Source organism: Sparus aurata, chromosome 7 (assembly GCF_900880675.1).
Source record: "Sparus aurata chromosome 7, fSpaAur1.1, whole genome shotgun sequence".
In the NCBI taxonomy this organism is placed as follows: domain Eukaryota; kingdom Metazoa; phylum Chordata; class Actinopteri; order Spariformes; family Sparidae; genus Sparus; species Sparus aurata.
This window is the reverse complement of record NC_044193.1, coordinates 12,282,793-12,526,585: the sequence shown is the minus strand read 5'-3', so window position 1 is coordinate 12,526,585 and position 243,793 is coordinate 12,282,793. Positions and strand designations below refer to the sequence as shown.

Sequence of the window (243,793 nt, the reverse complement as noted above, 5' to 3'; positions counted from 1 at the left end):
TATATATATATATTTTTTACTTTAATGCAACAAGTCGAGATCAACAAAATGACAATGGAGGAATACAGAACTCATTCAGAAAATTTCAGGAGGAAATTTTCAGACGCAAGTTCACGAAAGAAGTATTAGTACATTTATTTGATCCTACTTCTCAAATAGTTAACTCATAATTTGTGTACACAATACATGTGTAATAACTCAGTAATATAAAGTAATACAACTGACTATTTCTTTCATTGTAAGACATTCTGACATTTGATTTAAGGAACACTTTCCAGGCGATACTTTATATTTTAACTGACATTAAATAGTAAGTTAATTATTATTAATAATGATGAAAAAAAAAAAACATTATTATTATTATTGTTGTGAAGTTTCGTGACTAAATGTGACCGGATACTCACATTAAATATTAATATAGTTTTTTTTTTTTTTTTTTTAATTAAGAATAAAAAAATAATTAATAAATAAAAAAAACAGTATAATCCGAAGATTATTCTTCTTATTGTTTTTCTTATTGTTGGTTTTGTTGTGAAGTTTCGTGTAACCGGATGTGTACGTCTTACCGTTGGGACGTTCACACTGCAACTGTTCGCTCTGTTCTGACTGTGATCATGGCTGCACTGGACCACACCAGCCATGTTTGCTAATTTAAAACCCAAAGGTTAGGGAATAGTTGTTTATTATTTACCGCTGTGCCATCTTCACCCGCACACCCGTTTAGACGAAGGGTTAGAGGCATCTGCGCCTTCGAAATCCAAGGACTGAAAGGTTGGATAGCTTTCACTGTAAATATCAGCGAAACTTTTGATGGTGGCAGTGTGGGAAGATGATGCTCTGCAAAAAAATGTCTGTGTGCGTGCAGCGTAAACAATGTAACTTCATCTGACTGCTAGCTTACGTTAGCCCGTGAACAAAAGGGGAGCACGCCTCCATCTGTTAACAAGCGAGGCTGAGTGGGATATCGTTATTCATTAACAACAAACCGGCTGATATTTATTTTCATCCGCGTTGATCTCTACCGCTGATGGGCACCATGGATCCAGACCAGCGTGGTTGTGGTACCTGCTACCTGGCTGTTAGCTAACATCGCTGCTTAAGTGGCGTATTCCGGGTAAACGTTAAGGATGCTATCGGCTAGCTATCTAGCTAGCGTGCGTTAGCTTGTTTCTATTGTGATGATTTAGCTAAATAACCTTGGAACTGGAGCGGGGAATCTATTTGTCCGGTGTTTTACACTAAAGTAAAAGGTTTGTACAAGGTGTTCATTGGTTGAATTCATACCCAGCTAACAGTATCAGTTGTTAGCACAGCTGACTAGCGGCGCTTTAAAGTGAATTGTTCGTTTAAGAACACAGCTAGCGCGGCTCAGCTAGCGCGGCGCTTGCTTTTGCAACGGCCTTGTTGAATTAATGAAGTATCCATAGAGGGCTACTTTTGTATTACTAGCGTGTGGACGTGCTAAACAGCGAGTGGTGTGTTAGCAGTCCTTCGGGCCTCGGAGTGACTGTAAAATATTTTCGCTAAGTTAATCCTTCCATTGTTAGTTGGCCGAGGCCGCCGGGTCTTGGGTAATGTTGGTGTGGCTATGGCTGCCTGGGCCGTACATTTATCATGGCAGATTGAGGAGGATGTGCTCATGTTAGCAGCGCCTCATCAGCGGTAATGATGAGCTCCTATCGTAATATGCCGATTGTCCATTACGGCTCGCTCGGGCCTGGCATCTGCCGTCGCTTGGCTGCGACATTTTAACGGTTGTTGTTGGAATCGGATCGGTGCTGTCACAAGCGGCGGTTTGCCAAAATAATTCAGGATTGACATTTTTTGAGAGGAAAATGTGCGTATTACGTAGCGTCTCATAACTGCACGGAAAATAAATGATAATGAATTAAATAAATAAATCGGTGATTCACAGCATGATGCATACAGCGAGCATGCATCTTGGCCTTGTTGAGCGGTTGCCTCACCGCTTTACATTTGATCGGTTATTAGAACTCAGATTTGTGTATTTACACATTTGTGTTCTTCTTTTGTTTTCAGATGGAGTCAAATAATCATTTCAACTACACCCACTCCTCAGCAAACTCAGGACTGAAACTCTCCTCAGGGGATTCTCTTTATACTAACGGGTCCTCCATGAGTTTTCCTCAGCAGGGGAAGAGTGAGTACTTTTTTTTTTTTTTTTTTTTTTTAGCTCTGTGTACTTTTATAGAACTTACTGATTCTCTATTTCTGTCTCTTTAACTTGACTGTTGTTCTCGTGTCCGGCAGATATGAATGGCGAAATGAATGTGAATGGCGTCACTACTGTACTCGGGTCCGCTGTGCCTGGTTCCCACCCACCAACAGCTCCTTACCCACACATGAGCAACCACCACCAGAGCAGCATGGGCTATGACTACTTGTGGGGAGGGCACCCTCAATATGGCCCAGGCATGGGTGCTTCTCCTGGGCACGGGATGCACCAGAAGCAGCCGGCACCTGGGATGGTGCAGCCTCAGTCACAGCACCACTTCCAGGGTCACGGACAGTACCAGTTGAACGGGGGTATTGAAAGTTCTCACCAGCCCCCTGTGGCAGGCCCGGCGAACATGCCTCTTAGCGGGAGTCAGTACTGGAACAGGAGTAACCCTGGCCCACAGCAGATAAGTTATAACTCCCACAGTATGTACGGGACCTACCAGAGTCAGGCACATCCTGGGATTACACCGTCACAGCATCACCAGCAGCAGTCCTTACAGCCACCATCGCATCAACCATCACAGCAGCACCTCCAATCCCATCGTCACCCACCGCAGCAGCACCACCAGCAGCACCAGCAACAACCACAGCATTATGGTATGATGCCCAATGGGATGCCCTACTACCAGCATCAGCCCCAGCACCCGTCCCTGCCGTCTCCCCAGCAGCAACAGCAGCAGCCGCCACCACAGCAGTCTCAGGCCCAAGGCCAGGCTCAGATGATGCCCCCAGCTGCTCAGAATTTTACTCCTCCACGGGGCAGCCCACAGCATCACAATTTAGGCAGAGGGTCCACGGGGAGCCCTCTCCCTGTGGGGATGTCCTCAGCAACAATGATGTCACCGTCGACCGTGCAGGAGAGTGGATCACCCAAGGACCACAGCAGGGAACGGAGCCCCCATGCTATCAATGTGGGAATACCTACTGCCATTCAAGGTGACTACTCAACAGATTTTTTGTGAAGCTTTTTTTGGCTCATTTTATTCTGTCCTTCACTTTGGTCCTCCAGTTGTGATTGGAATGTGTTGGCTCTACATTTTGACTACTGTAATACTGTAATTCTGGTCATTGATTAAGTTTTATTTCCCCATGATTTAATCTGTGCTCTACTTTACATTTCCTCATTTAATGCTACCAGTTCAGACATGTGCAAATAATGAAACAGTCCTCTTCCTCTTTGGTCATACTTGACCTAACCATTCCAGCTGCTGATCTTATTTTGACATGACACTCCCTGATTGCATTACGGTGGCCAGGGCACCCTTCATAAAATTTGTATTGTTATTGTTTAGGTTAAACAGCTAATCACTGACCATTTTGATAACTACTTTTTCTTTGTTAATTATTACTATTATTATTTTATTATTTATTTCGTCTGACATGGTAGTTAACTGTGTGTTTTGCACTTTTGGTCAGACAAAAGCAGAACATTTAAATAGGTTTGGGAAATTAAGATGTACACTTTAAACTCTATTTGTAGACAAATCCTTAAATTTAAAAAAATAATCATAGAAAAAGTAAGTCCTGCTGGCTATTTCTTGCACATTAATGTCTTATAAAGATTCAGTCTCACTGCTGGTGCACAGTGTTTGCACAGTGCCAAGATTCAACCAACAGGGGGCACTGCTCGATTAGGTAAAGCTGTCTGAACTGTCTGTCAGTGAGGCTGTGATGAATCACTTACTAAAGTGCTTGAAATGTCTTTTGTCTCTTCATGATAACAGTATCAAAATGTATCAGTTTGAAGATTGGATTCGTCAGTAAAACAACTCACTTTGAATTCATCATAAAAACGCTTTATTCTGCAAAAAAAAAAAAAAAAACTTTCCTTGTTATTAACTCTTTTATTGTCTTCCCTTTCAGGACACGCAAGAGAAGCTGTCAAGGAGACAGACTCAAGCTATAATGGCATGGAAAGGGCATCTGCTGCCCAGAGGCTGCCAAAAACTGACAGTTTCCAACCCAAACCTGTGGGACCTTCGAGTGATTATCGTCCGCATTCTGAACAGCCAGCAGCTCAACGTCCAGAAATGAATACACCTCCGCAGTTTGCGTCGTCTAAGCTCTCTGCATCTGCATCTCCTGCAGCAGTGTCAACGTCTCTAAACAAGGACTCAACGCGTCCTCGGGTTTCAGCTACTGCTGTCTCTGAGTCTCCCACATCTGCCCCTCGGCCCCCTGTAGTGTCATCTCCTGACATAGAGTCTGCTCTGCCACAAACCTCAACACCTCCCAATGTGTCCTCTGCTCCATCTCCAGCTGCTCCTCCCAGACTTTCCTCACCACCTCGAATGATGCAAGGCTTCAGGCGAGAGATGTCCCCTGTTGGATCCAAGCATCTGTCTGTAGGGGCCTCTTGCTCCTCCCTGCCTGCCTCACCTCCAAAATTGTCTACACCTCTTTCTTCGACTGATGGTTTGTCCAGACCAATTTCTTCAGTCCCTCCAGTCCTTTCACCTTCATTTGAGTCTCATCCAACCAAGTCTTCACTGCCTCCCACAACACTTTCTCCTCCTGCCCTGGTGTCCACTTCCTCTTACTCTGCGTCTGCAGCCATCTCATCTCTTCAGCAGATGGTTCAAGGGTCCAGGACACCTCTGGTGACATCCGGAGCCCAGCATGAAAAGCCAGGACCCCCAAAACTAATGTCTGACTTCTTATCAGTGGGTGCAAAGTCCTCATCTGCTGGTGTGGCTCCACCTCTTATGTCTTCAACCTCAGCACCAACTGGCTCATGCTTATCAACATCTGCATCTCCCATGTCTGTGTCAACATCTCCTTCTGTTGGCGGTAAACCTCATGACCCAGCACCCGCAACCCAGCATCAGATGTACACTCCTCTAGCTGCTAACTCTGGTCTTTCTGCTGCCTCTGCAGCATCATTACTACCTGGAGCAGCAAGCCCACCTTCCCCAGCAGCCCATGAAAGTCCTACAGTCCGACCTCTGTCCACCCTACCTCTTCTAACCACTCAAGCCTCCAGGACTGCACCCGTGTCCGCCCCTCCTGCCTTGGTGTCTGTGCCTCCTGCAATGGGTACGTCTTCTGGAGTGGTCCAAAGTTCAGACTCTGAGCATTATTCTCCCAACACCACTCCTTCTCAGGCGCTGAAGCAGGCGTCTCCCAAGCCAGAGCACCATGGTCACAGTGAGGATAGGAAAGCTAAAGAAAGAAATGGGAAACCAGAAGAACACTTCCCTCAGCTTGATTCAGGCACGAGAAGGACACCACAGAAGCTGGAAGCTACTGAGACAAATGAGTCAGAAATCCTCAGCGATCTTCCTTACAAACCCTTGCAGACCACAGTTGCTCCTGATCAGTCCAAGTCCAAGAATAAACAGACAGATTCTGAGAAGCGTCAAAGCGGTGTCCTCTGTGAGTCAGAGGAGCAGGCTCCACTCAGAAAGTCTTCACATCTGCACAGCACGAAGGTAGAGGATCTGACCGATGAAGACATTTTTGATGACTCTTCACTATTCGACACGCCCTCTAGAATCAAGGCCAGCTCTTTCATGGATAAGTCGTCTCTTGCAGATGATGAAAGCTCACGCGTAGATGACTCCAGACACCATGATAGTAGCTTTCCCCTGAGAAAAGACACTTCCTTTGCAGAAGGGGACACCTCGACTGCCTTTGACACCACTAAAGACAGCAGCTTCTCCGTGGAAGACTCCAGAGATGAGACATTGGACTCCACCAGGGAAGGGGAAACATCTGAGGCAGAAGAGACCAAGGACGGCTCCCAGATCACAGGAAAATCCATGCTGGAGTCTTCTCTTAACAACACCTCTCAGATGGATGACCCAAGCGATGTGTCTGACTCGCGCTTATATGTGCCATCTCAGCCAGGTCGTCAAGGTAAATCCTTAAAGTTCACAATCATGGGGACTAACATCACATGAATTAATTTTCTTTGGACATTGCTTTCATTTAAAATGGAGAATACAGATTTTTATGTCCTTATCCTATCATTCTGATTTTTGCCATTTAATGTTGTTTCTTCTCAGGACCGGAGGCAGAGTGGGAGCAGACAGGACATGATGCACCAGACTCTGCTGGACGCATTAGCATCAAGACCACTGTTAGTGAGACGATGACTCCCCCGAGTTTCAAGATGAGAGATGAGAACTTCATCGCCTTCAGTACCCCAGCAGAGGGCCCTGCTGTACACCCACTCCAGCCAGTGACTGATCAGACTGTGTCAGCTATCGGAGGGCATCTGAAAACCCCAGGGAAACCACGCAAACCTCGAACTCCAAAGGCAATATGGACGAAATCTCCAGGTATTCAACATTATGATTTCAACAGAATGTTTATTTTAAAAATGTTAGATTGTATTCAACACTTGTTTTGTCTTTTCCCATTCATTTTTAAGCTCCTGAGGGGAGCCAGCGGAAGCCTCGGGCACGAACCCCTAAAGTGGAGAAGACCAATGAAGAGGGAGGCAATAAAGAGGAGGTAACCAAGGGTAGGAAGAGGAAGAAGCCTGTGAAGGAGGATGTTCAAGAAACATCAGATGCCGGTGGAGAGGCTGGGCCAGCGACAGGAGAGGTCGATTCTATCACAGCCACAATTGAAGCTGTTCTGGCCAATGCTTCATCTATTGATACCCCAAAGCCCAAGAAGGCGAGAAGGACGAAGAAACAACAAGAAGGAACTGCAAAAACACCAAACCAAGGTGCCAACAAAACTGCTGATGATGTTGATGAAAATGATGATGATGACTCCACTGCAGGTAATAAAGAAGAGTTTTCAGACGTTGTGTCATGGCGTTTGGTTGAGATGTTTTATCCCAGTTTAATAACGCATTTGTGCAAATTTTCACAAACAGGTGAATCAAACAGACGGAGGGTTGCGACTGAGGAGCAGGTCCAGTTCCCACTGCAGCATGGGTAATGTTCCCTTGTGGGGTTTTTGTTAATCACATCAGTATTGCACATTGCTTGTTTACAGAAGACTATCTATGCTATAACACTATAGACCACAATCACTATTGGCTGAAGACATTCAAACATTTATCAAGCAAGTTTTGTGCAAGCTGAGATATCAGATAAACCCAAAATTTTAGTTTATGGTCAGTTGAGTAATTTTTTTCCCAAAATCAACTAATCCTTTAATTGCTGTTGAGAATTTAACTGATTGAAAATGTAATCTACAATCAGACATGGGCACAAATACTCGCTTAACAGATATATCAAAAAATACTTGTATGAGAAAACATATTTGATTAAAATTAAAAGTAAATTTTGTGATTTTAAAAAATACAAAAAGAGATTCTATGCACACTTATATTACCGTAGCCATTATTTAGCCATTTAGTAGCCTCGATATGGGTTGGATTTTGTTTGGCCAGTTGTTGATAAAAATGGTAATGAGGTCATTTTTTTGTCTTCATTAGTTGATCATTCAACTAATTTTATTTGGATCATTGGTGTTTACTATTTGAGTGCTTTTATTTCACTTTGAAAGGTTTTCATATATTATAACTCAATTTCTAGTTATTTTGCCACCCTCCTGTGTCTAAAAGGTAGCTGTGCGACAGGAATGTAATTATGAATTCTCTTCACTGTAGATGGAGGAGGGAGATTCGTGTAAGGAAAATGGAGAACCGCATGAAGGGCGAAACCTGGTATTACACACCCTGTGGAAGGAGGATGAAGCAGTTCCCAGAAATAATCAAGGTGCATTTTACTTTTACAAAACAAAACAATAAAAGATGTTGAAGTTAGAATAAAAACATTTCAAGGCACATATGACAGTGAATATCTAATGATGTCCAAACGTTGACTATGAATTTCTTTTTCTTGTTGTTTCATCCAGTACTTGAAGAAACACTCAGACAGCGTGGTCACCAGAGAACACTTCAGCTTCAGCCCACGCATGCCTGTTGGAGATTTTTATGAAGAAAGAGAAAGTCCTGAGGTCTGTATATTATCTTTTTCTGTCTACTGCTCACTTCATTTTTGTATTCACAGTCAAGGATTTGGATAAAAAAAATGAAATCTGTAGGAGACATTTTGGGGACTGATCATTTTCCACAATATGTTGCAGGGTATGAAGTGGGTGCTCTTGGCCAACGAGGAGGTTCCATCAATGATCATGGCCATCACTGGCAGACGAGGTCGACCTCCAAACCCTGATAAAGAGAAACCCCGCAGGGCTCGGGGTGTGAGGGGAGCGCCGGCTCGCCGTCCTGGAAGACCTCCCAAACCCAAGATGATTGACCTCCTTAGCAAAGTTGACGCCAAGCTTTTGAAGCGACTTGAGGCTAAGGGTGAGTGGGTGTAGACTGGAGCGACTTGGCATACAGAGTCTTAAGACCAGATGATGTTTGGCACATGTAGCTTGAGCTAATGTTTGTTTAATTTTTTTTCTTTTTAATAGAAGCTCTCACTGAGGAGGAAAAGGAGAAACTTGCAAAAATCAAAAAGAAAATGAAGAGAAAGGTATGTCAGTCGGTCAGTTTATAATGTACATTTTTTCATTGTAAATAATTGTTGAGCTGTTTGGCTGTTGACAGCCTCTTCTGATTTTGTTGCTGATGTTTATTATTATTATTTAGGCAAGAATGAAGAGAAGGGAGGACACGAAGATTAAGAAGATGAAAGCGGAGAAAAGGAGAGCCAAGGTAAGCCAAGACAAACACTCCATAAAAAATGATTTATCAGTATTTTCCTCAGCACAATCTCTTCCTAACCTCTTCCTCTTCTTGCTTTCCTTTGTGGGCTCAGCTTGAGCAAGATGCCAAATTACTGGAGCTGAAGGCTGAACCAACCGACCCAACGGCCCCACAGGTCACACAGCCAGCATCAGGCGCTGCTGCAGAGCCCAAGAAGCCTGGCCGCAGGAGATCGGTCAAGGTTGTGGTTCCTCCACCAGTACAGCAGACTGATGAGGAGAGGATAGCACAGGGAAAGAGGGTGCTTGGTGCTCGGAGTAAAGCCAAGGCTCTGGCTAAAGCTCAAGCGGAGGCGGAGGCGGCAGCTCGGGCCGCTCTGGCAGCTAAGAGGGCGGCAGAGAGGAGAGCGCAGGCCCAGAGACGTCTGGAGGAGCGCAAGAGGCAGCAGCTGATCGCAGAAGAACTAAAGAAGCCCACAGAGGACATGTGTCTCACTGATCACAAAGTGAGTTCTCTAATTGACACTCAGTTTGTTCAGCACTGTGATTGCAGTTTTTTTTTTTTTTTTTTTTTTTTTTTTTTAAGGTTATTCTGACATTTGAACTTTGTCTCCATCAGCCTCTACCAGAGCTGTCCCGTATCCCTGGTGTGGTTCTTTCTGGCACAGCTTTTGCGCACTGCCTGGCTGTGGTTGAATTTCTTCATGGCTATGGAAAGGTGATTGGTCTCAACATACCCAAGGACATCCCCAGCCTTGCTACCCTGCAGGAGGGCCTCTTAGGGCTGGGTGACGGCCAAGGAGAGGTCCAGGACCTTCTGATAAAGCTGGTGGAGGTTGCACTCCATGATCCAGGCCTGTCATCTTACTATCAGGTGTGTGACACATTTGAGCACTTTCTCCATAAATACAGCTCCTGATCATGAATGGGTTGGAATGGTTTAAATCTAAATTTTTTTCTTCTCCCTATCAGTCCGTTAAGATCCTTGGGGATAAGCTGGTTGAGTTGGAGCTGACCCGCGGCACCGTCTCAGAAGTACTTCGCATCTTCTTGGAATCTCACGGTTATGATGCAGAAGTGTGCAACATGATGAGGACTAAACCATTTCATGCCCTGCCTCCTGACAACAAGGCAGCGATCTTGGGTTTCCTGGTGGATGAGCTCAGCAGTAGCAACATTGTTACAAGGTAAAAAAAAAGAGCTCAGTATGTATTCTGTAGGTTTCTCTTGAATCTGATTCTTTATTAATGTTTCTGTTTTATATTTCAGTGACATTGACAACACACTAGAGAACATGGCAACTTACAGAAAGAACAAGTGGATAATTGAGGGGAAGTTGCGCAAGTAAGATCATGGTTTTCTCTCTTCTGATAAGGAATCATTCACAGATCACTCCATTTAAAGCACAGAGCTAAACAGTATGTTGATCCTCATTGTTTTCTCCCTTGCAGACTGAAGGCGGCACTAGCGCGCCGTACTGGTCGCTCAGAGGAGGAACTGTGTTTTGAGGAGAGGAGGCGCAGTGCTAGAGTGGCTGAGGAAGAGAACCTCAGTATGGAGGAGAGCGGCCTGATTGTAGAGCGAGGCAACCGCCGAGCACGCAAAGAAGAACCCAAACTCAGCGATGTACGTATCTGCTCTAGTGTGCCTTGAGTGTTATAAGTGGATCATTCCTACATTGAATTTTGATCTTTTCTGTGACAGAGTGAGAGCCCTACTAATGCCAGCATTCCAGAGCTTGAAAGGCAGATAGATAAGCTAACCAAGGTAAGCCTGATGCTACACAGATGCAGATGCTTTTATATGTATATGTTGCTTCATATTAACAATTCCTCCGCTTTTGGCTCTCCACAGCGGCAAGCATTTTTCCGCAAAAAGCTGCTACAGTCGTCTCATTCCATGCGGGCCACATTACTGGGCCAGGACCGTTACCGCCGCAGATACTTGGCGCTACCTCATCTTGGAGGAATTCTGGTCGAGGGGCCAGAAGAGCTTTTGAGTGAGTCTGAGAATGAATTTTAACATAAGTGGCATCTTTCACATTTTACGCCTCTACAGACATTTTACATGTCTGTCTTCAACTAAACTTTGCCCACATTTCTGTCATGCAGCCTCTGGAGATGTCCTTGTCGCTGAGGTTCCTGTCCACTTCCTCAAAAAGGAGCCTAAAGTTGAGGAGATCCCAATGCCTACAACCCCACCTCCTACTCTACCTTCCTCTCCTTCCTCTGCTACCCCCACCCAGCCCCAGACCTTCTCTCCAGAGGACGACCCCCTCCCTGGCACCGCATCCCTCATGAGCCGACCGAGAGGACGAGGACGGCCAAGAAAAATCAAACCAGAAGTGGAGCTTCACCTCCGCACAGCAAAGATTCGCCGCCGCCGTCGAAGTAGCGTGAGGTCTGGGGGAGAAGATGGGCCAGGATCACCCAACAGCGGCTCACAAGACCTCACACAGGCAGCTTTCCAGAGCTGGCTCAGCCAGTCGCAGGAAGCGGTGACCAACGGCACGTGCTCAGCAGCCGGAGACGCTCCAGAGGGTAACCGACCAGAGGAGAGTGTGAAGGAGATGGCAGAGAAACAGGGGCAGTGGTTCAACCTGCTCCCCAAACAACCGTGTGATGATAACTCTCTGACCGAGCCCCAGATACCCAACTCACCGGGCTCATCCCCGAAACTCCTCCCTCAGATATCGAGTGCCCTGCCCGCACTCACTGCTCCACTCCTGCAGGTTTGACATCTCAATCATAACTACAAATACATTGAAATATGCTGTAGTAACTGATCTTCTGTGTGGTACTTAAATAATATAATCTCTTCCCACCTCAGCCGGACCCGCTCATGCCTGCTGTGGCTCCTGCTGATTCTCTGACTGCAGCACCAACACAGGACATTCCCTCTTCTGCTGCTGTTCCTGGTTGTGCCCCACCAGCAACCCCCCAGCTTCTTCCAGCTTCCATTCCTATTGCCACACCTGCTCCAGCTACCCCTGGCAGGCCAGGCCGCAGGCGAAGGAGAGGTAGCAGAGGCAGTAGTCCTGCCCGCAGAGGGCCGAGAGGAGCTGCAGCAAAGCGCCGAGGGCGACCTCCCAACTCTGTGTTCCAAGAGCTCGAGCAGCAGTACTTCACACAATTGGTGGTCAAGCCCATCCCAGCATGTAAGTAGTATCAGGTTAAAAGGGATGTTGTGATTTTGAGCTAGACAGAACAACACATCCCTCATTTTGGATGTATTTGTTGATTGCTGATAGTTAATGTTCAAAAATAACAGAAAAACATCATGTCAGTCTGTGTTTTTCCTATTATTAATCTATTGTGTGCAAAACTTTTTCTTTTTCAGCCATGGTACGTGGCTGGTGGTGGATCAAGGATCCAGAGGAACTGTATCACACCTTACAGGCCCTCCATCCAAGGGGCGTCAGGGAGAAGGTGCTCCATAAGCATCTGGCCAAACACATGGAGAGCTTAGCTGAGATGTGCACCAAACCTATAGATGGTGAGTCTTGTGTTAGTGGTCATTTGTTCCTCAGCATTTCGTGCACCATCTTTTTACTTCTGTTTGTTCCCCCTGTTGTCCTGCGTTCTCCTTACAACTTAAACTGTTTGTTTTTTTTTTCTGCCTAGATCGTTTGTTTGAGTTGAAGGTAGAGGAGAAGGATGTGCTAATGGAGGCTCTGCAGGAACCCTGGCAAGTGCAGGAAAGGACAATGGAGACTGACATCAGCGCCCTACAGTGGGTGGAGGACCTGGAGCAGCGGGTAATTGCCGCAGACCTCCATCTCAAGGTGAGTGAGCACCTAATTTTTTCTGTTTCACTATTAAACATCATCTGATTAATCTAATAATGTATTTTAAAACTACAGAAAAATGATAAATTATGCTTCGTAATCTAAAGAAACAAGATCAGCAAAGATACATTCAGACTGGAATTTAGCAAACTTTGGCAGCAACAAGTATGAAGTGGTTGCAAAAATGCTTAGCCAGAGACCTTTTTTGTCATGTCCTTCCCCATTTCTCTACTGCGTGTGCTTCCTATTGACAAAATATGAAAACTTACCAAAAACTAATTTAATGTGTACATTGTCATTCATCAAGGCACTTCCCCAAGGCGTAGTGAACGATGCTGAAAGTAACACAGAGACGCCAATAGTAGAATTTCAGGTAACCATTAAAACACTTGATAAAAAGATTTTTTCTAAGGATAAAAATAACTCATAACTCTTGTTTGGTTATCTCCCTCACTGATACTTAAATTCTCCCTGTCTCACTCCTGTTTTAAGGCCTACACAATCCCAGATCCAGACTCCACACGTGATGACCTCCAGTATTACGAGCACGACGCCGACCCACATGACGACTGGATTGTGCGAACTAAAAAGGAGTGGTCCGGGCTGCCGCGTATTGCTACACACCCGGTGGACTTGGCTGTGCTGCGCTTGGCCAATCTCGAGCGTAACATCGAGAGGCGCTACCTGAAGGAGCCGCTGTGGAACCCAGCCGAAGTGATGCGCCTCGCTCCTCTCACCCCAACGCCTGGAGACGAGCAACCGTTTGACGTCTTCAGGTGAGAAGAACCGGCCTCTCTTCATAGTGTGGGGGATGGGTTTGTTTAGTTTCATATGTTAATCTTTCGTTGATTTGCTTCTGTCCTAGTCTGGAAAGTGAGATCACGTCTCGAATGCGAACATGGCGACAAGCTCTGGATCGCGTCCGCAGTGCTCCACAGGTCTGCCTCTGTTTACTTCAGCTGGAGAAGGCCATTGCTTGGGAGAGATCTGTGACTAAAGTGGTAAGTAACTTGATCATGTGGGAGCACTCTCCACAAACCAAGTTAAAATTGTCGTAATTTTAACACTAATGATTTATTTCGCTTTTTTACACAGACTTGCCAGGTTTGCAGGAAGGGAGACAACGATGATTGCCTGTTGCTTTGTGACAGCTGCGATCGTGGCTGCCACATGTACTGCCTGAGGCCCAAAATCACCCAGGTGCCAGAGGGAGACTGGTTTTGTCCTGCCTGCATTGCCGAGGTTCAGAGCCCATCCTTATGAGTCCTCACAAAAGAAACAGCCTGGCTGCCTTTGAATCTCAGCTAGTTTTGTTGCACATCAACCTGATCTTCTTATGTCTCACAGAATGAAACTACTGCACCACGCGCATGCAAAAAGAGGACCAGGATGAAGAAGAGAAGATATGAAGACGACAGCTCTGAAGATGAGATGACAACACGACGCAGTGGGGGAATGTCAACACGGTACAAGGAGACCCCGGCCCCCTCTTCATCCACTCGTACCCCTGGAGAAGGAAGTGCCGCTAAACGTCGTCGCATGACAACCCGCAACCAGCCTGACCTCACCTTCTGCGAGTGAGTCCTGCCTTCGCTGCTGTGTTGACATGCTGGATGAATGTATTAACTTGGAACAGGAGTTTAAATCTACATGGTGACATATTTTATTCATTGTACTTCCTACCAGGATCATTCTAATGGAGATGGAGTCTCATGCCGAAGCCTGGCCATTCCTTGAACCTGTTAACCCCCGACTGGTGCCAGGCTACCGCCGCATCATCAAAAACCCCATGGACTTCCTCACCATGAGAGAGCGACTGCTACAGGGAGGGTAAGCACGGTTCACACTGCACTTTACAGGAAAAAAAACAATGACTCTACAATAAAAGAGATTAATACAGGATGAATGTTGTAAAATGTACATAACAGAAAAGTCAACTTAGGAAACATTATTTTCGAAATTGCTATGTCAAAAATGTTGCACACAGTCACAAAGCAATGTGAGAGAACAGAACAAAAAATGGAAAAGGCTCTCGTAATCAGACACACCACTCTTATATCTACGTATTAAAAACTATTTTAAAAGGTCCCGAAATTCGGGATAAGGTCAATTATACACAAAGGCTACAGGTAAGCAGAGTAATCTAAAGTGTCAGGTAGGGCTGGGGGACATGGCTTTAAAATAATCTTGCAATATATTTGGTCAATGTTTCAATACAAAATATGTGTGTCAGTATTTTGAAATCTCCTGTTAAGCACATCATAAGGATGAAGAATATCACAATTTTCTTGGCTAATTATCTCGATACAGATGTTGTGACATTATTGTAGTGTTAGTAATGTTGGTATAAATACCAAAGGAAATCTTTTAATTACAATAAAAACAGTCTAATAAGAAAATTACGTAACTTTACTGTAATGCAGCCTAAAAAAACAGGAATAGACAACACTAAACTTCAACAATATCCAAAATCCAAGTTGATATCTAGACTCATATCACGAGTACAGCATAATATAGATATATTGCCGAGCCCTCATGGCAGGAAAAGTAATTGCTCTTGTTTATGGAACCTTATTGTTGGTCCTACTGTTTCTGACTTTCCACTGATGAGTGTTTTTAAATTGACTTGGGTAAATTAAGGAACATTTTCTTCCTCCAGCACTTTCCCTGGTGTGTTTTCTCATGAGTTTGTTGCTCCCTCAGCTGGCTGATTGTTCTGTACTTAAACATTTCCAAAAGAAAAACGTATGCCCCACTTGAGGGATTACTTTTGTGCTGCAGAGGAGGCTCTTCAGACATCTTTCAAACGCATAGAACAGAATGTTCCTCTCTGGTACCATTTAAACATCTGTCTCCTGTTTCTTCAGGTACTGCAGCTGTGAGGAGTTTGCGGCCGACGCTCATCTCGTCTTCAACAACTGTGAGCTGTTCAACGAGGACACGTCGGAGGTGGGGATAGCTGGACACGCCATGAGGCGCTTCTTTGAGAGCCGCTGGGCGGAGTTTTACTCAAATAAGGACAAATAGGAGCCCTGCAGCGTTCCCCGTGATGGTGGGGCTTTTTACTGTTTGGTGCTGTCACCGTCCCAGTCACTCTCTCTCCATTACTGCTAAGACTGTCTGGAGGTTCTTCCAGCTTGTGTATTCTGTCATGTATAGGTATATATGTATAGATTTTGGCTATTTGTCTGTTATTGTTTCCTCTACCGGCCGAATCTTTTCCAGGCCCACATTTGAACTGGCTTGAACTTGTACTCATTCCCCCGTCACAGAGAGTCTGAACATGTCTCTCACTCTTCGCTTTTCCTTCCTCCTCATCCTCACATCAGCACCTCATCTCCTGTTTGCGTTCGCCTGTCACGTCCTTTCCTAAGCCCCATGTCGTAGCAAGGCCTCTGGTCAAGCCCTGTTGTGAGGCGCTGACCCGGCCTCAGGCCCTGAGTGTTTTGACTCTCGGACTCATACTGAAGGTCAGGGACTGATCACACTACTGCAGCCTTAACTGCTGCATACTGGACCTGCTTAGCACCGCTCAACGACAAAATGGATCAAAACTCTTCGCAGAGCTCGGGCCATTTTTACCTGTTCATTGGAAACGTAATGTAACGTGGTCTTATGCCGAGAAGTAATTTTTTTGCTCAATATATTTTTATTATATATTCTATATATAAATATATATAAAGATTACAATAGCTGGGATTATTTAATAGCAATAGCTTGTAGTGAATGTGTACAGATTACCTTATAGAGATGTCTAGACGATTTATGAAAAGGCCAGTTAAGCTAAAAGGAATCTGTTTTTTGGACTGTCACAAGTAGACGTTGTATAACCTCCACTTAAAGTCTTGCACGCACACACACACACAGTTCACCAACACACAAACATGCACACAATTTCACACACATACCCACCTTCTGCTGCTGTGTGAAAGACACTGGTTTCTGAAACTGGAGGATTTTTTTTTAAGTGTCAGTCAGTCTGGGCTTAGACTCTTAGATATCACTGTCCATCTTGTGCAGAGTAAATAGTCACGTAGTTACACCTGATCTGTCTCACAGACCGTAGACAACTGAGAGGATGCTACTGCAACGCACAGCTCACTGAAGCTTTGCTCTCCTGTGGTATAAGATCAGTCCAAGATGAGATTCAAGACTATCATTGAGCAAATTATTTGTGCTGAATATGACACTCATACTTGTGTTCCTCTGTAGCTCATCCAACAAGGCAAAAACATGTAAAGCTGGTGATTTGAGAGGCTAAAATCCTCCCATTTTAAAGACTAGAAATGCTATTGAGCTCTGATAACGAGGCACTGGGCACATTCCTGCCTTGTTTTCAGTCTAACATTCCTTTTATTGATTTTTGTGCTGTACACGGGCCAATGTAAAATGTTTTGCGCGGCATAGTTGGTGTGCTTCGAAGGCGACAGGATGACTCATGGTCTGGGTTTTATTTAAACATGTTTCTTACACTGAACTCGAATCCATTGATAGGAAGTAAAACCTTGACGTTCCTTATTACACGTAAAGGGACAGACGTTTTTTCAAAAAAGAAAAAAAAAAAGACATGAAAACCAAATGTGGTGTCAAGTGAATTTTTAATAATGTACAGTTTTGGTGACTTTAAATTTGTTCCTTTATATTTTTAGGACCAATTCATCATTTTTAAGAGGAGGTATTACAAGACTCTGTTGTATTAAGGTGATGTAACACGTGTGCATCTGTAGAATGTACTGTGAGTTGAATAAAAACCACATATAGTAGAGAGAATTCTTTTCTCTTTGTCTTTGTTTTAGTCAAAGGTTCCTGTTTCCTCCCACAGTCCAGAGACATGCAGGTCAGATTATGTAGCCACTTTTAAAGTAGCCTAGCCTACTTCCCCAGTGCATGCTGGGATATCATTACCGAACATGATTTGAGGAAGAGATGGATATACCAACACATAGCAAACACTCTAGCAGGAGCAGATCCAGTGTAATTGAGAAGTTTTTTTATGAATCGTGTACGAATGAGGTTATTGAATATAATGTACAATGATTTAGCTACTCCACTTTGACCATATATGGTGCAGGTGGAGCTGTATCAGTGTTGTGTAAAGTACCCAAAATTCAAACTTGAGTGAAAGTGAAGATATGTTAAACTATGACTTTGGGAAAAGTGAAACAGTGAAAAAATCCTAGTCAATGTATCTGATATTAAACACACTCAACTATCACAAGTCATTTTCTGCTCACACATGTATATAAGTATCAAAAGTCATATTATACTTACAGTTTATGTATGTGTATGTACATCTACTTTATACTATTGGTCAAAAGATTATCAGCCTGGCTGATTTAAAATTGGATATTTAGTATTTTTCTGATCATCCAAATCAGTTTTCATTTAATATGATTGTCATTAAAATATTTTTTTTATGTATTTTTCTCTTTTTCTCTGATGCAGTAATGCAACCTGCAAAGTGACTTGTAACTAAACATTTTTAAAGACAACCGCATGATTCTTTTCATTAACCAGTTTATATCTTGGCCTATTATTTCCTGATCAGAATGATCGTAAACTGTGGCCCTAGGTGAGGATATGAATGAGAGCTGCAAGTATTACAGTTAATAAGAAAGAAACATAGATATACGGAATTTAATGTGTTTGTGTTGTATAGACTCCAGTCCCTAATTCCAGTGGGTTACTGTCGACTGATACAAAAAACTACTATTTGTAAAATTAGTGTTTTTGCTGAGAAGCCCCAGAAATGTTCTGTGGACTATGAAACTTCATCTGACGTGCATATTTAATTTTTAGGTGAACTTATCCTTTAATATTCCTGATCATTATTTGATTTCAACAGATACAACAATATTTCTGAAAAGACGGTGACGCTGTTAAAATGGCAGATGCACATTTTTCAAAGAAGTCTCACGCTGCCTGTTTACCTCATACCTCCACTAAAACTCACTGTATATCACGCTGAGATATGTCACGTTAAAGGTAAAAAGGAGCACTTGACCATGATGAACAATATGCTGAAGTATTCGGGTGGGGCTCCGTTGCTCCCTGGAGAGTCCTGTCTGAGGCACATGCTGAATGTCCTGCCATCACTCCCAGCTGCTCCGCAGTCGTACAGACTCAAGTGCAGCGCACTCACACACGCTTCTGTTTTTACACTTACATCTACAGAGCACCTCAAAAATATGGAGATACTCAGAGTCAGAAAAATAAAAACCTGTGTATTGTCTTTTTCATGTATTTCTCCCATTGCCCTCCATTGCTCTCTCAAATCCCTTAGCTGGCACTTTGTGTGAGTGTGTGTACACTTGTGTGTGAGTGAAATTGTGTCCGTGTCAGCACTCTGGGCGGAGGGGGCTGAAAACTACCCACGCCAGCGGGTTCCAGTGTGCCCCCCGCCCGTCCCGCTCCACACAGTTGGGCTTAGCCCCACAAAAGGGGGGATAACAGTTTAACAGTTGCCGTGGAGAGGAGGGGGTAATCCACAGCATAATGGGGCACGCCAGCACCCCCCCGCCCCCCAACAGACCAACCAACCAGTTCATTCTGGACTGGAGTTGAGGGCCCCTGATGCCTGGGACCCCAAATATCATTACGAACATCATGTCAGCTGCCTCTATGATACACAAAAAGTTTTACAAAAACAATTCAAAACATGCATATTCAGCCGTGATCCACTAAATCCTTCATCAACATGGCCCGATGGGAATATTCTGTTTTTTTTAGTCAAACTGAGGAATTCTGTCTGTAATGAAAAAACGTCTTCACAAGGTGAGTGTTTGTTTGATATCAAAGGGAGAAAATGAAACACATGCACAGATGCAGCATCACAATAGGCTCTATGGCAACAGCATCATGAAAGAGTTTGTCCCCATGGTGATCAGATCAGTACCTCACAAGAAGGCTTAGTCTGTGGAAGGAATAAAACGAGGGTGGGAGGACATCATTTTCCAGATCGTACTGTTAACATAACCCAACAGTCAGATTTATATAACGGCTTGCTCTTGTTCAGCACTAACTCTATTTCCTCTGCTGCTTAATATGAAACGCTACTCTGTCTGAACCTTCTGAAAGACCTAATTTCCCTCGAGCAGATAAATAATTAGAGGACAGGAGGAAGAGTCATATTTATCCGATGCTGAAATGCAACGTATGACTCAATAGATAATTTCAAAGAGGAGGATGCGGTCTGTTCTTGTCACTCTGGTCGTCCCTGCTCACTAATGGTCCCTTTCTCCTATAATTGATATGAAAATCAGGCTGAGCAGCAGTAATGGGTGCCAGGTGCTCAGGACACGCCAACGCAGCTCGGCACAGGAGACAACAGGATGAGCCACCAAGCCTTAATGTTATCTGAATGATAAACTCTTGTAGTCCTACATGTAGCCCCATGTAGGCTACAGACCAACCAACCAACCAATAATTTCACAAAATATTACATCCTGACAGACATGAAACTTGGCATATATTTGAATTAAAAAAATTAAATAAAATAAAAAATTATATATATATATATATGTGTGTGTGTACATATATATATACACACATATATATATAAACATATATTTTGGTCTGAACACTGCTGTTACTAGCAGTTATGCTAGTGTGCTAACATACTCACAATCGCAATGCGAAAATTTGGACTTTTAGCATTATGTTTATGAAGTTCACCATCTTTATTTTTACCTGCTGCTTACTGGCACTAAACTCAAAGTAAGCCATTGACCAAAGTGTTGGAAAAACAGATATTTTAACTGATTTTACAAACTAAAACCTATTCGTTCCTTTAAAAGAAGTAATTATTTCACAATACCGTGATACTACAGTTGCTCTTTGACACTGTACCAAAATGCTAATCTAAGCATGTATCACAAAACTGCAAGTCTACAGTTATGCTAGCTGCTCTGTGACGCTGGGGTCAGACTAAATGCTAATGATAGCATGCTTTCATACTTAATCACACTGCTGAATCATAGGCTAGACCTTTAGCCTAATGTTTACCAAGGTCACCTTGCTAAATAAAGGTTAGCATTCTATCACTTGACACAAGATTAGCTATCATTATCACTTATCTGAATCCTAGCCATCAGGAAACAGAAATTTCAACCTGTTGACGGAGCTAGAAGAAAAGTCAAGGGTCCACTGGTTCATCCTGAGGGTGACATGAATGTGTAAACCAAACTTCATGGCAGTCCATTCCAGATATTTCAGTCTCAAGCAAAGTGCTTGATCAACAAACCATCATCAAAACAACATCACCATCCATAAAGCCACGCTGCTAGCATAGCTAAATTTAGCTTAATTTAACAAAAGGCTTATTAATTTCCACAAACAGCTAATGCACATTTGGTCCTTCTTCATTGTAATGAAGGAGTACATCAGTCTGTGCTTTGAATTTAGCCATTTCTATATTAGAACACCAACTCACAGCAAACATCTCAAGATAACAAATGCTTCTACAGTTCTGCCGAAACTCTGAATGACCTGATTTCGTCCCAGCGCTCATAATTGTGATCAGCTTGTTGCAACCATTCACCCAGAGCTTGTGCAACCATCTGAAGTGGCCACAATCACTTCAGCTTGAGCATAAGTGAAAGGCTCCTGGTAGGTTCCCTGAAGATGCGTTAAATTGCTCAAGGTCGGGCTGCATGTGTCGGAGGAAGAATTGGGAGGGTTGGGGTGTTACACATGCAACCTTGGAGAGACACATTTTCAAGGGCTTTGTGCTGACGAATGTTTGTGCACAGGAAGCCTTGATGGGGACTGAGGTGTGGGACAAGGAGAGGGTGAGGAGAGAGAAAGAGAGTGGGGGAGGCTGCTCTCATCAAAGGACCTCTCAGAGACTCTACAGGTTAATGAGAGACGTAGCAGAGACCCTGAAGCCCTCAGACCCCGACAGCCACACACAGACGGACAGACAGGCACGGGGACTGACGGACCTACAGTGGACAGAAAGCCTGAGGAGAACGTACTCATTGAGTTGGAGATGACGTGGAGTGAGGTAAGCTTCTTATTTTATTGCCATAGTGCATGAACCCCCCTCATGTTTTTCCAACGTTGATTTCACTAACGAGGGTTTGCGTGTTTGTGTTTTATGGCAGATTTTTGCACGAGGCCAATGGTTGTCAGGTGTTATCATTTTAGGACAATTGAAGCATTTAAAAAAAAAAATCAGGTTACAGAGTTGAAATCCAGGTTATTGGCATGGAGTTGACTTGTTTACGTGAGATAAAGCGATAGACTAAGTGTTGTCTGTGTTTCATTTAATGTTGTTGTGTCATGTTTGATATTTTTTACAGCCTTTGATAGCATTAGAATGTATAAGGAGTTGATTAATACAAATAATCTGCACTCTTTATTAGGCTTTAGGTTACTTGATTAGATTATTGACATGTGGTTACCTTGCTTGTGTGATAGAATAAGTGTTTGGTGTGTCTCATCTTTAATTGTGCCATCTTTATTGATTTTGCAGCTTCTGATCCCATAATCCTCAGCATGGTCTTTTTCAGGATTTATGTGACTGTTTAATGTGGTTTGATATGTATCTGATCATCAAGGTTCCACATTTTCTATGGTTGAACTAAATATAGACCGTCTTTGTTTTTGTCCCCTTTTCCCCGAGGAGCTCCGTAGTCGGCAGTTCTGGCGTGCCATCCTCGCAGAGCTGCTCGGCACCCTGGTGTTAGTGAGCGCCGTGCTGGGAGCCTCTGTGCCCGGCCCTGGAGAGGCCCCTGGGGGACCCCTGTACCCAGCAGTGGCAGTGGGTGTGGTGATTGTTTCACTGGCACACTGTTTTGGAGAAATAAGTGGAGCACAGGTAGAATGTCTTGTGGTAATACCTTCATTTTAATGTTTTATTGTTGTTTACTGAGTGGAAAATCTTTGCTCGTGGTAACATACAAGTTGTCAGCGATGGAATACGAGTTAGAGTACCAATACGGAAATGTAAATACTTAAGTTAAAATGTATTTAATTTAAGTATTATTAGCTCAAAATCCCTAAAGTATACAAATAAAAGCACTCATTCATGCCCATGTGAATAATATATTTTCATATATGACATTATAGAAATAGAAGACATGTTTTTCTGATTTTAAGGACTTCCTTTACCTTCTTGAGAATATTGCATCACTTTACCTTTTTGGGCCTTGAATATTTGAATTTAAATGTATTTATTCAAGATAGCCCCTTGAGATGAATCATCTCATTTTCGAGGGGGTCCTTCCACAAAATTATACATATAGAACAATATGTATAGTTTTTAGAATGAAACGATGTGAGACATTTTGTGGAAAAATGACTCTTTAATTTGAATAAAACAGAAATACTCAAGTATCTCAGTGAATATAATTAGTTATTTTCCATATCTGAGTTTTCTATTTTGTAGAGAGTATTCCCTCCCCTTCCGATGTACAACAGAAAAAATATGTATGGTGGTTAATGGTGAGAGATATGGCATTTTTTGATCCAGTTGAAATCATGTCATGGAATTGAAAGTCTAGAAAGTCACAGTTTGTTTTAAAGATAAAAGTAAAATATGATTTAGTTTTGTGTGAAACTGCTCAGTGAACGACATCATCTCACTAAATATACGTAAAACGAAGAAACTACGACTTTCTTGAGATGAAAATGTTTCTTTTATTTTGACATCACATGTGTAATTCATTGCACAGTTCAAACGGGTTCCACACATTATTTGTCCCTCACTCTTCACATCTATACCTGTGTTTTCTGAAACAATGTCTCTTGGTGGTTCATCAGAAGGGGAAGGGTCTCGCTTCTTGATTTCATTGTTTTAAATATTCTTAAGGTGTTTTTATATGTTGGTGTGTGTTTGTGTTCCCTGAACAGGTAAATCCTGCAGTGACTCTGTCTCTGTTGGCCACTCGGAAGATTGAATTTCTCAGGGCCCTTGTTTACATCACTGCACAGTGTTTGGGGGCCTCTTTAGGAGCTGGGGCACTCTACTTGGCCTTGCCACTGAAAACCACTGCAGACCACTTCGTCAACAGGGTCAGTTCTCAGATTATTAGCAGGTTACTTGTTGAGAATTGTAAGATCTTCTCAGGATATTTCTTCCTTTCACCTCTCTCAGGTTCCTATGGAGTTGAATGCAGCACAGGCTCTGGGCATAGAGGTGTTGTGCACCTTCCAGATGGTTTTCACTGTGTTCTCAGTGGAGGATCAGCGACGGAGGGAATGCACAGAACCAGGAAACCTGGCTATTGGATTAGCACACACCGCTGGAGTGCTGATAGGGGTAAGAGGAGCTTTCTGTCTGTTTCGTTCATTAACTTGATTTTTCAGTTCTACAAAGAATGTAAATTGTCATTTTTAAATCAATGTTATGATTACTAAAAGATGAACGCTGGTGTGTCGCAGAAAGTAGATGATTTGTGTTACACCTCAGTTTCTGTGTGTTTTTATGGGTTCCATCTCACAATCCAAAGATGTGGAGTTGAAGCCATGAGAATGAGACACTGACTCTGATCAGACAGTTTGGCAGTTTTTTCAGGGGGTTTACACGACTATCTAAGGAAACTGTTTGAGTCTAAATAGGAATACATAGGATAACAAAATAAGTGCACTTAGCCAGCTGCCCAGCAACCATTTTCTAGTTTTTCTGAACTAGAGTCTTGTTGTTATGATGTAAAAGTAGACATAGACGACATTATTATTCAGACACAGTGCAACAAGGATGTACCAAGGCAGCAGTCACAAGGACTATGAAAAAGAAATACACCCTGTTAGAAGAGTGTGCTGTGACAAGCTATGACAAGAAAATAGTGTCAAGGTGACCCTCGAGAGAAGGAGCGAGGGCCAGAGAGTTTCCAAGAAATATTTTCAATGGAAAGGCTGACCTACCTCCTCTGGATTGTATGCTCATGTTGTCGTGTCTAGATCTGAAAATTAAGTGAAAAGCTAAAGTGTAATAAAAAACAAAAATAGCACTTAATGTAAATGTAAAGCACTTAACTTTTGTGTGGGTGTGTGTGTGTGCGTGTGTATCTGTGTTGATTTTCTATCAGGCAAGGTTCTCTGGTGCAGGTATGAACCCTGCTCGTGCTCTGGGTCCGGCCATCATCACGGGCTTCTGGGAAAACCACTGGGTGAGAGAGAGCCTCTGAATTCAAGTCTGTCTCCATGGAAACACTCGTCACTGCTGTTCGATGATTGTGTTTAATAGGTCAAAGTTCAGATCATAATTAGCAAGAACATTTACTGAATCGTCAAAATCAATTGGTTCATAATGTTGATCAAAATAAATATAAAGGTGGATTTACCCCAGTAATGTACAGTTTTGAGTATTTCTATTGCTATTTCATACTTTTACTTGAACTTTTTTACTACACTACATTAACCTACTTTTCAGAAATTTTAACAAGAAGAGAAAAATCCTCAAACACTATTTCATACTGTTTTATTGTTCATATGTGCAGGACCCTTCGCTGTAGCCACCTTTCAAGCTTTAAACAGTGTTGTGGGGGATGTTTATTCAGTTATGGAGAAATATATATATATATAGTTTTGAAATTGCATTGCCACCTTACCAACATTGTAAATAGTACCTTTCTGAGGTTGAATTTCTATTCCAAAAGTGCACCTTAAAAACAAAACAAATGATAAACTTATGAAATATGATGTCATGTTCAAGACAAAACCAGTGTTTTCCAACCTTGTTGACCTGTGATCCTCCACAAAAAGCGCCGTCCAGTTGAGGCTCATAACACACGTCTGACTTGTTATCAGGTCCATCAAAGGTGCATTTCTCCTCTAAACATCTCGGATAGGCAAAAAAAACTTCCTAAAGAAGGATAGTCGATTGAAGGAGTTTCATCGCGGGATGAGACTCGATGATCTTTCTCCAGGAAATGACATTAAGTTGCTTTAAATAACGTTTCAAGGTCTAAAGAGGTGATATTATGCGATATTTCAAAAAGGCAAATCCCCCAAATGTCTTTCTCTTGTTCCCTCTTGCTTTAATTGTCTCACCACCCCTCCATCACATTCATGTTGTGACCCTTTGGAGGAACCATATGTTCATCTCTGTCATTTTACAATTGACACTTGAAGTACAGTTAACTGCTATTATTTGTGCACTTGAACGCAAGATCTTTATTTAATGTAATTGGTATAATGGTTGTCATTGTTGATTTGTGGTGGATCATCCAGATATAGGGACTCTCTACTCACAACCCTTGTATCCCGTTTCTCATTTCTCTTTCACCCACCTTCAGGTTTATTGGCTCGGACCAGTGATTGGTGGCATACTGGCTGGAGTGTCCCACGAGTTCTTCTTTGCACGCAGTGCGTCACGCCAGAAGCTGGTGGCGTGTCTGACCTGCAAGGATATCGAGATCGTGGAGACGACCAGCATGACCGGATCGTCGCTGTCCACGGTCACACAGAACGCCATGAGAGCCAAGCAGGCCAACAAACAAGAAAACAACTGAGGGCACAGGCATGATAAATGTATTCAGTAACATCACAGTGATTGTTATAAAGAGATGTAGAGTTCTACAGTCGTGTAGATCAGGCTTGACTGCAGCGGAGACTCAAGAAAAGCTGTGCATCCAGTTTAATTTTGCACATGCATGAGCCCCCATTCACATTAATAACATACGGTGTAAAATACAAAATAATACAGTGGCTGCTAAATGATCCAAGGGAGAAAAAATATCTTTGTCCTAGCTTCAAAATGTTGAGTTGTAAAGCACCTTATGAAGAATTCCAGTCCCAGAGATAAAAAGAAATCCTTCACTTTTTACTTTACTGAAATCAGAGACACCTTGAGAGAAAACTCAAGGAAAGCTGGAGCTCAGGTGGTAGATCAATTGAATAATTGTCAATATTGATGGTTTGACCTCAGCTCCTCCTGATGAAGTGCGAGACCCCAAAATGTAACCAATCGTGATAAACCTGCTTTTTATTTTCTTCATCAATCAGTTTTTTCACCATAAAAAGTAAAAAAAAAAATGTTGTTCTTTCAAGGGCCTTAGATTACCTACTCAGAGTCTTAAACTTAAATATATTCAGTGAACAGAGATAAGAGCAAACCCTCACATTTTAGAAGGTAGAACCTGGGAATGTTTTTGCATTTTTGAAAATTGGTCACGCGATTTATCAGTTCTCAAAATAGTTGCAGATCTTTTGCCAATAACTGACTAATCATTTCAGTGCTATAAGGTGCAGCATTTCGCAGTTACAAGTAGAATTCTACATGAAAGAATATGTCAATGAAAATGAGGCAACATGCACACCACTTGCTTTAACTCTTTTTTTTGTTGTTGTTGTTGTGCAGGGGATCAATGCCCCCCCCCCCCCCCCCCAAAAAAAAAACAATTTCAATCTCATGAAAAAGAATATGTTCCTGCACATACTTTTCAGCTCACTCTCACTGGATTTATTGAAAAAGGTTGACTATTCACCAAGATGTCACAAAGACCTTGGGAAATTTACTCTGACATTATTAAAAGTCAGCCTGTCACTGAGCGGAAACAGAGTCCGTGTTTTATAGTTTGAATGTTGAATTAAAGTAACTTCAGCTGACGGATAAATGTGGTCCAGTAAAATACAACATATCCCTTTGAAATGTAGTGGAGGAAACGCAGAGAAGCGCAAAATACCACTACCTAAACATGTACAGTTTAAAATTAGTAGCCTGTGTAGCTTTAGCTTACATGTTGACATTCAAGGAATGATGGTAAAAGCTAAAACGAAAATATAATTGCTGCAGGGATGACATATTTTTAGGCTAACATGGAAGTTAGCATAGTTAGCAGCCTGTGGGATTTTTCAATTGGATTTTGGATTATTGCGGAAAAGCAGCTCTGTGGGATCAGCAAGTTATTTTACGTGTTTTGTTCGACAAGATAGTCTTCACAAGTTAACACCACCTTTATGACTTTCAAGCGTACATGTAATCGCCAGAAGTAACAAAACAAATGTCATTGCAGTCGCATGAGATAGAGGTCACGACACTAAGCATCTTGCTACACTGTTAGAGTTAGAATAGTTTGCAACTGAAGTCAGCCTGTAAAGACGGACTAGTGAGTAGATGAGTGTGTTTAGTCTGATGTCCGATCTTGCCGCTTGTTAGCAGCCGCCTATTTTAACACACGTAAACGCTTTATAATTCAAATGTGCCGTTGTTTACTGCCGTTTACTTATGTTGTAGAACAAAACGTGAACATCTCTTAAGCTTGTGATAACCACAGACCTCATTTCAGGCATCTAACCAAAAAACCCATAAAAAAAAAAACCCACTGACTTCGAGATGAGGGAAAATGAAGTGCAAAAACGTTGGCCAACGTTAACCACAATAAACTGCTGGACACACCACACTTAGTGAGGCTGTAGTAGCAAATCCCCTCAGTGCGTTTAGAAGACCGAGGGTATGTTTTACGGCTCATTAATTAAACTTTGTGCTTAAGAGAGGAAGAATGTGTTATTTCTTCTTTTGAAGTCACACCGTCTCAAACAGTACACAATTGTAAAACTCATATGCTGCACAATTGACAAAGGGAAGGTTAGTTCACATTTCAGTGAGTTATCCCTTCAGCGTTCATTCTGGAGAGTCATTACGCTCTATGAATTCTGGTTAAAATGATTCTTTGCCTGTTGTTTTCTTTTGGAGAGAAATGAACGTGGAAGCTGCTTTTTTAAAGGGTCTGAATGTGACCTCCGAGGTCCTAGTCGTCTGTCATTAGTGCATATAAAGGTGTCGCCAATACTGTGAGATTCAGTATTATTACTTTCACATTTGCACATCATTAGAATGTATAATGGAGACTCATTGAAATCCTGCTGAAAAACACCATTGTGTTCGCCATTTTCGGTTGCGTCGCGTGTCTGTGAATGCTTTGAAATGCTAAAGAGGTCCTTGGCCTGAACTGTGGGTTCAATGATGCTCTCAATCTGTCCAATATCTCTCTCATGTCTGCGCCTGTTAGTGTCCTTCTCTTCTCCGACGTCTCCTATTCACCATCAAATGGACCTTCATACCTCCGTAATGGCCCGACAGAGAGAACATCTTCAGTGGAAATAGGCTTTGTAATTTAAAATGGATAAAATGAATAATTGTGTGTGTGTATGTGTGTGTGCATGTGCGTGTGTGTGATAGAGACTTTTTGCTTTCATGAAACCTTTATTTATATTTGTTTGAGTTTGGTATCAGTTGACATGTTTGTCCTGTCTTAAAGTAGGTTTTTCTGTGTAATTTAAAGGGTCAGTTCACCAAAATTATATATAAAAAATAAAAAAAAAAACAGTAGTGGAAAGTAATTAAGTACATTTACTCAATACATTTTTTAAAAATCTAAATTTTTAGCCATTTTACTTCATCTTTCTACCCCATGACATTTAAGAGGCAAATATTAGTCTTTTTACTGAATCACATGTATTTGAAGTTCTTAGTTACTTACTCTGGTTAAATAATTAATATTAAATCCACAAGCTACCCATTAGACAACATGTGGACAAGTGGTTAAACAATCTTTACCAGCTTCAACTGTGAAGTATATATGACATACATTTACACTATTGTCCTTTTTTTAAGTGAAATTCAAATGTGTGACTCGTCACAGAGTGTCTCTACACAGTGGTATTGGTGATTTTACTTAAGAGATAAATTCAGCCAAAAATGAAAGTTCAGTTATTATCTTCCCCCTGATGCTGATGGAAAGTCATTTCTAGAGCTTCACATCAAAACAGTGTTGCAGCATTCTGTCAAGTAGATCGGGACGTGTTTTAGAACATGAAAAAACAAAACAAAAAAAAAAACAGAAAATGGCTCCATAAAGATTGTCCGCTGTCACCAAAGTCTACGGCAGCCCTGAGATCCCAAAATGAATTTGATTTTTTTTTTTACACACTCCTGACGTGCTGTTGAGGTTGTTTGTCGGGGTGCGTTCTTGCACTATGACCTTTAGCTGGTGTAGACGGTGTAGGTGTAGAATACTGCAATACGTTTTTCTGTGAAACTCCAGAAACATTTTGAGGACAATGAAACTTCACCTGACTTTCCATCCACAAGTACATTTTTTATTTTTGGGTGAACTTGTCCTTAATGATCTGACTACTTCTTTCAGAGACGTCTGCCTCCAACCTAGCACTCTCGATACCACAAGCAATGAGTGAGAATTTTTAAAAATCTTTTATTTGGGGGAATTGACACTTAAAAATGTATGTTTAATATAATAAAGAATATACTGTATATATGATGTATTGGTATTGATAATTGAGGTATAACGTGTACACTGTATTAAAGTCTAAAATAAAACCATGTTGGCAATCACTGTCGCAGTGTGATTTGAATGCACACACTCATACATAAACTATTCACACACACACATCGTGCACAATAGCTATAACTGCCACAGTGCCGCCAGCATTTTGCATTGTGTGTGTTCTTTCTAACATGTATAAAAGGGAGTTAAAACGGCGAGCTCAGCGTTCTGCATTCATCAACCCCCTAACACACACACACACACACACACACACACACACACACACACCTCCCCCCCACCTCTCTCTCAACAGTGATGGCTCTCGACTGGTCAGCGTGATGTCCCGCTTCTGCTCAGTAACCCCACCGTCCCCCCACATCCCTGCTGCACTGCTCCACACACACACACATGCACATGTGGACAAACACACACTCTCACATAATGCAGGCCTCTGCCGAGCAGCTCCTAGAAGCCCCTGTCACAACAGAAGACACAACATGCTGTGTTATGTGAATTATTGTTGGTCCGCTGCTCCCACAATTTCATTTTTCACATATTTTTCCCTCCTCTCTCTCCATTGTTGTTTTCATTCCTTGCACATTTGTCTTCACCTTCTGCTGTGTCCGCTCCGCGGCCGTGGAGCAGTGCCAGTGACAGCTCTGAGCTCTGAGGCAATGTCAAGTTCATATTCACAGGCCGCGGCATGCGATGTCTGCTGCCGATAGGAAGAGACTCTTCTCTGTCTCCTCTCAAAGACAACTAGTTGTGTCTTCAGTACAATAAACAGAAACAATTCATGTGATTGCCCACTTCAGCTGTAGCTTTAGCATTTAGCATAGCAGATTTAAGATGATCCTTTGTCAGCCGTTAATATGTATTTTTGTCTTGTCTCCGTCCATACGTAGCCCACATACTTGTTACAGACAATGGTTTCACAGGGTCAGGCATTTCAGTGTATGGGTCAGTTCAGCGCTGTTAGCTTTGGGCACTTCCGTCCGGGGCCCCAACTGTATTATCTGCATGTGTGTATACGTGTATGTGTGTGTGTGTGTGTGCATGCACGTGTCTTTGTGTGTTTTCTGTCCTTGTCCATCAGCATTTGCGTCCCCTGATTATGACAGTTATGATATGTCAACAGATGACATACACCCCAAAGAAAACTTTCTCCTTTCAGCGTCAGCTGCTATTCGCCACCATTCTTCCTCCTAGTTTCCTTCTCCTCCTGAGTAGATTGAAGCACTTCCTGTTGTCTCCTCATTCAAACTCTCTCTACCTGTCAATAAATGTCATTCGTGGATTTCCACTTATTCTCGCTTTATCTGCCTCTCCTGTCTTTTGGCCTCGGCCTGTTATTGGGGGGCGACAGAGGGGTTAAGTTTGTTTGATTTAGGATGTCCAGCACTGCCGCCCCCGCCCTTGGCCCTACAGGGGGATTATGGCGTCACCTGGGGCCCCTGGGGGGGTATTATAAAGCCCCTGTCTGGCCCTCTCCCCTCCGTCAGAGAGGCTAAAAGGTCCACTGGACACTCTGTCTATCCCCGTCTCTACTTTAGAAACACCCCTTTAGCATTGATGCCCACCTCCTCTTAACAACTCACCCACCTGAGATCTCCACCCACACTCCCACATTATCTCACACCTATGTCTTTGCGACAGGTGGACAGAGGTGGCAAGCGAACGCAGCTGAGTTGACTTTACCAACCCAGTTCAGTTGGTAAAGACCTGTCGAGTGGATTCGTCTGTTGACGTTCTTAAATCCTGTTTTTGTCTTTGAATCGACTCTGAGCGTTTTTATTTTTTGGTCAGCCGAGTTTGCTGACTTCAAAAGGGAGAACCTTTTTTTGTTATTTTTGGCATTTGAAGAGGACCGAAAAGGTACACCTTTTCCAAACTCTGACTTTCTTTTAAAGAATCTTCTTCATCTGGTGGAGAGCCTCAAGCGAACAGTCACCATGTGGGAGTTCCGGTCCATGAATTTTTGGCGGGCGGTCTTCGCAGAGTTCTTCGGGACCATGTTCTTTGTATTCTTCGGCATGGGCGCTGCCCTCCGCTGGACCACCGGGCCTCATCATGTCCTTCATGTGGCTCTGTGCTTTGGGCTAGCAGCTGCCACCCTCATCCAGTCCATTGGCCACATCAGCGGCGGCCACATTAACCCTGCTGTTACCTTTGCCTACCTTGTCGGCTCACAGATGTCTCTTTTCCGTGCCATTTTCTACATAGTCGCCCAGTGCCTGGGTGCTGTAGCTGGGGCTGCTGTGCTCTACGGGGTCACACCTGGCAACATGAGAGGCAACATGGCAATGAACACGGTAAGGACCCCATGTGGATGTTTCAGAAAACAAATCTAGCAATGGAATACATTTTGGAGTTTAGAGGTTTGTTTTGCAATTTTGCAAGATGGATTCTACAAGTGGTGTCAGCTCAGGTTTAGTTCAGTCGAGAATGTTTTATAAGTCTAACCAGACCTTCTACTCAAAACTATTTAAAACCAAGGATACCACACACCATATTTATAATCATCTTCATTTTGAAGACTTCTTTCATTCATGCAAATATGTTTTTGTCCACATGTGTATCTCCAGCTGCAGCCTGGCATCAGCCTGGGAATGGGCACCACTGTGGAGGTCTTCCTCACCATGCAGCTTGTGATTTGCATCTTCGCCGTGACAGATGAGAGGAGAAACGGACGCCTGGGATCTGCCGCCCTATCCATCGGCTTCTCCGTCACCATTGGACATCTCATGGGGGTGAGGCTCAAAGTAAACATAGGTGTTAAATAAGAATCATTCAACAACACAGTGCTGTAACAGGAGTATTTTGTTGTAGATGTACTACACCGGTGCTGGGATGAATCCTGCCAGGTCCTTCGCCCCCGCTGTGCTCTTCAGGAACTTCATCAACCACTGGGTAAGGCCTGAGATCACACTGAAGACATCAACCTCAGCACTGAACCAAACACTGTCTTAACTGATGATGTCTGCTGCCCGCAGGTGTACTGGGTCGGGCCTATGATAGGAGGTGCCATGGGCGCCCTCCTGTACGATTTCATGCTGTTCCCACGCATGAGAGGTCTGTCCGAGCGCCTGGCCACACTGAAGGGCAGTCGGCCCCCAGAGAGCGAGACCCAGCAGGACACCCGCGGCGAGCCCATCGAGCTCAAGACGCAAGCCCTATAAACCTGCCCCCTTTCTCCGACAGGGGCCAAGGGATGAGGGACAAGGCCCTGAGCTACGCCAACCCCACCTCCACTGCCTCCCCCCATGCCTTCACACAACATCGCACAAGACTAACCCAAATACTCACATCTAGACTAACACACAACTCCAGTGCCACTGTAAAAACCGACACGCAAACAGGTTCACAACCTCTAACCTCAACACACAACAAGACTCCTCTACCCCCCAGTCCTCACTCTGTATTCCGAACAGGAACATTGTGTTTTTGATAAATGGTGACCAGAGCCTGAACCAGCAGCCGCCTCGTCTCGCCCTCCACCCGCCTGCTACCAATCAACTCCATCTGTGACTCAGAGGAGCGTCAAAACCCTGAATTCGATCAGAGAGGTGTAGGAAGGCAGGTGTCGGAAAGGGGGTGAAGCCGAGGGCACGATGAGGGTGACGCGGGGATGTGGGTATGATACGAGAAGGTTAAGAGGGCACGGGGAAGGTGAAGGTGGAGTTAAGGGGTGGAGGTTGGGGTTTGGGTAGGGTAGAGAAGGCAACACTCTGGGTTTGTGGTCGTTTAAAAGTTGGGTTAGACCAGTGAAGATGGGCATGCTTTTCATTATTCATCTGAATTTATCTCCATTTTTTTTTTTTTTTTTCCTAGGTTCATTTTGTTTTCTGCACTTCAGACACAGGACGTGGATGTATGATACCATTAGAGTTTACCAGGGTTTCACTATTTTCAATCACTACATTTTATCTGTGGGTTTGTGTTCGTGTGTGCGTGATATCCTTCTGCAGAATGTGTGCGTGCAAGCGTGCGTGAGAGTGAGCGTGTGCATGTGTGTGCGCCTGCCCGTGCGTATGAGCGTGTTTGCAAGTGAGTGTGTATACGTGTGTGTATGTGTGTGCGTGCGTGTGAGATCAAGATTGCAGATACAGTACTTTTTATTTCGTTTTATTTTCATTACCGCTCTCCTGTTTCGTACCATTAACTGTGTTCATTTTGTCATCACTTTTTAAGACATGATCATTTCTCCTCCCCTCACTGTGGTATTTGCTATGATATTCATTTTTACATAAACCATCTGCTTTTTTTTTGTTCTGAACCAGCGCAATACAAAAGAAAATGTCGTATTCCAGACTTTGATAGTAGGTCTGTTCACTGCAGATCGGCTGTGCAAGCTTTACATTGAGTCTCCTTTTATTATTTGATCCTTACTGGGAGCACAAGGCGTTTCAATAAACATTTCAATGATAATAAACATAAAAAAAACTTGATACAAGTTTTGGGTCATTCTTGTCTTCATTTACATTTTGCATTTTTTTTTTTTTTGTGGAGTTGCTGTGAGCTGCAATAAGTTATCTCGGCCAAAAGAGGGCGAAAAGAACACATGCTGAACTCACATTTAAAAGATGAATTAGCTGAGGGAATCTTAAGGACTGTTGGACCAGAAAAGTAACAAAAAGCAACAGTTCCTGGTGTTTGAAGACAAATAATGGTGTGCACATTAGTTTGAGGGAGGTGTTGTTCAGGGAGGGGTCACTTGGGTAAGACAGGCTTCACCCATAGGCGGACTATTGCTGGTGCTGGATAAGAAGATTAGTTTTAAAACCGACACTTGTCATTTATCTTTTTATGTCATCTGTTCTTGTGAGGAACAGCTGATAAACTAGTGCGACTCCACCTTCAGAGCTCTGACAGAACAAAGACAGCTGCAGAATAAATCTGGTATGTTCCACATTTTTCTTATGGCCAACAAATCCCATGAAAAAGGTCAAAAACAGCAATTTATTCTGCTATCGAGTGAGGAGAAAAATCCCGAACCAGACCTCCACTGTTGGATTAAACAATCATCAGCCACATTATTGCCTGGTGACACCTCCCTTCATTACGATGAACCTGGGCACTGTAGTTTGATTTGAGCAGAGCACACACACCATTCTGCTGCAAGAAGTTGCAAGAGCCACCAAATATGCATCTATCCACAGCTGAATATAGTCCCCAACCAATACAATATTTACGCCTCTTTTAGGAAAGTTTAGTGCCCAGCTGCTTTAAGATCTTACTTAACCTTTATGTTTGTTTACTGTTTTTAAAGATTTACACTAGGAATTTATCATTTCAGGGCTGAGAGCCAAAAACTGGCAGGTGAAGTTTTAAAGTATGAAGAGACAGGTTAATGCTTTTGTTGGTTTTGGTGGTTACGAAAACCAAAACTACAGAATATTGTTGGTCTATTCCTTTTCTGGGAAAGAGATGTATCCTACGGTGCAGTCACATTAGCGACTACAAACCGTTACATGTCAGCTCGGTGCAATGTCAATATCTATTGAACTAAGCATAGTTTGACATTTTGGAGTGAAAATAAAAAATAGTCTTTCTTGTTAGAATCGGATGAGAGGAATAAAACAGACCACGTTCCCCTGAATTCAGGCTCGGGGTTGGAAGCGCAAATGTTGTAACGCTGTGTTCAAGGCTGCAAGTCCTGAAAATGTAGGGAATGTGACAAATTGTTCACCACTTCCTGATTGATCAGCTACAAAAAAGATGATGCAAAATGGACATTGTGCCATATTTCAGGGTAAACATGAGCTTACAGCTGCTAATGTTAGCATTCTACCTACTACCAAGCTAAAATTACCATTTGATAGTGTTACACAACACAATAAAAAGACATAACTTTAATATTGTCTCAAATCTTGTACTCAATTACTTGAGCCCAAAAGAAGCTGTGTTTTAAAATATGTTGTTTTACCTTAAAACAAGATTTCCATTACCCACCTTTTCAAGTTGCTGATCAATTGAAATGCTGTGAAACGATAACAATTTATCAGATTTCCTATATTTATGACATCATACGTCACTGCATTCAAGCTTCCTGTCAGAGGAAGATGGCCACTGCGTGTGACTAGCCGGCCTCCGATCAGCTTATCTTTGAATCAAGACTGAAAGAAGAAAGAAACAGCTAGTCTGGCTCCATTCAAATGATATAAAATCCACCTAACAGCCTATTTAACATATTACATGGGGTTTGTTTAATGTGTGCAAAAAACAAAAAGCAAGAAGCAAGTCTCATTTTTGTCACGGAGCAGCTGCTGGTTAATCATCTGAGACTCTGTGAAGTTCTCCTGGCCTTCATCTGAACACTTTCACCCGTCAATCAGTAAAATGTCAATGATTTATGTGACTCATGTGTGACTCTTCAGGCTCCTGGTAGTGTCATGCAGCAGCTGTTTCCTGCAGTGACAGTAATCCGACCACACATCTTAGAAATATTTCCTTTTTATTTTGCATATTTGTCTTAAATGTGATGTATGGCTTGGTTTATGAGTACTAAGTTGGTGCCACAGCACCGTGAGACTCCAGTATCATCGCTCAAGCTTCTGTCTTGTTTTGTCTGCAGCTGGGACAAAAAGAAAAAGACAAAGAAACAACTCTGACCAGTACAATGGGCTGGGAGAGGAGCTGGGTCCTGACACTGGCGTATACTGCCTTGCTCTATTTGTCTCTCACTCACACACACACACGGAAACAGACAACAAGTACACTCACACATATTCAGGAACAACATACATCTTGACATCCAAACACATTTACTTGATATGTATTGACAATTTTGTAATTTATCATAAAACCAAACAGTCCCCGAACATCAATAAGCATCTGTGGGAATTTCGTTATGACTGATGTGTTTTAAGTGTTAACAAAGTCTTTCTCTGGGGTAATGTTTGAACAGTAGAAATAAAAAACATAATACCAGTGTTGTCTACCTTATTCATGCTCATCCGCCATCATCATAATTGCATATTCTGTGATTATCACTGTGTAATGACTTGCCAGCGGTAGATAAAAGGAACAAAGGGGAACACAATAAACATTTTGCTCATTTGAAATGAGTGACTAGTAAAGGTGACAAACACAAACTGAACCCGGGTACACGAAGAGAGAGATCGCTAAGGCCTTGACAGAAAGGTAACCTTGAAGAGGAGGTAATTGGACCTGCGTTTTCTGAGAGAGGAACTAGCTCTCAGCTTGGCTGATGTCCAGCATTCATCTCAGGACTTTTGGAGAAACTGCAGCCGCAGCATCATGTCAAACAGACATATTTCTCTTTGTCTGTACCCATCCACTCTCCAGCAGTCAGCCAGCCTCCATCGTCAGCGCTGAGGCTCAGGGGTGAGAGAGAAACGACATCTCGTTCCAGTCCCTGACTTCTTATGAAAAACATTCAGATCGTTTGCTGATGATGGTAGCAGTAGAACATTTTCATCAACTATTACAACAATAATATATATATATATAAAAAAAAACAGGAATGAGAGTGCTGTCTAAAAGCCCTTTTGATTACATCACACTCTCCCTGTTAATCCAGTCTCATAATGATGATGTCACAGGTCAACAGTCAGGCTGTTTTGAATCATCAGTTCAGCAGCTCGGAGCTGCTCACTGCATGCGGTCGGGCTGGTGCAGAGGGTAATGGAGGAAGGCCTGCGGGGCGGCAGACATGGTGGTGAGTGCGGCCAGAGGAGGATGGATGGCGGCCGGGGGGGTCGGGGATGCAGTGAGAGCCGGCCCTGGAGTTCCAGGGGAGAAGCTGTAGCTGAGGTATCCAGCGGATGGCGACGGTGAAGGAGTGTAGGGGTACTGCTCCAGTCCTGTGGGGGCGTAGTGGCTGTAGGCGGAGCTGTAGTCCAGGTAAGGGGAGGTGAGCGCTGCCGCTGTGGGGCTGAGCTGAGACTGCAGCACCAGGCTGGGCTGGAGGAAGGCCTGGGGGTAGACGTACTGCTGGGCCAGTCTGGACAGACAGAGGAACGAGGGTCAGGATGAGATTAAAAGATCACTTTATTAACTGATTAGTCGAGCAAAAGATATTTTTTTATTCAATTTGTTAGTAGTCATTTCTGGTATGCAGCATTCTTTGTGTTTAATCTGGTTATAACAGATGACATCACATCACCATCATTCTGGCTTCTTTCCTTGTTCAATTTTGATTTGAACATATTACTGATCACCTTAAAAGCTCATCAGTGTGCTGCCAAAGGTTGCCCTAGTCCATCCTTTTATCTTTTTTTAATGTATTCTTTTGCCTGTAGCTAAATCCTCTTATGCTATGTTGTCTTTGTTTTGTGTTTGTATTGATTTTATTCATTTATATGTTGTAATATGTTTTATTCATAAAGGACATTTTATGTTATATTGGCTTTTATTCTGTTATGTTGTCTTCCTCAGATTTCTGCTTTTGCTTTTGCTTTTTTATACAGAACAGGGGATTGTTTTCCTCTGTTGCTTTCTCTTTTAGTTTTTATGTGATATTTTCTATAATAGACAAATGGATAGCAAAAAGAGAAAGAAAAAGAAAATTATTGTCGGATTCATTCGTGGTGAAGAAAAATCTTCACCTTCAGTTCCAGTTTTGACAGTACAGGAAAATAAACTTTATGCTCATCGACACACAACTCCACACAGAAGAGGTCAAACTTGGGAAGATTATTCAGACTAAATGAGAGATTTCACTTTCAACGTCTTTTTGGTAAAACCACCCTAAGATATCACATTAGGAGCTTGACATCATTTCAAAATTCAAAATGTACACTATCAATACATTTCGATCAACCCGCACATGTTTTGGTACTTTTATATTGTTATATTCGTGTCTCTAAATTACTTGTTAATATAAATGACTTTTTAAAAATCTTATTTATTTTCTGTTTTCAAGCCGTTTTTCCAGCTATGCTTCTTCCGAACCTTGTGTTTGACACAAGGAAAGTGTTTAATACACTTACACATAAAGGCCTGTATTCTTTTTTGTGTTTGAGCATCAGATAAAATCATCAAAATCGAATTTTTGTTCATAGTCGTCACTCGGTCGTCCTCCGTGAGATCATTAGATCAGACTAAGTGTGACAAACAGCAACAGTAACCAGAGACAGACACACACAGTCGAGACGGAGTCGTGTGTTTTAACACAAACAAACGGACGGTTTCTCCAGTTACTACTTCTTCTCCTTTTAAAGGCATGAGCTTCTTCTTTAGGAGCAATTATCAGCACCGTTGCCTTAAAATAGACCTTTTTCCCCTGTGTTATAGTTTAATTAGCACACTGCCTGAGAAATGTAAAAAAAAAAAACAACCTCCTGCTTTGTTCCAAATGAAATATCACCCGTTTAACAATGAAACGCCAAATAACGAGATTTACTTTTAATCACGATCGCTGAATTAATTTACGTGATTTTTTCTTTAAACAGGGCGTCTCTGTCTTCAGTGCCTGACCTGCCACCACAGATGCAGCGTATGTGGCTGTTGATACTCGGAGCCACGGCGATAATGAGGGAAAGAAGTGCTCCACTGTCCTCCTGTATTCACTCATGCCCTTGCCTCAGGCTGCCCACTTAACCTGAACTGCCTCAGTTACATCTGGCAACAGAAGCAGCGATCATATCACAGGAACTAGGTTATGCTGCTTAAGTTAAAAAACAACGGGACATGACAGTATTCAACACTCACACGGCGCTGATCAGCGCCTACAGTCAAACCCATTAACCTGACAGTAACCTTGTCACCGAGTCTGAAGAGGCGATCAGAGTGAGCTGCTGCTGCTGCTGCTTACCTCTAAACAGAGCAGGAGCAGATCAGGTGTGATTACACAACAAACAGTGGGACAGGGGGCCCGTTCACACCCACTCTGCTGTATACACAACACACAAAAGGCACACACCACTATGACTGCCTGATATACTGCACTGACCATATATTAATATAGGCTTATTTAACCTCTTCTAGTCCTTAAAATCCCTGTTAAATGAATCCAGAGGTTGCATAAAAACATGTTGCTTGAAAAGATGAATTCCTAGATATGCATGTTTTCGTATTGCCAAACTAAATCTTAGTAAATTTGAGTGAAATATTATATATGACACTATGCTCTTATTATTTTTTTGGTGCACTTTCAGGACAGAAAACGCCTTGTGCATCATGTCTACACATTTCACTGTGTAATTCAAGGAAGAATCCGGACAAGATTTTCAAATAAAGGTTTCTTCTACATAAAGGAATGGTACATTTTGTTTCCTTTCTGCCAAACGTTAGACGAGAAGACTGACACTGCTCTCATATCGATGTGAAGCTACAGCTGAGAGACATCTTCTCGTTTGTTACTCGAATATCTTCGTCTTTCAACTCTGCCAAGACAGCAGATAAATGTTCCCCCCCGACAACATATTAAACAATTAAATTAAGGAGGAAAGAGGACAGATTTGCTGTATTCATCTCAAAATCTTATTAAAAGTCAAGATCTTGACACTAACACTAACTCAACTGTTACTGCACCAGTGAGGAAATGATCCCTCTGCTGCAGCTTTAACACAATAATAGTCCAATGATTCGCTTGTTGAGGCTGTAAAAAAAAAAACTCTGGTAGACTCTTTTTACAAAGCACGACTGTCTCAGTAAAATCAGACGGTGTCTAAATGGTTAACTGATGACAAGAAGGATCATATTTTACCGCCTTGCTGGACTGCATCGAGGCGCAGTGAAAATGCTGCAATCTGGATTTGACGACAACCTACAGCCTGAAAACATGGACACCAACTCCTCAGTATATACTAATCATACACAGTTCGTACTATATAATAATCTTCATAGCATACTGTTTGATTTGGTTTCAGAAACTGAATGATGGCAGTGTAACAAAATAATATAAATTTTAATCGTTGCATTATTAACGTACTAACTGTATAATATACATATGTCTGGTTTCCTTGGACACAGTTTTGAGAGATTTTAGACAAACAGAAAACTTCACTTGATCATTTTATATTTTATATCAACAGGAAACGATGCCACAGTGCTGATGGAAGAAGATGTACTTCAGCTGTATTAAGGAACTTACATCTTGCATTGAAGGTCAAATTGGGATTCTCAGTTGTTTTTCGGGGTAGCCATGTTGATAACGCTGTCTTTGTGACGGTGGCGCCAATGGTAATAATTCCCGGGAAACACTCCAACACTTACAGTGTCCATTTGATCTGCCTTTTTAGATCATTTTCGGTGTAGTTCACACGTGGTTGAAGAATTAAACAAAAGTAGCCATGGCAACATGGGCAAACAACACCACAACTGTCATGATTCAACCATCCTGAACTCTGCCTGGTGTGCAGAACTATGTTGACATCACCGATCTCCAGCTGAGCCTTTTCCCACTTGAAACCCAAACACAACAAACACAGAAATTCTGAAATCCCCTGTGTGAAATAATCAGAAGTGTTTTAACCACGAAAAACTGCGTGTTCGGGGCAGAGTGAGAAGCTGATGGAGACATTTTCAGGGAGATGTGGCCGAGAAAGCGTCACCAAAGACGACAAAACCTGCGGACTAACGACTTACAACAACACAGAAAGTCACAGCACAGCTGAAGCTAATAACGCCCTGACCCCTCTGTATCTCATCTCTCCTCGCTCGCGCTCCGTCAGTCTCTCCCAGAGCAGAAGTGCAGTGTCATTCCCACGGCTGTGTGCCGCTGTCTGCCAGCCTGCCTGCCTGTGCATCGGCCTGACTGATCCAATGTGACAGCGGCATCGTACGAGAGGGAGCTGCGCCTCGCCTCATTCCTCCCAGTGCTCAGCATCATTGCTGGCTGTCAAACACACGTACATTATACAGTACATAAAACATGCAAGGAAGAAAGAAGGGGAGTATAATACACATGTGTGCAGTCAGTTAAGCAGCTTAGATGAAGTTGTGTGTGTGTGTGTGTGTGTGTGAGTAGGGGGGTTCAGGGCTAATTGGCGCAGCTGCATGGGTGTACGCTCACTAACAGACCCATGAGAGCAGAATAACCTCCACAGACTCTCCCTCCCCTCCCCGGGTTTACTCCCTCACAGCCAGCTTCCTCTTGCACTCCCTTCCCACTGTCCTTCCTCAGAACCAGGCAGTGTGATAAAACAGGGGGGGTGCGCTGAATCAAACAAAAGAAATAAACCGAGAACATCTGCATTTTTCCTTTTCTCTTTTAAGGTCGAGGTCGTGAGCGGAACGGGGGGTGGGGGGAGTAGATGCTGAGAGGTGAAGGATCAGCCATCATATCCCTCATGCCTAAGGACAGGCACGCTTTTAATAGTTCAGATCAGGGATGTGAGTCAGTCAAAGAGACAAACACACACTCGCGGAGGCGCACACACATGACCCTCCGTCCTCTCTCGATAAACACACACGGCTTGAGGGAGGGTGAGAGATAGAAAGGCCAGCATCAGCGCTGGACACTCAGCTCTAATGTCAGCAAGAAAGAAAGACATTTAATTAATTCATTAAAACAAACAGGGCCGTGTAATGTGGAGGGAACCTGCGTTAAGATCACGTATTTCTAAACCGTGATAACCTCAATGCATCTCAGATTGTGGCCGCAGTGTAATATGATCTAAATAATTTCAAATTTCCCTTTCGCTCGTTTCGTGTTTGTTGCACATTCAACAAGCATTTCAAAACATCCGGTTCTGACACATCAACTAGAAGCTCGCCAGAAAAAGAGCAGATGTTTGATTAAGATAAAACTTTTATCAATCTATGAGTAAGCAGCAGTTTATTTAACCTCACATGTGACTGCAGCCGCCTCACAGTGACAGTCGCTCACGATGTAAGGGAAAACGCTTTTTATGTTGATTCCAGAGGTTGTATGGACAATGTAGTTTGATATATTTGCGAGATTCATCATTTCAACAATCAAAAGAGTTGTCAATAATAATCTCAATTAATTCTTTGTGCCAAAATTGGACAGTTAAATTGTGTCATTTGTCTTTGTGTAACTATGTACCGGCTTGGGGAGTAACAGCATACAAGTAACAGGATTACTTAATCAGGATGCTAAAAAAGTTGTAACCGTCACAGAAAAAAAAGATACATTAATGAAAAAAGTGGATTACTAAGAGGATTACAATTTTAAGTAAGAATGATACACAAGTTTGTCACCAGGCACATATGACAACACTTCACGAGCCTCACACAACATACACAAGTGTGTATTCTTACCGAGGACACGCTAGATATTAAGATTAAACAAAAGTCATCTTATTAAGATTTTTTTTCTATTGTCATTATTTTCTTAAGTTTGTTATCAAGGTAATCCAAAAGTAACCAGAAGTAATCAAGTTAGTTTACTTTAATGTTGTGATACAAGGATTTTGATTGACTAATTTTCTTAACAGGTGACTGGTAGCTTTTTAAAAAAATGTAATGTTGGGAACATGAAAATTTGATAATAGACACCTTGAGGATTACAATAAACAAAACAAAAAATATTCATCAGAAAAATATATCAGTGAGAGTAATATGCAGGTGTTTTAAACACTGTGGTCGTCTGACTCGTCTCTCATTAACATTTCATTTTCTTGTGTGTCGCATTTGTCATCACAAATGCAACGGAAAAAGGAGAATCAGTAGAATCGGAATCAGAATATATCCAGAAATGTTGAGTTAGTGTTGAGTAAAAGTCCTAATCATTACACATTTTGACTTATTTTTAAGGAGTGAGACATCTTATGTCCGTCTCGTCTCTGTTGTTAGCTGCACATGTGCAGCACCGATCAGAAGCCACAAATAACAGTAGCCACTTCTTTGCTATCTTTAACTTCAGTCTCTCTTTTAAGCTTGACTTGTTAATACTTCTCCATCCAATGGCCTCAACTTCAACTCACATATAGCATTGTCATGTAAACAACCGTGACTACGGCAGAGTCATATGACGCAGGAGCGACAGGCCGATTTCAGCCCCTCACATTACAGACGGAAGCCAGATGTTAAATAGGATCTAAATGTGTATATGCTCATAAATAACTAGATATGTTGCAGAAATGCAACACTGTATCATCACTCATTTATTAACAGTTCATACAGAAGTTATAGGCATTGATAAACACTGATAACCACTGCAACAAAGCTCTTAAACTGGGGTAGTAAGAGATGAGTTTAGAGTTGAAATTCACATCACAAATCGACAAAAGCTGAAGAGGAAGTGAAAAAAGATGCAAATGCAGATCAAACGTATCATCTTTTAACAGACAGCTGAACAAAATGGGAGCTCTCCCCGCTGTAAAAGCCTCCACCATGACCTTTTTTATATGTTTTCCAAATTAGGTTTTTACATCCGACAGAAGTGTCTCTCCTAATTGGGTCCCCGGGTAAGAGAGATATACACCCGAGGGTTCCCCCTGTCTACCTGAACCCCCTCGACAGACAGAGAGTGATCACTGCAGGCTGAGAGCGAGGAGGAAAGAGACAGCCAGATCATTCAGAGGAAGCAAAAAAAACAATCAAGATAGAACAGTCGAGGAGTGCGAGCGTACTGAAGACGTGTTTCATTTCTCACTCCGCCATGAACGCCTTTCGCACACAGAGGCGAGCTCCAGCATCACGTCTGCCACCGGCCCCCGAAGCTTCACTGAACCCAGCCACAACTACACCCGACCACAGGTGTGCTGTTAGTCTGTGTCATCCCTCCACCCTTCCTCCCCCTCTCTGTTCCACTGCTTCAACAGGAAGCAGCCCCACCACCACCTCTGCTGCTGCTGCTGCTGCCGCCACTCCTCCACCTTCAACAGCCTCACCACACATCCATCTCCTTCCTCTCCTTTCTTTCTCTCAAAAAAATAAACACCAGAATGTTTTATGAGAGAAAAAAAAAACACGAAATTTCACTTCTGCCAAGCGCCGACGTTGGGTGCTAAAGGCAGACAGCAGGCAGCCATGGGCGACAGATGTCCCCCTCCCTCCCCTCAAATGAGAACACCCCCCTCCTCCTCCTCCTCTCCAACTCAGCTGTACCTAAAAGCCACATTTGGCATCAGCCCGTCCTCTGTCCCCTTAAAACTTAAAGCAAATACACCGAAGCAGCAGACAGAGCTGCGCTTTGTGTGAGTTTATCTTTGTTATTTGCCGCTCAGTGTGGGAGCGTCTGACAGACAGAAGCCATGTGTGACCCTGACGCCCCCCGAGAGCCCCACAGCTGTGAGGGCGGAGGAGACACAGGAGCAACAAAAGACCTGCAGACAAACTTAAGAGCTTACATTTAAAGGAAGAGCTTGACACTTTGGTGAATGCTCTAATTGGATTTCTTGACACTACTGTGCAGATTCGGGCAGCAGCTGGTTAGCTCAGCTCAGCAAAACAACTGGAAGCAGGCGGAAACAACCTGGCTCCGTCTGACCCAACCCAGAGCTCCTATAACACTCACCAATTAACATGTTTGAGTTACGTTTTTAAGCAAAAATACAAAATGATTGATGGTCCTAGTTTCTCCAATGTGAGAATTTAAGACACGATATTAGTTCATCAGACTTCTGTTATTGGAATCTGATTGAAAACACCATCAACCGGAGTCGACACTGACCTCGTTAACCATGTCTTTCGTATGTTTGTCGTCCCTGAAATATCAGTTTTCATCACAACCCAAAACCAACTACTTGTATCATAATATCACGTGAATGCCTGGTATATGTAAGTGTGTGTCTGATGACAGAAACACATGATAAGAAAGTAAATTAAAAGGCTAAATTTCAGCGCAACGGACATTTTTTGATTGACTGCAAAAGGCTCCCAGCTGCAGAGTCCGGCTTAAAACCGAAACTGTATCTTGAAGTCGTTCTTAAAATAAAAACCCCTCACTTTGCCAAGAAATGTTTGATTCTGACTGCAGTCATACTGATCATGTCAAAGAAACATCTAGCCTCGGAGCGGAGGGATCCGAGTTTGACAGATGCGCCCCGTACATGTACAAGAACAGAAAAAATATAAAGATTTGCCGGGCTGTGTTTTGTGTCGTGTGTCTGCTTATTAATCCAGAGGAATCAAACCACAGATTCGTGTCGATTCATTTAAAGAGTCAATATTACCTCGAGTCTCCTCGAAGACGAAGAAGAGATCAGGTTTACATGTAGGTGGAGAGACAAACGTAACAATGACAGAGACACAGAGAGCTTCCTGTTGAGAAAAAAAGGGAATCTGCCCCACATGTTGCAGCTGTGCTGTGCTGAGATCTCCTGAGGTTAAAGTTGTTTCTAAAATTAGTATCGCTTCTTCTTCTTCTACAACATCAAACAATATAACTGACCCGCAGGGTCACGAGATGAATCATAAATGAGTTGTTCTCCCCCGCAGACTGAGATGGACAGCAAACAAAAAGATTTGTTGAAGAAAGAACTAGTTTTACAGTTTACAGCGATTCATTCGCAGATTCTTTTCACGATTAATCGATGAACATTGTACTCTATAAAATGTAAAAACATTGTGAGTAAAGCTCCTCAGAACTTCCAGTCATCTTTTTAGAAGCAATCCTTAGATTAATCATTGCGGCTCTGATGAAGCAGGACTGCAAGCATTAAGCTCTGCACTTCCACAAAGTTGTTGGACCCGTGTGAGATTAAAAAAATGAAAGAAAGCATAAAAATCAGAACAGTAAAGGACGAGATATCCTGACTTTTAGGATCCATTCCATGTATGGATCAAAATGCAAACACACAAGATCCAACTTGCTACATACAGCTGTGTTTTGAATATTTGCTTATTTCTCTGTTTTCAAATATCTTTTATGAGACGTCACCTCAGGCTCGAAAATTTTGAGCGCACTATTTACCATTTTCACTGATTTTACAGACCAAATTGACATAATTCTTTGTGGCACCACTTCAAAATAAAAGCCTCAGATGAGATTTGGAACTCAAGACCAGAACTGCAAGAATTTCACTGATCTATTAGTCTATTAAAACGAACACCAACTGCTTTGATTAAAGTCATTTTTAAAAGAAAAATATCAAATATTTTCTGGTTAAAACTTCTTCAATATAGGGATTTGATTTTCTTTGTCATTTCTGGTAGCAGGTGAAGAGTCTTTGGGGTTTGGACTGTTCATTGGACAAAATAAGCAATTGTGGAAAGCTCTGGAAAATTGCGATGAGCATTTTTCACACTTTTCTGGGGCATTTTATAGACTTTTTAATTAATCAATAATCCTAGAATTAAAATCGTTAGTTGCAGCCCTGAGGACGACTACAAGTTAAAAGGGAACACAGTTTCTACTTTCTGATGAAGATCTCTCCAGTTAAAAAAAAAGGGTCTGGCAGCTCACAAAGTAGCAAACCAAACTGTTTTATTTATGCTTTATAACAGCTAATTATCAACCGAGGGAATCACGTCACTGCGCTGTTTATAAAAGGACTCACTCATTATTAAATTATTAAACCCACCGCTAACTCGCTGTACGTTGTCAAATCGACACTCAAAAAATTCAAAAATGTCAAAACTATGATGACACAGAATAGAAAATGGTGGCAAATCCTCCAGCTTAAAGACACACCTGTACCAAACATGTTAATTCTTGCATGTGCAGGTGTTTCCACACTAATGAACAGAGTGCCACCTCCTGTGTGCGTTTGCCTCACAGGTGTGTTAGTTAGTCAGTGGGTGTGTGTGTGTGTGTGTGTGTGTGTGTGTGTGTGTGTGTGTGTGTGTGCTGATGTTGTTTTCCTCTTTTGTTTCAGTCTGCGAGGTGTCAAAGCTGCGACTCTTCCTGGAAGCAGATTAAAGAGACCGACTCCCTCTGCTCCGAGACTCTCAATCAAGCCATCATCACTCATTCATAGACTCATCTGGGTCGGCCTGGATTCCCTCATCACTCATTCAGAAATTGAGGGCTGCAATATTAATAGCTCTCAGAACAGTTGAGGTTTTTAATGGACTCTTCTGTAGCCGCAGGACCAGAACTTGTCAGCCTGCAGAGAGTCAAAGCGGAAGACGTCTGTTCCTAAACACTACATCTAGAAATACCTCTGAAATATATACAAGATCCAGTCTTTTTGGACAACCAAGAAAAGACAACAAGCACACTTTTTGCCAAATAGCTGAAGACACCCACGCAGTCAACAGCACACACACACACACACACACACCCAGTACAGTCAGCTGCGATACCAGTTGCCCTCTTATAAGATCACCTGAACAACTGCCGAACGCAGAATATCTGACTCAACCTGAAGCAAGTGTTCTACTTACACAACATGAATCTGCTTGCTTTGCTGCTCTACTGTCTGTGACGGCCCAGGGAATGAATCATCCTCCAAGCTTCACTCAGGAACTGACTCATTAAGGTTTTCCTTTTTGTGTTCATACAGCGAGACGCTTGGCAGATGGGACGGAGGAGGCCGAGTTCCCGTCACATGTGGATTACAGCGAGTTTCCAAAAAAGATCCTGAGGGATGACCAGCAGCTCCTGTGTTGCCACTGCAGACAGTCAGCGCTGCATTACATGTGGAACAGCTGATTCAGGGAATTTATACAGATACTGACGTCGTCCGTTTTTTTGGAAAATCAAACGAGGGACTCTTTTGGAATAAAAGAACGAGACAGAAGTGACTGTTTTTGATTTATCCAGCAAATCAAGTCAAGACACATTAGGGATCTTTGACTTCTTCTACACGCGAGAAGGCAATATGGAGGGTTTTCGCTGATGTTGAGGTATACTAACGAGTTGTAATTGTTAGTTGCAGCCCTACTGAACACCATTAGATGAATTAAAGGGAAATTAACTGACTTTCTAACATTTTCACTATAAGTTTAATGCTAAAAAAAAACACTTTATCAATGAGGATTTTTCCAAAATTAGATTTCAAGTCTACAGGTAGCAAACCAAACACTGTTTCGTTCATGCTTTATTACACACTGTTATTGATCAGTAAGCCCGTCTGAGTGACGCCGCTGTGCCGTTGATAAAGGACTGATTCATTCCTTATTTGTTGAAAATCCCTGACAAATCAATACACACCGTTAGGGTCATTGTCGATGCTGAGGAAATTAACAGTGTAGAATTGACTGAGTGAGCCGAGGAGTGTGAGGTTTCGACGACACGTGTTACGTGTGCGGCCCTCAAACACAAGATTTCCAAAAAAAGCTTGCGGCAGTTAGCAGGTAACTCAGAGACGAACGAAAAATGAAAATGTCTGCAAATAGGGTAGATAATGAGGTCTGGGAGCTCCTTATCCTCGGAGCAGATTGAATTATTGTTACTGCCGTTTAATGCCGTTGGTTAGAAAGCGCTGCCTGATACGTATGTAAAAAAAGGCCTACTGTCACACCTCTGTTGTTCCTGGAGCACCGGCATGCTGTCTAACATCCAACCCTCCATGATCAGCACCAGCATTTGGAGGCAATTTTACACAGTGGCCAAACCATGAACCTACAGCATCAGATGATTTCTCACACATTTCCTTATAAGCTTACGTTGTGAAAAGGTTGTTTGAAACAGGACAGTTTCTTGATTTCCTTTGTTGAAGTGCTATGGCCTACATCTGCGTTTACTTTCTGGTTCTTTGATCGCAGCTTTTTTAATAACTTCCACGGGAAATGACTCATTGAACCATCAGAATTTGATCCATTTGGTCCATTAAAATTTGGAAAGTCTAGCAGAGCCAATCAGGAAGCTATGTGGACCATTTTAGACCCAACATGTGAAACTTTTTTAACCTAATTTGCCATTGAGCAGCTTTGACAGGAACCAACAGGGCTCTGCCTCCGACGCTGTATCCAGATTTTCCTCGTTGTGAATCGAAGTGATCGAAGTTTTCCCTCCTCAGACTGCTTAAGCCTCAAGAGGTAAAACGAGACGATATTTCACAGGAAGAAACTAAAGATTAGCTACAGAAGCATCTTTATTCCTCATCTTTCCCCTTATTTGATATGAGCTGTTAACACAAGAGTTCTGCTGGAGACACGCTCGCCACAGGTTTTGATTTATAGTTCATTGTTTGGACGTTGAATGCTACGCTGGCATGTATCTCAAACGATCAGGCCGTGTTGCACCGACTTGTGTTTAGCCACATGTAGTTATATACAGTGTGGAGACAGCAGGCTACAAATGTACTACTGCAATCTTTGTTTATGAGAGTGGTGGTCGTGGGGAACAGGAGGTTTGCAGCTGTGAAGAGAATTAAGAGTCTTTTTCTTTAACTTCCTTAACGTTATCTTCGCAATCAGCATCCGCCATGAGCGTCTGGCGAAAGCTGACCAATCACGGGTCTTGTAGCCGCTACAGTAGCTGCTGTAGCCCTGATGTGGACCAGCCTGCATCTGTATCCCCTTAACCCTGAGCTATGACTTCAGCTCGTGCCCCCTCGCAGGATTGCCTCGCCCCAGGTTGGGATCCAGCGGCCTTATACAGCCGAGAGATATTAAATAGAAATGAACGGCATGTTTCTGGAAGAAAAAAAAAATGAGATAATGGCAGGGTGAGTTTGTTTGAGAGGAGAGAGAGAAGAGATGCGGGGAAGTTTGACCAAATGGCTTGTTGCCTCGGCGAAGCTCAAGTCATGCATGAGCGAAATTCAGAATTGAGCTGCTCATGTGTTTAATGGACCGGAGAGAGACCGAGAGGGAAAACAGGAGACAAATCACAAAACACAATGCACAGATATAGACATGAGAGGAGCGCGCCTTTGTGTGCTGTAATGGCTCCACATCGCAGAGTCGCGCTGAACCGAGTGCTCAGAAATGTCAAGGATGGAGGAGGGAGATGCATTGCGTTGAGGAGGTGGAGGCAGCAGGTGAGAGAGAGAGAGAGAGAGAGAGAGAGAGAGAGAGAGAGAGAGAGAGAGAGAGAGAGAGAGAGAGAGAGGGAGAGAGGGAGGTGGAAATAAAGGTATTGATTCTTCTCCATCTTACCCGTATTGCCTCTGAGCCCACGTGGGATGGACCTGCTGAACTCCAACAGAGAGACCTGCAGTCACAGAGAAAAAGCAGAGGGAAGCCATGATGAGGGATATTTTGGCAGACAGGGACAGACTCTCTCCTTTTTTTCTGACTCTGCTTGTTTTGCCTCAGATGTTAGCATGTATAGGGGGGTATCAGAGACCGAGTGTTATTCCCTCGGCGCACACACACATGCTCGACACGCTCACGCAAATAATGATACACTCGGTCGCTCGCAAACATCTGTGACCTCGCTGCCTTCAGAGTTCACCGGGAATCAGCTGAGGCTGAGTAAGAAAGGAGAGACTTCTCCTCCTCCTCTCTGACCCTCCGCTGACTTCATTTCAACATTCCTCCTGCAAGTCATTCCTCTCTTATTTCTCCTTTTTTCACCGCACCACAGCGCTTCTCTTTTGTATCAAACCTACATCTGAATGCACATTTTCTTTTCTCCGCCAGGACAAAGAGGGGACAGTTATTCCCTAACAGTCCCGTCCCCTCGTTCCCTTCTTATTCTCCCTGCACTCTCACACACTATAACAAAATTCCAAGCACTGCCATCTCCCATCAGCTGCATGCTCAGGGAGTTGCGTCGCAGCGCTGGCTGTGGAATACAGTCAGACACACAGTCAGTTGTTGTTGGCGCCGCTGTTTGTCAATCACACCTACACTCAATGGTATTTCAGCCAGCGAGCTTTAAATGAAGCAGCGGGAGGAAAGCTGCTGTCAGGGTCTGGTGTGCACCGAGACGTCGGAGGGGGAGCACGATGTCTGTGTGTGTGTGTGTGTGTGTGTGTGTGTGTGTGTGCGTGCTGGTGGGTAACACTGGAAAAGCCCAGCGGCACGAAAGCTGTGCGTTAACTTAAGTACACAATGAGCGGATGCATGGTGGGAATGAGCAGAGACAGTCGGCTGCAAGGAGCATACCAGTGGTTTAACATGTCTTGTTTTGTTCTCAACACAAATATATTCAGTTTAGTGTCATAGAGGAGTAAAGAAAGATGAAAATATTCACATTTCAAAAGCTGGAATAAGATAATTAAGACTTGTTTTGTCTTAAGAATTGGTGTTAATATTGATGACTAATCGATAGCCGAACAGCGACCGTTCTGCTGTCTTTATGCTTTAATCAACGTCGTCATTTGCTAACATTCATATAATCCTTTCTGGTTGTCTTCTAGGTTTAATCTGCGACAGGACATACAGTTGTTTGTTCATGCAAAGCTTTACCATTTGACAGTAACCTACATTATCTTTGGCTCAATCCCATTTCCTGTTTTTATCCTTACCCCTTGTTTTCAGGTGCCTCCTTGCCCCTCAGAACGGAGTGACAAGCAACAGAGGTTGAAATCCCCCCCCAACTTCTCAAGACCCTCATAAGTCATCAATGAAGCCTCTGAAAAACCTCAGTTTGTGGAGGACAGTGGCACCCAACAAGAGACAGGAAAGGGGTTTATCGGGTTCGGGCCAAAACAAATACTAAACAACTCATGTTTACTCTGGTGGACTACAGTTCTTTTGTAAGTTTCAAGTCTCACTGAGCCATTGGTTACCTGGAAGCTGTTTTTTTTTATCAAACTGTTTCTTGCTTTAGGAAAATGTGTGGAATTAAAGGATCGGTCTGGGGCCTGTTTCACCAGTCTGCAACATGCAAGCTGCAACTTGCTACGTGAGATAATTAATTCACACTACGAAGAACATGGGGAGTTATTTAAATACCACATAAACCATTATAATGCCTTAAATACTCACTCGCACAACAATCCCACAGCTGAAAACAGTCCCAGACAAATGCACTTATTTACTCCTGACTCAGTAACATTTGCTAAATACTACACCTCCCAGCTGATTAAGCAGATTTTTTTGCCTTTTTTAAAAGGATAACTATTTATTTGTGACCTGTTTTTAAATATTTAGTCGCTGCTGCCACAGAGAGTGGAGGGAATTCAGTAAGTATTGTTTGTTTTGGTCTTTTTTATGAGATTTCTTTACAAAAGAAAAATTTAGAATATCACCAGCATGATATGTCTTTTCTGCTGCTGGGAGTCTCTCTATCAAAACAAAGAAAAAGGACGTTTCACAGAGTCACACCTGGAGGAATAAACACCCCGAAGCTACCTTGAATTCTTCAGTGATCTGGAGCTGTTTGCCGACAGGAGGACACAGAGATTTCTGTTAAACTTTTGGGATTGAAAATCATATTTTCTTCACTCCTGTTTATCAACCTGACTGCAGCAGCGATCTGCAGATGTGATCTCTGTTACCGAGTGTCAATGTTGTGTCAAAAATCTTTGTGAGAAGAGAGAACCGATCTCTCTGGTGAGTGCTGAGTTGAGTGAGAGGTTGACCTGAATGCAATCACACAGACACACACTGACTCTTTGTGTCGTTGCCTGCAATCTTAAAACTAACGAACAGTAAAGTAATCTGGCTATTTGAGGAAAATTTTACGCTCGTGGGAATAATAACACCAATGAACACAAATGATCCTGTGATCAAACCGGCTTCGTTGGTGGGTAACACAACATTAAACCACCACCACTGGATAAAAATCTATCTGACGTGACTCAGGTACAAATGTTCAAGGACGAGGCAATGTTTCAGTTTTACTCACGTTAGGTTTAGTCTCATTCCCACACTGTATGAATTTATAATGACAGGATACCAAATTTAATGCACCGTTACCTTGAGTAAACTTGTGAATTCGATCATTCGGTCAAATAACAACTGAACAAAGGTCTCATTGTTTTTTGACATTTTAAACCAGAGCTCTTACACACTACATCTTTAAATGAACACTATTGTTTGCAGTTATATGGTTGAAAATTAACTGAAACAACCTGCTGATACGAATTACATCCTAATAACTTGAAGACTTACTTGACTGCGAGCTGCGAGGCTTCGCTCCAAGGTACGCCAAGTTCACGTTGGCCTTCCTGCCGTCGATGATGGGGTTTGCGTCCTTGCACGCCCGCTCTGCTGCCCCCCTGTCCACCATGGTCACCTGTTGACAGAATCACAGCATTGCTCTCATTAACATCACTCTGATTAATCTGCTGTACATCACAGCATGTGAAAGCTTCTGTGCTCAGTCTGGATTGGAGTGATCTCAACGTGAGTGCACTGATGAAGCAACAGACAGAGCAGGGCGGCCCTGAGGAAGCTGCTGCCCTTGCCTCTCCTTGAATGATTCAATCATTTTTTTGCTAAATGCGTGAGGAGACACTGACTCCACTTCATGAAGGCAGAAATCATCATGGTTTAAGGCTTCTAGTGTAGGAGGTAGGTTTTTTTTTTTTTTTTTTTTTTCAGACTGGGCTGAAAGGATGAGATACAGGAATCTACCTTGAGGGAGTGAGTTTAAGAGTGGGCAGATAGGAGAAGGGGTGGTGAAGGTTACGGCACACAGACGGAGCAACTACACTCAGTATATGAGGAAAACTACAAGTCCATCTTCAAGAAATGGGACACTGAAAGCAAAACTGCCACGCTTGCTTTCATTTCGCAGCATCAGACGCCCGACTCTTATGCAAACAGAGGCAGCGGATGGTTTGAGATCGCTGAGGTTCAAGAAGCTGCTGCGGAAAAAATTAAAGGAACAGTTCACCCAAAAAGGAAAGTCCACACTAACGCCAGTGGAAAATCAGGTGAAAGTTCGTAGTCCACATTCTCCAAAACAACTGAAGTAGACGGGAACTTGTTTTAAAACATAAAAAACATGAAATGGCTCCATACAGCTCCTCCAGCGTAAGTCCACAGAAGCTCAGTGATCTATTACGCTCTAACCAAAATTTTAGATCACAATACTGTCCCGCGCAAACATCATGACGTGAGCCGGCAAATTTGTGGTGTTGCCCTGTTTAGCTGACACCGACTCATTCCCAAATTCCATGTGTGGATGGTAAAGTGCTGCTTGCATGCCGCTGCATCAGGCCAATCAACCTGTAGTAACCTCCCAAACACTGACATGCGCTGCCTCTGCTACCCATGACAGCTACGTGTGCACTTTCTTTTCAAATTAAAAACCTGAAGATGCCGTAGCACCTGTTCGATAATTGATATTGTGAAAAATATCACATATGACGGCAAATATCGTAACATATGAAGTTATCTAATATAGGTCCAAGGCTACCGAGATCCCAAATTGAATTGGTTAAACGTTACTTGAACTCAGCTGCATGTTGAGAATGGGATCTTGCAGCTTCTGAAGACTTGGATTACACCAGACAAGCTGTATGGAGCCATTAGTCTGAAAACGCGTCCCCATCTACTTCAATTGATTAGCTGAATGCTGAAACGCTGTTTTGTTGTGAAGCTCCAGAAATTTTTGTAGACTACAAAAAGTTTTAACATTCTAAGATGGGAACTGTTAAAAAAACAAACAAAAAAACTCAAGGGTAAGTCTATGGAAGCCTTGATATCCCAAATTTATTTGAAAAGAAATTCATTTACAACCTTTTAAGCTAAAATATTCACCGTCACTAACAGCCGAAAGGCGTTAGCATGCACCTGACTGAAAATGGTGAGCCAAGGGATTTGAATGAGGCTACATGTCGTCTTTGCTGTAGGTAGGTGTTAACAAACAGGGCACACTGCACATTTTCAGTGTCACCTCTCGATATATGTTATCGTGATATAAAATCTTAGTTTTCACCCTAAGCTTCCGGGGACTTGGACCACACTGGACGAGCTGTATGGAGCCATCTCATGTCCTTCTTTCAGGTTTTTTTTATGTTTTAAAATAAGTCCCCGTTTACTTCAGGTGTTAAGCAGAATGCTTTGCCGTCACGCTCCAGAAATGTTTTGTGGACCACGACGGGTAAGAACATAATAACTGACTTTAATGTTTATTTTTTTTGGGGGGGGACTTATCCGTGAAGAGTGCTGATGATGGGGAGTCAGGGATGAAATGATCACGGTGGAGAAAACAACTCAAAACACACACACACACACACACCGGTTGCCTCAGCTGACCAGCCTCGCTGGCTGTGCAGAGGCAGAGCTGAGTTGAACTGCTTCATCTCGATCCAAAACACACCAACAGAATCCATCACACAAACTCACAGTCACTCATACAAACAACCATGCTGGCACACACACACACACACAGAGGGGGGAAGGGCTGTGTGGGAGGAAGTCAAAATGAAAGTACTGCAGCCTTATCTTGCAGAGCCAACTGACATGTCACACCTCTGTGACCAAGGTCTCTGCCCCCTTTTACTCTCTCTCTCTGTCTCACAGCAGAAAAACACACATCTGTCCACAGATGCAGAAGCTTATTACCAACTCAAGTGTTAACCCCCCCCCCACCTCTTACATACTGTTTACTCAGTCGTACTTCGGGGCTGCAGAGATAATTGATGACACACTTATAAGAAATAATCTGCTACTCATGCTTCAAGCATGTGACTGCCACCACCCGACACACTGAGTATGTCTGCTGCTGGAACAAAGTGGCAGTGTGTGTGTGTGTGTGTGTGTGTGTGTGCAGCCACCAGGGGCCCAGGAAAAAAGAAAACACCCTGCAGAAGATGACCAGGAGGTAAAAGCAAAAAACCCCCAAAAATATTATTAACCACAAAGATAAAGTTTATGGCTTTAGTGTGTTTTCACCTCCGTGACAAGCCAATTAAAGTCCGAGCGGCTGATTAAATCTTAATTTAAACTCACATGTGCTCATTTATCTCCCCCCCCCCCACCAAAAAAAAAAAAAAAACAAGCGACTTGAATGAACTCACAAAGCCGTATCCTCTGGATTTGCCCGTCTGCTTGTCTGTGATCACCACCGCCTCGTCGATGTCCCCGAAAGTCTCGAAATATTTCCGAAGTGAGGCGTCGTTGGTGTGATAGGGCAGCCCGCCGACAAAGATCTTGGTGTAGGTCGTGTCTTTCTCCATGGTGGGGTGCATTATCTCTAACGGGACCCCGACCAGCTGACCCAAAAACAGCGGAGAACTCATGCGGCTCACGACAAAACCCCAAAACAAAACAGGAAGGATAACGCAAAGAAAAAGGCGAGAATGAACTTGATCAACCGAGCGGCTATGATAACGACGAGAGCGCGTCCATGGCTAAAAAACACGCAGCCTCCTCCTGTGGGCTCACATACAGCTGTTGGATGTGTAGTCCTCCTGACAGGTGTCTGGGAACCTCATGTCTCCTGTCCCGGAAAAAAAAAGTCTTAAGGCTTCGGTAGGCGCGTCTTGAATGCGCCCACAGCGCGTCTGGTCCAATGGACGAGCCGTGCGTCTTTTCCATCTGCGCATCCCGCCTCCTGCTCCACCCATCTCCTGCTGCGCGCACACACAGACGAGAAACCCCCACAACCCCCCCAACCCACCCCGAGCAATAAATAGCAATAAAATAGAGCTAACAGTTTGATATCTGCAGCGAAGAGGAGGCGCTGAATGTCATTAAGAAAGAAGAGTGTCAAAATGTGATGCGTGAGGATCCATGGCAGAGACAGAAAGCATTTATTTCTGAATTAACTGTCTGAAGTGGATGAAGAGGAGGAGGAGGAGGAGGTTGTGAAAGCATCCATCCACACAGCTTAGAGAGAGAGTCAATAAAGAACAAACTGACATTTGGTCTCAATTTGAGAACTATCTGTGCCAAGACCACTGCATTCAATCAGACGCCAGATGTCTCATTTTTAATTTATGATCATATGAAAGCTTTATCTTGTTTTTATTTATTTTTTGTTCTAACTCCCATAGCTGCTGTTTATGGAACAGTAAATCCTCCATCAGAGGGCTTTTCCCGCTGATCCTGGGTCTGGCAGGGCACTCTTGCGGTTATAAAACGGACTATGTCGTAATTCTTCCCTAATCTTTAATCTTTTAACCTGTCTGGTGTAAAATGAAGTGTGATAGCTAATTGTGTGAATACTGCTGCTGGGTTTACTAGACGCTGGATTCATGGGTCTGATGCTGATACAGATGTTAGATACAGATGTAAAAACATTCAAATATCAATATGAAACACATTTAAACACATCTTCAAAAATATATGTAGGCTATGTAATGGAGGCAAGAGATTTCACAGCTTAACATAAAGCGTTATTGACGAATATGACACCAGATTTCTGAAACTTCACTTTGAATCTATTGATTATAAATTACCCCAAGCATCTTTTTCTGCATTATGTTCTGTAAAGAAAAGTCTTCACATTGGACAACATATACACAGAGACCAATATGTCTGTGATATGCCGGTCACGCTCTACTACTGCTACAACTTCTAAACCAGACAGTCAGACTCACAGCAGTTCTCTGATTTAAATGCTAATGTCAGATCATCTTAGTTCTAAAGTTAGAAACCACAGAATTAGACAAATTGATGACGGCTCTAGATCAGGGGCCGGCCAAAGTTGGCCTGCCATGAGGTTTGATTTGGAAAAAATAAATAAACAAAATGAATTAAAAAAACTGCAATATACTATATCGTGTTTTTGCTGTTTTTCGTGAGATAAAAATGCCCTTTAAATATGTAGGATCGCTCTTATTCACATACCTATTGATTTTATTTCATAATCTGAGCATGGCGGACAGAGGGACACATCTTATTCAACAAGTGTGGCCCACCATCAAGTGTCAGTCTTGGCCCTTGAAGGGAAAAAAGTCTGGGCGCCCCTAAACTAAAGGAAAGGAAAGAGGATCACCAAAGTCATTACAGCTCATCCTGAGGGGAAAATAAATATATGAAGCAAATTTCATGATCATTATCGATCTAGCCATCCAACAGTTTTTTGTGAAATCTTACTCAAAGCCACAAATATAATCGCTCTCAAGAAAAAAGTCAGGAAAACATCATTAAAGCAGGATTCAACATCTGGGGACCATGACTGGTTGTACGAAATGTCAGTGCAGTCCACCTTGTTGTTGCCTCTGGTGTGAATCTTTTTGATTCTTACTCATCAAACAATAAAGCATGTAAAACACAAAATAATGATTACATAAAAACCAAAGAGAAACAGGAAATCGCCTCTTGTTTTTGGCTCTGAATGTGTCCGACTGTTCCTCAAACCTGCAACGCTGCAGGTCGGAGCGTTGAGTGAGTCAGCCAGCGGTTACCTGGCAGCCAATGCTTTCTCTGACAGACACTGTAATTTTATTACAAACGACACTCAAGTGTACAAAGGAAATGTCATTTAAAGCTTTGAGTGGGAGGACAGGAATCTGTAGGTGAGAGTACAGTAACAGCAGCTGGTCGGGACAGCCTGGAGGTGTGAGATCTTTTCATTGGCCGCAAAGTCATTAACAGGAGGGAAGAAAGTGGGATGATGAATGACAAAAGTGCTCACAGAGGTGGGAGGGGGGGCAAAGGAAACAAACAGCAGATGAAAGGTAGGCTGCAGACGAGCAGCCTGAACCTCAATGTCACCGGCCGACTGCAGCCAGTCTGAGAGGAAGCTCTCGCCCTTTTTTGCGTTCACTCCTGAGGATTCGCCACACAGATGTCCTTCACACTCCCAATTCCCTCCACATGTCTATGCCTCCACGCACACACACACATACACACACTCCTTTGTGATATTCAGGAGATTAGGAGCAGAATGTATCTCATGTGAGCAGACAAATGGTCTGTTGATAAAATTACGAGCTTATTGTCTCATAAAGAATAGCTGCAGTGTCGAAGCTTATGTGAAGTACAATTTAATCGACAGAGATCCCAGTGTGCTCGGTTACATTCAGGAACATCAGCCTGGCTGACCAGCGGGTATGTTGCCACCCAAGAGGACAGACAGCGAGCCAGAATTGAGAGCAAGGTTAATTTTTTGTTTTGTTGTCCTGTTTATGAGGACGCAAGGGACGCACTTTTTAATTAATGTCCTCCATTAACGCTGATTTCTTTTGGCTGGGCGATAAAAAGAAAACTTGAAGTCATGCTTCAGGAAGGACAACGTTATTGGCGGCAGATTTTGTAGAATAACAAAATAACTGGTAATTTTGTGATGAAATAAAATGTTGGTAACACATTCGATGAAGCCTCGGTATGTAATGCATTATAACCAATAATGACAGTGGCTATAATGCACCTACAGCATCTAATTATCACAGTTATAGCATTCATGAATAGTCGTAATATGTAAGGATTTCTTTGAACAAACAACTAACTACAATTAGTTAAAGAATGAGAAGAGTTGTTATGTTTAATGACATCTGTGTACTGTGCTGCAGAGACATCTACTGAAGTGAGCGTGCTAACCAGCTAGCTCCAGCCTGTGCTAGTTAATTAAACTCTAACACTTCCTGTGCGCCCAATGCAGCTACAGTTAGCGGTTACTTGAGTGATGTGCTGCCCCCATCTGTTTTGAGCATGAAGTCTACAGGTGGCAAAATTATTATACATTTCACCTTTATTCTTCATAACTTAACAACTCATAGTGACCTATAACCAGCTTTTGAGGTATTTGCATCTGCCCACAACACTTGATTTTTCTTGTTTTTTTTTCTTGAACACTAACATTTACTTATAATCACATTATATTGCTAATAATAGTGATTATGATGTGTTATTAATATGTGGAATTTTCTGTGCAATGACTTGAAATGCTGCTCAAACATTATTCACTTCAACAGAATGCACTGAGAAACACTGGGACGTTATTGACCTCTTGAGAAACATATATGTTAAGATTGCTGTAGGTGATTGTCTGTATTGCTGCATATCACACGATTTGTATTAAGAAAAAAAGTGAGCACAGAAGTGTTGGTCATCTGTTTCTACAGTGAACTATGTTATCATTTGAAAAAATGGCAGGTAATATACATTGTTTTACAATTTCGTGCTCCTGTCGTTTTTATGGAACATATGTGAGTATAGAGGGGAAAAGTGAATTCCGAGTCTTGTGCGATGGCTTATTGAATTCATACACCGACAGGTGCAAAACAAACCAAATATGAATGGAACCCAATGTGAATCATAAAATGCTTTATAGTGTGTGATTATTGTTACAAAGTACATACGTTGTTGATGCAATATAGACATCGATGTCTTAATGAGTTATGATTATTGCTACATCGCATTAGGAATATTCCTGATTGTTTATAATCATGCTAATACAGTGTCTCTGTACCTTATAACACAGTATGACTATGTTCAATAAGTGTTATAATGTTTTTAATGTGTTAAAGACATCAATATGTTTGACTACTGCAGCTGTACGTTTGGTGTCTTCTCATGAGGTTTGGGCACTTTGTGTGCATGACACTAAAATAAGTCATTCAATCACAAACACACACACACACATCCCAGTTTATGCAGACTGGCAGAGTTCAGCACTTGTGGTTCTTGTTTCTGCAGTAAAACACACATTCACTTCTCTCTACAACACGACTGGACACCGTTTGCCTGCTGCTCGCTGACGGACCGAGCTATGGCTGCAGGATTGTCGAGTCACGTGCTCAAAGTGAATGCTCAAAAAGAACAACAGAGACATTGTAATGTTTAAATATAAATTTGTATTTACATCGATATTAACATCAAGAAACAAGGTAAGAAAAAGAAATGCAGGAGTATTTTACATCCTCTAATAATGACGTTATGTTTCCCAGATGTGTTTTCATCTTTTCTTTAGCGCTGACGTTGCGCCGAGAGGAGTTTCTTTCCTTTAAAGCAAAAACAGACAATTTTTTTTTCAACATTTGTAGATTAAACTTTCATATTCTTCATTGAGATTGGGGTTAGAACAAAAAAAAACCCCAACAACTCCAAGCTATTATTCTGAGACATAATGACATCAATCATGAAACCTCCTCTCCCAGCTTAGAAAATCTCGACATTCTCGTGTGAAATAACCGTTTGCAGCACCACAATTCAACTGGCCGTAAGTTCTACAGAAAGAAAGAAACAATCACAAACGAAAGAAGGAGTCAAACCACCTCAGCAGAACCAGACTCATGGCTACTCTATGTCATACGGATGGGGGTATAATATATGCAATTAAACATATTTAGTTCAATGTATATTATAGGTTATGTGCAACAGTAAAAGCACACATGAGTACTTGCACGATCTACGTCAGGAACTGTCTACGCACTGCAGAATGACAAACAAAAATCTTTGGATTGAGCGTGTGTTCCAAGGTAGATTTCTTAACAAAAGCTTCACAGGAAACAAAATAAAGGCAAACTTAAATGTAAAAAAAAAAGAAGAAGAAAAAAACACCTGCCAGAAGACTGACAAGTACTTAGGGGCTCAAACTGTTTATTGTGTTGCTCCCATGAGGACAAACCGAACGGACTGATGGACAGTTATACGGCGGGACTGACTTTCCTGCACAATTCACAGAAATTCTCAGGAGTGAAACGGAAAAGAGTCACACATGGAAGCATGAGGTTCGCTTCAGAAAAATATCAACCCCACGTACTCATAAGACATCTGGGCCCCTAGAAGGCTAACACAATCATGTGTCAACTCTTTTTTTTTTTTTTTAGATTTTGTGTTTTCTTTTTATCGTCAAAAGAAAAATAATTTATTTAAAAAAAGAATTACACACTAGCACCTCTTTAGCTAAGACCAGCACCACACAGGGCTTTCTGAGAGAAAGAAAAGAACAAATCTACACGTACTGCTTTAGAAAAAAGGAGGCCCTTCCTCTCCAACCGATGGTTAAAGTATTGAAAATAAAAGCTGACCTATGACGGATTAAGAAAATTACACTTTTAAATATCAAGCCTTACAATCTGTGCAAAAACAGTATGTGACCTACAAAAGCATATATATATTTATATATCGTACATTTGAAGCCTATTTACAATTCATATTCACAGACGAAAGGAAAAAAAAAAAAAAAAAGAAAGCTCCAAACAAGACATCAGGTCTAATACTGCAGTGCCGTCGCTTTGAGTAAAACATACTCCAGCTTTGTCCTCAGAGGAAAACCAGGAGGAAGGATTATTGCTCGAAAAATCTGCACACTGGAAATCTTAACATACGCTTCACTTTTCTTTGCACAGCGTGAGCTCATATAGACATAATCTTATAATTGGCAATCAATTTCATCTCTGCGCTCGTCGTTAACACTGTGAATTGGCACGAGGTAACCAAAATATCTGCAACATTTGGAATCTAAAAATTACCTCTGGAATGATAAAACGATCTGGAAACTGTATAAATATAAGTGGAGTTCTGATCATTAATAGAAGTCCAAAATGGTTTCATTTTCTTCTGTGGTAATAAATTGGTTCACTGTAGACAAGAGTGTTGGATAAAATCTGTGCTTACAGCCTTTCTACTGGTTCCCACTTGAGAACAAAGACCACCGAGGTTACCCATTTCCAATCAACAGCCCTCAGTAGCTCGGAGAGGAAAAAAGGTCGGAGAACACACACACAAAAATAAAACAGTAAATGTCTGTTGCTATTCATTAATTCTTGGGTAAAGGCCTCTATATTGCCACAATCCTTTTTGATGTTGGCCTTTCCGTAAAGTGCAATCAGCCAACGAGTAATTCAGTCGTACTTCCTGGACGACGAAACAAATGTGCTACTGCTTAATGACATTCATCTGAGTGTCACAATCTGATGACTCGTCAATCGAGAACTGTGTTTTTGCTTCAGCGTCGCAGAGATCCTTCAGGAGCAGCGGAGAGGCGAGAGGAGGAGAGAAAAAAAATCCCAGTTCGGAGTTCAGAAACGAGAGAGGAAATCCCCACATTTTTACATCTGAACACAGCTTCATGGTACATTCGACGAAGGAGGGGATGTCAAGTCAAGTGTCCGTCCACCGTCACTGTTTGGTCCAGCGAGCGGTGCGTGCTCACCTAGGCACACACACGGCTCGTAAAGAGAGAGGGGGATAGTAAAACTACGGGAGGGATCGCACGTCTGTTCGAACCGTCTCCAGATTGTAAATGGGTGTAAATGTGTCACAGTGTTTCTGATTCTCCTGTGACAGTCTGACTGTTTCCCCTCCATGTAGCCAGACTAACGTTACTGGCAGCGAGTTCACTCCCCCGTCTGGTGGGAGTGCAGCACTACACACACTACACACACACACACACACACCCACACCCACACACACCGCTTCATCCTCCACACACTCCAGTGCTGCAGCCGTGTCCTGTCTCTGGATGGAGATCACAGTGAGACAAAAGCTTCTGTCCTGACGCTCAGCAGTATTTCTAGATTGAGAGGAGGAAAAGAGGAAAACATAGTGAAGAAGTGCACAATTTACCAAATCTCAGTCTGTCTAGTTTTAGTTAGACAGGATAGATTCTCAGTTAAAGCAATAGAGTCAGTATGTACACTGAAATGGTTAATGGTTGCTGTAACTGCTTCTCTTATTCATATTAGACACAAACAAATCTCAATTTAAGCCATGCAGGAAACATTTTCAGTCCTTGTCCTGCACAGCTGAAGTTAAAGGGCTGGTTCACATCCAAACTAACGTGTTAATAGTCAAACAATAACGCAAATGAAGCCATTGAGGTGGCAGTAAACTGGGAACTTAGGTAAGTGTTTTTCGTCGAAGGGGTCTGGTGGCAATGAAGTGAATAATATGAGCAGAATATGTTTGTTTGTTTTTATATTGCGTGTGGTGTCTTTATTTTGACCTGTAAAGCAAGGCAAAAAATCGGACCATTTAATATGAAACATGATCAGAGTAAGTCAATTAACAGAGGTATCTTTCCTAAGTTAGCCTTTACAGTATGAAGTTGCCTCTTTGTGTTTCCAGAGAAGGATCAGTCAGGTTTCTAACCAAATACAGACACATTTTTTTTTTACAGATTTTCCAGAAAATCCGCTAAAAAAAATGCAGATTAATGAGTTTTTTCCACAATTACCATTATGTACATTTTAGGAGTTGGTTTGCAGAAATAAACTGAATGAATGATGTATTAATCTCAAGAAGGTCACAGGGTTTTTGTTTCCTTCAGTGGATGTGGATTCAGAGGGTGAATAACACAAAGCTGAGCATTTGAATAAAGGAGAGAAATGTTGACAGCAAGCTATAACCTTTTTGTGTACATATGGGAATGTTAGTTTTAAGCTAAACCTGAAGAACTGTGAACCTATCCTTTAAGTATTTACACACTTCACATACCTGATCAGGTCCCATAGGAATGCGTCCCATCACCATTGGGTTCATACCCATCTGCCCTCCCATCTGCCCCATGTGACCTCCTCCTCCACTGGCTGGCATGCCCCCGTTCATCATCATGCCCCCGTACTGGCCTGGATTCCCCTGCTGCCCAAACTGCTGCTGCCCTGGAGGTCCCTGCTGCCCGAACTGCTGCTGAGGGTACGAACTGGTGAAGGAAGCAACAGGAAGGAAGGATTGAAGAAAACAAGAATTTAGCCAAAGTATCTCCTGGCAGCACAGTGTTGTGCTGTAATTGTGTTTGATGTCATACCTGTTGCGTCCCATGCCCCCCTGCGACCAGCCTTTCATTTCTGCGCCCTGGTACATGGGACCGCCCTGCGGGTGCTGTTGCATCATGGGGTTTTGAGGTCCCAGCCGGCCGGGCATCATGGCGTTAGGAGGACTGCCGCCTGACGGGCCGAATGAGGGGTCTCCCTGCTGGCCCATCCCTGAGAAGACAAATCATGAATCCTCAGCTCACTCCTCTCGTCACAGGAAAGACATAATGGATACATACTGATGGATAAAGGAGACAATTCTGATGACTAGGAGTGTCTTTGATTTATTTGGCATTTTCTATTGCTTTTATGTTGTACTGAACTCTGAACCGAGCCGAGACCTCTCTCTCTATTATTATCATGGTACACATCTTATTGTGTCTAACTTGAGATGTATATGGACTCCCTTTCAACAAATGTTGTTTTCTGTTACACAAATATGCCAATCTTCTCTTTTTACATGACAAATACGACACCAGAACACTGCAGTGCACAAACTCACCACCAGGGCGCAGCAGTAATCTGCTGGGTACTGGGCTCAGTAGACTCACCATAATTCCCGCCGTAGCCGAACTGCTGGGGGCCCGGCTGGCCCATGTTTGGACCCCCCATGGGGTTGTCCATGCCACCGGGAGCCGTGACGTTTGGAGGAGGACTGAAGCCTCCTGCTGCTGCAGCAGCGGCCGCTGCCGCCTGCTGCTGCTGCTGCTGCTGCATCAGCATCATCATGCGCTGCCTCCTCATCTGCATGGTGACCATCTCTCTGCTGCGCTGAGCCATCATCTGAGCGTTGATGAAGCCCGGCTGCACAAAGGAAACAATCAGAGAGATTTAATACATTTACAGCTTCAATAAAATATTTGTGTTATAAAATCTACCGCATGTAAATGTCAAAATGTGAGTACGATCAGGTCCCTTTGACAAAAATATGTAACGTTAATTTAGATGTAACTGAACACAATATTAAAGTATTAAATCAAAGTCAGCAGAGGACATGCCAGCCATCAGCATCATCTGAGTCTGGAGATGAAGGCAGACTACAGGAAGAAGTCACTGTATTCCTTTAAACATACTTTGTGCTGCGACCATCATCCCTTCCTCTCATCCTCCACCTCCAACGGTATCTGCCTCCTGACTATATACTTTCAATTAAAGGATAAGAAAAAATAATAAATACCAGAAAATCAAATAAAGATTTTAACAGAACTATGGCAGCCCTTGAAACCTTCAGATTTCCTGATTTATAATCTCTTGGGACGTGAAGGACGACTACAGAATAAGCTCCTCAAAAGGCGCAGCAGGTGATGAACCTGCCACAGGATCTGTGGAGGCGGCTCTGCATGACAATCAGGACATAAATCGGCTACCGAACAGGACGCGACAAGACTGAAATCAACAATAAGGTCCACTGAAAGGTTCAGTTCCACATGAGGAGTTCAGCATTTATAAAGGATTTATAAGTTGTTATTATTGTTGTACAAAGTCTTTGTAGAATAATTAGAGGAAATTAATACGATCGGCTTTCTGGGAAAATCTCTTTGGTTGGTGTTTTTTGCGATAAAGCAGTTTGTTGGCAATCCATTAATAACTTGATTTCAGCATTAAGTCTGCAGTTATCCATGTTCAAAGTTGTTAAAGCATTGATTTTGGTGCAGGTTTACTAGAAAGACTTCCTAATGAATTGAAGGGATAAAAAGTATCCTGATGGAGGCTAAAACCCAACCGGAGAATGTGCGGATGTGTGCAGACTTGATTCTGATTCTGATATTAAGTCTCATATTGCAAAATCAGCGTTTCGGTGCTTCATCTGTAAGAGTCGCTGTCTGTTATCTACCTGTCCTCCCATGCTAGGCTGCATGCCGGGCCTCATGCCAGGGTTGCCTCCCGGGTTCTCCATCTTCATGCCCATGCCCTGCCGCGTCTGATTCATGAACTGAGGAAGGAAAAAGAACATTTAACATAAAGATGGAGGAGCAAATGTTACTCTGACCTCTGCGATGGTGTGTTATCAGGTCTTAGTGAAAAATAAATGAGACAGCTACAGATCGTCCTGAAAGTCCTCGCTAATACCAAGAAGGTCGAGCACATTACACCTTAAATAAGTGCACCGGCTTCCTGTTTGTCAGAAGATGGATCTTGAATTCTGATTTCTTGCCTATAAAGCACGAGATGGTCTAGGGCCTAAATATATCTTGTTTACTTGTATGTTATGAAGAATCAAGACCCCTCAGGTCATCGGGAACTGGTTTACTCCAACCAAACAAGATATACCACTGATATATTTTTCGCTTTCTCCAAAATGTGAGGCCTTCTGCAAAATTTTAATCTGCATGTCTGCTTTGATAGCAGCACCTGTATTTGTAATTCTTCCAGTGTGAATGTTCTGCGCACTAACAGATGGGACAGAGGCTGACTGTTTTCATGTAAATTGATGGATCTGTGAACTTCCTGTGGTCATACCTGCTGTCCCTGCAGCCTCTGCTGCAGCTGGAGCCTCATGGGCTTGTTGGCGGTCATCATCCTGGGTCTGATCATGTTGGCACGCGGGTGTCCCATGCCGCCCATCCCACCCATACCGGGGAAGCTGCCACCTTGGCCCATCTGAGAGAGCATGGGTCCAAACCCTCCCTGCTGGGCCTGTCCCTGCATGGGATTCCCTCCATAGCCAGACTGCATAGGCATGGTGGGGGGTCCAGGATATCCCTGTCCATAGAGAGGCTTCTGGTCCAGCACCATGGATGGGTCCTGGCCTGGAAAGGGCTCCATTGGCTGCTCAGCTCCCTGGGTCTGGAGGGGACAAAAAAAAGAAGTTTTTTAAACTTGTCCTCTGATTGATTCATTTCCAAATGGTTGGTTCTGTAATTGTCTTTTTCTAAGCAGCACAGACAGATCCCTCTAGGCTCATCCATCTCCCTTTGGTAAAAGAACAGTCTGAACACGTTGAATCATGACTGCAATATCTAATGCAAAGATGAACGTACGGCTCACTTATGAGTCATGATATATAGGTCGATCAGTTCTCCTTTCACTTTACTTCTGAAGGGAGATAGAAGAGCACAGAGGGTGTTGTTAATCCAACGTCTTATAATTTCTGTGATCACCCACCTGGCTGACCAGGTCAGGGATGCCGAGTGCTCGATCTATCTCTTCAAGAGCGATGCCGTCCGTGTTATTCAGCAGAGAGTCTAGCTGGTCCAGGAGCGCCCGCTCGTCGCTCTGACCCTCACTAGTGGTGGGAGGCACCAGGAGGTCATCTAAGGTGTTGCTGAACTGGCGTCTAAGAGAAACGGACACATGAACATCATCATATTTAGAATAAACTTTCTCCTGAGCTCACTGCAGCTAATCAGGAACTAACACAGACATTAAGGAATAATGCACTAACCTGTTACCCTCCATGCCCATCATGGAGTCCGGCCAGGAGGGGGACTGGTTGGCCTGGCCCTGCTGGCTGAAGGGGCTCATTCCCATGCCCATATCAGCAGAGCCTCCTAAACCACGACAAGACAATATGTTAATACACATTAAGAGTATCTAGGCAGTCATTGGTTAACAGGAAGGACTTGGCTGAGATGTACCCATTTCCATGAGCTGTTGCTGCAGCATAGACCTGCTGCCTGGAACGCTGTTGGAGCGGCTGACCATTGGTCCAGACATCATGCTCTTACTACTGTTGTACTCCATGCCTGGGCGCATCATGGAGGGGTGCCCTGCTGAGCCCACAGGGCTGGCACTGGAACGGGGCATTCCCCAGTCCCCTGACCCCCCCATGGGAGACCTCTGGGGAACCATACCCCTATTCATTGGTCCTGGTTATACAGAAACAGACGGTGTGTCAGTAAGGTGAGCAGTGTCGACATTCACCATCTTACATTTGTCTCTTTAAAGTCAGGGACCTAAATTGGCTAACAAATAGTGAGAGAGCCTCATGAACACACACCCATGTTTCCTGGGTAGCCGTCTGGGCTGCCCATCATGTTCTCCTGCTTGATGAGCATGGGGCGTCTGCCTGCTCCTCCGGGCCCACCTGGGGGCTTCCCATCTATGGACATGGCCCTCTGGAAGGGCCCTCGAGGCCCCGGACCTATTCCTGGACTCCCTGTACACAAAAAGTATAAACACATTCGTCACAAACTTCTGTTTTCCTCAAAAATAGGGACAATATAAAAAAAAATAACACCTCAGTACCCTCCGGCATTTTGAAAACACTAATAAGTACTCAGAGAGTAAGAACGTATAAAACACTTATTTTCTCATAATATTTAATACTTCTTTGATGCGGAAACACAATTTCAAACAACTTTTACTATAAAGCTTTCCTGCATTGTCTATAACTTAAATAGTGTAATTCCGTAAAAGAAAAACTGCTTTGTGAGGCTTGTATTTGCAGCTGTAGATGCAAAACAAAACTAAGACAAATAACATAACAAACATTTTACATTAACATAGTCACATATAATGTCCTATTCCCTGCTCTGCATATAACTGTCACTTCTTCTTCTTCTTTATTTGGTTCTTGAAGCACTTACCCTGCAGACCCTCATCAACGCAACCCTGGGGTTTGTTTCCTGTGTCGTTAGCGCCTCCAGCTCCAGCCTGATCCGGGTAAAAGTCAGAGCTTGAACCCCTCAAGTCCCCAAGGATGGACTCTAGGTTGTGCAACTAGAAAATAAATATAGGTCAAAAGTTATAAAGTGAAAGTCAGTGGCGAATCACAATCATCCAGATCAAACGTTATCAGACATACAAAGATATATGTCCCAACAAAGACGCAACCTTACATCATCAGGTGGCTCTGACTTGATCTTGCTCTCAGGATGTTCTGGTGCAGGGCCCGGTCCAGATCCAGGGCCACCCCGAGCAGGGCCGCCAGCGGCCCCCGGGGCTCCCTTCCCGTCTAGCTCTTCAAGTTTAGGCTTGACATCTGCCGGCTCTTTGGAATCATCCTTGTTGAGGAGGTAGTGGAGGAGGGCGTGGGTCTTCTCCTTCTTGGGGCTATGTTGCTCCTGCTTGGGTTCAGTCATCCCAGGCCCCGTCCCGGTCCCTGATCCACCTGTTCCAGCCTCACTGCCCTCCTGGCCGCCCAGCGACACCTTCCCCGTAGCTTCAGCTGTGATCTTGGCTACTTCATCTGGGGTGTTGCCGTTTTGAAGAAGCTTGTGAAGGATCTTGTGCTTTTCTTGCAGTGAGCCTGTGTAGTGGGCTGACGATAGTGATGTTGACACGCCTCCTGGCCCAGTCGCCTGGCCTGAGTTGGCACTGGCTGAAGAAGAGGAGGAGACCCCAGTAGACGAGGGGCTAGTCATGCCTCCAGCGGGGTCCTTACTGTCTGAGCCTGCAGGAGTGCTGCTGCTGGTCGGAGGCGGTGGTACAGGGGGCCCTGTTGGCCCGCTGCCACCTATTCCCAGCTCCTCAGTTGGGGAAGTCAGCAACTGCAGCAGCTTCTTATGCCCCTTACTGTCTGGTACCCTGCGGGGGGGCTCAGAGCTCGCCACTCCCGCCTCATTGCCTCCCTCTCCAGATTCTTTTGTTGCTGTAGCTGCCTGGCTGTCTGGTCGGTCACCAGAACTCTCAGCCTGAGGATGCTGATGATGGTGGTGATGGTGCATGGGGTGGTGATGGTCGCTGGGCCCAGGCCCTAAACCTCCCGCTGGGCTTTTGGAGCCATCTTGGCCTGGTTTGGCCGGCTGATTGGGTTGAGAGGAGGACGAGGAGGAGTGAATGCTGGGAGAGCTGTCTGGTTTAAGGGCCGGCGTGGGGGACGTAAGGGTTGAGGGGAGGGAACTCCCGACTCCTTCACTGATCGCTTGTAGGGCGTTGAGTGAGCTGCTGGAGAAAGTGGTGGTGCTCCCGCCACTTCCTCCACCACTGACAATGCCACTCATGGGAGAGTGGATGCCTAGAGAGGAAAACATCACTCAGATTTAATCATTTTAAACAAGAACCTTTCTACAAAATTAAAGGTTAACTATCAGTCAAGATTGACTTACCTCCAGGTGAGAACTGGTTGCTGCCCATCTTCGGGCTCCCTCGGTTCCGGGGCGACATCAGGAGTCCCTGCTGGGGGCCGCCCATTCTGGGGCTTCCCGACGGGCTGTTCATACCGCTCAGCCCAAATCCTCCGCTGCTCTGAAACGGGGGCTGCTGTGGATGCTGCTGCATGCCTTGTCCCGGGTGATTCATGGGACCTATCTGATTCATCTGGTTCATGTGCCCCACCTGATTCATCTGCCCCATCTGATTCATCTGCATCATGCGGTTGCCCATGCCTCCACCTCCACTTCCTCCTCCGCCGCTCCCTCCGTACATAGAGCCGCCTCCCATCGGGCCCATGTGACCCATGTGGCCCTGCTCGTTCATCCCAAAGCTCCTGTTCATGCTGCCCATGCCCCCCATCCCCATCCCCCCACCGGTGTTCATGTTCATCTGGGCATTTGGGTTAGGGCCTCCCATGCCCTGCTGTCTCATCGTGTTGGGCATCATGCCTCCACCTTGATTTGAGCGGTATCCATTTGGTTCTCTGTGTGGAAGGAGAGGGACAAAAGCAAGGTTTGAAAAAATGCAAAAACCTTGAAAGAGCTCTCAGACTGTAGGTGCTCAGTATAAATGCAACTAAAATAGCACCTCCTGTGTGGAGTCTTCTCACTGTTCATAGGATGTCAGTGGATAAAAGCTACTTCAGCTGCTACTTCAGCTATTGAATGCCTCGGCTGCATTGCATAGATATGCTGGAAGTGCTTTTTTTAGTCAATACAGTAAATGACACATCCTTTTGCTCTGTTTGAATGAAGCATTACGTGTGCATTCTCAGTTTCTGACCTCTGTAATAGGTGAGTGGAGATGAAGCCTTGCGGCTCGTTGCTCATGGGGTGTCGGTAGAGTTTGCTCTTGGTCTGCGCTGTGACTGGAGTGCCGTCGGACAGGGAGAAGCGGTACAAGGGTGTCTCAGCGTGACCCTGCAGAAAGGCTGCGCAGACAGATTAAATGACAAATTAACACCCTGAAACACTTATCTGATAACAGAGGTCATCAATCACTGTCTTTATGTGAAACCAGCTCTGTGATTACACCGAAGATCAATGTTGTTACGCTCCAGACATTTGTATTCATGAGCTCAATATTGATACACTAATGCATGAGGTGTGGTTGTGTGTATTTCATCAGTAGGTCTCATTACTGAATGGAGGTCCGGCCAAGACGATTGTGGATTTGGGAGAATGTTGATACTACTACTACCTGACCGACTCCAAAGTCGGCTGGAATTGAGTCCACAAAACATTTCTGAAGGCCAAATATCCCAATTTGGTTTGAAAAGACTTTGTTTACAACCTTGACGTGAGGTCGAGCTCGAGCAGACAGGGCGCTAACACTTTTAGCTCAGTCTTTACGGTGAAGATTTTGGCTTCAAAAGGGTGTAAAATAAAGTATTTTCAAATCAATTCGAGGCTTCAGGAGACTTGGATTACGTAATCCAAGTCTCTGAAGCCATAATGACTGAATTTAAGTGAATTTATCCTTGATAGCTATGAAAATAACTTCGTGAGAGACAAGATAGAATATACAACTGAGTAAATAGCACTAAAAACAAATTCACTAATTTCAAAATACTTCAGCAGTCTATTCCAGGTGCGTGTGTGGTCATGTGTGACCCACCCTCATGGTAGTGGCGTTTGTGCGACCACGGCTGCCCATCACTGTGCTGAAGGAACATCTGAATGCAACGCCTCAACAAATCCTCCCAGCCGGGACGCATCGATGCTCGCAGAGAATTCTGGTCGATCTGGATCAGTTTACCTGCCGGGGAGGACGGACAGGGGGACGGGTGGAGGGAAGGAAACAAGAAGAAGTCGTAAGAGGGATCAGTCAGAGTTATAGTCTGTTGGATCTTTTGGGTTTGTATTTAGGGGACAAACTGTTCTGTGCTTGCCATGATTTCACTGAAATTTTAGGTTTTAAAAGAAACGTACTGGCCCATATCTTTGATTTCATGGTATATTGTTAAATTGGTCATAAATATATCTCTTGTGCCACATTTAGTCAGGAAATCTCAATTTAATGGGACAACAAGCCACATACAATCTTCTTTTACCAAAACAAGTTGTTTCCAGTAACAGCATAATCATGTATCAAGTCATCTTCCACTTAAACTGGTGATTTTTATCTCATTCCTTGGTCATAATTTTCTTCAGTGTGCTAAAATTAAGAATCAAAAGACCATGAATGAGGAATTACACGCTGATACTCAGTGTAATTTACTTGTTGCTGTGCTGTAGCAAGTCTGATCTTGAGTAATTTGATTTCAAAATCAGCTCTTCCACTTATTTCAAACCTTGGAGCACAGAGCCTACTTACTTCAGGATTTCTTCACAAGTGAAATGATAGACCGATAATTCCAATAGTATGAAGTCTTCTTTTATTTCTAGCTTTTCCTTTTTGCAGGTTATGCAGCTCCTTACCTGAGAGCTCATGCCGTGTGTTGAAACTCTCTGTTCTTTCCATGGCTGTCACCCGTCGGGCCACACAGATCATACATGACTGAAGGTCTGCAGGTGAAAGAAGAGGAGTGTCAGTAACGTTTTGGTTGGTTTTAATGTCAGTGACTGAAAAATGCGTCTCTACCCCTCTGTTCGGGATTGCACTTTTGAACTTTTGATTTTCAAGACACAATCGTCATGTATGTGCGTAATGTTCACAAATTTTGCAATATATTCATTATTTTTGCAGTATTTCTGTCAGTGTGCAGGCATGTTTTCTGTTATTAAACCAGTTTTTACAGAAGAGAACATGATGGACATTAAGATGCACCAAAAACAGTGAAAAGTAAAAATGGGGAACATATTCACATGAACTTCTAATTATGTGTCCCTAAGCAAGTAACAAATTAGAAATTGTTAAACTGCAAAGTGATTGCTTTAAATTCAGATTTTAAAACAGAGGTTTTTTATTTTAGATCAGAATTCTTCTTAAAGATCCCCTCCAGACCATCTGACACAGTTTGTCCATGAAAAGGTCAACAATCTCATTAAAGCATTCAACAGTTTTAAATTCAGATTTAAAGGGTAACTCCACCACTTTTGCACCTTAAAGCTGTTCACAGGTTCACAGGTCTTGGGGAGTACAACTGCATATGCGCAAAACATTTTTAGAAAGCCTTTTGTGGCTCCAGAGGAAGCTGCATGCAATCTTGATACATCCCCCCCAGTGATGTCACTTTGTGGTTAAAATGCATTGTGGGTTTAAATAGCTCATGAAAAAATAAATCAACAGAACAAGAGATAGCGCCTTTTTTATTCCACACACTTCTTTTTCAAAAACTCTCTACAGTACCCTACAGAACTGTGGGTACTGTAGACACTTCTTGTCTACAGTACCCACAATGCAGTTCAGCCACTGAGTGACATAAGTGGAGGCAATTTATCAGATTACATGCAGCTTCCTCTGGAGCCACAAAAGTCTATACTACTCTTTTCCCGCACGCAGTGGAACTCCCCAAGACCTGTAAACACACTTTAATGTGTCACCCTTTATGTTGAGCACAGAGTCACCCTTAACCAGCCCTCCAAAGTCAAACTCTGCACACACATCATTCTCAAACATCGAGGGGAAGAACAATAAGTAAAACATGTTCTTGGGCAGAGGGGGACTCTAAAAGTTATCCATTACACACAGATGAATGTTATTGTGAAACATCCCAAAATAGCGACCCTTATCATGAACTCAAATGAGAGTATTGCCATCGCACCTTCCCCCTCCTCGATCATGGCCTTGGGCTGTGTGAGAGCAAAACACTGCATGGTCTCGTAGCGTGGCCCTCCTGGCCCCTCCTCCATGGGGCCGTGGGCGTGGCCGAACTTGACCAGCATCCGGCAAGTGAATGTGTGACTCTTCTGTCGGGCTGCCTCGCTTCCCCACGACACTCCATTTACTAAAAAGCAAAACACACAAACAAGAATACATTTACACCCTGGAGTAAAACGGAATGAGCATGAAGCTCCAGGGACTGAAACCCAAACACAGCTATGAATGGATTTCCTGTTATCAAATATCACAACAGCTCACACCCTTTTTTCCTACTGCGGCTCCACGCACACAAACGAAACAAACAAACCACACTGCAACATGTATTTTCTCTCTTAAATTGAGAAGCAGAAGCCTCTCCTGCTGTTCGGATCCCTGGCTAAATGGACCATGGGATTAATGTAGCCAAGGTGTCGATTTCCAATATCTCTCCCTCTCAGTCTGCTCCGCAGCGGGCAGAGGCCAGGGACACTCAGCCATCTATCCTCATTTAGGCCCTGACTCCTCATCACAGTACACACACACACACACACTCATTTAGACGGGGGTCACCTTCACATGGGAGAGGGAGGTAGAGAGAGGAAGGGGGAGGCAAACTTCAGAGAGACATCCAACTGTCCTCCAAGGTCTGGCTGAAGCCTTATCAGGGCCTTGAGTTTGCTGGAGGTTTTTAGTCTGGCAGGTGAAGGGAGGGTATAGGAGAGGACCCAGGAGAGCAAGACATGTCGGGGGGGGGGGGGGGGGGGGGGTTCGGATGGTAGTGGTGATTTAACAAGGCCTTGCGTTTCCTTCCTCGATAGAGAAAACACAGCGCAGTCGCCGGCGTCTCCCCTCAGACACAATTAGTCCAACATCGAGGCGAGACGGAGGAGTCGAAAAACACACAGAGCTCACTTCATGTTTTCTGCATTACGTCTGTTTTTTGTTCATGCATGTGGGCCTTTGGTGCTCGGGTGTGTATTTAACTGTAGCTGGCATGGTCAGCGGTCATCCCACAGGAATGTGCAGCGGGAGCGCATTTCATTCATGGGTCCGAAAGATAATGAAGGGGCCGGGCGGCGGAGTGAGACACAATGAGGGGCGGGAGAGCGGCGAGGAAGCCGGTTGAGAAACAGACAACCACAATATTCATCTTAGCGGGCAGCCATATTAAGTTTGAATGAGGCTGAGGAGGAGTGAGTCGAGAGGGGCACGAGGGACGCTCGGAAGAAAAGTGGATTAAGATGACTTTTAAAAGATAAAAATAGTGAATGAATAAAGGAGCGTACCGGGAGGAAGGCGAGGAAAAAGTGAGAGAACGTGTCAGTGACATGTCGGAGCCGTCGCTGCTTAGGAACGTTACTGTGGAGTTAATCGAGTAGCAGGTTCAGTCGAGCACACATATCCATAATTAATCAGCTTTATAAATAGTGCGCTCCATGCACACACACACGGGGTGCCTTACACACGCACGCACGCACACACACACACACACACACACACACAGCACCATCAACAAAAATGCAATCAAATTACTGACACATATGCATGTAAATATATACAATAAGACGTCACGTGCACACGCGTGGAGAAGTGTGGAGGTGCATTATTCAGCAGTAAGTAGTTTCCAGATGGCTGCCATGGGATCTGAATAGAGCTCGGGCCTGTTTTACACTGTCTGGACCACTGAGTGTGACTGACAGCTGCGCTACGCTCTGCCTGCTTAGCACCGAGTGGGTGGGTGCTCCTGTGCACATGTGTTTTGTCAGGTGTGTGTGTGTGTGTGTGTCTTTCTGGAAAGCTCTCATGCACATGAACAGTCTTCCCAGGAGCTCCTCATTATAAAGGAAGAGTTGAGAGCAGAAGAGCATGAATATATAACTGAGGAGTCTGCGTTGTTGTAACCTCTCTGAGTTTGTTTTGTACCTCGGCCCTGTGGAAAATGTCAAGCAGGGTTTGCTCCTGAGCACTCCTGTGAGTATGTTCATGTGTGTAAGAGTGTGTGTGTGTGTGTGTGTTCCTCACTGTTGGTCTTGGGCAGGTTCTTGTGGAACTCCTCCTTGTCGTCCTCATGGAGAATATTGTACACACTGGTGTTTATGAGCTCCTCCTGTTTGTACTGCAGGTACTGAGTCACGTTGTCCGACACGAACACGATGCTTCCCTCCCGGTTCACCACAAACAGGAAGCCGTCCAGAGCCTGAGAGCACAGCGACAGTAAGTCACCACCGGCCAAGTCTGCCAATCAAACCTTGTACAAATATTGTGCAATCAGCCGGGGTTGAGCGCTGGACCCACCTGCAGCAGGAGCGGCCCCAGGTGGTCCTTGTCGATGACCCCCTGACCTGTCGAGGACACGTCTGACTTCTGGACGTCGTCGTCGTTGGAGGAAGCTTTTCCTGCAAGGAGAAGAAAGAGAGGAATTACAAAAAAAAAAAAAAAACCCACAACCACAAATCGCAATTTCAAGCCCAGCTGCCTACAAAAAAGCCAAAATAAAAAAACAAAAAGAAAGAGCAAAGGAGAAACACAAGGTGAGAGCAACGATACCTGAAATTGGAGGACACAGCAAGTCAGTCACTACTCTAGCTGCACCAGCAGGGGGCAGCGTTTCTCAATCTTCACTTTTTTTTCTCTTCTTTTCTTTTTTGGGGATTTAAAACTACAGGTGAGGAGGGAGACGGACGTAGGCAGGTTTCTCTGAGGAGCCCGTCAGGAGGAGTAGAGGGCTGGGTGCATGTGGAGCAGGTAGCAGCCGTCCTCATGCTTTATATTCAGTGTCAGACTCTGAGGGACTGTCTGGTAGGCTGGGGCTAGAGAGAGAGAGCGCGGGAGAGAGCGCAGGAGAGAGCTAGAGAGGCTCTGGAAGCTGTAATGGTGCAGGGGCAGGAGCTGAGGCACCTGAATTAATGGAGGGGCTGAGTCTGAGAGAGAGGGAATGAGAGACAGACAAATAAAGAGAGAGAGACAAGAAGGACCGGAGGTGTGGACGGCGACGATGCTGACGGAGAGCTACCGGCATTTGGGTTGTTGTATTAATGCAGGGGTTTGGTTTGAGAAAGAGGCGGGGGCTGCTCGGCTACAGGAATCATTCTATCTGATTAGCTCCCAAGGGGCACAGATACCCACACAAAGAAAAAAAAAAAAGAGCCACTGCTGCCTTCAGCCAGGCACTGTGAAGTTAGGTAGAGAAGAGGAAGAGAAAGGAGTGTGCACGAAACAGAAAGAGAGAGGCTGCACTCCATCAGCTCACTCAATATCTTAAGATGCTGGGAGCAAACCTAAAGATGCTGCAACTCATTGTGCTGCAAAACAGATGAGAAGGGGGGGAAGAAGCAGAGCAGGAAAAGGAGGAAGATGCGAGAGCAGAGCACGTTAAATACGAGCGAGATCACTGATGGAGAAAAGAGCAGGAATGAAGACTGGCAGAAAGAGCAACTGAAAGTGAGAAGAGAAGAGGAACAGGTAGAAGGCGAGATACGAGTCTAAACGCCTGTGTCATTTCTGTCTTCACTTCCTGTAACTATGGCAACGTGTCAGCAGCCAGTCAGGGCCAGCTGTAGCCTCTTCCCCTTCCTGTCGAGGTGGCAGACGCTGACTGAGCCGAGCAGAGACACGAGAGCAAAAATTCACAGCCGACTCTTCCCCCCCCCCCCGATCTCCACAAATTCACCTTGAGTGGAAGAATATTCACACTGACACAGTCCTGAATGTAAGAGCTCAAAAATGTCCAATCTGCACTGATGATGAGGTCTCAGCCCGCGGCTTTTTAAATTGTGCGCTGAAGAAATGACCGCTGCATAATGGAAACGGAAGTATGACAACAGCAGCTGTAACAGAACTAATAATTTGGCAGTTCAGTAGAATGGATGGGCATGTGATTACCTGCAAACGTCCAATTAAACAGCCCCTGGCGAGGCCAGCGCACAGCTGTGCATGCCCGTAACACACACACAAACACGAGCGCGCACACACACGAATGACAGGTTCACAAAGCATTGCCAATGTTTCCTCCCAAACATAAACAGTTGAGGCTGTGAAATTTGTGGGAGATGAATGACTGATTCGTCCTTGCACCTGGGCTCTGAGGAGGCACGTGCATGTGTGTGTGTGTGTGTGTGTGTGTGTGTGTGTGTGTGTGCGTGTGCGCTTGATAACCCCGAGCTGTCTCTTCCCTCCTCTCTCTCCTCAACATCTTTTCCCAGCCTTTCCTCCACACTTTTCTCAACAGTCCATCTGACCTGCGGTAGCACGGCCGAGTCACAGTGTCCACTCACCCTGCTCTTTGATCTGGCGGATCTGGCGCACCGTCTCCTTGAGGATGGCGCACTTGTCGGGTTTGACGTTGAAGCTGTCGATGTCACTGAGGTTGGCGGAGATCAGCTCGGCTAGCTCCTCGATGTACTTGCTCTCCTGCTCCCGTCGCTTCCTCTCACACCTGCAGAGGGCGATGTGCAAAAAGGTTCAAGCTAGGCTACTTTGCAAAACTACTTCTCTCAGAGTGTCAATGCAGCTTTATAGATTGGAAAATAATGCACAGTGGCTGCAGGGTAGGTGGAAAGTAGATCATTTGGGCGTAATGCCTTTTGAGGGTTTGTTCGGTAACTGAAAAAAAAAAAAGAAAAATTTGCAGTGCTTTTAAATGTAGCTGAAACACACCGACTATCATTTGCAGTAAGTGGTAGGACATTACTGAAACTTGAATCAGATGAGAAGATCGATAGCACTCTTTAAGTTTATAAGTTTAAATATCAAGCTACAGTCGAGGGCGTTATATTAAAGTCAGCTGTAGCCGTCAGCCAGTTGGTTTAGCTTAGCATTAAGATGGGAAGCAAGGGGATTTAGCTTGCTCGGTAAGAAGTTGTGGTTTTGGCGGGGGGTTACATCAAGCACTCAGGAACAATGCAGGTTTTGAAGCCAATTTGGCACAGTGGCCCAACTGTGTAATTACAGCGTCACATGATGCACACTGGCCTCTGTTATGACTTTTCCCCCCATGAGCTTACATTGTGGCAAAAGCAGCTATAAACTGAGTTATTTGTCTAATTATGAGTATTTGAGCCATTCCATAACACTAAAAAAGTCTGGAAGAGCTGCACCATTAAATTCAACTTGGCGGTGAGCTAAATTGGACGTTGTTATTAGTATTTTTGAAGTCTGTAGTTTTACTCGTACTTAGTAGTAGTATGCATTCTTATATCCTTTACAGATTAATGCTGCACTCTATAAAAGTCTCATCTCTCTGTTAGCCATATTTTTCAGACATTGACTGGAAGTCTATTATTTCTCCATCCATTAGTAACAAAGAATACGATGTGATAATAATTGTCTTACTAATCAATATAGTGGTTTGGAGTTGGTGCGTGTTTTATTTACCATCCTGAGAGACTGAAGGTTTTTAACTCAATTACACTCTGAGACAGTTAAATAAAATAAAAAAAAGAGACAAAAGCAAATTTCAAGAATGATAAAATTCCGCCTAAAAAGTGCTTTTTCTACCAAAGTTCGGTACAAAATCCTCTGATGTTTTTTTGCACACATGTTGGCTCTCACTCGTTGCAGCAGCACACAAAGGAGCCACAAGGCTGGTGAAACCACTGACCCAGTAGCCCACTTTCTCTCGTGCCGATCAGCCACACTCACCCCAGACCAGGCGTGTCGCAAGTGGAGAGCTTGCGTTTCCGGTTTTCTGAGCTCAGAGGCTCCATGGAGTTCTCCCCCAGTCCGCTCATCGTGCACACATATCAGCACCTGAGGGGGAAGGAGCGCACACACAGGTGTAAATAAGGCTTTAATAGAGGCAGAGACTGGATTATATAGTCCCCATTAGCCCTTTAGCTCTTATTATAAAGGTAATTGTGACGGAAAGGAATACAAGGGAATCGTCCTTTTGAACTCAGCAAAAAATAAGCAATGCAGAGGCAGGTTGTAAAGGAGGATACAGTGCAAAACAGTACACAGCAGGGTAAAATATGCTTATATCATGCAAATTGTATTCTCCTGGCAGATACTGACGAATATAAACATGTCTCGTCTCGTCTGCCTCCTCCTCCTCCTCCTCAGAGAAAGAGAGTAAGCATGTGAGGTTGTGTTTGTTTGTTTGTTTGTGTGTGTGGGCCTGTGCATGTACGAGTTCATCAGCTTATATGGGCCGCACACACACGCACACACATGCACATACACGCACACACACGCACACAGACACAAGCACACACACAGGATTAGCAGTGTCTCTGATGATAAGCCACGCTGCACAACTAACCCCGTTAGACAGCCGTCTGTCTCCCATAATGCATCATATTTCGTCTCCAGGAAGTGAGCTGATAAAGGTTGCGCGGGGAGGAGAGGCAGATGGGACGAAAAGGAGGCGAGGAGAAGGAGGAGGAGGAGGAGGAGGAAGAGAAGGGAATAGAGGGAAGGAACGGAAGACATGAGAGAGGGAGGGAGAAGCCGGTGCTGTGAAGCAGACTCTGATTGGCCACTTTCTTTGCCACAGTGACAGCAGCTGACACTGGGGAAAGGTAGGAGGGAGGGAGGAAAGAGAGCACAACGAAGGGGAGGGAAGAGAGGAAATGAGGGGGAGATAGATAGATAGAGAGAGAGAGAGAGAGAGAGTGAGAGAGCACAAATGTAGTGGGAGAGAACAGAGAAAATGCAGAGGCAGAAAATATACAGAGGAAGGGGGAAATCAGAGCGAGGAGAGGCAGCGGCAGTGGGAGGGAGTGAGCTGAGAGAGTGAGAGAGACAGACATGTCCGAGAGAGAGAAGAGGAAGAGGAGGGAAGGGGAACAGGTGAGAGAGGAAGAGGAAGACGAGGAGGAGGAGGAGGAGGAGATGTAACATTCAGACGGTCTTGTGTGTGTTTTGAATGCATGTGTGGCGCGCAGAGTGGGCTGAAAGCCTCCGGTACCCCTCTTAACCTTCACAGCCAGAGCAGCTTTTTCATTCCATTGATTACATGGTTATCCTCTGACCAGAGCGCTGCCTCTCCTGCATAGCAAATCAAGCCAACGGCAGGGGGAGAGACGCCAGCCTGTTATTTAATCACCATCATCATCATCCCAGGCTCCTTCTTTAGGGGGATCAGGGCAGTCGGCGGAAAAAAAGAAAACGTCTCATTGCGTTTCGGCTTTTCTAATCTTCTGTTGCGTGCCCCTGGCTCGCAACGAGATCATGACCGGCTGAAACAAGCGGTGAACACACCTCGTCAGTGACACAGAATCATTGCGAAGACTGCTTTCATGCACATCTTCAAGACCAGGTGAAACACAAGTGAATTCCCCTGCAAGACAACAACAGGGAATACTCATAAATCTTCTTCTCAAAGCAAGAGGCGCTCTGAAGACACGCCGATCCTCTTGCTCAATCCCTCCCGCTTTGAGTTTCTTTCAAATTTCTCTTTTAATCTCTCCCTTGAGTACCTCACACCTGACTGTCTGTCTGTCTGTCTGTCGGTCTGTCTTGTTGCCTTTGTCTGCTTGCCTACCTGCGTGCCTTCTTGCCTATCCTCCTGTCTGCCTCCCCTGCGTGCCTGTCTACCTGCCTCCCCGTCTTCGGCTCATCGTTAGACAAACCCCCCGTTCGCTGTTGTCTGATGAAACCTACCACGAGGGAGACGAGGAGCGCAGGAGGATAGAGAGGCAGAGAGGGCGGAGGCACAGAGTCGGAGGGTTCAGAACTCGAGGAGCCAAAGCAAAGTGTTTGAGTGAAAATCCGCCTTTGCCTCTCCGCCAATCGAGCCCGCCCGCCTGCCTGCCAGCCTATTGATGGAGTTCTCAAAGCGGGAGTTGCTCTAATTGCGGAGTGAATGAGGCGGCCCCAGAGAATGGTTGATTAGGAGGCTGCTGAATGCCCCAGGGAAATGGGTCACCTCCAGCCTGGCGCGGGCCGCCCGCTTTTCCAGTGCAGGGAGAAAGTCAATTACACGCCACAGGCAGTGGGGCCTGGTGGCAGCAAGGCAGCGGGCTGCGGTGGGTACAATACAGCAGCAGGGGGCAGTGGGAATGAGACACGTAAAGAGGGAAATGGGAGAAGGTGATGGCAGTATGGAGGGCAGCAGGAGGAGGAGAGATGGGCATGAAGATGGCAATCTAAGGGACAAAGAGTGAGATGCAGTAAATGGAGCAAAAAGTAGGTGATAAGGTAGTTTCTTTGCACCTGGGTTAATAAATGTTTCGAATTAGAGCATTAAGAAAAAAGCCTCAGCTGAAATAAAAACAGAAATTTCAGCAGAAGAAAAGAACACGCGTGGTCAGAGGGAGCAAATGATTTCATGATGAAGTATCTTGAACATGAACGTAAAATATTGGTTAAATTAACAAGGACCAATGGAAGGTGTCTCATGTGACAGATGGTTTAAGGCCGTGGTATACTCCATTTTTGTTTTCTGCCATTCTCCAGGTGTGAGGTGGAGATGTGAAAGCTTATTTTTGCCCCTCCAATCTTTTGAGTGTCCCCCTCTTTCCTTCCCCCAGACTGAATGAAAAATAGGTGAAACAACCCCCTTTATAAAAATAATAAACATAGCTTAAACTGATAAGAAAAAAAAACGTTTTTCACTGTCTCGCTCTTTAATATGATGCCTGGGATTTCAGCCCATATTTGAGAGCAACAACCCTTTACCCTGATGTGATCGGATAAAAAGAGCCTCTTCTAGCCAACCCTACCCTTACAGATGCTCATTTGATAGTTTATCTATTACCATAGACTGGTACAGTGCATAATAGAAACACACTTTGATGATGCACCTTGAAAATGTACATATAATTTAAAATTGAGTTGGAAAAATGAGAGTGGAAATTAACTTGAAAAGAAAGGCATCACAAGCGTGACTCACCAGCGAAAACTGAGGCATAAAACAAACATTCTGCAGGCCAGATGGTTTCTAGATTTGCTTTTGATCAGCTGCATGTGCATTGAAGTCTATAAACTAAATCATGCAGTCGAGGTTGAGTCAAGACAGTAATCAGGGTCAGAGGTAAAAGTGGGAGGCTGTTAATCAGAGTGGTACTTTATCAGCTGACACGTACAGCGCAGGTGGGAGCACACGCGCAGGTAAGCAGCGCTGAACTTTCACAACAATTTTGAACTGCTTCTCAACCCTGATATTGACCTGAGTGATTTCAGGAGGTCACCGCCTTCACGCTGACAGTTGACCCACATATTTTCTGGGTCATTAGACAGGTGTGAAACGGGGATCACTCAGGTCAGCGGTGCCGTGGCTTCACTGGGGTGAAGCTCAGTGTTTTGGGTCTGCTACAGGACAGCAGCCTGCCAGTGACCCTGGAGCCTGAATCCCAGTGGGAGCACTGCTCAACAGGAACCACAGACTTTATGACTTTATGGCAAAACCAGAGGAAATGGTTCACCTCGTGAACTGGAGAGCATGCAATCCAATCCCAGTTCAGCTCACATGTTACAGGACAGACGGACAGACATGATATCTCATTCTGATTAGCTGCCCAAACATCACTTAATTCAACAGCTTGTTTCAAGGCATCTCAAACTCAAGGCTCCCAGAGGATGAAACCGGATGTTTCTTGTTGACCCTCTGACCTTCCTGCTGGCCTCACAATCAGACCAAGGTTTCCTCTTGCATACATGGAATATCATATCTAATCCTGCAATCCGTTGCAGTGTTTCCTCTACATTCATCCAGGAGCAGCAAACCCCCACAGTACAGCTCGATCAAATGGGAAATTGGTCATTATTATCTAGATAACGAAACAAAACAAAAAAAAACACCAACAAGCTCAAAGCCTAGTGCACAGAAGTAGCTCTTCAATGAAGCAAAATTAGCAAATTCAGTGCTGCAAACCTCTGACAGCACAAGATACAAAACTAAGTCAAACAGGGATACACCTGGAACAAATTTAGGCAAAATTAACCACTGCCACCGCTGCGACAAAACAATTTCAAGGGAATTCTAGAGTCATCTTGCCCGAGTACGACAACATTAACGCACCTGATGTCACATATGTGATAACATTATTTTGCTTTAATAAAAGCAGGAGTAACTGGAGTTACCCCTTGACTCCACCAGGCACGTCTCTGTAACCTGGTGTGCAGGACTCTTGTCTTGTTCCATCCTTCACGCCACTTAGAATCCCAGCGAGATCATTTTCAGAAGCAGAGCGTCATGCCTGCCTGATGTTGTTGAGTTGCTGAGACTGTTTATTTCACAATTTCTCCTTGATTTTTGTGTTGCTGCTGTGGCCGAGTAGGCTACGTAGTTTAATCATTAAGTTACTTGTCTGTTTTAAGTGTGCTATTGTTACTATTTCCGATTTAATTTATCACATGAAGAGAGTGAGGAGATTTGATGATAAGATGATGCCAGATGCCAGATTTGTTGTCAAAGTGAAAAAGAAAAAGCGCCCATTTGGCAGTAATTTGGATTTAGACCGGGTCATACGAGGGAATCGGACAACACGAATGAAAAAAAAGGCTGGTTACTTCAACCCAATGTAATTACTCTGTGAATATTTACCTTTTCATCAATTTTTATTTTACACTGTGTTTGTGTTGTCAAACTGGCTGTAACAACTTTATAGTTTTCCATTGATTTATGCTCGATAGAAGTCTGTACGAGCAGACTCCTCCATCTCACCATCACTTAAAGCGTGCTAATCTTGAACATCATGACTAATACTTAAACTGAATAACTGACTTCTGTCTTTTAATGGACTGCAGCAGAACACCCTGTTCAGGCACCGAATATATAACATTCCTGGACTTGTGATTAATATTTGTTGTCTGGATGCAAAACATTTAAGTGGATATTATTCATTTTTTCCTCAATGCAGTTGGGACGGATGATAATTGAAAACAGAGCAAGCGTTCTGCTCCAGTTATTATTGTGACTGTATGAGCAGCACAATTGTCATCATTGTTTGTTTTGGGCGTAATGGGACGTACTGCATGTGTTTCAGCCTCTCAGATACATTTTTTTTTTTTGTTTCAGTTACTTTTGGGGAATATTCATAAAATGGTTTATCACGGCAAAAGTAAATTAAGTTTGCAGAGAGATTTGACTGTTTCTAACAATAACCTTTAGAAAGTTTGTAGAGTCAGGGGATTAAACTTTCAATATTAACTATTCATTTCATGGATATTAATCAGGTTGTTTTTCTGTCTAAATTTGAACAGTGAATTTATTCTGTTTTGAGTTTGAGAGGGAGACTGTTTTTGCAGACAGATGTGAGTTATCCATCTTAACTTCACATAAAAGTCTCACAATTCCCAATTCTAGACATCTTTCAGATGTAAGACTTTGCACTGAATGATGTATTTTCTTGGAGAAATGTGTTTGTTTTCTGTGTGCACAATACAAATGTTTTCAATAAGATGAGTGGCGCTTAAACGACACTGGTGAGTTACACTCGTGGACTCGAGGGGAGCAGATTTTAAACGGATGAACAGCAGCAACTGAAAGCAGAAAAAAAAATAAATAAAAAAAAGGTTTCGGCAGACAGAAAACAAAGTGGAGAGACGACAGCCTTCCCACGACAGAGTGAGTCACACCAGGGGGAAAGAACAATGCAACAAACAAGAACACGTCGGAAAGAGTTACTGGGGCCAGACGACGAGTGTTCGGGAAAATTAGCAGAAACAAATACTAAGCGCACCTCTCTTTAATCTGTGCTGCACTTCATCTGCACGCAGGCAGGTTTATTCCTGTCTCAGCACCGTCCCCAGATAGATTCAGCTAATGTTTCAGCGTCATTTAGCGTCAAATTGAAACTCTTGTGTGTTCTTGTGTTCAAGAGAGCTTGAAGGTTAACACGGCAAAGTTTGTGAAAAAAAAAGTTGGTTCCCTATGTAAAACCGTGATTTAGCCAAGTGTGGTCTCTCGAACACAGAGACGGAAGAACCTGCTACCGTCCAACTTCCGGTGTATCTGCTCGACAGGCGTTTATTTCCAGGAGAAGCTGAGACTGTGTGGGCAGGAGGTTCTGCTTGTTTGGTGACAAAAGCGAGCAGCAGATATGAGGGGAGACAGAGGGGGGAGGGAAGGTGACAGAGTCAGCGTGGTTGGTGACGCCTACCTGCCGGTGAGCTGCTCTCTCATAATCTCTGTTGACAAAACAGAGGCACGAGGCCCGGATCTGGCCATGTAAACTCACACCGGTGACATGACAAGAGCTGCAGCTGCCTTGCTTGGAGAACTCACACAAGCGCAGTGTTTCCCACACGTAGGCTCTACTTCAGCAGAGCCTACGTCCCCGCCAAGGGACACTCAATAATGAAAACAAGACCTGTGGACCTGCATGGCCAAAGCATGTTGATGGATTCACAAAGTCAACTCAAACATACAAGAAAACAGCTCATCTTAAAACTTTCAGTTGGCTGCTGGAAGTCTTTGATCAGCGCAGTATTTACTTTTATTTTACAGTCTATAGCCGCAAAACATCCTTTCAATCAACATTCACTCTCCTGACGGTTTCTTTACTGTAATTTGGTGTATTTGAGTAGTTATTTGTTTGTAATGAACAGAGATCTTCATAATCTTTCCCACAGACGGACATCACTGCTTTACGGACAGTAAGGAAGAAGAAAAGAGTTCCTAGTTTGCTGTCTGATCTGATCTCTGTCCAGGCTTCTGCAGAAGTTGGTCTGACATAGTCAGGTAGATTTTTTGAGTATTTTTCTCTATTGTAAATTCACATGTCAGTGCTTCCCTTCCATATGTCAATGGTTCGAAAGACATCATTCCCGTCAGCGCCTCCGACAACACTGCAGTTGCTTCTTCGGTCAAGTGCAAAGTCATTCAAAGATAAATAACAACATAAAAGTACCAAATACACAACATAAAGTTTCATTTCTATGTCCATTTTTGTACATAAGAACACTTCACTGTTGTAGGCATATCATAATTGCACTTTAAAACAACTTAATACTTCTTGTGTGCACTTTACTGACTTTGTAGTTGTTTGTTTTCTTTTCGAAGTATTTTTCTCATTGTGCGCACCGTACCACTGAAGGAACAGAACTTTGTTCCCCTGTGTGCTGATTATTATATATGGAGAGCATGGCAGTTAAATTCCACTTTGAACCTTGACCTTTGAACCAACACGTTTCAGCTCTCGTGGATGGTCTGCATACTACAATACCCATGAGCTCGAGCTGCCATTGCTATGGAGAAGAAGCTGGGACCAGAGTTAAAGCAGATTCAATATGATCCATAGGTACAACACTGCACAAATAAATCCTAAATTCACCCAAAACTGACCCAGAGTCCAAAAGTAAACCAATGCAACCTGCTGAATGTATCATAAGATTTCTGCAAAGTGTCGTCATCTCTTTGTCAGACTAAACACGTATTTTTTTTACACAGTTTTTCCAACTTCAGACAAGTCTCAGAAGTCAGAAGTCACTTTCCATTTACATTTGTACTTTAAATCTTTATCTAAGCAAGAATCCGGTAACCACCTGCTCCACCTCATCTTCATCCTGTCTAGCTTTCTTCCTGTTACCGTCCAGTATCTCTCCTCTGCCTGGAACTGGACTCCACCTCCCTCCCCGCCGTCATCACCCCAAACCCCCCCCCCACCACCACACAATCACTCCCACTCTATTTGCAACGGCAGTGTGTCTGCAAAAGCATGTGTGAGGCTGCACGTGAACGAAAGAGAGAGTGCGGTTTGCTGAAGTCTGGGTACATTTGTGTGCGTGTGCGTGTGTGTGTGTGCGCTGTTGTCACCTGCACACACGAGGGTAAAAGATTAATGCTCTGTTTCAGCCTTTGTGGCAGGTAGAGCACAAAGAATAATTTGATTTCTCCTCCCGTCTCCCTGCTGTCTTCCCACTCATTTTCTCATCTGCCTGAAAATCATCCGCTCAACCCTCTTTGTTTTTTCCTCTTGTTCTCACTCTCTCCTCCTAAACTATTCCACCTTCTAAATTTTCTTTTTTTTTTGTTGTGTTTTTTTTTTTTAAATCTCAAACAAAAAACACCTCCATGTGAAGCATTTTCTTCAGAGAACAAACACACACACACACACACACACACACACACACACACACACACACACACACACACACACACACACACACACACACACACACACACACACCAGAGTTCTTTTTGTGTTCAGGTCAGGAGGATGTTGCAAGAATGTGGCAACAACAAGAAACTGTCTCTGGCAAACCTAAACCCAGCAGGATGTTACCATGCCAACCATATGGGATGTGAGCCCACCTTGTGACGGCGCCGAGATGATGGACGATCAGATCCCCCCTCCCCGCACTCTGGGGGTGCAGTCCAATATCGGGGTTGGTCAATGGAGTCTAGAGAAGGAAAAAAAAACCACACACACACACATAGAAAAAAAAAATTTAACGACCACGCTCCAGAGTGCACGTTCATTAGGGCGATATTAATGAACAACAAGCGTCATTATTAATCAGCGGCCTGAAGACACATGCACAGGAAGCTGCATTAACGGCTTAATGAGCAGGAGGAACTGTGAGGGAGCCGTGCCTCGCTATGTGCTTTTGTCTTCATTACTGGTGCACGCGTGTACAGAGCAAACACACCGTGGCTCCTGTGCATTTGCATCAATACACAGACAGCTCCCACAACCAGACCGAGCGCGCGCGCACACACACACACACACACACACACGTGCGCACAAATACACGAAAAGGGATGTTGAGACACAAGTTTTACAGGAAGCCAAACGGTCGAAACCTGAAAGTGACAACAGCATGTGATCCAGGATTCAAACAAGTCACTCTGACTCGTTTTCTTTTTCTTCCACACTGAACGTGCGCTCCAGATCCAAACAACTGGCTTTAAAAAACGTCAAGCTTTTTATTGGCAAATGTCTCCCGTGCTTTGTGGACGAAAACAGACTATTAGGGCTAAATCGGAGCTCTAATCCCAAAAGCACATAATGGGCTAATTTGTGTCCATTTAGATCCAGATAAGAAACAATGTGTGTTGTGTTGTGTGTGTGTGTTTGTGTGTGCATGTGTGAGTCTTGTTGTTGTACTAGCTCAAGTGTTTCAGTCTGAAGAATCATGAGAGAGCATCTCGTGGGGGTAAAGAGTGCGTAACCATGGAGATCGCACCCTGTCATCAGTGAAGCACGCTGCCAAGATGTCTCATGTTCATCTGTCACTGTGCCTCCGTGTGTGTGTGTGTGTGTGTGTGTGTGTGTGTGTGTGTGTGTGTGATAATGTAGTCTGACTTTCGTTTTTAAGAGGAGGAGGACGTGTGAGAGCGCTGTGTTGGAGCGCACGTTTACAACCAAATAGTTCCGGACACGCCTCCAGTGTGTGCATGTGTGTGCGTGTGGTTTTGTATGGCTGACCTCATGCCTGGCGTGCCTACGTTGTGTATGTTTTTTTGTGTGTGTGTGTGTTTGTGTTCACAGACAGCGACCTGACCGCTGGCTGCACCCATGATTAGGAGCAGATGGAGGCTGTCGGTGTGTGTGTGTGTGTGTGTGTTAGGAGGAACGAGGAAGAAGAGGAGGAGGGAGGGTGTCGGGTGCTCTAGTTTAGGTGATGTATGGACTCTCACACACACCAACAAAGACCCTCCTTCAACCGACGTGTTTCCTATTAATTGTGAGGGGAGAAAAATAAAGCCGGAGTGCGGCCGCTTAAGTGGGAAGAATTTATAGCTCAGCCGTGACTCCATTTTTTTTTTTTGAGTTGAGAATAAAAAAGCAGTTCTTCCTGGCCTTCAGTACATTGATCATTACAACTCTTTGTGCTCATTTTGACACAGCCATGAAAACCAGATTGAATAAAATGCTAGTTAGCTGCATGTGGTGTAAAGCCTTGAATACAAAAGCGGTGTGAATGAGCGTTAAGATGCAGAGTCTGAGGAGAAATGTTAAGCTTCAGGTCGCACACGGAGGCCTTTTCACAGCCCTCTCAACATGTCGTCTGTTTACCTTGTTGTGCTCTTCGACTGCTCCTCGTCAGTCGGCTAAACGGGCACTAAACCGTTTAATGAATGAACGTTTGTGCCGGTTGTGTTTCATCGCCGCACTTGAGCGACACAATAAATATTTTACACAACAGCGTCCTGGTCTTGTTAAAGCGGCGCGGTAAAAATGGATGCTGCCGGGGTTCAGGTTTTACTGCCGATGTTAATAAAGAGGACGTCATCCTTGTGAACCTGAGCGGCGCACCAGCACTTCGACATTTTTCAGTGACGATTCTGCATTTAACACATGTCGGAGAAGCCCGTTTCAACTCGTCGGTCAGAAATTTCTTCCTCTTTCCACCTTACGTGAAATTGCAGAACTCAACGTCTGATGAATCAATTTTCATTGAGCCCTCTTCCTCCCTAAGTTGCTTAATTGATAATTGGTGATTGTCAGACCTTTTGTTAGAGCGGCTAATTGGTGTTCAACTTTAATGGTTTTATGGATTCCCTGACCACTGAAGGTTTTAAATCCGGCAGGTGCTTAAATTAAACTAAATGTTTTTAAAACCCAAGGCCTTATTATCAACATCATATTATTATTATCTTAAATTATGTATTTCTTTTTATTCTTTTTTATCTTATTTATTCTTTTACAAATTTTTCTTCATGAATGTGCCCTTTTAAAGTGTGCTGTTTCAACTTTATCTTGTGTTTTGATTTTCTCTGTACAAGGGTTGGACCGATGGCTGATGACGGTACCATCATCCATCGTACATCATCAATGGCCGACAGTCACTGCCTTCTGAGCCCTGTGCCATTGTCTCAATGTGATTTAAAAGGCTCCACACCAGAGCGAGAACAGCAGTGTGTCCCCTCAGAGTGGCCGTAACACACAAGTGAGTTATTGGTGTTCTCTCCACGCCATGGTAATTGTCTTCTCATTAAGCCAGCTCACTTAGGTTGCTACTAAGATGCTTGGACACACTGGTGGCAGCTGCGTTTCTTTTTCTGTGGCAAATTTTCCTCAATCATGCCGATGTTATTAGCTTAGCTTCCTCTGAATAGCGAGCCATAAAGTTACAGACATGTGGCGTGAAGACCAAATCAAACCCAGCACAGAAATGCTTGCCAGGCAGGGGTGTGGGAGTGATCGTCCACTGTGAAGTTTCATTGCAGACACATGTCACATGCCAATTCAGTAGTCATCGCCCAGCCCTACTCCATGCAGCACCCTCAATTTACCCCTGTGTTTGACACCTGCTTCAAAAATAAATTTGCCTTGCCTTAATATGTCAGTGAATCAGCCAACAACAATGCCATATCATGCGGTGAACTGTCAAATATTATTAGAATAAATGTCAAACAGAAAAACTGCTTCACACGCTGACTGAGAGGGTCTTACTGAGATATTTGTTTAGCAAATCCACAAACTATGGGTAAAAAATGAACGCTGTTTGAAAGACCAGGTCTGATGATCTCATTTACTGGTTTTACAATCAATTATAATTTGATCAAATAAACAACAGTAAAAGAAAAACCTTTGTGCTCCAGTTTCCTTCTTTGCTCGTCCACCCAACTGATCGTTCCCCTCCTGTGATGGCAGCCGTCCTCAAGCTGAAGCACAACATATACGAGCAGCGCTGTTCGATTCACTGAGCTGTTGTGTTATGTTGTAAAATCTGAACACAACAACGCGCTGAGAAACAGAAACAAAACACAAAGGAACGGCCACTTTCTCAGCTTGCGTGCCTGTGATGAGTGTAAAGTCGGACACAGCCAAGAAAACTGATAAGATAAAGATGGTAAAACTACACAAACACACACAGACACATGTCCTTCTTCGGTCACCTCCAGCTGAACCAGGAAGAAATCCGAGAACTACATGTGGAATGATGTGTGAATATCCCTGTGTGTGAGAGAAAAAGAGACATTTTCCCACTAACAAATTCCAGTATCTGAGGCCGTAAACTCTGAACTAAATCCCATTTTGTTGTCAACAGACTCACTGTGACTATGGCTGATTCTGTCTTTCCAATGCAGATAAAAGGAGCTTGTGATAGTGTTCTTCACGGTTCTAAAATGTTGGACCCCATCTTAAATGGACCAGGGAAAACCAACCCCCTAAAAGAAGTCCTCATCCAAAAGGGACCTGTGATCAAAGCTAATGCCAAGTCTGCAAGAATCCATTCAGGTGTTTGATAAACTCACAAGAAGAGTTGAAGGAAATCTACGGGACAGGATTTTAAAGCTCTGAAAAAGTTATTTTTATGAGATTGCGAGGTGAAGTGAAATGTGGCGTTCAGGTTACAAAGTCGTCTTACCAGGAATGTGTTCTTGGCAACCGTGGCACCGCAACGCCAGATGATGAGAAAACACAACTGGAAAGCTTCTCAAAAAATAAACCAACACCGAAAGAAAAACCAACATCGGTGAAGAAAAGAATGTGCAGCCTTTTATACGATACCATCAGTGACCAGTTGACCAGCTCCATCGGAAGGTGGTAATCAAGGCTCTGCTAACACCAGCCTGCACACAAGACTGCAACCAAAACCAATTATGGTGCTTTTTTTTGGTTGCAAACCCACCATTGGTGCTAAATACCCCGAGTGGGTGCTCAATAGCATTTTATTCAAACTGAATCCAGCATCAAATCCTCTTATTGAATCCAAATCCTGTTAAATCCCAAATCAAATCTGATTAAGTTTAACTTGCAGCATTTGCAGTTGACAGAAGTTATAAATAACTAAAACTCCAAGATTGACTTTAGAGCCATAATCACCTTTTGTTGACTGAGAGGACAGAAACTGAGCACTTTCACTGGCAGCCTGATTAATGTTCATTACCTGTTGCTGCGATCTGAAGATGAGATGAGCAACAGGAGATATGGAAAATTGATTAATATCAACAATAAACTATAAAAACAAAAATCAGCTACAGCTTGAATACTCTCCTGTGTGATCTTAATTTAAACAAAACCAAGATTTATTGGTTTTGGCAATCAATCAAATCCATATGATAAAATTCAGTATTGGGTCAGAATTTCCTTATCGGTGCATCCCTTAAAAGACACTTTACTAAATGGCTAGATGACTTTACACAGATTGGTTATTTTCGTATAATAAAGATTTCTTTGTTCGGCTGGCACAAAAAGGGAAATAACCAACAACAAAAGAAAGTAAACAACAGCAAAATAAAAACTGTTGGTATCAGGTATTGCTTTGTTCTAATAAATATGATCAAGGTGTATCAATTATTTGTTTGTGTTTTTTAAAACTAGGAGTCAATATATCGATATCAGCCCCATTGAACCCCAAGTATCAGTCAGACTACAACGCTAACGTTTACATGTTTGGTTCTTTTTGCTGATATAACGGAAAGCAAAGAGGTGAAATGTTCAAGAAGAGATCTGGTGGTGTCTGAGCGGAGCTAATGTTGGTATTTTGCCAAAAAGGAAACCAGACCTAAAATTGAACCGGTTATCAAAAACCAACCATGTCCATGGTAAATTGAGTTATTTACTTGAGGGTACTTAAACGCATCCTTTTAAAAAAAAAATAAATGAAAAAAACACTCATGTCTGGATCTGTGCCTTTAAGAAACATCCTTAGGCGACTGATAGACAGGCAAATGAAATTCAGGCACATCCACTCGTCGTTTCTTTGTGAGCTTTAATCTTGTCCCTCTCTTCACCCCCGTCTTCTTCCTGTCTCTACTTTTTTTTTTTTTTTTTTTAATGGCAAGGATTTTTTTCTCTCTCCGTGTGTCTGTCTTCTGTAATAAACTGTGAATAAGGGAAAATGTGTGCACCGTGCCAGTGTACACCACGGCACAGTGCGGAACGCATAAAAGTACATTGTGTGTAAGTGTGTTTGTGTGTTTGTGTGTACTTTGGGTAACTCTGCTGGAGTTTTTTGCTTTTGCCCGGTTCCCTCCAAACAAATCCAGCACTCACACTCGAGCAAAAATAGGAGCCAAGCCACATCTTGGCACCTTGCCTCCCCTTAAACAAATCAGACCACAGAGGCTAATAAAAAACTCCAAGTCCAAAGCTCGCCTTCCACAGACAAGGGGGTACCGAAGAGGGGAGCCATTCTTGGCTACCCCCGCTCTGTCTACAATGAACTCGTACAAGACAGAGCGCTGCTTTTCAACTTGGACACAGTGGAGAGCTTGGCACTTTTTGTCCATCAGCCCAACCCCCTTTTCTCGGGTCTTAAATGGTGCTTTGATGCTATATAGTTCCTAACTAGACTCGCTAAAAGAAAAAAAGAAAAACACTCATTGAAAACAAATTGCTTCTTAGTTCAGTGACAAAGTGAGAGCGAACTTTCCATCTTTAGACCAATTACCGCTATCATAGCACACAGCCTGCTGCTTCAAACTTCACACTTCAGAGCGGGATAGAGGGGGCGAAGAAAAAGCAGAGGGAGAGCGTCTGGCTCAGGGCACAAATAGGCCAGGCAGGTTTGAAAACTAAAACTCATCCAGCTATCCAGGGTGTGTCTTGCTTTTACGCTGCCATCAAACATGCATTTACATATTCAAAAAAGGAAACAGGCGTTTGCATGACTCATCCTTTCCAAGGTAGAGGAAACCATGCTCACAAGCGACACTGTCTGTACTGCGCTTGTCCACAAGTCCACAACAGTGCATGTGCAGCCACACAATAACTCACTTAGCTCACAGGGAAGGCAAACTGTAAGAAAGAAAAACAAAAAAAAAGAAAAAGAAAAGAAGAGACCATAAAAAAGAAATGAAAGAAAAATTATTGCATCAGGTTTTTTGTGATAATAGCTCAAGGCCACTTTAAAATGACTTTACGGCGCAACATCTGTTTTGAGTCCAGGCTGACACTCAATGTAATAAAACAGGCAATTTTCTTCTCAAAGAATTCAGGGAGTATCAAATACTGTAAGGCCACGTTTGAAGATCAAAAAATGAGGGGGATCACTGCACACACGCACAGCTAGTCCTCAACAGCTCTTCATTTCTGTTTATGGTCTTGTTTCTGCTGATGAACTTTGTCGTCTACAATGAAAAAGGCTAATCTTGATCGACCTCACTGGAGTGATCTATGGACTTGTCAGCCAATAAGCTCATTTATGCCTGTTATTTGGTCCGATATGAAGTAAATACATAGACTATATAGTTATAGATGAGCATGTCTATGCTTATTAACTATGTGTACCTATCATAGTGTAGTTCGACAGAGGAGGCTCGTGAGCAAGACTTTAGATTATTTAGTTGTTTTGTCACGCGAGCTAGTCGGTCCACTACTTTGGTCCATCCTGGAATATCTTGACCACTATTGGATGGATAGCCATGATGTTCTGCAGAGACATTAACTGTCCCCAGAGGATGAATTGTTCAGACATCTGGGATCCTCTGACTGTTCCTATAGCGTCATCATGGGGTTGACATTCGTGCCTATGACTGAAATGTCTCAACAACCACTGGATGGATTGCAGTGATTTACTACAGACAGTCATGTTCCCCTCAGGATGAGTTGTAATCACTCTGGTTATCCCCTTTGTGAAGATCCCTCCCACTCTGATGGTGATTCCTTGTGTTTTTTCCTGTTTTGTATTAAGGCAGAGCGGAGGGAGTGTCGGTTGAATGAAAAGCACCTGAAGTAACTTTATCTGATTGCTGCACCTTCTTTAAGAGGGCCGGAGATCTCCCTCTTTCTCTCCGTCTCCCGTTCTCCCAACCAGCAGGGTTTTCATTTGGTTGTGTTAATTTAGATTAGCTTTAGACTTGGTCTGATTTGGTTCAATTTGATTGAATAAAATATCATTTAAAATGTTTGCCTTTGTGTTGACTCCCTTTTTGTTGCAACCTCTGATCCAGGTTGCAACTACTCACTTTGCATATAGCGGCATCATTAGGTGAACACTGTGCGATACTTTGGTCAACGACAAAACACCCTCAAAACAAACTGACAATCCCATCAGCCTTGGCTGTACATTGTGGTTAGTGCTAATTAGCAAATGTTAGCGAGCTAATAAGATTTTCACGGCACGATAACCATCTCAGAAAATGTCACAGATTCACAGTATACCCTATGTTACCGTTATCATTATCGGTTAGAATGATGCGTATTGAAGTGCAAATGAACGATCAGTCAAGTCGCTCACAGTCTTTGGGTTGACACTGAGTGTGTGTGTACGGTAAATTAGTGTGCAACAGTCGGTGAGGTTTGTGTTGTCACACAGCAGATGAGAGTCTCTGCGCTACCTTCAGGAACATTCTCCGATAATGTGAGATGTGCAGTAAGTGAGGGATGACAGATCATTAAAAAAGCTTTGCTGAACTGGATTGTTGCATTTTCAGTCCAACCCTGACAAGCATTACTGTGCATGTTGTCAACAACAGCTCCTGCTACTTTGTTTGAACCCTGGCCACGTGCTGATCATGTGTTCGGAGACGAGCGAGAAACAATATGAAGGAATGGCCTGACAGTAATGTTGCACAGCCAATAAAGTGACCTGATAAGATAAGGACAGGGAACCTCACGTGTCCTCATCTGCCTCCTTCAGCTGAACCAGGAAGAAATCGAACACGTGGACTCGTACAGAGAAATGTACAGAGAGTGTAACATGTTCTAAACTCACAGTCTAACATGACTGCACAGCCGAGCGGGGAACCGGGTTGAATGAGACGCCTCATTGGAAGCCATCAATTATGCACGAGCTGTGCATTATCATAACATAAAGGACCATTTCTGTGAGTTAATTAACAATGAACCGAGAGGGAAGGCTGTCATATACAAGAGCGATGAATGACTGCGGCTTTGGTAAATACTTAAAACATTCTTGTCATCACAAAGAGTAAATTACCTTGTTACAGGCCTCACGGGGCGGACAAAGAAAAGCAGCGACATTCTCAGTAAAACAGTTGTCACCTGCTTTTAGTTACTGGTTGTGAAATGAATAAAAAATGAGGGAAAGAACGAGACCTCTTTGATTCAACACAGGCTCAGCGAGGAGGAGGAGGAGGAGCAGGATGTGAGCTTTCTGGACCGTTCATGATTAATAAGTGGAACAGGTCAATCAATAAGACACGCCCCGGCATCTCTAACCCCGCCTCTGATGATCATTCTGCTGCCATGGCAACAAACAGGTCTATGCAAATGACTGAATTACTGTAATCATACAATGCGTGAAACCAGGAAGTAACATGAAAAAAAGTTTTCCTCAGTCAAAGTTGATATTGTGCAATAGAGTTTCTCTGCACTCACCTTTAATCTAAGTTCAGTATTCAACAAGTGTCGGTCAGGGTCAGACAGCTGATGTCCAGAGGTCAAACGTGTTAATAAATTTTCATATATTCTGTAATTTTCCACGAGGCAGCAGATTGTCTTTTATTATTTGACTTTGTGCTTTAAAACATGCCTGGAGAGGCTCTTTAAAGAATAAGTTTCTTAAACAAACTGCACCGTTCGTACTTTATTCATAATGTTATTTCCTATTTGTATAAAGCACTTTAGAAAAGGTGCTCAACCTAACAATAACCGCCTTATTTGAATATTGTCGCTGCTGCAAATTATTTAGTCGTACACTTTGTGCTGCAGAAAGCTGCCTTTGTCTGCCTGAGCGTTTCAGCTTTTGCAGAAACTGTACACAGGATTAATGTTGGGTTTTCACTGCTTTGCATTGTGGGCCACTGAAGTTGCTGCTGGATGAAGAGATAAGCATCCCTGCCTCTGCTACAATTATACTTCCTGTATGACTGAGCCAGTAGACAAATGGTGGGTCTGTAAAAGAAGTCGATTCCTTTTTTCAATCTGTGGAGTTGACGGCCAAAGTGCTGAACTTTTAAATCAATCAAATATTTCAGCCTATTAAACTCCAATAGATTGAACTGGAAATATCTAATTTCGACTTGTTTAAGCCGAGAACGTTTTTAAGAGGGGGTTTCAGTAACTTTTAAATCAACGTACTACTCCTCAGGGGCCTGACACACCAGGCCGACACCACATGACGGCTTTTTGGCTAACTGAGCCTGCTGAATCTGCGGCAAAGTCCTACTCACTCCGATTGGCTGTTCAGCTCAGTGAATCAGTGCACGGGAAGAGTGTAATGAGAAGTCTATGGGATGTCTAACAAGGGAGTAACTGGAGGGCTAGAAAACTTTGTTGACGACTGCGCAAGAGACTTCCTAAAAACTTCGACACCTCAGGTCCTGCGTCAGTGTGTCGTGTGTCACATCTGGTGTCTCATCACTTGAAACTTCAAAACAGAGATGATTCAAATTTTTTGTGTAAATGGTCAAACATGTTTAGCATTATGGATGGGACAAAATATCAACACAGCAATCTATCGTGATACTTCCTCTTGAGATTATTGATATGCTGGTGCCAAATATCGACTTTTTTTTAAAAAATTTATTCAAATGTGCGACACATTGAAAAAAAATGACACACATGTCCATGAACGTACAGAAGCCACTGCAGTTTCTGTACATTGTTTCATCTCAGTTAGTGTCAAACCTGTGAAACTGACACCCCTATAGAGAGAAAAGATAAGTAGTTCCTGCGTCTTGATTTATTAGTGGTATTTTGTAATCTTCTGACAGATAACATTAGATGATTGTTGTCATAATAAATCGGTTATTGATTATTGTGATACCATCGTTATCGCGGGCAACATATCGTGAATCGCACCGTATCAGGAGTAACTCTGCGATTCCCATCCCTATTCAGTGTGTTTCAGTGGGGCAACATTGAAAAGTTAATGTAAAAGTTCAACAAATGAAATTTGGTGGAGCTGAGAAACAATTTTTTTAAGAAGCAGGGTGGAGTTGGTGTGAAAGAACAGTCTGACAGTATAAAGGTGCTTTTTCTCACAGGAATAATTGCATGCAGATAAAACTCAAGCCCCTCACTGCCTGAGCCGCCAGGAGAAAGAGCACTTCTTTTGCTGATGCGTGTGAAGACGAGCGAGTGCGTTTGAGTGTATGAATAAGATGTGAGACTTCCTTTAGTGGGAATGGAACATAATTGGCTCACAATAACCCATCAGTGTGGTCTCAGCGAGAGAGAACACCATCTTCTCCTTCACCTCTACTTTCCTCGTCGCCTCCTTCCTCGCGCTCTCGTTCTCCGCGGTGACAGTGAGGGAGCAGATTTGCCACATAAACACCTCCCTTCCTCCTCCTCCTCCTACCCACCCCCCCTCCTCCCTCTATTTATTTGCTCGGGGTCCAAAAACTGCACAGCACAGGGAAAAAATGATGGGGGGTGAGGAGAGGGAGGGGAGTAGGAGAGGAGGAGGAAGAAGAAGAGAGAAAAAGAGCAGAGGAACGAGGGAGGGAGAGAGGGAGAGAGGGAGGCAGATACACAAACATACACTACAGATTCGACTGCACACACGTGGATGGGGACGTGCACGCGCACACACTCCTGGTGGAGCATCTAAATCACATTAGCTGCCAGCCTGACATCCATCACTCCCACAGACAAAAGCACATGCCGGAGAGGCACGGAAACTGCATGGCAACATGCATAACCACCCACAAACAAACAGGCAGCCGGTCACAGAGCAGCCGACACACCTTGAAACCAGATGACAGCGTGCGTGGAGAAAGCAATCCCTCCTCACACACAATATTCCCCAATCAGAAATCAACTTGCATTCACTTGCACGCACATCACTGTCAGCACACATCAAGCGTACATTCGGGGGATCCGCTCATTCGCTCCCGTGCTCTGCCGCCGCTGCTGATGCTGTGCGCCCGGCAAAACCGGCTTTAAGCATCAGAGAAAATCAACACTTCTGTGATATAACAATGGGGGGAAAAAAGCATAGCGTGGTTGCTTTAAATATTTAAAGCCAAAGGAGCTAAAGAGGGACAGAGCGACATGTTGAGAAATCTTTGTTTTTCTGTCGGTATCAATCTTCTCTCCCATTAGAGGGGGGATGGGGCCCTTAGCGAACACGTTTTTTTGTGTGTGCAGACCTAAATGTTTGTTGGGGGCGCCTCTTATCTTGAAGATGGTGCGGGTGTGTGTGTGTCAGCGGGGAGCTTCTTACCTAATGGGGTGCATGGTGAGCGTGTATGTGTGTGTGTGTGTGTCTTTTATCTAACGGAGCTGTCTCTTGAGTGATGTAATTAGAAGCAGAGAAGGGGAGGAAGTTTTTTAGGATGCAGGACAAACATGTGCTCTATACATTATCAGACCATATGGTGCCCACTGTGCTGCAGGAGCACAGCGCAGCCCCTCATCCACTTGTCTATCGAGCCAGCTCTCGCTGTTCGCCCTCCCTCCCTCTGTCCGTCTCCCTCTCTCTCTGTCTGGTTAACTCAATAACATCCACAGCCTCCTCTCTTAACTCACTGTTTTTTTAGCAGCAAAGAAAAAAAAAACTCTCAGCCTTCCTTTTCTCTCCTCCTGCCTTCTCTCATCCTCGACGACGACGGGCTCCGGCTCTCGTCTCTCGTCTCCCTTGCGCACCTTTCCCCCCCCTCCCCGCGCTGGATGCTGCGCACTCATCGTAGAGCTTAATCCGAACCCAAAAGGATTACTTCAATCGCATTAAAATCATAAAAAAAAAAAAAAGCTGACGCCCCTCGATATGCGCCACCTCGGTGATGACAGGCGTTGAGAGCTCGTTTTTACACCTGCACGTGTGCCGGCTAGATTGTAGGGGATGTCCTGTTTCGAGATTACTTTTGGCCCCAGATCGAATTCACAGCTCCTCAATCTGAGCTTACTTTTACACCCAACGACAGAAGGTCCTGGTTCAAAAATATCAAGTCGAACGAAATGAGTAAACGTTTAAGTTGTGAGACTCTTGAAACCGAAACTGCTGCCCACCTGGCTGCGAACGCAAATCATTTTCTCACATTTATATACTCTGTCACTCACACATCTGGAGCGACATGCTGCTCTGTGAGAGCCCAGCTGTGTGAAAGAAGAAAAAAAAAAAAAAAAGCGGCTTCGGTGAGAAAAAGGATCAGATTTTTTTGTTCAGTTACAGATCCATTAAAATATGCCCGGATCGCCCCCCTGATGCCTATACTTAGGATCAGCTGGGGAACATCTCTACTAGATTGTCTACTTGTGAACAGCAACAACAATTACAGTAGACAGTCCTCCACCGCACTGTGCAGCTCGCAAATTGCTAATAGGCGAATGCAGCTGCGAGCTCGTGTGTCTACGTGCACGCATGAGCAGCGGCGAGCGAGCGAGAGAGGAGAGGAGAGGGCTGCTCTTTTAGTTGGCTCATGAAATCATTTAAAATCGGCCCATTCTGCACACACACACACACACACATAAACACACTCCCCCCCTCCAGTCGTTTGATGTGTAATGAGAGAAACCATTAGCAGTAAAAATGGGCTCTCCCCACCCTGCCGCTCAACAGATCTTAGTCAGAGCCACAGTTACATGTCTATTTATACATTTCTCTCCTCTTTAGAGTTTCTTCTTCTCTAACGGGGAGCAGTTTGTGCAGCGCTCAGTTGACAAGGCTGCATTCCTCCTGCCCCTCTCTCCCCGAGTCTTCTTCTTCTTCTTCTTCTACTGCCTCTCTCTCCTGTCTCTGTTCCCATCCCCCCTCTCTGGCTGTCTCCTCCCTCTCTATACCCTTCCCCCAGCTCTTTCCTGCTCTGTTCCTCCCTCCCTCCCTCCCTGCCTGCCTCCCTCCCTCGCTCTGTCTCATCAGGCTATATGCAGCAAGGCACAAATTCATCGGGGGAAAAGAGACAGAGCTAAAGGAGAGTTGGAGATTGAAGGAGGCGAGGGGAGGGTGGGTGTGTGGGGGGGGAGGTTGAAACAGAGAAACTGAAAGAGAGCAAAACAAGAGCGAGTGATGGACTAACGGGGAATGAAAGGAGGAGGAAGGGGCCGGATAGAAAAGAGACAGAGAGAGAGAGAGAGATTGCGAGGATAGAGGGGAAAGGATGAAGGAGGAGTGGGTCGGTGGGAGAGCAGCGAGGACGAGGAGGAGGAGGAGGATGAGGATGAGGAGGAGGGAGAAGCTCGCTCTCGCTACAGTGATGGGCGTTCCTCTCCCGGTTCCTGCGAGGTCAAAAGTTTACTGTGGTTTTAATTTCACCTTTCCGCAGCCAATCAGAAGGCGTCTCCGGCTGCTGAGGGGAACTTTGACCCACTCGGAGAATCTGACTGTAAAAGATCTGAAGCTCGACTCCGCTTCTCCCACCAACTCTCTTTGTTCTCTCTTTTTTTTCCTTCTTCTCCCCAATATTATTCTTGTTTTTATTTTATATTCACACCTTTTCCGAGCAGAACACCCACCCCTCCTCCCCCCCTGCATGTTTATTTGTCCTTGATCACAGAGGACAAAAAAAAAAAAAAAAAACCCTGGTTGTTCTTGATCTAAGGGGGATAGAAGGGGGGAGAAGGGGGAAGAGGAAACATAGGAGGCTTTATTGTTTTGTTTTTTTTGCATTTCAGTACTTTTCCTCTCCTTTCCCAAAACAGATGCCACCGAGGCGGCGCGGGGGTCGACGGAACCACAAGATCAACAGGATGAACGAAGCACGCCACAGAGCTGACACACAGGAGTCCACAGTCCATGTTCACGCCACTTGATCAAGAAAAAAAATGAAAATAAAAATAATACACACATAAATACTCACAGAACAAATGTGGGGACACACCCCGCATGCTGCAAGTGTGCTGAATAATGAGTGTGTGTTTGTGTGTGTGCACGCCGGCATGCAAGCGTGGAGAGGGAGTGCAAGTGTGTGTGTGTCTATGAAGGGGGAGGAGGCTGCAGTTAGATCATAGCATCAGAGAGGGGAGGGGAGGGGCGGCTCTGCAAATAGAGCGAGCAGAGTCGGCATGGCTGGCGTCGGTAAGTAGAATGGTTTCAAGCCTCTCGTAAGGAGACTAGGCCAGGGGTGTGTGTGTGTGTGTGTTTTTCAATAGCCTCTTCATCACCGTCTGTGTGCGTAGTGTGTGTTTGATTAATTAACAGCCTCGGTCACTGAAGAAGCTCCCCGTTGTTCTATTCTCCCCACATCTACCGCACAATTGCCCTCGCCCTCCTCCTCCTCCTCCATCCACCTGACTGCGATAATAAGGCGCACACACACACACACACACACACACACACACACACACACACACACACACACACACACACACACACCCTCACGAGAGCAGCAGGCTGTGAATATCACCAGATGAAGTGTGGACAGAGCCCAGACGTGACGAGATGTATAGACACCCTCCACCTGTGGCTGACTCTCTCTTCACAGACACTGCGTTTACGTCCAGCTCCTCCACCCAGAAAATAAAATGTGTCCGTTTCAATCAGCTGGAATGTAAAAAGACAAGCCTGGTGATATTTTATTTTTCCATTCCTGTCAGCAAATCCCATTAAAATACCAAAAATCAACAATAAATCTTTCCAAAGCCTGAAACATGTTATTACTCTCCACTAGGTCCACTGCTAAACTAAAACCACTAAAAATACATAACTGAGCCAAAATTGGTATACTGACACACACACACACACACACACACACACACACACACACACACACACACACACACACACACACACAGCTTTCTCTGCTGCTTAACACCACGTTAACTAATCTGCATATTAAAATAGTCCCCAACAAATATACCTTTTTACAACATTCGCTCCTGTACGAGTAACTTTTGATAAAAACTACAGATGCCAGCAATATTAGGACATTATTCAACTTTTAAGAAACAGTCTACTTGTGACCCATTTTTAACGATTTAAATCAGTAGAAAAGAATCGGATGAAGCCGAGAGCCACTGACAGGTTGAGGTTCTTGTCACGTACTGAGCTAGACTATCACCAGGCTGCCTGTATTTTAATAACGTATTTTTGACATTTATCAATGATTAATGTGCAAGAAGTCCTTCAAGAGTTGGTGTTAGAATTCCTTTGTGTTTGACGTATTTCATACAATTTGGTCCAACTTAAGTAGACACCTTCTCCGTGGGCTTTTAAAAAAACAGATTTTTCCTTAAGTCTTGCTGGAAAAAGAACTTGTGACACCAGGGAAAGATGTGAGGGGGAAATTCTTGGTAATATGTACAATATGTCATTCTGATCCACGGGGTCTATCATCAGAACAAAAAATATTAAATTAAAAATTGAGGGTAAATGGACTTTACTTCCTTAACTTGATGTTGCAGCACAGTAAAGGGGGGAAGACGAGAGAGAACCCGAGTCTCTGGTGAGTGCTGAGTTCAGTAATCAACGGCTAATGCACAGTGAGGTAATCTGGCTGACTGGGGAGCAGAAACACTCCTGCTGTCAAACTTGCTTCGCTGGCGGTGACCAAACAAAACAACCACCATTGTGGATGAAAATTTATCTGACCTGACTCAGGCACAAATGTCCACGGACGAGGTAATGTTTTAATTTTATTGCCATTACAGTTAGTATAGCGATAGCGTAAAGCTGCCTTGAGTAAACATATGGATTTCAAACAGTGTTGGAGAAATTTGGGATAATGTCAGCACACAACTCAACAAAATATCAACAAAGCTCCGACCTTCGACATTTAAATACCGACGTTTCACATATCATATCTTGAAGGAGAGATGAGTACAGGATCCTACGGTGTTTGACATTTTTCCGTAATGAATGCCTTGAATGATTGAAATATGCATTATTTAACTTATCTTTTAAGCAATGCTATTAAGCAAGAATCCTATTCACTTTACGAGTTTTCTTTACGAGAAAGAATTGAACCCGAGGTAAAAGAGGAAGAAGGAGTGACAGCACTGAAGCATTTCTCTAACAACATTCAAAGATTGAACCACTTCTTCTGATGGCTGTCAAGTACACAGGATACTGCTGGGACAATTAATAATCTAAAAAGGACTGACTGAATTTGGGCATTCCAGTATCTCTCGTAGATGTTAAAATACATTTCACTCACACAATTTGTGTCTCCGCAAACCTTTTAAACTACCCCACGACAGTACACACTTTGCCAAAAAGTACTTGGATAAAAATCCAGCTAGTGACGGCCAACCAAACAAGTAGGGAATCGTCCATTTCTAAGATTTCTTTCTTTTCACAACCACCAGCCATTAAAACAACTCCAGTTTCACAAAGAAAACAGATCATTTTACATCTGAGAGGTGCTCCATCCATCTTTCTCTCAATGCCTTTCCCTCATTTGGCCATTTCTCAGGTCAGACAGAGGAGGAGTGGTTTGTTCTGTGGCTGTATCACATTCACTGGGGCTGATGGCGACAGTGAAGCTGTGAGAAGATGCTGACAGCAACTAATAATTTCCTAAGTTGTTCATGTGAGTCCAGTCCACAATGTGAGCATGTGCAAGTCTTTCCTCATCGGTGAGCTTTAGCTTGAGGTTGTCTCAAAGTCAAGTCAGTTAAAATATTTACTTGATAAGTTCTTATGTTCGGTGCTACATTGACAATAAACAGCATTGGAGAAAAATGCTGTTTGAAAAAAAAAAAAACTGTAACACCTCGCCTGGAGGAGGGAGGCCCCAGTGTTACCCCAGGGTTTAAGGTTACACAGTAAATGGGCTGTTTGAAAAAACACTTGAAATTTAACAATGTCAACTGCATTGCCCATTCTTCTGCTGCTTGAAATCCCCCAACCCCCCTGTGGCACTAAAAACCAAAAAACCTTTTCTCTCCTCCCTGCCTCCTTTTTTGTTTTTTAGGTTTTGCGCAGGAGAAGCAAATGGAAACTGTGAAGCGGAGCAGAGCTTGTGGAAAAATCAGCATCACTGCGTCCCTAACCCTTAAACCAGGACCTCGGTTTGTTTTGTTGGTAAATACAAACTGTAAGAAAACAAACACGCGCCGCACAGTGTTTGTCACACTGCCGTAATCACACAGCAACAAGTTGCCCAAACCCTCTATTGAACTCCTCCGGCTATATTTCAATTCTTTTGTGTAGCTGAAGTGTGTCAGGACAAAGGTTAAATGCAGAGCAGTCACAAATTGGTCCCGACTAGCCAGAGTTGAATATACGTGTGCGGCTCTGACTAATGTGGTGTTAAAAGGACGAGTAAAGCATCAGAATACGTACAGCTGGCAGCAAGGCGAAGAATAAAAAATGGGTGACGACAAAGAAGGACTTGTCAGCGTGTTGGCTTTGTGACCAGTCTCCTGGTTCACCAATCAAACGCTCTGAAGTGTGGACAGAAAAAACTCAAGGTGAGCGTCATCCTGCCAAGACGCCTCATCCTGTCATAGAAACTGGCAGGATTATAAACTGTGCGCTACACTTCAGTTCCTGTGTAAAGTAATACTTCCTGTCGTTTTTTGGAGACAGCGAGAAGTCTTCGATCAAAACTGCAGTCCAGTGAGTTTGATTTATCTTTCTCCAGATAGTTTAAACTTGGCAGTCTGTGTTTTACACCACTTTGCTCTGCTTTTTTTCTTTTATACCAACAGTCCAACCCTGTTTACAGTGTTTAAAAGGGGAATTCTGGTATTTTAAAACCTGGGCCCTATGTTTACATGTCTTGAATGATTCATACTTGCCAAAAGTTTGGAATCGGTCCAGCAGATCACCTCAGCTGCAGCCGCGACACGTCTGCAATGTAATCCTGGGGGGCAACTACGAAAGTGCTTGTATTGGCCACTGACAGGCTGAGCTTGTTACTGCCTGACAATGTTAAGGAAAGCATTCCTACAGAGATAGTCCTTTTTTGATAAACAGTTCCTTTTTGTAACCGGAAAATCAAGTCTCACTGAAGGTGAAGTCTGAAAGGTGAGTTGTTGCCTTATCTAGATCGTCAAAATCAGTTGCATACACTTTGGAAATAAATTCTCGCCGACAGTTTCGCTGGGTTAACTCCAAACTCCTCTCTCCAACTGATGTTTCCACTGCCGTCTTTCTGAAACAACTCACCTCTTGTGAGGTTTCGGAGTAGGACTTTCTTCTTGAGCAACCAGTGTTTCTGGTTATACAAAGGAACTTTCTACTTAACTAAAAGGTCTCTCTCCTTAGGAAACTTTCTGCAATGTTGTCAGACATGAAGAATAACCTCAGCTGGTCAGTGACAAAAACAAGCACATTCAGTGGAGGTAACTTTGACAGTTGCAGTTGCTCCAAAGGTTTACATTAATACAACTGCAACCGTGTCCTGGCGTCCGGAGGATCCACCGGACTGATTCAAAGTTTTGCCACCTATTAATCACTCGGACACTAAAACACGTAAAAATGTGGCACAGATAGAAAAGAAAAAATGGAATTTCCCTTTAAATGTGATAAAAAAAGAAAAGAAAATGCTTCCGAACTTTTTAGGAAGCACTTCTTCAGTGCTTGAAACAAAGTTTAAACAAGGTTTTCACTTCTAAAAAGGGAAAAGTCTTTATACTTCATTCAGGGACATTTGAAGGTGGAGACAAACCTGCTGTAACACAGAGGATAGAGAAGCAATAAATTGTACAAATGGGGATAACGGCACACCGCTCAAAGGCATTCGTGTTGGTCGCAGCCATTTGTTAAAAAAAAATAAATAAATAAAACAGGAGGGAAATTAAAAGGAGAGTTTGAGGAAGAAGTTCAAATCCCGCTTACTTTCACACCTCCACACAGCTGGCCAGTCGCTGTGTGAAGTGGGTGTCCTCGTTGGCTCGTCTGTTTCGGGTGGTTACATAAATGGCCGAACACAACTGGAAGTAATTCCGACATCAGAAAGGTGCGGACGGATGGGTTTTCAGACACTGTTAGACAATCCAACAAGCACTTCAATCACAAGCACGCCGAGTCCTTTAGCCTTCTTAGCTCGCCAAGCACGACAGCTATTTCAACAACTCTTCCAGCTGCTTCACATCTCAATATAAAAGAAAGCGAGTCAGCAATACACTCTAGACTTACAATACAACAAAGTAACAAACAAAGTAGTTCTTTAATTAAGTGTGATTATTAAAGCCCCCCCGAAGGCTTTTACCGCGCAGCAGCTGCAGGAAGAACTGTGGAAGGTGAGAAGGACCAGAAAACAGGGAAACTCCTTTTTGTCTGACGGAAATTGGTGAAACTCGACACATGCCGGTAAAGAAAAGGTTTTAAAATAGCTAGAAAGCAATCGAACATTTAGCATTATCTTTAATGTGTGCATATCAGGACCTGCAGCCTTTGTCACAAGATGGAGCCTATTAGGCGGAGAACCTATCACACTGTAGATTTTATTAGCGTTTTTGCAATTTTCTCTCCAGCACACCTTCCTGGTTGATTACTTTGTAACGTGAATGTTTGCCACGAGGGGAGATGCAACTTTTTTTGCCCAGATAACTTTTCCACAAATCAGGTCTAGTAGCAGTCTGCCAGCTAAAAACTGCTGAACATTGTGCTTCAATTTCTGTCTAGATCATATTTCATCACCTCACGGTTTTTTGTTGTTTAAATCAGTGCTTTTTTTCTTTTTTAAATCTCATCTCTCACCAAGCACCTGAGCACACCTGGAACTAAACTTCCAGACAGTACACACCAGTCAGATCATCTGAAAGACCTTCCTAACACTACACCGCATTTGTCACGACACGTTGTCCTCTGCCGAACACCACTGACCACAACCAAAGGTCGAGCTGGAGGTGTCCTCCAGGTAAATTATTAATGGCTTGTTTTTCTTTTCCTCGGCACACCTCTGCTCTGCCTCCTCTTCCCTTTTTTTCGCTTTGATTGTTGTTTTCTCACTCTGCCTCCCTCTCATCCCGCCATCTCCACCCTCTCCTTCTCCCGTCCCTCCACCCTCTCTGTATGTCTAGTGTGGAGGAAAAGGTGTTATTTTTAGCTGTGGCAAGATAGGGAGAGTGTTCATGCTGGGCTAACACGTACTCTCCACAAGGCCTTTACTGGAGGCCTGTCACCGACGTGCGAGAGACAGTTACCAGTTAACACATTTGCTTCTACTGTGCGTATGTGTGTGTGTGTGTGTGTGTGCGTTTATTGTAGTGTCACGTCAACATTTCTGAGCTGATATTCCACTTGAGTAGACAGAAAAGTTCCTGATATAAACAAAGGGCGGCACCTGTGACAAAACTCAGAACAGGACTGGTACCTTCATTACATCAATCTTTTTCAAAGCTTTCCCAATCGTAACATTATGGGTTAATGGTCATTAGTAACATACGGACAGAACTGGAAGGTAGCTGCAAAAATAATATAGTTAGCATAACTGGTAACTGCTGCTCGCTGTGCTGTAGCCATCTTTGGTTGAGGCTAGCTGACATGAACTGAAGTGGCTCAGTTAGCCGTGGAGCTGGTGGCCCCTATTAGCTTCCGAACTGTGCCTGGAGCTTCCTGACCAGCTTGCCTTGGCCCATCCCGGCCCAAAGCTCCTGTGCTAGCAGTGAACAAAACACTACTATACTTCCCCCCAGGCTCCCTATCAGAACCATACTTACATGTCTAACTGAGCTAACTAGCTAAGGGCAGTTACAGTTAGCAGTAACTCTGGTGATACGGTGTCCCCAATGTGTTTTGAGGATGAAATTCACAAGTGGCCAATACTTACATATTGTACCTTTAAAATCATTTTCAGATTTTTTTTTTATAGTTTATTTTGTCTACTTGTTGGACTAAGTAACAACCCCGCTGCTTGCATTTATCTCCAGGCTGTTACTATGGGGTCTATCAGACTATCGAATTTTGAGGTACAAAATGGCCTTACTGGACAGGCTGGGGCTCGCTGGTTAGCATGCTAACTTCAGCAGACACCTCTGCAACACAGTTACATGGACGTGACATAACCCCCCCCCCCCCCCCCCCCACGTATTTGTCAGTTTTTTTCAGAGCAGACCAAGTCACGTAGCAAATCATTTGAGAGGAAGAGGCAGCATTACCCTCCAGCACACTACACCCAAATCTCACAGCGATGTCAACAGTCTGTCAGTAAGTCTTCTGCTGGTTTGGGCTTGATCAGCTCACTAAATATCAGCAGCAGCTTTCTAGGTCTGCAGGAAAGTCAAGGCTGTTCACCTGATGGTTACCTGAGTGGGCAGCTGAGTCCAACAAGAGATGTTATTTCATCCTGGGCATCATGTCTAACTGAGACACAGGAACATGCACGTATGCAGAGCGAGAGGCAGAAGGCGAAGAGAAACCTTAACACAAGCGAAGCCTTCTTCTTGTTGTAAAGTCTGATTTTTCTGGACAACACCTAAAAATAAACAAACAACAGCTATAAAAAGAAGAGACAAACAAAGAAGAAGCGGAATCTTTGTCTCACATTGCATCAAATCAATATTTAAATTTTGGCCCCTTTTTCTCTAACGAGAGCATGCAGATGTCACTGCCTGTTTACTACGACTCGATTCTCACAGGACTAACAGATTCACTGTGAGGGAGGGAGGCAGTCAAGAAAAAATAAAGAGAGGGGAAAAGCTGATTCAACCAAAGACGCTCCCCTCCCTCCCTGAGCTGAGGCCGATGCGCGGAAGGCTTCTTTCCACTTTCCGGCTTGGCAGAAACAGATGGGTGAAGGTGGTAGCTCTGCCTCGTCCCCCCTCCACAGCAGAATGTGAAATTCAGCAGTTTGACTAAAGCCTGAGCCTGCGTCTTCAATGCATGTCATGTGCATGTTTCTCAAAATCTCCTGAGTCATAAGTTTCACTGAGCAATCAAAAGTGTCATTTACGCGACCATTTCATGGGGTTAAAGCTGTTGATCTCACCCACTGAGCCATCAGATTGTTTGCATTGCATGATGGGAAAGAAAAGGTTATGTTCTCTTCTGCTCTCTCTTCTTCTTGGAACAACACACAACTTCTCTGTGAGTGAAAGACTGGTCTAGACTGGTATTTGTCGCAGGTTTAATGCACATTAAGTAAGTATGTGGTGCCATGTCCGCGGACAAATCCAATGATGAGAACTGTTCCCTATAGACAAGTTGTATGCAGAAGGTGGCGTCCTTCATTTTACACCTGCATATTAACTTTCACTGTAGTGTTACCAAATGATTTCATTTTTTTAAAGAGTCCTGCACAGAAGTCTGTCAAGGAGATTCTGCAAAACCTTTTCGAGACAATCAGGTCATTAAATGCCATCAAACTAAAAGGTTATTAGCGACAAGACTTCTCAACGAAATGTTTTCACAGGCAGCTTGAGGTTTCTGCTGCTTGAAATCAGTTAGCTAAATACACATTGTTATTATTATCATTGTCAAATCCTCATGTTTTGAGCATACTGTGAGTGGCTACATGGGTCAAACATTGAGCCACTAAATACTGAGTGAGTCAAGATGGACTGCAGTCACCAAAGAGGATGATGTGTTCACTGGGGAAACTACAAGTCACAATCCCCGATATTAGCACCACCGCTAAGCACTAATAGAGAAGCTGGTAGCAATGCTGCCAAGCAGAACAATCTCGGATTTTGTGGCCTGAATCGCTGCAACTTGCATTTAGTTCCCTGAGGAGATCTACGTCTGGCTATGGCGTGATCATTATTGGTAGACATTTGATCTAAATTGTTGTAAATCAGTTGTCTTTACAATTACCTTAGTTCCCTTTCTTGTTTACTTATACTATGTGATTTGATATTGTTTTTGTGGAGCCTCAGATGACGACGATGGGGATGGAAATAAAGAATAAAGCAACACCCTTGATGCTTATTCAAGGGGTTGTTGTGTACAACATGTTGCAACTGAGCTTGACAGGAGGTTCGGATAAACAAGCCTCTATGACATCACAGCAGCAACTGTGTGACCTCGGAGGGGAGGGCAGCCAATCAAATGAAGGCAAGCTGGGCCGGCCCACTGCTCCACACCAAGGTGACAAGGTGGGGGTAGCGGACCTTGGAGCGCTCTCCCACTTTCCTGAGATGAGTGATGCCACTGCTGGTGACACTTGAGAGAAGAGCCCGTGTGTGGAGATGGCGTTGTGCGTATACGTGGTTGTGTGTGTGTATGTGTGTGCATGTGTGGTGGAGGTAGAGTGATATAGGAGGTGTGGCAGCTGAGGGGAAGGCTGGACGGGAGTGAATTAAGTTGAGGAGGTGGTCACGTAACAGCTGGGTTCAGGCAGAGTTGAAGCCACTTGCTCGCTGTGGTGCAGCTGGTAACATTTACCTCAACTCCTACCCCATAAATGTTTGTTACTGTGTGTGTGTGTGTGTGCATGGGTATGTAAAAAAGAGCTCTAAAACACATAAACCAGGCCTGGATTTTTACAATGGAAAGTAAGTAAAAAAACAAAAAAAAACAGAAAACCCCTTCTTAGACACACACACACACACACACACACACACACACACACACACACACACACACACACACACACACACCCCTGTGAGGACCCCTTTAATAAGCATCTATTACCTTACAGAGCAAAATGAAACCTGAAACTACCCCCCCACCCTCCTCGGGGCTCACAAGAAGGTGCCATGTTGAGTTTTTTCTAACCTTCTTTTAAACAATCACACAAATGCACACGCCTGCCCTGAACCATCACGTCACAGACCACAAAAAGTGACACGATTCGTCACTGCTCTCCCAGAAAATAGTGACTCAATGTGTTTGTGTAAATCCTGCTGAACTCTGCGTGCACCCTTCGAGGAGTAAAAAGACAAAAAAACAGAGGGCGATGAAGAAAGCCCCCACCCCTTCAAATTTGGCACAACCTCATGCTTTCTTTACCCAATTTTGTGGCACAATGAAAAACAGGCTGGGGAAGTGCCTATCTGACACTGGTCCTCTGCTCTCTCCTGTTTAAAAAGTCTCATCGCCATGTCGTTGCTCTAATTGAAAGAAAGTTGCAGTTGCTTCTGGGAAGACACAGTTTTTGAAGACCAATGAAAGGATAAACAAACAGAAGGAGGCAGAGCAGCGATAAAGTAACTATGCTGACTTCAAAGATGCCTCCTACCAGTGTATGACAAAGAGTTCATATGTTATGAGAGGGGATCGTGATGCATGAATGTGTTGAGAACTTATGTGCCTCTCTCTTATAGGCCACTCCCAATGCCACACCCCCTTTTAGCCAATTGACAAGTACTCAGACACGCAACTTTGAACACACCTTCCTGGAAGAAAATCTGTCGCTGCGAAAGTTGGTGAAAGTTTGAAAGTGGACTGACTGACCAACTCGCAAGCCGATCGACCAGGCGACCTTTGGAGCCTTGATGCCAGGCCCGCCCTCAAAATTGTATTTTAGTGATACAAATAATTATGATATCAACAGACCAGCTGTTCATTCTCAAACTTTAAAATACTGAAGAAGATCTTTGCCGCCTTAAAATGACTGATTTGACCACACTTGGAATCTTCATAAAAATCATTCTCTATCATCAAATATTGTGATGTACATCTTTGATTAATTACTGCAAAGTGATTACAGTGTGATCGATCAGTCATTGCCACGTGTGCTGAATCAGATCCCTACTTGCATCACTGTCTTGTGATCGATGTAGTAACAAGATGACACTGTGTGGCCTTTGTAGTGTGACGAATCACCTTCTGCTCCTTCTCTCTAAAGGTTAATGCCAAACTGTTGTTTTCTATCAGCTGTGTTACTTTTGCTTTCAGCTACGCCTGCTGTGCGTAGTCATGGTGTAAGTCAACACGACCTAACACCCAGGGTGTCACGATTGTGATTCCAAATTGAAAATCAAATGAAATGAGCTTTCAATTTTGAGCATCGAAATTGAACGCAGGATCAGAGATTCTCCCATTTTTTTTATCCTCCAGTACACAAAATAACAATGCAAAGACTAGAATACAGCTACATCATGGTAGGCTGCAGCTCCACTTATAGACACTTAAACTGTGTGAGGGAAAACAACCTCCTTAGAATCACAGATATTGGGTTAAACTTTCTTTTTCAGAGATCCTTTATTGATTTCTTTGAAAAGAGGGTTGACTCTGGACAAAGAAACCTAACTTTGTTACTGCATTTGTATCTTTTGTTTTTAATTGTTGATTCCCTTAAGGTTGGTATTTGTTTGTTGGTCATATTTTAGGTGTTTTTGGTTGTATTATCATAACTTACCTAAGCTTTTAAAAAGCCTGTAGGATAAACATAAGCTGTAAAATACTCCTAGCCCTTTTAAGGAGAATTTGAAAATGTAAATGACAGTTTACCAGCAGCTGTAGACTCTCGTTACCTCAATTAACTTTATAGAGCTGCGTTTCACTTGGCATTTATCACACAGTGACATGCATCACAACTGATGTCTTCTGACACATACTGAGGCCAAGATTTTAAATCAGACCCAGCTTCACAGAGTGTGATATGCAATGAACCTGTGAGATCGCTGCTATCAAAGTGAAATGGGGCCTTTGTGGTACAATGTGTGCTGTGCCGAGTCCAGTCAGTGCCGGCAAACATGCAGCAGATCCCCCCCGAGGGATGCTGTAGCCCTCTGAGGAGAGGGGAGGAGAGGAGTGGAGAGGAGAGGAGAGGAAGAGGAGAGGAGGTGGAAGAAGCCCCAGGTAGCCTCACAGCAATGCACCATTAGAGAAAGGAAAACACAAAGCCAAGCTCGACTGCTCGCTTCTTCTCTAGCCACTGTATCCCTCACTCTCCCACTGACCAGCTAAATATTTTATCAGCTGGCAAAAGAACCTACAAGCCCCAAGGCCAGAGGTTCTTTTTTGTTTGTTTCTTTATTGAAGAAAGTAAGTGTGTGTGTGTGTGTGTGTGTGTGTGTGTGTGTGTGTGTGTGTGTGTGTGTGTGTCTGTGTGTCAGAGGGCGAGTGGAGGGAGGGCTGAGTTTGTCCACCGACCACGACGTCACTGAAGTGCTTTGATTGGTCACTTTGAAGTAGTTTTTCTGTTTTTCTCTCCCTCCCTCCCTCTCTCCCTCTCTCCCTCCCTCCTTCTCTCCGTGTGCATCCTGTGTGCAGCACGCTGCTCGGTTCAGAACTGGATGAACGACCTTGAGCAGGCGCGCAGGGCTGTGTTGCCATGGCAACCAAGCCTCGCGCAACCAGTAACAGCTGGATGCAACAGCACTCCCTGAATTTTAGCGGGAGTCGCCACGTTAATAAAACGACTCTCCACGTCTCCTCCCCCCTCCTCTCCTCCTCACTCTGTGTGCTCCCCCCCACCTCCACCCCCTCCTTCATCTCTCACATACATTTACTCACACACATGAACCTGCACTAACACAAAAGAAAGCCATGGTTGTACGGAGACAATGTATTTGAAATTAATACATAAACTCATTTATTTATTTATTTATTTTCAGGCTAGTGCACCAGCTAATTGTGAAAGTAATACAAAAGAGGAAACAAAGACTAAGGTGGAAAAGATAAGACCAGAGGGGGAGAAAAAAAAAGGCAGAAATCGCAAGAAACAAAACAAAAACACAGAACAGGGAGAAACGCACCAAGATGGGCACTTGACATTCCTCTCACAGTAGAAATAGCTCTCAGAAAAATCAAGCAGCAGAGGACATGAGCTGCACGGAGACATTCTGGGGAAAGAAAGGAAACCCAAACCGAGGATACACAGTCATCCCTCTGTAGGCTCTCTGTTTCTCATCAGTTGTTCCCTCCAACTCAAACTACGGACAAATGTGTTAACTACTTTTCAGCTCGTTAACTTTCCCAAAAACATTTCTATAAAACCCAAAAGAAAATGTTTTCTACTGAAATGACAAATCAGCTGGATGTCCTGACATGTCAAACAGCCGCAATGACCGATGCGACTCTTGGATCACTCTCCGACCGATACAAGGACATGACCTGTGTTTGCAGTTAGTCTGAACGGGTCAAAGCATGTTCAGTGACCTGGTTCCACGACTCGCTCCCGACCAGTGTTTAACACAGGCCTGAGTGCCAGATTACATAAGCATCAATAATCAGATTCACCTAAACAGCAATTGAATATCACAATTTATACATATTAGGGATTTTTTTATGTCATCTATCTTTTATTTTGACTGAAAGTATAAGTCTATAAAATGTCAGAAAATGTCCATTATCACTCCAAGATGATACTTTCAAATTGCTAAGTTGTCTAATTTAGTCGAAATACAACAAATGCTTTTTTTTAAAGAATATGAAAAAAAAAAAGAAGTCTAAAACAGAAAACATTAAGATTTGAAAAGCTGGAACCAGAGAGTTTTTGGAATTAATTGTTGGATAACTCAAACAATTAACTATTAGTATTACTCGTTTAGCCGTCAGTGACCCATATAAAGTAAGGGAGTCCCTCTAATAATTATTTTGGTTGGTGATGTGTTTGGTCTCATCATTGAATGTTAACCCTAAAGGGGACGAAACTATCAGGACACGAGTGGAGGAACAACAAATACAAAACCCGTGTTGTCTTTCCAGATCTATGCAAAAAAAAGTCATACAGATAGAAACATGAAGGGGCACTATGTAGTTTTTGAGAAAAGAAATTCAAACTCAGATTTGTAATATGTTTACAATATTAATGAGGTGAAAATACAAATGCAAAAATATTCATCTTTTCCATAACTGAATAAACAAGCTGTTCTCAGAGGAAAATAAAGTTGTGTGAGGGTAGAAAGGTGGCAGGGTCCGCCACATATAAACAAAGTAAAAAAGTATGAAACTGTGTTGTCCTTTAAGGTCAGTTTGTTTATTCAGTTTATTCAGTCATGAAAACGAACATTTAGTTTGTTAAGGCGTGAAAAAAAGTTGTTTAATTCAATATCTCCACACTAAGATTGGGGGAAGAGTGGGAAAGTGGTTACACAACTCACTGCGTGCAACATGCCCGAAAGAAGTTAGTACTAGCTAATAAACACAGTGAAGTGAATATTTTCCTGGAATTGGTGGATAATAAAAATGTCACTAATCACCATTTAAGAAAATAAATAAAAATAACAATAAAATAGGTGCAATTTTTTTTGGAGTGCTTTGTAAAGACAGACTAATCAATGATTTCTTTTTTTTTGTGATTCAGGGTTTCACTTTGGTGTCACAGCATCTTTCCGATAATGATGACCTGTGAAATAGCAGGTGGTGTCGACGCTGAGAAATTATGCGTGGCACCAGAATTTCTTCCTGTACCGTCTTGACTCATGAAAGCGCGTCAGCTTCCTGCACAACTACTGGGGCACTGACGCCAACACACACAGCAGTCATATCACTCATACACACACACCACTGCCGTCATCAACGTGAGAAATGAATAAAGAAAGACAGTTACACTTGAATCATTAGAAGTGTTATTTTCTGTTTCTCTGAATGTAAAATACACAAGTGCAGGCCTACTTATGGGAGGGAGAGGAAAGGAACAGACAGACAGACGGAGCTAGATAACAAAATAATCAACAAGTAATTAAGATAATCTTCAACACTTAAAGATACATTACATCTCTAATGCTGAATAAATAAAACTCCAAGCGTTCAAAAGACACCCTGTGAAGGACTTTCATTGATGGTTAAGTGGAGAGTGGCCTTATGAGCCTTGAAAGCAGCCAAGATGTTTGTCTTTTTTTTTTTTTTTTAAACAGGATGTGGGTAGTATTTTTGGTTTCAAACTGTTAGCTGTATGATAAAATACAGGTCATTTAGGTGTCAAAGCTAAAGCCAATGCATAAATCCTCCGTCTATATCCAATTCATTATCAGAAGAGCAGCAGCAAAATGTGCCTCTTGATAACTACACAGGCGGGAATGTTGGCTCTGTGGTTTCTGGCTCAAGAGCAGAGCCATAAATGGTATATGTTGATGTAAATCAAGCTTACAGAGGGCTATCAGGGTGGACACGCTGAACTTCCAATACATTTGTTATTGACCGAAAAGTGTTCATCAAAAATATGGCAGCAAAAGTTAGCATTTAACACACTGGTCAAGCCTGATTGCTTGCTAAACACCCCCTCTGAACAACTATCGTCAGAACATAGCTCAGCAAACTTAGCTGGGCAGCAGGTCTGTCGAGACTGAAACCATACAGATCTCTACAATGCCAACAGTGAACAAGGGGCTCTAGGGAGGAACTGAGTAAACGGTGTTATTTCTCTAAACTAACATAAGCTGTGATGGTTAGCGTGCACGGCTAATTAGCATACTGCCTATAGTAATAACCAAGTGTTCATATTCTAGGTTGTTTGACGAAACATTTATGATGTCATAGATCTAACACTAACAAAAAAAAAAAACACGAGGCAGATGTAAATCTCGGCTGTACTGCTTTTATGTGCACTGTTGCAACTGACTCACAGCGTGCCACAGTTGTTCTGCAACCCTGTTGTAGAGTGACAAACAGAAGAACCTTGAACCGCAAATTTTGGATAATAACAACTAAATTAATCAAATTGAATTAATGTTATGTATCACATTTGAAAGGTTAATCTGCACTGACACTGTTATATTGCAGCACCAAATCTAAAACGAAGGTTTGGAAGACATTTGAATTTCATAAGAAAGAACAAATCTGGACAAAAGTCCGCACAACAGCAATTAAAGCTGCCGCAAGCGCTTCTAGACATTGCAAAGGTTAGTTCTCCAAAAAAAAAATAATTATCCACCGTTTTACAGACTCCTCTTTCACAATTGTCGCATATGAGAAAAAAGTATTTTGGGCACCAGTGCATCACGTGATGTTATAATTACATGGTTTGACCACTGCGAAAACTGGCTTCAAAGCCTGGTGATCGTCCTGCTCCCTACGTCACCACATGAGCGAGTAGCACTAATCGTCAGACATCGCAGCAAACGGAAGGGTCCTGCTCTCTGCGCGTTCACAAGCAGACAGGACCGCCTCTTTATAGAGTTCTCTGTCCTGATTGGATAAAGTGGGCAGGGATACCAGAAAATGTATTTTCTCTTTCTACTTAATGAGGAGTGGGAGGAGAGACATGACTGACCAAAGACTCTATAACAACGAGCGACTAAAGAGCTATTTTAAACTTATTTTACTAAAAATCTTTAAGCACACAAGTAGCACAACACTTTTAACACTCACCTCAGAAAGAAAACTCAAGATAAAGACACGGATATTAATCACTTTTTTCAGTCAAACCTCAGGGAGGTCACTGCATCTAATAATTACTAAGGACTTATGACGTAACATTTGAGTCGTAACTTTTTACGTGTTAGGGGGGCTTTGCAAAGTTTATGAACGGCAGTGTACTGAAGAGCTTAAAGTTGTGTTAAAACTTGTTTTTTAAAAAAAATATTTTTTATATTTCTCCCCTCAACTGCCAAAGTGGGGCACTTGGGCTCTGCTGTCTGAGACAGACTCTGGTTTATATTCGTAGTTTCACAATGTTTGTTCATACGACAAGTCTGCGACGATGACGTGTTTATCAGAAATTATACTTTTGTCTTCCATTTTGTTCCATGCCGTAAAATACCAAAAATACTTGAAGTACATCAGATTTTAGATAAGAACGGTCACTTTAATAGAACTGGCTTATTTTAATCTAATAGTAAACAAATCACTACATTATATAAATGATAAGAACCATATCATATTACATGGTACAACAATCGTATCAAGTCGTCCTTTAATGTATCGTCCCTGAAACAAGTTTAAAGCCCTTGTATCAAGTTATGGAACGGATCATCTTAGGAAAGAAAGGGGTTCACACCAGCAGTATCAAAAGATGCTTAACTCTTTTTATTTGGAATACAATTTAGTACGACTGCATCAAATCAGACACGGGGAGTATCCACCGCTGGACTAGAGAGGACAACGGGGGGAAAAAAAATTAGTGACCAAAAAAAAAAAAATCACCCTTCCTCCACAGAGTGAAATCAATCAGAGCTGGTGAAGATTAATTCCTGACATATGGGAGAAGGGCCCCCAACAACAACAGCACAACAGTTCAGCTCACTACACTGCAACTGGGGGAGGGAGGGGGACAGAGGAGGAAATACCAAAGAGCAAGAGGGAGAGAGGGCATAGCGAAGAATGTGTTCTGATTGAGTCAGAAAAACTTCCTGATTCCACAAAAGAGGTGAAAATCCCTCCACACATGGCCACGCAGAGCCCAGGAGGGCAGAAACAAGTTGAGCAAAAAAAATACCAGAAAGGACGCTGAAGACAAATATGTCAGGTAGAATTCCAGCAAGAGGCTCCACCTGAGCCCCTCCCCTCATCGTACACACCCCCCTCCATCCTCCTCACACACACACACACACACACACACACACACACACACACACACACACACACACACACACACACACACACACACACGGCTTCCCATGCTCCCGGGCTGGTGTGTGAGGTCGCCCTGCCCTCCTGCTAAGCCTCGTGAGCCCTGCCCCCAGTGTCTGACCCAGTCACCAGCATCCCCTGCTAACCTCTGTCCCCTTTTTCCCATTCAGCAAACATCATGCATCACTGTCACCCTCCTCCTCCTCCTCCTCTTCGTCCACGTATTCATCCAGCCATCCGCTTAGTGAAGACCCCTCGTGGGTGCCTACGGGTCCGAGCAGCTTGCCCACACCCCTCCTAGTCCACTGGGTTCCTCAAGCAGGTTGTAGGCGCGTGTGTGTGTCTGCACGTGTGCGGAGACTCGGGCCACAGAGTTGACTGTAAATCTGTGAGGAGAGGGGGGCTGTGGAACGAGGCGAGGGCTTCCATCCGCCACACCCCACCACTCGGGCAGCAGACAGACAGTCCAGCCGCAAGGCTAAAATGACTTGTCCATGAAACAACTGACAGAAAAAAACGAATCGCTGAATTTTGATAATAGATTTAAAATCACTTAACAAGCAGCAGCTTGTTAAACAAGAGTTGAGAGGCTACACATTGACTGACAGCAGAAAGAACGAGGAGGCTTTCTGCTTTCAAAGAATTCACCTGCAGTAACAATGCACACAAAACAGAGCAGCATAATACACAGAACAGGTCTCACAGTAGCTTTATCCATGTTCTTCCCGATGTACAATTTGGTTTGCTTACTTTTGCAAAATTCTGACTTTTTAACTGAATGGCTTGACTATAATTCAAAAGGAGGTCGAGAACAGGAACCATTTTATGGGGGGTGTGTGTCATTTATCAATCAAAAACTCAAACCAGTCCGTGATTGCAGCTTCTCCAGTCCGAGTATTGGGCGCTTTTCTATGATTGATTTCTTTGTTAACTGAATATCTTTGGATGTCAGACTGTTGCACAGACAAAACAAGACATTCGGTGAAGTCAAAGTCGACATTATTTTACTGTTATTTTCCTCTGCGAAGGAGGTTATGTTTTCACCCGTGTCTGTCTGATTTTTGGTTGGTTGGTTTGTCAGCAGTTTTGCATGAGAACTACTTAACGGATTTCCATGGAACTTTGATTGAGGATGGGTCTCTGCCCAGAACAGACCCCAGTGAATTTTGGTGTGGATCATGATAGATAGATGAATCCAGTTTGTTTTTTTTTCCACCTCCTTTAACACTGCAAGATAGGGTACTCAACATTTTCATTAATTTCTCTGGGAATGATGCATTGATCTTGAAAATGTTTTTTTTTTTTTAAATCAGGCACATTTAAGTGGCTGGTCTCTAGACTTCATGTCACAATGATTCTGCCCAACATTAGCGCTATTCACAATTATCATGATAATTATTCTGAAATGATTCTTAAAACTTGAAAATATAATGTAAAACTGCACTGAGACATACTAGAATCACATCAACCTCACATGTTTTTAGGAAACAAATATATTTGTTGCATCAAAGTTAGGACACAGACCTTTCAAATAATCAATCAAATAATCTTGAATAAAGTACACAGGGATATTTTAGTGTTTCACTTTCTGTGACATATCTGAATTTTTATTTTGTGTTTTGTGAATATTTTTGGCTCCCACATTTGCAACACATGTCATTTGACTTTTACTACATATCCATGCACACGCATATATATACCCGTGTCCAAATATGCCTACTGTGACTAATTTTGAGTAGCGTAATCATATATTATAAGGTCTTCCTGCTCATATTAAAGGTTAAATAAATGGTGATCACCTCATCTCTCTGTCGTTTTTTTCGTTCAGAATGGATCATTTACACACATCTGATTGCACTTGTTGTACATCAGTGAGCTGGACAGCTTTTACTGATCATTCAAATGATTATTATTCATGATTATCCCGATGATGAAGATTCAGCTTGAATCTTTCTTTTTTCAATCACAATCTACAATAAAATCCTTATGGTTCTATCCCTGCTGGTATCTACGAGTGAGTAAGATTAGATGGGGATACAAGATCTGGTGGGCTTAAGTCGTGGTTAAGCAGAGTTAACGTTTAGAGTGAAACAGGGCTATAAAATGTGATATTGGATAAATTGGAGTGTTGGGCCTTGGCAAAGGTATTCATTCTGCTGACTGCCCTTCTTGTTTGTTTGTTTTTTTTTTTACTGTTTTTAACATTACATAGATTGAAAAAATACAGACAGATTACTAGATAATGAAAAAAGTCCTTGAGTCAGATACGAGAGCTAAATTTAAACACAGTCCTGAGTTTAATTAACTCAGCCTGACACCGCTCACCTGTCCACACTGTCTTGACACACACACACACACACACACACACCATCTGCATCACTTCCATTCAACCACTGTTTACACACACTGGACCAGCAGACTGCTATTATCCCAGTACCAGTAGGTTTTCTAGCAGGGCTCTGGTGTCACGCTCAAGGACACGTACACACACACACACACACACACACACACACACACACACAGGCTGTGTATGGGATCAAACCGTGGACCTTCAGGGTTACAGGATGTGCACAGGGCCACGTTGCTGCCCCCTGCAGATATACAGTGAGACGGGTGAAGCAGATGACAGGAGGGGTTGTGGAGGAAACGATCGTCCACTCTCTCTGAGCGGTGCATGCTCCGTCCAGCGCACTGACAGCACAGTCGGTGCACTTTTAAAAAAACAAAACAATCGGGACTGTTTGACTGACAGACGAGATAGACAGACAGTCAGCATCGTCCGCGTGCACCCCGCATCGTCGCGTGTTTGTTGTAACGACCCCCCCCCCCCCCCCCCCCCCCCACACACACACACACACACAGCTGATCAGCACACGATTCAGTCCAAATTCCCTCATGTTACGACAGCGTCAGGCTCAGCTGTTGTACAGTTTCTGCACCGGCCATCGCGGACAGCCAGCAGCAAGGAAACACTAGAGGAAAACACAGATATTAAAAAGTGTTGACTAGCACCGTGTTTGTGTGTGTTTACGCGTGAGCACGCGAGGGTAGAAGTGTGTGTAAAAGTGTCAGTGCTCTCATTAAAAAAACCCCCCCCAAAACTTCTGTATTGGGAACACTTTCTTTCTATGATCCAACTGTCCAGCCTGCGTGTTAAGTTCAACAACCCGCTCCACGTTATTTCATTTTCGTGCACATGACAGGCAGCACGCGGCTCGTCGCCGTCACGGACAGGTTGCTGGATCTTCGCTGTCATGTACCAAATGACCATGCACTGTGCCCTCCGCTCCGCTCCGCACCGCACCGATGCCAGCGCTGTGTGGTGTGTGTGTGTGCACCGCCGCTGGGAACCCAAGTCAGTACATTTCCGTCCTCTGTCGAAATGCAAAAAACCAAATGCAAAAAAGTCGGGCTAAATCAGCCGCACGTTAGCAAAACATGCAGCGCGAGCTTACCTTGTGGACGTATCGCTCTGTCGGATCGATAATTTCTTCTTTACACCGTTAACTCTCCGCCATCTTCGGCACTGTTTGTTTAAATGGGAAACACTCCCGGAGCCCAAGAAGCCAGTTCTGTAAGTTGAGGCGTCGCGGGGGCTTCTGGGTAAAAGAGTTCGCTCGAGTGGAGCGTCGCGCTTCCGGCTGCCTCGTCCAACCCGGATGCGGACTACAGGCGGACTCCACCACCGCAGGGGTGAAGAGGAGGGGGGTGGAGGTGGAGGTGGAGAGGGTTGGACAGGCACTGTCTGTCTGTGACGATACCAGCCGCGGAGAGAGATGCAGCAGCAGCAGCAGTAGAGGTGTAGTTCTAGTTAAACTCACAGAAAGCAAACCGACTCGTTTGTGTGATGGAGCCCGGAGGTTAAAAGCAGTAGAAATACTCTCTACTTAAAAGTAGTCGTCTGGCTGGAGGGGCTGACAGGAGTAGACAGCCTGAACTTGTGAGAGCAAATCAGGACGGGGAGGTCTTATCCCTGTCTGATAACATCCATGTGGATAAATACAAGTCTCGCTCATGTGCCAGTGGCGCCCACTTTATCTGGGGCGGGAATAACTTTAAAGGGTCATGTCAGTGGATTTATTTATTTTTTTGCAAATTCACAAAAAATCTCATACTATTACAGCTAACAGTTTAGTAAAACAAACCACTTTAAGGTTTACTATATGGTAAGACATTGTAATAAAAGAAAGGGATTGTCTTCGAAATACAACATAAACTTTTTTACTTTATTCCTGTTTTCTAAGGAGCTACCTTTCTAGCATTAAAGGTGCAGTATGTAGTTTTGGGGAAGCCATTTTAATCCCAAACTTTTTTTTTTTCTGTTATGCCTAGACATTTGAAAGAAACAATCTTTCTTCATTTTCATGACTGAATAAAAAGAATGACATACATTTTCAGTTTTACTTTGTTTACATTTGGTGGACCCTGCCACTCCAAACAGTGTTCTGTGGGCTGTATTCCTCTCTGAGAACAGCTTGTTTATGCAGTTTTGAGGAAAAAGAAATGTATGTATTTTACTTCATTATCATTGTAAATTTTAAAATTCTGGGTTTGAATTTCTTCTCTTAAACTACAAAAGTGTCCCTTTAAACAGCTCTGGAGGCCTTATTCCCCTCTGAGAACAGCTTGTTTATTCAGTTATGGAAATACTGTTTATAAGATAAATAAACCTGAGTTTGTATTATAATCATATTAAAATTCCTGAATTCCTGAGAAATTGTTGATGCGATATGATTTATAATTGAATGGAAATCAAATTTTCACTGAAAAAATATTAAAGATATGACAATGTGTACCTAACAATCTGGAGAACAAGATTTGTTGGCCAGGACATCTCTCCTGCCAGCACCGCAACACTTCATTATAATCCTGCTGTCATGTCACACGTTTTACCTTTTTTCTATTAATTGCAGTTTCTTGCAGTTTGCATGTTTCACGGGCCATATTATTGGATTTTGATCATATTTAAATTCATTGCAGCCTTAGAAATTAACATGCAAAAATAAGGTCACAGTGGCACAATTTATTAAAGACTTCTGCGAGTTTAACTTTAAAAAGTCTGCTATTTGAATTTCATACTGTAAAGAAATTAATGGAAACCAAAAGCTGCCTAGATGGTCAACAAAAAATAATAATGATTTGTAGTTATATATAACTATATAATATACTTGGTTATATTCTTGTATTGTTTCTTGCACTGTTTCCTTATGAAACAACATTCAGAGTTGAAGGCAAAGGAAAGATTTCATTGTACAGGGAAACTTGGTTCTTTAACTATGCACACAACAACACATGCTTTGACTTGACTTTGACGATAGATGTATATACTCGTGATTTTTAGAGGGACTAGAAATGTTGTCACATTTTGGTCTTTGTGTGAGTGAAACCCTCATCAGATTCACTATATGAGAAGTGCCCAGACTCAGATATAAAAATAACATCAACAATATATTAGTTCACTCTTGATGGGTGAATAAGATGACAGAATATTGTCTTTGAAATGAATACAATAGGTCACAATAAATATCCTATTTCTTTGTATATGTTTTCTTTTCTTGCTTGTCTTTTCTATCTTTGTATAAGTGCAAGATGTGAGGGATGTTGTGTGGGTATGGTGTGTCTCAGTGTCTGTTACAGAAACAAGAAAGGGGCTGTTTTCTCCCAAAACTCAGTTTTTTTCTTCCTCATGAAAGAGACAAATGCTAAAATGTCACTTCACATCCTGCAGGCTTTCTGCAGGAGCCAGCCTTCTGTGAACTGAGTTTGTTTCACTGGAGGGACTGTGGCTCCTCCAGGCCACCAATCTCTTATAGATGAGGCCCATATGTGGGCTCCATATGCGAGCTGGCAGGGTCAGCGTGGAGCAGTGACGTCATGGTGGCCTATGAACTGGGACGCGTCGGCACAGCGCCCCGACTGTTGCCAAGATATACAAGGCGGGGACAGACAGCACCAAAATCCGTCTCGATGGTGATGCCAGGCGGAGATGATAGATGGATTGAGGCACTAACAACCCCACCCCCCACCCCCACCCTTCGCACACACACACACACACACACACACACACACACACACACACACACACACACACACACACACACAGGGTAAGTTCGACTCCTGTGGTGTCAATGACAGTGGGAATGAAAGAAGATGAGAACAGGAAGGTGCGAGAGAAGTGAGACAAGATGATGAGCTAGTGGAGTTTACTCTGAGGCAGTTTAAGAAGACATGGAGACAAGATCACAGATAATGATAAATGGTGCCTATTGCCCAAAGAGAAAGGAGGCTGGGAAAACCTATGTGTTAAAGAAACACAAAGTAGAAGAAGGGGAGAGAGGACACAAGTGTGGAGTTGTCAGTGTGATGGAGGAGGAGAGGAAGTGTTGTAGCTCGAAGGAGCACAGACGGGGTGAGAATAAGGTAGAACTATACCAGCTTGACTCAGAAAGCGAGGGAGGGAGGGGCAGATGAAGAAGAGTAAGAAAATGTTGAAATAGGGTTGTGAAGAAGGTTTAAAGCAATTAGCCCTGGGGTCAGGCATAATTTATCAGGCAAAACTAAAAGAACAGCTAAAGAGAAGAAGATTAGAGCGTAACTCAGAGCACAAAAATGTGGATGCTCCTAGAGAGCAAAAATAACATTGGGGAGATTCTTAGAATTTTGCTACTTCTGGAAAAACGTCGAACACATCTACTTTAACAGTTTTATTACTTCCGTGCATTTCAGACACAAAGAAACCAACCAATCAAATAAATGTGTCCACTGCATGTCGTACCGTAACCCTGAAATACACTCTTACACTCAGAGATACAGGGATGAGAGAGTCCAAGCTGAAGGATTTAGAGACACTTTAAGCCTCCTTTAAAAGAAATTAGAGCACATTTGAGGTTTATGGCAGGCTGTACTGAACCAATAACTGCAAGTGTAACAGCTAAATGGAGATAGAAGGATATTACTGTACAGTATGTGACTGTCAAGAAGGGCTGGACTATTCTGTTTTCACTATCTATGTTGTGTATGTCTGGTATTTGTGAGGGTAAGGACACAGATAAGATTCTGTATTTTGGAAAGCTGTAACAAAAACACACTGTAGAAATGAATCACAACAAGGTTTCTTTTTGTTTTTTTGATTTTTACAGGAAATGAATTCAAGCGTGACTAAAAGCTGTACTGCACTTAGTTAAATTAAATGACATCGTCAGGGAACTAATAGGATGACATGATGATATGAACTGAATGTGTCAAATCGTCTGAGTGCCTCTTTCACACCTTCTTTAACTTCTCACAGTGATGCAGTGATGTAGAAGTGTACTTCAGAGTGTAGATATGCCGTGACATCACTCTTGGGTTTTGTTACATGAGAGAACTACTGACTGAATAGATAGACTCCCAAAATGACATGGCCTACCGAATACTGTTGTATCAGTCATTTGTCGTACCAGACCTTTGTCTTCACATGGTTAACGTTGAGAAGCGGTTACAGTTTGGTTAGGTTAAAGCACCATAACTAGGCCAACTTGGTTAAGTTTTGGAAAAGATTATGTTAGGTTACATATATAACATCTCTTTACTTCTGACGTTGTGACATCACACTTAATCACCATGTCATATATTTGCATAATTTATGCCTATATTCTCCATAGAAGTGAAGCTAACTGGAGGCTGAAAACACGACAGAGCCAACTGGAGACACGGTGAGCGACACTGGCTCAGGCTTGTGAGAGCTGACCAATCAGAGCAGACTGGGTATTCTGGAGGGGGGCTGTAAAGAGACAGTCGCTAAAAAGGAACGTCAATGTCATTTAGTGACCATTTCATTATTAAAGGGATATTCCAGTGTAAGTTTAATCCATGGTCTAACACAGTGTGAAGTGTAAGTTTAATCCATGGTCTAACACAGTGTGAAACTGTGTTAGACTCCCTCTCGAGAGATCAAGTTAGCAGACCGCTAATTTACGGAGTTTTATCAACCTCAGAAATGACCAGCTAAGCTAGCGGAGGTTAGATGCCCCGGACAATGTGCAGAGACCCTGTTTTACTGTTGCTGAAGTTTGGTGCTGTTCTGAGCATTATTTGTGGCTTTTTGGTGGCGGTTTATATTTGGGTCCATTTACTGCAGTGTATTGTTGTCGTGCGGTCGTTTCTGAGGTTGATAAAACTCCGTAAATTAGCGGTCTGCTAACTTGTCTGCACAGTTTCACGGTGTGTTAGACCATGGATTAAATTTACACCGGAATATCCCTTTAAATAATATAGTCTAGGTGTTGTAGTCAGTATATAATTAATGTCTTCCATTTTTAAAGGACCATAACAGTGTTTTGTGCATATTTAGCACAAGCTGATTTCCATTCTTTACCATATGAGAGGAAACTAACGGCAGCTTAAAAGGTGGGAAAAAGACATTCAGAATCACAAAACATTATCATATGTTGTCAACAATGGGTTGACAGTAATGTAAAGTATATTTGTAATAATTGGACTAATGCAGGCAAAACCACCAGCATGAACATTAAATAGACATCAGAATTTCTTGGGACTGCCAGTGTGATTACACTGATTCATCCTTAAAACCTCTCGTATACTTTCACAAAAGATTACTACATGAACAACAAAACTGTAATTGGATTATTATTGGAATTCATGATCGTTTGAGGCCTTTGCTTGCAAATAATTTCATTCGAATATATTGTTTGGAAACAGCTGTTTAGTATATCTGCATGTATTTTTAAGTGGCTTTGCTGCTATTGCACTTTGGAGTGAAACACTTTAATTCATTAGGCCCTTTTCCTGATAGAGTGAAACAGTGGAGAATTATTTTTCTACAGCCAGCTGGCTTCAGGTTGTAGCTCCACAATATTTAAAACCACATTATTATGGTACTTATTGTCTGTCATTTGGAAAAATTCTGTAGTGTTGCCTCAGGCTAGAGAAAACGGAAATGGCAGAAAATTAAATGTAATGTGAAGAAACACATGCACGCACACACCAAATAGAGTTATTTGTCCTGCACTAGCACCTCAGACATGAAACAAAGACACAATAAAAGCACACTTTACTGTTTAATATCAAAACATTAGATTAGGTTACAATCTATGGATGGGATGGGAGATGATTATGCTTTGTTTACCAGCAGGCAGTTTATTATTGAGACAGTCCCTCAGTTAGAATTTAGGGGACTGCAGAGAGAGTTGAGGGAAGGTGAGAGGAACGGGGGAAGCTGTTTATTATTCCAAACAGGTAGGGATGAAGCTTCAGGAGGGTAGTGGAACAGCTACAAGCACCACCCACACACACACACACACACACACACACACACAGATGTGAAACATGTAGAGGAGAACAGAGACAACCCATATTTATAAAATGCTGTACACTAACCCTAACCCTATGCAGAGCTGAAACTATTAATCGATTAACCACAGGTCATGGACAAGGAAACGAATCCGCAACTACTTTGTTGAATTGTTTAATTAACTAAGTAATCATGCAAATACAGAAATAACAAACATTACATAGCTTTATCTTAAATCGATAGATTTTGGGGCTGCTGATCAGATGAGATAATTAATAATTTTTAGAAAGTAATTGGTAGAAAAAGTTACATTTAAAATAACCGTTGTATTATTTGTATGTGCTATATATGTGAATATACGTACAGGCTACATTATGAATAATGAACCATACCAATACATCTACTGTATAATTTAAGGTTTTTTTTTTGTAAGAAAAAGTCAGTGGAAATATTCCAGTGGTACATTTTGTTTTCACCTGTTGCTGAAGTCTGACTCTCTTCCGCTGCGCGCCTCTCCCGCGCCTGCCCGCCATATCCTGTCATCCCTGAAGTTGTAGTCCTGGTCTGAGCCGCTGTAAATCACCTCTGTATTGTAACCCTTGTTGTCAAACTGACCTGTGTTGGTCTTGGTGGGTGTGCTCAGTCCCAGTTCAGTGTCAAGTTCTTTCAACTCTAGGGCTGCTTGCTCTATGGCTACCTGAACCATAAGCTACTTAGCTAACAGTAGCTAGCTACAGCAAGTACAGCTAATATTAGTATAATATTATATTGAGACACTGCTCTGCAACAATAACTGACTAACAGTTGAAATCTTATCTATTCTTGGTGCAGTCCTCGTCAGGGTGATTTTTGACAAGATGGCAGCTTGTAATAATGGTTATACTAACACATATTTGGGTTTTGTAGTCGTGACAGCACTTTGCATACACAAATAGTGGTCAATATGACTGTGTTTGACAGTTTGAAGTCAGCCTGTGAGCACTGATGTAGATATATAATGTATCAGATGGTATTCAAAAGAGAGTAAAATTACACAGAAGCAATCAAGATAAAAAGAGACAAGGAAGCCTGGTCACAAATAAAGGAGAAACATAAAGGTGCAGCTGTGGGAAACAATTCTCTTGTTGTATGTTTATCAATCCAACATATGTTCCAGTCCCATTCAGCCATTACCAATTTATCATTTAATGTACAGATGAAGCAAAAACAGGGGTTAATTGTATGATTGCTGTCTCACAAGCCTCAGTGGATGACAAAGGTGCTGTTTGGAACAACAAAGCCCACAAATGTGGCGGGATAAATGAGAGGGGAAGATGTAGCGTGGAGTTGTGTGTTTACCGTCACAGTGGAGGAGTGCACAAACTGTTACCAAGAGCGTTCAGGCTACTGAGGAACAGATGACACTGTATAAACACACGTGACCCGACTAGTGCTGTCAGCTGTCCCAGTTGTGGTGGGGCCGTGTGTGTGTGTGTGTGTGTGTGTGTATATACACGTTTGTAGGTGTGCAATGATTCATGTTCCAGATGCACAGCTTGTTGTTGCACAGCTGCATGCACACATTCACACAGGAAACATTCCACACAGTCTAGAGGACATGCATAAATCATTTTCATATTCCCTTTGCTTTTTTTTTTTTTTCAAATTTGTGTGTTGCTCAATGTGAAACACTCGAGGCGAAAGCGACACGTGCTGACTCCAGAACTGAGTCCTTTACTGGCGCCATAAGCTCACAGTGCAACATGCCACATGGTGTCATGTTTTGGTACAGTCGCTGACAGCGGAGACCGACCGCGATTCGAAAAGCTCTTCAATACGTAATGACCAAATGTAGGGCAGTCTATTAATTGCAATACTATTGAGTGGAGACAGAACACATTCAATCTATAATCACTCTAGAGTTGAGAGCACATGGATACAGGTTTTGAGGTATTAAAGGGGTGCTATATAGTTTTGGAACTCAGATTTTCAATATAACACAAACCCAGAAATGTTCTCAAAGGAAAATATGGTCCCCAGAACACTGTTTGAAGCTAGAAAGGTGGCAGGGTCCACCAAATATTAACAAATTGAAACAGTATGAAACCATGTTGTCCTTTAAGGTCATTTTGTTTGTTCAGCTTATTCACTCATGAAAACGAGGAGGGTCTGTTTATTTGTTTCTTTTCAAAGATCTTTTTTTCTGATAACACTTCCTTCCCCTAAACTACCTAGTGCACCTTCGAGAAAAGAAAAAGAAAATCCTGATTTTACGTGCACTCCACATGTGCTCTCATTATTTCCACCTGCAGTCTTTGTGCAGTCTAAGCTTTCAGGAACCTGGGTAGTGACTTGACGAGAAAACAATCCTTGATAATCGTTGTAAATACATGTCTGCACTATAAGTCTGCTTTCTAAACTCATATATGTGTATTTGTCACTTGTTTCTATACACAACAGTCAAAGTCAAGTTGAGATAGACAGCTTGCTATTGGTCGATGGCATTAATTCACCTGTCAGAATTTAACTGATCAATCAAACTAAATGCAAAAAATGTTACAGATTGCAACCGTTTCATTGACATGAATTGATTTCACTTTGAAATGTTGTTGTTTTGAACCAAGTGTGATTGTGTTTGATATTAAGCAGTTATGTTTTAGTATTTACATTAAAGAAGGTCATCAGAACTGATTAAACAAGGGAGTTAAGTTAGACATTATTTTTAATTTAGGCAGCTTTGTTCTGAAGTTTGGGAATGGTTGCATTAGATCAACCTTCCAAAACCGAAAGTGTAGAGGAAACAGGAAATGATGCAAAAGAGGCCCCATTCCTTTTGCACAATCAGAACATCTATTAGTCAGCTCTCAACTGTTCTCAGAACTTGTTTCTTTGAATCTGTCACTGGGCTTACTCAAATCTCTCGAAGACTGATTTCTGTTTAAATTTGTTTCATGCCCTTTCCATTGTTTTTTGACATTTATGAACTTCCAATCAAAAGCAACCATGTTTACCTTTTTTTTTTTTTTTTTTACTAAATAAGGCTTAGTTCTAAATGGAAAACCACCAACTTAAACATGCGCACATTAAATGGTAGAACGCTGGACTTTTTAAAGAGATGTGTGTAATGAGAGAAGAGGCTATTTGAATATACTAACATCTCTTTCTTTTCCCTCCCCTCCAGTCATTTAGTGTCTCTCATTTATCTCTCTGTTGTCTGTAGCCTCTTAATTTCACCTTTCCTTTCTTTATCGTACCATTTAGGAGTCTGCACTAATTTGCATTTTGCTGGCTCTGATGGACACTGATAGGGCACTGCCCTCCTCTTCACACCACACACACACACTCTTCCCTCCATTATGCTGCTTAGTTCTAATGTAAATCATAGCTCTCCACTCTCCGTCTGCTTTTTTCCCCCCTTCCTCTCACTTGCTTCACTGTTTCGTCTTCGCTCTCGCCTGATTCTCATTCAGTCCCTCTGATCTATCCAGATGTTTCCACCCTCTTCCACACTCTCCTTCATTGGTCTACACCTGCTCCATCGCTCACCTCAAACACACCCCTCTCATCTGCTCGCTCACAAATAGCTACGAGGTCGTGAACGTCTCTCAGATCTCCACCGTGCTTCATGGATCACTGCAAGTAAACCTGGCTGGTGGAGCAGCTGCTGCCCAATTTGCTCATTTGAGACAATCAATGGAAATAACACAATACCGGGAGAGGATTACAGAGACACACACAAAGGCGCACACACATGCTCTGGTCCGGCTAATTGTTGGCTATTAGTCTGCAAGTCTGGGATTGCATGTCTTATTAAATACAGAATTTCAAATGAGCTTCGTTAAATAAGAAAGTACTCCCCTTTTAATGAAGCTAATTTATATGGAAATTACACATAATACTGACGATTCAGCGAGAGATTTATCCTCATTGGGTGAAGGGGAGGAATTAAGGGGGAGAAAAAAGAGCGGGATAGTGATTTTTTTTTTCCTTTAGCAGGTCGCTGCCGTCGGATTCTTTCTGCAAGTTTGCCTCCCTCGTCGGGTTCAGGTCATGTATGTTTGGGTTGTGGATACAGCCATCAGTGTGTGTGTGTGTGTGTGTGTGTGATGGAGAGCGTGTGTGTGAACTCCTGTCCTTGTGCTGACCCTGTAGAGCTCCAGCCTGCCTCCCCGGTTCCCACTGATACATCATGTTGTCTGATTGGCCGGCGAAAAGCCATTACTCTAAAACACAACGACACATTAGCGGTGAGCTGCAGGTGTCTCTCCTCTGTGTTGTGCTCATGCCTCACAATCTATGGACGCAGATGTCATGTTTACAGTTCCCTGCCAGCTTAAATTGAACAGCGAAGACGAGGTGGAGGTCTCCCATCCCATCGTTTGGCTAAACACCATCAATTACTTCATTTTAGTGGCTGACTGCACAGCAAAGTCTGTTCAAGTGTTGAGCTGAAAGCTGTGATAAGACAGTGTTTCAGTCTTCCTCACTCTGACTGGTGATTTATTAATGCAGGTCTGTATGCAGCTATGTCCCTGCAGACTGCTTCTGTCCCTCAGGCTAAAGGCTCACTGTTGCCCCCTGGTGGTAATTAGCCAAGAAGGAATAGGATTTGGCCATTATTTCCTCTGGGCTCCTGACACCGTGCCCCAAAAGGTAGGAGAAATGAAAAGTGTCTTTAAAAAAAATCTAATATATATCTCTAAGTTAAACAGGTAGAAAGATGTAAAGTGAGAACGAGAGGGAGGATGTTGTGCATATGCCTGCTTTATGAAGGACAATTTCACTGCTGGTTCACCTCAGAAGTGGATAATTATCTACAGCTCTCATAATTTACTGTGCACTTTGAAACAGCAAATGTTGTTTTTTTTTGTTTCTTTTTTTTCTTTTGCGTGCCGTTTCCATGGAGACGGTCTTACAAATCAACCTGCGGGCACTATGCGGTGGAAAAAAAAAAATAGGCTCCACAAGTTTGCGTAATGAATAAAAGCTTTATTCAAACATGAAATAAAAAAAAATAATGACAAAGAAAAAAAATGATCAGAACTCACGAGAATTTGCATAAATATATACCATCAGAGCAGTTCAGAGACAACATATCTTGAAAAAAGGAAATATATCGCCACATCTATAAACAAGCAGCAAAATAAAAAACAAATCAAAGACAATGCAGGATGAATTAATAGAATACAATAAATGTGTGTGTCTCTGCTGTGCAGGTCTCTCTTTTTTTTTTCTCCTCATTTTTATAAGTGATCTCGTGGTCAGATGCATTAATGATTGTTGCCACCTAGAGGTTGCTCATACAGTGGAATCGTTGCAGTTTTTCAGCTTCCAACAAATTACAAAATGCACACAGTTTTGAAATCGAGCAGCTCCAATTCGCAAATCATCGAGAATCAATGCAGACAAAACAGCCAAAGTGAGCAGTGTTACGGTGCTTGGACATGATGCATATTATGCAAAAAAAAGTGCATTCCTGTGGGATTATACAGGCTATTGTGTCTCGAAGCAAGGGGGGGCCGTGAACTGCAGAACGGCACACGTTTCAGAGCAGCAACGTCTGCCGATTGTTGCACAGTGTGACATCTGATGAGCGAGAAAAGCTCACACTTGGTCTCACCCCGCAACATGTATTTTGTCGGTTCTGCATCCAGGCCTGTAATCACCACACAAATAAATCACTACACTGACCATTTGCTCCTCTGGACGCACATTATTAAACTGATGTAATAGTGTCAATATGACGGTGTGTTTGATAAAACATGTAGTCGTGAGAGCTGCTGTCGACCGAGCGCTGTTATACAACCAAGTTCACTTTGCTCCAATAAGGCCATGAAGTTAAATAAACCATTAGGCTAAGTCAATTTGTACAGTCATACCACAACGTATACCCACGCTAACAGTTCAGCAAGCTTCATTCTTATATAAAAAACAATTCATATCAATATGGATGCAAAACAAATATTCACACGTGTGTACTGAACAACAGTGAATTTCAACAGTTTCCCCCTCTATAAAAATAGCTTAAAAATCTGACACATATTTTAGTACAGTGTAGGGTTAAGTCAGCTTTTGTTTTTGTTTTTTCTCTTTTACATCTGAGACAGTTTAGTAACAGGCTGGTACATACGTCCTCTGCTCCTCCTTCCCTCCTATGACACTGCCATACACAGACATCGGGCTTTAAAAAGACCACCACAGTCCCAACAAGGAGCGCTAAAGGGAGCAAAAATGGATGGCATCTTCATTTCCTCCCTGGCTCTAGACTAAAGACTCCAGACTCTCAGGTGATACAGTCGTATCTGCGCAGAGCTTCACATGCACAGTGGTTTAGTAAGTAGAGCAGGACCTTGTCCGTGAGAGGAAAGAGTTTGGCCAACAGTACAATACATGTGCTCCGTAGCAATGTCAGGATCATTGAAAAGGTGAAGCGAGGAGGACAAGACATGCCACGTTTGGCAAACGGAAATCACAGAATCTCTCTCACACAGGAAAAGGGCATCTGAAGGGCGGAGACATTGAACACATAAGCATTTAGTAACCTATAGAACACACACCTATCCACAACTCAGTGTTTCACGCACAGAAGCGAAGTGAACCAAAAGACGGGATGTGACCGCGAAGACGCGGGGGCAGGAGTCGGTGAACAGATTGTCACAATTCATGCTCTGCACGCAGGCAATATATTTTTTTACGAGACGAGCAATAAACATCGCTGTCCTTACCATCATCATCATCATTCACACCCAGTTAATTCACATACACACACAGTAGGCAAAACAATACTGCGCACACACAAACACACACGAGTAAGTGCCCAGGCATACAAACACATCCCCGTACAAACACACCTCCCACTGCACCATGGGATGTAACTTTTAGTGTAAGTGATCAATAGCTTGTCCCCCGATACCCAAGGATAAAAAAATAAAATAAAAAATAAAAAAAAGGCGTAGAACGTAGAAGGCGAACAGAACGCAACACAAGCAAAACGAGTGATACAAACCACTGCCATCATAAGGACACTTGAAGAAAGATTGTTTTGTTTGGATTAACTAAATGCAGTTGCTATGTACCGCCGTGTCTGCTGGTTATAGCTTCTCAAAGCATAGAAAATAATAACCATCTGTAGTATATGGCAAAAATAAATAACTCAAACCTCTTGCAGCAGTTTTAAAAAGGCCTCTGAATGCGTGTGTGGGTGTGTGTGTGTGTGTGTGTGTGTGTGAGAGAGAGAGAGATATGCAAACTCAACAGCACAGGTAGTCACTAGCCATAAAGTCTTTAGCCTTAAACCATCATGCATCGACATTACCATATAAAAGACTGAATCGCAGCCTCGAACACAGTTTTCTTACTCAAGTTTCCGATCATGCCGCTATAAAGATTTAACTGTATGCATACAGTACAGCATCACAGGTTACAGTACAGCTTCCTCCCGGTGAGTCACCTAACCTGGCCGCGCCCCCCGGGACAGGGTGAAGCTGATCACCAGGCTGGTGGTGAGAAAAGCAGACAGAAATACACCGGTCGCCTCAATCCTGTAATGTGTTGGATTTCAAAGGCAGAAGGCTGTCAAATAATGGCAGTAAATGATCAAGGAGTTAAGTACAAGCTTCAGTTTTCTGGCTGCGGTCATGCCAAATACCTAAATAGCACAAATATCCCTCTGGAGCAATTAATTTAAGATCTTTTCCTGACATCAGCAGAATATTGAAGTGCTGTCTTGCAGAGGAAGAAAGGCTTTTATTTTGGGACTTGAGCCAGTGGCCAGCTTTTCTGCTAGTTTAACTGAATAAGGCCCAACTTAAAATGACACCCCGAACACTTAATCTGTACATTGACACCTTACATTAAGTTGCCCTGAAGTCAAAATCTGCTTTTCAAAAAGGTACTGTGTTAATGGATTCCATGTCAAATTTACCGAAGAGCAACTCAGTTTGAAGTACCCGCCGAGTGATCGTATTTTTACACAAAAGGACACTTTGAAGAGCTTAATCTATCCCGTTAAAGCATCAAAACCAGCACTGCCCTTTCAACCTCTCATCTGCCCTGAACCCAAATTAATGATAACAAACATTTCTAGGAGACAGTAGCACTGAGCTTTCTCGAAAAAAGGAGTGTCAACCCCGAAAGGGAGAGTTGTGTAAGGTTTCTTAGTGCGCTTAAACATTTGATTTGGAGAGCAGACGACAAAATTTGAAGTTGTGTAAAGACGTAATGTCACATTGTCAGAACTCCCTCACTTCTTCCGTCTTTATGAAGCTTTGGCTTTTCTTGCCCGTGGTGATGTTTTATCGTCAGACTTCACGACCCCGTTGGTAGCACCTCCTGGCGAGACACGTGAAAGCAGTTTCAGTGAATATGTTCAACAATGAGCATTAATGCCAAATAATCAGAAAAACAAGCAGCGTGAGGCAAAAAGGGAATTCAGACAAAGTGTCAGCGTCTGTCCTCAGTGACCGGATCACGGGTGGACAATTTTAAGAAACTTTGCGTGTCAAGTGACCACTGGTGATTGAATCTAACTTCCGTGCTCTACATAACAAATAAACACATAACTGTAAAAGAAACGGATGAGACATTTTTTTTTTTTACACCACAGAGAAAAATGCTAACGTTTAACATCTGCCGAATTTACAAAAGGGCCAAGAAAGCAAAGAATGTTTTGAAGAGAGCATTTCACAAAAGCGTATACAGTTTCTGCACACTTAACTCACAAAATTGAACAATTTTTAAAGGGAGTCCGGGGACTTTCTCCATGGCATCAAAGCAGTAGCCAATATTGGTTGCTGTTTACTGCATTTGCAAAATTTTACATTATTACTGTCGATAAATTCTCATCTCCTCTCATACATGTAGTGGAAATGCTAAAATGCTGAATGTCGGGAGGTAAAACGCACTTCAGACCCGTAAAAAGACAGGCTGACACAGTGATACCAAGAAAGGCTTTTCACGAGGGAAGAAACAACATCGTACTGAATATAAATGCGAATTAACAAAAGGGGACAAAGGATTTTGATTTTGCCACAGCTGTTGTGCTCAGTTTGTTCAACAACTCTTAAAATCATAACATTTGTTGAGCAGGCGGTCCTTAAATATGGCCCAGGACACACGAGCGTACACGCTGCTAAACCAGTGTGGTCACACGCAGCCCAGACCACCTCTCAATGTGGTCTGTACGATCGGATCTCCAGTGCGTCCTCCATGTGTCTTGGGGGTGTTCACACCTTTTCTCATGATCTGATCACTCAGGACGGATCGAGTGACATCGAGTCAACCTGGGAGTCAGACTAGATGCTGAGGTTCTTGAATACTTACCCCTTGTAGGCTCCCTTTTGTGAGGCTTGCTCTTTGGGCTGACTGCCTTCTTCTTTGAGGCCTGGTTCTGGCTGTGCTCCCTCCACTTTTTCAACTGGAAGTTAATGAATTTCCACATCATCCAGGCCTGTGTCAGGCAGATAGCTGCCAGACAAGTCATCCTAAGGGGTGGAGAGGTCATCCTTTAAGAACTGCAAAAGCGATCTTACTTGTGAACAGGAAAACAAAACTTTGGCCATTTTGTTGCCTTTAAGTTAAAAACCATGAGTAAATTAGCGAGCTACGAGATATCAAGGGCTCTTCCTGTTAACCATCATCTGGACTTGCCTGATGGTGAGCACGTTGAAGTTGCCCTCTGCTAGAGAAAAGCCCTGGTTTTCTGTACGGGGTAGCCCAAAGCCAAACGTCAGTACTGAGAGTGTGAGGGTGAGGAGGCGGGCGATGACAAACAGCAGCGCCCACAGAGTGAAACTGGAAAAGAAGAGAGTGAAGAGAGCAGGTTGTTCAGATCAGGAAGGCACGCCCAAACCACCAAACACTAATTGGACAAATATAAAAGCAACACACACCCCTTCTGCTTGTTCTCATCGCTGAAGTAGAAGAGGCGTGAAGCGTGGAACAGGAGCTCCACCAGGTAGTGAGGGACCAGCAACACCAGGCCCAGCCGGTGTAGGCTAAACATGACGAGACACAGAGAGAGAGGGAAGGCAACGCAGACTTTACTGAGGATGACTCAGGACATGGAGGAAGACTATAAGCTACATACACTCTTCTTAACCCACAGAGACCTTACACTAATTTTGGGTCACCAGACTTTCCTGGGTTTTTTTTTTTTTTTGGTGTTGTTGTTTTTCCGACCTTATTTTGGCAGACAGCATCATTTCTAATTAAGGAGAACCTTAATTGTCAGTCTGGCTCATTTGAAGCTCAAATGTTTTCTTGCTCTGTCAGACAATGGATATATTTAACAGAATTTAAAAAAAAAAAAAAAAACACCAGACAAAATTTGATGTAAACATCTGGAAGTTTATCTTATTCTTTTATTTCATGTTTTATGTTTAAGACTTCCATATGATTTTCTGTCAACATCTGACCTGACCTAAGCAGGTTACGGCCACTTGTTATAGTGTGAACCCTGGCGTTTTTTTGTGAAATCCTACATTTAATTTACTGACCATGCAGATGTGTCAAGAAGTAAACAGAAAGGTTATTAAATCATAATAAAGGCTATTGGCATCATCATGTCTTTTACAGAGCACCTGAATGCCCCAAATAAGACATGTAAGATATGACCGAAAGCTCAGAATAAACTCTGCTTTACATTAGTTTTTTGAAAAAAAAAAAAAAAAAAAAAAGGGATATGACAGGATTAGAGGTTAAAAAGTTATTTAACATTTTAGAACAATAGGTATTTTTAGCCCCTGGCAGCCGTCTGTCTCTTTGAGGGTTAACTACCTGTGAAACAGGAGACATTTTTTATATCATATATTCCTCACATTGAGGTTTTAAACATCAATAATCTTAGAGAAGGAGGAAGAGCAAAGAAAAAAACAGTCGGGGCTCACAGGTCAAAACACGAGTCTGAAATCTACATTTCAGTTCCTCATAAGGTGGAAACGTCAGCTGACCTGGCTTTAGAAATAAGATAAGAACAGAAAACTGAGATGAATCACTTCATCACTTGAAGACGATAAAACATTTTTTTTTTTTTAAATCACGACATAAACTCATAAATCCTGTGTCTTAGCTTTACTTTCAGTTACGCTGTCCAAGATTATATCTACGCTTTACGGCAATTGCAAAAAAGTTTCAACCGGTAAGAAGCTGAAATGCTCTCAGTCACTGTCAGGATAACTTAAGATATTTATGAGCCACACATCTAGAATTAGCCTCTTAAGAATATGTCCTCCTCAGAAGATAATGAATCATTTTACTCACTTTAATACATAGGCACCAGTGATGTGGACAACGTAAAGGCAAATGTAATAGAGCTGGCGGGGGATATCCTCCTGTGGGAATAAAACAAAAAGGAGGAGAGAAGTTTGTGTTGGTCTCGGCAGCAACGCCAAAGGAAACATCTAAAAGCAATGTAGATCTGAGTCACTTCATTTACTGTACGGTAAAATAATTCTTCAAGAAAAAGCCAGCAACCTTTAAAACACAGCTGGGACTCGTTAACCACCTTTTAGCTTCGACGCCATCATACATTTTCTATGCAAATTGAGCCTCGACTACAGTTATGCGCCAGTTCACTCTATAAAAATTCATGGCAGCAGTGCATATCAACAAAACAACTTCACGCACACGCATTAACCAACAAAAACCTCAAATGAAAATGCCTTTTTAATGGCGTAGACAGCATTTCTAATTGTTGGTGCATAAGTACCGCAACAGAGGTGTGATTGTTTAACGTATTCCCAGTCGCCCTGTGCACATCTGGAGCAGTAGTCGTCAGCTGATTCCTCGTGGAGACGCATGAAAACCCCGGCAGGGATAAGAAGCACTGAATACCAACTGACTGTATTATGACTGTACTCACGGGTTACAGACTGCTCCTTTGCACAAAAACTTTAACAATTACAAGCGCAATTCCATGCACTTGAGCCAACGAGCCACTTCACAGCTGATTACAAGACCCTGTATTTAGATAAAGAATCCGAAAGCATCAAACAAAAAAACCTAAAAAACATTTTTCCAAGCACATCATCTTAAAAAAAAGAAAAGAAAAAGAAAGAAATAAATAAAAAAGAAATGGCACTCACCTTCCGTACTTTTTGAAAGTACAGCTCAGGAAGTGCATGGAGCCAATAGGCAATTTGGCAAATGTAGAAGAACTTGACCTGAAAACTAGACAGAGGACAGGTTGTGCAGAGGTTATATCATATATCTATATATGCCAAGTTATATCCTGTTAATATTCAATAGATCATGTTGTGCTGGGTGCACTGATCGGTAGCTTGTTTAAAAAAATGTGACATTTTTTGGGTGAACTGGTCCTTTAAGTTCAGACTGTGATACTTAACTTTGATAGGACATAATAAAGATAAAATCCAACAATTCCAAACGTGCAAACACTGCACTGAATCAATCAAATGTCAAATATGAGCTCAGGATGTGTTGGAGTCCGTAGTATTTTACTTACACCATGCGGGTATGTGGATAACCCTCCCATAAGAAGGTAGGATTTGTTGCAAAGTCCTCCTGTCAAGACAAAAAGAGACGCACATATAAGATGGAGCCTGATGCGGTGTGGGAATGTGTCTCTGTGAGTCCTGAGCCTCGTACCGCTGTGAGGATGCTGCAGCCCCAGATGAAGGAGAACAGGTAGAATGCCGCCAGCTGTCCTGACTCATTGAACTTGCTGTGTTTGGTTTTTGACAGGTGCAACCTCCTGTTCATTTTCTGAAATTCAACAAAGATGTTAGACAAGATGAACACATGGATGTATCATAATTTAGTTCCTCCCTCGTTATTCTAAAGGTATGTGTCGTTTTAAATTCAGTTTGAAACTAAGATATTTGTGAATTAAATGTAACGATTAGCAACAAGTGGCTGCGTATCTAGCACTGGTGCTGTATGTTATAACTGAGTTATAACGGTCACAACTTTTAGTTTGTTTCTTCACAAACAAGCTAGGCACGGTTAGTTATTTTACAACCTTTTTTGTTATATTTGTTGAAAGTTGCTTAACATCTGACAGCAATCAATCAATCAAACGCTCGGAAAAGTAAACAATCCCTTGTCTGCAGCCCATCCAATAATTTCATTCGACCCACCTGTGTGTCTAACCCATAGCCGCTTGATGAGAGTTGACCGAAATGCTAGGTGGAATACTGCGGAATGTATTAGCGAGCTAGTTGCACTGAAAGAGAAAGAGCAGCTAAGTTGTCCCCAATATTATCATGCTAGCTTGACAGCGATGAAAAATAAATAACCACATTGTTTCTTCAATCTCATAAAGCACAGCTTTAAAAAATAAGGTCACCAAGTCCGTCTTTAGGATTTTGCCCCACCCCCACAGTTTGTGCATTCAGGAGTTATGCCAAGGAGAGTATTAAATCAGGCAGAGTTGGCTTGACTATTGATTTAAGACCGACATTTGAAAAAAAAGTGTGATCCTTTCCTTTAAGAGAAACAGATATATTTTTAAAAAGTCTTTGTACACTGTTGAATTTGTTCTATAAAGGGATTCTTATTTTGGATATAAAAAGTATATTTCAAAAAAATCTTTTGATCACAGCCCACTGGGAATTGACGGTGAAGACAAAAGAAGTCACGAGCAACCTGAGCACAGCTTCAGTCATTCTGCTTTTGTGCACACGCAGCCGGAGGGATTGGAACTGATTACCTACAAGTGGCTCTCGGAATGGAGAAAAGAGCCGACACATGAGGCATTATCAGATGCTTTTGAAATGGAAAACTAGCCAAAGACAACTGAAGCGAGTTCATTGGTTTCTGTTCCCCCTCTAAATGCTACATGTTCATGGATTAATAAACAACAATGTGAGCCACCGTTGAGTTTGGGTGTTGATGTACTCACATCGAGAATATATTCTTGTATCAAGGCATGGAGGATGACGGCAATAAGCAGGTAGAAAAACACAGTGGCCACATCTTTAGGGCCGTACTGGTAAAGGTTCACTGGCTCGCTCTTCTCATCTACAAATATGGGAGAAACAAAGAAAAATCCAGAACAAATGGTTACAAAGGAAATATGGGAAATAAGTGTGGGGCACTCATTTAGAAATCAGATGCAGGGAAGTGATGACGATTACTGGACTTATAAAACGTCAGCTTACCAAGAACTTGTGTTACGTTGTACTGGACCGTGATGAACATGATGGCAAACTTTGCTGTGACCTGGAAGACAAAAAACACACATGATTAATGGGCTGGAGGAGTGGTTTGTCACTGATCACTCACATGTTTCGAGCAAAGGAAGCCAAGCCTTTGTGTTCATTAATTAACACTGTAAAGTAATCATTGAGTGCACACATGTAAGAAGTGAGGACTGCTGTGTCACTGCAAGATCCTGAATCTACAGATCCCCTTTAACTACGGGTCTGGGGACCTCCAGGGGCACCCTTATAGAATGAGGTATATTTCATGCTTGCTACAGAGGCTTTCATTGTGTCAGTATGAGTGTGTATCACGAGTATATACACTGATAGCTCTGTGCCAAGCTATAACACACCCTGATCCTCACAGATGCGGTCTGGAGGCTAGGTTTGAGTGAGGACAGGTTAGTGTGGGGGACGCTATCTGGTTTCATTCAAACGTGGCTAGGTACCAGTCAGCTATAGCTGCCCTGTGGAGCCAGAGAGCTGCTGATCAAATGTGTAGCATGCACACACTTTTAGCCTGACTATCTTGTTGCCAAAGGCCAGATCCATGTATTGGCTAGCTATGGAGGCAATGGACAGGCCGACTGGTAAAATAATCTGTTAGCTGTGTGCCAGTGGGCCTCCTCGCCATCTTCTTTGGCAATCAGTGAGACACATGAGAAGGGAAGGAGAGAGACACACTAGCGCCCTGCCCCTGGAGTGCGGCTGTCATGTCAGCTAACGACAGTTAGCAGCAGCTAACATCTCTCTGCTAACAGCTCACAGCTCGTGTCCAAACACACAGTACCTCGAACATCAGGCCGAGGAGGATAATCATGGCCAAACACGAAACCATGTCGGCATGATTCTGGATCACAAACTCGTGGCTCAGCACCGGCGGGCTCTTGTTCTTCTTGCGGAAACCCATGGCTCACCGACTCGGCTCTCCCTCCTCTTGCTCCGGGCTGCCTGGGCTGGAGCTAGCTGTCCACCCGCTGCACGGCTGCTGTTGGCCTGAACGTCTCAACTGATGGAGGCTGGCTCGGCTCGGCTCGGGGCTCGTCGCTCCGCTGCGGTCCGTAAGCACAGTGAACCCGCTGCTCATGTGTTTAAAAACAGTCATGAAGATGCATCGCACCAGACCAAACACTACAGCACAACACCCACTTTTTTCCTGCCTGCCTGGTGAAGTCAGATGACGGGCCCTCCCACTTCAGAACCCCATTCATGAACCGCCCAGTGTCATTGACGTAGAAGGAGAACCCAGGTCCGTGGTGCCTTCAGGGACCCCACGTAAACGCCCCTTTACCAAAACTCCAGAAGGATGGTTATAGTTTGGGTGATAGAAAATATTTGGGGATTGGTAATATTCACAGAAATGGCAGATCTGTTTGGAAATGGTACTGTGTATCAAAAGATAAAGAAAATCAGTAAGTAAATAAATCTACACATACAGTATTGGAATATAACTAAGTCCATTTACTGTACTTAGGTACAATTCTGAGGTACTATACTTTATTTTAATATTTGCATTTCCTGCTACTTCCACGACACTAAGCTTTTGAGGGAAATATTGTACTTTTACTCTACTATAATTATTTGATAACCTTATTCTTTATTGAATTTGTTGTAGAGGTTTACTATTCATTAAATGTTTCTTGTTCTTAACTTGTTTTTTGAAAGCTTTAATTTTACTGTTTGTTTTTACATGTTGGAAATGAAATATATCAATCAAAATAGCACAGCTGAGTTACCCACAGGGGGCCCTAGAGCCCCATGATTATTACAATTTGTTTAATTGTAGTTTTGATAAAGACTTCACACCACTTAAGTACAGTATGATATGAGAATAGTCCTGCAGTATTATCCACATTTATCCAGCCTTTCATTGGCCCAAAGCTCAAATTCTCGTTTTGAGACCGTTATCATTACTGCACCATCTATTTTATTTCATGCTCTGATGGTATTCAGTAAATTCCAAAGGTCTTAGACCACTAGCCACAACACTTCTATCTTGCATTCGTTTTTGATACAATACTATTTTTTTTCTTTACAAACGATAATAGCAGCTTTCCCTTTTGCTTTAATGACAGTATGCACTGGAGGTGGCAATGACTACACAAGTTTGTGCAAAATCTGATGACTCATGTTATGACTCTGTGTTTGACACAGCTTCTGGTGACGACACAGAATTACTGCCTTTCTCAGTATTTAAATGCTGCCATTTATGTTCAGCAGGGTTGATGTCAGGTGACAGTGGGGGAATGTTCATCACAGTCAGGACTCCTTTGTCTTCACTGGTCATCAGATAGTTCTTGCAAAGCTTTCTGGTGTATTTGGGGCCATGGCCCTCCCTCCACGCTCACCGGACCTCAACTCCATAATGGTTGTAGTACTTACCTCACAATTATTTTTTGCAAAATATAGTTTCTGAGCTGAAATCCCAACTTTTTAAGATAATTTGACTGTAGGCCATATTTTCCCAAGGATTATTTGAATTTTCTTGAAACATTTTCTTACTTCAGAAGTGTCATTTATATTCATGGCATATTTATACGTTTGCTGTAAATGTTTCCAGTCCCCCAACATAATGCAACACATTTCATTGCATATCCATGAACATGCAAATATGCATCCATATCCCAACATATTGGTTAGTTGTCTGTTATAGGTTGGTTGCATGCATGACATGAAAACAAAATACAATAAAATAGTATCTTACCTCAAGTAAGATGTTGTGTTCAGGTTGCATGCATGACATGAAAACAAAATACAATAAAATAGAATCTTACCTCAAGCAAGATTTTGTGTTCAGGACGTGTAGGCATATGCATGCTGTTGAATTGTGGGTACACAATATTACCAAAATAATACAATATACTGTGCACTATCTTCGAGGTAGCGTTAATCAATTGCTTGTTTAATATTTTATTTTGAAGGAAAAAAAAACAAACAAAACAAACAAACGTGACCGGAAGTTACACTACATTACACTGGCAGTGCTCCCATACAGGACAATTAACCTGTTAGTTACAAGATAATAAGTCATATGATTGTTGAGTTGTTGTTTTTTTCCTCGAACTTAGCGTAGATTTTCAGACAGCGTGCGGAGAATATAAACAGTCAGGTGACAAACGTTTACGTTTACCTACACGACTCATGATTGAGTCTGCGACGCGACGCTCGACACGTCAGCTCTTCACTGCCGTCACCTCAAGTGAAGTTTAAGCTTTTGGAGCGGTGTTGCAGTCTCGCGAAAAAAACTGGTTTGTCAGCGAAAGCCAGCCGTTTTAAGGGGGTTGCAGTTGAGAAGGTAACGTTAGTCTTTAATGTCCGTTTAACAACTAATAGCGTTGATGTATATCACTCTACAATTTTTAGCCTAGCTAAAGACTGAAGTTTAGATGAGACACTTCCTGCTGGTCGACGCTAGAGGTCAGTATGAGACAGAACCGTGACAGCAGGACGTTGCTAACCCCTTCTCTCCCAGTTCAGTCACAGTGGTAGAGATCAGTACAACGATCTGCGACGACGTTTATAGCGGAAGTACTGATCGTTTCCATAGAGTATAATTTGATAGAGCGAGTCTGACTGACAATCCAGCCCGGCTAGCTCAGTCGGTAGAGCATGAGACTCTTAATCTCAGGGTCGTGGGTTCGAGCCCCACGTTGGGCGGTCAATCTTTTCCCTACGCTACTCATAGAGAACATTATGTTTGGTACAGACTGGCAACGATTTGAATCACCATTTAGGACCGTCCTGTTCTTTTGAGAACAAGGCAGGGGAACTGTAGTTTGTGTAAGTGTAACTTTCAGTTGTACCAGGTTGAAGGGTTTACCATGTATTCTGAACCCCTTTTCACATCTGTGGAACAATAAACCAGTGATAACCCTGTCAGTGTAATGTAGTCTCACATAGTCTAAAACAGCACAAGACAATCTAACACAATTATGTAATCTAAGCTCTAGATAGATAGATATGAAGATAGACAAATATATATATAGATAGATGGATAGATAGATCCAGTAGCTTATACAACACAGATAAATCCCATACACACACATTAATATAACAATGCAAATGCAAGCAAGAATTTAACATGAATTAAAGGATAAAAACATTAACCACAGGAACGTGATAGTCGAGCCACCAGTTCTTATTACTGTCATCTTATCAGAGTATGTGCAAACTGAGGCGGTTTAAATTGTACAAGGTATTATAACTGTGCAGGTATTGAAAAATAAAATAAAAAAGTGCAAGAAAATAATTCTTTCTCTGGATTTAATGTACATCATGGTGATATAAAGTAAATGCAAATAGAGATATAGATATTAGCAGTAATGGATTGCATGACATTTAACATTTTGTGTCTAATCTTTGGACATCTCATATTAAATCTGTTGAGGAGTAACACTGTTATACAATGCAGTCCAGTATCACTATGAATTACAGCCTAACATAGAGCTGAGTCAACAATTGATTAAATCTTAGCCAAATGAGAACACGTAATGAGCGTCCCCAAGATTGTAATCAAGATTTCATGACATTGTTTTTCTGTATTTAGTGTAAACAGTTCCATAGCCGTCGAATGTGAAAGGGACAAAACTTGTACTTTATGCTGCTGTGTTTTATTATTAATGTCAATGCTCCTCCAGTGTTTTTCAAATCTCCTTTGAATTTTAGCGTTCCTTCGCACGGAAGAAGAGCTGGGTGGATTTATATTCAATTTCAGTTTTTATGTATTTACTACTTTTTGCTCAACAGAGGCTTGTACATTTATTTATGTGTTTGGTTTAAACTTACTTGGACGTTGAATATTAAGGTTATTACAGTCAAAATAGTAACGTGTAAAAACCCACAGCTTCCTCAAAATTCTAGATGTCCCTCCCTTTCCCTTACAACAAACCGTTATTGTTTTGACTGTATCATTTCTCATTTGTGGTGCCTTTTTCTGTTTCTTTCTCTTTTTTTCAGACTGAATTGCCAAAATAGGTGAGAAGCTACAGCCTGTCTTTTCTCTGGAAACCAAGAGGGAGGGAGGAGTTTAAACAAAGGCCCTCTCCACATAAAAAAATGGAGGCTTGTGCAGAGAAGCCATGGTGTCCTGCTCCTCTCAGTCTACATGCTGCCAATTCTACTTTTAAAGCCTTCAAATGACACATCCACCGACAGATTCTACACTTGGAAGCTCTAAACCGTTGTTACATGGGGTTTGTATGTCAAAATTGCTCACATTAATCATGTTATTTTGTGGTTTTAGGCCTAGCTCTCTGCTTATTTTTCTTCCCCTGTCTCTGACACTCTCAGTGCTGCCCCTGCCTGCACTGAACAAAGATAATTACTCAGGAAACATTTCGGCCAATCAGACGCAGCCTTGTATTCTGCCTGTGCGGAGAGCGACCAGTCAGGATCTGGCTAACATCACTGGGGCCTGATCGCCTTGCCTGAAGAGCGGAGCCTTCCCCGGCTGAGGGCTGAGAGTGTCCTCCATGTTTTATAAGTGTTGACATAACAGTGTGTCAGGCAGCCATGCATCCACAGAGGTAAGCTCTGTTTTTCTATCTCATCTCTCTGATAACAACATGGCTTCCTTCTTATTGTTGTTGTGAATGTTGGTTTCTCATGATAAATGTGCACACCTTAAAATCAGTATAGAGTGCAGCAGCAGCAGCAGCAGCAGGAGGAGGAGCTGGGGTGGATTGGAGGCCTCGCCAGGCCTCTCTGCTCCACAGCGCTGAGGGTGGGGGGTTGGGTAACGACTCTCACCCTTGCTCTCTCTCTGTGTCTCAGGGTCACATGGGTGCCCCAGACAACCAGGCTGCCATACAGGAGGCAGAGTGATCCATGGCAAATCCCTTTTCTTTTTTATAATGCAAAAGAGAGTTAGATTCAGAAATGGCACCCACATCTCCTTTCTGTTGTGGCAGCCCTGTGTTGTAGCCTGGCAGAGAAAAAGAATGGGGGATGGGCAGTGGAGGTGGAGGAAGGGGGGTATTATGTACCCTTTGTAAGTGGATTGGCTCTGTGCTGTTTTCTTGTGTGTCATGCCAGGCTGGGGAGCAGACGTAGGGGGCAACAGATGTGCTTGTTAGGACGACAAGGAGTCCAGAGCATAACTGAGTATTTGTTTTAGCCTAATGTTCCTATAAACTGAATGTATGCTTAAAATGGATCCTGCATGAAAGCTGTACTGAGGAGGGGGTTTCTGCGCTCCATATTGGTCAGAGGAGGAGCCCACGTGAAACAAGCCTGTAGTTGGAGGGCAATACTTTGTAATCCCTCCAGTTTAATCTTTAAAAATATAATATGTTGAGACACAGTTTACCTCCATTCACTCTCCAGGGCTGCGTTCACTCCGCAGCACTGTTGTGAAACTGCTTCCCTCACTCTCTGATCCTCACAGTGGCCATTTTGTGTTTGAGAGAGCTCTTCTCTCCACTGATCAGACAGCAGGACAGAGAAACGACATGACATGCTACATGTTTCTACACGACAAGTTTCTACATGACATGTTATATAGATACAGATAAAAATAGAAGCTTTTCCATTACAACATTTGATAGGAAATCTACACAAAAAGACAATTTGTAGGTGAAGACTACTTACGGTTCCCATTTTGTACTTTTTCAGAGCATAGACTTGTGCTTGCATGTATCACAGGTTTAGCAGGCTTTATTACGTGGGGGAAACAAAGAATGTTTTCTTTCCTTTGTGACCTGACACATGGCATGTTTCCTCTACAGAAAATAGTAGTGTTACAGTCAGTGTTTCCTCCTGGAGGACGACTATGTCAGCTCTCTGTGACACCAGAATCAAAAGTGAAACGTTCCAACTGAACAATAATAATGACTTTCTCTGAGCCTGTAATATAAATACGACAGTGAGAGTTAGAAATGTCAACAATGTGCGTGGACTAATCATCTGGGCCTCTTTTTGAGGCAACATAAGCTATAAACAGGACAGCAGAGTTTGTAATGCTGAACCACTGAGTTATGCACCACAACCAGGAATATAATCTCCCAAAAGGCCTTTTTCAAATCCCCTCTGATTTACTCTGTCATAATCAGAAAGGGCAAGCTAAACCGAAGGAATATAAAGCGTCTAATACGGGGGGAAATCTCTGCATTGCAGCAAAAATGCTTTTTAAGAGGAAGAGGGGAGCCTGCACACTGTGATCCGTGTGGCACAGCACCGCCGACCAATAATGTTCCACCCTGTTGGCCCTCCAGCCAATTGCAGCTGCAGTTGAGGTTAAAGATTGACAATCAGAGGGAGAGAAGCAGGGAGAGCAAGGGCCTTCTGGAAAATTCCACAGCCATCTTTGATTCACCCTTTACAGCTTTATATAAAATCCAGGTCAAATCTTTTCTTTTATACAGAATACTCTGTGCATACTTTTGGTGTTGAATCATTGTTTTAAAGGAATCATGCTAAGACAGGATTTGTATAATGCGTTTAAATAATTAATTCATGAAATGTAACTTGTGCTTTTTAATTGATTTATTTTGTTTATGTTGATTGCAGGAAAAGCAAACGCTATCAGGAAATATTTCTTCGGTTGTTGGTGTAGTTAAAGCTGAATGTTTCTTGTCATTTCAAAAAAGCCTAATAGCCTCTCTGGGGTTTTGTGTAGCCTGGTGAGTGGGATGTTTTCTAGTCAATGGTATTAATCCCAAGTGTCAAAAGCAGTTCCAGTGGAAAGAGTGCAGTGCTATGTTTGCAATGAGTGGCTTTCCTGGTGGCTGTTTTAATCAGATATTTGCCTGTTCGATGTGTACAAACTGTGAATTCTTCAAGGTGTAGAGAATAGCTTTGCCAGGATCTGAGCGTGGCCTCACAGAGTTGGTCTCTCTTTCTTCAAAATGAAATCTAATTATTCTATGACAGCAGTATTCACAGGGAAGGAGGGAGGCCAAGATTGAAGACATAAAAAAAGAAACAAACAGATGAGTGCTTCACACATTGCTGGATTTCCTCGTGTCTCTGCTGTGTTTCTCCTCTATCTCGGTGATCGGCCGTGAAGGTTTGTCTTGACATAGCTGTTTTTTTTTTCTATATATATATAATGTTGGACTGTAATCTCCACAGATCTCTCTGGTCCTCCTGCATGGATGTGCCAGTGCCTGAGTCTGAGCCTCGGAGTGGGGGATGGGGGAGAGGGGGGAGGGGAGCAAGCTGTGGCCTCCATTTTCTGTGACGAGAGAACCCTGCTCGTCTCTCTCACAGGAGAGGAATCTGAAGGCACTGATTCAGTGTTGTTTCCGTTTTGTCCATCAGGTACTACTTGGAGAAGGAGATGCAGTCAGTGTTTTGTCGAACTCGCGTCTCTCTGGAATACATGCCAGAATCTGCTGAGGATTTACTTGCCTTACTCTCCTTGTGTGATGGATCACAGCTCCTGATCTGAGAATGCCCTTTGGAGCAGCATACTTTTTTTTCTGCTGGTCATTCTCTCTTCCTGGTAGTTGCAGTACTGTCTTGCCTTTGGTATTATTTGTGGCACTCCGTTCAGCAGATCTGGGGCTGCCTGGTGATGGCGGATGTTCTCTTTTTTTCAGGGCTGTGGTACACGAAGCAGAGCGATTTGGTTTTCTTATTTTCATGTGGGCCTCGTTTGTTCACTCAGTCCGGAACAGGAAGGCCCCGGAGGGGTTGGGGTGTGTGTGTGTGTGTGTGTGTGTGTTCGTGTGTGACTGTTGGCAGACTGAAACAAGATACGCATATGCCATGTTTTAAAGGAACTCTGCTCAAGCTGTGTCAAAGTTATGATGCATTTATTCTCCTTAATTTCAGTTTGGTGAGCTGTCTGTGATCGCCAGTTTGAATGCCTGAGAGAGAGAACGAGGAATGTATTGAACAGCCTTGATGATTGTGAGCTACAGTGTTGGCTTGGTAACAGCATTCTTTATTTTTAATCATTGTTAAACCTCTGAATTGTGTCACAGACATCAAGGTTGGCATGGTGTCTAAATGAGTATAGGTTTAATGGCTGATGTGATCACATCCAATCTCTTCCAGAGTTCGCTGATCCACTAAAGCTTTCAGGATATGTATTTTATCACCAAACTGACATTTGATCAACTTTGTGTTGAATGTCTCTTTAAGGGCGGAGGAGGGGATATGAAGAGCATTCCTTCACTTTCAAAAGAGGGGGAAAAAAAGAAGCTTATCCCACAAATGTGGTTGACCTTTGAGTCGTAGCCTGTAAACCCATCATCCTAGCTGGAAACCAGAGCTGCAGCCAATGCTATGAACTGGTCAAGTGTGTGACCTGTCAGGGGTCCTCGCGAGGGTTTTTCTTCTCGGGGCTTGTGAATAAAGGCTACATCCTTAGAACGAGGGCCTCTGTTGCACTGACAAAGGAGGAGCCAAACACTCAAAGACTTTCATTTATCGTCGGAGTCCCTTTATTCTCTTTTTCTTTTTTCTTTTTTTTTTTACCTCACAGGAAATTAGATGAGAGCAGGAGTGGGGACCTGGGAAATCAGGCTTTCCCTGTATTGGATTTGTCTGTTGAAGATACTGTATTCTTAGGTTTTAGATGGTTTTTTAATCTTTGGATTGATTCAAAATCTATATATTTACTAATGTGTGATACAGGAGTATGATATGGAGATATATTGAGTTCTGATTTTATCTAACTCCACAATTATGTATGTTAATGTTTCCTGAATAGAAAATATGGGTGGTGCAAAGTTTACATCAGTGATTTAAACATTTTAGGTGTTGTTTTAAGCTTGTTAGATGCATCTCTTGCTATTGGTCTCCAAGAATGGGCCCAAATCCTTGGAGGCTTCTCTGTTGTTACTGAAGGGGCTTGAGAGACAGCAGAAATGTATACCGTTAATCCCCATGAGACACTTTCCCTCCAGTAGTACGGACTAACTCCCCTCTGGCTCCCTCCTTACTATAAGGTTATTCTCTGTTTGTCATTAACAAAGCACAGCAAAGATCACAACATAGTGAGTGAGGCTACTATCTGAAGCTGAAATCTCTCCTGAAGAACAGAGGTGCAGGGTAATGTCAGCTAAATGGCCCTATGTGTTGTTGTGAATATCAACTTGTGCTTAGCGGAGGGGAGTGTTGCCATGGTGATTGTTTCAAGAGAGCGAACGGTAACATAAAGACTATATTCAGACTCGTTTGTCACTGATGATATGGAAAGGATTTGAACTTCGCAGCACGATGCCAGAAATCAGAATAGAAATCAAATGACAACGATAACAATGGAAATCTGCAGAGTCCCTATTGACAGATCCTCTGGGACTGAGGTGCCTTAGGTGGTGTTCCACTTGTTTACTGTTATGCTGATGTGGTTTCTGAACACCCTTTCTGACTTTGCCTCTCTTTCTGTGTTTCTGTGTGCTCTTGTTTGGTGCTCTGCAGTCTGGCTGAGGACGAGGTAAAGACGGAGTCTGATGTGGTAGAGGGGATGGATGCGTCTGTACGATCCAAAGGTAAGTCTCTAAGGCCGAACAGCTCGCAAAACATCGAGGGCATCTCTGAGGTTATTTACTCTAAGTTTCAAGAGCAGTGTAAGGCATTTTGTTGGTCTCTTAGGAGTGTAAAGACGATCCATTATGCTTGGCTGCCTGTCTAAGATTTAGTGTATCACCACAGGTTCTAGTTAAGTTAAATGGAGCCCTCTAGATATTTGTTGTGGTAATTTAATCTGTATAAGTAGCATCTTCAGATACTGCGTTTTAGATCAGCTGATTTTAACGTTACAACGATGATGATGATGATGATGATAAAATCAAATTTCTCAGCTTGCTTCAATTTGCACTTCTTTGGTTTCCCAGTCAGCTCTAAGAACATGTGATGCTGGGATCAGTGATTAATCTTTCATTGTTTTATTCTCTTGGAATAGACAATTAATTTCATGCCCATTTTAATCTTCTGAAGCTGTATTGTGTTTGACTCAAGTGCAGTGAACAATACAAGCCTGTTTCTTCTTCTTTCTGCATCCAGTCCCTGATCCATCCGGGTCAGCGGAGCGACCAGCGGCACCACAGAAGAGAAAGGTGTCGAGCCCCACCCATTCCTCCAATGGACACTCTCCCTCGGACACCTCCCCCAGCCCTATCAAGAAAAAGAAGAAGCCTGGGGCCATCAACTCGAACAGCAAAGACCAGGTAAGGGCTGCAGTATGCTCATTTCAAAATCTGGCGTGTTCTCAAAGGATGTGGCCAAATGTCAGTGTACTTGTTGTGGCAGGAGGTCTGTCCTCCCCCACCAGAGAGTCGAGTTAGCAAAAGAAATGTTGCCCCAGATTATCTTAAACAAACCACATTGACTTTGGGTTGCTTTGCCTTCCACCCAGCTAACAATGACATTTTTGACAAAATGCTGAAGGCCGGATTATGCTCAAAAAGAAGCGGTTTGTATGTCCTCTAGTTTGATCTTGTTGGAAATCAAATTTGGTTTATAGTAGTTATGAATGCTTGAGCTGGCTTGATCGATTTTTGGGGTCAATCACAATACCAATACCGATGTTGGGGAGTAAAATATTCTGATACATTATGTGCCGATACTGATATATCTATGACAGGTCAATATTGGTGGATAATACCAGCCAGCCGATATATCGGTGGCTATAACAAATTAAAAGCCTGGCATCATAGAGGTGTTGGCTCTCTTGGAAGGTGTTCATATTGTGTGCCACAAGTTGTTGTGTAAGGGGTGAAAAAGAGGCAGATCATGGCATGAAGTGGGTGTGAATATTGGATTGTCATTATTGGAAAGTTATAGAAATTGTTAGACAGGCACCGCCCAAATCCAAAGACGGAGAGCTGTCAAGGGAGGGAGTTATTTGACTGTCCAACAAGCAGTTCTGACAGGGTCATACTGGTGTTTGTAGTCATCTTCTTCTCTCAAGGGTAAAACTGCTTAAATACTTGATTCCCTCATTTTGAGTAGAAAAATTAGCCTTTCTTCTTTTTCGTGTCACTTTTAATGTCATGGACGCACCAGAAAAAAGGGAGCAATAGAAGATTTTTTCTATATGTTATTTTACTACGATCTCTCTTTCAAACTCACTGCAGCTAGCAGTTTCAGCACTACTTGAACTGAGACAGATGGAAAACTGTTTAGGCGCCAACGTCTGTAATATTAACCTAATAGCGGTGCACTCAGGTGTTGTATTTCCATCACTGTGGATTGGAGCTGGAGGCAAAAGTACACAACACTACCACGGAGTCATTTAACTCAGGAATGAATGCTGATTTTACCATTTAAACACAAAAGCAACATGTAGATAGGATTTGCCTGGAAGGTGATAGTACAGCTACTAATCTGGGGAACAAGACTGAGCCACATTACCTTTGAGAGCACGTCAATTTTCATTTTGACTGTAGTATGCTGTCAACTTAAAGCTGGACAAACGTGTGGATGTTACCTGCTGTGATAGTGTTTAGTTTGTCTTATTCTGATTGGTGTGTTGTGTATATTTAAAACGGCACCATCATTGCATGATAATCTCACAATTACTTCATAACTTTTCTTTAGACATTATATTTGCCTTCTTATCAATTGTCACTTACTGTATTCAAGTTTAATGAATATTGATTATATATGACTCTGATGCAGAAGCTTTTATTATCTGTTTGCCACATTAATCTGGAGCTGAGTGATTCCCGTTTAACCTTTTAGTCCACTGTTGAACATGCACGGTACTAAAACATAATTTAAATATCTTAGAAAAACAGCACACAAATTGTGCAAGCTGCCAGCCAAAGGCTTGTTCAATAAGCAAGTGGGTGGTAGCTGTGCTTCACTAAAGAGAAGGGCTGGACGATATATTGATATTCTATTGTTATTGATTGATATGAGACTATAATACATTTAGGATATTGTTATATCGTGATATGGCATAAGTGTTGTCTTAAAGGCTGTATTATAGTAAAGTGACGCAATTTTCTGAAACGACAATACTGAAGTGACAGTACTTGCCAGTTCCCACTTCATCATACGATCATTCACTAGCCATTTGGCTGGAGGACCAAAAAGTTAATTTTGTGCAATTTTCATAAATAATTTGGAGTTGGAAGTTTCAGAGTCTTGCTGATATGCTTTTGATTCTCAAATATTTGCAATAGAATCTCACCATTACTCTGATTTGGAGTCGGCTCAAGTGAAATAAGCTTAAAATGAAACAATATGTGGAGCTGTGAAAGCGGATGCATCAGTTTCTATTGATCCATTAAGTAGCAGAGAGTCCCAGTCAGGTACTTACCAGAGAACCATATCATATATTGTGTTTACTCTCAGGCGAGAGGCTTAAGCTCCCCGCCTAAAAAAAAAAAAAAAACCTGTTGGGTTAGTTTGTTTGACTCATAGTTGAAATGGTTACATGACAGGTTATATGACATGTTTCATGTTCAGACAGTTAACTTGTATATTCAAGTCTTTTCTCATCCTTATTGTAATTTATTGGCTTTACTCTATGCTGCTTACCCTGCTTACCCCACCTTACCGTGGCCTTGTTTTTGTTGCACTGCACCTTTTTTGTGTTCCTGCGTGTTTTTTGAAACCTGCCCCCCTGTTTCTCTTGCCTGCATTTCAGTCAGAGCTAAGACATGGTCCCTTTTACTATATGAAGCAGCCAGCACTCACCACAGACCCTGTTGATGTTGTACCGCAGGACGGAAGGAATGACTTCTACTGCTGGCTGTGCCACCGCGAGGGCCAGGTGCTCTGCTGTGAGCTCTGCCCCAGGGTGTACCACGCTAAGTGCCTCAAACTACCAGCCGAGCCCGAGGGCGACTGGTTCTGTCCAGAGTGTGAGGTATCTCGCTGAAGACGTGTGTGTGTTTGTGGGTGTACACAAGTGATTGTGGGACTCAAGGCTAATCTTGCTTGCTTAGTTGATGAAAGGGGTGTCATACTATGTGCCATGAGCAGCCAGTGAGGACGAACAAATCGGTGAAATCACCTGCTGTCATCTGTGGTCCATCCACAGACTTTGAGCCCTCATGACACATGGTGTGACACCCCTGCAAGCTAGTTACGCACACTACAAGTCTGAGAGATGTTAGAAAATTTAAGTTTTTTTATGCACTTCTTTTCATAGGCACAATTTTAATCTACAAGCTAAATCAAATGATGATGTTAACTTTGCAAAATTAACATGCAAATTTCGCTTAGTATCAGTGTTCATTCTTTTTTGCATGGTGTTGGGGTAATTTCGTTATATGTTCATTAATGTTATTAAATATTTAACTTGTTATTCTTGTTGCAGAAAATAACAGTTGCTGAATGCATTGAAACACAGAGCAAAGCAATGACAATGCTGACAATAGACCAACTCTCTTACTTGCTCAAATTCGCACTCCAAAAGATTAAACAGCCTGGGGTAAGACTTGTTAAGATCCTTTTGTAAACTGGTTTATTAAAGTGTTTTATATTCAATTACAAAATCCTCGAAGTGTCTTATGCATCTGTTTCTTTTCTTTTTCTTTTTTGTTTGTTTGTCTAAATCGAGCAGACTGAGCCTTTTCAGAAGCCTGTGTCTCTAGAACAGCACCCAGATTATGCAGAGTACATTTTCCACCCCATGGACCTGTGTACTTTAGAGAAGGTAACAGTATTTATGGACTTTTATCTTTTGGGGTTTTTTTTTCTAACTTTTTATATATTTTTGCCTTGTAAAATCACATTTTGTACACTTAGACTGGTAACTTGGACTGACAAAATTTAAGTTTGGCTTACACATATGTGGAGTAGCAAAAAATATACATTTATTTTGTTGGGAATGAGATGATTGTAAGTAAAGGAGAGCTTATAAAAAGAAAAGAAAATGCAAAACAGCATCTTGTACTTATGTATCTGCTCAGATGTCTATGCAAGATGTAAAAAGAAGCAATAAAAAAGTACAATTTTAAAATTACAAAATGAAACATTTAAGAGGGAAGAAAATACATTTGCAATATTTATTTTCTTTACTTTGAAGATAAAAATAGTAAAAATAAAAAAAGTGCTTGCTTAATGTAGACCAGTGTTTTTCAACCCTGTTCCTCGGGGAACACTGCCCTGCATGTTTTAGATGTTTCCTGCTCCAACACACCTGATTCAAATGAATGCCTCCTCGTCAGGCTTCTGCAGAGCTTGATGATTGGCTGATAATTTCAATCAGGTGTGTTGGAGCAGGAAACATGTAAAACATGCAGGACAGTGTTCCCTGAGGAACGGGGTTAAAAAACACTGATGTAGACAACAAAATGCTGCGAAGAGCAGGAAAAGACAACATAAACCTATGAATTAATATTCTTATTGACTTGAGTCACATTAAGTATGAGAATAACAGAGAGCATAACAAATAAAACATATCATCCAGTACTGCGGAGCAATATTTTCTGGCTCAGGTTTTATCAATGTGTTATTGTCTTTCGAGTTTCTTTAAGTTTGATATATTACCTTTTTTTCATAGAATATCAAAAAGAAAATGTATGGCTGCACTGAAGCGTTTCTTGCTGATATGAAATGGATCCTACACAACTGCATTATCTACAACGGAGGTAGGCTATCTTGATGTATAGATCAGTATTCCCTCTACCGTTTATAAAACTATAATAAAATATAAATTAATCTTCTTATTTTCTTCCAGGTAATCACAAATTAACAGCAACTGCGAAAGTCATTGTCAAGATTTGTGAACATGAGGTAACAAAGCTTTACTAACTTAATAATAGCCACAATTCTGTAGATGTGTCTGATTTAATACATTAATTCCATCTTTGTTATTCAATGTGCTTTTCTAGATGAATGAGATTGAGGTGTGTCCGGAGTGCTACCTGTCGTCATGCCAAAAAAGGGACAACTGGTTTTGTGAGCCATGTGTAGGTCTTTACACAATCTTGCATATTGTATTAACAGTGTTCAGATTTTAGACATTTGAGGCATTGAAATGTTTTGTTCTGTCCCTAATAGAGTCAACCACACCCGCTGGTCTGGGCTAAGCTGAAGGGCTTTCCCTTCTGGCCAGCAAAAGCACTTCGGGAAAAGGACGGGCAGGTAGACGCACGCTTCTTTGGGCAACATGACAGGTGAGATATGGTTTGAAGCAATGAAGAGGACATTTGTTGTATGTATTAGGGTTGTTTGATCAAAACTACACCAAAATAAGTCTCATGGTTGTTCTAACTGGGTAAATTTTACCTTGCTTTTATGTAGGGCCTGGGTCCCCATCAACAACTGCTACCTCATGTCCAAAGAGATCCCCTTCTCTGTGAAGAAAACAAAGAGCATTTTCAACAGTGCCATGCAAGAGATGGAAGTCTATGTGGAAAACATTCGCAAGAAATTTGGTGTCTTCAACTATGCACCCTTCCGCACTCCCTACACTCCCAATAACCAGCTACAGATGCTACTGGACCCTGCCAACCCCGGTGCCGGGACAGTGAAAACAGAGAAACCGGATAAACTTCGCATCAACTTTGATATCACCGCCTCTCCTAAGATGGTCCTCGGCAAGAGTTCCACACCCAGTGCCATGAGTCGGAGGGTCTCCATGACAGACATGCCTCGTTCTCCCATGAGCACCAACTCCTCGGTTCACACGGGGTCAGATGGGGAGCAAGATATGGAAAAAGCCAGCAGGAATCCTGCCTTCCACTACAGCACTGGAGAGGAATCAATGGACTGTTCTGGTGAGTAAATGTTAAAAAGGGTCAATATTTTTACAAAGCATTGTATCAACGGTTGATGTGAAACAAAAAGTGACACTGTGAAAGGGTTCAGGTACAAGGTCAATTTATTTGTACCACAGCCTGGGAAGCTGCTCGGTAGTCTGGTGGTTCAGCAGCGGATACTTCTTCTTCGTCTTCTTCTTTTGCCAGATGCCAGCAGGGTGAACACATTGTGGTTGAGGTGAATGTTGTCTTTTAGTACCCTTTTGGCTCTGTGCAGACATCTCACTTCACTGATGTCACTCTAGATCAGTACCAGTGATGTTCTGGGTGGATTTAATCACCTACTGTAGAGCCTTCCTGTCCTGGGCTGTGCATGAACCATGCCAGTTTGTGATGTTCCCAGTGAGGATTCTTTCTATTGCTCGGTGAAAGCTGGCCAGAATCTTGCTCTGGAATGTAGCCTTCCTAAGTTTCCATAGGAAGTCAAGTCTTGTATGTGCCTTTTCTTAACCATGGTGGTGATGTGTGATGACCAAGGTTGTCAGCGTTGGTAATTCCAAGGAACCTATGACAGTTCATCTGCTCCACCTCAGCTCCACTGATGTAGACAGGGGTGTGTGTCTTTTTCCTGTAGAGATGAACTTCAGGGAATACTTAGCTGTCTGGCCCCTAGAATTACCCTTCTGATTAACTTTGACTGTGACTCATAGTTACATTTTCTGCCTTACCTGGCAACAGTTTTCAGTATTAAGCTGTGGAAACTCGGGGTACACTGCCTGATCGGTATCAAATGAAAGAAGAAGACATTTATATATCTTGCTGGTAAACATGATTGAGCAGTTAAAGAGTTACATATTCCCTTCAGGAGTCAATGGAGACCAAAACCAGAGCTAAGAGAGTGAAAATGGACTTAAACTAACAAGGTGTCAGGAAACACAACTCCAAATGAAGGATATTTCTGCTCCGTAACTGCCTGATGTGCAAATCGACAACTGTTGATAACAAGTTACTCAAGTCAACTTCTGTATAAGTCAGTGTTGTGTTCAGTAGGCATTTCCCTGGTTGTGGCAAACACAAGTTAATGATACTTGCACACATTTTGTTCAGCAAGATAATCATCACAAATGAAAAACCACTTGTTTGACGGATACATATAAATGCAATCACCGCAACTAAAATGCTGCACAACTAATCAAACTACATAATCGTCACATGACTTCAGCATCGCCCAACTCAGAAAACCATTGACTTTGACTTTCAGAGGAGGGAACCAGAAGTACAAAAAGAAGAACTTGTGTTTGGGTTAATAAGACTGTGTAAAGTCTACACCCATAAGTGTATGTTTGTCATTGTAAAAACATCTCACCTCAACAAGCAAATATTCTGAACTTGTTTTCTTTTCTTGTAATTACAGCATCTCCTGTCTCAGGTAAGATGGGTGCTGCAGGCAGTGTGGCCGGCAGCCCGAAGCCCTTTAACCCTGGACTGGTGCCCAAGCAGGAGAGGACTGCAGGCACAGGGGGCATCCTCAATCTCAACCTGGGTCAGTACTAACAGTACAAATACACTGTTATGATGTTGTCCTTAAGGCTAGTAATCAACTTGTCATCGTCATTATCATGATGAATGTGTGGTGAATTTGACCTGAAATCGAACATTTCCCTCTTCCTTTCAGATCGAGTGAAGGCCGAGATGGATCTGAAGGAGCTGAGTGAGACGGTGCAACAACAACAACAGCAGCAAAATCAGCAACAACAGGGAGGGTCAGCTGCCCTCACTACCCCAAAGAGACCCATCAGGAGCCTGGACAAGACTATTGAGAGCTGCAAGGCACAGCTTGGTACATGCACAATCACCTCATATTGTACCTGTCATACTGTGCTCACATTAGAAGTTTTTTTGCGATACGGCCCATTTCCATGATGGATTGATTTTTATAGTGTGGTATAGTAAATTATTAATGGACCTGGGGTGTGAAATATTTCTCCGGCTATTACAGAAGAAACAATCTTTTTTTAATTCTGTTCTGTTTAACAAAAAGCATTTGACTCCTTTAAACATGTAATCAATGTTTATTTCTTTACACAGGGATCGATGAGATTTCCGAGGATGTGTATAAAGGTGTGGATCACAGTGACTCCGAAGACTCGGAGAAATCTGACTCTAGTGACAGCGAATATCTCAGTGATGAGGAACACAAGCCAAAGAGCTCCGCTCAGGATGACAAAGACAAAGCAGAGAGAAAAAGGCCCAAAACAAGCACAGAGGGAGAGATTAAGGAGGGACCGGCTAAAACCAGCACCGAAGCCCTGCTCAAAGACAAGCAGGGCAGTAATGGCCCAGAAAGGGACCTGCAGGATAAGCCCAGAACGCCCCAGTCTCAGCCCCACAGTGACAAGGCCAAAGCTCCAGAGGAGGGCAGAGGAGCTGCTGCTACATCAGTGGGTGAGCAAGACTCTGATTCTGAAAGGGAGCTGGTGATTGACCTGGGGGATGAACATGGAGGACGTGACTCAAAGAGGGCAAGAAGAGAACCGGGAGCTTCTGCTGCCAAAACTCCCAAAGAGTCTAATGTTGCCAAGTTGGAAGGTGAGACAAGTCGAAGACATGAGCACACCACTTGCTTTTTTTTATGTTGCAAGGAATCAAATCCCCCCCCTTTTTTTAAGTGCTGAGAAAGGTCTTGGTAACTGTAATGTTGACCTTTTATTTAAAAGTGACTACGAGGAACTTTTAGGTGCTTATGAAACAGTCTGGTGATTCCTCTGATGATTATGACCTGTGACAGCAAACGAGACCATCAGCATAAAGGTCTATGCTATTTTTATGTAGTTTTTGTTGTTTATGTATTTTCCAGTTATCATCATGACTTGTGTCTCAGTTAGAAGGACAGTTGGGGGGGGGGGGGGGGGGGGGGGGGGAATAATACAGATAGGTGCAGCCGCAGCATACAATTATTCTCTAGTACACCGCTAAAAACTATTGTTTTAGAATGAATCGAATGCACGTTTTTGTTTAAACACATCATTTGCTAAATATTAATTGTTCAATTTGTGGTTACAAATTCTATTTAATTTCAACCACGTACCCAAATCCCTTCAGTATCTATTATTATAAATAACCCTGACTACCTTTTTAAAGTCTATGGTTGACCTTAACACATCCATCGATCCCATAAGAGTTTTAAGGGAGTTGTTGGAGTCATGATTTACAGTTTAATACTGCAGCATTGATTTTTATAATTTTTTTTTTTTTTTTTTTTTTAAATACTCAGAAACTTGGTCAAGTCCAAACTTGGTGCCTACATGACCCATATTGCAATTCAGCCACCAACAATTGGTCAGAGATTTGGTTGTGTTATGCTAGCTGTTGCCTCAAGGAAGCAAGGAAAGATCCGGGGCAGTACCCGAGGTAGACAAGTCCCTGTTACTGCAGTGGTCTCCAAACACTATCTGTGGACTTAAATATAAATGTCTTTGGGGGTGAACAATTTTCAACTTTTACCATTTTTACTTTCTATTTTACTTTTACTTTTGATAGTAATTTTTAGGAAATCTATGTCCAAGAAGAACCTGTGCAGTTGTAAGCTGCTTCAGACTTTTGGAACACACAAATCTGTTGCCAGTTTTGTCTACAGAGGTCTGGGAAAACCAATTTCCATGCCCTCTGATTTTCATCACTGTAACCATATTTTGATGTGTAACACTGGTGGAGTTCCCCTTCCACTAATTTCTAATTGTTCTAAAAAAAACCCCTGTTCCTGTTCCAGTAAACTATTTAAAAATAGCTTCAGGTTGAACCTTGAGTGCCACTCTGAAGGAGCAATATTATTTTCTTTCTTCGTAGGCAAAGTGCCTTCATCTGCTGCAGCAGCTGCACCGTCACGGGAAGCCGCCTCTAACCTGAAAGACTCTTTGCAACCCGCCATCACAGCAGCCCTCAACCTCGTTTCCACTGCAGCTTCTGGTCAGGCCAGTACCACCACAGCCAGCAGCGGATCGACCAGTGCTTCCTCTCCTGCCTCCACCTCAGTCTCCACAGCATCTCCAGTACCTGCAGCTGTAAAGAAACAGCGCCCCCTACTGCCTAAGGAGACGGCTCAGGCAGTGCAGCGAGCAGTTGTTTGGAATCCAACCAAATTCCAGACGTCGTCTCAGAAGTGGCACATGCAGAAGGTGCAGAGGCAGCAGCAGCATGGAGAGCAGTCAGCAGTGCAGACACAGGCCCAGAGTCAGGGCCAGACACGCAGCCCACAGCAGCTGCAGTCACAAAAGCAGGACTCCTCAAGTACCCGCTATCAGACCAGACAAGCAGCCAAGGGTAACTCCACAAGCTTAATCATTCATCTCAACATCAAATATAACAGAATACACTGAAATTGAAAGATGCCTAAATTCACTTTTCCCACCCTCATCTCCTGCAGTGCAACATAAAGACCCACCTCAGAGTACCTCCTCATCAACAGCTTCTGTTACTTCTGGAAGCTCCTCTTCTTTCATGTCCGGAGACGTGCAGATCCCCACAGTCTCAGCAGACGTGGCTGCAGATATAGCAAAGTACACAAACAAAGTAAGCTGCCATCCTCAGCTGTTTCGTTCCTATTTTACTTTATTAATTCAGTTACTCCTTATTTTTTGTCAGGATAAAAGTCATTAAAACAGTGGACTAAATTATCTTTTTTGCAGATCATGGATACAATAAAAGGGACAATGACCGAAATCTACAATGACCTTTCCAAAAACACATCAGGAAACACAATTGCAGAGGTAAATTCTGGCGTATAGACTGATGCTTTTTTTTAGTTTGTCATAATACTTGCAGAGTTTCAAACTCTTTGTGTTTTTGCCACAGATCCGACGGTTAAGGATAGAGATTGAAAAGCTCCAGTGGCTGCATCAACAAGAGTTGTCAGAGATGAAGCACAATCTTGGTAAGTTTCCTGCTTCCAAGAATGTTTCCCCACACCTCCTGAGAGTTGATGTTGTACTGAACCAGTCTCTTTACGAATATTTGATAAACACAGATTTTTTTTTTGTTTGTTTCTTCTTTCTTCTTTTCACACCTGGTACCAGTTTCAAGTTAGTTTTATTTTGTCTCACTTGCAGAACTGACAATGGCAGAGATGAGGCAGAGTCTGGAGCAGGAGAGAGAACGGTTGGTGGCTGAAGTGAAAAAGCAGACAGAGTCTGAAAAGCAGCAGGCAGTGGACGAGACCAAAAAGAAACAGTGGTGCGCCAACTGCAGGAAAGAAGCCATCTTCTACTGCTGCTGGAATACAAGTTACTGTGACTACCCCTGCCAGCAAGCCCACTGGCCAGAACACATGAAGTCCTGCACACAGTCAGGTAAAATAATCATGTTCACTAGTGTGTCCAATGTTAATATTACACTGACTTTACACTGACGCTGTGATGCACAAACCTGACGCACGATAGTTGGGCAGCTTGTTGAATGTTGTCTAACAAAGATTCTCAAGATGGGGAAGCAGCCAAAAATAGTATGCTCAATTATTTGATTAATAACAATGAATTTATAGGCAGAATAAAGGCACTTCTCTTTTCTCAGAGCTATCCTTGGATTGTGTTTTCTCAGTGTGAATGCCTCTCCAGTTCAGTGTTCGCGTTTCCTGTTACAAACAAGGCACCCAGTATTTACTCCTAAAGTGCTGTGACCTCAATACTGACATGTTATTTGACACAAAGGACAGTTTGCTGCTTTATACAGAACAATTATAGGGAAGAGGTTGGTGGCGAAGACACTGTTGTTCTCAGGCATTCTCTCACTATGCTCATACAATATTTATAAAAAAAATATGAATGTTGAGTAAGTGAGAAATCAGAAAAAAATGACATGATATTGCAGAAGTTCAAATATAAGAATACAAATATTTTAAAAAGAAAGATATGTAAAAACAAACATTGACTTAGAATATCAATTTTGATATTAAACAAAACATTTGACACATGGCGCATAGTTACATTAATTAATTCAAGATAATGTGTTCTGCTACCGAATTTATTGCCACGAGCTGTAGAAAAATATTCACTGAATTCTTGTTCTGACGTTTACTAGATTTTTATAAAAGCAAAAACTAATCAGACTCTAGTGGCTAGGTTTTTCTTGTGTATAGTTCGAAAAGAGATAATTGTAACTTCTATCTTAATTTCCATGAAAGCTCTCTGGATTCAAAGATAATCTCTGTCCACTCTCACATAAATCTGATGTTAAACTCATTCTTTTCAAATGTTGTGCATTTTTGGGAAACGGACATATTTTATTATTTTCTGAAATTGTAAGGCAGTTCCTTATCCCCAAATTCTATATAATACTATATGCTTCAGTATCTTGCAATTAATGTCAAATGTACAACCAACATGACATCACCACTAACAGTCTGTCATGCTGTAGTTCTTCCAATAAACCCAAGCGCACATTCCTTCATAACTATGTTGTCGAAAGTGTCAAAGTATCGATACTGAATAAACTGTTTAAATACTCATTGTGAAGTGGGTCAACACACACCACTGTGTCCAAATAGACCCACCTCCTCCCTCTTCTTCTTAAAGGCTGTTACTTAACAGAGTACACAAGCCTTGTTTCTATTGATCTTATTCAAAATCATAACATGTGTACCTCAGTGGTTTTCCCCTGTATATCAAATATTGATATTTTTTAAGGTATTGTATTGAAAGTTAGAACATTCCAGTATTGGGACATCACTACTTCATTGGCCCATATAATATAAACTGTAGTGTGGCAAGTAGGTAACCTCATCATTGTGTTCTATTTATATTGCTGTTTACCCATCCTGACAGGTAAAGAATACTGTAAACACAAAAAGATATAAAATGTCCGTGTTCTAATTGTGCTTTTCCTTTTTAGCCACGGCGTCACAGCAGGAGACAGAAGCCGAGCCCAACTCAGACCCTTCAGCGAAATCATCGGGCCACTCTCCTGCCAATCAGACCCTTCCCTCAGCAGCAGGATCCATATCGGACAAAAACAACTCTCCCACATATATGGACAAGAGCAAGGACAGTGCTGGTGTCACTGTGACCTAACTGCTACACTACAGATACTCTCACTGTTTTTGCAAGGCTGCAGGGTTTGTCTCGTCAAACTAAAAGCCCGAAGGCCTGCACATTTTTGACACATCACTTTGATTTTTCCATTCCCCATATGTGCATCTACTTGGTGGACATTTTCTCTCGCTCGTCTCTCATCTCTCACAGTTTCCACAAGTCTGTTTCGGTGGGTTTCACCATGTGAAAGTAGTCTGTCTTGAGAAATAAAATGTGAGTCTGTATGTTTTCATATTGTGGTTTGTTATAGCTCTGTTACCACTTTGTTTCAAGTCTGAACAAGATTGTATCAACACAGATTATTTGCTACATTAACACTTTGAATGCTGCTCATAAGTACTTCATTGGTGTTTTATTCTGTTGACTGCTATCCATATTATGAGACAAAAACGGTGAACAGCCATCAACAGTTTATACCCATTTATCATGTTGCCATCAGAGGTATTTTGAGTTATGCAAGTTTCATCTTTAAGTTTTATACAATGCTCGCTTCATGTCAACTGAGGTATTTTGAGTAATACGAGTTAAAACATGTTTTCAACTATGTCCCTTGTGTGGCATTTTTGGCTCATACCAGTTTTGTATTGTCGTTCCACATTGTATAGACCTACATTTAAAAAAATGAAAAAAATATCTGATTTATTAAAAAGAACTAAAAAATTTTAAATGTACAAAGTTTTTGTAAGAAAATACCTGAACGATATTTATAGTGTTATATGTTTTTATAGTATGTTTAATGAAATCACATTTCTATGTGTCTAAACAAAGTTATTTGAAAATAAATTACTTCACATGAATGTCAGCTCTGAGCAAATCTCTGTTAAACCGGTTATCCAAAGCTGAGGTATATCCTGATCGGACTTTGTATAAGAACTGGTTAGGCATTAATAGAAACTGCATTTTGGCTGGATATTTCCTGTGAGCATGTCTGTTTTGAGCTTGTGTCTCGTTTGTGTTTACATATTGTACATACAATAAATGGACTCCTGAAGAAAAAATAAAAATGCTCTGATCAACTTGGTACACCTTGATTCATTTATAGTGTCTGTCAGACCTCTTTCTGTGGAAATGGCCACTTATCATTTGATGATCACTCAGAAACTGAAGACGTGGATCAAACCTATTCAACTAGTGGCCCTTTTAATAACCTCAATCTGGCCCTTTGATCATGATTATTAGTAGGCTAATTAACCGATGCATTAGATATTTATGTCTTTAAGCGCACAAATACACTTATTGTAATAAAAAGTCTAACCAAGACTGTTAAAGCAGTTGTTCTTTATGGAAATTAAGCTGAAAACCTACTTCTGAGATTTATGTTTTCCTATAGGTACTTTTTAATTGTGAAAGTGAATGAACAAAGCCGAGACAATAAAACAAGTAGTGCATTGTTTTAACCCATTTGAGCTTTACAGCTCAGACATGGTTAATGTAAAAGTCTGATTTTTTTCCAAACTCGGCCCTTGTCCAAAGACTTTCTGTGGCCTGATCCTGATCTCAATGAGCTGAGCAGGAAACCACGTAGAATCTCGCCGGTCAGTTACTCTCGCGAGGTTACGTAACAGCAAGGCAGAGAAAATGGAAGGCTGTGGCTTTAAAACTGAACGAATCCTTTATTAACTGGAAACTAAAATATTTGCATGCAAGGTATGGTTTCAGTTTTCTTCACGGTGTCGGTGTACCGGCGTACTAATTTAAATTTTGTGTCGGCACTGTTGGAGACAATTAGCTGTGCTGCGTGTTGCGTTTATTACCAAGTAACGTTAGCATAGCAGCTAGCGTTGAGCTAAATTAGCTGCAGAGAACAATGTCGGTCGTCAAGGAAAAAGGACTCCTCTAATACAACTCCCTTTACTGCTTAATCACTGTAACGGCTATCTGTGGCGTTGCAGACGTTTTGTTTTTGCGCCTTAACACCCGACTGAAGCCAGGTAGTGAAACTAGCATGGGTTGTTGTTTCGTCTCTAGTGTCTTACAATGTCTTTGCTAAATTTAGAGTACAGGGACATTGTAATTAGACTGCCTCCCTATCTATCACTACTGGCTCTTTGCATAATTACACCATCTGCATCAGACTGATTTCTGTCAGAAATAACGTTTACGTCTTTTTGGCTTTAATACAGTATTTACACGAGATATCGTATATTATTGGATTTAAAACGAAGAGCTTATTAAATCAAGTGTTCCCTCAAAATACACAGTAGCTATATTTTGAACTCATAGTTACACCAGTGTAAACATGTGGCCAGCTGTCCTTACATTTACCTTTACTCTAATTAGTTTGTTAAACATACAGCATTGGCAGTTATAAGAAATTGGGCCTTCACATTATATGTTTGAATATGTCAAATGTGTTGAGGATTAATTTCAATTTGTACAACCCAAACATTTCACCCATATCATCTTTATCTGTGACAAAGGTTAAGGTTTAAGGTAATGCTCCAAGTTGACTGACTCTGCGACAAGTCCTATAGAGCCTATGGATTTAAGAAACATTCAGTTCCTCAGTAGCCTCAGTAAACGTGGTCCAATTCTACAGCTCTGCAATGAATCCTTCTGCCATGAAGGTTAAGATATGTTTTTGCTGAAACTGTTTGTGGTGCTGTTAATTACTCTAAACACTAGATTGCATAGCACCGCAAAGGCCCACAGTCCCCTTTTAATTCAATCAAGCCTAATCTCGCAGCAACTTGATAGCCCTGTATCACTTTAAATCAGACACCGCTCATAATTTAGCCTCACCAGATCTTAATAAGCCTGATTTTTTTTTTATTCATCAAGATCCCTGCGTTATTCCCTGAGAAGGCAATAAAAATCTCCTGCTGACAAAACAACCAACAAACAAACAAATGTGCACGGGTGTACATGTATTCGACCGCTTAAATCTTCGGTCAGTGGCCTTAATGAACTAATAAATGACTGCATTTGTACATGTAGTAGAGCTAAGAGATTTTAACTGAACCTTTCAGTGTGGAATGTATGGCCAGGACTGGCATCTCCCACAGCAGATAATATTCGTAATTGAGTTACGAATGTGTTGAGTTTGTGGCTTATTATTATCTAATGTTCTGACATGGATGCCTTGCTGTATTTACCCAGGCGCAGAGACAAGTGGAATGACAGTTAAAACATCCTGAAAGCTGGGTTCTGGCAGGTACCTGTATTTTTTTGCATTAAGCCCTGTCCAAATGGTCGAGAGGTTAACATTCTTTCAAGCGTGTGTACTAACAAATGACATTGTTTGTGTTTTGACAGCCTTGTTACCTATGGATGTCACAATGGACCCAATTGAAAATAACAGTATCACTGATGATAATTCAGGTAAAACCGATATATAGCGGTCAGCTATGAGATGCTTAAATTGACAGGCGGCTGCTTTAAGAGAACATGAGAAAGATTTTGTGTTTTTGTTAGTTACTCATGTTTGTTCCTGTCTTTCTGTAGAGGAACAGCAGAACACATCAGATGGGTCGATTGCTAGGCCGTCCCTGTCTGAGGTCAAGAAATCCTGGGGCTTCAGGCAGACAACCATTGCAAGAAGGGAGTTCTTGGATGAAGTCGGAGAGCTTGCTCACAGTTCTCCACCTGTACGCAAAACCAGAGGTCGTCGTAGCATTCACACACCCCAGGCCTCTCTAGAAAACTGCGACACCCAGAAAGCTACTCACTCAACTAGGAGTGTTCTAGATGACCTTGAGTGGTCTGCCCCATCCTCGCCTGCATCAGAGGAGAGCAAGCCAGCTTCAGAAGCAGGAGGGAGCCTTGACCCGAGCTTATGGCAAGATTTTGGGTCTGCCTTCCACACTGCCTTCTCCCTGCTCGGCGGCGGTGAAGGCTTGTCAATGGAAATGTCAGATTCACTGACAGTCCCTGACATTTTGGAAGACACTAATGCCGTTGAGTCCCCCCCTCAACAGGCTGCAGATGAAACTGAGGAGCCTGATAATATGGAGCCTGCTGATGACATGGAGATTTCCCAGTCTGTTTCTCCTGACAATGTAGCAGGAGGCGAAATGGATAATGTGGTGTTGATCTCTGATCAAGATGAGGACAGTGATGAAATGACTCTTATACAGATCAAGGAGCAACTGGCAAATGAAGGCAGGCAGGGAGAAATGAAAGCTAAAGGGGGGAAAGGTGGAAGAGGAAGGGCCAGAGGAAGGGGCAGAGGCAGAGGAAGAGGTAGGGGAAGAGGTAGAGGAAGGGGCAGAGGTAGGGGCAGGGCAGTAGAGCTTCAGGTAAGCATTGCAGATGATGAAGCCAATGACGAGGATGTGATAATTGTTAATCCAACTGAACAGCAGCTGCAAGACGAAGATAGGGTAAATGATAAACACAGCTTTGCTGAAACAGACATATCACCTGTTCACACTAATCTAAGTCTTAGCCCTGCTCAGCAATCGAGCTCAGACTGCATAATTCTAGACTCTGATTTAGACCTTACAGCTGATGTTATCCCTGGCCAGTATGATGATGCACCAGAGGAGGAGAAGAAAGGAGATAAGAATGTAGGAGAGCACTCAAGCATATCAGGCCGTAAGGGTTATGACTCCAATGCTGTCTACTGCATCTGTCGACAAAAACACAATGAAAGGTACACACTCATTTCTGGTAACAAGATCTCTTGGGCTTCCGAGGTTTGAAACCCTCAGCCATCTGTTAATTTCACTTCTTGATAACTACTCTTTGTTCACTGCTTCTAGGTTCATGATCTGCTGTGACAGTTGCCAGGAGTGGTTCCATGGCAGCTGTGTTGGTATCAGTGCAACACAGGGCCGTATAATGGAGAATGGAGGGCATGAGTACATCTGCCCCCCCTGCACCGTAAAAAAGCAGAGCCAAGTCCAAGCTGAGCCTCACCCTCAACCTCAGCCAGAGCTTAGCTTTCCTGAATGTTTTACGCAAAGTCCTTCTGGTGATGAACGGAAGGGGCATGAGGAGCAGCAAGCCCTCAAGGTTAGAATTGCATTTGGATTGCCATTTCTTCGTTACAACAAATATCTTTCAAACTCTGCCTTCAGTCCTGTGTTTCTGTACATTTGAATCATCAGTCATTGGTTGATTTGCATGATGGGAGTCTAGTCTTTGGGTCTAAGATAAGACTCTGGTTTCAGGAGACCGTAGTTGTGGTGGAGAAGGAAGACGAGAAAGAGGCCCCTGTGATGAGGCCAGAGCCTGAACCTGAAGCAGAGATGGAGACGGATGGGTCTCATCCCCTGTGCATCGGGCCCGGGTGCTCCAAACAAGCCCTACCAGACTCTGTTTACTGTGGCACTGACTGCATCCTTCAGCACGCTGCCTTCACTATGAAGACGCTGTCTGGTCCTAAGGAGCCCAAGCCCAAAGGACGGCCGCAGAGAAAAGCTGCCACCACCAGACTCGCTACAAAGGTAAAAAAGTAATTTCAACATGGAGACAGTTAGAATATTTGCGCGTTTTTTTTTTACATTTTGAAAAAAAATCTATGAAGTCTATGAAGTATCTTTTATTTTTTGAATTTTTTCATCACAGGGTCAAAAGCTGGGTAGACTGTCTAAGAGATTAGCAGGCAAAGCTGAGGAGGAAGGTGAAGAAGTGGAGATGAAGGAAGAGGATGGAGGGCAGAAGGACTCATCATCTCCCATAGTCTGCGACCCCAGTCTCACAGAAGCTGAGGCCACTTCCATACGATCATCTAAGTTTTACACAGCGTGTATGTATCATTCGCTACTCATACACATTCAGATCATACAGCAGTTTTCACTCCATGCACGATGTGCCTCTTTTGGCATTACAGAGATTCTTTCCTTTTTGAATCATGGCGCTACGTTACACAATCATACACAAGCATGCACACACTTCAACACATCTATCTGGGATGACTGATAAGTAGCAGGGGTAAGTATGTTTACTTTGATAGTTTTTGTGGATTCTACGTGTCCAGAGTGTGCTGAAATAGTCTTGTCTACTCAGGATTCTGGTATTCAATTATACACACTCCTTTCAACCAGTCTCTTTACTGGAAACTACATCACACATGAACTGTGTTTGGGGTGGTGCTGGGTTGTCGGGGTGCTTACTGCGCTTGGTATCAGTTTATCGAAACACTGCTCCCATGTTCATTTTTGTGACCATGCAAAAGCCTCTTACAAACTCAAGAGGTTCTCTTTAAAGAATATACATGTGCACTGAAGAACGACACAGTCACTCAGTGATGGAACACGAGATGAAGGAGCTTCAACGCTTTTGTCTCTTACTGGAAACACGCTTCGCTGGCTTTTGAGAGGATGAAACCTACTTCACACAGGTTTACTGTGTGCAGTGCTCATATAGCACACAGTATCTTCACATTTTCAGCTCAGAGCCAACAGAAAGAACATATACACACCATTGCTCATAATTTAAAATCTTTAACTCTATAACTAAACTCTTCATCATATTCTCCAAAAATCAATTTTAATAACTTTTTAAAACGATTTTTTTATGTATCCATTTGCATACTGCATATCTGGCTAAAGGACTATGCCATGTGTTGGAGTGAGATTGGTAGACACAAAGAAAAAGCTTCTTGTGCAGTAGTATCTGCGCACTCCGTTTTCTTACATCCCACATGTTATACAAACATCGATTTGCACACTTTATTCCGTTAAAAACTGCATACTCCGTCCCTGAAGGATGTCTATGTTTGTATTTATTCAACTAGAGTGTGCAAATCTTAGAGAAGCTGTTAAATATTTTGATATTAATGTAAAAATAATTTTGTCAGGACAAGTCAGACAATCAACCACTGACTAAATAAGATTGTTAAATGACCTTCACAATTTTACAACTAGAATAGTATTAATGTGTCTAAACAGTGATTTAAATTAAACAAGACAAGTTCTGAGAGTAGGTCAACCTGCTATAGCTGCCCTACAGCTGGGACCATTCGACAGTTATAATCACAGCAACAGCACTCAGCATGTCATGCTCACAGGCATCAAACTGAGATTCCCCCTTATCAGACCTTCCTCGAATCCTCAGTACAACTGAATACATTGGTTTTGTGAAGCCTGCTGAATGATGATGTATTGCCATAATGTTGGCAGGCATATCACCTCTTCAATCCGATGGTTTCCTCAAAGTGGTTTGTCTTCGAAAAGAGGACCCCGATGCTCAAGCACCAGTGGTTTCTTCTTACAGACGGCAGTCATTAGTGGTCTTTGTAGGCAAGATCTTTTCTTTTTTTTTTGGCAATTGCATAAAACATTTATACGGTAAATCAAACAAATTGCTGCAGTTGGTCCATGAACTGCACCTCATCACATACAGAACAACATTTTACAACTTTCCCATTCCCTGTATCAGGATCAAACAATTTTCCATGAATGTACATCAAGTCTCTGGATGCTGCAGATTGTAGTGCCTTATCCATCATCACTAAACATACAAAGACACAACCTTGTTGCACAGACACAGCAATGTTAGCTTGGATGAGATTCTGAATGAATAGGGACTGGGCAGGACTGGTACAGAGGAGGAGTTGACTTCTTGCTGCTGCAGAGATACAGAGGTGACTGGAGGATTCATCACTGCTAATGCTGGAATGAGGTTCCAACTGGAGTTCACTGAACAGTGAATGGGAGAATCGTGGTCACATTTCCATGAAGATGACTTCAAAGTGTCTGCTGGCGCACATCAGAATAATGCTCCATCCTTCAGTGCATCTGAGAAAAGACTCCACCCTACTGGAAATGAAGAAGGCTTACAGTTCACCACACATGCATACAAACTCTAGGGTTGAAGAATAGGCATATTTTGAGTAACGGAGTGTACAGTGCTAAAATAAGTCTACTTGGGTAATATCAGGTCACCTGTAGTTCTGCTAACAGCGACAAAATGGTACTTATCCAACGTCCTTCGCAAATTTTTTCGCTTTGACTCTCACATAAGCATTTATAGGGTATTTATAAACCAGTCTTTTTCTATTTTTACAAACATCACAGCAGAAAACAACATCTGTTTTCTAATACTAATCATTTCTGTGGTTTACTTTGAGCAATGACCCAGTCAGCTTCTATCCCCCTTTTTCCCAACCATAGTGTAAAACTTCAACTTTGAATATCAATTTCATCTTAGGTTCACAAACACACCAACAAAAGTGTACAATATAAATGCACAACCATGATTCCCAAAAAGATGCTGTGTAAATTGCAATTTTTTTGTGTGTGACATATTCTTGATTTGAAATTGTACAAGGCAGCATTATATTGTCTCATTGTAACTGATTTTACAAATGATTACAATATGTTTTATTTTATGTTTTACACAGCGTTCAAACTTATTTGGAATTGGAGTTGTCCACACAGCAGATATTGGTCTGCTTTCTTTGTTATAGTTATTGATTACGAAGAGAAACAGATGCCAGAATGTAATGGGAAATGTTCAGTGAACCACAACTGTCAATACACCAGCATACTATAAGACAAATATTTCTGCATCACTAATACGCTTAGATTTAAAGACATTCACAGCAGTAGCCACTTTTCTTAATTTTTCATTTTAGTATTAAAAGCTTAAAACTTAACCATATAAAACTACCATGTTTACATTTTGAGCTTTTAGTATTAAAAGCTTAAAACTTAAACATATACTAGCATGTTTACAAAACTTCTTACAAATAATGTGGAAGGCTGTTCAAAGTAAGTAAAAGGCAAGCTTTACTGCTGGGAGATTAATTATATAGGAACCGTGCTGCCCCACAAAAACAAGACAACAAAATAATTTTAAATACACTATTTCTTATGCTTTGTGATTTTTGCACATTTTTAGATTTTTGCAAAGTCACTCAAAAGTCACATTGATATGCTTTAATTAGCATATAGCTCTGAAATCTTTCTGCTGCTACACATATCCAATGTGGATGAATCCCAAAAATATAACATACAAAGTACAACGGACTGTTTTCAGTTTGATGATTAATTGACACACCTCGCTGTAAATAGCGTGTGTGTGTATATGTATATGTGTGTCTGTATGCATGTGTGTATATATGTATATATGTAGATATATATATAAAATATGTATGTGTGTATATATATGTGTATATATACATATATATATATACACACACATACACCCAATTTACAGCGAGGTGTGTCAATTAATCATCCAACTGAAAACAGTCCATTGTGCTTTGTATGTTATATTTTGGGTATATATATATATATATATATATATATATATATATATATATATATATATTATATCTCTATATATATATCTATATATATATATATCTATATATATCTATATATATCTAATATATATCTCATATCCATATCTTATCTAATATCTCTCTCCCTCTCTCTCTCTCTCTCTCTCTCTCTCTATATCTCATCTCTATCTCCCCCTCTCTTCTCTCTATCTATCTCTCTCTCTCTATTTCTATATCTCTATCTCCACTCTCCCCTCTTCTCTCTTCTCTCTCTTCTCTTCCCCCTCTCCTCTCTCTCTCTCTCCTCTCCCCCTCTCTATATATCTCTCTCTCTCTCTCTCACCTCTCCCCCTCTCTCTCTCTCTCTCTATCTCTATCTATCTCTCTCTCCTCTATCTCTCTCGCTCTCTCCTCTCTAATATCTATATCTCTCATATACACTATTATATCACATTATTTATAGAGTAAGTTGTTCAAATTAAACGATTAATTGACTTATGTGATGTGATTCGCCACTTTGAATTGCAGTGGTGGCAGAAGATAAAGACCTTGCTACATAAAAACTTGTATTTCTCTTCTGTAGGGCTAACTTTGAAAATATTTTTTTTTATTTTATTTGGATAAACTGACCCTATAGACTTTGAGACTTTTAATATTGAGAGGGATGGTGTATTCACTGCCATTTCAGTTGGACTAAACAAAGATATTTTAATAATCTTTGACATACTTGATTGTAAACAGTACAAACACAATGTATTTCATGTTTTACCTCTTGAACTTAAGGGATTTTTGTAAATATATGCTTATTAGTTTGATGCCAGCAACAACTTTCAAACATGTTGGGACAGGGCCAACAAAAAAAAGAAACAGCTGTTAGTATTATGATTGGGGATACTATCATTTACTAGCAGGGACGGGGCAAGGTTCACTACTTCGTCAAACACATGATTGTATAAACGGTACTGCTACATGGGCTCGGGGGACACTCAAAAACAGAAAAAAATATTGTCGGTTAACAGTTTGTTTAAAAAATTATTGCATTCTGTTTTTATTTACATTTTACACAGTGTTCCATCTTTTTTGGAATCAGGGTTGTTGACCAAAATATCGTGTTGTTCGGTGTTAACTTTAAGTCTCAAAATATATACTGATGGCACAAAAAGAAACTATAATCAAATAAATACAAACAAGAATAGGAAAACTACCACATGTTCTCCATTTACAGTAGTTGTTCAGTAGTCCAGCAGAACCCTTGGTGATCACCTGTTGCAGCCACCTCTTTTCTATGCCTCATGGAGACAGCCACTTGATGTGCAGCTGTGAGGTACTGCTACATTTCTTGGGAAGTCCTGACTGAGCTGCTTGCTCTTGTCAGGCAGAGATCACGTCTCCAGCTGTGGCATTGCAGGGCGTCTCACAGGTTCACAGTTGGGTTGTGGTCAGGAAATGATGCAGGCTGAGACAGCATCTGCCAACCAGCAGTCCTAAGGGCAGGTGTAGCCTGGTGAACAGAGGTGCTCTCCTGAAGAACGGTGGTGTTGCAGCATGGGATGATTTGCTGCATAACTTCATCTCTGCATCACATTGCATCATGGATCTCAGGAAACTAAGTGTGGCCTTTATCATAATTACATTTACGGCCTTTTGAAGATGAGTAGATACCACTCCTGCTTGACCTTAAAGTAGTCCCTGTGATCGTCAGTGTGAATCAAAGTATCAGTGCCTCACCATATTGCTGGTCTGATCTTACGATAATGGACAGCTTCCTGTGAAAAACAACCAATAGCTATACTTTACAGTAGTGTTTCATTTATGTCAGCATATCATACAAAACATTTCTCTCACAACACCATTCATTACGAAGTCCATACATTTTGATGTTCAAAGGGCCTTAAGCACCTTGCCAAAAAAAATCCTGAAACCAATCCAACCAAAGAAAGCAAGCGTAACCTCAGAAAACATAAGCTTCCAGTTTGGTTAATGAAGACCAGCTAAATTTGATGAAAAGTCATGGTGGGTTTTGATCAGCACGCTGGTTCACAGCTGAAATTAAATGGGTTTTCCAACATTACATGATATTTGAATTTACTAAAAGATCGTTTCAATCTTTGCTCATGAACTTCATAGACCAATAAGCTCACATGTGGGTTTCTTACACCCACAGTCTTTTGAGTGAAGTTTCCTTTCGAATTGACCAGACACTTCATTGTCACTTTCCACAGTTTTGTCTTTTGACTGTCCCTATTGGGAGGGACTATAGAAACTTGAAAAAATTCTGTGGATAAGAAAGACTCTGTTGTCCAAACTTTAATACAAAAGACAGGGACAGGCTTTTGAATGTTGTTCTAAGTATGTTAGCAGCTGCATATTAAAAGGATGTAGCTGACTATAGTGTATCATCCTCCTTGAGAATGTCATGAATTACAAACATAATGTTGGAAGAGCAGCACGGCCCATTTGTGCTTTGTTCCTGTGTGAACCTTCTATATAAATAATTGCCCTTAATCTTTACTCACATACTTCATTTTGCTTATTTTGAAATACTGAAAAAACAAATCTGTCACAGGTGTGAGATGCAAGGAAGTTCAAGATGCACACGTCCTTTTGGTGAAACACTCAAGATTAAAAGGATTTTATATCTGGGGCGTGTTTCTACAAAATGTAGCCTGTAAAAATATTTTGCAATCACACAGCTCATCACACCCCACAACAATGGACTAAGTAAATGTAAACCTGAATCCTTGAGGAAAAATACATTTTGATCTTGATGGTTGTAAACAAGCACTTTCTGTACTGTTTGGAAGCTGTGCCCTCTACATTAAGTATACTGTGAGAAATTATACACATCAAGTTCAGTGACTAAGCAGCACCCGCGAACTGTTTGGGAGTATCAGTAGGGTAAGTGAGGCAAGCAACCAGACCATCAGGGCCTGGAGGTTTCAGTGACATACAGATTCAAATTTTGCAGCATGTTTGTAAGGATTTGTCAAGTTTCTTTTACAAACAGAAACCTAAAAGGACTCCATATACACAACAGAGAGCCACAAACACACATGATCTATGACATCACCTTGTTGTAGTGTTATTGTGTTATAATAGTGTAGCAAAAGTGTTGCCTAGTTTTCTTTATTCTTTGGTATTTTTGGAGGCATTTTTGTGGCTTCATTGCACGAGGTGCAACAAAGGTCCCTATCCTCACCTGAACTGTGTTGCAGTTCACGGTCTGGCCATTAAACCCTGAGTCACAGGGTCGCTGCAGTTGCCTAACATTTGTGATTATTTGTCATAGACACAAGTAAACTGTGTGGGAGATTTTAACCGGGGGGCTCACAATACATGTTTCTCACTCCTTTCAAAAAAATCTTTTCAAAACTTTTCTTATTTTTTTTTTATTTATCTGACTCTGCCTATTCATCCAGAAGTCATTTGAACAGACTCTGCTCCATAATGCTCCATGGGGAGTGAAGTAACACAATGTATTAACATTAATGGCTTCAAGAATTATAGTGCTGAAGAAATACTTTGGCAGTTTTCCATACTTTTATTTCCATGCGTTCCCCAGGCAAACAACACTTCAGAACCACAGATGATAGACTTCTTTCAGCCCCATTGTCTTCCTCCTCTGCCTTTAGTTGAAATCTCATTGTTTGTAATTTGAGCCGTGTTCTGCGTCATTCTGCAAAAAGATAATGAAACCCAACCTGTTTGAAGTCACTGGAAAGTACAAAGTCTTCTCCCTTGACACAGTTGTCTCATCTTGGAATAGTTATCAAACGCCAGGCCCATTGAATAAATACATTTTAAGATAACAAATTCCTTGATTATAGAAGCCCGCAATAAGTAGTTTTGGCTTTTCAAATAAACAAAAAATCCTTGGTGCATGGGCATGATATGATGGGTTAATGGAAAGGAAAGGGGATGAACTGAACAGAGAGCAGCTCTCACTGAGGGTTTTTTGCCTTTTCAAACCAATGGTTAGAAAGTTTCACTTCACTCAACCAAAGACACATCACCAGCAGAGCACAATGCTGTCGTTCTTCGTACAACTTCCAAAGAACTAATCCACTCATTTGAAACTTTAATGGTTATATAGTGAATAGTGAAATCCTGTCAGGGTCCACAGGTATAACATCTTCACCTACACAAAAGTCTCATTATGATGCATTTAATGGGATGTCATTATATGAAGCTTTTTTGCTTCATAGTGCAAAGAATATATTCTTGATAAAGTATTTCTTTTCTTACTGTAAATGCATTTCTTTCAAGAGTGCACAGTTCGACTTTGTTCAACCTGAGTGCCGTGTGACCACATGCTTTAGTGTCACTAGCGTTTGAAAAGCATGTAATTTCCGTTGGTTGGTTTCAGTGTTTACAGTCAGTCTGGAATAGTAATGTGTTTATTTCACAGTGGGTCAGTGCACACATACTATTATGTGTAATGTTTGGTTTGGAGAAGAGAGCGTAAGAGAGTAAGAGTTGGGGGTGCTGCCTCTAAATGTCAGGTTTAAGCCTAAATCTATTCTTTCATTCTCTCTTGAATCCCCATTGCTGTTTATTGCATTGTTTAAACCTCCTATTTATTATTTCCTGTCACATGCACTCAAAGCTTTAATGTCCTTGGTAGGTTTCCAATGATTTGCGAGTTCAATACATACATTTAATTGTGAAACACAAGCACCCTCTACTGGTCAAATGAATAATTTGCAACAGAGGGAAAACAGTTACACTACCTCACCAACTTTACTGACATTTCCAGTATTTCCTAGTTTATAAGAGATTATGACTTTTCTGTATTTATAATGTACAACTTTCTAATTGCGATGCACAATAGTACATATTAGTATTAGATATGTCAAATATTTTCTCCAGCATTTTCATTTCCAAAGTGAATTTAACACACAGTTATGTAATTAGATATAGCCAGAACAATAATTTTGCATCAAGTATTTGCCATGTTTTCTAAACTCATGTGTGCTTGTAGAGAACAGATAACATCCCACTCAATATTTCACCTCCAGTCATATATGGCATGGATACATACGGTACATTTTCCCTCTTATGTGACTGATTCTTGAACTGAATGTATACCCAGCCTGAAGCATGATGAGTGCCATTTTAGTGTGCTAGAGATCAATCACCATGTTGTTTTTAGGTCATCCTTACTGTCAGTCGTCTCTGAGGTAAAATACCCTGTAAACCATGGGTCAAGATGCATTTTAGGACTCACAATGTTACAATAAGACTAATCATAGCATCCACTTCAAGAGACAATAGGAGACTGACTCCCATCTTGTTTGTCTGTCCTTAGGTGAGACCTCTAGTTATGATATTTCATATGTTCCACATGTAAACCCTCCCAGCAGGTGGACAAAGACGAGAGGAATCAACACAAAAGGGAAAATTTCCAAGTATTTAAAAGATTTACCATAATGTAAACAAAAAGAAAAGGGTCTTAAAGGAAGAGTTCGATATTTTGGGAAATTCACTGATTTTTTTTTGGGGGGGGGGGGGGGGGGTGTTAGATAAAAAGATTGATACCTATCTCATGTCTGTTTATTGAATACAAAACCTGTAGCCAGCAGCTAGTTAGTGTATTAGGAAGTCACTGTTCTCAGACATGAAAAAGTTCTGTACATCATCCAGCCTCATTTTTGCCTTGCAGGCATTTCAAATTCATTACATCTTACTCTTGGCAACAAAGCAAAAAAAAGTGATTTTCCCAAAAACTTAAAAAAAAAACTTGAACTTTAACAGTTCAGTTAAACAAATTGAAAATCAAGAGTTCAAGCTCAGGAGTAGCACACCTGGGAGGGTGATGTGTCCTCAGATTTTCATCTTGAATACATCAGGTCAAAATCACATGGTGATCTTATGTCTCACATAAAAACCTACAGACTTTTGAACATTGGTGGGACATGTTTTAAAACGGTTACGAGTTAGGATGTCTAGGATGCAATGTCAGTCTGTTGGTTGTTCCACAACTTTTATCCAGATTGAAATATCTCCACAACTATTTAATGAACAATCAGAAAATTTTGTACAGACATCTGCGTTACTCAGGTGATGAAGTCCACTGACTTTGGTGAGCAATTTTGTTTTTTAAATGAAATTTCAAAATGTTGTTTTCATATGACATATGGCACACACACAGACTCCACTCAATATACAAGGAAGACTTTAGGGTTAAAACCATCTGTAATTTTACAGCTTTATTCTCTTTTACAATTAAAAATGAAGGATGACATTCTCAGCACATTTCACCTGTTGGTGCTATTTTAGGGAAATATAATGTGCACACACGGAAGTAAACTAGTATTTCACAAGGAATTTGTGTGGGTGTTGTGGTACGTAACAGTATGTCAATTAAGAGTCATTAACATAAGAAAGACTTTAAAATAAGGAAAGAAATGTTTAAATGAAGAGGAGGAAATGTCCAAAATACTGACTAATAAGAGTATGTAATGATATAGGACTGCAGACCTGTAGAAATAAAAATAGCTGTGTGTTTCTGTTCCGCATCAAATCAGATGTGGAGACTTGTTTGATACACAGTATAGTGTCTAAAAGTCTGTTTCAGTGGGGGTCTGGGCGTTGTTGATGAGAACAGCTGCAGGTGGTTATCTTTAAAGGTAAAGTTGGAATGTAAAATGTAAGACTGGTAAAATTAGTGACAGAGTAAAATATTACACACAATAGTGCATAATAGTACTTGTATATACAGTAGTTTCTGAAATGAGAAATTCTGTCAGTCACCTTACTTATTCAAGGACAACAAAAAAAAAAAACATCAAACACGTTTCCCTCGCCTTCAAAATCCCCTTTGTAGGTCATCCTATCCTTGATGTTGTCACACTCAAATATGTTTGGGACATAACAAAAGAAGGTATTCCTACATGGTGAAAAGATGCTAATTAATGTTATATTCAGAAAATAAACTTTTTATCAAAAGGATTATATTTTGATTAGTGACTCTACAGCTGTCAAAATGAATGTTGTGGATAAAAAGTACAATATTTGTCTCCAGATATATTGGAGTAGAAGTAAAAAGTAATTACATAATACATAATATGGAAATACTCAAGAAAAATGACCTAAAAATTGTACAAGTAGAGTAATACTATAATTTCCTCAACATTATTTTTCACTAAATGTGCTCATCTCATGAATCAAGACATAATTGAAATGTGTACAGTTTACATGTAGTATTTTAATACAGAGCAATGAATTGGAAATGTATATCAGAAGTAATGGAGATTAGCAACAGAGAAAGTTTTTGGCGATTGGACGCCATCGATGTGAAGCTTAGTCATTAATCACTGGCCTATATGAAGATAAGAGATAGAACAGTATCCCCTGAAGTCTAGATGCTGATGGTGGTGGAGTAAAGCCAGCAGGTGGTAGATGGAAACTCTGTTGAATCACCTGGAACACTCTGGAGGAAATGGTGATGATGGCGAGTGGCAGACTGCACAGTAGTAGGTGGAATGATATCTAAGAACTGGTCTGAGGACTGATTGGCTCCAGCAAAGATCATTCCTAAGGCATGGTGACGTCAGAATCGTGAAAGAAGGGATGGAAGTTTAGAGTGAGACAAAAGCAGGATTTCACCACAGAAGAATAGAAGGTAAAATATGAAAGAAAAGATCTTATTGAACTTTCACTGAAGCTTCATCACAAATAACACAAATCCGCCTGTGAGGACTGCATGACTATTAAAGATTTTATTTGACTGTTTGGGTTGATCTAAAGAGTGATACAGATTTTATTTTTGATGCTATGATTACGTACCACAGTTTCACAAGTATGTGTATTCTGCACACCTTAAAGTGCCTTGATGTTCCTCATTTAATCCTTGATAGGACATATGATTTGATACCCTGCTAATGAAACAGATGGTCTTGTTTTTTCCTTTCTTTGACACTCTCTCACACAAAACTGCACACACAAACACACGCACACACACACACACACACACACACACACACACTTTAAATGGCAAATCTTGCAGGAATAAAGATTCTTCATTCTTTACCTAATAGATGCAGTTGGTGACGCACTTGCATATTTAAATCCTTCATTCCTTCCTTCATGTGTTTATTAATGAATCAGTTTTTTGTTAGGCTGCCTCTGTCAATACCCATAATACCCTCAGTGAGAGCAATCGGTGCATTCTTTTTCAGGGATGCGATGACATTCACATAGTTACAAATTTCCAACTGGAGGCTATCCAGTGCAACCACACTCTGAGCTGTTGGCCACTGAGCAGCTCCACTGGAGTAATCTGGGTTAAGGGCCTTGCTCATGGGCACCTCCGCTCCACTTTTCACTTCATAAGCTTGCTTTTGTTGACCTTTAGGCCCACCCCTCACCCATAGTTTCCCACCTTCATTGTTTTTATCCGCCCAAGAGAACGACATGATCCGCAATACCTAGTGGACATCTGACATCTGGCATCTGGGATCACTCCACACCTCCCATCTAATGACATTTCCACAGAGAGCGAGAGAGATGTTCTCTGGTATTAAGTCCCAGCTGTAAAAACACTGATCAGGACAACTTGATCGCCGTATTATCAGAGGTTTTGAAGCATAGAGGCTTTTCACCTGTGCAGAGAAAATTACAGTCAGTAGTAATCAGACTGAAGTCGTCAGGACTCAACATATTGATACAACTCCGGGAAGTCAAGGCAGTCAAGGAATTCCAAAGTGCTTTACTGTGGCATAGAAAAAACTTAAGATATAAGACATCAAAGGGGCACTGTGTAATTTTGGGGAAGACTTAATAAGAGGAGAAAAAAGTCTTCACTGATATATTTTCTTGACTAAGCAAACTGAAAAAACAAACTGTCCTCAAAGGACAACACAATTTCACACAGTTTTACTGTATTTATACATGCAGGACCCTTATAAGTAGCTACCTTTCTGGCTTTAAAACAATGTTTTGGGGGCATTGTGTCCCTCAAGGATGGCTTCTTTATGTGAAAATACAAATAACTATTTATGACTTAGTATAATTACCTCAATAATATGGTAATTATTAACTGTCTGAGATAAAAAAAATTAATAAAAAATTAAGTACACCTTTTTAAGAGATGAAGCTTTAAGATAAACTTTCAAATTGAAGATAACTGTGCTTTTGCATTGTTCCATATGAGGACAGTGATTTTATATGAAATACCTTAAACTATTCACTGAGCGATCGTCTGCCAAATTACTTCTTCCATTAGCTTCCTTATGAGGAATTTGGGGGACAGAAATGGTACATAACAGAGAGTGTCAGTTATGTCCACAATAATGTAAAAAACAAAACACAAGTATGTGTTATGATATTAATATGATCATTTGAACCATCAAAACACCTTCCCTAAAATAACACTTCTGGCTTTGTAACCATGAATTTTAATTAACCGTTTACAGGTCATTTTGTATTCATTCATTGGTATTATTACGAATGAAAATCAGGAAAATATGAATGTGTAAACAAACTGATGAAAGGCACTTGGCCACATTTACTCAATTTTATACATTATAGAGAGGTAGTCATTGAATAAATTAGCAAATGATAGGATGCCACACCAGTATTGACATTTACATTAAATATAATGTTTGTGTTGTAATGTTGCAAGTACATTATCAACAGTATCGTTTGCTCTGTAAACAGAAGAATATATCTAATTGGCAAGAAAAGAATTATAGAAATTTATATATTGTTCAGTTATTCAGACATTTATGTTTTTGTTTGTTTTTCCTCCTATTTCATCAGATTATTTTACAGTCACAATCCTTACCTTATAGGCCCGATTTTAAATTTTCTAAAAAGCAGATCAATAAGCGCCTTGATTACTCATTCTTTTTTTTCAACTTACCCCAGATTGATACATATTGTGACATGTTGGTGTATGGCACAGTTATTATCAGTCATATTAACGAAATACCCTGCTGTTCTTTTTTCTAACAGCTAAAACAGACAGTAAACAGGTCGAGGCTGACATTGAGGACGTAACTCCATTAGAACAGTCTCCAGAGGAAACCTCTACAGATGCTGCTCCTTCTTCCCAGCCTGTTGCTGAGCCAGCCACACCACTGAGCCAAACTCAAGAAAAACCAAAGGAGCCGGTCAACGGTGGTGATGTGTCTAAGCAGGAATCTGCAGAATCAAATTCCTGTATACCACCCAGCCCAGCAAAATCTAGTCTGTCTCCAGCTGCACAGTCCCCATCCACCTCAACTCCCAGACATCATGAAACAGGGGCCCTAATAGTCACTAAAACCACATATGTCATACCAAAGAAGCAGTCTGTATCCCAGCCATCTTCCAGCCACGTGTCAGCCTCTGCAACTTGCCAGAGGCCTTCATCAGCCCCGACACTGCTGAACGAAACCAGAAATCTGCCAGTGCCACCTGCACCAAGTGCTCCATCCTCCAGACCTTCTCAGCCCAATAACCAGGTCAGACAGAGCATCCAGCGCTCCCTCACCAGCATCCTGTTTAAAAGGTTAGAACTGTCCTACAGGTTTCACATTTTACACACCAGGAACTTAATTGTGGCCTTTGCAGTTTGTCAGAGCAGTGATGCAGAACAAATTTGTTGACTAACTGCCTTTTCATTTCTCAAGGGTGTGTGATTGTGAGGATTTGGAGATGACTGAGAGTGAAGTTGCAAAGTTTGTTGCAAACATTGAGATGGAGATGTTTGACATATTTCGCAACACAGACAGCAAATACATGAACAAGTACAGAACAATAATGTTCAACCTGAAAGACCCAAGAAACAAGGTTTGTTCAAAGTTGCTAAAACTCATCTCTATTTTGTGATTTTTGTTACCATGGATTTAAATACAAATGTTTATATTGCAGAGATTTGTATAATGAGGTTTTTGGAGTAAGTCATAATTGTTTATGTTTTCTAGCAAACTGACAGGATGTGGGTTCTCTCTAGGGCTTTTTGTATCGTGTTGTACGTGGAGAGATCAGTCCCTTCAGACTGGTCAGGATGAGCCAGAAGGATATGCAGGCTATAAAGGCATCGGAGCCCAGTGCAAAAGACACAACACAGGTAAAGTGTAATAGATTTTAAAATCAACAACCAACATAAAACATATAAAAGGTATACTTTTCTTTTAAAGATATTATGTTAATATTATATTTCTGTCTTCCCTTATTTGTGTTTAAGTAGGAAAATAACACTTCTGGCTTTGGTAACCATGAACCTTAATTAACCGTTTACAGGTCATTTTGTATTCATTCATTGGTATTATTATGAATGAACATTAGGACAATATAATTAATGTGTAAACAAACTGAAGAAAGGCACTTGGCCACATTTACTCAATTTTATACATTATAGAGAGGTTCTTTTCTTTTAAAGATATTATGCTAATATTATATTTCTGTCTTCCCTTGTTTGTGTTTATGTAGGTTAAAGATGCACCCACTAGAACGGCAAGTCTCTTGCAGAAGCCTGAAGCAGTGAAAGTTGATTTGCCCAGTTTAAATCCCGCTAGACCAGATATAAGCAAGGTATGTATTTTCCTAATTTGCATTGAATTTGTGTCATATAAACATTTTATATGGTCATTATATTGTCTAATATGCTTCATAGAAACATTTATCATGAAAGGCCACATATTGTATTTTTTGAGATAGGTCTTGTTTATGTGTTTGTGCTGGGTTATGCCTCTTCACAGGAACAGAAAAAGGGTCCTTCTGCTCCTGCTCCTGCTCCTGCTCCTGCTCCTACTCCTGCACCTGTTGCTGCTCCTGCACCTGCCCCTCCCCCTGCTCGGGCTCCCAGGACTAGAACAGGCCAGCAAATCCAGAGCAAGGCTGTACCAGATATCCTCGCCTGTATGCTTAAGGATACAACATCAGAGCACAAATCTCACCTCTTTGACTTAAAATGCAAGATATGCACAGGTGATTAAAACATGTTTTACAATATTATCTAATGGCCAACCATTGTTACTTTTAGTTTTTCAAAGTAGATTCTTGTTCTTTCCCAAAGGCCAAACATTTGCTGGGGATGAGGAGGAACCCATAAAGAAAAGGCCCAAGGTTTCTGAAACAAAAGATAAATATGAACCTGCTTGGAGAAAGTCTGCAGGAGATGATTCCCCTCTGCGAGCACCACCTGACTCACCAGACATGGATTCTCCAACATCATCCCTAATGGATCCTTCATCCCGCCTTATCATTGACTCCCCAGTATTGACAATAGTAGAATCTCCTGCTTCCCCCACAATGGATTCTCCAGCCTCCCCTACTTTAGAATCACCTACTTCCCCTGTCATGGAGTCCCCTGCATCCCCAACTCCAGAAACTTCTAAAGCTTCTACAAAAAACAGAGCATATTCGCCAGTTGTGATTCCAGCAGTCTCCACAGTTACCATCACAAGGCGTGACCCCCGCACTGCGGCAAGCAGGTTCTCTGCTTCATCTAGTGGTATCCCTGGTCCCAGTAACACAACCCATAACCATTCAGTCCCCTATGCTCCCCTGAAAGAGACTAGATCAGCCATGCGTTCAGCACCTGCTTCCGCACCACCACCACCACCACCACCAACAAAAACAATACCTAAATCTATCTTAATGAAGCCAACTTCCTCTGCAGATCCCAGACTCTATGGCACATCAAGGTATTAAAAGAACTGTGCAAGTGTAAAGCACGTGTAAAATAATTGAATTATTCTACTTTATTCTGTTTTAGGTAGTACACAGTTGAGTATATTGTGTGGATATGATTGTCATTGTGTTGTTGTGGTTTGTGTGTCAGGTCCATGATATCGGAATCGGCAGCTGATGACGAGACTACTCATTTCTTGACTAAGCAAGACATAGTGTGGAAAGGCTTCCTTAACATGCTCAGTGTCGCCAAGTTTGTCACCAAAGGATATCTGGTTTCAGGATCTACTGAAAATCTAAAAGCGGTATAGCACTAAAAATATAACTATTTAAATTTCACAGAGCTGTATCAAAATGATCTGTCATTGAATTGGCTGAAAAGATATTAACATTTTTTTCCTTCTGTGTAGGATCTACCTGATACAATACAAATTGGAGGACGAATCATGCCTGAAACAGTGTGGGACTATGTTGCAAAACTGAAGACCTCTGTTACAAAGGCGAGCAGAAGATAGAGTACTTATTCCTGTGTCTTGCACAAAATGTTGAAAATCAGTAATTTACACCTACTTTTGCTTGTTTTTTTGTGCTTATTAGGAGTTATGTGTGATCCGATTTCACCCTGCAACAGAAGAGGAAGAAGTGGCCTATGTTTCCCTATTTTCCTATTTCAGTAGCAGAGGTCGTTTTGGTGTGGTTGCCAATAGCAGCCGTTCTATCAAGGATTTATACCTTGTCCCACTCAGTGCAAAGGAATCGATCCCATCCATACTACAACCTCTTGAAGGACCAGGTATGATAATGCTCTATCTACCAATAATAGTCTTATGTTTGCCTTATTGGGTTTAGACGAACATCTGTATTAACACCTCTAAGGCTCAACACTAACTTAGATTCATACAGCAATATCTCACCAAATAAATCAACTTTCAACTATTTTTATAACTTAAGAAACTGAACTGAAAAAATGAACAAAAATTTTCCCCCAGTAAAACTCTGTCACTCACTTCTATCCCTAATAATAGTAACCCACTTTGATAAAATGTCAGAATTGTTTTAATAAACATTGAATATTCAATGAGAACTTTTAAACATGTAATTGCATAAATGATTATTGTTTTTTTTTTGTTTTTTTTTAATAAAATTGCACATTTCCAAAATGTATCCACTTTTTACTTACCAACTGGCAGAGGTGTTTACTAAGAAACAGTTTCATGTTTATGTAGTTGTCATTTTTGAGCTTTAAGGTTATTTTGATACCATCCTGCATTTAGGTTCCAGCCCGTATGGATCTGAATAAATACTTAACCTTTCTGACCAAAATTGTCAAGCATTAAGAAAAAACTGGGAGTAACCTCAAATAGGGTTTGTTCTAATGTTCTTTTTATCTCACTTTCATTTCACAGGGCTTGAAAAAAAACGGCCTAATCTTCTTCTGGGTCTGGCAATCGTTCAGAAGGTAAAACGTCCAGGAAGCTTATCACAGGAATTTGAAGAGAAGAGACCCAAGGTTCATATGTCCAAAGACCCTATGTGGATCCCAAAACCTCCAGTCCTCTATGGTTCTGATAAATTGGAGATGTTCCAACCCTATGATCCAGAGACTCCTGCTAACACCACTCCTCCCGGTTCACCATCTTGTCCTGGGTCACCATCAGAGTCTTCCTCTTCCGACTCAGTTACAATACCATCTCTTTTGACTTCCGTTGGAGCAAAACCTTTTTCTACCTCAGCCACTGTTGCCTCAACTCTTACCACCTCAAATATAATCCCTGACATGAGTCCTTCAACAGAATCCAGCAGGAAGACACCACTGCAAACAATCTTAAAGAGTTTGTTTGGCACTAAGCAAACTGACTCTATTGTCCCCTCTGATGGAAGTTCCACAACAACAACAACAACAACAGTAGTTAGTGGTAAGAAGCGTCCATTGTTTTCTCAAGTGTCTGGACCAATGATAGACCCAATTGTCCAGCAGTATGGACAGAAATCCAAAGTCAAAGAAATAAAAGAAGAGGAAAATGACTTTGACCGACCATATGATCCAGAAGAGGAGTATGATCCAGCAATGGGATATGGAATGGTTAATACACAGAGCATAGAAAAAACTAAGGCAAATGGCCCTGCAGGATCAGGCTTCGAAGACGATGATGTGGCCTATGATCCAGAGGACGAGACTATCTTTGAAGATATTCAAAGTGATGTCGCAGTAAAGCCTGCTGTTCCAACTCAAATGTCAGATCCTTCATCATGCCCAACCCCAATTTCCACCAAGACTACAATACCAGCACCCACATGCTCTCCAGCACATACTTCCTCCCCAGCTGAAGTAACGCAGAACCTTCCTACAGGAACTGTGGTTGTCTCTGCTGCAACACTAACTGAACAACAACGGATGCTTGAGGAGCTTAATAAGCAAATTGAAGAGCAAAAACGGCAGTTGAAGGAGCAGGAAGAGGCATTGCGTCAACAGAGAGAGGCTGTTGGCATGTTCATGGCTCACTTTTCTGTTTCTGATTCCCTGATGTCCCCCCCACAAAAACCTGTGCCTGTCAGTCAACTGTCATCTCTGCAGAGTGGTATAATGCAGACAGAGTCAAAGCCTTCAGAAATAACAGACAAGACCAGCAACCTTACAGAGACTGAGGACAGTTCAAATGTGGATTCTCAAACTGCTAAGGTTGAAGAAACAACTGATATCTCTAATTTAGAAACTACAGATACTGTTACAGAGCAAGATGGAACACAGCAAGATGTTAAGGAAAGTGACAAGTATTCCTCTGCTGGAGAGATTGAAGATTCTGAGGTAGAATATGATCCTGAGGATGAATCACTTTTTAATGAAATTCAAGAGGATGTATTTCAAGTAGGCAGTATAAAGACTTGTGATTCATCTTTGTCTAGAACAGGGCATAGTACCAGCCACAAGAGCTCTCCTAAGATATCTCATCACAGCAGAAAGCGAAGGCTGTCACCAAAGAGGCGGAGTCATCGTGAAAGGGACCGCCATAGGAGTCCCTCAAGAAAATCACAGCGGCGTTCTCCTTCACATTCCCAGAGACATAGAGAAAGGGATAGACACAGAAGAAGTGAAAGGGACAGGTCCAGACATAGAGCTAGAGACCAGTCTGAACGGCAGAGTCGTCATCGTAAAGAGCGTACTAATCGTCGACATTCCCATGGACATAGACGATCCCCATCATCTCCTGGCAAAACAGATTCTACGTCACTTTCACCAAAATGGCACAGACCTTCCCCTCAACTTGGTGAGAAACCACCAATGTCAGTTACTATTAAAAATGACCCTGATGGACATGAGTTAAAATGTAACCTTGTTGAGATCCCCGATAAAGACTGTTCACCTTGCTCACATGAACTTCTTCACAATGTGAAGCTTGAGATTTCAGAACTGCCAACATCCCAAGAGCTTCAAAAGAATTCAGTCAGTGTACATGACAAAACAGCTACAGATTTTTCTACACAGTTGGATAAACCCTCTCAACAACAAACCATGCTTAAAGACAAAGTTGAAAGCACTGTTCCTCTAAGAGAAATTGATCCACCTATTCGAGATTCTCCTCAGAGTCCTGATCCAGAGCCCCAGTTTGTGAAACCTACCACTATAGAAAAGCTTGACTGTGTTAAGACTGAAGAAATAAGAGATCCTGAGGCATATACAAATGCTTCAATGCCACTTGGTGGAGGTCCAATATCAAATGTAAGATATTTGGACTTTAAAGCCCAACAACTACAAGGTCCAGGTGTCAGAGGCCAAGGTATTATAGAGGCAGGCCAACAGATAGAAGGGGAAAGTTCAGGCTTGAAGCATCCAGAAATACTAAGTCAAGTGGGAAGACATTTAAATCCAACCCCAGGTTTAGATATCCAGGGCTCAGGACCTGAACTAGACCGTATGACAAAGCTACCAGGATCTGGTGTGAGTTGTCCAAATATTAGGAATCCAGGACCAGATGTGAAAGCACTTGGACATTGGGGACCACAGATAAATGTAAGAGAAACAGGAGGTAGATTCCCAGGGCCTGATATGAGAGGTCCAGGCATAAACCCTGGTATTTGGGTTCCTGGATCACAAATACAAGGCCTAGCTATGAGCGGTCAAGAGAAATATATGAAGGAACCAGCGACAGGGATGCAGAGTTCAGAGACAAATATGGGTGAAGCAGGTATTCAACATCACAGCCCTGATATAATTGGTTTAAGGCCAGTCATGAAAGGCTTTGGTTTGAGGAATTCAGTGCAACATATGGAAAGCTCTAGTATGCAAGGTGTAAACCCAGAAGTAAAAGGTACAGCCTCTGATGTGAGAAGCTGTGAAGCAGTAATGAGAGGCCAGATGCTGTTACCAGATGTTCCAAACATACATATGGGAGGAACAGGTCAACAGAATGAGAGGAGAGATAAAATCATGAAGGGTCCTTTTTTGGATAGACCTGATCATAACAATAGGGGCTTAGGCTTAAAGGAGCCTTTATTAGGTTTGGATCATCCAAGTCCATCTTTCAGAGGAAGAGTTCAGAAACAATCAAGACATGATAGTAGTCCGGTTTTAGAGGATAGGGGCCCTCCGAAAAGGGGCGCTCAGCCACATGGAAGAGATGCAGACTTGAGCAGAGTGGGTGGTGGTCGAGAAAGGAGTTTAGATTCACATACACCTGCAGGTTCAGAGGGTACAGTTCTGATAGCAGAAAGACTGTCCCCAGCAATGACAGACAACCGGCACGGCCCACAAATAATAATGGGTATGGTCAATAAAGGGCATGTCCAAAATATGGATGGGATGGGTGGCTCAGATGCAAGGGTTAATAGAAGTGAGTCACATGCAAGGAGTTCAGGTAGAGACATTAGAGAAACAGGATCAAATTGGAGGGATACAGACATGCAAGAAAGAACCATACAGGGTCTACGGCTAGAGAGGAGAAGTGAACAAATTGGTCAAGATGTCAGAGATCCCACTACAAAATCTACAAATTCTGATTGGGGAGGTCGAGGGCCAGGTTTTCTTGGTCCTGAGATAAGGGGACCGGGTCCACAAATGAGGGATTCAGATTGGAGTGTCCCAGGATCAGACATACAACATCATTGGAGAGGTCCAGATAGGGTAGGATTAAGTCCAGTCAGTGGAGGGCCTTTTGGTCAAAATGAACGGAGAGTCCATCAACCTGATAGGGCAGGCTCAAATGTGGAGGACCTGAGGCATGAGATAGGAGGACCAGGTGGTCCAACTTTCATGACACCAGGACCTGAAAGGAGAGACCCTGATATTGACGTTTCAGTGCATAACAGGAGAGGACCAGGTGGTCCAGATTTCATGGGACCCGGACTTGAGAGGAGAGGATCTAATATTGAGGTCCCAGGACATAACAGGAGAGGACCTGAAGGTCCAGATTTCAGGAGACCAGTGCCTGAGGGAAGAGGTCCAAATAATGACGGACCTGACCTGAGAGGACCAGGGGGTCCAGAGTTTGTAGGACCAGGCTTTGAAAGGCGAGGTCTACCTATGGAGGTTCCAGGGCCTAACAGGGGTGGCTCAGCAGGTCCAGATTTCAGCAGACCATGGCCTGAAAGGAGAGGTCATGATATAGGAGGTTTTGAGAATGACATGCAAGGACCTGACGATCCAAACTTCAGTGAACCAGGGCCTAATAGGAGAGCTTTATCCATGGAGGGTCCAGGACATGAAAGGAGAGGACCTTTAGGTCCTGATTTCAGAGGTCCAGGACATGAAAGGAGAGGACCTTTAGGTCCTGATTTCAGAGGTCCAGGACATGAAAGGAGAGGACCAGGAGGTCCAGATTTCAGGAGACCAGGGCCTGAAAGCAGAGACTTATCCATGGAGGGTCCTGGGCCTGCCAGGAGGGGATCTGGAGGTCCTGATTTTAGAGGGCCAGGGCCTGATAGGAGAAATGCATCTGTGGAGGGCCGTGGGCCTGCCTGGAGAGGACCTGGAGGTCCTGATTTTAAAGGACCTGGACCTGAAAGGAATGGACCGGGAGGTCCAGACTTTAGGGGCCCAGTGCCAGAAAGCAGACACCCGTCTGTGGAGCATCCTGGGCCTGACAGGAGAAGTTTTTCTATGGAGCACCCTGGGCCTGACAGTAGAAGACCTGGAGGTCCAGATTTCAGAGGACCAGGGCCTGATAGGAGAATCCCAGTCATGGAGGCTCCAGGAGCTGACAAAAGAGGAGCAGGAGGTCCAGCTTTCAGTGGACCAGCGCCTGATAGGATAGGTCTTTCTATAGTTGGTCAGGGACCTGACAGAAGAGTACTAGAACATGAAAAGAGAGGTCCAGCGTTAGAGGCTCCAAGACCTGATAGAAGAGGACCGGGAGGCCCAAATTTTAGTGGGCCAGGACATGAAAGGAGAGGTCGCACGATGGACAGTCAAGAGCCTGACAGGAGAGGACCAAGAGGTCCAGATTTTCATGGACAAGTATCTGAAAGGAGAGATCAGGTCATGGATGGACCAGGACATAACAAGAGAGGACAAGGAGGCCCAGACATAGGAGTGCCTGGTTGTGATTGGAGAGGTCCACCTATGCAGGGTCAAGGGCCTGACAGGAGAGGATCGGGAGATCTAAACACAGGTGGACTGGGTCCTGGCAAGAGAGAACCATATATGAGGGGACCTAGGCCTGACTTCAAAGTACTGGGGCCTGACCAAACTGGTCCAAATATGGAAGGGCCAGGGCCTCACACTGGAGGACATGGAGAACCACACATAAGGGATTTGGGGCCAGAAATTGGACATCCAGACATGGAGGGCCCAAGGCTAGACCGGAGAGGTTTAGATATCAGGGGACAAAGACTGGAAAGACCAGACTTTAGTATTGAGGGTCTAGGGCCCAACAGGAGAGGTCCAGGAGGTCCAAACATGAGGAGACCTGGCCTCCAGCATCCAGGTCCGAATGTTGAGGGCCCAGTGCCTGACAGGAGAGGTCCAGAGAGTCCGAGTTTCAGACGACTAGGGCCAGATAGAAGACCTCCAGATATGGAGGGCCCAGAATCTCATAGAAGAGGTCCACACTGGGGGGGGGCTGACTTTGGAGGGTCTGAGCCTATCCAAGAAATCCCAGATAGAGAGGGTCCAGAACCTGATAGAATAGGTCGTAACTTGTGTCCAGGGCCTATGAGGAGAACCATCAGAGGACCAGAACCAGATATGACCACTTTCAGTCAGGGAGAGAGATGGAATGGGCCAGACTTCAGGGGCTCTGCTCCTGATAGTAGAGGAACAGACACAGAGCAACAATGGTCAGATGAAAGAGGGCTCAATATGGAAGGTATAGGAAATGAAAGAGCATGTGCAGGAGATAATTGGAGAAGACATGGCAGGGGTCGAGGGCCTGTCCGGGATCACCCAGATATGGTGTGCCCAGGGCCCAGTAGGGAAGGATCTGGAAATGAATGGAGAGAGCCTGAAAGAGGGGGTAATGGGCCAAACAGATGGGGGCCTGGTCAGTTTTTTAGAGGGGTAAGAGATGTAGACAATAGAGAACAAGGCCATGACAGAGAAGAACTAGACATAAGAGAACCAGGATCAGATATAAGAGGGGGTCCAGATATGATTAATGACTCAGGGCAGCATGAATTCAGGGGTAATATGAGAGGACCAAACATGGAAGTACAAGGACCTCATAGGGAAGGCCAAGGTTTTTTGAATTCATGCCCTAACAGAAGAGGATTTGAGATTGAAGGTGTGGATAGAAGACGCCCCAGAGGTCCAGAATCAAGACACCAGGGTTTTCCAGGGACTGATGGGAGGTTTTCAGATTGTGAGGGGCTGGGATCTGAAAGGCAAGGTGTAGACATGGAAAGCCCTGGAGCACTTAGACAAGGTTTTGATGATTTTAGGAGAGAAAGGAGAGGTTCAGACATGAGAAGGCTACGGCCTGACAAACCCGGCATGAGGGGCTCAACACCTGAAAGCTTAAGACATAGGCTATTCTCTGAGGGCCCAGAGTTAGACTCAAGGGGATCTGAGCCATCATCACCCCATTTTAATAGTCCTCATCAGGTTGCCAGATTCCATGGTCCTAGTAATCCACATTCTGCACAGTACAGTGGGCCTCCAGGTCCAGCTCAAAACAGTGGAGGCCCTGGTTTTGACACCCCACAAAATCAGCACGAAGTAAAACCCCAGAGACATAGAGGTGCCTTACTTCCTACTCCAACAGAAGGTCTCATACGCTTCCCAAATCGTGTGATGAGCAATCCTGGTGTCTTCAGCCCAAAACAAAAACAAGTGAGTCATTCAGTGGACAGGAAATGGAGTAGAGGTAGAACAGTGAGTAGAGAAAGAGAATTGGTCAAAGGGCAAAAACAGCAGCAGGAGAAAAGTCCTGCTGGTAAAAAAAGTGCATCTGTAGTTGCATGCCCAGGGGGTGGAGAAGGAATAAAAGAAGTGTGCAATGAAGCTGATAAATCAGGAGAAACCCAACAGTGATGGAAAAAAAAGCCAAGTTAGACCCATGGACCTCTTAGCACAGTAAGGCTGATCTATAAATGCTTAGTATCATCACATTGGATAGAGATACAACAGCATAACACACACTGAATGTACTTTTTCTTTTTCCCCCAGAGGAAAGTGGCTGCCCGTGTTATTTCAACATGACCAACGTCATGCAAAAGATTAGACATGGCTTGATATGTAAATGCTCAGATGTATGAGTTTCTTTATGCTCTAGTTTTTTTTTAGTTTTTTTTTTGCTGTATTAAAAGTAGATTTGATTATTTTTGTTATTTGTTTATGACTAAATGTCTCTTGAATTTAAGCGATCACTTGTAAATTTAGCTACTCAATGTTTTGTACAGAAGATGTACAGTTTTTTTTTGTTTTTTTTTAACATAGCCATGGTGTCAGTACAGTAGCCTTGATCTGGCTTTTATATTCTTCTGCTGATAAAACAATGGCTTGTGTGATTGCTCTTTTAGAATGCAAGAAGTCAATAAAACAAGACATGTGTTTTAAATGTGTATTAAGTCTGATTTTGTCATTAATATTTGGATTCAATGATTGCTTGCGATGTGACTGGTAAGTACTGAAATCTGAGAGAAAATTCATAGTCAAGTACGGTTTAGAGGTACAATTGAAACTGAAGTGGTTAATGACACACTGTAGTTCTATTTTTTCAAAAGAGACTGGCGCTCTGTGTTTTTTTGGCTGTGTAATATTTATTGCTAAAATATGACTGGTGAAACAAAGTAAGCAGATAAAATCTTCAATCATGAAAGAGCAGCATGGTTGGTTTTTGAGTGAGTCATGTTCTCACTATAATACTGTCTATTTGGCACAAAATCTGTTTTTTTAATTAAGGTGTCTTAAGGGTTCTTGCTGTGACAATCAGTTGTGGATAGACATTACCTGAGAACGAGCAAAGTCCTTGGAAGAAATTCTAAGCTCTTCTCAAAGCCACCTGCAAAGCTCATGTCCTACCAAAGGGGGGCGACAGCATTCAGTTGAATCTTTAGTTCTGTTTCAGGCATCACAGCATCCAGCAAGGAGTTGATATTAGTCTGGCTTTGGTAATTTGCATGTAAGTAAATGCATTAACTAAAGTGCTATATTTAAGGACAACTACTGGTTACTTTACAAATGAAAACATACACTCAAGTACATTTTTTGATTGATTGGCATTCGGACAGTACAGCAACAACAAATAAACAGCACAATAACTGATTCTAACAATTAGCCATTACCCATAGTATTGGGGTTTTATTTATTAGGTTTATTTCATCACTGGCTGTTGAAGTTTTGACACAGATTTTCAGTTTTACTGCTAATGAACATTGGTTCCAAATATCGGATTTAAGTCTCCTTGATTTCTAATAATCGGTATAGGCCCTGAAAAAGTGACCCTCGGATTACACTAAATGGATACATGTAAATGTATGTGTAATTTACTTTTACTTTCATTATGTAAAATTCTACATTGTATAGAATTACTTTTGATACTAGAGTACATTCAATTGAAGATTCCTGTTTTATTAATAATTAACTTTGTATTGATTTTCAAGAAACAATTACATGACACAAAGACACAAAGAAGAGAAATAACAATACAGCATACAACCATACAACGTGAAAACCAATAATCAAAAATAACAAGACAAAAATATCAATGACATACAAAGGCAAACACATTACATTGTTATCTGTCTAAGAAAGTATGATTATCCATCCTTTGTATAGATGAATGACACATTATTACTCTCCGAGTTTACAATTAAAGTGATTTAAGTTAAGTACAAATATGTCAGATATGTTCTAAGGTGATGCAGTAGTTGTAACTCTCCATTGTAAATGTAGTTGTATGTATGTAAGGCTGCCTGTAGCGCCACATTATGTAATAATGTAATACATTTTCGATTCATCATGTAATAACGCTGCATTTTGTAATAATCTACCACACTTTGTAATAAAATTCTTGAACGCAATATGTAATAAACTTTGCCGCATTTTGTAATAAGTTCTTATATATTGCTTAAGTAATTACAAAATGCAGATGTCGCACTTTTTTATCAAGAAAATGTAATAACATACATATATATATTTATACACAATAATACACATTTGATTATGTAATAAACCACCAAAATGAATGTCTTAATTAGAAAAAAAGAATTATACCATCAGAACGACATTGACTTTAATCATACCAGCATGAATCATAAATATGAATTAATTTTAAAAACTATTAGGATGTTTCATTGGTCAAATCTAAATCAAATATAACTGAATTCATAGAGAATGTGTTTGAAAGCTCATAGAGACAAAAACTGCACTAAATGAGTGTTACTGGCACGAACATTATCGGTGCACTCAAATGTTGGAAGACATACACACATGCAATCTGGATTATGTTATGCAAATATTATACATGATAGAAAGTAGACAAAACACGAAAACAAATATGGAACAGAAAATGTAACACATTTTGCCCTTTATCTGTAGTTATAGGATATGTAAAACAAACCCTCACAATATAAATGAGTGAAAAGTAATCTACAGACAAGAGCTGACAACTTTTTCTCTAAATTCTAGCAAAGAAAAAAGTAACTTGATCAATACATTTGAAATTGTTTACTGTAGTAGACTTATATACAGAAGTACCAAAGGGTATTGCTGCCATACCAGAAAACAAAACAAAAAAATCAGTATCACGTTATAACATGATATGTTTCACGTTATAACGCGATAAGTTTCACATTATAATGTGATTAGTTTCACGTTATAAAGTGATAAGTTGGTCTCGTGTGGAGGGGGTGGAAGTGAATCCATGAATCCACCTGGATAGTCTCAGTTTCATTGATATATTTATACTGTCATTGACATTTCATGCTGACTGTGGAGGTTTGTCCGATCCGAGCGTCTGATTGGAGGCCGCAGCGTGACGTCAGCCCGTGGAACCCTAGGTTAGGTGTCCGTCCAGCTGATCACGTTATAATGTGAAACTTTTCTGACACTCTACATGTTGTGTTCTGGCTTTGGTTATTTCATGAAAACAGCTTCTAAATCTCTGTCTGGCTCCTAATTTATGCTACAAAATAGTGACATGAAGATTAAATTTGATTTGTGTCTGATGGTTTGAGAACCGACAGACAGACAGAAACCCCCTTTTAGATAGAAAAGGTGGCACATTTGCAGCAAGGTAAAGGCTACAATGTGCGACCTTGTCTATCTAAAAGGGAGGTAATATTCCTTCTTATCCAAAAAGCCGCCACTTGGCCGCCACTGGGGTGAGCGTAAACATGGGGGCGTGGGTGTGAACAGTGAAGCAGGTCGAATTTGTCTTCAAAATAAGAGCTTTACATTGCACCGCATTGGAGATTAGAACTGGGTTCTTAGCAGGGGGGCTTTTAATTTGAAAGTTGCGACTTTTCCTAGCTTGCCGCTACAACAACAAGCGGACACAACCAAACAGCTACAGAGACCAAGGAGACACTAGCATCTCCTGGATCTCAGCGGCTGTCCAGTTGCACATCTTGATGTCCGCAGATGAAGTGATGGACTGACTGCTGTGATCAGCTGTTTCCTGGTTTTAAAACTCCCCGGCTGTGGGTCGCACAACAGTGCAGGTCATTGACACCTCCGCCCATCTCATGCAACTGCCAGCACATTGACGTCTCGGATTTACACAGCAATGGAGGTGGAAATAAGTGTACCCTCCAAGGTGGCAAATTGGCAGACCAAAACAGACCCCCAATTTACTGCCCTCTGTCTAAATCCGCGGACCTAGCTGCAAAAAGGACGGCCAAATTGGCGGCTTGCTGCCCAGTATAAAAGCGGCTATAGATAGTGAGCAAGCGCCGGCCTCGATAAAGCGGGTTTATCAGATCAATAAAAAGTTATATTCTGATGGTTACATTCAGCACACATAGACACAGCCCCAGCAACCCACCTCACCCCCATCACCTGATCCAGTCTTAATCAATGGTCTGAATACACGCTTCTGCCCCCTCCACCCGAAACCATCTTATCACGTTATAATGTGAAACTTATGTGATACTGATTTTTATTTTTTGTTTTCTGGTATGGCCTTCAGTACTTCTGTATGTAAGTCTACTACAGTAAACAATTTCAAATGTATTGAGCGAGTTACTTTTTTCTTTACTAGAATTAAGAGAAAAAGTTGTCAGCTCTTGCCTGTAGATTACTTTTCACTCATTTATATTGTGAGGGTTTGTTTTACATATCCTATAACTACACATACAGGGCAAAATGTGTTACATTTTCTGTTCCATATTTGTTTTTGTGTTTTGTCTACTTTCTATCACGTATAATATTTGCATAACATAATCCAGATTGCACGTGTGTATGTCTTCCAACATTTCAGTGCACCGATAATGTTCGTGCCAGTAACACTCATTTAGTGCAGTTTTTGTCTCTATGAGCTTTCAAACACATTCTGAATTCAGTTATATTTGGTTCTGATGGTATAATGTTTTTTTTTTCCTAATTAAGACATTCATTTTGGTGGTTTATTACATAATGCACCAAATTATTACATTTTCTTGATATAAAAAAAGTGCAACACCTGCATTTTGTAATTACTGACGCTATATGTAAGAACTTATTACAAAATGCAGCAAAGGTTATTACATATTGCGTTCAAGAATGTTATTACAAAATGCGGCGTTATTACATAATGAATCGAAAATGTATTACATTATAACATAATGGGGCGTTATTACATAATGTGGCGCTACACTGCCTCTTATTTTTGCTGGAGAACTTGACTAAATTTACATAGTTTGTTTCCTAGTTTGTCACGTTGTAAAATATTGCGTATATTAATTATCAGTTTTCTCTCCCAGTGCGGCGACGTCCGGCAGTTGGAAACCAACGTCAGTTAGGTTAGCTAGCTGAGTCATCAACGAGTCGATAAAGTGGCGTCCAAGTAAGGTAAAGAGCCAAAAGTAAGGTCAGTACAGAGAGCTGAGTTATAAAGTAACTGCAGCTTATTTGGGGGTTAACCCTTCACATTGGGCGATATAATAGTTGAATGTTATTTGTGTTAAGTTTTCTTTTTCTGTTTTAAAGATAGCCAGGTTTTTACCCAGATTGTAACGTTAGCCAACGTCTTCTCAAATCTACTAGCTTAAAATCCCTCGTTTGCTAACTTATATTAATTCAGGAGCTCGTTAGCTTTTGCAATCATGAACAATTCAAAGTTCACCACTGAAGGTGATGTTTGTTTGTTTTATGTTTGTTTTGGCTAACTGACGCTCATAGACGCCATTTTAATAATGATAATAACTCGCACTGAGCAAGTATCCTGGGTACATCACATCATAGTTAACGTTATATGGCCTTTCCTGGTGGAAACGTGAGACAAATAAACAATTTTGCCTTATCTCCATCCCATCTCCAGAGTAAAGGATGTCATCCTGGTCCTCAGCTGGTAAAGCCATCTATCTATCACCCTCACATGGGGTGATTTTGAGCCAAGGTGGATGTTTGACACATAATCGGGATCAGACGTTGGGAAATGAGCTCGGTCTGATGGAGATGTCAGAGTTTGAATACACACACCTTCAGCACCTTTTCCAGGCACATGTGGAGGCACATGCTGCACCTCCGGATGGGCCAGATCCCAGCTCTCCCCCTGCCACAGTGATGGTCAAAGATGCCAATGGATCTACAGTGATTTCTCCCTTCACAACCACCACTCAAGCTATTGATCTATCAACGTCAACTGAAGAGCACTGTCTAGTGTTGCCAGCGGAGAAGACACCAGCTTCTTATGGCGAGGTCCCAGGTTTTGTGCTGGCAAGAGTCAGAGATGAAGACAGTCTGACTGAACTGCACACCAAAAGCAGCATATCCTCGCAAAATAGATCCAGATCAGCTGCTAGAGTTTGCTTGGAGAAAAGGTTTAACACTGTGTCTACTGAAAGCCCAAGACAGCAAGATATTCAGTCTGCAGCTCTGAGCAAGTAGGCTTCACAAACGTTTTTACTGTTTTGATTTAATTTCGACCACATAATGACATACTCATACTAATGGACTGTGCAAAATCTTTGTTGTTGTGTTTCAGGTTTTTGACAACCCTTCAGCAGTCTGCAGAGGCTCAAGAGGCAGCCATGTATCCTCAAATGCAAAAGTGGATGAAAAGTGACAGAGCAAATCCTTCTGAGGTTTCCAATCCATTCGTGGGAGGTGTTTTTAACCCAGTCACCAACATGTGTGAACAAGTGTGTTAAATCAATACCACTGGATCAAAATGCAGTTTCTTACAGATTTATCAGAGCCACCATTAATTAGTTAATCCATTTTCTTCCTCCTTTAATCACAGGTGATTGGCCATATTCCTCACATGGTTGAGCCTAAGCATCAGTGTTTAATCCTCCCCAAGAGTTTTCCATTTAACTTCCACCCTGAAAAGGTTGTTACAGCTCACTATTCAAGTGGCAGCAACTCAACACAGGAGCAGCAACTGGTGAACATAGAAAGTAATCATCAGTGCTCTAAATATCGTCATATTTAAGAAGTTATAGTGTTTTGTTGCTGCCTGCTAGATAAATCTGTGTGTCCATCTTATCTATGTTTTTTCACAGAAGCTGTGGCAACACCACATGGTAACACCAAAAGCTTGCGACGCAACAAGTCTTCTAAGGCTTCCCCAGACTCAGCTGGAGAACCAGGGAGCAGCACAAAGAAAAGAGCCCGAGCTGGTATGTCGCTCAGCCAGCGCAGGGAGAAACACAATCGTAAGGAGAGGGAACGCAGGTGAGCCGCCATTACAAACAGAGTAAATAATCTCTGTGCAATGTTCTCATCACTCAGTCTAAACTGGTCTGATTTGCTAGGACTGAGTAATCATTTAGTTATCAAAAGAAAACTAATCCTTAATTATTCTGATAATTGATTATCTGTTTAAGTAATTTTATTAAGCAAAAGTGGAAGATATTTACCTGTTCCAGGTTCTCAAATGGGAGATTTCACCACTCTAATGATAGAAAATTGAATATTTGGGAATTTTATTGTTAATGTTTATGACATTTGATGACATTATATTGTTCTCCAGGACACCATAATGTGCAATTTCTACTGTTTTGTAATGTTCCATAGACCAGATGTGTAATTAATTGATCAAGAAGCAGATCAGTGGGTAATGAAAATAATCATTAGTTGCAGGCCTAGACAGATAACATGATGTCTTGCTCTCCATAAACCACGAGGACATGAGACTTTTAATAATAACATCAACAGGGTCAGAGGCCAGTAAAATTTGATAAACAATGATTATAAACACGTGTAATGTCTTTGCTGCTGCTGTATAGGAAGAGGATTCGTTTGTGCTGTGATGAGCTGAACATGCTGGTGCCGTTCTGTGACTCAGATTCAGACAAAGTCACCACTCTGCAGTGGACCACTGCCTTCTTCAGATACATCAACAACACATATGGAGACACCTTCAAAGAGGTCAGTTTATGTTGTTTATTTCTGTAGTCATTGTTGCGAAGCATTTTGATGTGATTGTCCTGCAACTGTATTATTTGAGACTAAAATATTGGTGCTGAAGGATTAGAGCTCAAAGGGGTTCTGTGGAACTTTTGAGGTCGGTTATGTTATGAAATACACAGTCCAGCAGCATTAACCAACTGAAATAAATTGTCTGCAGGCTTGTGTCGTAAACCGGGTTGGGGAAAGTCCCATTGTACACATCATGTTACAGTCCGCTCGCATATGGCCAATAAAAAAGTGATTAACATGTGTAAATTGCTACAAATTGTTACTCAGAGCCCCTTTAATTATATTACCTCTTGCTGCCTGAGTAATAAGTAGTGCTGCTGACTTTATTTGGCTTTTGTTATTGAGGACTTTCAAATCAAATTCTTCTCACTTTACAGTACAAAATCACTAACTGTACTGATTTACTGCTGTTGATAAATGATTTACAAACTAAAAAAGACAAGGCAGAAAATTATAACAAGCCTGCATCTACAAAATGTTCAAAATGTTCAATGAAGTCCTGAACTTTGAGAATTGTAACATTTTTAAATATGCTTGCTTTATGTAAGTATGCCTCCTCCTCTTTTAATTAATTAATCAAACTTGGCTGACAGTGGTGTTAGCACAAAGGCCACCACTAGAGGGGACTGTAAGGTGCTGTATAGGCCCACAACATTTGGGCAAAGTGTGTCATCAGTGAAGGGAAGTACATTTTGGAATTGTCTACCATTTTCAGTGTTGTAGAAAGTACCCCAAAGTCATACTTGAGTAAAAATAGATATAAATATCATGTTAAAATGTGTTGTTTAAAGAAAAAACAGACCTGCGATCAATTTTGAATTAACATATTTTATAATGCATTCTGTGTGTTAAAGTATTATGTTTTGTAGATTTGTACATTGTTATTTGTATTGTTACTGTTTTCTATTATCTGCCAGGGGACTACAGATGTCAATAAGCTTTCTCACTAAATCAGGCATGTTAACATTGTGTATTTTTAACCTGACTTCATCTCACCATGTTGACCATGTGCAGCATCAGAACAACCTGCAGTAAAGTAGAGGGGCACATAAGAAGGGCTCAGACTTGTGCTTTCTGTCATTAACCACTACATTCTACTATTCACCCATTACAGGAGTTCAAGAAGGCATTCACTGATGAGAAAGGATTAATTCTTAAACCCTGCCCTTCATCACACCAGGACCTAATCCCCCAGGCGATGGACGAGACACTGGACATCCCTCTTATGGTAGAGCAGTAACCCTCTCACTGTTTTATCTGATAAATCAGCCAGATGTTTGAGTACATTTTAAGTCCTGGAGTCGGGCTATGAATGTGTTGTAACAAACTAAACGACCAAAAGTGTCGAGGCTCAACATCCGACTACATTACAATAATTTGACAAAGTAGAAGGTTTCCAGTCTCAAAAGCATATGATACGTAAACATATTTGTTTTCATTATCTGTCATACACAGGCGGCCCTGTGTTTCTCTATAAAAACAAACATCTGAACGTGATCTTATGAGTTGTATTTCACCTCTCAGGTTGTCATACGTTAAACTGTTTTAATTATATGTGTAGCTTTTATGTCCTTCGTTCAAATTTTGTTTGCTTGGTATTTAAATTGTTTACTTATTGTTACACTTTGTAAGTATGTTGTTCAGTCTCCTTGTGAATTAATGGGGTTACTTGACTTTCATAGTGTTAAGTATATTTCTCCTTAGTACAGACTGTTCATTTGATATGTAGAGAAGAGTAATGTTTTACTGAAAAGTGGCTTTATTTGTTCTTTCTTACAACATGTCGCTGTAGCATCTTACTGTACATACAACAGTCACCCACAAATAATAAATAGTATTTAAGGTCATGTATATTTAATAGTTACAGCACCGGTATTACATAGTGGATGATGTAATTTCAGATTTAAAAAAAAAAGAAAAAAGAAAAAAAAACTTTGTTCCCTAAGGTTCTGAAATTGATTTAACAATAACTGATTTATGCACGCACAAGTTTTATTTTGTTTTTGATTCTCACATGTAGAGAATCAACTTCACGTGTAATTAAAAAAACAAACAAAAAAACAAGCTGTATAAAAGAGACTATCAAAACATTTTTGCATTAATCTACACAATTTCTGGGCACCTGGGTATTTTTGTTTTTATTCCTTTTACAATACATACACAGCTTTTGGCTTCTGATGCCTGTTTCATATTTTACACTGTAAGCTTGTATGTTGAGGTAACACCTGTGATTTACATCAACGGGCCAAGATACATGCACATTCACTTCAGAGATGGTCACTGTTGTTTTTGGAAGGATGTTAACGAAGGTAAAGGGGGCAAGGAAACAACATGTACAAAGTTTTTATACACAAAGGACTCATCATTCATTTTCCAGTTGTTTGTAAGTCAAGTCTTGTTATGTGATACTGTTCATATGGACTCTTCTGTGCTTCTGTCCACTTCAATTCTGGATGTGATCTTGATGATTTTGTCTCTCAGTTGCTCTGGTATTCATGTCAATCCTTGGATGTTCCTCTAGTCCTCTCAAGATATCACACCTGTTGATGTTACTCTTCTCCAGCTTAAATAAAGAGGACATTCGTGATCACTCTCTTCTTTCATTCCATTCTTTCACCCTTCCTCCATGGGGTGGATGGCATCAGGTTGAAGGAAGTCATGTTTAATGATTTTTGGGGTTGGAGGATTTTCCAGCGGCCTGTGCTCCCTGGCAGGCTGATGTATCACAGATTCCAGGAGGTCCCTGGTGTCCAGTCCTACCTACCCTGCCTGCCTCTCCAGGCTCACCTGGATCTCCCGGAGATCCATCACGCCCATCTTTGACAATTCCAGGTACTCCTGGAAGACCTGTGAACAGCATTCAGGGGATGAGCCAAAATCGGATTTGTGTCAGAAAACATTTCCTCAATTTCATGATGAATCTGTATAAATTCTGTTATCATAGCACATTTTGACTCATAATAGCAGGATGATCAGTTAATCTCATAACATTCATGATGGCTCCATTGCATCTGTGGCATTAAACCGGCATGCCCTGGAACTGGCACACCTGAATGGAATGCACCCATTATTAATCTTATAAGTCATGTCTGTATAGATATGTTAAATATCTGCCATGTGTAAGACTTATATGTACAACTTTAAAACTGGTCGGGATTAAGGCTCTGGTTCTTTCGTATTGTTTAACGCCACATACCTTGGTATCCTTGGTCTCCAGTGGGCCCATCAATAGCTTTACCAGTGGATCCCTTATCACCTTGCTCACCAACATCACCTGTAGTGAAAACAGAAGACTTTAATGGAATTCTTCCACCACTAATTTTGATAAATAGGTTGTGTCATTGTACAACTGCAGAGAAAGTGAGCAAGCTATTTCGGTTTTCCAACCAACTGATCTATGTTCTGCACTGATTCATGTTTCATACCTCTGGGACCTGGGTCTCCAAGCTCTCCTGGCAGGCCTCTGTATCCTGGTGGTCCACGAGCACCTGGATGCCCAATAGAACCAGCAACTCCAGGATTTCCTGAAGGACCAGCAGGTCCAGGGCGACCCACCATTCCAGGGGCCAGAGGTCTTCGAAGGTTAGCGGCCAGCTGTGCAATCTGATCTGTGTGTGATATAAAACACGTCAGGAGTTTTAATTTACCCGTTACCTTTATTCAGCAATGGAGTTAATTACAGATACATTTCAATATGATCTCTTACCATCGATCATTGAGCCACACAGCTCTCTGATCTGCTGCTCACTGGCCAGTTTACCCTGAAACAAACGCATTTTCATCAGAATCATTGGAAGTTCATTAGACATTAGACATTAGACAACATCAACATTTAGTATGCTTCCACTTGCTTTACATAGAATTGTACAGATTTGAAGAAAACGACTTACAGGTACACCTGACTTTCCTGCAATTCCAGGCTGACCCTGCTCTCCTTGGAAGCCCATTGGTCCTTGTTTTCCTGGGGGCCCTCTTGCCCCAAGCTCTCCTTGTGGACCTGTCACTCCCTTAGGTCCCAGCTCACCCCGCTTCCCTGGCTATATTGAAGAGGAATTATTTGTTAAAAAAGTCATTATATTTTGCAAAAATGGAAATCAATTTCTTCCAAACTGAGCTAAAAACATCCATACGCCTCTGATTTGATTGTTGACTAAACGCCAACAGAGGAGCAAACTGGGTCTGTTGAGACAGTGTGGGGGCGGACTCGTATGGCGTCTCGTTGCCTGATAATTACTCCGAGGAGCACAGCAAACAGTAAATGAGACTGTGAGAGCGAGACTCATCAGTACTGTGTCTCTAATTACATAAATTGTGCCGCAGCTTAATGTGGCTCGTCTCTCCCTTGTGGCGATAGCAGCAAACAGGCCAATAAAGCAAAAGCACCAATACCTATCTCTAATTAATCCCATTAAACCTGGAATGTGAAGCAGAATCATGTGCAGTGAGTCTGACAAGTGGGCAACAGCTCAGAGCGAGGCACCAGCTTTTAATGTTTAGTGAGGGAGTTTGGAAGAAACTTTTGCTACTAATTACACCCACACACAACATCTGATCCATCCTAATAAAAAAACATCTACTGTATGTAGAAAACTGGTTTGGAGGGAGCAGGTTCATTCAGATGCATGAGGACAAACAAGTAAGAAAATACAGATGAAAACAATGACGTAGCTCACCTGTCCTTTTTGTCCAACTGGGCCGAAAGGACCCTAAAGAAATAAAGATGTATTTTTAGCGAAATGAAAACAATAATTTGGCATTACATGATGTTAACAAGCACACACTCAATCACTCAGACTTTATTTGTATTGCACAGGAGTCTCCAAACTTGTCTTGGCACTTGGTGGACTGTAGAGAAAAGCAAACACCTCTTCTTTTGTTTTGTTATGATGTATCAAAAGTTCCCTTAATTGACTGACCTCCTGTGCAAGATGTCACTCTGCAAGCCATGATCAGATAATAAAAAATGATTGCTAGGGCTGCAGGAAATGGTAAAAAACTTAACAAAGACAAGTGAAATGATGATGCGACTTTTATCGGTGTCTACCAAACTAACATTTTCTTAAATCATCTCTGCTGCACTACAGTGCTGCATTATGATGTTGTCTTTTCACAAGATTAAAAAACTTGCTTCTGGCCCTATTCCTTCAAATTTAAAGTGCCAATAGACATCTTTCCCGCCCCCTAGCATTTTCAGGTGGTAATATTGTTTGCAACGCTGTTGCAAATACAACTTCAACGTTTTAGTTTTTTCTCAGAGTCCCATATAACAACAACAACCACACAGGACAAGTTTATTCATTGATTTAGTCTATTATAGAGATGTGAAAGCTGACAGAAATGGTGCCAAGCTGCTGCCACTGGGGCATTTCAAGCAAGAATGCTCTCTGAGTCACAGGGATGTATTTGACAATTATTCGATGATCAGTTGTTTGTATGTACTGTAGCGTATAGCGACACGCTCTTCTACTAACCTTTGAAAAAAGACTGCTTTTTCTGACAGTTTTTCAGAAAAAAATGAATTACTGGAACATTTCAAATGTAATGTATATTTAAATATGCAGAAAGCATGACCCCTCCCTAGGTTATAAGGAAGCAATCCAAACACTGATGGTTTCTTTATTTTCATAACACTGTCCATTCAGCAATTACCTCATAACAAGTAAAAAAACTTGTCTATAACCAGTTTGAAAAGCATTTTTACCTCACAAAAAATGGCATAAACAGCTGTTTATAAAATATATATTTTTTGATGATAATTAAAAAAAAATTGTGACTATGAACATCTGTTAGGTCAAACCGAAACTCGAGGTGGGCCAAATTTGGTCTGCAGGACACACCTTCGGCAACCCTGGTATACAGTAGGTATAGCCATAGTATAACCTTGGTACCTCAGATTCACAGGTGTTATACAGGTTAGTAGTGCACAATGGATTAGGAAATTCTAAGAAATAATAAAAGTGATAGAATGAAACCATAAAAAAATTCAATGGACAAAATAAATACAACACAATAAACAATTAAATGAGATTTAAATAAAGGTCAATAACTATTCTGATCTAAACCAGGCTAAAAGGTCACATTTTAAACTCTTTTCAGCTGCTCACATATGATTGGGCTGACTCTTCCCATGTGCCAGAGTGGGCAAAACGGGCAGATGTTAGACCATGAAGTGCTTTATAAACAAGTAAATTAGTAAAAGTAAAATCAATATGAAAACTGACAGGCAACCAATGTAAAGACTTTCAAATAGGTGTAGTGAGTTCTCTCCTTCTGCTCCTAATTAGCAGTCAGGCAGCAGAGCTCTGAATCAATAGTGTAACTAATTACAGCTAACAAAGTTATGAGCCTCCAGAGCCGCTCATACTGCATGTGTTTGGATTCGGATCGAACAGTGAAAATGAAGAATATACTTACAGGCTCTCCGTTCTCTCCTGGTAAACCATCACTTCCTGCCACACCCTAGAGAGACAACATAACATCTGAATTATTTTATTCAATCTCATGACTCTAATCGTGGGATTCGTAGCCATGGACATAAAACCCAGTCCCTTCTCTATTACAGACCATTACAGAAAATAGGCTGGATGAAGACTATCACAGGGCATCTTTGTGCTGGACTTATATTTACCATGTCTCCTTTAGCTCCAGAAGCTCCGACTGGACCCTATAGGGGTTGAGAGAGAATAAATGAGAGTTATGCAGAGACATTTTGTGGACAGCCGGCTGTGGCAGAAGGAAGGGGGGATGAAGGGAAGTGAGGTGGGCTGGTTAAGGGGAACCTGGAGCGGTATAAAGACGGGCTTTGTTCTGTCCTCAGATTCTGAACAGGAGGGCTTTTTGTGTTGGAGATCTCTCCTCCTCGACTTTATAGCACCGTGACTGAGGAGGGACGAGCTGCTTATTCACCTACAGTGCGCTCCCATGCTACGCCGTCTGTTTGTGCAGAGACATTTCTTTGAGTTTCATTTTTGAATTTGAAGATTATACTTTTCGTAAATCAACCGAAAATTAATCAGCAGTTACAACCTTGATTTCCAAAAAGATGTGTGCCTTTGTTTCTTCGCACTTGCAGGCATCAGATTTATAACGACTGTACATTTATAAATAATGTAACTCTTACAGGAGATAGAATAACCTATTTAAAATGTATTACCTTTATGTGTAATACTTGAACAAGAAACATGTGTCTATGTAGAAGTTGACTGAATAAACACACAAGGTTTATGTGTAAGTCTGCATTATTACATTTAATTGTTTTCTAATTTATACGCAATAATTCGTCATGATAGAGAAACTCTCCATTAAATGCAACACTTTACATTTAACTTTTGTAATAGAATTCGATGGAAAAATCCTTTGAGGTGCAATATGTAACTTCTTTTTAGAGTTCTTGATACATGAACTGAACTAACACAAGTTTTAGAGGTACTTTTAAAGCCATACGTTACGTACGTACATTAGGGCCAAACAGAGTTACAATGTTCAAGAATACCGGAGTACATGACCATAATTGTTACTAAAAACCTTACTAGTGCGCCTTAAGGTCACTATTTTAGTCAAATATTTTTAAAATAAAAATAATTTGCAAGTAATTGTATTCTGTTTGTATTTACAATTGATAGTGTCTTACCTTTTTTGGAATCATGGCTAGATTTTTTTTTTTATATTCTCTTGTTCCATCATAACATAAATCTCATTATTTTTCTAGTTTGCTAAATCTGCTATGAGAGTAAACTGAATATCTTTGTGTTTTCAGACTAAACAACACACTGTAGGACCTTACAATTGGTGCGGCTGTTTTTTTTTTTGATTGTGGGATTTTGGGAATATGGGGTGGGTTAGGGGATATGTACAGTAGTCACCTTAAAACTGGGTGTCAAGTAACTATTGTAAGGGATTAATTTGAAACAAATAAATAAAGAGTATAAAAAAAAAAACAATTGGTGCGGCTGTTATTCTACATTTTATAAACCAAATTATTAATTGATTAATAAAAAACAATAACTGACAGATTCATTGCTCATAATCCAGAGAATGTATTTTTAGGATTGCAAGAAAGTTGACTGTACTATGTCGGGGTTTACACTGGATGACGACATTCAGCCCTGTGACATTTAATACTGTCAAACACGTCAAACTCACCCTTTCCCCGAACTCTCCACGGATTCCTGTTGGACCTGGAAGACCTGGATCCCCCAAGGCTCCTTTAACCCCCTGCAGTATATGACCCACACACACACAACCAGTCAGCTCACTGCTAATTAAAAAAAAAAAAGAAGAGGAACTGATTAAGACTTGTGATGTCACGCAACTAACCTGGAAGCCCTTCACTCCCTGAGGCCCCGGGTTACCCACTGGTCCAATGCCTCCCTGTAGGAAACAGACATTATCATGTAATCCTATTGGGAAGAGCATGCAGTAGTAAAACAAACAATATATTAATGATGTTTCCCTGGTGAAAAAATATGTTTTTTTTATGACTAACATTTCAGAGAGGAAGATCTTTAAAAAAAATAAACGCTGTTTTGTGAGAGGTGTGATTCATTATGCAGCGCAGTGTGCGAGTGAAGTGTGTTAATTCCTTTGCTGCTTTATCCCCTTTTTTCCTCGCCGCAGGGTCTGATGTGAAAAACAAAGACCCCTCTGTTTATGCGATCCTCTTTTATGAATACCTGCTCTCATCACTGGCCCTTCATTACTAACAGACTCCACCTTAACAAGCCACCGTACCAGCGACAGTACTCTCAGTACTATTTGTGGCAGAATATCATTAACTACAAAGGGCAGTGGTTTATTATGCTGCTACTCCAGTTTTATCTCAGTGTGAGAGAATGCACACTGTGTGCTGCTATGCAGTGCGGTGCTTTTTCATTTCTTTTTCATTGTGTCATTGTGCATTCAAATATCTACACTGGTTATAGAGGATTGTACTTTAAAGTGTTGGAGTCTAAATTCTGTACCTTTGTTAAACTTAACAGATGACCAGATGTGCAACAGGAAGTCAAATATGTTGGCTTCTCAATGGGGGAAAAATTATTTTTAAGTGTCCTGCAGTGGATGCTTTGTAAGCCTTTGTAGCTATACAAGCAGTGTGTGCGTACACATCACCTTAAGTGTAAAACATGAGAAATAACTTACTGCCACTCCTCTGGGTCCTGCGATCCCCCTCTCTCCTGGGATGCCGATGTCACCCTAAAGGTGGGGAGGTGAAAGATGGCGTTGACAAGTCAGGAAAGCCACATTTTTGTAAGTCCCATGTGAGGTTAAGTGACACGTCAGAGAGGCCGTGACCCAGTGATAACCCCCCAATAAAGCCCATCAGATACATACAGGAATACCTGGCTCTCCAGAGGGCCCCGTCTCCCCAGACTTCCCCGGATCACCCTGGTTTAAAAGAAGGGAGAAGATTAACGTTGTCCTCCATCATCCTAATCTTAGCTCCAAAAATGTAAGTCTGTTTCTAACTGGTTGCAACACTCACAACTTCTCCTTTGGATCCCTTTGAGCCAGCCTTTCCTTGCAGACCCTACAATATAAAATACATCATGGAAATTATAGCTGTACATCAGAGTGGGTATTAGAATGAAACTACTAAGACTGAAAAGTCATGAAGGGTTTAAATAATCAGTTATCATTCAAACAGGAAGCAACAAACACTCACAGGAAGGCCGTTTGGTCCTTTCTCTCCGACCACCCCATGGCGTCCAGCATCACCCTATTGACACAGACAACACTGTGACGTCAGCTTCACTCAGGATGTGGACTGTTAACTACATTTATTTACTTTCCTGCAGGCCATGCAGATAAAAAAAGGTGCAACTTACTTTCTCGCCATCTAATCCTGGTGTGCCGTCTTTGCCGTCTCTGCCAGGAATACCCTGTAGAAGACATCACACATGATCATTGTGTTTTTTATGTATATTAATGATGTAAAATTTTTCTGACATGCACTTACAGGCTCTCCTTTGGGTCCTGCACCCCCAGGACCACCTTTGGGACCAATTTTACCCTGTTGAAAGACAAATGATTGGTCATCGATCTATCAGTTCATCCATCTTCCTGAAACTTTCATCTCGAATCAGTATTACTTACAATTTCTCCTTTGGGTCCTTTGAATCCCTGTGGTCCTTTTTCTCCAGCGTCACCCTGGAGACATCAGATGAAACGCATACAGCTATTCATTGATGGGACCAGTAGTCTACTCAAGCGACAAACTACAACCACACAGTTTTAAAAAAAAAGTATTTAAGTGTGAGACAAACAAGGAGAGACTCACTGTCTTCCCAATGACGCCAGCGATGCCAGGTTTGCCTCTGAAACCAGGCAGGCCCTAAAGACAAAGAGAGGAAATATACTGTAAGTACACACATTTAAATGTCTGCATGTGAGTGATCAAATTCTTATTGTCACTTACTCTGTCTCCTACAGATCCCATTGGGCCTTGTAAACCTCTGAGACCACGTGGGCCCTGAAAAGCAACATTAGAGCATCGTGAAGGCACATTAAAACGTCAAAAATCTCTGGATATTTCATTACTCTTGAAGGTGCTATACTAATATAAACAGGGGAAATGTGTGTATAGGCAACAAGTGAGAAGAGACACAATAGCAGGAAAATAATCAGAATAATCTTTATCAAACTCACCTGCAGACCCACGGTACCAGGAATACCTGGTGGTCCAGGTGGACCAGCGTCACCCTGGAGAGAGGAAAGGATACTTAAGATTAAATCATAAACAAGCAGCTGTACCCAATATAACCATTAATTTGCCAAAATAGGTTAATTAGACACATCACAGACACATTATCACTGACGCCAGCCTAAAAAGCTCTATCACATGATAAACTCACCTTCTCTCCATCTTTTCCGAGCTCTCCCTTATCTCCTTTGTGCCCCGTGTGACCCTGAAGGAGCAGAAGTACACAGAGTGTAATGATGATATGAGGGTGCGAGGTAAAATGAGATTCGTATATTCCCATGGAGATATTGAGCACGGTATAATTCAAAATAAAGTAAAAAAAGAATCCACCTTGAACCCTGGCATCCCAGGAGCACCAGAGGGACCAGGGGGGCAGATGGCAGGACACTGCAGAGGACAGAGACAAAACAATGAGGACTCTCCACTTACTGTGTGCTGGTGCTACGCTGCTCTCACAGCTGAAGGATTGCAAACTTACCAAAAGGTCACCGCTGAGATCATGAATAGTGCCAGGAAGACCCTGACAGAAGGAGAAATGACAACAGAAGACATGTTAAGGGACCTTTTGTCCATTTTAATGTTCATCTGTAAATTCACAGATATTCAACAAGAGATCCACTGGGTGGCAGTGGAAATATACACTATTTGACTCTTCTGTAAAGCATTTAATGACAGCTGCACTCACTGGTGGTCCATCAGGGCCGGGAGGTCCTGGAAGTCCTGGAAGTCCCTCAGCACCCTGAGAAATGGATAAATAAACTAAAATAGGTGATTGTTTTCCTGATTGAGTCAAAGTTAGAGCCGGTCTGCAACATCTCAGATCTGCAAAGTTGTTACAGTCACTTGTAGCTTTCCCTGAGGACAGAATGACACTTAAAGTCTCCACCTTCTCAAAAAACGCTCATTTTACTTGTGTTTGAGCTATGACGTGACTGCACCTTCTCTTGTAAAACACATATTGTGCTGCTAATTGATCTGTTTTTATGCTACCTGTGTTACTGTTTTTGAAATGTTTTTAGATATAATTTTTTTTAGATAATTATTGGTAAAATAAATTGTTTGATTGAATGTTTGATTAAAAGAATGTGCATATTCACAGATTCTGGACAATCTGGACAATAAATTAATCATATCAGAAATCATTTAAGGTGAATACAAGTAGATGTTCCTAACACCTAATCCTAACGCTGACATGAACTGTTAAACCTGAAAGTCCCTTTCCTTCTCGTCACCACAATTGAATGTGTGAGCTTCACAGTGAGCATAGTGGGAGTGAGCAGTGAGTTTGACACAATTTTAACATTCATTGATGAAAGAGCAAATTTTCTCCCTGATGACCGGGGCCTACAAGAATTATTTGTTACATTAAAGATACTTTGGAAACCGATTCTGTTCCAATATTCAGCAAATGTGATGTGGAAAAAGAAAAAAATACTTTGATATGAATGTATGTTAATTTAGGGAGGAGTCAAAGCTATTTCAGAGATTTTAGCATGATAATTAAACTCTACTGGAGAAGAAACCAAATATACAAATAATTATTTAAAGTAGACTATTCTACATCTATTTCGGAGAGGGGATTGTCAAAATGAATTCTGACCCAGACTATAAAATATGTTCTCACTGCTGCCAACACTACTGTTGGGTCAAAATGAGATGAAAGTCTAAACGTTTGCATGTTGGTTCACATAGCCAGGATAAATGTTTGATATAATTGAACTCTATCTTGAAGATGTGTGTTTGTGTGTGCTACCTTCACTCTTTGGAAATTCAGCTGTCATTCAAGCGTCTTTCTAAAACTTGCACTTGAGCTGAGTATTAGCATTGGATCCAAATTAAGTGTGACCCAGTAGAAACACCAGGCCAGTCCACATATTAAAGTGTCCTTCCTCTCTGGTGGTTATTCTTATACTCCTACAACATGACGTAGGAATTTAGGGCAATGTTGGACTGGTTGACGTCAGCAGAGCTGTGAGTTAAAACCTGCTGGGTCTTGATCTGATCAGCTTTACTGTGTGTGCTGCAGAGGCTCGTGCACGAAGTTTGCTTTCATTCCCCGTCTCTCAGATGATAGATCTCTCTGTGTGGGTACTGACTCAAGGATAGTATGAAATAGAAACGATCTCAAGAATTATTTGATTATCTCATTGTGAATCAGAGGATGTAATTCCTCCTGCACGAGGACGACAGGAAGTGTAATTGGGGAGATCGGACAGACACTTACCGCTGGACCCTGGGGTCCGAGTCCGCCTGGCAACCCGTCGGTTCCAGGAAGTCCCTGGAAACAAAAGAAGACATCAGAAGATGCGTTTAGATGTAGCACACAGTCAGAGCTACAACATTGTGTAACATGCTCACAGAATCCATCACAATCTCCAGTGTTATACACAAGAGAATTATATATAAAAACAATGTTGTGTACTCACTGGAGCTCCTGGTCTCCCTCTGCCCTACGGAAGACACAGGAAGGCAAATTAAGTCACAAACACAGAGAGCATGATTGGATTTACTCACAACATCAATATCCACGACGTGATGGATCACTGCCTTATATCCTCTTAGAAAGTTCGTCCCAGGTCATTGCTGTGAGGTCGATTTGTACTTTTACAGCCAAGTTAGTTTAGCTCAAACCAGAATCTGACTTATTCTCATTGCTGTGAGGTCGATTTGCCCTTTTACTACCGAGTTAGATCAGTTCAAACTAGAATTCTGTGACAAAATGTGACACTGCCGCTTTCAAAAGTGTTCATTTAGAGAGAACTATGTCTGCAGTCAAATGTTTGCCAACTCGAAACTAAAGAATAGCCTCTAAGTTGCATTCAAAGTGTCCTAATAGCAGTGAAAAAAATTAAAAATACAACTTACTCGTTCTGATCACTTATTTTTAAACTTTACTTATTTATGTTCACACTATATTTTCACTCGGAGAACTTGAAAGCCTGATTTCAAATTTTTGGGACTGAACCCAACCTAAACCTGACATCACTTCCCCACGTAGGTGTTATATCGTATGTGGGGGTACTTACAGCAGATCCAGGTGGCCCAGGGGGTCCAGGATCACCCTGTAGAGAGAAAGGTAAAATACCAAAATCAACCTCTCTGACGAAATCATGAACAGTGCAGAGAAAATCTTCCGACCCACATATGAACCCTTTGAACACACTGGTTACCCACGTGGGAACGTAATACAAGCCTGATTCCTAGAAAATTGGGACACTGTGTAAAAAAGTAGAAATAAACACAGAATGCAATCATTAGCGGCCCAGCTGTGTTTTCTGACAGCTGTTCCCACACCGATGAAGTAATATATTTTATACATTAACGAGTTTCATGTGACCCTCACCCTGTCCTTGCTTGGGAACTGCTATGCATTTCTTGGATGCCTCTTTCTTACCCAATTATGAAACGGTTATAGCATTCAACAACTTCCCCTGACCCCAACATACATGTTGCTCAAATACAGGATAAACATGTATTCACAAAAATCAAGTTGATAAGAGACAATAAATACATTGTCTGTTTTGTTTATGCTTTACACAGCATCCTAAATTGTGTTTCATCCAATGGAGGTTGTAGAGACTTTACAGTTAGGTTACAAAAGTGAAACTTTTTTCTTGTTAATTAAAAAATACACATTAATGAGCAGCTCTGTCCCCTTTTTGTTTTGCAGAGAGTACACAGAGCCACTGATTCAAGGACGTCACTTTGTGTTCAAAGGTGGTGGGGACATAAGAGCTCAGATAAAAAAAACATTTTTTTTAATGGTCTTCAACATTTTGGGCAATGTAATGAGTGGCTTATACTGTATGAGGCCAGAGTAGATGATGATAAGGTGGGGATAAACTGAATAATTCCACAGCAAAGTCGATTTCATCTTATTTTTTAACATTTTAAGGTGAAAGCTAGTTTTTTTTGCACATTTTAAATTATGTTTTAACAATCCCCAGCGTCGCCAGTGTAAATGTAATTTGCACTTACTCAGATTTCAACCTGTCTGTGAACGATCTGCTTCGTTTAAGCAGACTTATGGGGGCCGCTTCTCAACAGCTCTTTTTAAAAAAATCTATCGTATGGTGGTTACTATGTGTGTATGAATTTGTGTCTGTGTGTGGTGAGTCGTACTTGACAGACCTGCTGTTCATAATCCAGCAAGCGATAAGATCTGACTTTGTTTAATATTCTGTCAATATCTTCAAATAAGTTAAAACTTTTTGTGTTGTCAGGCTTCAGTGGTGTTATTTCTTTGTTTCAGAGACACTACAAAAAAAAACAGGTTTTCTCTGTTTTTCCTCTCAATCATGAATAAAAGGCAGAAATGTTACAAAAAACAGCAGTAAACTAGACTTACACTCAGTGGAGCACATAAGTCCTTCAAGGCCCAACAATCCACTTTAATTCAATCAACCTAATGCTGTTTCAAACTCAATAGCCCTGCATCACACCAAATTTTAAGCACCCAGAACTACTTAACCATAAATTAAAAACCTCAACTTGTACTCATTCAGAGATACCAGCCACCTAAATCCACCTGATTTTCTTTCATCAAGATCCATGCATCATTCCCTGGGAAAATTAACTGAAATTTTGACAAACACTCTATCTCACAATATAAAAAAAAGTGAGAAAAAGTTTGTGGATCATCCCTTAATCAGGAGCCAGGCCAAAAGGTAATGGCATCTACACTGGTCTGAGACCAATCCTTCCAAGGTTTTGGGAATTCTGTTCGTATTTTTTGTGTAGTCTTGCTGACAAACCAAGCAAACAAGCAAACAAACAAACCAACCATCCAACCATCCAACCATCCAACCAACCAACCATCCATCCATCCATCCAACCATCCATCCATCCAACCAACAATCCATCCATCCATCCAACCAACCATCCATCCAACCAACCATCCAACCATCCAACCATCCAACCAACCAACCATCCATCCAACCATCCAACCAACCAACCAACCAACCAACAAATAAATGGACACAGGTAAAACATAACCTCCACCTGAGAAACATTCTGAAATTGGGTCAATACTGTTTCTGCTTCAGGTCGTTGGGAAGTGGAAGATTACAAATACTGTGCCACTACATTTAAAGTTACTGAGAGGAGGAAAATGTCTGCATCTTTGCAATAATCGTGATCAAAGAAAACAACCATTTATACATGACTTTCTTCGAAATCCCTGATTTTATGTTTGATGTGTGTTTGCCTGTACAATCCTGAAAAATGAAAATGAATATTCTTGGTATTGTTAGGTGTGGAGGACGCAATAACAAGTATTTCTGGTCTCGTATATGTTTGTCTTCCTCTTTCCTTCATTAACTTCACCTTGTTTTCATTTTTCATCCATTATTTCCGTCAGGTTAAAACAACTGCGTCAACAAACTTGCCCCATGAATAAATCAATTTGTGGTTTCCTGTGGTGTCACTCCTTAATAATAATAAAAACAATATTAATAATATATTTTATTCATGAGCTCCTTTCAAGTCACACAAGGACACTTTTCAAAACCAGATTAAAACATTATGATAATAATCTTCTAAGCTTTCTAACCTCCTGCGATCACTTCTCCTCCTCCCTGTCTTAACTCTTTGTTCATTTCCTCACAGCTCACAGCTGTATTTGTGTTGTCTAAGAGGTCAAAAGACTCCAAATAAACAGGCCTAACACAGTAATGTTACCTATCCACCACATTCCTCAGTCTGCAAACTTGACAACAGGGTGCACTGGCACACGAATCACAAGCAAGCAGATGTGAGGTAGCTGAAAATTACCTGTAAAATGAGAGAGGAATCTGTATTGTGTTGTGAAACTGAACATCATTACTGTCAGCTTATCATAGCTAGTTAATGATCCTGTTTGTCTTTGCAGGACTCGCCAGCAGCACTATGAAGCATCCACAGCGATGTAGTAATCTGAGTAATTAGGCATGTTTGTTGTTGCAAGCTTCCTCATTAGGTTGGCTAATTAGTTGAATTTGGGGAGGGGGGTAGCCTTGCAGTGAAACTTAATCTTTTTATCCCTTCCTGTCTTGTATCTGATGTGTCTCCCCGTTTAATCACACAGTTTGTAGCCATAGTTTGATGCCACACGTACTGTGATTCTCTTCTATCTCTCAGAGGACAGTACCTGTAACCCTCAGCATTGTGGCCACAGATCATCATCCACTCCAGTTTTACAGATTGGTGGGAAACTGTGCGCATTCCGGGCCGGATTAGAGCAACAGCCGAAATAAATCCGATTCTGATCCCTCATTAAAAATATTCCCACCAAGAGGCTGAGCCGCCTTGACGAATCCGAGCTGACAGAGGAAACACACGGCCGTGTCCCCATCAGACCCTCTCAAAGATCCTCGCAGAAACAGCAGCCAATCAACAGGGAGTGTTTTTGTGTATATGCGTGATCATGTGTCTTAGTGGCTGACTTTAACTAGCTGATTAACGAGGGGCAGTCTGAAGTAGAAAAGGTCGTAACATTCAATGGGGTGCATCTTTAATCGCATCCTCGGTATCCCAGTAAGTTCAAAAGACTTAGACACACTTACTGGTTCCCCCGCGGGTCCGTCCTTCCCAGCAGGACCATCAGGACCTGTCAAACCCTGAAGAGAGAGTAAATCACTCAGTTGTACATCACTGCCTTGTGTTCCACTGTTATTTTTAATAGACTGTACTCTGCCAAGTATGGAAGCCCATTTCCGCCAGATAAACAAAAGAATAAGATTAAAACTAATCTTGATGAAAACAATATTGCCACGAGATAGAAAGCCTTGACTAGGAAATAGAAAGTCAAAATTCTCAGACAAAAAGTTTAAAACATGACATAAAATCACAAATATAAGATAAAAAAGTAATGAATAGGAGATTAAAAGTTACAAATTACAAGATAAAAATCTAAAATCTAACAATGGGAGTATTTTTTCTAACAAGACTAAATTTTCATCAGTTATTTTTCTTGAGCTGGCTGAAATGGGCTTCTCGGCACTGATTCCTGACATTTCTTGACAAAGATAAAAGTGGTGCATTGATGTTAGAATAAGAATCGTCTGTGTGTGTTCATCGGAAACTTACGTCCACCCCTGGAAGTCCTGGCAGGCCTGGTTTTCCTGCTGCCCCTGGTATTCCTGCTTTCCCTTTAGGACCCTACACAGACACAGAGAGAGAGAAATAAGCTGTCCCGTCAACTGAACGATGATTTTGTATGTGTTTTATAGAAACATCTTCACTCTGACATCCTGTTCTGTGAATTTAGGCTATATTATATGGATTGTACAAAATGATCATTCCTGTCTTTACATTTTATGTCAGGCTACCTTAACTTCAAACACAGCTAATTATAAACCTGTGACATGGTTGTACAAAGTTATATAAACATATATATTTATAGTTATATTTTTGACAAGTTGTGGGGGAAGTGCTGCACATTTTCCCAAATCAAAGAAAAAATGAATCACACTGTTTTACAAAGTGGAGCCCTCATCAACACCCCAATAATTTTTGTACAGTCCCTAATTTACATTGACTTGCCATGTTGGAATACTCACTGCTTTCCCTGCCAGTCCAGCAGGTCCAGGTTTGCCCTGTTAATAAAACAGAAAAAAAATAAGTAACAGGTATGAACCAAAATGTGCATTTCAGTGATTTTCTGTTGATTTCTTTAACACAGTCTTGACTGAAATTCGGTCTTTACAGCAGAAATATGAAAGTGCTCGCAGCAGTGAGGTTCAGTGTGCAGGATGTGATGTTTAGCTTTTTAAAGAGACTGGGACAGAACAAACACTGCTGAGCTGTGCAGACCGGTCACATGATAGAAGCTTCAGTTTGGTTTGTACAGGGGGGGTGAAGGTGCAGGGAGGAGGTGTGAGGTGAAATTCTAGATGGTCTCATAGGGTTGGGGAATGTATGAATGGGCCCTCTGTGCCCCTAAACTTTACCAGAGGCACAAAAATAATCACAACTCAAAAAAATACTCTCAGATTTTTCTGACAAGACATAAATATAAAGGAAATAAGATTTTGAAGTATGGAACTTTATCTTACCGATGTTTTCTTTTACTTAGCTTTTCTATAATCCAATTACCTCAATTAACTTGTGCAAATAAAGTCTTGTAATGTCATTTTCACTCATATCTTCACAATAACTTATTCTTAAAAAAACACTAACAAGTAAGGATTCTGAGGGGCTTCGATTTCAGTATATTATTCTTTTACTGTCCACACTTACTGATGAGATACAGCCATGAAAATCCACACATATCAGGCTGTCTCACATCACACTGCAAGAGTTAATAGGACCAACTCGAGTAGAAGTAAAAGCTATTCACAGTGTGAATATAATCAAAGCTCTGAAGGGCTTAAGAGGAAAGAATGATTAACACAGAACTCCATTTAGTAGACGGTCGATTAAAGCCTGCCTACCTGACATCCATGATTATGATTTCATAGTGGTAGGAGGAGCTTTGGGAGGAGTCAGTGTGATAAAAACTAACATCTAGAAACATTTCAGCCACATTTATACACAAAGAAAACACTTTCTGCCACAGGTAGCTGACAAAATACAAAGAACTCTTATCATTGAGGCTATGGCACAAGCTACAAACATATTCTGATTTGGGGGATTTCGCTCTGGACACTTTTAAAAAAAAAAAAGAAAGAAAAGAAATCGGTTAATTGTTCATATAGAGAAAAACCCATTCACATGAGGTGCTAAGGTCTTTCTTTTAAAGAGGGAGTTGGTTAAGTCTATATAAACAGGCGATAGTTTGAGGGCACGTCAGATTTAAGTAAAGAAAGCATTGCAGTCTGGTCAACTCACGTCAGTGCCATCCCTTCCGGGCGACCCTGGGGGTCCTTGTGGCCCTGGAGCTCCTCTGGGTCCTGGCCTCTGAAACATAAAATTCGTCAAAGTCAGAAATTTTGCTTCCACTGTTCCTTTCACATCACAAGTGCTGCACACATGAGTGGAATGTGGTTTGATATGAACTGAACAAGAAATTATACATGTTTGCTTTATTTTGGCATCAAAGGTCAGAGATATTATACCCAGAACGATATCAAGGACATAAAAATATTCTGCCTGACTCTGAAGATGTGACTCGACTTAAATCAGACTGGAAGAAATTCAATTCAGCAGCAGCTCCATGATGCGTAAAGACGCCTTTAACCTCCTCTTACGCACGAGAGGAAGGCTAAACTAGATTTCTGTGCAAACACAAATAAATCACCGTGTCACGGTTCATTTAAACAAAAATAAACTTATTTCACTGAAGACTTTTCTAATGAGCTCCTGCGCTCGCCTCGGCCGGGGAGCCTGGGTGAAACAGAGGGGGCATTGTGCGCTGTGGCACTGATCTCCAATCCGCGCATTCCACAGGTTCAAGGAAAACATAACCCTGACTTCATCGAGTGGTGCGAAAAAGCGCAGCCACCTGCACGCAATCAGGCTGGTAATGTAGACTAAGAATAGGCCTACAGAGCCAGGGATACAAAATACCAGTCTGTGGTGACTGTACGAGAAGAATAAAGAGCATTTGAGCGTGAAACTTCAAAAATAATGTGCAGGTCAGGCCTGAAGCGACTGGCATCAACATCAGCATCATTATTATCAGCAGGTCAACCCGCAGGTCACACACATTTACTGCGATAATTTAAGAATATGCATAAAGCGCAAAAAAACAAAAAACAAAAAAACGAAACAAAACACAACCATCACCATACAGATGTGATGCAGGCGGCTAACTGACAGGAGGGACGCCTCTCTTGGTAACTCTTACCTGGGCTGAGGATGATGTCAAAAGCTGGCACAGTACGAGCACCCAAACAGCAGAGAACACCGCCATGGCTCCCCGCTCGCCCTCACAAACCCGAGTTGATGCGCAAAAAGGTCAAATCCCTGGTTCCCGGTCCTGTCTCGCTCCCCCCCAGCGTCCGCGACGGAGCCTTCCTTCACCTCACGGCGCACAGCTCCTGAGTGGCTTTCTCTTTGCTCCCAGATAAACCCGAGTCTCCAGCCGAAGGGGCTGAACTCAATCTGGCGCACTGTGAACAGGGGTGAGGCAGGGTGAGGAGGAGTGAGGGAGGCTGCGAGGACCATTTCGGACACTCACAAGAAAGTGGGCTGAGCTAAAACACTAAACATATGCAAGGGGTCCCGCTTTGACCAATTAGAAACTGACCCTAGACACAAATCCTGTCTCTCTGTAACGTCTGCAAGGTAAATAAACTGTAGGAGTTTTTAAAGACTTCTTTAGTGGCCATGTTTACATACACGCTGACTGCAGCAGTTTAGAATGTTAATACAAATTCATTAAGTTTGTGGTGTCTCTGTAGGCACTGGAGGCCCAAAGACCTCCTGAGCTGTAAGGATCAGGCACCAAGACATGGATACTACATTTCCCACGATTCAACTCACCTGAACCCCTAACAGGTGTAGTTGAGCCTCCAAATGGGGGTTTGGGACTTTAGTGCACCAGTTTTTTTGGGGGTCTATCACGGGTCGAGACCTATCTCACATCCAAGTTTTGTTGGAATCAGCTCTTCAGTTTTTACGTAACCCTGCTGACAAACCAACCAACCAACAAACGGACATGGGTGAAAACATGTAGTGCTGAAGTCACACCCCTGTCAAATAAAGGTATTAAAAGCCCCCCCAAATAAAAATAACAAGAAACAGGTTCAGTTGATTGATGAATGTTTACCTCAAACAAGGCACATGGTCAAAAACAAAACTATCTTGACAACAAATATCTCCGTAAAGGAAAAGGGATGCACAATATTGCACATTTGCAGTTGGCGATGCAGCTCCACAAGGGTTCAGAGAGAACAGGAACAAAATCAGGTTTTAACACAACAAATTTGTTACGAGCTGATGAATATTACATCATCCATCTGAGCACACTACACCTGAGCCGTTCTTAATCTCAAAGGTGCATGAAATACAGGTTGTGAACTTCTTTAAAATATAAAAATGTGAAATGATCAGTTTTCTTATTTGTATTGGAATTCCTATAAAAAAAGAATAGCTTCAATTATTGAACCATGGCAGTCAATGTAGATTTTAAAAAGCCCAGAAATTACTTATCAAGCATCTATCCACCTCTATCATGGACAGCAAACACAATCTGAGCGACTACTCTTATCTAAACTTAAAACAAGTCGACAAAAAGTGTTAAATGCTTTATTTAGAATGTTCCAAACAGGGAATGGACAGAACTAGAGATAGAGGCTGGCATGGACAATGCAATAACACACAGCGACTTTAAACTCCAACAGTATATATTTTTTCTTCTCTCTTTCCTCAGACCCTTGGCCTGAACAAACTCTGCTGAATCAATAACTGTAACATCTTGTTCTTCCCTCTGTTGTGAGTCATGTCACTTCACCGAGTCTGTTTGCTGGAGAAAAACGCAGATACTTCTTACTCTATGTGGCCGCACTGAGAAATCGCAGAAGAGTCTCTGGAATAGGAGCAAAAGCTGAGACACACCACAGTGACATCCTGAGAATTGCTGCAATTTTTATAAACTATAACAAGACTAAGACTGTGGCTTAATGCAGAATTATTTCATAAAAGCATCAAAAAAATAGTATAACTTTATTCTGCTTCGTCAACAGCCAGGTATTTAGTTGGAAAAGGAAGTCATATATAAAGAAAATCAGCACTTTTTGTAAAGTTATTACCATTTCATCGTGTAAATACCATATTTTTCTTAACAATTAATAGTGAAAATTAAGTGCAAATATAAAAAGATGCATCAATGTAATCAACCTGGCTATTAAATTAACATACAGTTGACTTTAAATTATCAAAACTGAAGCTTCATCAGTTCTGCCCAAAAGACAAACACACTGTACAATCAACCAGTCTTTATCACATTTTTTTTGGCAAGGCTTTTCAGTTGTTCAAAAGTCTATTTCCCCGGAATCTGCATGACAACATACAGACTGTGCAACATTTTTTTGAAATACAACATAAGTGACATTCAGTCTTAAATCCATTTTTAACAGCAGGGTCCAGAAGAGAAACACAAACCAGTACAGAATGTTTTTACTCACACAAAAACAGCCCAAAAAGGAAAAAAAAAGAGCTTTTCCAATTCATTATTTTCAGTGCAAAAAACATGTTTCGCTGTGAAAGAATTAGGGGTATTTAAAACGCTGAAACCATCTTTTAATTGATATACATTATTTATAGTGCTTTATGCATCCTGCAGAGATATCAAATATCAGTTACCGACAGTCATTACAATCGGAAAAAGGACAAGTCTGGTGATGGTCTATATTTTTCTTCTTGTCGACAAAAAAAAAACATTAAATTGCAAATGGTCTTTGAATGCCACATTCTTCCATTGCTATCAAAGAACTATTAAAACACATCCATTAGCCACACTGTAGTGATGGCTGACATGCTCCTTTGTGACAATAAACACCAACACTGCAGTTTATTTTGAGTCAGTCCCACACACAACATCCTGCTGTTGTAAATGTCTGGCTGAAAATGGTCCCTAACGACAGCCCTTTATACTTCCATCTGAGGAATATTTGCTGAAAACGAGTTACCTTCGATGGGATTATGTAGACTGATGTCTTTAATAAGAACCAGTGTTCTTGGAGCTGAGCCACAGACAGCGTAATGTCAGAAAGTACTGACAATATGGTGGCTTTGGGGAGACTTGATGAAGAGCTTTGGACCGGCAAGGTAAAGGTGAATAGTGTAGTAGCTGGGTTAGCACGACTGCTAGCAAGCTAATAATGCTGGCATGTTTCCTAGCAGCTAACCACTGTTAGCTGTGGGTTTTACGGTTAAATGATAAAGTGGACACATTTCAGTAGTGACTAAAATGAATTGTATTCTGAGATTGAAAGTATCTCATTAACGGAAAGACTCTGCAATGATACAACTTAAGTTTTATTTAAACAACCTTTAAATGCGTTTTTTAGAAATGTAATTATTTATATGTGATGTTGTAAATGAAAGTAGAGCCTGACTGATATATCTTTTGGCCGATACTGGCCTATGAAAGATATACTGGTGTTGGCACAAAATATTGGCATATTTTTTTATAGATTATTATGTAGAAAAAAGACTCATGGGGAAGAACTATTAAATTATTATTATTATTATTATTATCATATTAACTATTAAATTTTCAGCAGAGTTTACCGTTTTCAGTGCACTGATTTTAGACAATAATGTTTATTGTCAAACTGTAAGATATCCTGCCTCCAACATATAAATGTCTGATGGTGGTTTGATAACCACATTTGAGGAATCATTTGCAAAATGCCGATATCTCAATATTGGAATTATTTTACTCCCTATCATTGATATCAACCCCCGAAATCAAGTACCGATCAGCTTTAAATAAAAACGCAGCAGGTTTATGTACAATGTTTTGCAGTGTTTTTCCATAAATTGTGAGTTATACTTAACAGTTACAGTTACATGCTTCTTCACGGATTAGATTTCTCCATCACAAACAGGCAAGCTAGCAAAGCTAGTGAAAATGAGCCTACTAACACATTCAGCTTTGGCTGCAGTGGTATGTCAAGTCTCCTGCTGATTCTGACATTTGTTGACCGGGATTTGTTGGCAATAGGAAAAATTATAGAACATCCCCAGCCTCATCCTTCAGTGTTGTCTGATGGCCATGTAGAAACTAAGTCACATCCAGTCCCACATTTCATAATTTCATGAATTTATATACTCCTTCAAAGTGAAAAGAATCAATATCTAAACATCAAATATAGTAGAAATAAGGCCAGAACGTCTTTTTAAGTCATACTTTGTCCCTATATTACAATTCATTTACGCGCAAATTAATGTATTTTCTTCAATCATCCAGTTTGTTCATGAATTCCCAGCATTTTGATCTGAGCTCGAGGGGGGTGATTCCATATCAATATCCTCAGATTCCTTCCCATTTGTCTGTTGATTCACACCTTTGTCGGTGCTCATCACTGACCCATTTGTTGCTGACCCATTCGCCTGTGACGTTTCTTCCTCTTCCTTTGTATCTGGCACTTGATTAAAGTCAGTCCTTGGGATTTTTTCCTCCCTGCCTGAAGAAAGAGAGGGTGAATGTTTTGAAGTCTTAAGGGGGGTGTGTGCCGAAGGGCTCGTTTGACCAGTGGCTTTATTAGCACCAGCTTTTTCCTCCGTCTGCCCACTGGCCCCGGCAGAGCCGTTACTTGGCAGGTCCTTGTCTTCTTCTCTTTTCTTCTTTGGTGGTTTTTCAGTGTCTACGTCCCCGTCTGTTTGCATAATGTTGTCTGCTTCCTGGACACTGGCCTTCGAATCGTTGGTGAGTTTGTTGTCATTGTTGTTGTCAGCACAGGGCTTGTTTTTTGCCGTCCCAGTTTCAGGACTGGACGTCAGATCCATGTCATCAACATCATCCGTAGAGTCTTTTCCATTTCCCGAAATTACATTAGCAGACTCAGCCTCTGCATTTCCATTTCCGACTGTCTCAGCTTCGGGTTTTGGCTCTGTGGACTCCTCAGACAATTTGTTTTTGTCTTTGGATGCAGTTTTATCAGTTCCTTTCTGAGCCTTTGTAACTTTATCAAGTCCATCCTCTTTTTGTTGCACGACAGCTTCCCCATCTTTGCTTTTACTCCGTGAATAGACCTCATCTTTTCCATCTCCATTCCCAACAGCATCAGCTCTCTTCTCTGCCTTCCTGAATTGTTTCTGAATCTTTCTGGGACACCACACAAACTTATCCTTTGGCTCAAAGTGAAGGTAGGCAAAGCGCACAAGCTCCTGACGTTTTTCCTTGTCCAGGACAGCAAACAGGAAGTAGTCAAGCACGCTGCGTTTGACACTGCTAAGGGTCTTCTTGACTAGAGTCTCTTCAAGAAAAAAGCGCACCAGCTGGGGCCTGGTAGTGCTCAAAGCCCAGCTCCCCGAGGCTCTTCAGGATGCGAGTGATGCGCAGGTTGTTGTGCATATTCCTGCAAGAGATGAAACAGTTGCTGAAATCGTAAAATAGTACAAATCTTTAATGTTGCCAACTTGAGAATATCTGAATATTCACCGTTCAAGGTTTCCAAATCGCTCCTTCCAATTTTCTGCTCGTTTCACTTCCCCCGTCTCTTTGTTGACCAAACGAATACCATAGAAGCCCAACATGAGTTCATAGGACTCGACAAGTCTCTTTTTGGCATCCTCATTCTTCTTGAAGGCCTGGTAAACAAATATTAAGTAAAGATAAATACAAGCAAACACCAACTTTTTTGATCAAACACACAAGAGTGATATGGGTCACACATGTAAAAATGTTTAGTTGTTCTAGCTGGCTAGCCTTTAGTACAGTACACAAAAAAGGGTAAGGTTAAGGGTAAGTGTTCAACTTCATGAGCCTATATCTGCTGTCCATATGAAAACAGCAATGTTTAAGAACACAAACACAAAGTTCCCAAAACACTGAACTACTTTCTCTACAGAAGAATCTTAAAAATGCATGAAAAACATGTTCTGAAACACTGGTAAGGTGGTGATGAAGAGTAGGTCAGACTGGGATAGATATTCAAGAAATATTCAGCTTTGACTCAAATCTTGACATTAACCTCCATGAGCACTTGACATAAGAGGACTACTTGAAGATCTTCAGTTATCTTATGTTGTGCCAGAAATTACAGGTTACTCGTTCACTGTGACACACTTACCTCGATTTCCTTCTTGGTGAGTTCTGAGGCCATGTAATTAACCCCCGGCTCTCGCAGTGGAAACAGCCTTACAATGGCAGAGAAACAACATAAAACCAATTAGCATCTAATGAAACTACACTCTAATTCAATAAAGATGATATCAGCTGCTCCTGCAACAGTTTGTAACCCTAATATACAATATACTCTTTGTGCAGCACCACAAATCACAACATACAAGTGTTCAGCAAATGAAGCTAAACGAGGTCTCCTAGTACCACTGAACGTTATCATGAACTTAGAGAGAGAAAAGAGAAAGGAAAAAGAGAAAGCTGTGATTATGCCAACAGAAAATAAGAAACCATAATGTTTGGAGTTTGATTTCTAACATTTTGAAAAATCAAATGTGGAGAGATCATTGATACAACAGTTTGACCTTGAGACTAAATGAAAAATAAGTTTTGCGGTTTTGAATGAAGTGCACTTTGTTGTTGTGATCATATTAAGGATTTGAAGATACTCAAAGAAAATAATTACAGTAAGCAAAAATATCAACGTAGGCTCTGGGGAAATATTTCTATTGCAGAAGAAACTAAATATCGAAACGCCTTTGTACTTTATTTTGTTCATGTTTTCTACTATAGAAATCTTTTGAACCAATGAGCATTGTGTTTATGTTCAGTAATATTTGACGAAAAACCTCTTGAAAATGTTTGTATTCTGTTAATTTATGAGATAATTTCACGAATTTAATCAATTATTATGGTTGATTGACCTTTGATTTTGATTTCATATGAAACATTTGAATATACTGCAGAGATCCAAAGGTTAAGACAGGGAGTGATGAACAAGCCGACCTGAAACAGGCAGAGGTGCAGCACACATTCACAATAGAGAACATTTTGGAGCACATATGCTACTATATATTACAACCTTACATGGGGGTCGACCAATATGACTTTTCATGGCCGATACTAATAATTTGAAATCAAGGAGAATGACAAGTGATATTTGGGATCGGTACTCATTTGCAGTAAAAATTAAAAATCTGTGTCAAATTGTCCAACAGCCTGTGATGAAATAAACGTACAGTAATAAAAGTACATTTTACTCAGTTACTGCCTTAAGTCCAATTTTGAGGTACTTGAGAATTTCCATTTCCCACTACTTCTTTCTTCCCCTTGACTACGTTCATTCAACACATTTAGTTACAGATTAGATTCAGATTATTTGGTGTTTATGGGCTATTAATTGTGACATGTTACCAACCAGATATTGCTGTAGGCTGGACATTAGCACATTTTAACATTTTATCGGCAATCCAACAGAAAAAATCCCTGATGCCGATAATCGATAAATGCCGAACATCGGCCCTAATAGATAATCGATTTACCTCTATTAAAATTCCTTTGCATGCGAGGTCACCAGAATAAGATGACATTAGCTCAAAACACACACCACAGCCTGTAAACAACACGTACCACTGAATGTACGAGTGAACTCTCTCCAGTCTTTTGTAGTCATTTTTCCACTCCTTCAGAAACGATTCGATGTAGACATCTGTGCCGAGTGATAAAGGAAGCACCACATCAACAACAAGCTTCTGACTTTGTCAAACACTAAAAACATCTTCTAATAAAGTCCAAATACATTACCATCGGGGGCAGAAGGAAATTTGTTGAGATAAAACTGCAAATTGTTCATTTTGTCTTCTGAGCACTCATCGTCTGTAAGATTCTGACAAAACAAAAACACCATGATTTGAGCTCACTCAGATGTGATGGACGAGACGTTTTCTGGTGAATGACTTGGGTGTTTTTTTACTTACAGGATATCCTCTTCTGTAGTTCTGCATGTCCTTTGCTGCCCTCGTGTTTCTGGACGTATGGTGCCACTGCAAATAAAAGTGAAAGTGAAATTAGCCTGCAAACGGTTCACTGTTACACGAGCTGAGGAAATCATCGTTTAAGCATCCTAATCCAAAAAATCTATTACAAATCATTGTGTTATCGCTGATGATGCCACGATCTGTAGTGTTTGTAATGGCTGTAGAAAGCTGCCATAACCTAATATCAAGTTGACATGTATGGGCCAAGCTAATCCATTTCCACTTCCGGAGAGGGGCTTAACACTTAATGGTTATCAAAAGAAGCATTTTGACTATGAGTTACAAACTATGCATTGCACACACTGTAGGCAGCCCGACATAAATATCCAAACGTAACGCCAGCAAGTTATAACCCCTCAAAAGTAAGCTAACGTCAACGGCTAGCTAGGCTAGTTAGCAAGCCTGCAGCAGAGATGCATTAAGCTATCATTAGCTTCCCAGGCACTGCCGGGTGCAAAAGCAATGAGTTCCGAGTCGATATATTCAATGCCATGACATCATTTAGAGAAATTAGGGGTTAAGCGGAGAGACAATGGAAGCGCACACACTCACCAAAGTCCATCCAGATTTGTTTTTGTCTTGACATGACCGTCGGGTTTGGCTCTCTCCGGCCGGGTCGTCTCCATCACTCTCTGTGTCCCAGGTCGAGTCGTACTCACAAATACAGTCGTCCTCCATGGTTTAAACACGCGTTGTGTGACTAGATAAAACTAAATAGACGTGTATCCTGGTTTATCAATACAAACGGGCACGAATCAACTTACGCCTGCATGTTCAGGTTACACGGGGACGGCCCTGACCATCCGTCTCTCCGGTCTACCATCGTCAGACAGCGGCGCCGTTGGCGGCTGCAGTACTGATGCTGCCTTCAAGTGCTCCTGCTAAGTACGGATGATCTTTCTTCACCTAGCTTGACACAGAATTTCCGGGGTCATTGCCTTAATCGAATATTAGTCTCTCATCTTTTTTTTCTTTTTGGCGTAAAAATCCCCTTCTTTGACGCTTATCATGTACATTTTATACTGTTGTGGTGCTGTTTGGCACTTAATGATGTTGTCAATGTGCTTTCTGACAGAAATAACTCAATTTTCCGAGCCGATGAAGGCATCACACTTGCTGTGTTGGTTCATGGCCATAAAAACTGCAACCCAGCTGATATGAGTCAGGCAGCTTATCTTAGGTACAGAAAAACTCTTTCACTTGTCTGTTATATAACACAAACAACAGCAATGTCATGATAAACACTACATGAAGTCAAGGAATAACTGTTTTATTAACAAATAGTGAAATGTAGTAGGAATTTATAATGATGCACTATATCTTCATTAACACAAGTAAACTCAGCTCACAGAGATAATGTTTACGTTCACATTCTGAGGTGGGCTCCAACAGACTTTTATCGATTTCATGGTTACAAAAATATACATTTTGAACCTCTTTATGAAAAATGGCCCACTTACCCTTTTTTCCCCCTAAAAATTTCAACCTAATTTGACAAAATTGATACACTAAAACTAAAATAACAGTGTTTTCAAACCACTACAACTTTGTTAATATATTCTATACAATCTTTTACTACATTAAAATCACTTTTAATCAATTTACACCGAGAAAAGGTATCGAGTAAACATCCAGTCAGTGTTTTTCAAACGTGCCATCAAATGTTCTGTTATTTCTCAACTCTCAAATTCAAGGACAACTAATGCTACAATAATAATGAAAATGATGGCATAACACTTCCTTAAATTAAAGTTTATATACTTCCCCATTATGTTGAGCTTTATTAATGGCAACACCTGTCTGACTGCTTGAGAGACTTGAGATTAGTAATCAGATGAATGTGACTGTGGCTGACAGGCACATTGATCGGGTAAAAACATTCAGAAAGGTCTGTTACCAGTAGTGTAAGTCTCATGTAAACACATTATGAATTGAATTTTGTTTAGCTTCCAGTCTTTACAATGACATGGACTTAAATCTCTGATCTATAATGGATACTGCTCAGACCTGTTAGACATGTAGGAGCTCAAATCTGGAACATGGACTGAAGTCAAAAGATCAGCTGTTGGTACCATATAGGGACACCTGCACTGGATTCAGTATTTAAGACGCTTTATGTTAACCTAACATCACTGAGGAAGGACCTAACAGGATACTGGGTCATGATACATACAGTCCATTAAATTATTATTATTTCTGTTATTTGAAATACCCTGTATATAATAAGGAGAGATGCATTGACATCTAAATGAGCATTGACATCACTATGTTACATGACGTGTATAATCTAATCATATTATCTTTATTCACCAAAGCTTTCAAAGTGACATTTTAAAAACCGAAAATCAGGTGGGAAAAAAATAATTCTTTTAAAAGGTCATGTTGTGATAGACTTAAGCATTAAATAAATAAAGTCATAGTTTTTCTACCAATGTTATTCCCCTTTAGGAAATACATTTCTATATTAAATGCAGTTAAAGAATAATATGTAAGAATTCTAAATTCTTGAATAAAACTTTAGGGAGGTAGTATTTCCACTTCATCGTCATGCCAGTTACAGCCATCTGCAACCAAGTAAAAACATTCAACAGACTGAGTCACATGAAGAATGATTTATTTATTGATAATGAAACCTCTGATAATGTTATTCAAGACTTGTGTCTCCTAAAGTCATCTTCACCTCAGTAAATAAAAGGAATAAATCGAAATAGAAAAGAATGGTGGAAGAGAGAGAGTCCTGGGACCAACGCATAGAGCTGTTGTCCCAAGAAATAAAGAGCTTCAAATGGAGTTGGAGAGGACAAGTACATGCAAAGTCCCAACGCCATGCCTATGTTCTCTTCTTTGGAAAAAAATAGGAGAGGCACAAAGAAAAATCAAAAGCTCAAAGACTAATGCAAGAAATTGAAAGGCCTCAGTCTTGAAAGTGTCAGATTGAAGCTGATTGTTGAAGAGCAGCTGCAGGACTTGTGTGAGAACAATCGCAGAAAAATACAGGCTTGGAAGTCCGAGAGGAAGGGCATGTTTGAAAGGACAAAAGAGAAGGAAACACTTCGAAAGAGGCGAGCAGAATTAGAAGAGGAAGAAGACACTTTGATTTCAAAGTGTGAAAGAGAAAGGCTTGCACGTGCCCCTAAGCCATCATTCTGGTGAAGATTGTTCTTCTAAAGGACATGAACTAATGATGCCTGTGTGAGTGATGTTTGAATGTGGATGTCCAAATGGAGTTGTGCTTCTGGCTGCCTGATACATGTAGGTCTGAGTGGGTCTCTTGAGTGGAGTGACCATGTTTGCCGGGTATTTGTACGGGTTTTCTCCGGGGTGCTCCGGTTCACACATTAGCATTCGCTTTGAAATAATAAAAAAAAAAAAGGCATAAAGAACAATCTGAAGAATTGAACGGTTGTACAGTTGAATCCCTGAGGAGGGGGATCTCCGGGGGATCTCTGAGCAAATGTTCTCAGGATTTTTCAAATGAGGGAACGGTTTTGAGGAAACAGTTGTGTGTGAGAGGCGAAAATTTTGGAAGTAGAGAACAAAGCAAACCACAGCACACACTGGAGACTGGGGCATCCTGGAGGAAGTCATTGGAACCACTAGTCTGTTTTCACTCTGAACAATAAATACATTTCAGTGTTATGATAAATAAAGTCGAGTGAAAGAGTCCTAAATGCTAATGAACTGATGATTGAGCATTGAATATTTCTGTTCTTTGTCCAAGTCAGACATTTCAATTCTCAAATGTGATAAACTTTGAATGTTTTTGAACAACAGCTTTTAATACATCTCAACCTTACTTATCCAACCAACGTATCCAAGCCAATACACGAATAATAGTTGTATTGATATGCTTGGTCTGTTTGCAGATTTTGATAAAGAAACAGTTAAGACACACCTGCAAATATTGTAACACGTAAATCATATACGTGTAAATATTACAGAAAAGTCAGAAATCCAGGAACTTCTCAATCGATGTTTTACACCTGTTGGGTTAGTTTTGATTTGGGTTGAGGAGTGCACATACTAGCAGGCAATAACAAGATAACAGCATGGATTCACTGCCACACTTCGTATAATTACATGTTAATTTTGTACAATATTATGTTCATATGTTTATATGAGTCTATTCTATTTCTTACCTTTTAATTATTTTGCTTATTTTTTTTTTACTATTGGTATTGTTTTTTATAATACTACTGTCCTCTGGCTGCTGTGGAGAACACATTTTCGCCGTTGTGGGACAATAAAGGAATACTGATCCCGAATCTGATTCTTTCAGATTTTTTTTTAAAAATAAAGAACCTTTACGAATGACAAGAACACATTAAAACAAATTTTTTTAAGTGTGATTTATAGAAGAAACTGTGTTTGCTGCCCTTACCTCCTCACGGCAGACTGGTCATTATTTAGAAATTTAAATATCCATAGCAGTTGAATATATGCAGAGCCTAGAAGCTCTTTTCCAAAAATTTATGCTCAAAAAATGATAAATCATGGCTATTTTTCTTGATGCTGTAAAAAAATAAAAAAAATTGATGCTGTGAGACGTATTTTAAAACAGATCATGCTCAGTACTGCACAATATTCTGAGGACACCAGAGGTCCACATTTTCTCAAAGCAGATTGACCATCTGACCTTATGTCATGAACATGTAAAGTACTGCAGCCACTCACAAATAAACTCACAGTTCAAACTATCATATGTATCCTGTGATCCAGTGTTAGCTCTCATCAGAAGTGTCTTGTGCATCATAATCTGGATTTAGTTTTCATCATTTGATAACATCAGAACCAGCAGCACAAAGGACTCAAAGGTGTGAACACATCATTTGACCCTGATGTTGATCATTAATTGAACAGATGCATTGATACGAGGGAGGATGTCGCTATTAGAGGGTATAAATAGAATTGTATATTATCACAGGGGGATTCAATTTTGAATGGCCACTGGTGTGGGTTTCTATTTTTGGTTTTAGTTACTGTGGAAACCAGAGGACTCTGCAGGCATCCAGTATTTGCTGTTGCTATTTACTGCCTCTGCTTTGTGAAATGGATTCCCAGTTGCCTTTTTCTCAGTCAGTTCAGTACAGATGGAAAGATCTGGTGATATGTGGAGAGATTATAATAATTGTGTAAACCTGGTCCTGCTTTGTTTAAAGGGGGGATTTGACAGAAATGTACGTCTTGTTTACAACTCTTCCTCTCCATGATAACAGAGTTTCCTGCTTTCTATAGTCTATCCATGTAGGAATGTGGTGTGTGGCGTTCAGGGTCATCTGAGGAATCCAGCTTGCCATGTTGCGGCAGCTATTCCTACATTGTTGACTAGGTTTGTGTGTAAAGTCCTTCTTAAGTTCTTCAATTTTAGCTCACTCTTTGTAAATATTCTATATTCGCTTATCCGTACATGTCAACGTTGTTCAACTTAGTAACGCGTAAAACTCTCCTCAGGCTAAGTTGGAACTTGCCAACTGTTCCTTATCTGACTAGCTGCCAAGTTCTTTGATACGAGCCCATCAGTCTTTCCCTGGCATCGACTGTTCTGGCTGTTAAGTGATCACACAAACGTGAAGCAAATAGAAGGTTGTCCCTTTTGGAAAACTTGGCAAGGCTTGTACGAACCGACAGTCTTTTTATGACGGTGTAGTTTGTTTACAGCACATAATGTCTCAAATCAATGTGACAGCGGAGGGAGAAATATTCACTTCTTACAAAACAACATGCCTTCAAAATCCTACCTAACAAATATTTGCAGGAGATTGTGTGTAAAGGATTAGAAGAACATGAAAATTAATTCATCATCTTCTCTCCCCCGTGTGAATGGAAAGTGTAATAGTCCACCAAACACTTCTGGAGCTTCAGAGCTAAACAGTGTTGCAGCGTTCTCCAAAACAAGTAGATCGGGACCTTTTTTACATTACAAAATGACACCCATAATCCAACTCTCCAGGGAACTGAGATCCCAAACAAATTTGAAGATAATCACTCACACCCTCGATGAGTGGTTGAGCTTGTGAACCCACTTCGGATGGGGTTTGCACTGATGCTTTTAGCTCAGCAGCTACAGTGAAGATGCTAAAAAAGGTTGTGAAATGTTTTTTTTTTCCATTTTTTTTTTTTTTTTTATCTATCTGGGGGCTTCCAGAGACTTATTGCACTGGACAAACTCTTTGGTTTAATATAATCTGGCAAACGTGTTTACAGTTTTACCAATAAATGAAACGCACTGAACGATGTGCTGACTTTGTGTATCAAAGAATGAAATATGCATGAAAGAGATCAGGGGTCATTTTAGGCCTCCTGCATGCTTGAAATGAATGTTTGTATACTGGGTTATTGGACCATGTGAGAAGCTGTGAGTCAAACAAATACCTTTCTCCTGAGTTATGGGATGTCGCTGTCATGTCAACCCTTTGCTGCTCTTACAATTATACACAAAATCAATAAAGATTCAGTCCAACTTCTTCTAAATCCTTATTCAGTTCATCATTTCTCGAATCTCATCAGAATGCATGTTGTGTCACATTTTTCCATCTGACTTGGCGTATAACCGAAAAAAAAAATGGATTCAATGAGATGCAGTTTCTTCTTGTGTGAAGCAGTTACATAGATTGCTGAACTGCTGAGAAAGTATTTGCTGACAAAGCAAACACGAAAGGACATAGGCATCATTCTGTGCAGTGAATTGCAACAATAGAAAATATAAGTAAACAATGAGATGTAATCTTATTTTATGGGAGAATAAACAAATATGACTGCAAGTTTTCTCCTCAGTGAGTGACTGACTCTGCATGATGGCAGAAGGTGACATACGAGGCTTGATAGACTCTTACAGCCTCAGATATTACCACATGTTACAAATATATCTCCCACGCGTACTGTACAAAGTAGACAGGCCTGTGGGTGTTGTACCACAGCTCCAAATATAACTCAGCCAGTCTGTCAGCGACACATCCGAGGGGATAATCCTTTCTCTAGCCTGCCTAATATCGTCTATCCTGGTTTTTTCTCTGTAAATTAAGACAACTATTCTTCAGCTCTGACAGTTTAAACATTAGTTACGGGCTCTCATTTTGTTTTGTTCTCAAGTATTTCAACTATTTTTATCCAGAAAGTTTGATTTTGTTGCTTTAAGTTTATATTTTTAATAACTTGATTGATTGATCAATTACAAACTTATAAAGCTTTGCTCGGGGGTATCAAACTGATCCAGTTACTGTTTTGAAAAATGTAAAACCCTTTTTTTGTTTGTTTTAAGAATGACTGTGGCACATTTTCATGCCTCTTCTTGCAACGTGACAACATATTTGCTTTGCTGCTGGCACATAAAGGCATTGCAGCGTACTGTATGATGACCCCACAGCCCCCTCCTCCCTCTGCTCCCCCAGCTGTAACACTCATACTTTTGTGTGTAGTAGCTCAGTCTAATGTGTGAAGTCATACGGTGCACTTTACATTTCAGATGAACATTAACGTGTCTCAAAATTTAACTACAGTTTAAACAAAGGAATGTTTTGATAATGATGATAAATTCACCGCTTTGTGTTCAAATGTTCCTTCATCATCGTAGGATGAAGCACTTCAGCCTCTCCTAAACTACAATTTCCAAAACTGATATTCGTCCTAAATTGTCGTATCCTTGAGTCAAAGGAAGCAAGCAGGCCATTATCGTTATCAAGGTTTTAAGATGTTAAGATTAAAGGCCTTTCACAGACTCCTCCGGCAGGTTTGTCCACACTGAAATCTCCCCCCTGTATCGAGCTGCTTCCGTTGCTCTTCCCCTCTGAACACCTACCGCTTCTAAAAGTTTGACTTTTACAGAGGAGCTTAATTTGTATAAGCCTTCCTCCGGGTTTTTTTTTTTTGCCAGATTAGCATTTTTTCCCCTGCATAATTGGCAGATGGGTTTTATTTAGTAGAGAAATGTACCTCCGGGCACAAGATCCTCATTTCTCCACGTGACGCCATGTGCATCTCTTAAAATGGTTTTGTACCATCTGCATGTTCTCAGTATCACCACAGACACCGTGGAGGCCTTTCTGATTTCATGAGACAAAGAAAAAAAAAAAATCGACAAATACATTAGGTTGACTGTGTTTAATGTGACAAAACTGGAGTAGAAAGTAAAATAGGACTCATGATGTGTAAAGAGCACTAGGACAAAACTATGTTTTGGTAGGAGCTGAATAAACATGTTTCTTTATTACTGTAACTTCACACAATCTTCAGCTAACACTAGTTGTCAATCAGCAACCCTGAAAATGATAATAACGTGGTGACAATGACACAGCATTAGCAGTATAAGCAGCTCTGCAAACACAATTTCTTTTTAAGCAGAATTAAAAATTTTTAATCTAAAATTGAAAAAAGCAAGAGACATAATGAGCAAGAACGTGGACAATGGATGGTATTTCCATAATGCACTTAATTTGTTTTCCTTGTTCCATGTAAATTACGTGTTAATATGTGTGTGTGTGTGTTATAATGAAATGTACCTGAGAGGACAGAGAACAGAGAGTGCAAAACTAAATGAATGAAGCATCTCTTTGAGTCTGGACGCTCACCTTATAAGCTGGTGGTGCCCGACGGGGATTGATGGACCTCCTCTCTTTGCTCCAGGTCCTTCGGCTTTGAAATTGGGACGTGAATACAAGCTGTGTGGATTGATGGGTGCCTGTTAGGGCTTCAGGTTCCTCTCTTATCAGCTGAGATGTAATTGATTTATGGAGAGCTGGTTTGAATCACAAGAGGGATGTAAGTGTGCTGATTTAGCCACTTAACACAAAACCAGGGCTGGTGAGTGGCAGGTTGCTCTGTTTGAGAGGAACAAAAGAGCACATGGTAATGTGTGTCAGTGCTTTAATGCCTACTGTGGCACACGGACGACGCCTCTGTGATACAACTGTGTGATTTTTGTCGACGTGTTGAAATCCATCTTAAATAAATGATACTCATCATGTTGTGATGCAGTGGCAACATAATTCACCTTCAGAGCGCCCTGATCATTACGCTTAACATATTAGCTTCAACCTCACTGACAATCCGAGTCGGTGCTTCTGCCATAAGTAACCATGGCAACCAGCATCACCTACAGTAGGTTTTCCAGAAGCATCGAGTGTAGCAATGTTGTTTATTTAGTCGCTGTCAGGCATGCATCCCATCTCTAATGTGCAAGGACACAAACAAAGACACAATCACATCCATGAGAATGACACCATCAACATGTTTTTTTCTAAATGAGTCACAATCCAAGGAAGCAGAGCGATAAATGTGCATTTATTTATCAGTTCGGGGAGCTGCAACTGTAACGGACTGAAAAATAAATCAGTATCTATTTTAAGGATGGAACCAATTTTGTTTGCAATTTGATTAAGTAGGTGAAATGGGAATATTTTGGCCTTCCTGTGTTAGAAATTTGAGATGTTTCATGTTTTTTGGAATTGTCCCACTGGATTTGTCGGGTCCAGCACTCCACTACGACACCTGTTGTTAAAGCGGTGGTCCAGTGGTTGGCTCTGTTGCCTCACAGCAAGAAGGTCCTGGGTTTGAATGGTTCTTTCACCCTATGTGTCCTATATGATGATAAATTGGTGACTTGTCCAGGGTTGTTGATTTACTCCAGCCTCCATGACCCTGTGAAGGATAAGCAGTTACAGATGACGGATGGATAGCTGTCTTACAAATTCAACTTGTTAGCATTAGCATATATACCAATATGTAAATTGGTCTTATTTATGTCTTTTTATGATTTCTTTCACTTGAAATGTTCACTGGATTGTTTTCATTTTCCCTTGATAGCTTGATTATTACTTTA

The 243,793-nt window shown here is 41.9% G+C and overlaps 11 protein-coding genes and 1 non-coding gene across 31 annotated transcripts; 7 read left to right on the top strand and 5 right to left on the bottom strand.

Moving 5' to 3' along the window:
- Positions 1–561: 561 nt before the first annotated feature.
- Positions 562–17,416, top strand: baz2a (bromodomain adjacent to zinc finger domain, 2A). Of its 5 annotated transcripts, none has more exons than XM_030422238.1 (30): positions 562–664; positions 2,041–2,161; positions 2,272–3,177; positions 4,105–6,099; positions 6,249–6,524; positions 6,617–6,976; positions 7,073–7,133; positions 7,814–7,922; positions 8,062–8,163; positions 8,293–8,515; positions 8,626–8,687; positions 8,804–8,869; positions 8,973–9,365; positions 9,479–9,733; positions 9,832–10,046; positions 10,129–10,203; positions 10,311–10,485; positions 10,564–10,626; positions 10,714–10,858; positions 10,971–11,590; positions 11,689–12,016; positions 12,199–12,354; positions 12,483–12,643; positions 12,954–13,019; positions 13,139–13,422; positions 13,512–13,647; positions 13,742–13,888; positions 13,994–14,223; positions 14,333–14,476; positions 15,514–15,913. In XM_030422238.1, exons 2-30 carry the CDS (start codon positions 2,041–2,043, stop codon positions 15,671–15,673), a joined length of 8,034 nt encoding a protein of 2,677 aa, XP_030278098.1. In that variant the 5' UTR covers positions 562–664; the 3' UTR covers positions 15,674–15,913. The 5 variants fall into 5 exon arrangements, with proteins under 5 accessions (XP_030278098.1, XP_030278099.1, XP_030278102.1 ...); XM_030422239.1 differs by having other exon boundaries at positions 580–771; positions 15,514–17,416; XM_030422242.1 differs by lacking the exon at positions 562–664 and adding an exon at positions 837–1,114.
- A 3,911-nt stretch (positions 17,417–21,327) lies between these two features.
- LOC115584435 (aquaporin AQPAe.a) lies at positions 21,328–29,945 on the top strand. 2 transcript variants are annotated; one of them, XM_030421853.1, is made up of 6 exons: positions 21,328–21,650; positions 22,272–22,466; positions 23,501–23,662; positions 23,745–23,909; positions 24,679–24,759; positions 25,888–29,945. In XM_030421853.1, the coding sequence occupies exons 1-6, from the start codon at positions 21,636–21,638 to the stop codon at positions 26,101–26,103; spliced, it is 834 nt and encodes a 277-aa protein (XP_030277713.1). In that variant the 5' UTR covers positions 21,328–21,635; the 3' UTR covers positions 26,104–29,945. The 2 variants fall into 2 exon arrangements, with proteins under 2 accessions (XP_030277713.1, XP_030277714.1); XM_030421854.1 differs by having other exon boundaries at positions 21,333–21,650; positions 22,275–22,466.
- A 1,431-nt stretch (positions 29,946–31,376) lies between these two features.
- mipb (major intrinsic protein of lens fiber b) lies at positions 31,377–34,309 on the top strand. Its single transcript, XM_030423834.1, has 4 exons — positions 31,377–32,189; positions 32,463–32,627; positions 32,707–32,787; positions 32,871–34,309. The coding sequence occupies exons 1-4, from the start codon at positions 31,830–31,832 to the stop codon at positions 33,054–33,056; spliced, it is 792 nt and encodes a 263-aa protein (XP_030279694.1). The 5' UTR covers positions 31,377–31,829; the 3' UTR covers positions 33,057–34,309.
- Positions 34,310–36,314: 2,005 nt separating this feature from the next.
- On the bottom strand, positions 36,315–57,001 carry rbm38 (RNA binding motif protein 38). Its single transcript, XM_030423835.1, has 4 exons — positions 56,508–57,001; positions 53,650–53,773; positions 50,743–50,797; positions 36,315–37,843 (listed from the first exon to the last, which is right to left on the bottom strand). The coding sequence occupies exons 1-4, from the start codon at positions 56,727–56,729 to the stop codon at positions 37,492–37,494; spliced, it is 753 nt and encodes a 250-aa protein (XP_030279695.1). The 5' UTR covers positions 56,730–57,001; the 3' UTR covers positions 36,315–37,491.
- A 4,211-nt stretch (positions 57,002–61,212) lies between these two features.
- LOC115585155 (nuclear receptor coactivator 3-like) lies at positions 61,213–124,422 on the bottom strand. Of its 4 annotated transcripts, XM_030423317.1 has the most exons (24): positions 124,289–124,413; positions 110,741–110,910; positions 89,113–89,201; positions 80,556–80,663; positions 79,190–79,350; positions 77,211–77,311; positions 76,938–77,112; positions 74,878–75,060; positions 73,592–73,678; positions 72,789–72,929; positions 71,955–72,102; positions 71,126–71,655; positions 69,917–71,034; positions 69,665–69,797; positions 69,076–69,234; positions 68,714–68,944; positions 68,521–68,626; positions 68,241–68,412; positions 67,596–67,922; positions 66,970–67,068; positions 65,687–65,939; positions 65,129–65,306; positions 64,819–65,023; positions 61,213–63,895 (listed from the first exon to the last, which is right to left on the bottom strand). In XM_030423317.1, the coding sequence occupies exons 4-24, from the start codon at positions 80,642–80,644 to the stop codon at positions 63,884–63,886; spliced, it is 4,608 nt and encodes a 1,535-aa protein (XP_030279177.1). In that variant the 5' UTR covers positions 80,645–80,663; positions 89,113–89,201; positions 110,741–110,910; positions 124,289–124,413; the 3' UTR covers positions 61,213–63,883. The 4 variants fall into 4 exon arrangements, with proteins under 4 accessions (XP_030279177.1, XP_030279176.1, XP_030279178.1 ...); XM_030423316.1 differs by lacking the exon at positions 110,741–110,910 and having other exon boundaries at positions 124,289–124,422; XM_030423318.1 differs by lacking the exons at positions 89,113–89,201; positions 110,741–110,910 and having other exon boundaries at positions 124,289–124,412.
- A 10,650-nt stretch (positions 124,423–135,072) lies between these two features.
- Positions 135,073–145,701, bottom strand: LOC115585758 (translocating chain-associated membrane protein 1-like 1). The gene is made up of 11 exons (XM_030424388.1): positions 145,057–145,701; positions 144,225–144,285; positions 143,966–144,084; positions 142,711–142,827; positions 142,568–142,626; positions 142,188–142,272; positions 141,364–141,434; positions 139,995–140,099; positions 139,753–139,896; positions 139,426–139,586; positions 135,073–138,435 (listed from the first exon to the last, which is right to left on the bottom strand). Exons 1-11 carry the CDS (start codon positions 145,174–145,176, stop codon positions 138,362–138,364), a joined length of 1,116 nt encoding a protein of 371 aa, XP_030280248.1. The 5' UTR covers positions 145,177–145,701; the 3' UTR covers positions 135,073–138,361.
- A 1,749-nt stretch (positions 145,702–147,450) lies between these two features.
- Positions 147,451–168,979, top strand: LOC115585757 (protein kinase C-binding protein 1-like). Of its 10 annotated transcripts, none has more exons than XM_030424386.1 (22): positions 147,451–147,561; positions 149,223–149,458; positions 149,556–149,791; positions 154,635–154,705; positions 155,220–155,383; positions 157,891–158,034; positions 158,488–158,601; positions 158,734–158,826; positions 159,676–159,763; positions 159,853–159,908; positions 160,007–160,084; positions 160,176–160,291; positions 160,419–160,894; positions 162,291–162,419; positions 162,552–162,716; positions 162,965–163,465; positions 164,723–165,196; positions 165,300–165,445; positions 165,562–165,642; positions 165,728–165,806; positions 165,982–166,221; positions 167,759–168,979. In XM_030424386.1, exons 3-22 carry the CDS (start codon positions 149,778–149,780, stop codon positions 167,935–167,937), a joined length of 3,408 nt encoding a protein of 1,135 aa, XP_030280246.1. In that variant the 5' UTR covers positions 147,451–147,561; positions 149,223–149,458; positions 149,556–149,777; the 3' UTR covers positions 167,938–168,979. The 10 variants fall into 10 exon arrangements, with proteins under 10 accessions (XP_030280246.1, XP_030280236.1, XP_030280237.1 ...); XM_030424376.1 differs by having other exon boundaries at positions 157,813–158,034; XM_030424377.1 differs by having other exon boundaries at positions 149,223–149,462; positions 157,813–158,034.
- Positions 147,851–147,923, top strand: trnak-cuu (transfer RNA lysine (anticodon CUU)). The gene has a single exon. It is a non-coding gene; the product is annotated as a tRNA-Lys (tRNA).
- A 508-nt stretch (positions 168,980–169,487) lies between the features above and the next one.
- On the top strand, positions 169,488–198,748 carry LOC115585119 (uncharacterized). Its single transcript, XM_030423249.1, has 17 exons — positions 169,488–169,605; positions 171,058–171,112; positions 171,214–171,279; positions 171,403–172,552; positions 172,662–172,914; positions 173,073–173,348; positions 173,470–173,650; positions 187,091–187,628; positions 187,750–187,909; positions 188,073–188,189; positions 188,552–188,653; positions 188,821–189,049; positions 189,138–189,768; positions 189,906–190,059; positions 190,165–190,254; positions 190,352–190,547; positions 191,161–198,748. The coding sequence occupies exons 3-17, from the start codon at positions 171,225–171,227 to the stop codon at positions 198,216–198,218; spliced, it is 11,190 nt and encodes a 3,729-aa protein (XP_030279109.1). The 5' UTR covers positions 169,488–169,605; positions 171,058–171,112; positions 171,214–171,224; the 3' UTR covers positions 198,219–198,748.
- A 4,236-nt stretch (positions 198,749–202,984) lies between these two features.
- LOC115585123 (transcription factor-like 5 protein) lies at positions 202,985–208,338 on the top strand. Of its 3 annotated transcripts, none has more exons than XM_030423254.1 (7): positions 202,985–203,196; positions 203,647–204,211; positions 204,313–204,469; positions 204,571–204,727; positions 204,836–205,004; positions 205,559–205,700; positions 206,866–208,338. In XM_030423254.1, the coding sequence occupies exons 2-7, from the start codon at positions 203,655–203,657 to the stop codon at positions 206,989–206,991; spliced, it is 1,308 nt and encodes a 435-aa protein (XP_030279114.1). In that variant the 5' UTR covers positions 202,985–203,196; positions 203,647–203,654; the 3' UTR covers positions 206,992–208,338. The 3 variants fall into 3 exon arrangements, with proteins under 3 accessions (XP_030279114.1, XP_030279112.1, XP_030279111.1); XM_030423252.1 differs by having other exon boundaries at positions 202,994–203,191; positions 204,833–205,004; XM_030423251.1 differs by having other exon boundaries at positions 202,997–203,196; positions 204,833–205,004.
- Positions 207,778–226,509, bottom strand: col9a3 (collagen, type IX, alpha 3). The gene is made up of 32 exons (XM_030423250.1): positions 226,217–226,509; positions 225,259–225,327; positions 223,989–224,024; positions 223,516–223,587; positions 222,993–223,046; positions 219,477–219,512; positions 218,877–218,900; positions 218,675–218,728; positions 217,136–217,189; positions 216,929–216,970; positions 216,781–216,837; positions 216,602–216,655; positions 216,396–216,449; positions 216,166–216,219; positions 216,028–216,081; positions 215,844–215,897; positions 215,707–215,760; positions 215,576–215,629; positions 215,413–215,466; positions 215,233–215,277; positions 215,082–215,135; positions 214,890–214,943; positions 214,068–214,121; positions 213,894–213,965; positions 212,380–212,415; positions 212,166–212,210; positions 210,425–210,457; positions 209,642–209,788; positions 209,458–209,512; positions 209,177–209,359; positions 208,948–209,025; positions 207,778–208,598 (listed from the first exon to the last, which is right to left on the bottom strand). Exons 1-32 carry the CDS (start codon positions 226,280–226,282, stop codon positions 208,414–208,416), a joined length of 2,037 nt encoding a protein of 678 aa, XP_030279110.1. The 5' UTR covers positions 226,283–226,509; the 3' UTR covers positions 207,778–208,413.
- Positions 226,510–227,605: 1,096 nt separating this feature from the next.
- On the bottom strand, positions 227,606–234,858 carry LOC115585122 (opioid growth factor receptor-like protein 1). Its single transcript, XM_075488176.1, is given in 8 exon segments — positions 227,606–231,318; positions 231,320–231,398; positions 231,482–231,630; positions 232,113–232,179; positions 233,573–233,651; positions 233,747–233,828; positions 233,920–233,985; positions 234,532–234,858. Coding segments are annotated over 8 exon segments (1,674 nt in total). The 5' UTR covers positions 234,658–234,858; the 3' UTR covers positions 227,606–230,292.
- Positions 234,859–243,793: the final 8,935 nt, after the last annotated feature.

Coding starts and splice junctions, on each gene's coding strand:
- LOC115584435 (XM_030421853.1), top strand. Junction 22,467..23,500: donor GAGAAATAAGTGGAGCACAG/GTAGAATGTCTT, acceptor TTCCCTGAACAG/GTAAATCCTGCAGTGACTCT. Junction 23,663..23,744: donor CAGACCACTTCGTCAACAGG/GTCAGTTCTCAG, acceptor CACCTCTCTCAG/GTTCCTATGGAGTTGAATGC.
- LOC115585123 (XM_030423252.1), top strand. CDS start 203,655: ATGTCATCCTGGTCCTCAGCTGGTAAAGCCATCTATCTATCACCCTCA. Junction 204,212..204,312: donor CAGTCTGCAGCTCTGAGCAA/GTAGGCTTCACA, acceptor GTTGTGTTTCAG/GTTTTTGACAACCCTTCAGC. Junction 205,701..206,865: donor ATGGAGACACCTTCAAAGAG/GTCAGTTTATGT, acceptor CACCCATTACAG/GAGTTCAAGAAGGCATTCAC.
- LOC115585757 (XM_030424376.1), top strand. Junction 165,197..165,299: donor GACCAGACAAGCAGCCAAGG/GTAACTCCACAA, acceptor CATCTCCTGCAG/TGCAACATAAAGACCCACCT. Junction 165,446..165,561: donor TAGCAAAGTACACAAACAAA/GTAAGCTGCCAT, acceptor TCTTTTTTGCAG/ATCATGGATACAATAAAAGG.
- baz2a (XM_030422239.1), top strand. CDS start 2,041: ATGGAGTCAAATAATCATTTCAACTACACCCACTCCTCAGCAAACTCA. Junction 6,977..7,072: donor TGATGATGACTCCACTGCAG/GTAATAAAGAAG, acceptor TTTCACAAACAG/GTGAATCAAACAGACGGAGG. Junction 10,047..10,128: donor AGTAGCAACATTGTTACAAG/GTAAAAAAAAAG, acceptor TTTATATTTCAG/TGACATTGACAACACACTAG.
- col9a3 (XM_030423250.1), bottom strand. CDS start 226,282: ATGGCGGTGTTCTCTGCTGTTTGGGTGCTCGTACTGTGCCAGCTTTTG. Junction 216,450..216,601: donor TCGGAAAAGATGGAGAGAAG/GTGAGTTTATCA, acceptor TCCTCTCTCCAG/GGTGACGCTGGTCCACCTGG. Junction 210,458..212,165: donor CAGGAGAGAACGGAGAGCCT/GTAAGTATATTC, acceptor TTATTTCTTTAG/GGTCCTTTCGGCCCAGTTGG.
- LOC115585758 (XM_030424388.1), bottom strand. CDS start 145,176: ATGGGTTTCCGCAAGAAGAACAAGAGCCCGCCGGTGCTGAGCCACGAG. Junction 140,100..141,363: donor ACTGGTGCCTATGTATTAAA/GTGAGTAAAATG, acceptor CGTCATGTTTAG/CCTACACCGGCTGGGCCTGG. Junction 139,587..139,752: donor TTCAACGTGCTCACCATCAG/GCAAGTCCAGAT, acceptor TCCACCCCTTAG/GATGACTTGTCTGGCAGCTA.
- rbm38 (XM_030423835.1), bottom strand. CDS start 56,729: ATGAGTTCTCCGCTGTTTTTGGGTCAGCTGGTCGGGGTCCCGTTAGAG. Junction 53,774..56,507: donor AATCCAGAGGATACGGCTTT/GTGAGTTCATTC, acceptor TTCTGTCAACAG/GTGACCATGGTGGACAGGGG. Junction 37,844..50,742: donor TGGGCTCAGAGGCAATACGG/GTAAGATGGAGA, acceptor CTGTCTGTCCAG/ACTGGCCCAGCAGTACGTCT.
- mipb (XM_030423834.1), top strand. CDS start 31,830: ATGTGGGAGTTCCGGTCCATGAATTTTTGGCGGGCGGTCTTCGCAGAG. Junction 32,628..32,706: donor CCATTGGACATCTCATGGGG/GTGAGGCTCAAA, acceptor ATTTTGTTGTAG/ATGTACTACACCGGTGCTGG. Junction 32,788..32,870: donor GGAACTTCATCAACCACTGG/GTAAGGCCTGAG, acceptor TGCTGCCCGCAG/GTGTACTGGGTCGGGCCTAT.
- LOC115585119 (XM_030423249.1), top strand. CDS start 171,225: ATGGATGTCACAATGGACCCAATTGAAAATAACAGTATCACTGATGAT. Junction 190,060..190,164: donor CTACTGAAAATCTAAAAGCG/GTATAGCACTAA, acceptor CCTTCTGTGTAG/GATCTACCTGATACAATACA. Junction 190,255..190,351: donor TGAAGACCTCTGTTACAAAG/GCGAGCAGAAGA, acceptor TGTGCTTATTAG/GAGTTATGTGTGATCCGATT.
- LOC115585155 (XM_030423316.1), bottom strand. CDS start 80,644: ATGAGCGGACTGGGGGAGAACTCCATGGAGCCTCTGAGCTCAGAAAAC. Junction 69,235..69,664: donor CGTTGATGAGGGTCTGCAGG/GTAAGTGCTTCA, acceptor TTTTGTGTACAG/GGAGTCCAGGAATAGGTCCG. Junction 65,024..65,128: donor GGGGGCATGGGACGCAACAG/GTATGACATCAA, acceptor TTCCTTCACCAG/TTCGTACCCTCAGCAGCAGT.